The following is a 288,358-nucleotide window of genomic DNA, read 5'->3' as shown; positions in this document are numbered from 1 at the left end:
CTCTATATTACTTTCTCCCTTGCTCAGACTAGACCTCACCATTTGTGATGCTTCTTGCGCCCTTTAGGCTCCTTGTGTTATTGCAGGTTGGATGTAGTGGTAGGCAAGAACCACTGCACAGGCCTATTCCTGTGGGCAGCTCTTCCTCTGCCCATATTGCAGGGGCAGAAGGATGTGCAACCACCTCTGCAGAGATGCGAGAGATGGCATCTTGTGCATGTGCGGTGTAAACAAGTAGCATGAGCTGTCAGAAGTCCTCTATTCTGATGCTGGTATTGTCACAAAACCTTGGAAAAGAGCTGTACCTCCTCCAGGCTGTCTTCTTGAACAAGCCACACCATCTAAACACATTGAGTAATCCTTGCCTCAGGCTCAAAAACTTCTGCTTGACATAGTGTAAATCAGTTAAAAATATTAGATATTAATTTTAACATCTTAAGTTACTGAAAGCTAGCCATGTTTCAGAATGCATTGTACAAAGGCTGGTTGATCCCACAGCTCCACATTTGGGGCCTGACTCTCTCCAGGTTTTGACTCCTGCCAAATGTCACTTGTCTATGCAGGTATTTCCAGGTCTAAGATCCCATGGTCTCCTAAGAGCTTTCTCCTAGGCAAGTCCAGTGACCTCCCTTTATCTGCAGAAGCATATCCCCCTACTGCTATTTGGATGTTGCCTTCTTCATGGTTGAATGGTTATGGCTAGTGAAACATTTGGTGTGCTCCTTCAGACCCTGTCATGTCTGTGTTGAATGGAGTGACTCTGGGTGATTTGTGTAGTTTTACAAAGATTTTTCTTTTGACTGTTGGAAGAAGATGAACTACATCATGGCTGGTACATATCCTTGCTTTTTGCAGCAATGAGCAGTTTACAGTTTATTTTCTACCTCTAGATGCAACCAGGTGCAAACCAGCTTGAAAAATAATTCAATGGTGTCATCTACAGTATGTCTAGAATTTAAAGAGAATCAAATTATATATGTAAAAATATGCCTTTGGAGCAGGCACTCCCTCTAGCCTACACTGGAAATGAAGATCCCTGGCCCACATAATGAGTGCTATGTTCAGTGCCCTTGGACTAATCTGGTTGCAACAGTAAACTTAAAAATGTTGTTTCCACTATTTAAACAAAGGGTTGCCTGCCCGCACTGACTAATTTCCACTTCTTTTTTCACTCTAGAGATCCCAGTGACAAACTGTTGCTTCAGTGTTATTGTTCAATTCATCCTATGCACTCAATTCAGTTTTCCACAGCTTTTAGCAGCTCTGTTTGAACACAGCTTCACCTCACATCTCCCTCCTGCATAACTCCTCTCTCTGAAATAAACCAGGGAAAGGCAGGTTTGTGTGTGTCTTTGAATAAGAAGCAGCTCTTTCTAAATTCCTGCCCATCACACAGCTGTTCAGCAGCCATTCAAGTCTTGTTTATTGCAGAGGTGCCTCCTTGTCTCTGATCTGACAGCAAATGTCTCCTTTCATGTCCTACATCAAGGCTGTTACTTTGGCCTCCTACTCCATTTGCTCCTCTTTTTAATGCCGTGCCAAACATATTAATGTCAGGCAGTGCTGCCCTGGACCTCTTGGCATAATTCCAAATGCAAAGCCCTCCCTTTGCCCACATGGCTGGGACTTCACTGGGCCAGCTCATTCGCAGCCCCATGTGTGGGCCGTGGTGATGGCACCATCCCAAACATGGCCTGCATATTGTCCTATTTATTGTTTCTTGGGCATCCAGAGGACTGGATGACTTCTGGCCCAGCTGGCTCTGGATGGATCCATCTCTAAATGCATTGTGATGCCCTCTAGTTAGAAATGTCTGTGGCCCAAGCCTGGCATTTGGGACCAGAAGGAAAAGAGGGTCTGTGGAGTAGAGTGTCTGTTGTATGCAGAGAAGGGTGCATTATCAGAGCATGGTGGGGAAGGGCCTATAGCTGACCAGCTCGTTTGGGTGTAAATGCCACCTCCTCCTCCAGGGCTTGTGGAGTACTGGTCTGCTGCCTCCAGTTCATCTGCTCACATGTAAACTTTATCCTCCTTATATGCAAACCCATTGAAAATCAAGAGCAGGCTGACAGGGAGAGAAACAGGTTATAAAGGCAACAAGTGGAGTGGGGGAAGGTGCTATATATTTGACAGGTCATTATAGTTAGGGATTTTCTTCCTGTTTATCCCAGTGTAGCTGCATGTGAGACAGTTGGACTGCTCGATGGGTGCCCTTATGTAAATGAATTTTGCTGCAGCATTACAAACATTCTGAACATTGTCCCACTGCAGTACAGAGGCAAAGGCTCCTCATCATCCACACCTCTAGTGCACAGGAGGGGTTTATCCAACCTGAGTGATGCCCTGCAACACACCATGGATGCCCACGTTGTTAAGGCAGGGAAAGATCCGGTCACTGCATTACTGACAGCCCCCCTGGGCAGCCAGAGTACTGCACAGTGTGACAGCTCTTGCTGGCTCTGGCTTAGCTAGCGATGAGTCACCTTGAGTGCCTGACTTCTTGATAAATCCTGGAAAAAACAGGGCAGTTAAATGTCAGCCAATGGGGAAAATTTTCGCTGGGGTAAGTTGAACTAGCTCTACAGCTGTCAGAGACACTTGGCCACCAACCACCCACTCCAGACAAGACTGGTTCAATAGCATTCATCTGCCATGAAGCTTCTGGGAGGAGGCTGGTGAGGTGATCCACAGTTTTTAAGGAAAGCCTGAGATGCTGGTACTGTTTTCTCTCCCCTGAGTCCCTGGAGTTTGCCTTATTGCGGGGCCAGATAGGTAAAGAAAGGGCATTTTCTGCCCCTGTTTCTTAGGAATATAGATGAAGGTAAAATGAGAAAATGTCTCAGTTTTTGTCCAATCTCTGTTTTTTCCCCGGTTCTCAGATATATTTTAGTCACTTTAAAAGCTGATAGGAATCACTGATCTCATTTACCTTCTGTATATCTTGACTGAGTTTTTGTTTGTAAACTGGAGTCTTGAGATACAAAGAAAAAGCAAAGCTCGTCTCATGGACTGGAACGGACATGCTCTTTAAAGTATCTGAAATCTATAAGGTGGCTTTGTGTTTCTATGAGTTGTGCTGAAATACTGAGTCCCTAGCAGGGAAGGGACCATGACACACTTTTGTGCTGTGGAGAGGACTCTGGCCTCCTGGCCCTCTAGCGAGAGGCTCTTTTGCTACTACCCTTATGTGCTTTTCTTCAGCTTACCTGAATGTGCAGCTCTGGGGAATGGTAGTTCCTGCTCACAAGAAAAGCGGCAGCCAGCATTTCTGCCTCTTCCCAGGCAGCTCCTGTCCTTTAGGGCAAGTGTTGATGCAGTGTAAGAGATAGACCTAACCCTTCATTTCAAGTGATCTTTGCACTAGCTTTTCTCAGAGCTGCGTATCTCATTTTAGGTCTTTTAAGTGGGCTTGATGGTCAGTCCTAAGAGCACTGTGGGAAAGCTCAGTAAAGAATATGGTTGATTCTTTAATGCTAGGAGAAGGGAGAGCCACCTTTTCCAAAAACTGTGAGATAAGTTTCAGATGACTCACCTGCAGGGGAAAAAAAAAAGTAAAATAATTCCCAATTCTGGATACTTCTTGACCTACTTCCAAGCCATGTTCTTTCCCCACCACCACCCACTGTGAGAGCACAAGCTTTGAAAGGAAAATTGCTGTGTGACTGTTAATAGTTAAATGCAATTTTGTTTATTGGATGTTTTGGAAAACATAAAAAACAGCTAAGTACACAGAGAGACTGTTGCATCCAAATGATTTACTGCTTTGCCTTTTATAGCTCTTGATTACATCAGGTTGCTGCATCAATATCTTGTCTGTACAGTCCAGCCTGATGGGCCAGCAAGGCAAGGATGTTGTTGCTGGGTGGTTTTCCAGATGGTGTGGCAATTAAAATAGCTTTCCAGGGAGATGTATGGTAGATCCCCCAAAGCTGGCAAGCAATTTCAACTCATGCATGTTCAGATGCTTGTCCAACCCATAGATCTAAAATAAAAATATGGTTTTAATGAAATATTTGGGGTATTTTGCTTAGGACTGCCTGGCTGTAATTGAGTAAAACCCTTGTCTGAGTAAGTCTGTCTCTGTTCAGGGTGCAGTCTAGAAGTACAAATAACTGTCCATAACAAGGGATGAGTGAAGGCTGTGAACCAGGGTCTGGACTCCAAAGCCTCTGGGACATAAAGTTGCTTGAGTCTAACTCAGAGACAGTTATTGCTGCTGGTGCCTTTCTTCAGGCTGGGATTCACAGGCTTTATCTTTGTAATATCTGTAGGGAAGGATCATGAACTTAGTGCCCCAGTGCCACATCACAGCTGTCTTTGCACCTGCAAGTCTCATGGTTATTGCGGAAGAGTGTCAAATAGCTGCGTAACAGCTGAGGAAACATGTGATGGGATTGACTTTGAGGACCCTGCAAAGCCCAAAACAGGAACAGATTCCCTAGGTTATGATAGCTCCTGCAGGGGAAGATCTGAATCCAAAGGAGATTTTGTCATGTATTAGAAAATGTACCTGCCCTGTTGTGGTCCCACTCCCTTCAGCAGACAAAGCAGCTTTTCTTGTAGGATGCAGGAGGCAGCAGAGTGAAGGTAACTCACTGGTGTGCTCAGTGTATTACCTTCATTGAGGCCTAGAGCAGCTGGGACAGGAAGGAAGAGAGAAAAAGGGGCTCAGTGCACTCTGAAAGTGCTTTCCTCACAGTGGACAGAAAAAGTAGGGCTAGAAAAGCAAATACTAAAGGAGTTCTCTTGATAAAGACAGTAATTGTGACCTTAAGTCCCAGACAATACAGAATGGGGAAGGCTGGGAGAAGACAAGGAGGCTGCCTGGTAAAAACCATTTTCATCAAGAGTTCAATTTCCTACTGTAGCCAGAGCTTGTGCCTGATTCGTGTGCATCTCTAAATCAGATACACTTCATACTCCTGTTCTTTGACTGCACTAGACACAATGAGTGGCAGCAGGAAATTGGACACAGGACTGCATGTCTGTGGCTGTGAGGAATGTGATGGCGTCAGCAAATCCAACCAAAGGTCTCTTTCTGGTGGCTCCAGACTTCACGGAAATACAGTACAGAGCCTCAGATCCAATTTCCTGCTCTCCTTTATCCTGGGTGTACATGTCAGTCAGAGCAACCTCCTGTCATTATCAGATGACCCATCATATTAAAACAAGGGGGAAAGAAAAACCAGAGCAGAAAGGAAAATTAATGTGTAGCAGACTTTGAAGTACTTCCCCTTTCATCATAGCCCATAAAACTTTGATTTAGTTTTGTATCCTGGCTCAAGGGTTTCTCTCTATCCCAGTGTTCTGATCTGATCGGTCCCGTTTGGACACTGGTGGAAACCAAGTAGTATCTGTACCCCATGTGTGCTAACCTGGCCCAAGCTAGCCTTCCCTTCTGCACAGGGTGAAGGCAAGTGCATTGCGGGACTGTCACTTCACCCATGCTGGCTAACAGAATTCCATGCCAGGAAAGCAGGTTCATTGTTGCTGCCCCAGGTCAGTGCCCCTTCCCCACCAGGTTCATTAAATGAATAAACAGAGTGTAATGCCAGGGTAGACAGTGACATTGTTCCAGGCTGGTATGTGAAGGAGGAGGACCTGCAGCATACAAGGGGCTGTAGGCTGTGTCAGGAGGTCTCCATGCATATTGTACTCTTATAGTTGAGAGGCTGAGATGGTGTCAGTTGGACTGGAATAGCTTACAGTCCAGTTCAAGGTCAGGAGCAAACCAATGACCTGTTTGTCTGTGATCTTGCCTTTTAGTAGCTGACATCAACTCAGCAGTTGTCATAAAAGGGAGTTCGGTAACTGTGGCATTCAGCTTCTGTGAATTCCCCTTGGAAGGTGTTGGATGCAGCACGCTTTGCTTCCTGCCCTCCACCGCTCTGCACTGCTTCTCCTGGCTCTGCAGCAGGTCTAGTAGAGTGGTGTGGACTGTACTTCTTAGAGTGACAAAGTTCCAGCTGATTTCCATAGTATCAGGATTTCGCTTGATCTCATCATTATCTGCACTCTGATCCAGTGGTTGGAAGCTTTCTGCACCTCCCTCTGTGCACTGCAATAACACTGGACTGACTGGGGTCTTGTTGCACTTGTCTCTGTAAATGCATTGGACAAGGGGGAGGTCTCACACTGGCAGCTGTAGATGTGGATGAAGGCAAATTGTCCTTATGTTCTCCAGACATCAAAAGCTCATGAGTGTGCATTTCCTGAATTGGTCTTACAAGATGTGGGGCCCCTTGACCTGGCCAAGAGCAGTGAATGCTCAGACACTTCAGACTATGCCTGGAGGCTGAGTCGGGGTGCTTCATGCTTCACAGCCAGAGCACTCAGGCTCAGAGCTCTGCCCTTGCTGCTACTGAGAGGTGCAAGAGCCAGAGGAAATATGCATGTGTCTTACTTACTGTGTGCTGGTGAGAAATCTGTGAAGGGAACTTCCCTGCTCAGTGTCTTCGCATCCTGGGACATTTCTGTAGCAAGGACTGGTCCTCATCTGTCTGTTTTCATCAGTGAAAATAGGTAACCTGTTTTGGACTGTTTTATCTCATCTCCAGTGATACCTAGGGGTAAGACTCAATAGCTGAGAATGAGTCCACAGGAGCAATTGCCTTCAGGAGAGGAAGGTTTCACGTCCCCACCTTCTGTGATGAAAATCTCTGTTATAAAATTAATCAGTGATTTTACACTTCCTGATACACTATGAAAATGATTAGACACAGCAGCAGCTGGGGAAGTAATGGGACTTATTGAGTCTTTGCTCATTCTAATAATATCACCTTTTTTCTCTTTTGTTTTTTCCCTTTTTTTGAACACACACTTACTGTTCGTGGAAACTAACAAAGGAGTAAAAATCTTAGTATACCTACCAAACAAGTCCAACAAGGGAGTTGCGCTTGCAATCTGTCCCCAAACCTCATGGCAGTAAAAAAACATAAAACCACCAATACAGAAACGAGGAGGAAACTGTTCAGGCAGAGGCTAGATAAAAGGTCTTTCCTGGTTCCTGTCTTTCTGAAGGCATGATGAAATTAACTTCACCTCATGCCTCTATTGCATGATTTTGTTCCTTTCCATGCTGTTATAGGGATGGGATTAAAATCCATACAGCATGTAAAGTGGAAGCTAAGCCCTTCACCTCCCTGGGGAGCACAGTGGGTCTGTCCTTGACCTGAACCATGGGCCTGCTGCCAGGCTTCTGAATGTGGTAGATGACAGGTGTCAGCCTGGATGCCTGGAGGCATGGTGATCCACAGGATAGTGTTGTGCAGAGGGGAGATGCCAAGGGAGTAATGTTCCACCAGGCAGTGGAGAAGAGGGAGCCTTGGTCTTTTCCCCAGGGCTGGCTGTGGCAGCTGAAGGCTTGGCTGTTCTTAGTGACCAGCAGCAGTCACAGAGCTGTCTGTGCCCTGTAGAGTATGGAGCCATCCTTTCACTCTCCTTACTAACAAGAAAGTACTTGGAGGCACTAGAAAGATGTTAAATGGAATCCCATAGGAATATAACCATACTAAGTAAATAAGGGCTCAGTCCACTTCTAGATGCAGCTGAAACCATTGAGATGATGGCAGTAGGGACAGCAGCTGAAAGGGGAGTGCAGCGTTTCATAGCAGACCCAGCTGAAAAGAAATCCAATCATTGCTGGACCTACTGCTGTTGCAGTGTGAGCAAAGACATGATGCTAGGGAAGAAGGCTGCTTTGCAATGCTGCCACTCCTGAGATGCTATCTCCCTTGTCTAGTAAGTACTACTTCTGCAATGAGCCACATAATGAGGGTGCTGAACCACACCTTGGTCTTCTGGAGGACATCGGAACCAAGGGCCAAGCAGTTAACCAGCACCTTTGGGACATCAGTAATGCCCCATTGCATTTGAGCAGCTGCCTGGCACTGCTGAAGCTCCTCTCCTCAGTGCTGGTCAAGTGACTTTGTCTGCTCACTGCTGCAACTCAGGAGCCTATTCTGCTGCGTGGGAGATGACTGGGAGGTGTGCCTGGAAATTGCTGCTGGCGTTGATTTCCAGTTTAGAAGTATATCCAGGCTATTCTGAGGACCTTGGATGAAGTGTAAGTGACCTGAGTGCAGGCTGGGGCAGGGAACAGCCCATGGAGGTAATGTCTCGGGAGCTCATATAGGATCACAGATGCTCCTTGTCCCCAGGAATAGAGGGGCTGGTCACAGGACAAGAGTGAGGGCTCTGCCACCTCAGAGGGACTGCTGCAGGACACTCCTGGAGCATGGCAAAGGCAGGTACCTGAACCAGGATCTGCTCCCTGGCATCACTCATTGACCTCCCGAGAGGGGAGGCAGCATGATCCCAGGGTCCTGAAGCCTACCTGCAGCTTATCACCACCCTGCTCCCACATGCCAGGCAGCCTCCTCTGAGCATGCACCTTCTCTCTGTGCTGGAGAGCTGGGCCTCCCTGAGCACCACAGGGCATGTCTGGCAGGGAACACGGCTCTGTCTCCAGCTCCTGCCTGATGCTGGCCTTTGAGACTCAGTCTTCTCTCAGCTCTGGTGCTTGCATCAGGTTCTGCTGCTCTTCCCATTAAGGTAAGTGTCATTTTCCCATGGTTTAGCCTTTATAAAAGGCTTGTGCGGTTGGCACCTTATCTGCATGTGTGATACCCGCCTGTTGTGGCTTCTAGGCTGGACTCCTGAGGCAAGGAGACTGTGTAGTCTTCCTCTGCCAGCAGTATCTGACGGTCCCTCCCATGGCTCTGGGACCTTCTAGACTAGTGTATGGAAATGTGATAGCCAAGGAGCAGTTCCCAAAATCCTAATTTCCCAGTTGTGAGCAATTAGGCAGGTGGAATAAGAGGCTTGGAATGCCCAGTCTGAGGGAAGCACATGGTAGGTTAGACCTCTAATGTGAGACACTTAGTGTTGCCAGCTGGGTTTTGTTTGCTGTCAGCTGGGCTGAGTGATGCAGGGTCATTCCTGTCAAGTGTGGTTCAGGTGGCTGGTGCTGCTGGGAATCCCTCACAAATCTCTTACTGGCATGTGGAGATGAGGTGGGTTTTTCTGCCTGTTGTTTCTGCTTATGACCTTGGGGATGAGGCTGGTGTTTTTGGGAAACAATGCTATGAGTGACCTGTGTGTCTGGGATTCCTGAAAGTGGGAGATGCTGCTCTGTAGCTGCAAGCTGGTCAGCAGTGCAAAAATGAGTATGAGAAACTGCACAGACCTGAGCTGTGCAAAACTGTAATTTTTGGGTCCTTCCTCTGCCAAGAGTGCCCTGAGAGACAGAGATAGGTAGCCCAAGACTCTCTAGGCTGAAATACTGCCATTCCAAGTTAATTTCCCTGTAATCTCCAGAACAAAACTGCTTCTGCACATTATGGGATACAGATCAGTGATCATGGAGAGAAAGAGAAAGCTATTTCAAACTCACAATTTATGTGATGTGTTGACAAAGAGCAACAGCTAAATGCATGTCCCCACAGCAATGACAAAGAGGGGCATAAAGAGGATGTGTGGTGAGAGGAGCAAGGATGAGAGGCAGGTGCAAGTGGGAGACAGTTTACAGAAAGGGGCAGAGGAGAGGGCAGAGGCTGAATGTAGGGCTGTGTACAAAGGCCAGGACAAAATAAATATTTTATGTAAAAGAAACCCCTTTAGAAAGAAAACCCAGGCTATGGAAGACCACCCTGTCTTTTGAGCACACAGCTGAGTGTGTCTTTCTCCTCCACAAATTAACTTCTTTCCATCTGAATTTTTTGACTGTTCTGAGGGTGGGATATTGTTGTTGGAGCAATCCTGTGGGGCTGCTTTGGGCTGTGATGGCATGCCTAGAGCAAGAGTGCTGTGCTCAGTGAGACCTAAGCATATACAGGTCTATATTGCATGTGCCTATGTCCTTTTGTTATTGTACACTTCTTAAAATAAGAGATAATACTCTTGTAAACTCAACTTTTAGAAGAACCTCAATAATTTAATAAAGGGACAACCAATGTTTTCTCATCCACTTAATCCCAAAACATACCACATATCAGAAGGTTGATTTGACAACATAACTAGATTTTTAAAGACAAGTCTTCAGCACTGAGGGTGGTGGCAGGCCTTGTGTGGTGTCACGATGGCAGGCCTCCTGCCAGGGAGACTGTCTCTGTTCAACAACAGCACCAGAGCAGTGTGGGGACAGACTTTGTATCACAAGCGTTCATCCCATATGTATCTCTGGATCCTGCCAGACCTGGATAGAAGCCACGTGTATCCTAGAGACGGATGCATCTTTGCTGTCTCTTTGTGCACAAGCTGCTCACTGCTTTAATTAAACCATTAACTTTCATTAACAGCTGATCTTAATTTACTTTGTAGTTCTTTTTTTTTTTTTTTTGCCCTCTGATTGTTATAAAGCAGAATTGGATTCTCCTAGAGAGAAGCACAGCTTTCTTCTAAGTGCTCAGGGGGAAGAGACAATCTGAGACTCTTCACTTTGTCCCAGATTTTTAAAGGAAGAGACACTATTGCATAGGAGACTTTTTTTAGTAGGTTTCAGCTATTTTGCTAAGATCATTTGTACATTGACCATAGGGCAATTGTAAAATTGTAGTCTATCTTTAAAGCGTTTATTGTTATCCCTATTGCACAGTGCTATCAAGGTGTGTAGTTATGCTATCTGGTAACGTCCCCTGAAGTTGGGGACCATCAGCTCTGGCATTTTGCATGCTCAAAGTGGAGACAAATCATAGTGTGAAACCTTGTTTGTGGGCCCACCAGAAACTGGCAAGGAGTTAAGAGCAGGGACACCTGCAGCCACACCAACATTTTCTGCCCATGAGCTGATGTCTCAGTTTAAAAGAAAACTAAGATGTCTGTCTGGACTAGGAAGATGCCTCTTCCCCAAAACCACCATAGCCTTTGAAATTAAGAGAATTTAATCAGAAAATGTATAGAAAAGGATACTTCTCTACTACAAGTATATATATAACAAAAAAACCAACCAAGAAACAGCAACACCATAGCCAAAAAAGCTTTCAAACAGATCAAGTCGTGTCTCTGACCCCTCGGTGCAGTTATATTTACAGACAACAGGAGACGATGCTGCGCCTCAGGGGGCAACAGACGTGAAAGTCACTCACAGACATGGACTCCAGCGAGGTGGCGACTAGAAGGGGTGACCAGGGAGAGATGCTGGTTCCAAAAAACTCATGTGGGAATGGTGATCCCTGGGGGTGGGTTGAAACCTTCCCCGTGGGCAGTGTAAAGACCCTCTCCTCGTCCTTTGTCCGAAAGCACTGGGGGAGTGGGGTGTTAGCAACTCCTCTGCAGGTGGCATTGGCACTCAAGGAGTCTGTAGCAAATCCAGGTAGTGGCAACTGCTCTCTCTCCAAAGGACAGCACAGAGCATGCAGAGCTGGGGAGCTGAGCCAAGGGAGCTCCCTCCAAGTGCTTCCACCTGCCCAACAAATGGTGGCTGGCACCCAAAGCAGCTGGAGGAGAGAAGTGTGACAAAAAAATCCCTGAAAACTCTCTCTACCCCGGCTCCACCTCCCCTAGTCTTCCTTAGCCATTAAAGTGGAAAGCAAAGCTATCAGCCATTCCTTTGTTAGCTGGTTCTAGGAGCAGGTAGTGGGGGCTGGTCTCCAGCTCCCAAACATCTGTGTTGGTAACAGAGAGAAAAAAAATCCATGAAAGATTTTGAAACTATAGCAGCTAAGCACCCACAAGGCCATGCCAGGCACTGCTTGTGTAGGTGGATGGCTGCAGAGTGGCTGTAGGTCCATTGGCCACCTGGGCTGCTAACAAGTAGGACAGTCTGAATTGCTGATGCTATTCACCAGCATGTGGTGCAGGAAGCAGAAAAAAAATTTTGGTGCCAGTGTTTAACAGGGAAACCAGAGTGGTGGAGGTACAATTGATTTTTGTCTGTTGGGTTTCAAAATCAATGAAATATGAACTTTTCACATTGATTTTTTGAATTCAAAATTATTTTGGGAAGCTGTTAAATGAATTGACAACTTTGCAACTAAATCCTCTTCTACGGCCTTGTAAGACACCTCTAAGGGCCCATCAGAACGTGCTGATGTGCTTATGGGCCTTTTTGCCACGTGTTGCTGTTGTCTGTCACACCCAATCTCCTCCTCTGAGGCCAGGCGCCTCAGTCCTCAGTGGGAGTCGGGAGAGGAGCAGACCAAATCCACTGCTGTAACTTAAGCCTCATATAGTTGTTCTGGTTCTGATGTGTGCCCTCACTTTCCATTGTCAGGCTGACTCTTTGGAAGATGTAAGTTTTAGTAAAGTTTTTATTTTGGGAGGGTTTGTAAATGGTGTCTGAATGCTGCGTAAAGTTCCCTTAGGTCCATGTTCACTTGCACAGAAAACCCTTGGCAAGCCCAGACCAGGACATGTTTGTGGTATCAGACACCTACATGTGGGCTTGTCTATAAATTGCTCTGCACTCAGTTGTGATGGTGAAGAGGATTGCACAAAGAATTGCCCTTTCTTAAAAGCCAGACCTGAGGAACATGGCCTCTGACCCCAAACTTAACCTCCTGGAAAGCTCTAAAATGAGACTGGAGCCACATCTGTGGATCAAAAAGATTTTGTTTCTTTCTGATCAGTATGCAAAGGCTACATAAAGAATCCTTGTCCATTTGTGGCAAAACCACAGTTGCTAGGACCTGTGGAGGAACTGTCCACTGGTGATGGGATGTGCTGAGAAGAGTCTGTCCCAGGTTTCCCATGACTCGTCTGATAAGAATTTGCATACTTGTGAGGATGTATGTGTAAAGCCCAGCTTGGTTGTCAGAGCTCCAGCCATGTTTGCAAAGCAGGCTTTTCTGGGTGGAAAAAATAAAGCACAGAATTTTACATTTGAACTTCATTTGCTCTGTAATCATGGATAGCCTTGAAGCTGCCTTCTACAGGCTGGCTTCTTTCCTTTTTCCTCTAGAATGTAATTTTTTCTCAAATTTGGAACTTCATTTCAAGGCTCCGCAAATGCATCATACTAATAAAATGTCACATTATCCCATCCCTTCTGACACAAATGTGAGCAAGCACCTGATGAAAGCTGATGAGGGAGGAAAAGGAAAGCTGTGGAAAAATAGCCCAAAATATAACACAGATTCACCAAGATCAAATCTAGAATGAGAGAAGGGGTCTGTGCCAGGCCTTTAGGTATAAAATTGAGGTCAGGAGCAGTCAGGCTGCTTGTATTCAAGGAACCAGGGCCAATGCAGACAGTGTTTGTGGCCATTCTTGGGTCATTAGGCCAAGGGCTGAAAGAGCAGAGGAAGACAGCAATAGTGGGAGCAATTCCTAAGGCCTTGCTCAGCTAGAAACTTTCCAAGGAGGAGCCAAACATACAGCTTGTAATGTTTGCCATAATAAAACAGTAATATGGCCATATCCACCTGAAACTTTGAATGGTAACTCTTTAAAATTTCTATGTGTGTTCAGTGCACAGCTGATGAATGAAGTGGAAGGAATAGATCCTTTCAGATTCAGCTAACATCTTCCAGGGTTTCCTCTGGAACTTATAGCACACTGGCAGGTTTTTATGTCAATAGTTGCTGTTGGCCTGGCAGATCAAGTCAATCTCTGCTAATACATTGTCTTTATTAACAGTGCTGCCATCAGCTACATTCTGCTGTCAGCATCTTTATTATCAGTGTGGTTGCCAGCAGAAGGCCGAAGTTATGGGATGTTGAAACTATAGATTAAGTTAGAAAAATCTTCACTAGTTTTAGGTGGACAAGGAAAGGAAAAGCAAAGCCTGCATTTCTTGTTCTGCTTTGAATCTCAAGAGTTTGGAGACAGGTTTGAGAGAAGGATTAAGGTCCTGATTGTTTATGGGAAAAGTCCTCATGCTTTTATGAAGAACTTTACTGGAACAGTTGCCCAGAGAGTCTGGGAAGTCTCCTTCCCTGGAGATATTCAAAAGCTGTCTGGACATAATCCTGAGTGACGTACTCTAGGGGACCCTGCTTGAGCAGGGAAGTTGGACTAGATGAGCTCCAGCCTTCCAACTTTACCCCTTCTGTGGTTCTATGTTCTTTTAATATATTGGTGTTTGGTAGTCTTACAGTGATTTTGGTTTAGAGTCACAGAATACTTTGAGTTGGAAGGGATCTTTTACAGAATCATCTATTTCTAGCCCCCTGCAATGAGCAGGGACATCTTCAACTAGATCAAGTTGCTCAGAGCTCTGCCCAACTCCAACCTGACCTTGAATGTTTTCAAGGATGGATTGTCAACCATCTCTCTGGGCAAACCTGTTCCAGTGTTTCACCTTCCTCATTGTAAAAAACTTCTTTCTTATATCTAGTCTAAATCAACCCTCCTTCAGTTTAAAACCTTTAACCCTTGCCCTTAGATGAAGTAACACTTAAAACATAAAGTGATCTTAGTATTCATTAGAAACTAATATCCATGCTTGTTTAGTGAGATTGTGTTAAGCAGCCCAGGAGTTTGAGATTCCTGTATTTTATTTGTTAAAGCTAACATAAACAAGAGGTCGTTGTTTGTTTCTTTGTTTTTAATTTTGAATAGTATTTTTCTATAAAGTGTTTGGTTGCTTTCATCCCAGGTTAGTCGCTTGCAAACACACCTTTAAGATGAAGCAAATAAAACATTTAATATACTCCCTCTTGTGATGAAAAATTTCTGCCTGAGCTAAGCAATGTAAGATCAGGCCCATATGGAAGGGAAGAGGGACATGCCTAGGAGCATTTCTTAAGTGTATTAGCCATGATTTTATGTACTGGGATGAGGTGAAACAAAACATCTGTGTGCCATAAAGAGCTCTGTCTGTCTTAAGTTATTGTCAACTGTAAACTTGTGTGTTGCCCCCAGGGCTTGTTCCTCCTGATGAGCGTTTTGTACTTCAGCTCCAGACCCACTCTTGCGGAGCCTTAAACACAAGCAGTTGTTTGAAACTGCCTAATGATGAGCTGTGGGTTAGGAGAGTTTCCCTGTGTCAGCTGGGGTGGTTTCCTTTGCTCAGTATTGGACAGGACTGGAGGGGTGCCATCCTTGGGGTCTGTCTTCTCTGGCAGAGGTATGAGGTTTGGAGTAGGCCACCTGGAGACTGGGTGACACTGGCAGGTGCCAGAGTTCCTGCATCCAGCTTTGGGTTTCAGACATTGATGCTGTGCTGTTGATTTTATGTGTTGATGTCATTGAGGGCTTTTCCAGCTCTGGTGAGACTGCTGGGCACTTTAATGCCTTGGGCATACATGCACATGTGCCTGTGTTCCCCCAGGCACTGGGAAGCCCTTCCCCTCCCTGAAATCATGTAGGAGCATCATCCAGGCTTACAGCCCTATGTGGGGCTAGTCAGCACTCTGAGCTTGGGCGCTTAAGCATGTTAGATCTTACTGTGTCCTCTGGCCCATGTGTGTCCCATACCACGTTCCTACCTGGTATGGTGCCTTGCCTAGGTTATCTGGGGACTTCAGGATTGGCAGGTGGCATTTGGGGAGATAAACGGCTGAGTCTGGGAGCCAGGAGATGTTCTGCACGCTTCCGTACTGCCATCTCATACTCATTCTCAGCAACTGTGTCCCCTTGTGGCCTCCTCCGGCTGCCCTTAGGTCTCTGGGCTTCCGTGCCCTTCTCTAACTAACAATAGTAAGTAGTAGCTAGACCAGGATGGGTAACTACTCTTCCAGGTCTCTGGATCCCCTCTGTGCTGAGGTGTGGGGTCAGAGGCTGGCCTGTGCAGCCATAACTAGAATGTACCAGCTGACTTTCAGGGACTTAGTGGTCTGTACTTTCCTGTGGGGGACCACAGCCCATTTGCAGCTTTTCTTACCCGTTTTTGGCAACATGAAGCAGGTGCAACTCTTTCATATGTCACCCTCCCAGGAGCTGTTCTGCTGCCCTTTTCCTCTTCCCTCTTTGTACGTCTGCTGCCTGTGCCTGGCTGAGGTAAAAGCTCTTGCCCAGTGTAGGACTCAGGCTCAGGTTTCTCATGGCAGTTTACTCAGCTGCTTTTGACAGGGATGGTTTGCACTTGCACATGTGCTTGGGTCTTGACAGAAAGCTTCTGTGCCCTCATCACCTCCAGGGGTATGGGGAGTCACTGGGGACAAATGGAGTGGGTACAGCTTCTCTCTGAAGGATGAAACAGACCATTCTTTGGCAGAATAGCCTCGTAGCAGGGATCGTTGCCTTGTAGTACCTGGGCTTTAAAGAAGTGAGAAGCCATGCCAGAAGGAGACACACGCCTGCCCATAACTGCTGTGGTGGAAACTGAAGGGATCCATAAAGGGAGCCAAACTTGTGTGGAAACACCATGATGTGTCTTATGCAAGGCATAAAGTGTCTGCCCTGTCCCATGGTCCTGGAAACCAGCCCCCACTTGTCTTCTGCCAAAGTCAAATAGCAACTTTAGAGACAACATGTATTTTTACCTTAACATGACTTGCTGTCTCATAACCTGTTATTTGACTTTGGTTAAAAAAAATAACTGGGTGGTTTCTGCAAGCACAAACCAAAGCATGCAGCTTCAAATGGATACCAGGACGCACTCTGTGTGTATAATTATATTGCCTATATTTAATAATATCTCAGAAGGTTTGGCAGATGCTTTAAATTTCAGATATGTAATCTGTATCGTCTTTTCTGAGGCTCAGCTACCGTGTTCTTCCCCTTCCTTCCTTGAAATACACAAAGTCAAGCCAATATACTTGGAGGGTACAGGAGTGATCCCCGCTCAGTGAGTGTATATCTCTATCTATATATACCAATAGAAACCTTGTAGAGGTGTGTGTGTGCGCGTGTTCCATGCAAGACGTGCTCTGCCTTTATTTATTTTGGAAAGGGTTTGCCTTGGTTTCACCGTGCCTTGCTTTAAACGATCTGAAACACCCCCCTCTCGCATTCAGAGGAATAAATATGCATAGCTTGTAATTCTGTTGCAGCGTTCACTCCCAGCTGATAGGTGACGTGGAGTTTGGAGGCTCGCAGATTGGCTTTTTGATTTGGCTTCTTGCTGCAGTTGTGCAAACCTCGCTGGCTCCCAGAAATAAGACTCAGCGCGTTGCCGTGCACCGTAATGCTGGGAAGCCTGGACCGAGCCCCGGTGGTGTGAGAGCGGGAGCGGGGGAAGCCCGGCAGATTCAGTGGCAATCTGGGGTACAATCCATTTTCTCTTCCCCCATTCATCTCCGTCCTCCTCGCTCTCCTCCCCCTTCGCCACATCTCCCTTCCCTTCCCAAACTCCACCGCACGGAGCTGAAGATCAAGGCTGGTGGATTTATCAACATTTTACCTCCACCCCCACCCCCTTTTCCAGATGCACCTCCCCGCTCTCCCTGACAGCTGCAAAAGGGAGCACAGGTTTTGTAGCGAGCGAGGCAACTTGGACTGAGATGCAAAGGCGAACCCCCCCGTACCCGCACACACCGTCGGTGAATCACCGGGAGATGCGATGAGCTCCCTTTAGGAACCGGAAGGATTTGTGTTGGGGAGCTAGTGGAGCCCCCCTTCCCCCCACCCCCCAGCCCGACCCTCCAAAAAAAAGTCAGGAAAGCCGCCAGAAAGGGTAAGTAAGAGGGTGCCACCCCCGCTCCGTGGGAGACGCGAGGCTGGTGGGGCAAGTGTCCTGCTGCCAAGCAGGGCTCCGTGCCTTGCACAGGAATGGTCGTAGAGCGGGGTTCCTGGCGGAGGGGGGGCGGATGGGGGTGAGGGCTCTTTGCAGGCTCATCTCCCGGGATGGGGGAGGAATCCGCGTTGCCCAGGCGCTAGGAGCTTGCTTCATTCCTGCTGTTTTCCCAGCGCCACGGCGGCTCCGTGCCCGTGTGTGTGCGTGTGTGTGTGTGTGTGTGTGTGTGTGTGTGTGTGTGTTTGTGCGCTGCGGAGGGAGGGCTTTGCCTACGGCGCGGAGCGGGCGCTGCGGGGTAGATGCGCGCCGGGGAGGGGGCGCCAGGGCCGGGCGCTGCGGGGCCGGGGCCTGGCGGAGCTCCGTGCGCGGCAGGAGCGGCCGGTCCCGTGGCACCCCCGGGATCCCTCCAGCCGCCGGGCGGGGTTGCCCTGGTTTGGCGGCGCGGCCCGCAGGGATGCCGGGGAGCCCGGGGGACGGCTCTGCCCGGGGCTGCCAGGCGAGGGAAACGGTTCTCATGCAGTGCTATAAATTTCTACCCCCCCGCCCGCCTTAAATTTCCTTTTTTTAATTATATTTTTTCCCGCCGGGGGAGGCCGGGCGGGCCCCCGGGTGGGCGGCGCCGGGGCCGCCGTCCCGGGCAGCTGTCGCGCTCCGTCCTCGGGGCTGCTTGTTTACCCTCGGTGTCAAATATAGCCGCTGCGCCAGGCGCTGCCCTAAATAGGGCGCGGGGCCGCCGGCGCGTCCGCAGCCCCCATGGCAGGGCAGAAGAACTCCGCACACACACATGAGAGCTGACCCACATGGGGGCTGGTTTCAATACTCCTATCCCAGCCTTGCTTCAGGGCTTTATGCTTTTCACCTGTGTCTAAATTATGGATCATCCTGCATGAGAAATGAAACCATTCCAAGTGTTTTGGTTTTTTTATTTACTGTTATTCTGAAACGTGAGGTCATGGCCATTTCTCCCTCTACCCCCTCCAAAGGAGCTGTAGTGTAATGGTTGGGTTCCTGACTTCTTGGTTTGTTCCTGGTGTTGTTCTAGGCTTTTCACCCTAAAAATCTGGTTCAGATTTAAGGGGAGACACTGGAGGGACGGTTGAGATGAGAAGGGGTTCCTTATGGACATCTTTCCCTTCTCATGTTTATATATATGTTTCTTTATTTCTTCACATCTCTTTAGAAAGCAAAAGGGTCATTTTGTTGAGCTGGTTTTTTATTTGTGGAGACAACAGAGCTGGAAGACTTAGGTAACAATCGGTGACACCTTCCCATTCAGAAGCACTCATCCCATGCTCTCTGGGAGACTGGTGAGGAGGCCTGGGAGAGCAGAGCTGCGTTTGGGGGACTGCTGAGACACAGAGGCCTTGAAGGTGCTTTGTAGGTTGGTGCAGCAGGGAAAGCCATCACTCCCCCACAGCATAAGCATTTCTAGAGAGCCCCTAGTCCTGCTCCATCCACTGCTTTTGGAAACATTTGTTTAGCCTCATCATGGTTTAGCTGAGAAAGCCACATTTGGTGCTTATGTTCATGCTTCTGTGTTCAACTGGAATGAGACTTGTTTTCTGACTAGAAGTAGTGATGTTGGAAAAGATCATGTCCAGTTACTGCCAAGGGCTGGCTGGGGAGGAGCAAGAGCAGCCCAGGAGTCCTCAGATCTTCCATTAGTGCAATGTGATGGCAGGCAGATTGGCTATCCCGTGTTGTAAATGGAAGGGTGTAATATCAATGAGGGTGGGGAAGGAGAGGACTGATGGGCGTAGAGAGTCCTAGTTAAAAGTCCAGTACAGCAATCTGTTTTTCTTTTCCCCTAAGCCAAATATGAGCCCTGCTGTTAATAGGTGGGTGGTTTAACCATTTCCCAAATGCCCAAGGTAGGACAAATTGTTGTAATCCCACTGCTGAGATCCTGTATGAGGGCGATGGAAATGCATGTAGGCTTGCAGTCTCTGACATACATCCAGTGTTCTGCTAGACACATTTAATCTTCTGGGTCTCATTTGTATCATTAATGCTACTTTTCTCCTTCTGTGGGTATTTGGTGAGGACATGGTTACAATAACTAGTGGGTGACAAGGTGTGAGAAGAAGGCGAATGTGTAGCCATGCTAACACCAATCTGTGTAGCACTTGTCCTTTGCAGAGAGATTGGCCCTTGCTCTGCAAAGCTGCTACCTACCTGACAGGATGGCACCTGGAATGGCAAATGCCACTGTCAGGTGGGATAGTCCTTTGCATTGCTCTGGGCAGTGTGGGAAGCACCCAGAACTGGAGAGCACATGTGGAGCAGATACCAAGCATGGCCTGGCTTGTGCACCATGCTATGCTCCCACAGGCTTTTTTGCTGAGCCCTGTGAGGGCAGGAGCTGCCCTGTCTGACGGGAGCAGACTGTTTTGTTGGGAGTCATGGACTCCCCATGGCAATCATAAAGCGCTCAGGGCACTGCTCCTTGGCTTGGCTGGCCTGTGGAAAGGAAAGGGATGAATCCAGCCTCCCTGCCTCCTCTGCTTTTTTCTGAAGCTGGTGGGTCAAGTCAGATGAGTTATGGTATTGTGGGTTGGACAGATGGAGAGATTGCTAAGGGTCTAGGCTGGACTGCTGCTCTGTTGAGCCTGGTCCCACATGTATCCCTTGTTTTCAGAGTCCTTCCTGCAAGAAGCATCCTCCATCCCCAAGGCACAGAAAGGCCATAACAGAGTGTGTCAGCACTTTTATTAGAAACCAAGTGAAGATGTATTCCCTTCACCAATATTTTCAAGTGAAGCACTATACAGATAAATGGTCTGTCTGTCAGGGTTTTGTTTGCTTGTTTTAAACAAACAGCATCAGTCTCCTCCCCTAAGCTTCCCCAATGACCAAGTGGCATTGACAAATAGTTCCTTGTTCATTGTTGCTGTCATGTTTCAGATGCCTTTCATGTGCTTCACAGTTAAAAAGATGGCTTTGATTGCTAGCCAATTTTTTTTAAACCAGGCAGTATTTCTAATTCTATATTAAAAAAAAGAAGGAAATTAAATTGCAAAGACAAAAACATCTTAATATGGAAAAAAAGTCTCTGAAGCCAGGAAATTGATAGTTGTGATGCACCATCTACCATCACCCACTGTGTTTAGGCATTGTGGCATAGATTAATGCTATTGTTGATTTACTGTTTGATAAAAGGAACTCCTAAAGGCATGGTTGGGGGCCCATGTTTCCAAGTGCCATACAAATGTCTAGGGAAATTATAGTCTTTGTCCTGAAGAGTTTCATGCATTGAGAGGTACGTGAGATAATAAGCTGTTCTGGGGGAACCTTTAAAACACCTGTGCTGCAGAGCTTGTGGTCTTGCATTTGCTGATTTCAGGAACATGGGACTGTGGGGTTTGGGGCTGGAGAGGAGCTCCAGCTCATGTGCCTGCTTACCTGCAGAATGAAATCTGGGAACCACCTTGAGTGTCCTGCAAGTTCAGTGGGCTTCTGTGCTGCTTGAGGACTAACATGGTACAGACTGTAGTTGGTTTCCCTCCTTCACCTCTGCCTTAATGCTTTAACCTGCAAGATCTGGTTGAGAGCCATCACAGATATGAGTGCATGAATTTCAGCATGACAGCTTCCCAGTCTCCCCCCTAGGCACTTCTGTCACAGGGTTTTGCAGGAATAGCAAAGCATGAGGTGGCAGGGATGTGTCATGCCATTCTGAAGGTACCACCACAACCCCATCTTGGCAGTGTCATAATGAATAGACCCAGGTGCCATTGTTCCTGCAGTACAGCATTATAAAGTAATTAGTTTGCCCTATAAGACACATTTATAGATGGGATGATGATCATGCCCCCATGCTACTTAAACTCTCAATTTTCCAGTAATTCTGTCTTTAAATCCGCTTGCTAGAGCCTTTGATCACACAGCTGAGCTGTCGTTGATGTCTCTGACAGTTGACATCATGGGAGAGGAGACAGCTTAGGGCTCTTAACATTTCTTTTATGATCGCTTGTTTTCTAACACTCCAATGAGGATTTTCCATCATAATGAAAAAGGGAGCTCTTCCAGAGCACTCAGATTTAGAGAGAAGCTTCTGTTTCCATTCACTAGCAGATTATTTCAAGGCTACAGAAGTCAACTTGCTCTGTTTGCTGCCTTCCTGTACTCTGTTGTGTTTTAACCTAAGCTGCCTAACTCAGGACAGCAGCAGAGACAACCAGGTCAAGAGCAATCAGAAATACTAAATATCCTATGCTGCTGGGCATGTTTTGCAACCAGCGAGGTGCCAAAGAGTTTTAGAAACTATAGACAGATGAGACTGCATTGCCACTGCTTTCATCTCCCTCTTCTAGGCTGGTGCTTGGAGGCTGTCTCAAAGCAAACAGGAGCACTGCAGAATACAGCTTTAATCAAAAGAAGTGTAGGGATGCAGGGATGTACCTGGGAGAGGGCACTTAGATCTGACTGCTGAGGTTGTGTTGAAGGTGACATGTCCAGGAGTGAATGTGGGACTCCAGTGCCGACAACACAAGGTGCCCTCCCAGTATGTTTGTATGCTGCATGCTGGTGAAAGCTGGTTTCCTTCACCAGAGTGGAAGCAAAAGAAGGGAGAGTTAGAGCATTTCTGCACCTCGCTCTGCAGTCAGGCTACAGCTCACTCTGGATGCGTTCTAGGTCCTCTCAATGCAAGTAGCAGTGGTATAGTCTGTCACCAGGCTCCAGGCAGGCTGTGAAACCTACCACTGTCCCAGTGCCACAGCTTCCCACACCCAGATTTGGGAAGGCAGCTCTGCCTCTGCCATGCACTGGTGATGGATGGGTACTTAGAATGATGCGCTTTGCGTAGAAGCCATCAGCTTGGGTCATTAAGACCTGGGTGTCTTGGTTTACTGCCTTGAGGGTGGCTGGGTCTTCCTTGTTGAGAAGTAATATCTGAGCTTAAAGGTAACCTTAATAAGTATCCTCTTCTGTGGTTTTGTTTGGAATCACTCACTGACCCTTGAACAGGCATATTAGTTGGGAAAAATAGGGACAGAGATATGTCTCTGCCTTTGTATAGCAGGACAAGGCTGTTTCATGGTCCAGGAGATGTTACAGGATTCACTGCTGCGAGAGACAAACCTCCTCTGCCCATATAGCTAATGCACTTGCCACACTTGTTATTTGGACCTTTTTTTTCTACAGCTTTCCCACACTGGTTGCTTATTCCTGCTCCTGTCCCACCCCTGCAGTATACTGGCCCAGTGGCATGAGTGACCAGATGGTGGGTTCAGCTTGCTTTTTGGCCAGATAGATTCCTGGTCCTTATTCACACCCCAGCCATGCAAACAGCTATGCCAACAAAAAGTGGAGAGCTAGAGCAGAGTGGGAACAAATGACCAGAGGTGGAAAATGTTCAGGTTGGCTTAAAAAGCCCTGCTTCCACTTGTAAAGCTGCTGCCTGAATTGCCTGCAGCAGTTAAGGCTTGGAGTTGGTTCAGCCTTGAAGTCTGCTCTTGATGAAACGGATAGTGCTGAATGCAAATTAGTTGCAAAGAACCTTACAGTGACGGGGTCTGAAAAGCACTTCTTAAGCTATTAAGAGGCACAAGAATCGGCAGAAAAAAAAAAGCCAAAATAATTTTTAGTATAAAGTCTTCCCAAGAACATGCAGAGGGGTTGGTCCTGATGAAAAAAAAAATCAGAGTCTAGGCCAAGCTATTTCTCAAATGCAACATGCCAAATGGACTCAGGTTTTTCAAGAAGAGAATAAAATGAGAACTTCCCCTCTGCTCTTAATTCTTTCAAGTCCCTTGAAAGCTTCACGCTATCACTCAGCACTTTATCAACAACAATCTCTCCGTGTTGAAGCCTCCAGACTGCATTCCCTGGCAGTGCAAGTGGGAGCAGTGCCAACTGCTTTATTAGGTTTGCACCCACGAAACCCACTAGCAGGAAGGACTTGACTCCCTGTGCTCACGAGACTGCCATGGGCTAAGTTTGTGCTGCTGCTGTGCACTCATTGCGGATGCTGTGCCTGGCCAGTGTGTGAGTCCCGGGGAAGCTGCTGCCTCCGCGCTAACTGGGGCCCCCGTGTGAGGACCTGAGGAGCAGAATGAGTTGGAGGTCTTGGTGGTGGTGTCTTCAAGGTGCAAAGCAAGGTGGGTCTCTGTGCTTTTTCTTTGTGAAGGACTCTGATGAAGGACGGTGACTTGCCGCTGCTTTTGTTTGGCAACCCCTAGACAAGAATAAGCCTTTCAAAGTTTGGGTTATAGGAGACGAAAGAGGGGATGCTGCAGGAGTTAGACATGGTGGGGTATTCTCCTTTATGAGCATCTTGGAGACGGATGCACTAGGCATTGGCCTCACATATATTACCACTCGCTCTGACTCTTTTAAGCATCATTTTCCCATTTCATTTTAACCTTCCAGAGTAGTTTCAGGTTCACTTCTTCTAGTAAATGTTTCCTTTTTTCTAACTTAAATAATCCATCTCCCCAAAGCTGACCTGACAGATGTTTCCCCCGCAGTGACCCTGTGCACACAGCTCACTTCATGAAACCCTGGCTTCCATGGGGAAATGCAGCACCAGCAGTGACCCTGCTGGTGTCCCAGCTAAAAATAAAGCCTGTCCCTCCTGGCAGTGTTGGGGTTTGCTTTTAAGTAGGTAGGCAGTTTTACCCATTGGCTGCACTATGCTCTTGTGCCAGGCAGAAGGCACAGCTTAACCTTCAGAGCATGATAGAGCTGCTTCCCTTCTGGGGAATCACACCAGGAGACTGAAGGTGATAAGATGCTCAGCTGCACTTGCTGCACCTACGTCACCCCCAAAAGTCTGCTGGCTTGCCTGCTGCCCGTCCAGATCCATCTCCTTGCTGTTTCGTGCATCCCAGTGAGTCACAAATACCCCTCCTTCCCCCAGCTCTGGCCTTCTCCCTCCTCTACTTTTTCTTCTTAAATAGAGATTTCTTCATGATTCTCCAGTAACTGCCCCAGCTCGCAACTTCCCTCAATCACTCCCTGCCTCCAAGCTTCCCTGTGTTCTAACAGCATTTCTCACATGTTCAGCCCACCACATATCCTCTATTTGTGCCTTTCTGCCTTGTCTCAAGTCCACATGGACTTGACTGCTGGGACAAAGCAAAAGGTTGGCCCAGTGAGGCAGCAGACACTCACTTAAGAAGGGTTTCCCAGCTTTTGCTGTACACACATATTAGCAAGTTTCACAAACATTGCTGCAGTTGAAATATGCTCTCGAGCAAGAGGAGGGATGCATCCTGTCTGGTGAATCTATGGGTGTTTTGAGTTCCGTGCATGTCTGTTTTTTCTCCGAGTCTTAGAGTCCTTAATTTATTTCTTATAGCATTGAGTTCCACAGATGACACAAATGGACAGGATAGAATTTTAAAAATTTTCAGTGCTCACTAAATAAAATACCCAGTCTGGAAGATTTTATTGGTGTTAGCCTCGAGTTTTTTTGGCCTGGTTGGCCCTCTGAGATTAGCTCAGTTGGTTAAAACTTGGTTGTAATAATGCCAAGGTCATGGGTTCAATCCCCTGCGTGGGCCATTGACTTAAGAGTTGGACTCGATGATCCTTGTGGGTCTCTTCCAACTCAGAATAGTCTGTGATTCTGTGATTCTTTGTCTGTGATTCTTTGTCCCTCTGACCAGAGCTGATTTCCTAAAAAAAGGCTCAGGGAGGGGACATGGGAGTTATGCTGGATTGTGCAGGGTTCCAGAAACCTTATCTACTTCCTGTTGCACAGGGAGCATGAAGAGGTGGCATGGTTATAAATTGTAGGCATAATTTGTATCTGTATGGGAGCCCACAGCTACCAGGTGCGGTGGGCTGGCTGCAATCACCTCAGAGAAAGGGGCAGTGGTCTTGGGAGCCAGGTTTGGGAAGAACCACAGAGGTGCTGTTGGAGGAAGGGTCAGGGGAAGGATCACAGAGGTGTTTGTATGTGTATCTGAGCAGAGGACACAGTGAATGGGCAGAGGAAGGATTAGTGCAGAGTGTAGGGTTGTTATGATACAGGTCTCACATTCACTGAATACCCATTTTTGTTCATTTGTCTGGTAATCCACTGCAGAATGGATTAATTTCAAGGCTTTGCTTGTTTTGAGAAGTGACCATCATTTTGCCAAAGACCTTTTGTGCTTGTTCTTTTACTTATTTGAGTCACTGACCTGAATGCAATAGTAATGGTGGCTCTGCCCAGGATAACACTTCCTATCACATTGCTTCTCACTTGCTGGTGTTTTGGGACTGTTGTTCCTGTTTGGGCAAAGCATTTTTCTGTCACTTGTGACAGGTTTCCCAGATGACAGGAGTTACTGTCATCAGCTGTGTCAGGAAGAGCTGGGTTCACAGCACCACCACAGAAGCATGGCTGGGCATGAGAGGCTTCCTGGGCTGAAGGGAGGAGGGATAGGGAGTGAGTGTGGAGTAAAGGTGTGAAAACAGGCTGTGTGTTACCATCTTAGCTGTTTCTTAAGTCAGTCCTCCACTGAAATTTGCAGTAAGAGCATCACCCTGCAATTTTCTTGCCTTAGCTGTGTCTTAAGAAATTTGGACTTCAAGTTAAATTAAGCACATTCCAGTTTTAAACTTTTCTTTGCAGAAATGGATGAAGAGATAATTTCTGTTATCCCTGAAGGGAACTTGAGCTCCTGAGTAAAACTGATGGAGATGTGGTACTACTAACATCCATAATGGAGGCTGTGCCCCTCAGTGGCTGGATTGAAGCTGTCCTCTCTTTTTGCCTTGGTGGCTTAAATAGATTGTACAGTGAGTGGCTGCATGGGATGAGTATGTTATCCAAGCACATACATTAAGCCAGTGACTCCTGTCATTTTACCTTCAGGGTGAGGCACTGGGCACATGGTGGAGGAGAGAGACTCCAGCCTTGTTTGCTGGGATCTGGGATTCTGAGAGGAAAGAGAATTTTCTCCTTCCCTTCTCTGATTTGAGTGCATTTGGCTGATGTGGTCATCTCCCATGACTCAGCTGCTGCTCCTGTTGGCAGGACTAGTTGTAGCAAATTTGGGGCCAGCATGTAGCATTGGGAGGAATGAAGAACCAGGGCAGGATGGACAGGACTACAGTTGGTATGGAGAAAGCACAAAGATGCCCCTCAGCTGCTGTGTGACACAGGTTGCAATGAGGAAACAGACGAAGCTTTCATTTTGGAGGTTTCTGTTATGTGAAATGTTGCCAAAGTTCCTAAGGCAGCCCTTTCAGTAAAATAAGCTGGCTCTGCTGACTTGGGCTCATTGGATCTATGCTGATATACAGCAGGGAAAATCTGGTCCTAAAGACTCCCTCTCTCTTCTCTCTTGCCAGCCTTCAGCTGATGGTATGCATGTTGGCTGGGCTGGAAAGATAGTTCTTATTTTTAAGATGACTTTGTGTAAAAGGAGGCTTTCGGACAGAAGGGTCAAGGGAGGGAAGCGGTGTAAGTAGTGCTTGGAATACAATGAAAATGCTATTTCTTCCGCTTTGGAGATAAACAGCAGTATTATTATTATATACTTTGCTAGAAAATTCTGATACATGATGCCCTGCATCCAGTTTTCACTTGTTCTACACTGGAATCTAAGTTAAGACTTGCTAACTGCTGGAAAGTGGGAGAGTATCATTGCAGTCATATTAGAAATGGTAAGGGAGGAGTCTCATCCTTTCCAGAAAAGGTGCTTTGTTGTATGCACTGCTCCCAGTCTGGCATACCCATATAGGTAGTCTTGATTTTTTAATCTTCTTGAAGGATCAAGTCATGTACTTACCTGGCTTAGCCTTGTGACTTTTGTGTGGGTGGGACCTGTCTGGTACTCTTGACAGGCATCAAGAAATAAATTCAATTTTTTCTTTGGAGAAAACAGCAGTAGCCTCTCATAGTCATCTGTCTGGTTTTCTGCAGAAATTTAAAATCATGTTTAGGTGTCCAGTGGAAAATCTGTAATTTCAAAGGGGTCCAGGTGTCCAAGTGGATTAAAAAATGCTGCTTCTTTAAGATTCTAATTAGCCTTTGAAATCTGGTCCTTTGTGACTCCTTCAGTGAAATATCTGACACACTGAGACCATGAGAGAGGCAGAGGAGGAAGTTACTGCTGTAGTAACAATGAGAAAGAAGATGTGGATATTGAAGGTGTCTAGGTCCACACAATATTTCAGATTACCTGCCCTTGGCAGCACAGACTGGGGCAGCCAGCCAGAAGAGCAGACTTGCATCTGGAACCCAAACTGAAAGGAAAAAGGTGAATCAACCTGTCTGATAATGCTGTAGCGAAGAACAAATCTCCCTGCTGTAGAGATCAGAGTGGTGTATGGTTTTATATAGCCCACAGGGAAAGCCATCAGAGGGTGGGGAGAGAAGAAATGAAGGTGGGGCAGCAGATAGCCTGGAGGCTGCTGCCACTTGCTGTAATTGCTGTAGCAGCTCAGCTTCCACTGTTTGTTGTCGATGTCATCTCTGCAATTATCATATGGTAAATATGACTTGAGTCTCTAGCAAATAACAGAGCTAATATTAAAAGAGAATCTGTAAACAGCTAGTGCGTAAATGAACAAAGAGCAATAAACAGCCTGGACTTATGAAGAATGAATTAATCATGGTGGATGTGAGGGGTCATTTTTTAAAAGCAGTTGCAGAATTAGCAGCTGAAAAAACAGCAAAGGATTAAGATACCTAAAGTGTCAATAAGAGAGACGTGGGGATATACGGCAGTAAAGGGTGAGGGTGTTGTGTGGAATTTTATTTGGTAACTGTATTCAATTTGGGTGAATTTACAGGTTTTGGCACCTTCCAAGTGAAGTGGGAGGTATTTTGAGGATAACCCATAGCTCAGTGCATTTGTCATGCCTCCTGCTGTGCTCAGATCTGCAGAAGCAGTGCGCGTGTTACAGTGTATTTCCCTCCTCTCAGCTGGATAGCCCGACTCTCTGGTTGCAACTCTGGAAATCCTCTGCTTTCTTTCGGCACATGCCAGTGAGCAGCACAGCACTCACTGCCCGTGCCCAGCCCCCACTGTGCTGGGGACACAGCAAACACGGGGAGAGACCATCAGAAGTGTGCAACACAGTGAGCTGCTGTATCTCAGTCTTGATTTAACCTTTGTAACAGTCTGGTATCTGACAGAAACCTGTTGTACAGCAGAGCTGAGAGGCCAGTCCACTACCCAAGCTCAGCATCCCAGCTCCAAGGAGAGCAGATCTGCTGCTGGTTTTGGTGCGAGCAGGCACTGAGCTATAACTCTCTCAGATACCCGCCTGCTTCTAACCACCTCGAAGATGGAGAATAAAGACGAGATGAAGATAAATTACTAAAGGACAGCTTGGCCTAATTTATAAAGATTAAAATAAATTTGTGTGCTTTGGTTAAAGAAAAGCTGTAGAGGAGAACAGCTATTTACAAGTATCTGAAGCATGTAAATCTCAGACAGAGAGGAGAATGGTTGAGAATGCTCCAAGGACACAATAATGAGAACTAGCAGCATAAATTTTCTTAATTACATCCTAAATATAAGGAAGATGGCTAAAACCTCCAAGATAAATTACATGATGGCAGAGTGTCTATGGGAAGTTGTAGAAATTCCATCACTTGGATGATTTAAAACTGAACTGGACAAAGTACTAGGAAATAATATTCACAAGGGGAACAATGCAGTGGCAGTTCCTGAGGCATGGACCAGACAACTATTCTATCTCTGGGCTAACTAACTCTGAAGTGAATGAAACCTGTGCTAATTGGGTTAGGGGAGGGCCTTTCCTATCAGACTAACATGATGAACAACAACCACTTGTTTTTGTTGCAGTGATAAAGATGATTTCTTCAGTGTAGCCTTCTCCTCATCCTCTCTGGTCTCTTTGTCTGCCCAGCCTCCCGCTGCCCCATTTGCTGCTTCTGCCTTCATTCACTTTTTAAATATTTTCTTTCTCACTGAGCCACGAGTAAGCCCTTCTGAATAGACTCATGGAGGGCTTATGCTTTCTGTTGTGTGTGATATGGCCTTTTTGGTAAAAACATTAAAACCACTTTTTTTCTGTATATAGACAAAAAGATTAAAAAAAATCAGAAATTTTGTTTTATTTTTCCTTGAAGAAGTTAAGAAATAAACAGGGTGTTCTGGAGGATTGGAGCAGTGTGTGCTCCAGCTGCTGGGGTTAGCACTCAGCATGGCTAGCTGGTGGCTGTCCCAGGAGCCCACAAGCCAGTCAGGGAAGGGCTCGCTGCCCACCTACTTACTGCATCAAATCCAGCACATTACATGATTTGTTTGGTTTGCCTCAAATGAGTGTTTTCTGTCAGAAAACTTGTGTTTTTCTTAACTAACTCTGGATCTAAAGAGGATGAGATATGCCTACAACACCTCTTTTCTTATTTACCATTTAGCCTGCCTCTGTGTGCAAATAACGAGGGGCTCTGCAGCACAAATGCCCTGATGACAACAAATCCCGGGGTCTTTAATTGTAACAGTTTTAGATCTGTCACCAGAGTGCAAAAAAAATGTCACGAGTTGCTGCTGTCGTCTGTAGGATGCTGTGAGTCACTAGGTGATATGTTGCACTCTGATGGTGGCACCTGAACCAGCAGTATAATATGTCTGTGAAACAGGAGCAGTAAATAACACACCCTGTGTGCTGCCACGGGCAGTACATAAAATGTACTGACAAGAAATTCTCCTCACACTGCTGAAATTTTTTTCCCTTTCCCCCACTGCTCCCCAGATGGTCTCTCCTGCTCCTTATAAACTAGCAAGACAGAGTAATAAAAACTGGTGCCTTGAAAGGCTGCAGCAGAGGAACCAGTGCCTGTTGCAACCCCCTGTGTTGTCAGGTATTCCAGGTTGTCTTCATCAGCTGCAGTCCATGGAAGAGTCAGGGGAACCACTCAGTCGGTGACCAAGAAGCTCCACTTCTGTATTTCCTTTAGTCTCCTAAACCTGAAAGAAGGACTTCCAGCCTCTTCACCGGGCCTTTCACATCATGGGCATAAAATCAACGGTCTGGTGAATGTGCTTGGAACTACCTACCCTCTCAATTTGGGAATGTTCATACTGCAAAGAATAGCATATTCACATGTGCACTGAGATACAAGCACATAAAGGCTTTAATTGTGTTTACAAATTTCTCTAAATGCATTGAAAAGTCTGATGTTTGAAGATCTCTCTCTAAATGTGCAATGGAGGCTTCCCAGTGACTTCTAAAAGGTAATGACAGTGACTTTTTGCCAAATACACATTTGCTGCTGCTGAACTGCGGTGAACTCCCAGTGCAGTTTGTACACAGCATGGGTTTGCTCTGGCTTCCCATGTGCTAACACTGGATGTGGTGGTCACAAGCAGGCCTGAACCTCATACCTGTGCATTTTTATTGTTTTACTGTGCAGGTGACTGAGCTCTGGCACAGGTTGCCCCAAGTGGTTGTGGAGACTCCATCCTTTGTTCTTCAATATCCTCAGATACATTTTTGAATGCATTTTGAATATATTCAAAAGTCACCTGGATGCCCCTGTGTGAACTGCCCACTTGTAAGTACTAGGAAAACAACAGAGAGAATGTGTAATACTCATGAAAAGAAAAAGCCCTCATCTACATCAGAGCAGATAATACTGTCTTTTGAGCAGGAGAGTGCCTGCTACTAATCGGTAGGTCAGCCTAAATACCAGCTTTTGTTTTTTGAATATAAAAAGGGCTGTGGTTCTGGGGGATAAAAATGGAAAAGGGTAACTCTTCCTGTCTCGCAAGCTGAAGAATCTCAGAATAGGAATATGTGTGGGGAATGGAAGAGCATACACACCGTGGCTGAGCTAGCCCACACCATAAATAATGATGGCTCTTAGTGCATGACTGTGACTGCCCACTGAAGGCTTTCTGCAGTGTCTGCCTCCACCTGCATGTGTCTGTGCACAGAGCATAAGCTGCATCTCCTATATCCATATAGCTGTCTATCCTATACAGATATTTTTTCAGCTGAGGTGAGAACAAGGAAATAAAATGCCTGGCCAGTGAAGTGAGTTGGTGCAGAAGGGGATAATTAAGTATAGGCATCTTTATGGGTTAGCTATTTATGCCACTGCTTCTCCAGGAGCATCATGGATATTAAAATACAGAAAAACCAGCATGGACTGGTTCCCCAAAGTGAGTTGAGTGTTTGGAGGTTGCTCCTAGCTAAACTCAGACTTGTACTCTATTTGGGCCAGCCCGTGGGATCACCAGATATGACAGAATGTAGACTTGAGTCATTACGTCAATTAACACCCGTTTACCGTGCTAGAATGGTGGGTACTGCTCAAATTAGTAGAGACACCAGTTTGTAAATATTAAAAGACTTGCTATGAGAGCTGATAGGGTATTTTATGGTAGCTTTTTGCATGGTCTTGAGAGAAAGGAGAGGCTGGTTTTGACGCATACCAGGGAGATTAATCCGTAGGCAGCTAATTCTGAGTTTTGGCATGTTTACGGTGAAGTACAAAGCACATATACAGCTCCCTGCTATAACTTTTCCATCGAGCTGAACTGTGGGGATCTGGCATGGCCTAAACATGAGTTATGGTGCTTTTTCCTCCTAAAACCTAGCTGGTGCAGTAATACAAAGCTAAACAATTATTGCTATGTCATAACCTGTGTAAAGTCAGCTTGGGGGCCTTGGTTGTGCTCATTTCAGGTAGGCTTGTGGCGTCAGTCTGACATTTAAAGGCTTGGTCTGTATTGGAAATTTGCATTTGTCAGACAAAGTGGATCTAATTACATTGCTCTGGCTTTTTGCTTGCAGATAAATCTTAACTTGCACTCTGGATACTGCTCTTATAGTGATGAGTAAAGGGCTCAATAGCATTTGAATGGAGACAATTGAAAATTAGACTTTGTTTTTTATTAAATATTTTACAATGCTGTTATTTCAGGGGAGGGAGGAGTGTCAATTACGTATATATAATACCTCTTCTGTGAAAACTCAGTTATTTGTATTTTTTGACAGAAAGGCTATAATTTCAATTTTTGCACATAGTTGTAAAAACCCTGTGTGCTCAAATCAAAAAGCTCTTCTGTGCTTTGGAGCTGAGGAATGTGAAGTCAGGTTATTAAGCTGAACCTTATTTCTGTCTCCCACAGCTTTGGAGCAGGGCTATAAGTTGGCATTAATATCAGTGCTGTATCCACTCTGTTCCGGGGCAGATCCTTGTCAAGTGCATCTTCATCCTGAGATGTCTCTGTCTGGTCCCTATGCAGCACCCATGCCTGAATGGGGCTCACTCCATGCTGAGATCTAATCAGCAGCCTTTCCTGGCTGGTCTAGACTCAGGGGAGAGAGGATGTATGGCCATAGATGTACTCTCATGTTTCATTTATTTGGGAGGTGGGAGGGAGAGAGGAAGGAGGGGGAAATGCCAGAATACTTAATCTTTCTCGCAGGTCAAATCCAAAGGCTTTTGTGTTGGCTTAAGGGGAATTTTGCCTAAATAAGAAATTAATAGGGGCGTAGGTGGTTGCCTTTAGTTTTGTATTTAATGAGCAGTGATCTTGGGAACTTGGTATGTGGAGGTTACATGTTATCAGCCATCATTGTATTATGTTGCCTCTTCGTTTGATTTCTTGTAAATGCTATCTTTTGAAAATATCCTTGCCTTTACAGTCAAGTGAGAATCTGTATATAAAAAGCTAAATTATAAGGGATCAGTATAGCCTTCCCAGCTTTTTGCCTCATACAGGTCCATGGCAGACAAACTATCAGTCTTGTAAAACTCAGCTTTATAAAACATCATAGAATTGTATCACAGAACCATAGAATGGTTTGGATTGGAAGGGATCTTAATTGTGGCAAGTGTGGTCCATGCTACTTTCTGGACCGTATTCAGAAGTATTTCAAGGACTCATCTTTCTATTTACGAGTTCTATTTATGCATTTTTTGGATCACATGGCCTTTGTAAACACTTGTAGAAAAAGTAGTTCCCTCTGCTAAAATAACTATTGTGTCCAGAGCCTTGCTATTGAATGCTAGCTCATTCCAGTGCAGTGATGCTTGTAGCATTTTGTCTCTCTTTTGCACTGACTGATTGCTTTGAACTTTTCCTGTCAGATCAGCAACACTATCTGGTCCTCTCACTACCAATACTCTTACTTGCTTGTATTCAATGTAGTAGCAATAGTGGGGCAAAGACCTGTGAGAAAATTATTTCTGATAGGAAAGAAGTAGTGGAAATTATAGTCCTTGTGGTATAAAGCCAGAGATCATCCATTACCAACTGACTTTGCACTGGTGCTGCAGCCTCCTGCCGTTGGTGTTCCGCAGGGCCAGCACAGTGTTGTTGCTGCAATGACATGTCTCTGTGCCAGATGTGGATGTGTTTTGTCACACTGGTGCTGGAAGAGTGACACTGAGTCACTCCTGGGTGATGAGGACTCAGGACTGTGCTACAAGCCTGCCTGGAGCCTGGTCCTGAGAGTACGACTGTTGTGGAAGGGTGGCTCTTGTCACAGGCAGCCCAACTGAGATCAATGCCACTACTTAGAAGAGGGGTGGATGATATATCGACTGCACTCTGGGCAGGCCAGAGCTATGTAGATCCCCTCCAGTGATTTCTAGATCGAGTTAAGTAGATGTATCTCTGGGATATAAGTAACCTTGCTGACCTAGAGCTAGAGTGAGTTTTAACTCTTCTGTTCTCTGTTATCTGAATGTTAAACTGTTTCCTCAACTGTTTTATTAAGAGTGGTTTTAAAATTTAATACTTTTATTCTGTTATAAGGCATTTTTGCAGCAGTTCTCAAGGGCAGATGACCATAAGAATGTTTGACTGTATTTCTCAGATTGGTTAGGTTACTGTTTTTTCCATTAATGAACACATATTAAGATTGTCTTAGGCAGCATGTCTGTGGGTAAAGTTCCTGTTGATTCCAGTGGGGAGTTTTATCTGTGACAAAGAATTGCAGGATTGAGTCATTACTATATCATTTTATAAAAATGATTGCAGCCTCCACTTAACATTGAAATCTTTGTCAAAGCAAGTGAAAACTGGTGAAGAAAAATGTTCCCAAATTCTGAGATTTTAGTCTACAACACATGGCCCGAGTTTGGAGGTCGTAACACATACACAGAGGCTACTCTGCTCGAGATTGTCTTTGAAATAATATACTTTCAGTAAAATTACCCTCTGCTTAAAATCAAATTAAAAATTTAAGCAGGACTGGCAAGGTCCTGGAGTGTGTTGAGCTAAACCTAGCAATAGAAGCCATCATGGCATTAGAGAAGGTAGACAGATAGTGTTAATTGCAGAAGTTGTTTGTCCCACGGAGAAGGAGGTTGGTGGTAGCAGTGATTTATTTCAGAGGGCAGTTTAGTCATTGCACTATTCCTAGACAAGGCTCTGAATTTAAGTGATACTTAGACTCCTAAGTCATTTTTGAAACCAAATTTAGGTGCTTGAGTCACTTAGATGTTTTTGAAATTCTTCCTGTCTTTCTGTCAGCCATTTCTACACGGCTGAACTTGGGAGACACAGCACCTACTGGCTGTGGTACAGTTATCTAGGAGGTGGGAGCTGGAAGTGTCAAGAGGTCGGTGGATACCTGCCAGCAATTGCAGTATGGAAAAGGATGATCTGATGTGCCTGGGGTGTTTTGGGAGCTGCTGTGCTTGTGCAGTTGGTCTCTGTGTGCACCTTGCATCAGAGGCACCTGGAACATGTTATCTTTGCTGTGCATGTGCACACATCTACCTTGCTGCCCAGAAATCTTGGTCTTGCTGCTCATAGTCACTCTGCACATATTCACTGGCTCTTCTCAGGGACTATTCAACATCCTGCAGCCAGAAATCTAATAAAATACCATGAGTAGAAGGAGGGAGGACAAAATGGGAGCATCATACGGAACTCAGGTTGTATATGCTGGGTAGCTCAGTCCTTCCTGTGACCCTGAGCTGTGCAGGTAGTGGGGCGTTTTAGTGAGACTTCAAGACTGGAGCTGGGGCTGTCTAACAACCCCCACTGGGACATGTCCCTCTGATCCCTGGGAGCTTGATCAGGCACTGGGGCTAGGTTAGACAGGTGGATAGATAAGTAGGCATTGGAGTAAGAAGACATGTAGGCAAGCGTGGGAGAATCTCACTCTTCTGAATTAGTCTGTGTAGCATGAAGAACTGTATTGTTTTTTAATATCAAGGGTGTCAGATATGGGTTTGTGATCCTGATACTGCATAATCAGTTCTCTCCCCTCTGCTGTGCTTTGTCAGGAGCAGTTTTGTTCATTCGCAGTTCTTGTTCACGCTTTCCTTCCTGTTTTCCTTGTCTTTATAGATTTTTATCTGAAAGTTGAAAACGTTTTTTGTTGATATCAGGAAGATTGCACCTGGTTTTGGAAAAAGGCGAGCAACATGACATGATGATAAAATAGCCATTTGAGATGCATTTGTTAATGCTGATAGCACAGTAATGCTATGCCTGGAATATTTACAGTGCTAGGGAGAGAGAGGGGAATCTCTTCAAGTGTTCAGGGTCAGTTCATCTCTTAGAACTGCCATCTGAAAGTTAGACTTCTGCTCTAAACTGACTGACTAGGCACCCTCTTGAGACCATGGTGAGGGGTGGGAAGGGACATAATCCCTTTTGGAGATGTGTGTCTTAAGTCCATCTTTCGTGTTAAACAGGGTGGACAGGAAGGATTGTCCCCTGGAAATGACTGTTTCTTTCCTCTGACTACAAAGGGAGCCTAAATGACTTTAACTTGCTGCCCAAGATTTAGGTAGTTATGGCAGGGGAAATGAATCCCAGGCCTGCTCATTTGGCAGTACAAACCCTAATGAAAGTTAGTGGGAGTTAAGGCTTTTGAACCTTCCAAGTGCTGTAGATAATGCTGCTATTAAATTTGATGTTTCCTGTGAGATACTGGCCTGTGTCTGGACTCACAAATGTGATTTGTCAGTTAAGCCTGAGACCAGATTCTTCCAGAGGCCAGTTATGAAGGAAGGAGAATAGTGTGATCCATGACAATATGAAGGGTTCAGAATCCAATTTTAAGCAGTGCAAACCCTACAGCAATGTAGTCTGTAAGTAACAGAAGGTATTATGGGGCAGTGATATGGCAAATCTGTGTGATACATCGATCAACTCCATTGTTTTTGTATGGTATTTTAGGTTAGAGACTACATTCATTTTAGAAGATATTTTAATATGTATCAGTTTCTTAGGGATGCAAAGGGAATGTTGGTGGGTATATACACTTTGTCTTCTGAGTTTACGAGCACAATTTTTTATAACTGTGGTGGGTTTGTAGGTTTCTGTGACCATTTAAAAGCAGGATTATTTGACCATCCAGATTACAGAAGAAAGGCTAGTGAAAACTGGCCTTTGGCACATTGCTGAGCACAAGTCCTCTGCCCTATTTCTGGATGCATATCTTTACCTCTTGAAATGGAGGCCCTGTGTCTCAGTAGCTTAGGGAAGCCATAGGGTCCTTCTGGAGACTGCAGCCTGTTGGGAGGGTCTGGCTATAGGGATGGTTTGGCCACTAAGATACTTCATAATTTATAGCTGAATTATGTTCTACAAATGGACTTCATTTGGAGATTGCTTATTGTTCTTAAATGTTTTTTGTGTTGCTAGTGATTGTTTGACTTGTTTTATTCCCTGGGTTGTGAGGCAGGGGAACCCTTAGATTTGGTTTCTTGTGCTGAGTTGAATTGCTATGTGCTGGGGAACACTATGGTATCCCTGGCTGAGTGGCAGCTGAGCACTCAGTTCTTCTGTTGCACATGTTGTAGGTTAAGAATGGGCTATTACATATATACACTTTTCCTCTGAATTACTTTTCTAGCAATTGATCTTCATCTGCAGGCCATGTCAGTGCTGCAGTTTGTAAGAGTCCCTGCTAAATCCCTTTTTCAAAGTGACCCATGTATCTCTGCTCTTCAGTGGTGAGATACTGAAGTGTGTTTGGGTAAATGTTGCACCTTCCTTCTCTCTCATGCTTCCCTCTTCCCTCTCTGTTTTGTTTGTTTCAGGTTCCTGGCCTTCTTGGATCTACACAGTGGAAGTTGCATCTTGTGTATGGCGTGGTTAAGCTTGCAGCCTGTCACCTCGGCCTTCCTCCATTTTGGGCTGGTTACTTTTGTACTGTTTTTGCATGGTTTGCAGGTGGATGCTGGCCTGACGGGAGACTCAACCAGTTCAGTACAAAACAGCTCGTGTTCAGGATCTTTTGACTGCAAGGAGGGTGTCATCCTGCCAATATGGTACCCAGAAAACCCATCCCTTGGGGACAAAATTGCCCGCGTTATCGTATACTTTGTAGCACTGATCTACATGTTCCTTGGAGTCTCCATCATTGCAGATCGTTTCATGGCATCCATAGAGGTCATTACATCACAGGAGAAAGAAATAACAATTAAAAAACCAAATGGAGAGACCACAACGACCACCATTCGGATTTGGAATGAAACTGTTTCCAACTTGACCCTCATGGCTCTGGGCTCCTCTGCTCCTGAGATCCTTTTGTCTCTGATAGAAGTGTGTGGGCATGGATTCATAGCTGGAGACCTGGGGCCATCTACAATTGTTGGCAGTGCAGCGTTCAATATGTTTATCATCATTGCCATCTGTGTCTATGTGATCCCTGATGGGGAAACCAGAAAGATAAAACACCTGAGGGTTTTTTTTGTCACAGCTGCATGGAGCATCTTTGCTTACATCTGGTTGTACATGATCCTTGCTGTCTTCTCTCCAGGTGTGGTTCAGGTTTGGGAAGGCCTGCTCACGCTTTTCTTCTTCCCACTTTGTGTCCTTCTGGCCTGGATAGCAGATAGACGTCTGCTTTTCTATAAGTATATGCACAAAAAGTACCGTACTGACAAGCACAGAGGCATTATCATAGAATCAGAAGGTGACCACCCTAAGGGAATTGAAATGGATGGCAAGATGATGAACTCCCACTTTCTGGATGGGAACTTAGTGACTGTGGAGGGGAAGGAGGTGGATGAATCTCGCAAAGAGATGATCCGGATCCTTAAGGACCTGAAGCAAAAGCACCCAGAAAAGGACTTGGACCAGCTGGTGGAGATGGCTAACTACTACGCGTTGTCTCATCAGCAAAAGAGCAGAGCCTTTTATCGCATTCAAGCAACCAGAATGATGACAGGAGCTGGCAATATTCTGAAGAAGCATGCAGCTGAGCAAGCCAAGAAAAGCACCAGCTTGCATGAGGTGCGGCCAGAGGAACCTGAGGAATTCATCTCCAAAATTTATTTTGACCCATGCTCCTACCAGTGTCTTGAGAATTGTGGTGCCGTTCTCCTGACAGTGGTGCGGAAAGGAGGGGACGTGTCCAAGACCATCTATGTGGACTATAAAACAGAGGATGGATCTGCCAATGCTGGTGCTGACTATGAGTTCACAGAGGGGACTGTTGTCCTGAAATCAGGAGAGACACAAAAAGAGTTCTCAGTGGGCATTATTGATGATGACATATTTGAGGAAGATGAGCATTTCTTTGTGCGGCTCAGTAATCTCCGTGTGGTGGAGAGTGAGGAACCTCCAGAGCTCAATAACTCCCCATACCCAAAGGCCATATTGGCATCTCCTTGTGTGGCCACAGTGACTATCCTGGATGATGACCATGCTGGCATCTTCACATTTGAGTGTGACCTTATACACGTCAGTGAGAGCATTGGTGTGATGGAAGTGAAAGTCCTAAGGACATCAGGTGCTCGGGGTACAGTCATAGTGCCATTTAGGACAGTAGAAGGGACAGCGAAAGGAGGTGGAGAAGATTTTGAAGACACTTACGGGGAGCTGGAGTTCAAGAATGATGAAACTGTGTAAGTACCCCGTTCATTTCTGTTCCTGGGTCTAGTTTTGGTGTTTAACCCCACGTTTTGCATCCATTACAGGTGAATGCTGACAAGGGACAGGCTCCTTTCTTCACCTTTCCATCAGTTTCCCTACTTACCTCTTTCAGGCAAGAACCGACAGCAGGATTTAAGAGCTCAAAGCTCCTGTCCCTTCCCTCTTGGGAATGACAAATTGAGGCTTAGAAATACTGGGAGCAAGGGAATAGAAGGAAAATATGTTATTCTCTGAGGCCCTGTACTAAAGCTAAGGGTTAATGGAGAGTTAAGCTAGAGAGAGAAAGAAAAGGATGAGGTATTACTTGCCTGGGCAAATACGGGAAAGCCTCTTTTTGAACACCAAACATAGAGCTCACAGGAGTTTGTTGCAGTCCTTAGATGAAAGGTTCACAACAGTTATTCCCAGGCAAGCCAGAACTGCTGAGTAGACACGGGACTTTATTGTCAAAGGAACAACACGTCATACCTGTGTTTCTAGGCTTGTCTGTGCAACTGTCAGATCCATGGGGCAGCTAATTTCCAGCATAGGCACAGCTGCAAGCTATTCTGCTGGACTTGGAATCCTTCCAGCCTTTATGTCCCTATGGTCTACCCATATTCCCCATGTCACCTTCTCTATGACTTCTGTATATCTGTTCATTTGCTACCTGTTTTTTCCCCTTATAAAATACCATGGCAAGTGGCAATATTGGTCTAAAGCACCGCAGATCAGAGCCTGTCCCTGTGGCTCCATGACCCAGTGTTTTCATACAGAATAAAAAGGGAAGCAGTGCCCATACTATTAATTCAGCTTTTTTTATTTCATACAAAGTAGCTGATACTAAGCTAGGAAGTAGAAGGGCAATAATGTCTAATTGCTCTAAGTACCTGCTGTTAACTTTAGTGACGAATAAGAAAAATCCCTTAGCTGAGTAGGGAGAGGAGAGGGATGTGAGCCTGGTGCTAAAACTCCCTAGTGGTAAGTGCCTAGGTTCCTTTTGCCTAATCACTTGACCCATCACAGGAAGAATTGTGCAGACTTGCATCTGGCATCAGAGGAAGGAGATCTTTGAACCAAGCCTCCCAATACTGTACCCAGAAGTATGTTAATATATTAAATACTATGGAGTAGGGATGCCCTAATTCAGTAGCACCTTCTGCCTTAGCCCACTAAACCATTTAATCCAGCTAATATCCACAGTCCTGATGCTTGATTATAAGTACGTGCTCTTCCTGTTAAAGAAAGAGAAGCTCCTGATTGGCTGACTTCAGCCGCTGTCAGAGATGGAAGGGGATCAGCTGTCCTCATCTGGCCTTTTCAGGGAGATGGACCATGCAGGTTAGTCTTCTTAACTGAGCCGCAAGCTGATTTCTCTAGAGAAAGTGAAGAAGAATGTCAGATGTGTGGTTGCAGTCTCCTGTGAGCAGGCTACCTAAAATATAATGGGTACTACCTTGCTTCAGCCAGGTCTTGAAGCAAAGAGACTTTTCTTGCTCAAAGTGAAAGGCCAGCAGATTTGGGATATCAGAGAATAAGCCCATAAGATGCCTTACTCCAAAATATATTCCCTTTCTCTCATCTTCTGTCCAACGGAAGACTTCTTTTTGTCTTTGAAAAATGTGACAGAAGGTCAGAGCATACCCATATAGTTGCTTCATTTGCATTAAAACAAGTCATGTTCAGCAGGGCCAAGTGCATCCTTGTGGGAGAGATTCTAATGAAGAAGAAGGCAGTCCAGAAAACACACATGTGTAGGTTGCTTAATGCTGTAGTTTTGGACCCAGAGATGCCCTAGAGCATAGCTAAGACATTTTTGATGGGCTTAAAATGTGCCCACACGTGATGCATTATTGTGACTTTCACTTGTAGAGCAGAATCATGCTGGGAACTAAGCCTACTAGCCACAGTGGCCATGGAGACCATATGGCTAGCAGAGAGTAATTTCTTTTGAAGCTGGAATTAGCATAGCTGGCTCAACATAGCACTTAATCAAACTACTAAGCCTAATAAGGAGGGATATCATGTCAGTCAGCACATAGCTTTATTCACTCCCTACTCACTCCTTTAGTCGCACCTCCAGGAATTATAGGAATGGAATTCTGGTTTGGAAATGTGGAGGTAGTTTTCCGTAATCAGTCCTTGGCCTTTAAATTCAGTGAACACAGGTCAGTTGCTGCATTTTGCTAGCTCTTCTCTGAGGTGCAGGTGGTAGAAGTTGTAGAAACCTGGAAGCAGTAATAGGTGTGTTTAATATGTTCTTCCTTTTCTGCTTTCTAAATCTGAATGCAGAAAAATACTTTTTAGCAAATATTTAGGCAGCAAACAAATTTAAGGCAATTTAGATCTGAATTTGGAGATTCAGACCTACAATGCTACTGTTCCAACAAACAATTTGTTCAGCCCAGTTTGGGAAAATGGGTGCACAGGCTGTTTGGGACAGTTTTGCTGACCCAGAGGGCAGTGTATGAATCATAGTATCCCTTGGTACAAAGCTGTATGAAGACACTGGGTCACCAAATAGCCAGAGCATTGTCTGGTTGAATGTTTGAGGCCTTGCCCTCCTAGATGCCTTGCCACTTAGGGGAATCCACCATGAGATACTAACATACCCTGCACACTGAAGAGGGAACCAAGAGTCTGCTGAGCCAGTGCAGAACAGAGAGGAGAGCAGGGAGACTAAGATGATCAGTAGGCAATATTAAGTGAATCAGAAAGCAGTGAGAAGTTTCATTGTCCCCACTTCAGCGGTTTGATTAGAGACTTGCTTAGGAAAGATGGAACTTGGGCTCTAGTTTCATGACAGCATAAAATTCAGTGCAGGAGTTTTACATGCCCACCTCACTGCCTTAACATTCTCAGTCTCCTCATGGAGTCACTTTGATAAGATTTTTTGACTCATGGAGGAAGGAAATTAATTAATAACATCTTGCAAACATGTAAGACAGTGCTAAACTTTGCTGTGGCTGTGCACGTACACTAAGGATCTGCAGAACTCCGGCCACAAAGAAGCACTGGGTATCTGTGTAAACTGAAGGAGAGCAGAAGCTTCAGTTCATGTTCTCAGCTTGTTCTCCAACACGTGAACTAAAAAACTCCATCTTGCATTGTGCAGCAGCAGGCAATCTGTAAGTAGTTCCCAGGTCAGCCTCCTAAAGTGTAGCAATGGCTAGATTAATCCAAGGGGCACTGGATTACATAGCATCCCTGAGATTTAATTATAGAAGAGGCACGGGCCATCTACCAGATCCCTAGGGCTGAGGATAAGCACTTTCCCTGGAAACTAAATGGAGAAGGGATCTTCACTTAGATATAACAAGATAAAATAAACAATCTCAGGACAGATTTCAAGAGGCTTTCCCTAGAATATATGGGACTAAAAAACCCTGAGTTTATGAGAGCATTACAGAACAAGAGGGAAATGGATCCTGCCAGCGGGTCTTGCTTATTGCCTCTGTGATTCTTTCTAGACTAACACAGTCAAAGTTTCCTTACTCACATTTGGGTGGGAGCACAAGAGAAAGCAGGCTGAGATAAGGAGGCTTGAAACAATGCAGTCATAATTGAAATTTGGTCCCAGGCAGTGTGTGTGGCTGTGTGTGTGTATGGGTGTGTTTGAGTGTTGAATAGCTATAAATCAAGCCACATAATCTTGAATGTTGTCATCTGTTGAGAAGGGACTTGATCAAGTCTCAAATATTTGACTTTGCTGCTTCTTTTTCAATACCTGTGTTATTTCTGAGCCCCTGTACCAGTGAGGGTCAGATCCGACCTAAACAACTGAAGTAGAATCCTGGAATCCCAGCTCTCTTATCAACTAAAAGAATCAATCAATTCCAAACCTTTTTTTTTTCCAAGAAGACTGAATACTTTTCTCCTAAATGATTTTGCATGGAAGTAAATGTTAGGTTCTTGAAGGTGTGAAAATGTAGAATGATTGACCCTGCTGCTTTATCATGTCCAAGCAATAAAGGAACCATTAAGAGCCATAAGCCAAAACTGAATTGGGTTTTAAAGGATTTTCTTTTTGCATAATAAAGAGAACTCCTATTAAGTCATTAAATTTAATTTAAATTTTCTCTGTTTAAAGTGTTTTTCTGCTTAAAATGGCTCAAATTCATATGGAAATTTGCCTATATCTTGTTTTAGGAAGTTTGGGAAGATCCACAAGTTATCAGTAGTTAATTGATATGCCAGCTAGACAATGAAGTGGCAAGTTCTGCTGTGGCCCTCTCACTTGCAGCAGCAATACCAAGGTTAAGGTTTAGGCCAAAGAGATCTGCTTTATAACTCACCTTTGTTTCTGGTTGCTAAGTTATTTGCAGGACCTGAAGGCTGCTGAAATTATAGCCATCTGCCCTGAGCCTATACTTCACAGAGTGTTGCTGTGGCTCAGGAAGTAACAGGAGTGTTCAGAGATGCTGAATGTTAGACTGGTATTTAACAGCCTGCAGAGGCCTCTTCACAAAGTCAGTGTGGCTAAACTTTGGTAACCGTGGGAACCCACAATCTCTTATCTATGAGTGTGTTAGGCAGAGCACTTAATATCAGAAGGGCTGTCTCCTCCTTTTGTACAGAGACTGTGACAACAAACATATTAAGCCTGCCTTGGGAGGCAGTGAGATAGTATTTTTTTGTTTAGGATTCAGGTAGAATGTTGTGTGCAAGTTCCATGTTGTCTCTCCTTGTCTGCTTCTTCCCAGAGAATCCCCAGGCTGCTGTGTACATGGCTGGGGCTGCACCATGGAGGCTCTGTGAGCCTTGGGCTGTCTCCCAGTATGTGTTTAGTTTGATGAGGCTGGTCTTCCAAAGTGCTGCCATGGCACTGAGCAGTGAAAAACCACATGCATTTCTTCCTGTTGGGGACTTCAGGTACTTTCTGGCAGGCAGCTTATGATGTGTATGTCTGTGTATGCACGTGATGGTCTGAGGTGGTCCTGTCTGGGTCAAGGTCACATTAGTGCTGTGCCCCAAGCCTGGTGATTAATAACTGCCCCAGAGCAGACAGCATATGCTGCTGCTGCCACCCTCTCTCCTGTGTGTTGTGCCACACTTGTTTGGTAAGATTAGTATCTCTTCCTCCTTTTCTCCTCCTGTCCACTCATCCTTTGATGCAGAGATACCTGGGCCCTAACCCTTTGCTCATTTTCCTGATTGATGTTAGCTTCTCCCAGCAGATCTGGTGAAGGTGATAGTGGAGAAAAGTGAATGGCAGTTTTCTGGTTGAAGGATGTCACACTGAGGATTGGCATCATTAATTGCCCTTCCTTTTTGCCATGCAGCGCCTGAGGAAACTGTCAACTTAATTTTTTAATTTGATCACCTACACAGTCATGGCTGTGGCATTTTGAGGGAAATGCTATTATTGATACTTAGCTCTTTTGCATGGTATTTCATCAGTAAATTTTGTAGCACTTTGCAAAGGAGATTGAGACAGTTGTTCCCATTTTGCAGATGGGGGGGAAAAAGATTACAGAGAAAGTGACTTCTTTTCCTTTTGGATTACCCAGCAGATGAAAGGCAAAGACAGGAATAAAAACTGATCTCCCTGAACTGCTAGCCTGTGCTATATCCAGAGAAGGTCTGTGTACATCAAGCTTATAATTTCCTGTTACTCAGGACCACAGTGAATTTATACAGATTCACTGACCTCTCCCGAGCCACTGAGAATTGGGTTGGTACAGACAGAGGCAGTAGCTGCAATATCTCGCCATTCCCCCAAGCTGAGAACTGGAACCACAGTTTTCGATGCTCTTTTTCCTAAATTAAATTTTGTCTACATGACATGGAAGTGTGCTGCATCAGCATACTTTGCTCTACTTGTATCAGCTGTGATGACTCCAATTAATGACTGAGGAAATAATAAAATTATTTCTATACTCTAGTCTGAAATTTTGTTCAACAGCTCTTATGCACCATGCATTGATCCTAAGGCTCTGTGCTCTGAGGAGAACAGCCCTCAAATAAGACTCAGATAAGTGGGACTCCAAGCAATGAGAATTTGTTGTGTGAGGCTGATGCTTTCCTTCTCTCAGGACATGCTTCCTTCCCATTAGAGCATCTTGAGGTTAAATCCTCCAGACTTTTCTCCAGTTTGTCTTTATTAGTGGATAAGCACTTTCTGGCTTTCTCATTCTGCTCCTTCACTTAAATTTGAAGTTCTTGATCCCTTTTTTAATTCACATTAAGGGAAAACAGTAGCAGTTGTCCTCCAGTTAAACAACTTTTCCCCTACTATTCTACCAGTGGTGGAAGGCTGTTGTATTTGCTTCTTGCTGTGAAATTCTCATGTCAGTGTTTTTAACAGTCTCAACAGTGTCTAGTTTAACTGAATTCCTTTACATACATGTGCAAATGCTTCAGTTTCTGCTACAGTCTGTCCCACTGTGAGGTCTGGGTGATGTGACCTGCAGGGGATTAGTGTAAGGCGTCAGGAGACTGTTTCTGGAGTGTATGTAAAATCAGCCTGCAGAAATGTGAGACCTTGACACCACACTGGGAAGAAGAGAAGCCCTGAGCTGACCTTTACCTTCCCAGATAGTCCTGTTGGCAGGTGTCAGGGGGATATACTTGCCATCTGTCCATGAAGAAGGACAAACAACATCCTGTCTCAGGGACTGTGACTTCTTGCCCATCAAAGGAGGCATTTCTATGAGTTAATGTGAGTGACATCATTAAACGGGAGAGGCCTGGGACCTCAGCTCAAAAAAGAGGCATGTGGCACAGATCAGCTCTGTAGAGATGGTGGTACGTGCTCTGATCTAGCAGAGAAGCCCCTGGGAAGCTCATGGATTCTTGAAGTAGGAGGGCCTTGTAAGGGACATTCTGGGAGGTGTTGGAGAGGGCAGTGATAGTTCAGTGCAAATACAGGGAAATTCACCCCGACAAATGACACCACCAAGTTTTGGGTTTAAAAACAAACATCAGACCAGAACTGATACAAGATAAAACAAGTCTACTGTGGCTTTGCCTCCTTTACTCATACTGACTCATGCCTTACTGAGTGGAGCACCTTTGCAAAATGAATAGCTTAGGGGCCATGCCCTTTTAAGACAGGTTTGCAGAGGCATAGTTTGTATTTGTTTGCCACCTGTAAGAAGGAGAAGAAAGCACAGTTTGAATGATGCATCTTCAGGGGATAAGAAGAGATGCTAGTGGCAACCTTGATGGACCATATATCATTCCAACTGCGTGCTGGGGTTTTTTTTCAAGCCAACAGTGGGAATACTACTTACAGAATTATTATAATGTGCCTGTGACTTCTAGAAAATCAGAGTGCCAATAAAGTTTGAGCTAATTATGGACTTACCATTTTGTAAAAGAGATGAGGAAGATAACAGAGTGTAAAGTCTCCCCAACCCAAGGTCCTTCAGCATGTTTTTGATGTGGCTGAAGAGAAGCAGCTTCCCCTGGTGCAGGGTGGCAGCTGTTTCTAATAAGAGATGATTTACCTGTTACCAATGTGGCTTGTGGCTTATTTACCTCAAGTCAGGAAAAACGGTGATAAAAGAATTTGCTATGCTAGCTGATTGAAGCATCAGGGACCAAGTTCATCTTCCATTTAACTTCAGTGAAAACAGCAGATTTAAAGCTGGGAGGAATGTGGACTGGTACATATTTACAGATGTCTTAGCAGATGGGCAGTTGACAGATGAGACCCTACAAGTCTCTGCCTGGATGCTGCTGTGAGCATTTTAGCCAAAGCTGAGTTGAGCAGGCGCTGGCTGCCTGGTGGGCTGGACCCTTTGGCTGGATTGTGCTGGAAGAGCAGTGAGATGGAAGTCTGAATATCAAACAGGACCAGTTCTTCCTGCCAGGGTTTGCAGAAACTGTCCTTAGGAGGCCAATGGAGACTCCCGCTGAAATGCCATGAAGCCTGAGCAGGTTCATGTGAAGCACAGTGCAGCCCCAGGGCTAGACTGCAGTGCCTCAAAGCCTTTCTCTGGACAGCCCATCCCTCACAACCTATGCTGTGTCTTGCCACTCTCCTTCCAGGTCCTCATGTGGAGCTCTTCTAGGTGTTAAAAACAGGCCAGGACTTGATGCTCTACTCCATGTGAGCAAAAGCCATGGCTCTGATCTCATCCTTCTGTTACACAGTGAAAAATCTCCTTCAGTGTTTTCAGGTGCTAGGGAGCAAAGAGATTTTTCCTCTCTCACCTGTCCACCTCTCCAGTTTCCAGGAGTGGTTGCTCCTGCCTGTGCTATGGCTGTTGAGCTGAGTATGTCAGGGATGGTTTATCTGCTGATATGCCTGTGCAGTGCTTTGCTTTCTATCCTCATAGAAATACCCACCTGAGTGCTGTGCTGCTCTGCTTTTATCCTTTAGAGAAAGAAGTGTGATAAAGCTATCACTATTTAATGTAGAAATTTTGCTCCACTTATCTCTGCTTTACCTGTCTTCCCTCCTGGATTGGTCTCTCCTTTACCTCATCTGCTTGAGAGTTTTGGCCTAATACTACTATCTCCACTTCCCTCAATAAGGACAACTGGGCCACAAAGCTGTTTCAGAAGGATGTGCCAGGACCAGTGTATTGGCTTTGCAAGACTTAGTAAGCATCAAACGCTCTGTTTGCTAAGACATCAGAAATGCTTACTTTTGGGGTCAGTTGTGGTGGGCTTTGATAGCTCACAGTAGTTTTCTCATTCTGTAGTGGAGCTGGGGAGAGAAAACATACGAATTGGCATTTTTTCCCAGATGTGTCCTGTTAGCTGACACTGCCGGAGGTGGGCAGAGTGTTGAATAATGCAGAAGCACAGTGAGCAGACTATGTATGAGCAATAACTGCTTGCCTAGCAGCTGGGCTCCTAGGGTTTCATCAGCTGTATCCTGCAAAGCAGTACCTGAAGGCTGTAGCAGGGTGGAGAAGCTTGGCTACTGCTGGTGAGAGACTATAGCACCAGGAAGGAGCTATAACACCAGTGTGAGGAGCTGCATGCAGTTGATCTCAGTGGTGACTGTGGTGCCTGTCCTGTTGGAAGGTCTTCATGTTCTATAATTAGCAAATTCTTGGCATAATTATCTTTCTTGTTCTTTTTGTTGCCTGACAAGTGGAGCAGTGCTAGACATGGTCTGTGGGAGTCAGAGCTGATGGCAGCTTCAGTAGGTCATTAGATTTTGTGGTGGGCAGCTGGTGCTGACTTTCCCTTGAGGTAACTAAAAAAAAAACCCAAAAGCCTCAGAGGCCTGATTAACCCATCCTTTGTATGGTACAGAGCAGCAAAAAAAGGCATAACAGATGTGGCATCTCCCCTGGCTTGACAGTAAGTTGTAGACAGCAGTGACAGAGCAGGAGAGAAGTGCAGAGTAGTTTCCTTGGAGCACAGTGCCCAGAGGAGAGGGCAAAGAGCAAAGGATAAGGATCTGCTGTCTTTGGTGCTGGGAGAGCATCAGTAAGGGGCAGGTGGGCTTTTTTCTTCCCCAAGTTCAGGGGGGAACATTAGGTCCCCTGTGTGTTCCTGTGCAGTGCTTCTGGCCATCCAGGAGCTGGAGAAGGTGAGGTGCTACAGTGCAGCGCAGTTTAAGCATACCAGCCCCCAGCCCACTGGCAGGCTGTGCAGAGATAGCAGGGCAGCTGGTTTTGCAAGCCTGCTGCTTCAGCTCCCCTGGGAAGATCTGGTTCATAAGGGAAAAACTGAATGAGCCCAGACTAAAACAGAGCAAAATTCAAGGGTTGAAATAGGCCACTGGCTTTCTGTGATGAGGTGATGGAAGCATGGCCATCCTCAGGGGAACAAACTGCGTTGTCCTAGGGCCACTCTGTCTGTCTCTGAGGGACCAGGGTGGCGATTCACAGCTCTGGGGCATTTGAAGACAGGGCAAATGGATGGGCTAAGGGGGGGACCCTTGCCCAGCATGTGCTGTATTCACTGAAGTCCCTGTTCAGCCTGGCCTGGGACTATCAATGTCATACCTCTGGACAACGCCCCTCAGGGTCTTTTCTAAGAAGGCGGAGACTCCCTTGTACATGTAGCATGGCATGTCATACCTTATGCAGGGCCATATTTCCTGGCACTGCACATGGAATGGAGCCCAGCAGCTACCTGGGCAGGGAATGGTAACTGCCCTTGCCAAAGGATTTTTATCTTGGGGTGCAGGGCTGTCCTGGTGACAGGAAAGGGATTTTCTCAGGGCTGTGAGAATGTGGAGGAGAGGCCCAAGAAAAAAGTACACAGCAACAAGAAACTTCTGCTGAGGGTACCTTCCTTCCAATTTGGTGGGGGTAGATTATTTTTTAAAGTGAATTGCAGCATAAGGTAATGGCCTGCTCCCCAGAGGGTACATCTAATGGAATTAAAGGGTATCTCTATCTTATTTTGGGCGGTGAGAGCTTCCTCGAACCACTGCCCAGAATACTTGTGAGACACCCTATAATTCAATTAGAAGTACCCTCCAGGGAGCATATAATTATATCATATCTATGAAACATAATGACAGCCCCCTCATATCACATGGTGAGCAACTGTCTGCTGTTGCCCAGAACCTTTCACCGGTAAGGAACTAATCTGCTTAGCGCAGATTGAACTCAGTGGTGTACAGCACTTACCCAAATGCTTCTGCAGGGAATCCCTGCCAGCGGAAGAAACCTGTTAGCAGCGTGTGAGCATCACTGCACCCACATCCTCTTCCCAGCCTTTGGACCACTCCAGCCAGAGCTGCTCACCTCCAGCTTTGCCATCTTCTCTAAAGCGTTCTGGGAAGTTTGAAGAATGGGAGTTTTCTTTAACACTTTAAACTAGTCTTTTGCCCCTTATTGTGTAGTAAAATAGCCAGTGATACAGAATGTCTTGAAGTGATTGAGCTCCATGATAGGTAGTGTCCTCCCTCTCTGCTGATACCCTGTAAGATTTTGATACAAGCTGGGATGTTCTGGCAAGAGAAATAATTGTGGTGCCAGTTGAAATGCAGACCCCCTAGTGTGAACCACAGCATTGCAGCATCTGAAATGGTTTAAGACTAGAAGTGAGGGACATCACACCTGACCACCATGTAGGGGACTTCATGGTGTGCTGTAATTCCAGTTAACTCTCACAAGAGGCATCAACTTAAATCATTCTGCACGAAACTGGAGAGGGAGGGCAATGTGGGGGATTGGCATGACTTCTGAGTACATAAAGAAATCATGTGGAGGAATTTCCTTACCCTCAGTAGTAGTCAGCTGGAAAACAAGGTTATCTGCCTTGTAATTGAAGAATACCCCTACTCCACTGAGGACTGAGCTGCCCCCAACCCTGCTGTAGTTCAGCAGTTTCTGCTGGCTCTCAAAGAAAGTTTGTCCACCTACCCAAATAAACCCATCTATCTGTCACAGGACTGTTGTTTCTGTAAGTGCTGTTGAGTTGCTGTGTGTCAGCCTCAAAGTATGTTTTTGCCCAGCTCTGACTGAGCTGGACACCTCTGGAATATGAGATGGAGGCAGGCAAGGGACCTTCGAGAGATGATGAAGGCAGTGGATGAGTGAGGTTTGCTCCCATTAGGAAGCAGGAGAACATTGTGCTGACCTTGAAGACAATGGATCTGAATCCCAGTGCATATCCTGGCATTTTGGGGGTGAATCAGCAAAGACAGAACTGAGTTGTGTTTAGATGGTGTTCTTCTCTCCTTGGGGACAGCTACGTGGGGAATCACTGGCCTTCAGGGCCCCACTGGGGGTGTGTCCAGGGCTCAAAGGAGCTCTGCTGTGAATTGCTAAGTAATCTGGAGAAAGGCAGATAGAGAGCAACGTGGTTGGAATGAGGAAAAGAAATGGATGAGAGTACCTTGCTGAGAGCTGTGTGGCTTTGGTCTTCTGCCCTAATGTGGGGCTGGGGCTGTTTCGTGCTTCAGGGCCAGTACTTCAACCAGGGCTTCTCAGTCAGTGGGGATGTCTTGGAGATGAATTGAAATTCATCTACTAATTTCTTCTCCACTAACTGATAGGAAAGGAAATTTTCCGTCTTGCTGAGGCAATACAAGGGAAGGAGGGGCTGGTTTCTGCTTCCTACTCTTTCCCTGCTGCTGTCTCTGCTCTGCCCTCATTCCTTCCTCGACCCTGAAAAATAGCACCTTGGCACCTACCTGCTTTGACTGTCTATTGCCAGTGAATGCTTCAAGTCACACTGGGAGGGCATCTGTTCCTTTTCAGGCAGCACTGCCTTTAACATAGTATGGCTTGGAGTGAAGAGAGAAGCAACATTCTTCCCCATGTTCATCTTCTTACTTCTTGGCATCTAGGTATTGGTAATGATGATCGCCAACTTCAAATGCTGCAGCAAAGCAAGAGTTTTGGCATGAAGGAAAACATTGAACCATTATATATATCTTGGTGGCTCTTGAGCACCATATCCTTGTCCAGGACAGGAGACTTAGGCAAACATTTGGAGTAGGCTTGCCTTAGCTACATTAGAGTTTTGTTCTCACCACAGCTCTGGAGTAACTCTCGCTGCTCACCTGCATTTGCACAAGGAAATTGTTGTGGTATATAACACCTTGGCTCTCTGTTCCTAGGGAAACCCCATTTACCAGCTGGCTCATGCTTCCCTTGGCCTTAGAAGCAGTTGCATGCTTTTACTGTAACAAGGTGGTGGAACAGTAGCATGTCCAAGGTTATCTGACCTCCTATAGGCAGAGCATGGAGAGTCCCTGAAGAATACTGAGTTAATGTTATTTGGTTATTTTGGGCTGTTTCTTATTGCAATTAAAGATAATTTGTGTTTATATTTCTTCTTTCGTATGGAGGGAATCCCAAATTACTCAAACTGGGCAGCAGGGTATTTTGTCTACTGGTCTAAAACAAGTGCCTGTAGGCACACTGTGTTTGGCACCCTGTGGTCCTGTGAGATATCATAGGGCAGGGGATGATCAGGACAAGGGGATGCTTGTGTTGGGCGGGTTGAGGGCTGGCATGGTTGGCAGCAGCATGCCCATTCCATGAGGAGGGTTGTGCTGCTCTTGGGGAGCATGCAGTGAACAAGGTGTGAGAGCCTGGGTGCTGATCATCCTTCAGTGCTGGAAGGGTGATCGAAGGGAGTTTGTGTGGTGCTTGGTTGAAATCACAAGCTCTGGAGAGCAGGGTAGTTGACATGGCTGGGACACAGGGACTTAAAAACCAGACAGTTTCTTCAGCAGGAACACAGCTGCTGCAGAAATAATAGCTTTCCTTCCCACACTAGCGTTGAGTAGGACCAGGTGATGCAGACAAAGCCTCCCTGGGGTGGCCTGTCCAGAGCCACCTCTGAGATGCTTCTGTTGCTGTGTCCAGATGGGGCATGTTGACTCTCTTCAGGAATAGCGATAGGTTGGTGGGGTTTGTCATGCTGGGGCACTGCTGATCCTGGCTCCCACAACCCTCTCCAAAGAGTCCACTTGGATCTGAATGTCAGCTATTGCTGCAAGGCTCCTGCAGGGATGTGGTGTCTCACCAGAGCCCTGCCATTTAAAGCATCAACCTCTTGCTAACCCCTTAGCAGCTGTGGAAGTGTTGATCTGTTTCTACCTGTTCGCAGCAACTGGGCACCCCATCCCCTCTCTCACATGCACACCACAGTTGTTGTGGGCAGGAGCTGATGCTGCTGTTTCCTCCATTTGCTGCCTGTACTATCCCCAAAAAGGACCTGCTCCTAGACTCTGGTGAGCATCTCTATGAACTGTGGAGACTGAAGTTCCATCCATAAAGGTGGCAGGGTCTTGCTCACAGTCTGCTTGTTAGCTCATGTTAAGCTGTGTGACATGGATACATGCTCATGTCAGCTTGTGCAATAAGCCTTTATTCACCCAAGCCTTTCTCCAGAGACCATATGGATCCCTTAGCAACTTTAAATTGCTTTTAGCTTTTACCAAACTGATAACCTACATGGAGACACTTTTTCACAGTGAAGGACAACCAACTTGGAATGGATAGATGCTTAGATTGTCCTCTTTGTATGTGCAGGAAGGTGCCTGGGAACAGTCAACATGAGTTTACCATAGCAGATTATGCCTGACTAACCGAATGACTTTGCATGATGACTTGATTGAGTTGGTGGCCATGGAGAGAGCAGTGGGTGGCATTTACCTTGGCTTTTGGTTTTTGACATGTTCTCCCATAGCATCATTATAGCCAGACTGGGAAAGTACAGCCTTGATAGGTGACTGTAAGATGGATTAAAAAGCTGTCTGGTCTGTCAGATTGAAAAGGTAGTGGTCAGTGCTGTGAGTTTTAATGGGTAGCCAGTTCCTAGTTACAACCTTGAGAAGTCAGCATAAGAACTGAACTGTAGAGTAACTTAATCCACACCAGGGATGATGAGCCCATGTGCATTGTGGTCCAAGGGAAAGGTCTGTATGCTGGAGAGTGGGTTGCCAGCCAAGAGGAGTCTTGATGTGAAGCAGAAATGGGCCAACGGGCTTTGGGAAGTTGGGCAAGAGAAATGCAGTTCCTGTGCCTGGCACGGGGGTCAGCCACTGCCCTGGTGCAGTCTGGGGGCTGGCTAGGTGGGAAAGGCTCTGCAGGGAAGGAGCCATGCTGCAGGAAAAAACTGCTTGGTTCTTGTAGTTTAAACCAGATCAGGACTGAAGCAGTGCATCGATTTATCAGGAACATATAATTAACCAGCAATCAGTGTAGTATATAAGGAGGATCAACATCAGCAACACAGTGAAGAAACCGCAGTGCTGGACACCTATGTAATGCTCATGTTCAACTACAAATTTTCAGGAATTGTTCTGTAACTTCCCCAGAAGTTATTCTCACACACATCGTTATTTGCCTCCATGGTGTTGTTGTTGCTGTCCAGAATGAGCCCTGTGAGACCCCACAGACCTGGTAGTCCCTGTACACATCAGTCAGCAGTGTAGCATGTCTTAAATATTAGCCCAAGTCATCACTGCTGGTGATTTGGGATTTTCTGTGCAGTGGCAGAGGTTTATTCCCTGTGAAAAATGGAAGCATCTCTGGTCCTCACTAGGATGCTGTTACACCCTGGTCCAGAAGCTCCAAGCTTTACCAGGCATTACTCTTCAATTTCAGACTTTAAGAGATTTCACCCACATGAACTCTTGCAAAACCTCTGGTTCTTTAATACCTTGAGTTTGCATCCAGAGAAAAAGCTACCCACTTTTTTCTAAGAGATTTCTTTAAACTTAGTGAGAAAATAGGTGTTTTGGCAAAAAGGGTTTACAGGAGCAACATACAACCAAAGAAAACATTTCACAAAAGCATCACACTTAATAGCAGGCTACTAGGAAAAAAAGGACCTTCTTACTTCCCTCCAAGAAGCATTTTGAGCTCTGCTTTTTATACCTTTCCAAGGGTTTTACCAGCCAGTAGACATTGCTGTGGAGTAGGGAACCCTTGTTCCAATTAAACACCAACGCACAATTTAAGTGAAATACCCCAGCTTGATAGCCCAGCCACTCCTGGGCCAGTGTGCTCCCTGCAACCCACCATGTCAGCCTTAGGCCTCACTGTGTGCCTCACTGCCATGAAGGGGCTGCAGGCCCGACCATGGCCCTTGCCCCGACACACAGACAGACAGACATAGACACAGACACACATGTGCGCACACAGAGCCAAGATGGTTGGTTCGACCCACCAATCAGTGAGATACAAATCTGGTCTCTGACAGATGCCAAGGAAAGGTATCATTGGGTTGCCCACCTTCTCCCCTGCTCTGGAGAATGTCCAGGTAAAACAAGTGAGCTAGAATTTCCTCCCCAATGCCCATTTTGTGACTTTTTCCCATCTGAAATAGGTGAGTGCTTTTAGATGCTGTCCAGCTGAGGTGCTGGTTGCTAGACACAAGCAGAGCTCCTGGGGAGGATAAAGACCTGCAGTAGCAGATTATATCCCACTGTGGCAAGTGTCCTCCTTCCTGAGCCCCTGAGCAGCATTAGAGGATGTCCCTTTGCATGATAGTTACATGTACTCGCTAAGTCTTGTTCATTTTCTGTCTGCCCAGGTGTACACAGATGTTGTTGGCTGCTGGAAATGGCTGAGGACATGCAGCAGCATGCTCTCCTTGTGGTCTGTTGCTTTGACCTTCAGGTGATGTTTCTAAATTTTAAGTGTCCAGCACATGCTGCAATTGTGGGGGGAAAAGTTCCCCCAGGCTACACCATGAAACTAGCTGGGGACCAGCAGTGGTGTCCTCAAAGCAGGTTTCCCTTCCAGATGCCAGCTTTGTTACAGCTTTGGCAGAAGGGGATAAAAAGCAGGAGAAACTTTCCAGAAATAATAGTTAAAGTGCTAATGACAAGAAGGTAAGAAGCACTGTCTTCTTGAGATCTCAGAAAACGTATTTCATGTGAAGTACACAACAGCCTGCCTGGCTGATTTTGAACCATAATGTCTGGTTGAATTTCTTCTTTTTTCAGTTAACATTCCATTTTAAATAGAGTAATCCTCTGAGGACCTAAGCTCAAGCCTCTTACATGTGACAAAAAGACTCCTACAGTTAAAGCGAGTGAAGGGAGTGGCATTAACCATCTCTCTGCTGCTATTTGCTGTTTTGCTGGCAAGTTACTTCCATGGCATTTGGACTTGATCAGTTGGAAGAGCACAAGCCATGCAGTCAAGACAGCTTATTTAAAGCTTCCCCTCTCAAGCAGTCCAGGTGTCCCTAGATGGCCATGTGCTATGCGGACATGTCAGTAAATAGCCATGAAATTGGGCTATTTACATGAGATTTTAACCAAGGTCTGGCAGGACTGGAGTGCAAGTAGACACTGAAATATTTAAGTCCCCTAAGGAGTGGAAGGAATTTATTTTTGCAGCTGAGAGGGTTTGGAGATCTCAGAGGCCCAGAAGAGCAGTCTGTAAGATATTTTTTGAGAACCTAATTTTCTGGTAGTGTTTCTGTGTGAAAAACGGAATAAAAGGGCAGTTCAGACTGTTTTGGCTGCATAGCATTTTTGTTCCTTGGTGGTGACTTGGAAGCACAATAGGAAGCAATGAGAAGATGTGGTAAACAATAATTCTTACCATTAGGAGCCTTTCCTACAATTCTTCTTGCTCTCCCTGGATTTCAGCTGGAGCAGGACTTTGGCTTTTCTGTTTGTTTTCTTGACTTGGATGGAGATTGCTAAGTTTTCTCTCAAGCATCTGTGGCTACATACTTCAGTTATAGAAAGGGTTAAATCTCAGTGATTTGGGTTGAAAATGTGACATAGGAGATTAGATCTGGAATCCCATTTTGCTGGTGCACTGATAACAGGATCTTATCAGTCTGCCACTCTTATTTGATTACTGACACTTGCTACTGCAGAAACTGAAAGGGAGAGATGGGAAGTGGCTATTGACTGGCAATCAATAGGGACTGAGGTGCTTTTATCAGCCTCAGGGAAGGTGTCACACTCACCTGCTAATTGCAGCCTGCAAATCCCAAAGAGTTTGCTTTGGCTTGGCTTGGCATGGCAGCATGTTGTACTATCAGAAATTAGTGGGTTTTGGTGCTGGCCCTGTGTAAGCTGTGCCATCCAGTGATGGAACCACCCATACTCCAGCCTAATGTTAGGACCATTGACTGAATTCATCAAACGTGCCCTGGGAGGATGCAGAACAACTGGGTATTGTACAGTGGGGCTGACTATACTTACTGTTTGAATACTGATTCTTCATTAAACAGTAGGGGCTTGTGCAGTTGGGAATAGGACTAAGCCTTAATTTTTCTTGGTAGAAGACAGATGGAGTTTCATAATCTTTTTCCTCACTCTTTTTCTCTGTGCATGCTTCAATCTGTATTTTGTGTCTCCTTTCCTTCTCTAGCCCTCCGTTTCTCAATCCATGTATGCTTTCACCTCCGAGTGCACCTCTGCTTCATATGCTTTAAAAGTCCTTGGAGAAAGGAGCCAGGATTGGAAAGTAATGCAAATATAAGAAAAGCTGGGGAACATCATACGTAATGTTGGTGTCACCTCCAGTAAGCAAGTTTTAAGACATTAGAAAAGTCAATCTCTCACACAGCCCTGTGTGTTCAGCATGCTGTGGTGGATACAGAGTGGGGCAGAGATGGTCTCTATGTTCCTGGTGACTGAGAACCAGAATACAAAGGGGAAACCATCCCATTCCCTTCTGATCTTTCCTAAATTGGACTTGATGCTGGACAGAGCCAAGGTACCTCCTGCCATTGCTAGTTTTCTGTACAGAGCATTGAGTGCTGCACCCTGACACAGGGCCATTAGTGGCAAATTGGGACATTGCTGGGCCCAGACAAATGGTTTTTAATGTTCTGCCCACATAAGCAGGACAGACCTTTGATGGCACTTTTGGCATCAGGCAGAGAACATAACTTTGTTCTGTACAAAATGGAGACTTTGGACACAGCTTATTTCTGATACAGAGGTTCATGAACACCACGTGTTGCAGCCATTCCTGCTTCTCTTCTCCTTAGCCTGTTTTTCTACTGTTAGCATAACTTTTTTTCTATAGTAAACTGCATGAAGCTGAGCATGGCTACACCGTGCCCCAATAACCCACTCCTGCACAGGCTGCCTGAAGTGGGGTTCTTTTTCTTGTTCATTCTCTATTTAAACCCAAGAGAGGCAATTTTTAAAGAAATCTAGTTAAGAGAATGTCTCATTTGCATGATTAAGTCCTAGAAGTCAATATTGTCGAGCAGAACATTAATTCTGCTCCCATTGTGTGTCATTAAAAATGGTATTTGATTTCACAAACTGTTTATCTGATAATCAAATGTACTCTGTGTCTTCTACACCCAGAGCTTCATATGTGAAACATCTTGTTGAAATTTTGCAGTCCACTGTACTCTCACTGGATTAATTATCCTGATTTTGCCATGTGCAATTGAACTGACCTGTGCCTAATTCTCTCTTAATTTTTACTGAGCCGTTGGTATACATCAGAAGATACTCCCTTCACATTAAGAGAGTTACATTGGTGTAAACCAGGCAAAATAAAATAAGGATTTGTCCCTCATATAGGGATTGTCAGCCCTTCTCAATTTTTGCTGCCTTCAAAATATTCTAGGGGGTTCTCTGAGCCTCTTTAGAGACATCTGACTTTGTCTTATAGAGCACAGCAATCTTGTGTTTTCCAGTGACCTTTTGTGAATCCCTCAGGAGCAGTATGCAGTCTGCCATCAAAATGGCAGGCTGAAAGCTGCTACTCTAAGCCTTTTAGGCAAAAAATCCTTTCCAAGTCAATGGCTGTGCATTATGCCATTCACTGTCCATTAGCACTTTGCTTTGGAATGTGAAACAGTTAACTTTGGAGCTATTTTAGGTGCAAAACTTTGGTGGCTTAACTAAGCCTGCAGCACTTGTCTCATTATGTGTTGTTTTATGTAATTTGTAGTGTGTTTTGTTAAAGTAGTGTACTAAGGTCTTTCTCATTAATGACTGAGAAGTTCGGTCTGTAATACATAGAGATGTACTGTACTGAGAGGTATTGCACTGACTGATATAACATAGCTTCATGGTATTTAAATAATGAGATGTGGTTATGTTGTTGATGTCTGCACTGTGTGCAAAGACTAAGAATTACTTTAGGAAAGCATCTCTGTCATGCCATAGGGTAAAAAATAATTCTGTCCTCATAGTGTTCTCCTTGATAATTCCCCTTAATTTGGTGGATGTAGTACTATGTGGTGTGTCAAAACTTGAAGAAATCAGCACTAATCAACTAAATCTGTTCCAAAAAGTATTGGCTACGATGTACCAGACCTGAAATGTTTCTGCACCAATGCAGACAGTATGAGAAACAAACAAGAGAAGCTTGAAGCTTTGGGCCAGTCCCAGAGGTTTGACATCGCTGGTTAAGTGACACGTGATGGGGTGAAACCTGTGACTAGAGTGCCCTGTTGGATAGTTACAGGCTCTTCAGGAGCGTTAGGCAGGGCAGAAGAGGCAGAGAGGTGGCACTGTATGTTATAGAAGGGTTAGAATGTATGGAGCTTACAGTGGGCACAGCTGAGAGCCTCTGGGTAAGAGTCAAGGGGCAAACAAATAATGTGGATGTCATTGTGGGAGTCTGCAATAGACCTTCCAGCCAGGACAATGACACTGATGAATTACTCCCATGAGGAAATAAGTGACACTTCCAAATCAACTCCCCTGGTCCTTAAGGGGGACTTCAACTTGACAGAAATTAACTGGGAGCACCACACATCTGGTACAGTCTGGGCCAGAAGATTCCTAAAAAACGTGGATGACAACTTTATGGAGCAGGTCCTAAGGGAGCTGACTCAGAAAAATGCCATCCTTGGTCTGCTGCTTGTCAGCAGGGTGGATCTCATGAGCAAAGCAGAGATTGGTGGCCATCTTGGCCACAGCGACCATGAAGTGATCAAGTTTAAAATCTCTGTTGACAGGATGAAAAGTACCATTAAAACCTCAGCCTGGACATGAGGAGAGCAGACTTCAGGCTGCTCAGGGAATTAGTAAGTAAGGTCCTCTGGGAAGATGGTTTTGCTGGTGCTGGTGTCCATCAGTGCTGGTCACTTTTCAAACATTACCTCCTAAGGGCACAGAAGCAGCAATTCCCCAATGTCAGAAGTCAAACCGGTGAAGCAAAAGGCTGGCTTGGCTGAACAGGGATCATCTTGTGGAGGGAAGCCAGTTGATGTAATCTTTTTGGATTCCGGTAAAACTTTTGATACCGTCTCTCACAGTATCCTGCTGGACAAAGTGTCCAGCACAGCTGGATAAACACATCATGCAGTGAGTGAGCAATTGGTTCATGGGTCAAGCACAGAGGGTAATAGTGAATGGGGTAACAAACTGGTGACCTGCCACTTGTGGGGTTCCACAGGGCTCCATCTTAGGCCCTGTGCTCTTCAACATCTTCATAAATTACTTGGACACAGGACTGGAAGGGATACTAAGCAACCCTGGATGTTCATACAGACTGGGGAATGAGATGCTGGACAGCAGTGCTGGGAAAGGGACCTGGGGGTCCTGCTCAGTGGCAAGTTGAATATGAGCCAGCAGTGGCCTGGCAGCCAGGAGGGCCAACTGTGTCCTGGGGGGCATCAGGGACAGCATCACCAGCTGGTTGAGGGAGGGGATTGTCCTGCTCTGCTCTGCACTAGAGTGGCCTCACCTTGGATGTTGTGTGTGGTTTTGGGTGCCACAATATAAGAAAGATATTAAGCTGTTAGAGAGTGTCCAAAGAAGGGCAATGAAGATGGTGAAGGGCCTTGAGGGGAAGCCGTATGAGGAGCAGCTGAGGGTACTTGGTCTGTTCCGCCTGGAAAAGAAGAGACTGAGGGGAGATCTCATTGCAGTCTACAACTTCCTCATGAAAGGAAGAGGAGAGGTAGATACTGATCTCTTCTCAGTGATGACCAGGAAAGGTCCTGAAAAGAAAGGGCCTGAAGTTGTTTCAGGGGAAATTTAGGTTAGATATTGGAAAAAGGTTCTTCATCACCCTAGGGGATTCGACACTGGAACAGGCTCCCCAGAGAAGTGGTCACAGCACCAAGCCTGGCAGAGTTCAAGAAGTGTTTGGATGATACGCTCAAGCACCTGGTGTGACTCATGGGGATGGTCCTATGCAGGGCTAAAAGCTGGACTCAAAGATCCTTGTGAGTCCCTTCCAACTCAGCATATGCTGTGATTCTATTGTGCCAGAACACTGCTGAGGTAAGACAGCAGACTCAAGCATCACTTTCTGTAGCAAAATCAAATCATGCTTTTTAGCAGCATCTTTCTCTTGATTTACTATTGAAGTCAAGAAACAAGCTCTTGTCTTAGCACAACACAATAATAAAATAACATCCAAATGATAGTGATAGGCTGGCATTTAGAAATGTTTTGTGCTGATCAGAGCTGGTGGGGTAGAGCATGTCTGCAGTGGTTAATAGCTATTTACACACGCTCTAGCTGTATCAGTACCAACTGTATGTTGGAAGTGGTTGAACACTGGCTATGGAGATGCTGCTCTCCAGGAAGCGTGTGTTGGCTCTGGCCTCTGCTGTGATGATGGCAGTTGTTACAGTGTCTGGTTACTAACGTAGAGATGAAGATATGCCCAGAAACCATGGAAACTTTGAAAAGGAGAAAAAACATGTAAAGGTGCTTCTGGTGCCTAGGTTGGTGGCTGTGCACTGAGCACTGTTGGACCCAAATCTCTCAAAACCAGGCTGAACCAGTTCAAGTGTTATTGACTGAAGGTTTGTCTGCTGACATTAGTGAAAGTCGGTTAACTCTTTGTGTGGGTGAGGTCATTCCCACAACCTTACTCTATCTTAGTTGCGTTTACAGGAAGATTAAGCTAAACTGAACTGAGGTCATGTTACTTCAGGACGTGAGCATCCACACAGGGCTTTCTCATGCCTTAACTTCCCATTCCTAATTAATTCATCTTAATTTTCTGGAGCATCCCCAGGCAGATGGGGCCTTCCGAGCTTTGCTGGATTATATTTTTCTTATGCAATGTCTGAAGCACATGTCCCTCCTCCTGCTAAACCTAAAAGACAGGGATAGAACACAGGCTGTGGTAGAGGACAGGATCTTCAGTCCTCAAAGAAACCAATGAAGGCCACTTGGAACCAACATCTAGGACTGTGCCATCATATCGAGGCACCCAGAAGCACCCCTGAGCTCTGGTAACAGTGCAGCTCCATGGCAGTGCTGGCTGTGCAGCACCCACTGACAGGCCCAACTTGGGTTTCAGCCTGACACAGATCTGTTGTGCTATGCTCTCTGCAGCCACTGGGGCAAAGTCCACGTTTGCTGCAAAAAAGAGGAATCACACCTTTATTTTCCTTCCATTTGCCATAACTAGTAGGCTAGGAGTAGATTAGGCAATTTCTGTTGGGATTTTTCCCCTCAGTGGTGATACAGCTGAACATCTTTTCCTATTTTGGCCATGCTTAACAGCCTTATATGATACAGCTGTAAGGGGAATAGTTTAGGAAGCAGCTCTGCTCAGTTACTAGTAGTCCTTGCAGCAAAATGGTAAAAGGGTGTGTGAGTGACATCTAGTCCAGCCCAGGACCAAGGTTCCCTGTTAAACATAAAGATTGTGTACTGATGGTTTGACTGGCCAGACTTGGTGTGCTGGAAGCATTCACAAGGCAGCTGAGGCAGCTGCAAGCAGGAAGATCTGTTTCAATCTGTTGCTAAAATGCCTGTGGCCACTGTAGGCCTGTCTGGCTGATTCCCTTTTTCAACCATTGCTTTGTAACATGTAAGATCGGGGAAGCTGTCTTCTTGTCCTGGACCTGCCTCCAGTGTGCTGTGCCTGCCTCCAGTTTCCCGACATGGAAAATAAGGGTAATGTAGAAGTCATTACCTTTCCTAATGCTGCAGTATCATGGAAAGTCTCTTGCCCTGAGTCTTGTCCCTGGTCACTGCTTCCTGCACTGCTCTGTTCCATGGGGACACAGGACTGAGCATCTCTGCCCTAACAGGGGCCGTGTAAGAAGGGTCAGAGTGATTTTGAGGAAGATTGGAACTGAATTAGAAGAGGTGGCTGCCTTAGCAGCCTGCCCAGCTATGGGTATGGATGAAGCTAAAGATGTATGCCCTTCATTTTGGTGCCACTATGGCAGAACAGTGGCTTTGGCAGAGCTCTGTGTAGGATCAGGTCCTTAATGTATCCAATGGCATGGGCTGCAATAAGAGGGACACAGAACTAAAAATCTTGTCAAACAGGGCATCTTAAGTGTCATGCTCCCCACTGGACTGAGTAGCTCTTTCTTCTGGGGACCAAGTGTGTTTTTCAAATATGTTCATTGAACTACGCATTAGTTCACAGCTTAGCATCTTTCAGCAGTAATGGAGAAAACTGTCACTTGGCATTGGGCTGAAAGGAGTGAAATCACCTGCTGCATTGCAACCCTGGGTCTGATATAATATGTTAAGCATAGAAGAACATTTTCTTTCAGATTGAAAGAAAGATCTTTTAATTTTACTTTTGGGGTATTTCCTGCTTAGCAATCTCAGTACTATATTTCTTAAAGGAAGGAGAACTATCTAACTGTTTGTACCCATGTTATAGATCTCACTGTGTGTAATTAAAATAGGTAATCTTTTAATTCAGAGCTACTTCTCATCACTTGCATGAGATCATGTGCTACGGTGATGATCTGTCCTTTCCCCAGTCTCTTGATACAGATGCTGCCTAGCTTTGGACATGTCCACAGGTGTGAGGTGTCCATTGGTCACTGGTGTAAAGTTAATGGGCTTGTTTGAAGATGTAAGGGGAGAAGAATACCTTTTTCTTCAGATAGAGCCTTAATCAATAGGAGCATTTCTTTGCTGAAGGGCTGCATTTGTGCTTGATTAAAAAGACAGCTGGATGGGCTAAGGAAAGACTACTGTGACAACTTGAAGCCTTGAGAAAACCCCTGAAATGTTTAGTATGAATTCTCTGATGGCAGAGAGGGGCCCTGCTCCAGCCTGCTGGAGAAGGGAAGGCCCCTGAGATCCTCCCCTTCCCCATGAAGTGCTGAGAGAATGGTGGGAAATGGTACCCTGGCTCCTCCAGGCTTGGTGGCTGGCATTCACACTGTGGTGGGTGTTTCCCACTGAAAATGGACTTCATGCCTGTGGGAGAACTGTTGGCATGATGGTGACTACATGGCATGGTGTTCTTCCTGGGATGTGCTGTACAAAGAGGAACAGGGGACATGATGGATACAGGACTTAAAAAATAATTTTCTGCTCCCTTCCTCTACCAGCTTCTCAGCTTTAATGTTATCCAAGGACTGGTCTTCCCTGTGTGAATTGCTTCTGTTTGTGCAGACAGCATGAGTAAGCTATTCTCGGTCTTCCACAAACAGGATAGCTATGGAAAAACAGACTGGGATGTCTCCTGGCTTGTCTGTCAGCACCAGGCTTTCCTGTATAATTATGAGGTCTGTATTACCAGGGAAAGCAGACAAGGTCATGTCTGACTCTCAGATCCTATGCTGGACTTGCAGAAGTGGCCGTTAAAAACAAATAAATAAATAAAATGGTAATCTTTCAACTGGAATACTGAACCTATTTCATATGGAAACTATTGCAAAAGGAAACCCAAACAAATAAAAAAAGGAGCAAACAAAAAACAGCAACAAAAAAATTAGAGTCCCTCTAATATTAATCATACTCTGGGAAGCTAAATGTGTCTCACTCTAACCCTCTAATATTTAAAGCATCTAATTAGCAAAGCCAGGCAGTTACGCAGGAGACCACCAGTCATCTCTGACCCTAACACCTGTGACTTGCTGACAGTGTTTGCAAGGTCATCCCTTTCCTATCTTTCCCACAGCCAAACCTGACATAGCAGGGAACATCTACCATCCATTTCACCCTGCCAGAGAGTGACAGGAAAGGTGCACTGGGAAGATGAGAAGTATGACTGATGGCAGTGTAGCTGTGCTGAGTTATTGCCTATTGCGTGGGGAGCGGAGATGTGCTTTTGGGATGTTGGACTCTAAATCATCCATCTCTTTCTTTTAAAGGTGAACTGAAGAGCTTTGCATGGGGGAAAGAACAAGCCAACTATTTAAGAGCACAGTAAGCTTTGAGCACAGATACATTTACTTATTAAAAATGAGGACTGAAAATCACTTCCTCCTTTATTTATTCTCTGCTTTTTGGTAGTTGCTTTTGTGTAGTGAATAGCACCAAATAAGTCAGTGTTGGAAGGGGTTACAGTATTGTAGTTTTGGGCTTTCCAAGGTACTGCCTGATCCCTCCTGTTCTCTTGAAATGCAGGGGTTCTAGAGTGAAGATGCTGTTGTATCTTGAGATCTTTGAGATGGGATTAGGGGTTGGTCAGCACAGCCCCAGTGTACACACTCAGACCCACTGCATCTACAGTCCTTCAGGAGGCATAAGTTGGTTCTGTTTCTTTGCTGTCAGAAAATGCAGGTGTGAATGCATACCTGCATCTGAGGCAAGATTTGGAGTGCTTTTAACAGAGACTTCTATGTCACCTTACTGTGTGGAAATCCAGGCTTGACTTAAAAGTAATGTCAGGGTAACTGGTGCTAACATCTGTTTCTGTGGGTGTGAAAATCTCAAACAGTAAAAGTATTCTTAAACTATCCCAGTCCTGGTGTGATACCCCACTGTGGAGCCACCTGCTCTGGATCAGGAGGCAGAAGGGTAGAGACTGCTGCAGACAGGGAAGGAGTCTGCCTTACAGCCTCCATTGGAGTATTAACTTTGCTCTTCAGTGGCACCTTCTAGCATTTCTTATCAATCTTACACCCTGTTTTGCAAACAAAACTAGGGCAAAGAGGCAGTTTTCTGAGGTTAACCATGAAGCTCTGTGGAGGGGAAGAACTGGACTGAAGCCCTGCACCCTCCAGGGTCACCAGGGCTCTTCTCTGCTACAGTACTCTTCCTCCTTCTTCCTCCTGAAGGAATATATTTTCCTTTTTTATTTCTCAGGCTTAAAGGGTTTCTCTTCTTTTTCCTTAGATGCAAAAGCACAGCCCTTAATGTGACATTGCACCACACATGGCATCTGTCCAGGGAGAAGGTTGGTGGATGCCAGCCTGGCCATAAGGAGCCAGTCTAGGTGCTGAGGGTATTGAAGATCAATGTAGGAAGTGTGTTTCCCAGGGAATTTTGGACTGCCAGTGGGTAGACTGCTGTGTGGAAGCATGTGGATCTGAAGAGGCTTTGTGAAGGGAGGCAATGAGCTGTGAGCCCTGCATGGTGCCTGTCTTGAGTCAGGGGGACCTGATCTCATATCCTATTTACCTGAGGGCCTCAGCAAAGGACCTTGGGAGCTGGGAAGGAGGGACTGGAGTTTGTAGGAGCAGAGAAATAAAAGACTCCCGCAAAGGAGTCTCCATCCAAAGATCTGCCTGTAGCAGTGCAAGGCACATGTTGATACGAGAACTGCTCAGACCCTCAGAGCCATCCTGCACTGGGAGAGTAGGCAGTGTTGTGCCATGGGCCAAACACCTTGGTAGGAGTGAGTGAAGTTTTGGGATCAGAACAATGATTGTCACCATGTCCTAGGGCTGAGATGCAGTGATGGCAATAGCAGGGCGGGAATGCTCTGGCAGGGCTGCTTCTTGGCTCCCCTGCTTGAGCATCTATCTCCCTTCCCATTTGGTTTCTCTTCCACTCAGGGGCTTTAAAAGCCCAGAGCCCAATACTCCTCTTCTGTTTGAATTATCTCTCCTACCCTTCTTCTGGGGTGTGAGCTGACATTTCCCTTTCCAGTGGATGAATTTCTTGCTGCCGTTTGGTGTGGTCTCTTCCAGAGATCAGCATCCCCCCAAGAGCCTGCTTGGGCTTTAATGAAGCACTGCCTGCCTTGGAGACTCCCCCGGAGGTTTCCGTCTCTTTTGTTTTTATTGCTATAATAAATCTTCCCAGATTTCTCTAGCTAGAAGGGTGGGAGGGTTGAAGAGGGGAGGTTTCCTGCCTAGTGCATTGCAAGCTTTTATTGACTGCCAGAAGTAGCAGTAAATCTGAAGTGGGAAGTGTGCTGACATGAACGGACTGAGCACTGAGTCCCCAATGGGGATCCAGCCCAGTCCCCATGGGATCACTGCTGCTCTGCAGTCCCCACTAGCAGACAGAGCTCAGCTTCAAGATGGAGCTGGGCTTACAGCCTTGGTGCAGCGAAGCGAGACAGGTCATCCACTTCTCCAGGGCTCGGGTCAATGTGTCTTTGCAGCTCTTCAGCAGTCTGGGAGTGGTATCAAAAAACAAAACCCTACCCTGAAGTGTCCTGACTGGCACTGATGGAATGCTTGGCCACCTGGCTTCCACAGGGTTAGCAGCTAGCTGTGTGATTTTAGCCCATACTTTTTTATTCCTAAAATCTACAGCCCCAAAGCCCAAACTGTCTTTGTTTTTCAGATTACTGATTTTTTCCTGTTAAATTTTTTTCTCTGTGTTTCTCCAAAGTAGTGTCAAGGACTGGCACTAGCAAAATTTGCGTTTCCTAGAGGAGGTTGCTGCCATTGCTGCTGATGGTGTCTCCCAAATTTCCTCAGTGAGATTCCTGTCCTTAGGCACCAGCACTTCCAGCAGCATGGAAATGCTCCTGTCATGGCTGGAGCAAAGTCTTGGAAGGGTGCAGGCTGTTGCTCTGAGACGACAGCAGGGTCCAGGCTGGGCACCTGGAGGGGTGGGAGAGAAGAAAACCGCAGTTCTGCGCCCTGCCTCTCCTCCTGCACCATGCCTGGAGCAAAGGCCGTGAATGTCTTTTCAGAAAGCATTAATACAGTCAAACCTCAGGGTTATCACACAAAGTTCTGAGCGTAGGCTGCAGAGACCACACTGTATTCTGTAGTAAATAAATATTCAATACTCACCAAAACACTGTAAATAGTATTTGAAATGCTTATGAATAGCTTTTTTTCAGAAAAAGCTATTAGGCAGTAAATCTGCTGGGGTTCTCTGCAGATCTTCCCACTTTGTCAGGTTTATATGCAAGGCTACAGTGTGACAGTTGCACTACTTAACCTTAGCGTGTGCATACATAATTACATTCTCCTCTGACTTTCTTTCAGAGTTGCTTTCTCAGACTTGGTAAGAACAGGAGATGTGTCACATGAATTCCTGTAGGCTGGAAAGAATGGCAGTCTGTCATCTCTTATTTTTGCCATTTTCAATTAGAACTGTGTCAGCCAGGTGAAGTTCAAGGATCCCATCAGCCAGCAACATCCTGCTATTTGTGTAAGGCTAGAGTGCTGTCCCTGGTTGCTGGTAAATCACAAACCCTGTAGTCTGCAGTCCAGATTAGACAAATAAGAGACAAGCCTGCCTGTAAGAGATGCTTTCCTTGGATTTCTCAATGCATGCCATTCCCCACCCACCCCACCCCCATTAAGTCCAGCAGGTTAGATGAGAATCTCTCTATCTCTGCTTCTGTGAGCTCTTTGCTGCTCTCTTTTAAAGGCAGCAAGGATCACAGGTTAGTGTGATGACAGAAGTGGTTGTGGCCCCTCTAGCAATGACAGTCCCATCTTCCTCTGATGTCATTCACATAAGCATTAGAGGCAGAATGTAACTTTAGCAAAGGGACTCTTGAGCTAGAAAGCCTGGATTTTATAACTCATGGCATGAAAGGTACTGATGTGGCTTGTATCTCATAATTCTGGCTTTAATGTCCTTTCATTACCAGCCTGAGGAACCCTTCAGAACATGGCTCTGCACCCATAATGAAGCATCCTTGCAGTCTGACACCTCCATCATTGGATAGGAAGGATGCACATAGAGCTTCTCCCTATGCTCCTCTCATTTCTGCTCCCCTACAGATAAATGTTGGACTATGAAGCCTGTGTGCAGGCTCTACACCTAGAAGGGACGTTCCTATCTTTCTTGTGAAATTTGGATACTTCTTACAGCAATTCAGCTAGAAATAACTCTATCTTTTCAAATTAGATTTCAGCACACTGACTGAATTTCCAGCCAGGATCTGGCAGTTTGTTGGCAAGAGAACATGAAAAAAATAGGGGGAAAATGTAAAGAAGTCACATTCTTAATGATGTTTCTAAAACTGATGATGCTACAAAAATGGACATGGATCTTAACTCTTTGAAACCAGTTCTCACATCCTTAATTCATAGTCTGTCTCACCCAAACAGTGGGGTCAAGTGTCTTGGCAGGGCATGTGATTGATAGCATCTCTACCACAGAGCAAACAGTGTAGTGCTCTGGCTGTTTGAGGTCAAACTGGGTGAGCAAAGAGCTTTTTCTTCTCCCAACTAGCCATCTCTCAAATTAGCCTTGTTGTTCATCCTCTGTTGGCTCAGGTATTTATAGAGGATAGTGCCACTACTCTGCTCTTGTAGCTTACCATTGACAGTCACCAGTCGCAGCAATGGCAGTCAGTGCAGTGCCCTGTCTTGCAGGGGAGGGTGGACAAGCAAGGAGACGACTCTTGGTGAATTCCCTCTGGAGAATCTGCTCATTTTATGAAGTGTTACAAGGATGGCCAACAGTTTACAGCATTCAAGAGATGATCCCTCTGAAGAAAGGAGTATCTCTCTTTTGCTGTCCCAGCTAAGCACAATGACTGTTGCTTGCTTAGCTGAGAAGCATGGATGCAACATAGCCATCTAAAGAAAGGTGCACCATGCCACATCATCTCAGCCTAAGGCAGAGACACTTGCACCCTTGTATTTTCTGACAGATATTTTTTCAGCCTGTTCTTAATCCTTAATGTTTGGTGTAGAAGCATCTAGAATACCCCTAGGCAAGTTGTTGTAGGACTTTACTATCCTAATGCATTAGAAAGAGGTTCCTAATTTTTGAGCTAAGTTGGCCTTGCTCCAACTCCAGCCTCATATTGTTTATTCTCTCCATCAGGGAAATGGAAAACAGGTTTTTCCCAGATACTTGCTTTCCTCGATTCTTCCTGAATTAGCCTTTTACATCTTTGAATTCTGTGCCTGAAAGTTGCACTTCCTCTCCTGGGCTGTCTTCTATACTCTTCCATGCAGTAATCCCAGTTCTTTTAACCTTTGCTCAAATGAACTAGCCCTACTTACCATTCAGTTGTTCTCCTTCCTTTTCTGAGGACTTCTTCCATTTGGTCCAAGTCTCTCTAGAAGTACAGCACCCTGGACTGGACCTTACTCCAGCTGAGGCTTTTTCAGTTCTAGCTAGCATGGAGAGATGGGTTTGGTCCCAGGATAGCAGGTTTGTGTCTATCTCTGTCACCTTCTCTAGATTCTGCCAGCCCATACCATTAGTTTATTCTTTACAATCCTTATTTTTGCCTTATTTTGGGTCTCGTCTAGTTCTATTACCACTGTGGTCAGCAAAACTTTCTCTGATGAGGCTGAAGGCATACCTGCTGTGGCTGCTCTTCCTATTCTTCTTGCTCTGTCTCAGCTTTGTGCCACTGTAATTCCTCTTTGTCCTGTCTTAATGGTCTCTGGGACATCTGCTTTCCTGCCTCTTGCCAGAGCGCACTGGCTGCTGAGCACAAACCCTTCGGCCTAAGGACTATTTGCTTCACACCCAGCCTATGACAAGGTGGCTGTTCATCATACTTTGTAATCTATGCTCTTCAATGCAGCTGTTGGGGTTCCACCTGTCATCAGTCCAGCTCTAACTGTTGGGGTGGGGTGAGAAGCAGAAAAGGCCTTGACACTGTGTGAGCAATGCTCAGAAGTAACAAAAATGTTCCTGTGTTATCAACACTGTTTTCAGCACAAATCCAAAACATAGCCCCATACTAATTATTGCAAAGAAAATTAATTCTACTCCTGCCAAAACCAGCACACTTTCCTGTTGCATCTTAGTTGTCCCTGTGACCTCTATGGCTGTGGGAAAAGGACTTCCCCACTGCCCGTCTAGCTCTCTAAATTTATTGAAGAACTGTAACATGCTAAAAACATACTTTTTTATACCTAGATAATATTTTGAAATATACTACTGGTCTGTGGCAGACATCTTAATCCTATTTTTGCAAGATCATTTGGCTAATTAAGAAGCTGCCTGGTGTGTCTGGGAGGACACTGCACTCCTACCAAGCCTTACTTTGACGACCAAGGAAGGAGAGAGGTATGCTCTTCCCTGGGCAGAGAACAAGCAGGAGATTATCAGATTGGATATGCTCTCCACTGCTGTCACTCTGTCTTGGCACGGGTCCCCTTAAAGACCCAGGAGACTTCAGGGTGGTATTTTCATGTTCACAACACACCTCTCCCAAGCTGCAAAAGACAGGGATGATAGGAGGCACCATGGTGTCCTGTGTGTTTGCAGAGCTGTTGTGACTTCCCACGCAGGGGTGGTGCTGGTACATCACCCAGCCACACTCACAAGGGTTAGCAGAGTACATCCCCTCCTAGTGCCTTCCCATGCTGTGGGATTTCATCCATTCATGTAAGATAGGCTCATGCCCAAAATCAACAGCTCATGGAATCAAAGGAGTTTGTCTCCATGACAGAAGTACTCCACAGCAGTGAGTGTCTGTGAGGCCAGGCCAGCATCATCTATCTTCTTTTTCTGTGTGTTGCTTTGCAGTGTAACATATGCCTAGATGCTTAGTGATGCTCCCTTCAGTGTACAGCACAAGGGAAATCCCTAAATTTTCCTGGTTCTCATCCCTCATTATTCCCTCATCCTATTTTTCTTCTCACCCTCTCTCTCACTCTTGCTTGTCCACGTCCATGAAGATTTTGGAGGTAGCTTAGAGAAGGTAGCTGAGTTCCCACCTCTGAATAGCTGTGCTACTGACACAGCCTGGACTTAGCTGTGTAGGACTTTTGAGAACTCAGATAGGGATGCCATCCCTTAGCCACATCCTACATCCAAAAAAAACTGTGCAGGCAGAGTACTTGGAGCAGCAGATATGACTTACCTGTTCCAAAAATTCTCTGAGCTGCCAAGAGTTGCCAAAATCCTACAAGGAAAAGTTTCTTGTTTTCTCCTGTGGTCACCTGAGTGAGGTGGTGGCACTGGGTATTTCTTGGAGGAGTCTTTTGGTGTCAAATCTGAATTCAATTATTGTACATCAGTAATCAGTCAGAGGAAGAGACACTGAGATAATTGTAAAGAGACTGGAGAGAGCACTGGGGCCTTGGGGAGAGGAGCTGGGGAGAAGATATTTCTTTCTCAAAACAAGTGTGTTAGATTGGTCTGTGGATCTGCCTGGGGACTGGAGATAGCCCCAGGGAAAAAGATTAGTGAAAAAGGGTGGGGAGGAAGGAATAGATAAATATGGTTTGTCAGATAATGGCACCAGGGTAGCAAAGCCATGACAAATGGGGCTGCAGCAGGAAGAGAACATAAGCTCTGCTGCAACCTCGTATTTGGTAAAAGCTTCTCCTCCAGTGCACAAGGCTTTTTGCTCCCATTTGTGAACAATGTTTCTATGAATTAGACATTTCTCTGAATCAGAATAGCATTACCAGTTGTACAAATGAGGATGAAAGGAGTCCTCAAGCTTTCAGACAGGAGCTGAATGCCTGCCAGGGCCAGGAGAAAGCAAATAGTGTTTAGAGACCTCTAATAGAGGTGGGTGTGCCACAGGCATCATGCTCAAACCAGCTGGAGTTGAGCACTGTCAGGATGTTGAGGTGGATCAAACAGGTCACCTGCTTGATGTGGCAGACATCTGCTAATCTCTTGTGGGAGGTAAGGTAAGGATAGGATCTGTCTAGCACACTCTGGGAAGTAGGAAATTCCAGCTGGCTTTTGCTCTTGGAAAAGCAGTCACAGCTGTTGGTGACAACTGCAGTTGAAGAGGTAGGGAGATTACCTGGGATGTCTTCACTTTCTGCTTTTTTTAAGATCTCAGGAGGCACTTCTAGGAGGCGTTACCTCAACAGCAAATATCAGGCAGAGAACTTGAAATTGTTCCCACCCCTCCGAGACACTGTAAAAAACTTCACTGTGGTTATATATACAGGACTGCTTCCAGGATTATTAGCTAAAAGGTTGCTCTTGGATCTTAGTGTAATGTTTGCTTTACATAGTGTTTCTAGCACTAGTTATTTTTAACTGCATATCTTTGATACACTCAGCATGTCTGAAGCTTGCTCTTTTTTCTGGGATGTCATAGATGTTTATCATGAGATGAACTCTAGACTGGCCATCAGCTATCAGTGTGCCTTCCTAGGGAGGCTGTGTAGGAACCAGCAACTTCAAGATGAAAGTCCCCCAGATCTGCTGGCAACTGTCTGAATTACTCAGGTCCTGGAAACTATTGTGAAAACACTCTTGTCTCTAATTTCATGGTGGGCTCTAACATGGTCAATGCCTGAAGTTCAAAGGAGATAATGTTGTATGGGTCATGTCATAAAGTCATGATGGCACCAGTTAGACCAGGAGCTGCAGGTAGGAGGAGAGATGCTATAATGCTGTAACTAATTGGTCCCCAAATTGCAAATGGTGGGGAATAGTGCCAGCTTTTTTCCCGTTTGTTCCCTGAACAGGTCCTGCATGGACCATGCATTGCTGGGTTTTGAGTGCATCCACTTTCAGCTGTTTTGTGCAACAGAGTGATGCTGATGCCACTCACCTTATCTGTGTCTCTTAGCCAGGAGCAAGCTCTGTGTGAACCCGAGCCCATGGGGTTCCATTTTCTCCCTGAGGAAGTCAGGCCGGGGTCACAAAAATTTGGTGTCACCATTCAGATGTATGCATTGACCTGAGCCTGCTGCTCCAAACCTGAGTGCTTCCTCACCTCCTGGAAGAGTGTTAACCACAACACAGATATCATGCATGATACTTTAGCTATCAACACTGTGGAAAATGTGATGGAAAAGGAGTTTTAGTCCTTGGTAGGAAGCTAAACATCTAGACATGGTCTTTTTACTTTATCTTTTTACTTTAATCTTCTAGGTAGCTTGCAATTGAACCTTTCATTCCTCCACTGGCCCCTTGAGCTCTCTTCTCCCACTGACATGGCTTTTGTTGTGTAGAGTGGTTTTTGTTCTGAGACATCTCCTGTGCCTGCTTTCCTCAATGGACATTGATGTGACATGCAGAGCTGAGCTGTCAGAGCTCGGGGGTGGTTTTTTTCTCCACCCTGTGATGAGCTGTGACACTCCAGCATCCCAGCTCCACAGGCCACTTCTCCATGCTTTTGTTCACGTTTCATTGTGAATGCAGCATGGGTTTGGGGACAAAACACAGTGGCTAGAGGTGTGTCCAGTTCAGGGGGGATTTTTGAAATACAGTATTTTTCAGCATTACTTAAGAATCCATAAGGTAGCATTGCAAATTATTCCTGCTCTCTTTCTTCACGATTCTTCTCCTCCTGGATTTTTATCCTGTTACTCTAGATTGTTCCAGCCATTATCTTTTTCCCTCTGCTCCTCTTCTGTCTGGCTCAGGGGAGAGTTTTGTGGGTGGATCATGGGCTCTTTGGGGCAAATTTACATCCCTTGGTGATGCAAATGAGGAAATACATTATTGGAGTTGGTAGTACTGAGCAGCTTAAATGAAATGATCCCTGCAGTCTTATTTCCATGGAATAAAATAAGACTGAATATGAGAAACAAAGGAGTGCGAGTGCAGCTTGTTTTTTTGATCTTGTTTATTAGCCATTGCAATGAATGAAATTTCACCTGTACCCCATACAAGAGCCAGTTGGTGGGCTGGGCAGTGTGAAGGCAAGATCTAGGCCTCCAGCCAGGCTGTGGAGCAGAGAAAGCCAGGAGGCTGGGAGCAGCTACATGGGTCCTGCTGAGAAACAGCAGGTCAGGGACAGGCAAAGCTGTGGGCTCTCCAGAGCTGGAGGGGACATCTTGTAGCCAGCCTGGTGCAGGGAGGGTACCCAGCCCCTTTGCTGCCTGATACGCAGGCACTGACCTCGGGATGAAAGGGAATACTGTAAGCTGATCCTATTAAGTTTTCAGCAAAAGCCCCCCTGAGGCTTTTGTCCTCCACCATATCAAGGCTGAGCTCTGTTTCATCTCATATTGCCTTTGCAATAGGCTCTCTGGTGGCCTAATGCTGTTTAACCCTGATGACTTGACATGAGGGGGGGTTTCATGTGGGATGTGAGGACAGCAAGAATATCTCTAGCAGTGCTGCCTACTGGGGGAGGAGGCTTTGCATTTCCAGTAGAGCCTGAGAAGGGTTTGATTAATACTGCCACAATGTGTGATGAAACCCTGGGCCTTGCACCTTCCTCTCTGGACACCTGAGCCAATACACTGGCTTGGGAGAAAGTGTGTGAGTGGGAGGAAGTCTGCCTGGAGAGGTGCTTCTCCTCAGCACACCAGGCACCATGAGGGGCTTGTGTCCTGCTCCCACTGCTGTTCAGGATGGTGGTTGTTGTAGCTTGGCATGGTGTCTGTTGGTAGCTGCACATCTGCTCAACTGCACCTTGAGCAGTGGCAGTGGACACCAGGTGCTCATGCCTGGACCAGGCTGATACTACCTGTGCAGGTACCTGTGGTTTAGTGGTGACATGGTGCTTCCAGGTTAACAGTTGGACTTGATGATCTTAGAGGTCTTTTTCAACATTAATGATTCTATGATTCTGTGTTTCTCTGCTGCATCCCCTACGGAAGCCTATCTCCTTTCCCTCCTGGGCTGCTCTCTCTGCAAGTCTTACTTACATGGAGGCAGGCACTGGGACCACATGGCTGCCAGGCCAGGGAGAAGGTCAGTGTACAGCAGTACACTTGCACAGCTCCAACAGCCGCCCCTGACACTTCCAGTCAATGGCCATCACTTCATTTCTGACTGCAACCTGATTACTGCAGTCATTGCATGCCAGGTACCCAAATGAGTGGCTGGGAACAGGACGGGATGAGGCTGGGGTTGTCCCCACACTCACTCTGGTGCCTGGGGATGTAAGATCCAGCTGTCCCCGGCAGGGGGCCTTAGTTGGCACTGTCAGAGATGCTTCCAAGAAGAAGCCAAGCATCCACTGCATCTTTAGGATGCTAACAGGACTGGACTGGAGTGGGGAGGATGTGAGGTTGTCTTGGGCACACTCTGGCGGGACCCAGCATGCAGGGGAGGTTTGATTTTAGAAATGCTGCTGAGCAGATTTACTAAATGGATGTTTGCATGGCTTCAACCAATCAACAGTTTTGCCTGGGAATATTTGTCCCTCTGCCAGACAATCCCCAGAGTCTTTTTTAGAATGGCTGCTGTGCACTGGCACTATTCCCTCTTGCAGCAATGGCACTATTTCCCCTCAATGCAGGGGACAATGTTTCCAGAGGAGAAACACTGGGGTCTCACAGGGGAGAGAGGCAAGGTCTGTCAGGGAAACAGCCATGTAGCTCCTTGGTCCCCAGAGGTCTCAGCCATGCATGAAGGCCACAGAAGAAGTGAGCTGCAGGCAGCATCACATTTTGCTCTCCCCTTGAGCTGCAGCTTCTACCTTTCAATTTCTTTTGGCTGTGGGTAAGGTCAGAACATGTCAGTGGTGCCCTGGTCAGTGGGAACTGTGGGAAGAAGTAGCCCTGGTACAGGGAGTGGGGCAGTGCAAGGGGAGCCAGGATGAACAGTGAAATGTGGGAGAGAGATTCACATTGGAACACCCCAGCAGGCTGCTGGAAGTGACAACCAGGAAAAATGACCTTTGCTTGCTCCAAAATCTGTAATTTTTAACTATAATCCAACTATGGTCACCACTCAGAAGCTCCAGACAAGGACTTCTTTGAGGAAACCATGCATCTCAACCAGGTTCCTAATGAAGTAGTAATCAAATACTGGCAAGGATCACTCATCATCTAACAGATGCCCTGGCAGGGAAGGTGACTGGAAATCCTCAGAGAGATTACTGTAATCTCCCCACAAACACTGAAGCATGAAATAGAATAACTTATTTTAAATATTAATGCTAATTTAACATTAGTTTTGACTTTATTGCTGGTGGAAGGTACTATTGTGACACTCCTAACAAACTGAGATCTTCTTAGTCTTACAAAACTGAGACAGGAAGGACAGGACACAGCTCTGCTGTGCTCTTGCACAAACTGGTGGAAAATCTGCTGTGCAGCTGACTGTTCGCCCATTTTAGTGGTTCTTGGAACAGTATGGAAAAGTGTTTATTTAAAAAGACCCACCCACTACTCTTTTGTAGTGATGGCTTTTTTATTTTTTTCCAGGTTGGGAAAAAAAACTGTAGGCATTCCACAGGGAACACTTTAATTTGTTGATACAGCATCTCAGAGGGTTATCTTCAGGTTTTTGTTTCCAGAATAGGTAAAACCACTTGTTGGTAAACAGGCTCTCCATAAAGAGCAGTTTCCACAGTAGCAGAGATAACAGGACATATACACAGATATGAGAATGGCTAAAGATCTTCTAAGACCTAAACACTGAGTCTTGTACTGCTGTAATTACGTTGAAAATATTGCTGAATTGAAAAAAGTAATCTGTAAATTGGATTTGTTGCTGCAGACCCACTGCCAATGATTACTCTGGCACTTGTGCTGTGTCTGCAGAAGTTAGGGCTAACTTTGGCATTCCCTTCAGTGCACCTTGGCTTGAGCTTGGACTCTGATAACTTTGAGACTTTTTGGTGGATGTTTGTTCATAAAGCAGGATTGCGGTGCTGTGGCCAGGTATTGGGAAGGACAAGGCCTTCTCTTCTGCACTGGTGTGCACTGGTACATACAGTGCAGGGCTCATTGCTCGTTTTGGTAGGATATTGCAGGGCTGGGTTGGCCTCAGCACAGGTTCTTCCAGCAGCAAAGAGTGACTCTGCTCAGTTCAGGGTATGCTGTTAAAAGAAATCATTACGCTTTGTGGATCCCTTACACAAATTTCATGAGATGCAGAAATATCACTCCCCCATCCGTTGCCTCTACATCCTGTGATAGAAATTCACCCAGGTATGTGATAATGTCAAAGTATTATGCAATGATGGCTTTAAAAAAGCACAACTCTATCTATTTTGCAGCAGTTGAGAGTTTTTTCCAAAGCATTTAGCAGCAAGCCCTATTCATGACTGGGCAATTCCTGCATCTCTTCTGGATGCAGTAATATCTGTTTGCCACTGTTAATACATTGTGTGATCCTTCTTGTCCCAATTCCATGAATTTTGCAGATTTGCTGATACAGTTGGTTGAAATACAACCAAAATCATATTTGTTGGCTAAACAGCACTGAAATATCGGAGTATGATCTTTCTGTCTCTTATTTGGAGAAAAAAAAGTTTGAGATACAGCACTTGGCTCCCCTGAGCTTGTGTGTGTATATGCATGTACTTAAAGATCTTTTTTCCATATGCTGTTTATATTGCTTTAACTGATAAAATTTTACAAACCTGTTGTTTATAGTATGCACTGTAGACAAAAAGGTGATGATACAGCCTCTGGAAATCAGACTCTACCCTTGGCCTTATGAAGGGTGAGGGCAGAACTGAGCACAAACAGTATCCACAGAACACTGAGGCTGAGCTGTCTTTCAAAATAAGATATTTCAGATTGTTCTAGTGAAAGTAATGAAAAGTCAAAGAAAAACAGAAGGTGACTGCAGGGGTTTCTTTTCCATGCTCAACCAAACCAAGCCTTTGGCTTTCAAGCTTGGGGCTGTATAACTTCTTCTCCCTCAGTCCAGCTATCATGCTTTGGGATGGCTGCTGATGACCTTGTTTCGCTTTGGCAGAGATGAATCATGCCTGTGCATATGTCAAGCTGCAAGAAACAGCAAAGGAAGGAATGAAGGGGGAGAGGAAAGGTCTCTCTGCTGTAGGGCACTTCCTCACTTGGTTTGTCCTGGTGCCTTTCTGCTGGCATCCTATGTGAATGCACCTTTCCCCTGATATAATAAAGGACAAAAAAAAAAAAAAGCTCTGTGGCACAGCGTCTGGGGTAGAAGTAACAAGGTGCGGTGCCTTTTCAAAGGAAATAATGTGTCTGCCACTATTCATGCGCTACAAGGGTTAAGGAGATTAGCTGTTTCAATGGATTAGTAAGGGGCTGTGAGATCTGTTGGTCTCTGTGTCTTGCAAGTGGATGTGTTGAGCATCTAAAAATAATTCAATTATTTGTGCAAAATATCTGTCAGGCTTGTTCCCCTCAGGCAGGCAGTTGCTTCCAGAGCACTGCTCTTGCAGAGCGAGGTCCCACCCGAAGAGAGATGGGAGCAGATCCCTGCCATAGCTGTGAAGTGTCAAGCTGCCCATTCCTCACTCCTCCTCCCTGCAAACAAAGGAGAGTCTGCCCCTAATGCTGTGTCAAGCAGGTGGGCTTCCCCCTTTCCCCTGGGCCCCTCTGCACCTCAGCCACTCCCTTGATGCCTGTTCCTCAATGTAGATGGCTGGGCAGGGTCACTGCCAGCAGCCCCCAGGCCTGCTGCCACCCTGGTACTGATGTGACTGTGGGGAACATGTGTAGAGGCTCCACCTGGGGATAGAGCATGCAGGCTGGTGAGGACAGGGTCTCTCTGCTACTCCCCTGGCTGCTGGGGACATTTCTCACTGGGAATAACTCTGCCCGGACACCCAGTATTAGTCTTCTCCAGTGTCAGCGCAATAAAAACCAGTGGCCCTGGGCAGTGTGAAATGAACTTTGAAGGCATTCTGAAGCTTTGGCTGTAGATTCTCCACCTGTTTCAATATATGAAAAATAATAAAATTTTTATAGATCCCTGAGGCATCTCTTAGGCAGGGGAGAATATTTCAACTCTCTGTGCTGGTGTTACTCCCACCCACGTATGGCTGCTTGAGGAAGAGGTTCCTGTGCTGGGACCTGATCAGGGCTAGAGCTGTGGGGTAGCGCACAGTGCGGGGGGTAGCAACTAGGGAACGGATCAGAAGGCAGCAGGATCTAGGATTCTGTCCTAATTTTTCCACTGAGCTCCTGAGCACACTGGCAAGTCACTTACTTCACTATGTCTCATTTTTGCTGTTTGTAAATGGGAATACATTTCACCTCGCAGTGCTGCTGTGAAGCTTAATTAAGATTTACAGAGTGCTTTGATGCTATATAAATGCCAGTCACTTTAATTAATAAAATGAAATGGCTGTGCACTCTTGGCTTCTTTGTTTACCTGGGTGTGAGCAAGCACAGTTACTGTGATGATGTGCAATGCAGCTGATATTCCACTCTGTTCTGTTCTGTAAATGTCCTGTTTTGCTGAAAGCACCTTGGGGTGCCTTACTGACCTGTTAGACTCACCTGCTCCCAGACTGGACATCACCTTTGAAAAGCAGGGACAAGTAAAATCAAGTCTAACTTGCAAGGACTGCCTTACCACTGCAGGTGGTCATCTGGCAGGGCATGTGGGAAGATACAGCAAAAAGCACGTGTGTCTATATATGCTTTGACATCCTGCTTTCTGATGCTCAGAAGGCAGAACAAGTTGCCTTCATGTAGCTGGAGCCAGAGGGCTCGGTGGTGTGTAGTGTCAATGGTAAACATCAGCATGCACATCAGCATGGCCTGGTGATGGAAAAGCTGGGATGTGTAGGAGGAGAGGTCTGTGGTGATGAGACAGGGATGGGGAGTGGGCAAGGGTCTGGACTGCATTGGCAGGTATGTGCAGCCAGGCACAGCTGTGATAGATACATCTGCATCATAGCTCAGGCAGGGACCAGGGACAAGAGCTTCAGCTGAAAATCAGCTCCCTGATGGAGACGATAAAGGTCCTAGCTGCAGCTCTGGAGGAGAGCTGGTTTTGGGAGTCTGCTGAGGCTGCTTCTAGTTTGTTCCTTCACAACAGGTCTCATCCGCTGGCCAGCTTGGAGCATTGGGAAGTGGAGCAGTTCACTCCAGGTTCTGTGCAATGGGAGATTCAAAGAGGACCAAAGGAGCCCAGAGAAATGACTTTTCTTGCTTTTCCTTGGTTTTCTCTGATCATGTTCAAGTAAGGATCTTGCCAGCTATGTGATCAGCATCTTTAGAAAAGGCTTATTTCACATTTATGAGAGCCAAAATGTCCATGAGGAAGAAGCTAACAAGAAGCTTGTTAAGAGGTCTTTTTCTCCATATTCCAGGTGCTCCAAAGAGTGTTCTCAGGTCTGTCCCTCTATGCTTGGCCCCGATCTCCAGCAGTTGCTGTGTCCAAGATTACACAAGCCAAGTTTGCTTCACTGCAGTAACCCTATATTGTCACAAGCTTGTCCAATAAGAGCAACCCAGAGACCAACAGCCCTATGTTTCTGGCCACTCTAGATCCAGATCTAAACATCCATGCTCTGAAACCAGGAATGAAAACATGAGACCTGCAGTCTCTTTGAGTCTCCAGTAGGTTTGACTCTGCATCTGGAAGATGCAGTGCAGTGGTCTCTGTGAGCTCTCTACTCTCTGGGTGACAGAGGCAAGGTTATTCAAAGGAGTCCTAAATAAATATCTGTAAGTGTGAGGAAGAATCCGCATGAGTGCTGTCTGTTCCTAAGCAGGTATCCCAGATGAAAGCTGGTGGAAAGAACCCTCTGACAGGCTTTTCTTAGAGTTATTAGTATTCCAACTTTGCCCAAATTCTTGTCTGATGCAGACATTGTAGACAAGTCTTCCTTTTCTCTATTTTTTTTTTGTTTGTAAAAATCTATTCCCCTTGTGAGGTTGTCATGGTTAAACCCCTACCAGCAACTAAGCACCACACAACTACTCTCTTTCTCTCCCTTCAGTGGGATGAGTGACAGACTCAGAGGGCTAGAAGTGAGAAAAATGATGGGTTCAGTCAAAGACAGTTCAACAGGTAAAACAAAATCATGGGTGCAAACAAAACAAAACAAATAATTCATTCACCACTTCCCATGGGCAGGCAGGTGTTCGGCCATTTCCAGGAAAGCAGGCCTCCATCACATGTAATGGTTACTTGGGAAGACAAATGCCATCAGTCTGAATGTAACCCCTTCTTCCAGCTTTACATGAATATCCTTGTGGGCAGTTGGGGTCAGCTGTCCCAGCTGTGTCCCAGCTGTCCCTCACAACCTGTTGGGCACCCCCAGCCCACTGGCAGGTTGGGTAGTGTGAGAAGCAGAAAAGGCTTTGTTTTAAGCACAAATCCAAAACATAGCCCCATCCTAGTTAGTGTGAAGAAAGTGAATTCTATCCCAGCCAAAACCAGCACAAAGGTATTGCTCCTTTCCTGTGTCTCAGACCTCTGCCCCTCCTTTGCCCTGAGAGAGATGAAGCAGCAGCACAGCCTCATCTGTATCCTGTTGTCTTTCAGCACTTTCATCTGAGCGTAACTGCAGCTTGAATGGGTTTATACCATAAAGACCTCAGACTCCATATTTTTTCTCTCCTGCTGTTTGTTCTGATCCTCGAATATTAAACCAAACTGATGGCTTTCTAAATATGCAAGTTTCCCACCACCCTGTCCAAGACCAAGTCTATGGAGACCACCTGGTGTGATGCATCCAGGGTCCTTCTGCCTCCTCCTCCCTTTCTTTCTGCTCCACCCTGGCCTCCTGGGCAGGAAGAAGTCGGAAAGAAGATGCTCTGCCTAATATTCACTCCCCCGCTCCAGAATGGTCCCCATCCTTCACCCATCAGTAGGTGATGCAGCTGCCAAAGGCACTGCAGTCTGGCACACCAGCACATCCTCTCCTGGAGGAAACTGTGTAGGCAGGCAGGAGATCCCGTGTCTCCTGGTGAGGATGATGTAGGTACCAGTGTTGGTACACTCTGTTAGCATGCTTTGCTGTGTGTATCTCCACACCTATCATTTGTGCTGTAGAGAAGCACTACCTCCTATCTGGAAGTCTGCACCAGAGGGATGAGTAGGCGTATGTGTAGATGACTGCTTTTTATGAGCTGCCAAAGGTCTGTACGTGCAACCCGCTGGGGTGCTTGTACTTGAAAACCAGGTGTACCTCTCTCTCTTTTCCACCCCAACCCTCTGGGTCAGAGTTTTTGAGTGATTTCTTAGCAGTCACCTCTGTGCTGGACTAAAATTAACCTTTGGCTTCTGATTATTGCACTGCAGTTCAGGTTTCTGATCAGAAATCTGTATCATCTTTCTGCCCTTGCAGAATATGAGTAACTCAAAGCTCAGGCAGCAGTGAAGGATCTGGGTGCGTATGGGCTCTCATATTGCTTCTTACTCATGTCTGTGTGACCCTGCTGTTATATCAGAGCTTAATATGTTGTCCAGAATGTAATGGGTTAGCATAGTAGCAAATACAAGATCAAATTAAACTCCATGCCACTGATAGATTTGATTTCAGGACTGAATTTACAGCAGGGGCTGGATATGTAGAGTCGAATTCTGAGAACAAAATGAATTTCAAAAGTATAAGTGGGATCTTTAAAGACTGATGGGAATATTTTAATATTTTTATGCTTTACATAGCCATTTCCACTAGTACTGATCATAAAATCTTAGAATTATTTGGGTTGCAAAGGTCCTTAAATATCATTCCTATTGTTCAAAGCTCCATCCAACCTGGCTGTGAAGACTTCCAGGGATGGGGATGTTCACCACTTCTCTGGGCAGCCTGTTCAGTGTCTCACCACCATCAAAGTAAAGAATTTCTTCTAACATCTAGTTTAAATCTCTTGTCTTTTAGTTTAGAACTGTTCCCCTTTGTGCTATCGCTATCTGCTTGTGTAAAAAGTCACTCTCCCTCTTTTTACTAACCCTCCTCTAAGTACTGTAAGGCCGCAGTCAGGTTTCCCCAGAGATTTCTCTTCTCCAAGCTGACCAACCCCAGCTCTCTCAACCTGTCATAATATGCTGTTGTTTAAATTTAACAGGGTGATCAACAGTCCAATCTAGCATAGATAGCCCTTAAACAGGTTATTGCTTTTTGCAAATCTGAATGCTAATGCTTGATTAACCTTGTAGCTTGAACACCAAGGAACAAATGTTTTTTTTTTTAATATCTGTAAGCTAGGGATCTACTTAATGTCTCTGCTGTGGTTTGCACCAGATTTTAACCCCATTTTAATTAAACCACCACAATTTCTCATGTAGTCAGAGTCAGAAAGAACGAGTACAAACTACTTAGAAGTCGCATGTGTAAATTCAGTGGTGAATATTTCCCTGAATTGATGTTATGAGGCTGTCAGCGCTTACTATTCAAGGTAAAAAAGGAGTGTACTCTCCTGGTGACATCTCCATTGGAGAGAAGGTGAGTGGCCAGAAAAGGACACTGGTTGCCAGCCCGGAGAGGAGGTGAAACCATCTAAGTCCAATGGGAGAGGTTAACTCTTTTTAGAGACATCCAGACCTCACAGGGAACATCCTGAGGGATAGGCAAAAAGCCATACTACCTTTGTCATTGACGGGTCAGAGTTCAGCCCACCTTATCTCAGAAGTATCCTCATTAGAGGACCAGTGATGCACAGTGACTGAGCTGTGTTGGAAATGCAGTGGGGCTTCATTATTGCAGGACTGGTACCATACAAAGCAAACACAGAAGCCTTGGTTTTGGTCCTTATTGGTTAGTGCTGCTTAGTCTGAAAAGAGCCTATGGCTGAAGTCAGAGTGGCATAAAGGCATGGAACGTGCTCCTGGCTGCAGAACAAAGGCAGGAAGCCCCAGAGGTGATCTCAAAGGATTTGATTAAAAGCATAGCCAGAATTGGAGTGTTTAAATGAGTTCAGGCCTCTTCATAGAGGCTGAGGGTAGAACTTCACTTCAAGAGGCCTGGCATTGCCAGGATGATGTTGAACATGATCTACACGCTGTGAAAACAGCATTAGTCTACTTAGCCTTTTCACTGTCCAGGAGCGGAAATGCAAAGAGCAGTGAAAAGTTAAAAAGCTAAAGAAACTCCTTTGAAATCTCAGGAGTGCAATTCGGTTCAGATGCTAGCAATGAAAGTTCAGAGAGGATTTTTTAACTTGCTGTAACATTTTACTCACAGGAGCATTGGCTGGGAAACTAAAAAATAAAAAAAAAAGAAATCATTCATTCACTGACAGATTTTGACTTCTCAGAAATACCACGTAACCATCCCACCATCCCCTGGAAGGCCCTGCGAGCAGGAGGAAAGTGGCTCACCTCTCAGGCAGCTGAAGAGTGGAAGCTGCACCGAGGCTCCTGTAGCTTGCCTGTGGTCTGGACCAGCTCTCTACATACATCCTGGCCCAGACAGAGCGATTTCGGTGGGTGTGTTGGCTGCATTAGAGGACCTGCCTTTTTTTGCCAAAACTGAGGTGTCCCATCTTAGTTGCAAAGCTGTGAGCAGTGAGGCCATGGAGTAGGAGTATTTCCATGACTGGGGAGTTGCAGGGCTGCTGACTCACTGTGCATGCCAGCGGCACTGCTCTGCCATGGAGGAGGAGGGAGATGGAGCCAGTGCAAAGATTGGTTGAGAGATAAGGTCACCTACTGCCTCAGGTCACCAAAGCGAAGCAGCTGGGATTTTCACTGTGCTGTTTGTCCACACAGAGATGAAAGAAGCAAAACTCTTTACATGGATAGATTCCCTTCATAACAATCCTAACGTCATTCAGATGCCTGATTTAAAACTACTTGTATCAGGAATGAGATTCAACAATTGATTAATGTTGATCTGGCCTGTTTTGGTATGCCAGGTGACAGTAGCCCACTGCCAGCTGTGCTTAGGCACTTGAGGTCTTTTCTCACAGCATTTGGAACATTATCTCATTTGTTAGGCATAGATCTCCTCTCCTCGAGCAAGAGGCATATCCCATTCTAATCCCAAGCTCAGCATCAAAATGTGTTATATTGATGCTTGTGGTTAAATTCTCCACGGGCTAGAACTGTAACTGCCAAGGTGCTGTGTTGTTTGCTCTGCCAGGCACAGCCCATGTCAGGCAGTGGAGTGACTTCCCACTGGAGGAAGAGGACCACCCCAGACATTGCCCCCTCCCTCTAAATGCAGGGTACCCTCCTGTGACCAGCAGCAAGTATGCTGAAAAAGAAGACCACTAAACCCCACGAAGATAAAACTCTGCTGCATCCAGAGCCTTCTGCACCCAGAGCCTGTGGGGAGGATGGGAGGGTTAATAAAGCACACCTGACAATCATTAGTCACATTACTTAATGCAGGGCTAGAAGACACCTGCAGGCCCTGAATAGATGAATACTTCTATGTGGTTTTCTTGTCCTGAAGTTAAAGAAGCATAGGAGACCTTGTTTTTTCAAGATTTTGGGTGAGTTTTTTTATCAGAGATGCATCTGTTCAAGTTAGCCCTGTAAGGGAGCTCTTCAAAGTGAGCTGAAAAAGGGGGGGGGGGGGGGAAATTGCTTTTGAAAATTATCCATCCAGGGTGGCAACTGAGGATTTCCTTGAGTTGATCCTCTTGACAGTTTTAGAGTTTTAGCTTTCCTATCATCTTCCTCTCCTTTTCCAGACTCTCAGCTCTGAACCCCATTTCTTCACTGAAGTAAATACAGTGCCAGGGCTAATTATTCAAAAAGGAAACATTAGTGAACATCATAGGTAGAGTATGAGTTGAAAATATCAGAGCAGGGGGCACAACTGCCTGGTTAGAGCACCCTGTTTACACTGCTTGCTTGCTTTCTTTATAGATCCTTTGATAGATGAATTGCAGTGCTCCTTACATGGTTTGTACTCCTCTGCCTGGTGTTTTTGTGACTCCCTCTACATGTTTCAAATCAGTCATCAAAAGAAGCTTCAGGAGAGCCTGGTGCAGACAGACAGGCTAAGGCTCTTTTTAAGCCAGGTAGTCAAAAATAGTCTTAGGAATCTTGGTGAATCTTGGATGAGAGTAGAATAAGCAGGGCAGGTCCCTTTTAAAATGTGACAGGTAATTTGTTATTACAAAAGCAATGAATCTGGTGCCCACATAGGGATGCTCTATAGGCCACTGGTACCCCACAGACCATGGTCTAAGAGCCCCTGGCTGCCATGTGGATTTTTAATAAGTTGACTTTCGTATTCTTTCACTCACTGAAATATTTAACATCTTTTTACCATTTTGCATTGGCTGTTCTACTTCAAGATCCCAGGAGTACAAGGTTTGACTTTTCTCTCAAAAATTTTCAGCTTTCATAATGATCAGGGTGTACTTTCCTTTCAGAACAGAAGGATAGGCAGTAATTTCCCTTAATCTGCTCATGGAAGTCCAGCCAGTGGTTTAATCTGTCTCAGGACAGAGGTCACCAATCCTCTTTTTTCTGTGGACATGTCATTGAATCAGGGGAACAGGGAGGAAACTGTTCCCTGTATTATCCAGTAGGATAGCAGGAATGGAAGGATGTAGGTAGCAGTGTGTTAATTGAAACATTCAGGCCAGTGCAACAGAACTCGCAGCCAGAGACATTATTGCCATCCTGAACTTCAGTTTTACTGGCCATTGCAGGAGTCCCAGACTCAGCATCAGCTTGCACATACTCTGCTTGCAATACCTTTCTCATGGTATTCCAAGAACATGGCACCACTTTTGAGCTGTTTCTGATTTGTTGTGCTCTCTGGAAAATGGCTATTCCATTGGAGAGAGGAATCTGACACTGCTCGTTTTACATTTTAGCATCCTGCTTATTCACAGTTTTCACAGAATCACAGAGTGGATGAGGCTAAAAGGGACCTCCAGAGGTCATCTGGTCCAATCCCCCTGTTTAAGCAGGGCCTAGAGCCAGTTACACAGAAATTTGTCCAGGTGTCTTTTGACTGTCTTCAAGGATGTAAACTACACAACCTTCCTGGTTACCCTTTTAAAAAAGTGTTTCCTGATGTTCACAAGGAACCTATTCTCTTTCACTTTGTGCTCATCACCTCAGATACTCTTACTGGGCATCACTAACAAGAGCCTGGCTTCATCCTCTTTGCAACTTCCCTTTAGGTATTTATATACATTGATAAGATCTACCTGAGCCTTTTCTTCTTCAGGCTGAATGGTCCTAGCTTGCTTAACCTTTTCACATAGGAGAGGTGCTTCAGCCCCTTAGCTGGGGTGAGGTCAAGCGCTGCATGCTTCAGCCCTTGCTTCTGCTGCCACAGGAGTAACAGAGGCAGCTGTCGTGGTATAGACACTAGTCCTGACATCAAGGAGATCCTCCATCCAGGGATGGCAGGAATTTTGTATACTCTGGTGAGCAGTTTGGAGAAGCTAAAGCTCTCAACCAGAAATAACGAGACAACTAAAAATGTGAAGAGGAAGCAGGAGCTGTGTCTATGTAGCATCTTGAGGGACAGTTGGGGTGCCGAAATGATAAAACCTTTATTTTAGGCCTTTAGTTCTGGAGATGTCTGTGCTGTGACTGCAGGACTGGAGCCCTGAGAGTTTTAAAACAGTTGCAGTAACTTGGAAAGCAATAGCATAAATTAATTTTTCCCCACATTTACAGGTAGTGTTAGCCTGTGAGGAGCCCTGTGCTGCTGTGGCTGTGTAGCCCAGTCTACCTGATGATAGCCAATATAAGGAGCTTGACACCACCTATAGCTATAGCAGTGATTGCAGTACAGACACAGCCCTCAGCATGCAAGCCTGAAAATATTGGTCTCTCTACCCGTATGTAAATCTCAGTTCATATATTTATTTCTGTCAAGAACTAAATTAAATAGAAATGGATGGTTTGCCAGGGCTATAAAAATGTCAGGTCTTCCAAAGAGCCCCATCTCTGCAAGAGCATTTGAAATATTGCATAAATACTGGAGGGGATTAAAGCCAAATGAGAAGATACCAGACAGAGCAATAAACTCAGCCTTGCTGCCTGTTTTGTCAGGACTTACAAGAAAAGAGGCTGCAGGTCCACCTTGTGTCAAACAAGTTACTCTTAGGGAGCATGGCAGGCTCCTTGTGTGTATGGAGGAGTTGACACAACTTCACTACCTTTATGTAAGTTTTTTTTTCCCTCCCACTGAGCTTAACAGACAGGGTCTCTTTCATGAGTTCATGCTCAGCTTTTTCAGAAAATGGCATTAAAGCAGGGGGTAGTTTTCTAACATAGAGTAGGAAGTGAGTGCGGCATGCTAGCAGTCATGTGGGAGCTAGTACAAGTCCTCAGAAATGTCTTCTTTAGGGCTTCAAGGTAATGATTTTCCTTTTGACAACTTAGATTCATGGTGCACTAACTTGAGCAGTTAGATTGAATACAAAACCCAAAAGGAACAAAGGCAAACCTTCCCCCTGGTCCCTAGCCCCAGGATTGAGCTGGCTGAGGTAAGAAAACATGGTGAGAGCCAGATATTTACATGGTCCAAATCCTGTTTCTCACTCAGAAAACCTGTAGGTTTTCTGTAGTCTTTGTCTTATATTTCCTCCTCTTCCATCCCAGAGGTTATTTTTCCTTCCCTTTCACAAAACAATAGCTAACAGGCCTCTGCTGCCTATAAATGTCTCCATTTTGGGTAATAAGATGAGGCTCAGTTTAGGCACCATCTCTTAACTACCTTATGCAGAAGATAGGCTTTTATCCAAAACACACACTATGCATCTGTCACCTCTGGTGCTTCTGGCAGGCTGTTCCCCAGAGGTGATCAGGACTCAGATTGAGAGAATCACTTATGCATGAGCTGCAGACCAGAGTCGCTTGTTAAATGTGCTTTAACAGGAGATTCATCTCTAGCTTGTTCTCTAAAATCCAGAGTATAGGAGGGGGCAAAAAAAGAAGTGTGATGATTTTATTCTTTCTCTTTTCTCTCCTCTTGCCTGACCCAAATGCAACAACAGCCTGCAAGGAGGGTGTAATCTACTACAGACTTGCAGCCAGAACACCAGATTGTGTACCTGTTCTTAAGAGAAAATAACAAGAAAAAAATTCTATCTTTGGGTGCAGTCTTGTCTTATGAGCTCTTGTAAATAAAACCAAACACAAGGCAAAATTTGACTCCTTGCCCACACATTACTAGTGTTTGAAAAGCAGTGAAGTAGAAGAGATGCATTTGCAAGTGGTTTAAAACCATAGCACATTCTCCAAGCCTTGAGCCAAGCTCTGAATGTTCCACAAAAGAAGCAGGCAGATGACTTCTCAGCTGGTAGGTGTAAAAACATGCCTGTTCAATAAGTTCAGCTCTAGCCCTGGTGGTCCTGGCTACACCGTGTTTCTGTCCAGGAGCCAGCATGATCTGGCTCAGAGGGGTTCATTCCTGGTGCAGCCATGGGGACCTATACACCCTTCTGATTCATGGGGGGGGGGGGGGGGCGCTTCTGCCACTGAAATCAGTCTGGACAATCTGGTTGAAGGCATCAAACCCTGCCAGTGTTCAGGCATCCTTTTCCATCCCTAGCTGCCATCTATGGCAACCCTAGTCTAAGGAAGGGTCTTCTTCCAGACAGGAGCCTGTAGCCAAGGGGCTCTGTGGTGCCTGCTGGATGCTGGACACTGTGAATGGGACCCACAGCTCCTCCTTTAATTCTTCCTTTGGTTCCTGTCTCATTATCATGCTGCAAAGGTAAATGCATGCAAGTATGAGAGACATTAGGACATGAGGGGTCTTGTAAAAGACTAGCTTGCTAGAAATGACTGTGGCCTTCCTATTCACAGCAAGCTTCATAATTGATAAGCAGAGGTCTAAGGGTCTGTGGCTTTATCATTCTTGACAGATCTGCTGAATTCTTGGTTTGTGAGAGGCTGGGGATGCAGCAGAGCTCCTGAAACTAAGGAGCTGAGCTGACTCCAGCCTTCATTCAGGTTATGTGCCACATGTCCCTGTCTCAGTGTCATGCTGCTAGACACCCTCTTGCCAGCAGAGAGAGAAGGTCTATGGAAGTCAAGCTTTTCTGCTCTTGACAGCTTCATCTTCCTTACAGGTAGCTCCCTGCCTATCTCTATGCCATTGACTAGTCCCATGTTGGTCCTCCTGGGGATCCAGGCAACCTTGCACAGGAACTCCTGGGAGTGAAGCCAGGAAGGGTGGGAAGAAAAGAAAAATGGGGCTAGTGTCCAGAAAGACTGCCCTGCTAAGAGCATCCCTAAGGAAAAATCTTGGAAAGGAAGAGAACACAGAAGAGCATGGAGGATTGTCTGAGGCCAGGGGACTGAGCTGCCTGGTGAGGTGGAAACCTGCTAGAGTTCTCTGCCTTACAATGAGGTGTGAAAGCAAACCATGTGCAAAGCCTGTGAGAGTTGCTTTGGGACAAAAAAAAGCTGTTATTTTGTATGTGTAGTAAAGCAAGATTTCCAGTGTGTCTGGGAATGACAATGCTGATAGCATGACTGGAGGAAGGCGGGCAGGAAAGGTGGTGTTTTGGGATTCCCCTCTCATGCATCTTTGCTGCTCCCATCCTCCAGGGCAGGGCCCTGGGCTCTGAAGGGCAATCTCTCTGATGGCTTACATGGTTCCAGTTCCTGCAGTGTGACTGCTCATCTCCAAGCATACTGAGCTTTTCAGGTGTCCTTGATGGACTCACCTGGCTCTTGTTCTTTACGAGAGACGAGGAGCACCGTTGTATTTCTCATAATCTGATAACTACTCTTGCTATGAGACTGAGGTCAGTTTTGCAGGAGTTTGTGTCAGGCAGGCTCTCCTCATCTCAGTGAGGAATGAACAGATGTTCAAGAACCTTCTTAAGGGTTTGGCCTATTGTTTCATGTCTTGCCATTTCCTGAAAGTTAGCATTTGTTTCACCAGGTTGTATGAATTTGTGTAGCAAGGCAAGTGGTTGTAGGGCAAATCATCTCTCTGTCTGCTGCCTTCCCCTATGACTGGAGCTACAAGTATGGTGCAATAATGGTGGAATATATTGTTGCAGCAAATATAAGTTTCGTCTAAAGTTGTCTGAAGCCAGAGCTGTGGTGGGGAGCTCAAGTGTTTCCAGAACCTTATTGCTTTCTTACTTTTAACTAAGAAGTTAATTAGCCATTTATGTTGTTGCAAACTGTGATGGCCTCAGGATATGTGTCTCTAGGGAGAGCAAACATGAGCCCGGCTGATTGGTGTGAATTCCCAGAAAAAGACAATTTGAAGCAATGCAAACTTTTTTATACAGACTCAAACAGAAATCCCAGTTTTGAAATTGAGTACATTTTGGGCAGCAAATCCCTTATGTTCAAAATCTTATAGGGCAGTATTAGTTGAGCTAGTAAAGCATATTACCTCTCCTTAAAAACCTTGCTTCTGTTTATTTATGCATTCCAAGTGTTCTCTCCCCCATAATATTGAGTTGTTTTGAAATATTAATGCATTCATGTTTATGACATGCTTCAGAGACAATGGAGAACTTGTTCCCATTTTACAAGCAGAGAAAGAAGTGATTTTCTTGCAGGAGAACACTGTCAGAGGCAGAGCAAGGACTGCACGGTGGCATCGGCAGTACTGTGGTTCCTTTGATTAGGAAATCTAAGCTAAGGAGCTTGAAATGGAAGAGGCCTCTGCTCTCCTTATGTGTCATTCATAAAATTCCACATTATGGGGAATGATAGTGGATCATGCTGGAATTTTAAAGCAAACTTGGCCTTCATCTAAGCAAAGGTGTGAACATGGCTGACTTCCCCATTCCCTACACTAGTGCTGCACTCCCGCATCGCAGGCACCTCCTTTGATCAAGGAGATGCTGCAGTAGCTCTTTCCTTGCACTGTCATCTGTCAACCCAGAGAAGAGCATGCATAGCTTTGATGTCTGCTCATTTATTTCAGCATTCAGTGGGGTAACGAGGTTGGGGTTTGCTATACAATGCAAAATGACTGCCCAGGCCTATTAAAAAAGTTATTTTTAAGAGAGCTCTCAAGGGAAAGCAGAAAAATCTTGAGGGCATCTGTCATTCTCGAGGAATCTGTAGTTCAGGCTCCAGTTTCCTGAGAAAGCAGGTTTGTATGGTCTAGCCTGTACATCCATTGCCTTTCCAAAGAGGAGATGGCACACAGATCAGAGTGAGCTCCAACAGTCAGCTGTACTGAACGTGGCACGAGTCTTGGTGCTTCAGAGAAAGGGAGGTCTTGTCAACCCTTCTGTGTGCAGCTCGAGGGGGAGACTGATGGTGAGACTGCAGCCAAGCAGCCTTGTGACATGAGGAGCAGCAAGGAAGCAAGCAGGATACCTGAACAGCCAGTATTGTCCTTTCAGCTTAATGACCACAGGTGGTGAGGCCTGGGGCTCCTGCAGTGCTGGAGATACCACTGCCTTACAAGCAGCAATGGCAAGTTTTCTGCATGGATTTCTTAAATTTTCCTGGTGGCTTTGACATCTTAATTTTTGACAATGGTTTTGGTGCTGTGTGTAGTTTAACATGGGCCATGTTTCATCCTAGCAGCAGACACTTTCCATTGGGCAGGGATGATTATCTATTATGGTTTGTGGAATGCCTCATGTTGTGTTTCAGTAGGCTTATAACAGGACATGAACCTGGTTTAGCAGGAGAGATGTAACAGATGGGAGCCAGTGTATAGAAAAACACCTTATGGAAGGCTTTGGTGCCTCCAAGTGATGTCTTTTCACATCAACAGGAATGGTTCATTCTAGAGAGAAGGGTACTGGACAGTTGCTTTGAATTGAAAGATACCTGGGTACAAGGACCTGAGCCAAAAGAGGTAGAAAACAGCAATTTCCCATTTCAACATTTAGATATATTTGGTTCAAACCATGTTTGGGCACCTGGCTGGGGAGCTTGATTTTACAGGTGCCTTATTTTACAAGCACCTGATTTTTGCCAAAATTTTCAATAATAAAAGCTGCAATTCTGAGGATCTTGATTTGTAAGTTCCCAGTGCCAAATATGTACATTTGAGAAGAGGATGGGCATTCCCTCTTCCCATTTTATTTTTTCATGCCTAAGTTTCTCACGACTGAAGTGAAAAATGTTATTACTTACCTTTATTTTTTTAGTTGCTTTTATTCTTTCTAGATTTTGGGTAGGAAGTAGTGTCATAGTACAAGGAGATGTATTACTGTGTGAAGGAAATAAGAAGAAATTCCTAGAAAAAAATCTGCATTTTAGAAAAATACTGGATCTTTATAATGGAAACAGAGGCTTTGGTCTGTGACACTCGAATACTTTCCAGCAAAGGTGTCATCCTCTGAATAGTGAATTTAATTGACTAGTAATAGGCTAGCTTGTCCAAGGTATTTTCTACATTTCACAGAAATAATCCATGGATCTATAAACACCTGTTAGCCACAGACAGCCCCTGCTGATCTAGTACTCAGAGCTGTGCACACCAAAGTAGGGTTTTGGCTGGCTGGTCCTTACTCTTGCACACACTGTAGGAGGATCTGTAGGGAGGACAGGAGGCAGTAATCTCGTTTTTATTCTTCTTTGAAAAACCAGGCTTGCAACATTTTTTATCCCAGATTTTTCATCAACAGTGGGGTTTTTGTGTACTTTCCCCCTGCCCCCCCTCCCCCCCCCCCCAGTGGCACAGAGGACATCATCCATGAAACATAAACCACTACCATTTCCTCTGTGACCTCAGCTGTCCCCAGGTCTCCTGTCTATACAGGCCAATTCTACTGCTGCATTTTGCAAACTTTGCCAGAAGCCCATTTTTACTGAAAAAGTTGTTTATAGTATTGGTAGACTGAAACAGGCTCCTTGATTTATCCCTGTTTTAACATTTCTGCCTGTGGGCAATTGAATTTAATTAGGGCTGACTAGTAAATATTTATTCTCATGGCATAAATAGGTCCAGGTTTGTCTGTTAAAAATGCTACAGAGCTTACCTTTTTCACTGGAGTTAACCAAACGCTTCACAATTTTATTAATATCATCAAGGAAGAAAAATTCAAACCCCATCACCACAAGCTTTTAACTGTGCAGCTCTCCCCCAGCCGAGCAGCACCTCTCCCCCCAAGCATGCCTGTCCCCTGCATCCCGGTCCCTGCTGAAGTGCAGCCCGTTGCCATGGAAGCTTCATTAAATGTGCATCTCGCCTGGCTGGGCTCAGGGGCTGCGGCTGTATTTTTAGCTGGCGGCAGTTGCATAAGGGGGGCGGGATGGGACCAGGATGTGCCTTGTATCTCGCCTTGATGGAAGGCTGCCAGAAACTGGCCAAAGACATGTCCTGCTCAGGAAAGCTCACTCGGGCCAGGCAGCCCTTGGCAGCCACCAGTGTAGCTGGAGCTGAGCATGGGGAAGATGCAGCACACATAGTTGGCCTTAATGGCCAAGCAAGCTTTAGGGTGGTGGCATAGCTCTGTGGAGCGCCAGGGGCTCCAAAGAATGAGGGTCTCTTTTGATTAGACTAAAGATTATAAATCTCTCTTGACTTGAGCAAAACCTTAACACCTGGAGGGGTAGGAAGAAACTCATCAGAGTGCAGCTGAAGGACAGCACTGCACTCCTAGCCATGTACATTTTTGGGAAAACAATGCCACATCTAAGTTCATAGCCCCCAGAAGAAGAAAACGGAGATAGATGGTGTCAGAGATGCTCAGGGTGAATCCAATCTTGGATGCCGTGTTGCCTAAATCCATTTTTGGAAGGACTGAATCTGAGTCTATCTCCCTGTTTGACAAATACACGACACTGAAGGATCTGAAATCTGCACTTACTGTAAAGACACACACACAAAACCCCCAACCAAACAAAAAACCCCAAGAAGCCACTACACACACCAAAAAATCATGCAAAACCCCCAAATCGTCCCACATGTTCATCTTTGGTCATTTCAAATCAGATTTGCTGACAGTAGAATACAAAAAAAAGAGGAGGTTTTGATGTTTCTGCACTATCAGGATTTCTCGTCTCAAAATGTTGGGCTGGTCTCTCTCAACGCTGAATCCCAGCAATGCTAAGTGTTCAAAAAATCAGATTTTTATCCTGAATTACACCTGGGCAATCTTTCAGTCTGCAGTGGGTCTCACAGATGGCCAAGAGAGCCTTGTTTAGCCTGCAAAACTGTTATTATTTGTGCTGAGGCATGAGAAGGAAGGAGTTCATTTTGACTGTAAACTAATAACTCCTGCCTCTAATAAAAGTCATCTCTTTCATTGGGGGCTGTGAAAATTTGATCTGGAGCAGTTGGGCTAAAATTAAATAGAGGCCAATGCTGCTATCCTGTACAGTCACACTCTGTCAGAGCGGAGTCATATGTGAAGCTCCAAGGGCTAGTAGGGACTGTTGCTATGATTGCATTTTAAAGAGATGGCAATATCATTAGAAGCTTTTTTGTCCTTTTTCCAATCATAGATCTCCAAATGCCTGTCTCTGCAGGAGCCACCAACTGGTAAATAAATGTTTAAAACAAACAAAAAAGGAAATAAAAAACATGGGGGGGAAAACCCCCAGCAATTAAAAAACCCCAACACCTTGACACAAAATCAAACCACCAAATCCAGGATTATTTCTAATTTGGTGGAAATGGGATGTGACCTGGTTCTCTGCAAGCAAGTATGCCTGACAGAGCCAGCTTTTGCAGCTGCAGGCTGTCTCTGCTGTAGACTAAGTCCTTCAGGGGGAATTATTTGCAGCATCAAAGCTGGCTCCACAGACCTTTCTCAACACTAGGACCATGAAAAAGACAGTGCCTATGGTTTGTAGGGGTTCCCAAGCTGTCCTCTACAATGGGAAATGCAACTTGCCTTCAGTTTTGCTGTGACATTAAGGCAAATGATGTTTTTCCCAGGCAGCCTCATTTCTCCTGGTTCAGTGTTATAATTGTGAGTCTTTCATAGCTGAAATGAACTACTTTAGAAGCCCTAAATTACTTCCTCTAACCCTTGCTCAGAGCCTGACGCTGGGTTCAAAGACCCAAGCTGGTGAGCTCCTGCTTGTCAGCACCCACCGATTCAGGAAGGCACATGTAGGTACATGGAGGTTCCAGAGCCCTCCTCACTGGGCACTTACAGCCTCTGTGCACCAGTGATGCTGCTGCAGATGGGTCACCAGGCAGAAACAGGCTGCTGTGCTGCAGCTCGGAGCCCCTGCTGCGCCACCTTGGCAGAAGCCCTGGGTGTGAGGGGTGTTCCCCAGCAGCAGGGAGGCCAGGCAAGTGCCTGGGGAGAAACCAGGCAGGGGGGGACTCTCAGTTCTGTGTTTCATTCCCATCTGCTCCAGCTGATTGCTGCCAGTGAAGCCAAGCAAGTCTCTGCTTCAGGTCTGCTTCGGGAGAGCAAAGATAAATGCAGTCTATCCACTGGTGAGGAGCCTGGGAAGAACCTCAGATCAATGAGGTGCATGTTCAGATTCAGTTTGTGAGTCATCAGCATTAGTTTGCAGGACTTTTAACATTTACAGTTTATTTCTCAACATACAATTCACTGTCTTTCTAGGGTGGCAAAGGAAGCATGGGGCAATATGATGGCAAGAAGCAAGGGACAGCATCTAAAAAATAGAATAAGCCACTGATAAACACAGACAGACACCCTGGTAAACAGACAGACAGAGCAGAAGGCTCTCACTCCTGACAGTCTCCCTGGCGTATAGCAGTTTCCTTGTAAGAGCACTGACACTCACTGCAGGGCACATGTGAAGCGAGCTGGAAAAAAGCAGAGGCTGGAGCAGGGAGGAAGCAATGCTCAGGCACCAATGGCATTGCAACCCAATTATATTCTGGCTGGGCAGAGAGCTGGGATGGGATCTTTTTTCAGAAAAAGATCAAAATCAGCTCTAAAAAACCTTAAGCACACTTTTTTCTTTTTTTTTTTCCGAAGCTTTTTATCTTGGGATTTCAAGTCCTAAAAAGTTTTCTAGGTTCCATAATGGCCAAAACTCTTGATGGAGTCAGGGAGTTACATTTTTAAGGTGAGAGGGCTCGCAGGGACAAGAGGGAGCCTATTAAACAACAGCCCTTCCTCTGACACCTCAAGGGATTAATTCTAGAGGTCTTTATGAGGTTTTATCCTTTGGAACGGTTGTGTCATGTTGGTAAACCCCTGAGGCTGTGTTTACTGATGCTGGGTGAAGGGTGCTGCACCTGCCATCAAGCTGGGTGTCAGATGAAGGCTGAGAGAATGATTGTTTTTTCTTATCACTGCAGTTCTAACCAGTTGGAAAGAAGTGTGTGAGACCAACCTGCAAAGCCAACATTCACTGAGAGTTTGATATAGGCCAAGGGGCATCAGGACTGTGGCTTTGTCAGGACAGGTCAAGTCATACAGTTGTTCAGTGCTGCTATCAAAACTTGGAAGGGAGAAGACAGGGCATCATTTATTAAATTCTGAGGTGTTGAGGGTGTTGTAATAGGAAGGCTTAGGCAGCAAGAAGGGGAATAAGAGTTGAGGAGCATGTTGGAATGACAGTAGGGCAAGCTTTTAGGATGAGTACGGGCCTTGATGCTAGCTCTTGCTATAGGTATAGAGGGCAGGAGGAGATTCTTGCCTGTCAGCCAGGGACCCCAGGAGAAGTTTAAGCTGTTTTTTTAATTTAGATCAGTTAGTGGCTGACCCACATGTCAAAAGTGCTTCCCACAAAGCAGGATCCACATATGAAGGCTGAGATAGGGCTAAGTGTTAGGGTGGAAATTACAGCAGTAAGATGCAACATTGAGCACCCTCAGCAAATTTGCAGACAGCACCAAGCTGAGTGGTGCAGTTGACACACCTGAAGGACGCAATGCCATCCAGAGGGACCTGGAGCAGCTCAAGAAGTGTGCCCGTGGGAATCTCATGAGGTTTAATAAGACCAAGGGCAAGGTGCTGCACCTGGGTCAGAGCAACCCATGGTATCAGTACAGGCATGGGGATGAAGGGATTGAGAGCAGCCCTCCTGAGAAGCACTCAGGATTGCTGGTGGATGAAGAGGCTGGACATGACCTGGCTGCACTTGCAGCCTAGAAAGTCAATTGTGGCCTGGGCTGCATCAAAAGCAGTGTGGCCAGCAGGCTGAAGGAGGTGATTCTGCCACTCTACACTGCTCTGGTGAGACCCCAGCTGGAGCACTGCATCCAGCTTTGGGGTCCCCAGCACAGGAATGACATTGACCCGTTGGAAAGAGTCCAGAGGAGGGCCACCAGGGATTAGAGCCACCATGATTAGAGGGATAGAGCACCTCCTCTGCAAGGAAGGGCTTAGAGAACTGGGATTTTTCAGTCTGGAAAAATGAAGTCTCTGAGGTGTCCTAATTGTCGCCTTAACATACCTTAAGGGAGCCTACTTCCTTGTAGATGGAGAGGGACTCCATCTACTAGAGCATTTAGTGACAGGAAAAACAGGAATGGCTTCAAACTGAAGGAGAGTAGGTTTAGAATTAAGTATGGGGAAAAGACTCTTAACTGAGTGGCACTGGAATAGGTTGCCCAGAGAAGCTGTTGATGCCCTAGCCCTGGAAGTGTTCAAGGCTAGGCTGGATGGAGCTCTGAGCAACCTGGTCCAGTGAAAGGTATCCCTGTCCACGAGTGGGGGGTTGGAACTGTGTGATCTTTAAGGTCCTTTCCAGGCCATTCTATGATTCTGTGATTCTAAAGGAGACCTACATGGGTGGGTGAGGGCTGCACAGGCCATGGTATGTTTGGTCTATTTGATGTGGTCATGCCAGCATGCAGCACTTGTTCCCATGTCTGCCTGAGCCAGGCTGTCCTGCCAGTGGACCAGTGGGGGCAAGGCAGGAAAGCATACAGCAGCTCAACTCTTTGGGAATAGAAGCTGGATCATTAAGCAAGCCTTGAATATGTCCTTGCTCCTAGACTTAACCCTTCTGAAGCATTCTAGTTCACTGCAAAGCTGGCTGAGGACATGATTTTTGTTGTATATGAATAAGGAAGTGGGTTTTTAATGGCACGAGGCTCTGGATTCTGAAAGTAAAAGCCCAGCAGGGCCAATCTCCTTCTGGGGACCTGCAGCTTCTCCCAAGGCACAAGCTCCTTGAAACTAAGAAAATGGCCCTGTTTGGTTTTTCCTGGGTGTTTTTATTCTGTAAGAAATAGAAAAAAAACAGCCCCAAAGAGCGAAATGAAATGGTTTAACTGAGTATCCTCTGCCTTGTTTCCAGTGCTGCAGAAGAGAACTGTGTGTCTGATCAAATACATAGGACCTTGTATAATGATGCAGTATCTTGGCTCCGTGCAAATGATTGGATATGCAACTTTGATGTTGCTGTGGCAATTTGGTGTGCTGTCCCTTATCTTGGTAACAAGAAGCCCGTGACCAGAGCCAAAGCACCCTGGCTTCAGCTCCTTTTGTTCCTATATAATAATTGTATCTGCGGTGTGCAGAGAGGGCTCATTTCAGGCTGGCAGCTGCACAGCATTGTTTGCAGCTCATTAATTTCCTACAGATTGCTGCCTTGCTGCTTTCGATGTAGTGCAACTCCAGTGGCTGGGCTGAGTGCTGTCCTGCAGAGCTGAAAGCACTGTCTGCATGGGTCTGTGGGAAGAGCAAGGCGAGGGAGGGGACAGAGAGACTTCTGAGGCTGGAGTCCAGAGACATTTGTGATGAGAAAGTTGGTTTCACTCCCCAGCATTTTTGATGTGCTTTGAGCACTGAAATCAGTGAATGTTGTCACATGCAGGAGCCAGAAACGAGTAGGGTGTTGAGATATGCCGATTCCCATGCTGGGAATTGAGAGGGTACTATCCTGACCTTTCTTGAAAAACCAAATTACATTGCCAGTGTTATCTCAAAACAAGTTCTTTCATCCAGTCTGCAAGAGGCTGATTCACACACAGACTCTAAGTATTTGATTTATTTACAGTTCTGCACTGAAATGGGTGATGCTGGGTGGCAAATCCACAAAGGCAGCACAAGTACTATCAAAACTTTTCACTATTTATACATTTTAGCAAAGGCATTAATGTTCATTGGCTACAAGTTACATAGTTCTCCTAATAATTACTATTCTGTCTTCTATTGGTTAAATGATTCCATTACTTCTTAAGCTATTTAGTCCACATGCTCAGTCTTTCTCTTCTTTTGAGTCAGTGGGTTTCTTGTGTCAGTGGTCTGTAAATCGGTGGTCAGAATCTCCCCCTGCCAGAATTCCCTTTTACCCAGTTGGAGACATTTTCAGCACAATTGCTTTATTAGTTTCTTCCTTATCTTGGGATTTTTGCCAAATGTCCTTGTGGCCTGTAAATTCTGCATTCTTTGTGTCCACTATCAGTGGCACATCCTTCTTTTCCCCAAGCTTTATTAACCTCCCCCGAGGTCTGAGATCATTGAAGCATGTAAAGCCCTAAAATTTAACAGGGCAATTCTACTGACAAGTGTTATACTTAACACCTGGACATCACCAGTGCAGTAAGTGTAGGACAGTGAGTCCTGAGCAGCCATGTTAGGAGGAGCCCTTGGTCTCCACCTGTGCTGTCTCAGGTGGTAAGAGCAATGTTGTGGGCAGTAGGTGCGAATGTGCATATCCGTCTGTGCCTGCAGCTGATGGCAGCCTAGGGGATGGGGATGTGGATGTGGCTGGCATGCGGCAGATCAAGAACCTACTGTAATCCCTGTCTGTAATCCACCTTCACTTCCACCACAGCCTGGCTCTTCTGGCAGTAGGATCAGCAAGCTGAGGTCTCCGTGGCTGTCAGCATTCCTTCCTGTGCTGTGTTGCTTGTCCCCACTGTGCCCACATATCCCTGCCCATGCTGCTGGGGAGCGTTGGGCAGCTCTGTCCACAGCTGCAACTTCCTGTCTGCCTCCACTGTCAGATGGAGAGAGAAAGCGACCCCAGCTATGGCTGGAGCTGACTCTTTAGAGTCAGCATGAGCTTGTGAGGAAGCATGGCTGCAGCAGGACATGTGTGGAGTTTTCAGAGGGCTGCTTTTGGCACCCAGGCACCAGTGGGATGGTACGTCTCTGCTGGGATGCCATGCAACACTGCGGGTTTGGTTTTTGCAAATTCACTGAGAGTTCAGAGAACTGAATTTTGAAGAACCTATGTAGAGTCCAGCTGAGCTAGTGAGTGACATTCAGCCCTCCAGAGCTGTGCTCAGAGAGGGAGGACATGGGTGGTCATCCTCTAGATGTCAGGGGTGGATTAGCTGATGTTGTAGGTGGCTATCAGCACTCACGGGGAGCAATGAGCAGAGCAGGGATTGGTGCTCAGCACACGCCCTGGGGCAGCAAGCTCAGGTCAATGGGGCCATGCTCTCCCAAAGGAGCAGTGCTTGAAGGCCAGCCACTTGTGTCTCTTCAAACCTGCTGTGACAAAGAACTGAGTGATGCGTGGCAGGGCCATGCCATCAGACAGTGCCAGAGGCTCCTTTCAGCTAACAAGCTCCAGCGGTTTTTGCCCTGGGAAGCATTTAAAGCCTTTATAGGCTGGTGAGGGTTGTTTTTAATCTGGCATTTCTCATTCCTCAACTTCCTCTCCCCCTCCGTCCCCACCTTCTCGTCATCGCCAGCATCTCCATGGCAACCCTGTTGCTGAAGAATAGAGAAGACATCTAAATATAGCTTCCAAATCTACATGCCTTCAGCAAAAAGTCTGAAAACAGGGGCAACAGCTTGAAGTACTGGTTTGCCAATACCAGCCAGTGACAAATGTCTTCCAGGTGGGATTCAGGAGCATGGTGGTGGGACAGGGTATAAGTTCCAGCTGAATGCCAGTTTTGTGTTTGCTCAGGATGTCTCAAAAGGCTTTCAGGTAGTCCAGCCTACACTCTCCTGTCCAATGCACTCCCACTTCTGCACCCTGTCAAGTATTGGAGCCATTTGCTAGTGCAGAAAAAAGAGATCTCCAGTACTTTCATCCATGGATATCCATGATGGATTTTGATGTCATAGGCTTTTGTTGTGCGTTAGACTCAGATGGAAGCAGTAAAATTCAAAGACCTTTAGCAAAGAATAAATTCCCTCCCTCCCTTTCCCAATGGCTGAAGTTTTGATCCTTTTAAAATTTCTTTCTAAGAGACACAGGGCAGAGTCTTCTCAGTGAAGCTGTTCCCCTGGGAACCTGCCCAAAGTAGAGAGGAGAAGAACTTCTACACCCAGGGCCCTGGCACTGCTTTGCACCTACACCAGGCTGATACCCACCTGAACTGTCTGGTTTCATGGGCTGCCAAGTTGAATTACAGCTTGTACAAGACATGTACTTATTGTACAGACCTCAACAAATAGCTCCACAGGCTGTTCATATTTTGTCTGCTCTCCCCTGGCCCTGAAGCATGAAGTCTCATAGGGTCAGCAAGAAAAAGCTGACTTGCAGCATGCCGGGCAAGGGCCCCTGTGTGTCTGTACACACAGCTTCAGTATTTGGACCCAACAGTCTGGAAGGTGACACACAGATCAGCCTAAATTTCTTTTTCTTTTCCTTTTTTTTTAGGAACTTAAAGATTATAGCTGAACCTGAATATGTTTAATAGAGAAAAAAATTGTTTTATTAAACTGAATAAAGGAAAAAATCTATGGAGCTGGGCTATTATCCTTGTACAACCCAACTTAAACAGCTCAGCTGATCAGCAACATGAACTCAGCTGAGAGAAAAAGGGGTTTAACAAACAATGATATTCCACTTTTTGCAGAAAGTCTTAAAAACAAACTGTGGCATATTTCCATGAAGAACTATGCATAGTAGAGCATTTTATCAAGTCTGAACAAAGTGAAATGCAGAGTACTTTGGAAATAAACTTGTCTGCTAGGGCTGACTTCATTTTGGAAGCTCCTGAGGCATTTTTTGGTGCTTCCCTACCATGCCTTTTCCAGCTCTTCAGGGCTTCCAAGTTGAGTGTGAGACATTTGCCCTTCACTAGGTGTTGATTCCCATGGCTGACACATGGATATACCACATCTCTTGAGTTGCCCTGAATAACATATCAAATATTTAAAGATTTTTTTGCAAGGCATGGAAATGCTTAATAGGCTCACTTGCAACTTAGCAGCTCTGATTTCTCATTGCTGGTACAGTTATTTGCACTGGTACAAAGTAGGTGTGAAATAGCGTGATGTGAAGTTGGTAGCATTTCATACCTCGTTGCAGTGTTGGGTGGCAGTGGGAAGTGAGGGCTGGGCTGCTGTGCAAACAGGCACAAACTGAAAAATGAAGATGGCCAGAAACACAAAGTGACCCCTTTAGGGTTGTCATCCAGGATGGAGGAACCGTAACAGTTAGGCAATTTTTTTTTAATTTGGATTTATCTTTTTACCACCTATCACTACAAATCTTTTACTGGTAACACTTCGAAGTTTTCTAGTACAAGTCAAGACTTTAAAAAGTAAGGTTTTTAGTCTTTGCTATGTCCCTTTATTATCACGTGTCAGCTACTAAAGCATTTTCAATAGTTCTAATTGAAACATGACCAATTTACTAATTAGCCAAGATTACGTGAGGAATACACAAAAGGAAGATGCCTTTCTGTGTCAATATTTCCTCCTTAATCCCTTATGGAGGTCTGGTGTGATGTGAACAAAGAACACAGCTAACAGCCAGCCAGGCAGAGCCCTTGAGCTTTTGGTGGTCCTGCATGGAGTCCTGCACAGTCCTGGGAGATGGGCATGAAGGGGCACACAGGTTTTGAACTGGGGTCATTGTCTCCACCTCAAGGTACACCCACTACTTGCACAGTGTCTTCTTTGTTGGACCTTTTTCCCCCTCCCTTGTAGCCTTCTGTAGCAGAACTGGATGTTTCTGGCCCTGAGCCTTGCAGGAGTGGAGCAAAGGTCCCTCATGTGCTGCATGTGTGGCAGGATAGGGGCTTGCAGAAGGTCACTTTGACTCTAGGCCACCTGGGCCAGTCCCAGACCCTGCCTGTGTGGGAAGGACAGCAGGGGCACAGGGAGCCACTCCAGGGGGTCGTGCCAAAGACTTCTTCCTGCTCCCACCTTGTCAGACTGGGTGGACATTACAAAGGACTTTCTAGGAATAAAGGTTTGAAATATGAGGAAAGCTTGTCCAGAAGACCATCTTTGCTACGTGGCTTTCAAAAAGCAGCTGGGCAAATACCTACCTGTCAGGAATGACTGGGTGGGAATGGCTCTGTCCAGAGGCAGGTGATAGCAGTTGCTTGCCAACCTATTTTCTGAGGTCTTTTGGTTCCCTAATGATGTAATGCAACTTTAGCAAGGAAGAAGAGGTGCCCTACAGAAGGGCACAGCTCCCTTCAAATGGGAACTGCATCAGATGAAGCAAAACAAGTTGATACTCATATGAGCAAATGATGCTTCTACCACCACTTCAGTCTCTCTCTGCTCTCTTCCCTCACCTTCTTTCTGGCTGTGTCACTGTAGCATCTTCCATGTGAGGAGTTCAAAGCCAGTAGGGACTGTTCCCTGTCAAGTTCCTGTGAGAAATACGGATCACAAGCACTGCATGGATATAGAAGTATGGAAGTATCAACTGACTTGCTTGTATGTTTTCAGGCTTGCCAGGAGAAATATGTAGGTCATATAGTCACTGGCACTGCAAAGAACCTTATTTTAATGATATCAGCTGATTTGAATTATAAGACAACTAGTTACTATCTGGTTATCCCACAATCCAACTTGAAGACAAAAGTGAAAAAAACTCAATTTCTGGGGATGGCTTCTGTCTATGGTACTTTATACCCAACTGGCCTGTTATTGAGACTGTTGGGCTATCCCCCATGTTCTTGCTATACAAAGTGGGATGACTCTTGCATTGCACAGCTGCTCATCCAAGGTCCTCATGAACAACACAGCCAGTTCCTGGAAACCAGCCTGCAATGGCTTGTCTCCAGCTTCTGTACTAGCACCAATTCTTCTGTAACTCAAACATCAGCAACTTGCACATCAATGATCTGCTTGAAACTCTTTTCTGACAGTTCATCTATTGTTTTGATATCTGCTTAGTTAATTGGTACCAGCATCTAATCTGACCTTAAAGGGGCCTTCATTTCTGACCTTTCTGCTAGAACAAACTGCAACCATTGCCAGTGGCTGCAGGTAGATGCTTGAAAACCTGTTTGTCCTTCCACAATCCTCATGAAAGCCAAAAAATCTTTCATGAACATGAGCTTGATCCCAACCTGCCTGTCTTGGTCATAATCTGGATAGGTTCCTAAATTACCATGATTTCCTATTGAAAGTAAGGTGACTCAGCATCTTCTTGGTGAGTTTACTGAATCTGCTTTCAGATCTAATGGTTCTACCCCTCAAACACCTCCTGTCTTTGTCTGTGCTGTGCTACATCATAATTCTTTGCTTCAAAATGGATGTTAGTTACTCTGGGTTACTTGATGAACAGCTCCATGTGACCATGTCCATCAAATCAGGGCTTCTCTTGCTGACATCTTCACCTTTTCTATGAGCACTGTCACATTGCCCCGTTAAATACCCACCTCCTAGTGAACTCAGCAAAGACAGATCCCCACTATTCATAGCCTTATTTAATTCCCTCTGGTTAGCCTCAAATGTACAGCATCAGCAGCCAGTCAAGGGAGGGGATTTTCCCACTTTAGTCTGCACTGGTGTGGACTCACCTTAAGTACTGTATACAGTTTGGGGCACCAAAATATAAAAAAGTCATTGAGCTATTAGAGAACATCCAAAGGAGGGCCACAAGGATGGTGAAGGGTCTGGAGGGGAAGCTGTATGAGTTGCAGCTGAGGTCACTTGGTTTGTTCAGCCTGGAGGAGACTGAGGAGGGACCTCTTTGCAATCTTCGGCACCCTCATGAGGGTAAGAGGAGGGGCAGGTACAGATCTCTTCACTCCTGTGACCAGTGACAGGACTCAAGGAAATAGCATGAAGCTGAGTCAGAGGAGGTTTATGTTGGATATCAGGAAAAAGTTTTTCACCCACAGGGTGATTGGACACTGGAACAGGCTTCTTGGGGAAGTGGTCACAGCACCAATGCTTTCAGGCACATGGTGTCATTCTTTGGGTGTCCTGCATCAGGCCAGGAGTTGGACTTGATTATTCTGGTGGGTCTCTTTCAACTGCAACTCTGTGAGTCTATGACTTCTCCATATGGTCTTCTAGCAGAGCAAAGCAGTCCTGTCCATAGCTTCACATTGAAAACCCAACCCAGTGCAGAGCTCTGGGAAGGAGTCAGACTGGTACTATATGCTTTGAACTTCATGCTGCAGGGACCTTGACCCACTGCAAATCAGATGAGGATTTGGCTACATCAAGATGCTTCAAGAACACAGTGGCTTGACCCAAGGTGTATGCACTAGTGATTCACATAATGAGTTACTGAAGATGTCCCATTACATCTCACTGCCCCAGGGATGTTTACCTTCCTGTCCTGGCTACTTTTCATCCTGGCTAACAGCATCCCACCAAGGACTGTAAGTTCTGCCCTTGCACAGCCCTGCCTGTTTCAATGGTATACACTATGTGACATCTCCTGACTTGCACTGTTTTTAGAGCTGAGCTTTCTTTCACATTCCAAAGTCACATAGACACATCCTTTTAACCTTCCTGGCAATAATTCCTGCAAATGAGAGTGTCCACACAGAGAGATACTCAATATTTTCTAGCACATTAATCAAATAACCATCCAGTTTTTGCCTTATGTGTTGGAAGTGGACATGTTGTCAAATAAAATGATTCTATAGATTATCCTCTGTACTTCCCAAATGCGAAATTTAGCAACATCATGTGCACAAAGTCCTTTAGGAGAAGATCGATGTCTATTCATTTAATCTTCTGTTGCTTACTCAGGGAAATCTCATTCTTAATATTGCTCCCCAGAGAAGCTTTTCCTTCCCTAACTTTTAAAACCAATAGTTGTTTCTAAGTGCATGTTGAAAGGAGAGGCTGGACTGCCATCATCTGAGGGCTATTGGTGGCAGCTTGTAATGACCTCAGAGAAAAAGAGGGAAGAGAGCAGCCACCCTGACTTCTGTATGGCCTGCTGTTCCTTAGGAGTGCTGGCTTTTGGCTTCCCTGGCTGTGTCACAGCCCAAATTCCAGGCATTGCTCAGTCTGCTGAAAACACCACCAAGAATTAAAGAGCTCTTCCCATTACTGTACTCGTGCAGGGGCTGAGATTGGACTATGCTGTGGCTTGGTGCTGGCGGTGGGGCTTTGTGATTTGCACAGTGGCTCCTTGAGGCCTTTGGATGGTCTCTGTTGTTTGCTGCTTTTGGGCTGTATGAGGTATGTTTTGGCCACAATCAAGATGTCAAGAGAGAAAGGGGAAGTCTGGAAAGTCTCCTGCTTTTCCCATGTGAGGCAGCCAAAGGCTGGGGAGTGAAAGCTGCTCAGCTGAGCAAGGTAGGCTTCAGACTCCTTGCTTCCCATTGTGGTGAGTGTGCCCATCAGGGCTACTGCACTGCCCACCTCCTCTTGTGCCCGCCTCTGCCTCCATTAATTTCAAGAAGCTGTCACGATGTTCTCACAGCAAAATGTTCCCAAGCCTCCCGCTCGCTCACACTCTGCCTCTCGGTGTCCTTCTGTCACATCTCACATTAACATCATGTCTTCCTGGGGCAGTGTTACACTCCAGCCCTTCTCTCCATCCATCTCCTCCACTCTTCATGCTTTCTGAGGAGGCAGCTCTCAATGTGGCTGCAGGTAAGAGATGAGATTGTGCGGGAGCAGTCTATGTTTTGGCCTCCAGACAATTTATGACAGCTCAGGATGCAGCTGTAGTTACAGTTGCTTTCATAGCCCTGGAGAGGAGCAAGATGCTCCCAGTGGGCAGGGAAGTTGCAGAGCCTGGAAAAGGGCAGCCCTCACCAGCCACTTTGGGCTGGGTGGGGTGGCCTGATGGGCCCCATAACCCCCTTCTGTCAGCCCTGACCTTTCTGCAGTGACAGTCATGGGAGCAGCAAGCCAGCTGAGAGAAAGGCACTTCCCCTCATGGTAGCAAGCCTAGCCCCTTGCCGCCATCTGTGCAGTCTGCAGAGCAGCCTGGGAGCAGGGATTCTGCTCTTCCCTCTGCCACAAAATCCCAGTGAAAGGTTAACCATTCCCCATTATGTGGCACTGGGTCTGTGAGCCCTCACCCACCTTCCCCTGTCACTGCCAACTTCTCCTCTGCTCTGTTCCTCCTTGCACAAGGAGGTCTGGTAATGTGCTGGCTCTGGAGCAAGAGTGGGCAGTTTGGCTCTCATCATCCCCATCCCACACCACCCACGACCCTAAGCCACATGGGCCACACCTCTGGGCTCCTGCTCTGGGTCCCCAAAGCTTTAACAGTGTGGAAGACCTGCTCAGCACTCACCATCTCTCAACAAAGTGGCAGAGGTTGATACCACCTCTTTTGGGATTCAGTCAGATGGGGTGAGAGGGCACCTGCGTGGCTTTGGTCTGTTCCTCCCCTGTTGTTTCAGATATGTGTAAAAGGTCCTTTTCTCCTTCACGGCTTGTAGCAAAAGAGAAAACCAAGAATTTACTGGATTGATCACCAAATTCAGACTCTCTTTTTTGAAACGTCACATAAGGCTTGAGTGTGGTAATGGTCCAGTCTGCAGCAGAGCTGAGCTGGTCTAGGACTCCAGAAGGTTTGCACTCTTGCATTCCTGACCCAAGGGGACCTGCTTTTGCAAAGCCAGCATTTTAACATGCTAGCCTGTAGGGATCCCCAGAATGCGTTCTTTCTCTTTCTTAACTGTTTTTGTATTTCTTTTGTTGTTGTTGTTGTTTTTATATTAAAAAAGACTAAGGAAGTGTCACCAATGTGGAACTACTTAGCAGACTATATAGAGCTCTCTATACTTACCAAAACGTGCATGCAGTGATTCATTAATTCTTCAGTTCACAGTGAAGGCAGGCAGGCAGGAAGGCAGGCAGGAAGGCAGGAAGGCAGGAAGGCAGGAAGGCAGGAAGGCAGGAAGGCAGGAAGGCAGGAAGGCAGGAAGGCAGGAAGGAAGGAAGGAAGGAAGGAAGGAAGGAAGGAAGGAAGGAAGGAAGGAAGGAAGGAAGGAAGGAAGGAAGGAAGGAAGGAAGGAAGGAAGGCTGTTGTATGAAAACAAACTCAGATGGTATGCATGCGTAATATTAATTGCATAAAGCCTTAGAATAGCTTCATTGCAATACCTTAGAAGGCTCAAAGGAAACATGGTCTGAGGTGTTTTTTCCAGATTTTTGTGGACAAGGAATACTGAGTATTTTGAAGCTCCTAGAATGGAAAAAAACATAAGCAATGGTACTTACAAACAGGATTTTTAAAAGCAACCCACGTTCAGGAAGCACTGTCGGCTTTTGAAAATCCCACCTTCTGTTTTGTAGTAATGAGCAAGGAAAAGATCAGAGCTATGAATCAGCTGTAGGTTTAACTCAGCAAATTGAACAAGCTGTGCAAAGTATCACGGGCCCAGACAACACCTAGTTCAAAAGCCAAATTCAACCTCTTCAACAAAATTGCAACAAAATCATCATGATGAAATCTTAGCAGTGTGGCAACATTTACACCAGAGATGTACCATATCAAATCCTACATCTTTCAGGCTGGATTAGCAGAGATTGAAAGGGTCTATAGAAGGGAAAGTAGGCTTGCTGGCATTGGCACAGGGTATAGGTAGAGCAAGCACTGGCAAAAGTAAAGATAATTTAGCTGAGAAAGATGAATTAAAGGAGATTTTTCCTGCATATTCCTGCACTGATGGATATGGCAGAGGTTGTCCTATCCTATATGCCGTCATTAGAAAGACAAGGTTTGAGACCAAGATCAAAACCAGAGTAAGAGTGCAGGAGCAGTTGCAACTAGGGGGTCAAATTGTAGGATGACCAAATACTTTTGTGGTCATTAATGATATCAGTAGAAATGCAAGCTGAAGGGATGACAATTGAACAGTTCTCCTATTCTCTGTTGTGAAATGTTGATTTTTCAGGAGGCTGCCGGGAGTGGCAGCATCCCCAGGATGGGGATCGCAGATCTCCAGGATGCAGTGCTGGACCGCTTATTCTCTGAAGCACTGTGGGATCAAAGATACTGGCTATATTTAACATCAAGGGCTACAGGCTGAGGCACATACAGATTTGAAGCTTGGGGCTATTTTTCCAGACTCTAAGATTGCTTTCCTCCTCCTTCCCATCCCCAGTCAAGACTGTGCACAACATAACCTGAGGCTGATATGAATGTTAAGGATAAGCAGGAAGGAAGGGGAGGTCACAGCCACAGGGCTATGTGTGGGCACATGTGGGAAGTGGATGGCCATTCACTTGTAGGAGGGACAGCTGGCCTGGTGGCTCTTGGGGTTATTGTTTTGGGGTAAGGGGAATGCTTCTTATGTGGAACTGACTTTTGGTTTTAAAAAATGCAGTTCCAGCTTGCAGCTGTGGCCAACTGGAAGTCCAGGAGCCTCAAGATGAAAAGTGTATGCCCATTCAGAGCAGTTGCGTGTGCAGACAATGTTGTATTTAAGAGGGTATGAGATGAACTCAGAATCAAAGTACCAATCTCTTCAGTCATGAGTGAGGGATGAAGCCTTGTAGCCGCCGGGAAAGTGAGGGGAGCACAGGGGTCATTTTTAGCCTGCAACAATCAGTGCATCCCTGGCTATAAGGAGGCAATGAGCCTTTTGAGTCACTTCCCTTGTTCTCTTTGGGTGTGAAAGCTGCGGGGCAGTAACCTCTGCATAAGGCACGTATTTGTTGTGAAGGAAACTGTGGCACAGTGGGCTCTTATTTTCCTGCAAAATGCTTCAAGAACTTGTAAGAAATTTGCCAAAGGAGAGAGAACGAATGTGCTGCCTGGCTGCTCCAGCAGCCAGCACTTCTTAGAGCAGGCTGCTGGAACTGTCCCTTTGGCAGCTGAGGAACTTGCATCACCTAGAGTTCCCTCTGATGTGAATGACATCAGAGCAGCAGGTTGCAGGGTTCCCCATCACCTGTGGGGCCAGCAGGTGTCTGCCAGGCCAGCAGGTGTTGCCTGTGGGGTGTGAGTGCTTGTGTGTCTTCTGTTGAGTGTGTGTGAGTGAGTGTGTGTGTGTTTGTGTGCAGGGGTAGCAGAGTGAGGGAAGCCTGCTTCTCTGCTGGCCATCAGATCTCACTGCCCACAGGCTGCGCCCTGAGCCAGTTTGCGGGGATCAGTTGTTTTTGTCTAACTTCACTTTGCACAATGTGGCCTGCCATCCTGCCTTTGAGTTAAACAGAAAATTGGCCAGTGTCACTTGCAGAAGTGTGGCTTTAGCCTTTCTTAAGGGCCTAGTTGAGCTTGTTCAGTGGGTGAGAAAACTTTGACTCTCTAATGTACCCATTTAACTCCTTCCCTCCTCCACTTTTGCTTCTCTGTTCCCCTCTCCCTTTTATGACCCTTATTATTTTTCCATCCACAGCAAAACAGTTCACATCAAGGTAATTGATGATGAGGAGTATGAAAAAACCAAGAATTTCTTCATTGAGCTGATGAGCCCCCGCATGGTGGATATGAGTTTACAGAAAGGTGTAGTACTGGCCCTGCAGACTAACATTAACGTTCTTCTTTCCTCCTCTCTTCCATCTTCTTCCTCCTTTTCTCCTCCTGTTCCTCTGATGTCTCTCTGTCTCCAACTGCTCTGCCCTAAACACTGCTGTGTGCGCACACTGTGTCATATGGTACCCGTGGAGTGGCATGGGGAGTGTTGCTGGGGGGAGAGGCAACATGGTGAGAGGCGTAAACAGAGAAGGATGGAGAGCAGTCCTGCTTGCCCATATTTCTGTGGTGACTTGAGAGGACCTTCTGCCATCCCCACTGAATGGCTGAAGCAAATTTTGTAGTGTCAGAAACACATCCAGCATCTCAGGAGATCATGGCCCAGCTCTGGTCCTGTGAATTATTCAGATCAGACCTGTGTTAGAAAAAGACAGGAATTGAGGCCTGGCAGAGAAGCAGCTTTATAACTTCTGCAAAGGCCAAGGGCTGTGGAACCCCTGGTCTGGTTGCTGCAGTGCCATTCTGGGAGCAGGATCTCAAGGAGGAGCTGATGGCCCGCTTTGGTTTGCCTGGGGGCTCACAGCAGCTGTGTGCATTGCAGCGATACTGGAGGGAGCCAGGTGAGCTGGCATCGGGGGCAGAGGCCAGCCCCACTCCAGTGCCCACGGCATTTCCTTTTGAGCTTCAGAGGCATTTTAGTCCCATTTTGTCCCCTGTAAGGTCCCAGCAAAGCTGTCCACTCCCTGGGAAGGCTGTGTCCTCACTTGGGGAGGAGATCAGGAAGAAGAGATAGATACAATCAAGGACAAAAAGCAGTAAGATGTGTCATTTTAAAAAAGGAAGTTAGTATTATCCGTGTCCTTTGCAGCTGACAGAGCTGTAGCCCACTGGCAGAGACCTACCTCACCCCACTGGGGAATGTGTCTCTCTCTTCCCATTCAGGCTCCCAGTGCAGAGTCCCTGCAGATTTATTATTAATTCTGAGGATATTATTATTGTATTTATTATTAATTGTGAGAAACAATTGTTCTTCCAGCTTAAACACAGGGGGTACCTCAGGGTGGTGGTCCCTGGTGATTTTCAGGCAGCCAATACCCTTTCCATTACCATGTGACACTGAAAAAAAATGCGCTGCAGAAGTTGCCTTCCACTAACCATCAGCAAGGTCCTCCTCCCCTTTCCCCTCCCTCCTCACTCCCTTGCCAGCCCTCTCTAACCCTAACACCCTCCCGCTGTCCAAGGAGCAGCTGTGCCAGATGCCCGTGTGCGACAGGCAGGCCGATGCACACGCCCCAGCGGGGAAGGGGCTGCGTGCCAGGAGCCCACGCTGCCACTGCTGCTGCTGCTGCTGCTGCTGCCTTGCCACCAGCCAGCCGACCTGCTGTACATGGTTGTCTCTCTTGTTGTCCCTACAGGAAGACCATAAGGGTTAAGATAGTAGATGAGGAGGAATACGAAAGGCAGGAGAATTTCTTCATTGCCCTTGGTGAACCGCAATGGATGGAACGAGGAATATCAGGTGTGAGATCCTTTATGAAAAAAATGAAAAAAGAAAAAATCATAGTCAAGTATTCAAACCCCAAATCCAGAAAATATAATCTTCTTTCTCCTCCTTACCCTTCCTCCTTTTCTCCTCCTCCTCCTGTAAAGGGATTGACTTTTACTCCCTGCCCTCCTGTATTCTTGCTCTCACTCTGTTTCGGTGTCATCTCTGCCTTTTAGAGCTCAGCTTACTTCTGATCCTCCTTTCGTGCAATGCTTGAGCCTCAGAGGCTGTATTATTTTGATTGAGTTTCCTTGTTTGGATCTGTTTTTTGTTCTGAGTGCACCTTCGCTGTTCTCCCTGCTCCTGCTCCTTTGCCAGGACCTTGGGGAATGTGAAAGTCAAGAGAAGGGTGTAATGCATGGCTACCCCTTCAGCTCCTTCTGTACTCCCCCTGTCCTTCCCTCTGTTGTTGCCTCCAGTGGCATTGCCTTGGGTCCCTATGAGGTGCAGTGAAAAGCCCGTAGGAGAAGAGGGAAGGTGTGAGGTAACTTTTTTCTTTTTGTTTTTTTTAAATTGTTCTTCATATATTCCATCTGAAAAACTCCTTTGATGTGCCACAGACAATCACAGTCTGTCATACAGAGCCTGAGCTGAGGTCCTACTTCATCAGCATTGAGACCTAGGATCTCCCAGCAGACCAGGATCATAGTGGGAATAACCCCAGACTTACAGTTGTGCCTTTCCCTACACATATCTTTGTCATTGTCCTATATCTGTTTGACTTCTTTCTCACTGAGTCCTGCCACTGGTTTCAACAGCTTTGGGGTGGCCTGGGAGGGCCAAGATTTAAACAGAGGCACTTTTCCAAAGGGAATTCAAATCCACCTTCTGGGTGTTTGTTACAGAGTAGAGTCAGATATGTGTGCCCATGGCTTATTTTTGCTCCCATGTGCTGCTGCTGGTGATGGGACATCTGGCAGTTGCCCGTGCATGGCGCAGCTTTCCCTTGTTGACTTATCTGTCTCTGATTTTGCCAGCACTGCAGTTGCCCTCTGGCCAGTCCAAGCTCCTGTGCATGGCTCTGTAGGATGTTCAGGATAGTTGCAGGTTGCATGAGCACATCAGTACCATAGAGCATTTGTGGATGTTGAAAATATGTAAACTCTTAGTTTTAATGCCATCAGACTGCCTCCTCCAGACTCTGGAGGCAGTGAGGGGCATCAGATTTTACTCTGTTGAGCACAGGCCCTCAGGTTTCACTGAAGTCCAACTGCCCTTGAGCAGAAGCAGTGACCAATCTGCCGTATCCAATGGGAGTATGTCCCAGTAGTCAACTGCCCTTCAGTGTAAAGATGTGAGCACGGCTTCTAGGTGAAAGTTGTCTGGCCTCAACTTGTAGCCATTAGTCATTTCCCTACTTTCTCTATCAAATGAAAGAACTATATATCACTGCAGCTTCTGTGTTGGTATCTGCTTGCTATACCCAGAGTACACTCAGATTTCTTCTTGGATGTATAAGGGGATTAAGCTCTTTGAATCTGTGTAACCAAAGTGTTCAGTCCTGGATCAAAGTCTTCAGTCCTAGAACCACACTGGGGTCTTCTCTCTACATGTGCCCCCTTCCCATCCATGGCTCTTCTACCTCTATCTCAGCAGGTACCAGAGGAAAATCACGGGCCTCTGGCTCTCTCCTGCTTATGCACTTGGCAGCTTGGAGCATCACATTGAATTTTGTGCTCAGCTGTCTGCTCTCTGTGAGTCCTGCATCCTTTTCTAAACAATGACCTTTAGGATACAGAGTCAGGACTGGGATAGTTTTATGAAGTCTCGCATTTCTTTTTCCCATGAAGGAAGTCACATTGCACCTGACTGAATAAAAATGAGTCTTTGAAAAAAATCCAAATGGCCCTAAATGGCCACCCTAAGGTCGTTCAGTTGTTATTATTAGGACTATGAAGCCAGTTTGCTGTATCTTATGTGTCTCATTTATACCAACATCAGCTGGAGTCAGTGGGACTGTCTGATTTGCAACAGGCAGAGAGGAGATTGGAGCTGGACTAGGTGATCTGCAGCACAGAGCCTGCAGGCCAGGAGGTGAGGGCACACCCTCAGATGGACCATGCCAAGGAGAGGATGCGGAGCCCTAGTTGGCCTAATTAGAGAAAAGTCAGAGTGAGTGCACTGTGCTTTAAAATCTAAGAGGTGGAGGATTAAATTGCATTTGTAAATGTTACTGGCACAAGGTGGCACAGTCGCTACACTAAATCCAGGGCATCTAGCAAGATCCCTAGCTCCATAGTGCTGTCGACCGTGGCATCTCTGATCAGTGTACCTTGTGCCTGGGATGTAGAATAAGGAGCTATGTGAGGCTCTCCCATAGAGAGCATTGTGAGCAATCAACAGCAGATGCTGTGGCCAGCAGCTTCACGGAATGCATGCTTGAGCAGCCAGCTCCCGGCAGAGAGGAGGCAGCCCGGGACATGCAGGAGCGCGCACATGCTCAGGCATCATGTGACATGCTGCACAGCATTGGGAAGGGATGTTCCTGCTGACTCCAGCCCATGTGTTCCTGTCAGCATCATGCCATTGCAGGGGAAAGAGTTCAGGTGGTTTATTTATTGCAAAGCACACACATGACTGACTGATCCAGCTCCATGGGCTGCAATGTCACCGCAGTCACTGCAGTGTAAACAGCCCCCCCCCCAGTGCTATGCATGTGCTGCCACTGCCCTGTACCCACAGGTGGGAAAAATCCCACACCACAGTCACCTAGCTGGGACTTTGCTTGCTTTTGTTGTGGTAATGAATGTGCCCCCATGTGACACACACAATGAAGGCAAAGCACAGTTCCTGCCTCTTGGGGTGTCCAGGCCTGGTTACTTTTGAAGAGTCTCTCTGGGTTTTGGATACCCATACATTTGTTTTTAATGCTGCAAAAGATGTGGTTTTCTTGACAATGTATCCTCATTTTTTTGCTACTCCCCATTTAGCTGTATCCCACCAAGTCTGTGCCTAAGGCGCTGTAGAGTATTGATGTTCTCAGAAAGCTAGCTCTTTGTAGTGTCTTCAGAACATCTCTCCTGGGTCCTCTGGGACCAGGGCAGTGCTGGGCGTCACAGATGAGTGGCAGCCATCTTCAGAAGTAATCTGCAGTCTGGGTCATGCAGAGACAGCCAGTCCATGGCAGTGGTGCCTGCACTACCATACTTTTGTGCTGAGGGCCTGCAGCCAGCCTGGGACCTCTCCATGCAAAGAGTAGCTTCCAGCTTCCCTTGGGGATACAAGCTAGGTGCCAGTGATGAAATCAGGAGTGAAATGTCCCCTGAATGGATGGCAGAGCTGACTGCAGGGATGACTAGTATGTGCTTTTCAGACCAGCCTGACGCAGTTTGAATGGTTTATTTTGGGAAGCAGTACTTGGTCCCAAGCCCCATGCTATTCAGACCCAGTGTGCTGTCCCAAGGGTACCTGCATTGCTGCTGGCTATGGTGGCAGTGGTTTCTGATAGACATGCAGTGGAGGAGGACGGCAGGTGGGATCAGGGCTTGCTACCATATGGTTGATTTGCATATGGTTGTTTGTGCTGTCCTGTATACCTGTATACAAAGCAGTCACTTCCAGTCAAGGGGATTTCTCCTTGGCCATGATCAGAGCTGTGGGGCAGAGGAGTCTCCAGGATAATCTCTGTGAGGGCCAGAGCTCAGCATGAAATTCATTCAATCACTATTGCTATTTGCACCTGCTGGCATCTTACTGGAGGAAAAAACATCTTGATTGAGAAAAGGACCTGTGGTGATCCAAACACAAATTCCTGTCTTCAGGTTGATCAGGGCTTGCAAAACACAGAACAGCCACTGATGCAGGCTTTTAACTGAAACATTTTGCATCATCTGCAGATGCTGCTCTTTACTGTTCACCCCCAGCTGTATCAGTGCCATGCTGTTTTGAGCCTTGGGACATTCAGTTGTTAACCCTTGTCTAAGGAGAGCTAACCATCTACTTGTGTTATGTAATGCTACATCTATAATAAAAAATTTTTCTTGCAGCTTATCTGTTCTTTTTCACCCATCACTTTCTGCAGCTGGAGTTTTTCAAAGCCTTTCTGATCATCTAAACAAATCACATCAAGTAGTCTTACTATTGCAGCTCTTTTTATTGATGTGCTCCAATAATTCAAAGAGATGAAAATAGATCTGAGATTGGTATCTGGCCTGTGATGAAGAGAGATACCGATATCAGTAGGGGCTTATCAGATGCACAGAGCACTGGCAAAGATGGCATTTGTTGCAAGCTTGTTACATTGAAGTAAATGAGGAAAACCAAAACAAACTCATATTCTTTGCTTGACAAATTTGGTAAATGTTGCTTTTCTCCATCTTCCTGGCCATTTCCCAAGTTCCCTGACTTTTTTTGTCCTCTCCATTTCTAAGAAATTAATCTTTGAATCCTTCTTGTCTCACCTTTCCTCCATATGCGCAGTCATGCAAACTAAATCTCTGTTTACTGAGCACTGCAGGGCTTTTAAACCTCCCAGCACCCTGAACCACATTTCTGGCCATCCTTTTTTTAGCACCTTTTTAAAGTATTCCTGCAGTGAAATGAGTCTTTTCCTTTATGACAAGATGCTGTCTGTTGGTTTGACTCTTGCTCTTGTGGTAGCTCTGCTATTGTGTCAGCTCACAACTCAGAACAAGGATTTTGCTGCTGTCCTAGCATGATTTTGGAGCTTTCAGACTTTTTCCATAGCCCTGGATTACATGAGAAAAAATCGTTTTGCTTTCCCTGGCTAAAGTTGCTCTTCTGCTTAAATTGTGGTTAACTTTAGTGTTGATGTAGCCCAAATGGCAAGGGAGGCTACTTTGGAAGATTTCACTTGATTGCAGATAATGGTGAAAATAACATTTGGAAAAATATGCTAGATGAGGGTAATTGGGAGTCTGTGAGAATTCAGCTCATGGCACAGCAGTGGGAGATTCAGCCTCAGAGCTGATGCTTGAAGGCTGAGTCTTGAGGGTTATGTTTTGTAAAAGAAACTGATATCCGTCATGCAAAGTTTTGCTTCAGAAGCATGTCTCCCACAAGATACAACTTTGCTGGAAGTTGGAGCACAGAAGGCTGGTGAACACTATTAAACACTTTGTTGGCATGACTCGGCTTGGGAAGATTTTGTCTGAAGTCCTCTCAGCCCTTCCCAGCACCGAGTCAACTGGTGCCGACAAATCTCTTAGCACATTTCCTTTTAACTGAGTGTCAGTCCCTGATGGGAAAGCTTTGTGCTCCAGAGGGAGGATGTGGCTGGGAGTTGCAGAGTACAGATGAAACTGTGAAGAAAGAAGGATTCCTAGCTTTGATTGATCCAACAAGTTATCTATATCAAAATATTGATGAAGTTATGTGACTTGGTACAAAGATCCATGCCTGTATAAGATAAGCTGCATCAATACATGAGAATATATGCTGCAGTTTTCTGAAGTGTCAGCAGATGCTAAGAAACTCCTTCTTCCATCAGCTGCTGATGGGAATAGCAAAGAAATGTTAGATTGCTGTTACTTCATTCCCTGAAGGTTTAGTGATTTGCTTACAGCTCTGTGATTAAGCTGAATGCTGCTGATTCTCCTGATGGAGAGGAGTCTCTTGGAGTCGGCAAGAGCTTTGCTGTTAACTTCAATAATAACAGCACTCAGGTTAATGCTGCAGAAGAACCTCTGCCTTGTTTAGCCTATTAAAAAAACCCCACATGTTTATAGCTCTTCACAATCTCTTAGGGAAACAGTTTGCTTACCTCAGAGAGCAAATCTGGAGGCAGAGTCTGTGGACAGTAAAATCTGGAAGATGGGGAATCCTTATCTCTTTGGGGAACTGAGCCTGTGGTTCATATAGTTACTGCATGGTCACCTTTGGGTGTGCAGGGGATGCAGGCAGGGTGTTCTCCTTGCCTTTGGCTTCCTGTGACTGCCCTGCTGTGTGACTGAGAGTCCCCTCCAAATCCAGCCTCCTCTCTCTCATTTCATCTTGCTCTGTAAGTCCCAGGCATTTAACAAGGATCCTCTTATCTTATCAGTGGCTTCCCATAGTCTTCATGGACATTGATTAGAAAATATTTAATGAAGAATGAGACCAGAATAAAGCATGAAGCAGAGTCAATATCTCTGTGAGGTAAACAGCAGAGAAAATTATTTCTCTATTTAGCAAAAGGCTGGGACATACAGCACATCAGGTTGTTGTAAACTACACAATTGTCTGATTGATGGTCTTCCCCTGTCCCAGGTGTGGTTCCTCTTGGTTTAAGCTCTTTGACTTCAACAGAGTTAAAGCAGGAAGGAATGAAATTCCTGATCTGCAATCCACACCAACATGCATGTCACAGTAGGATTTGACCCCAAAGTACACCAAAAACATACAGATGGAATGGCATATTAGTAAATAGCTTTTTTAGCAGCTTTTTAAAATTCAGGCCTAGACCAACCAGTTTCAGGGGTGGCAGGGGAAGCAGAGTTCATGCATGCAATTTTGACTTCACCTAGTAAAAACCAGGCCTTCAGGGTGAAGAAATCCCAGTAAAGAAGGGACTGGAATCCAGAGCTGAAGTCTTTGGGTCTTTCTGGGAGAGTCAGCATCACCTACCTTGTCTGCAGTGACGTGTGTTTTTACACAATCATACCATGCAAGAGTTTAGATAAGGGATTCTTGGGACTGCTATTTTGGATTTGGCTGCAGAGCTAATTTTTGCAGTTCCCTTTAAGAGTACCTGTCAAGTCTATGAGACTCCCTGAAATGACAACAGCAATGAGGTGGCCTGGCTTGGCCTCATAAGGAGCGTGATATGCAGAGCAGTAGTGCAGGAGAGGGAAAGGTGCCCTGAAGAGGACTGGAGGGATGCAGCCTGGGCAGCAGGGAGTGGAGGGAGGTGTATGGGATGGGAACAGCATGGAGGCCGTCAATGAGGCTGGTACAGGTACGGCAACACCATATGGGCTGTCAGGAAACATTACAGGTCAGGGCTAAGGGCACATTAGCAAATGTGTGTGCAGGAAGGAAGCTTTAGTCCATGAAATCATTTTCTTGCTTGCATGCACAGCACTCACACAGAAATATAAAGATAAAATAATCCCTTGACTCTCTGCGTGCTGTATTCTTGATGTTTCATTCATAGCTTTATAGGCTTCTTCAAATATTCGTGTATCATATCATAAGTGAAAGGGAGAAAAATTGTTCTTTTGCAGGCTCACAAGCAAATGGGGAAGAAAAATAAACTCAAATCCAAGAGTAGTAGAGTAACAGTTTTAAAAAACATGAGGAACCAATGATTTTTTTTTAATAACTGCAGTAGCTTAGGGGCCCAGTAATATTTCATTATATTACACTTGAACACTAAATTGACCTATTGTACTAATGCCTGTAATTACAAAAGATAAATTAAATTTCTGCACATTGTCTGGAGAACCACAAGAACATGGAATAGTGAGGAGGCCACAGAGCAGCATAAACTGCAGCAGGACAGAGCTACAAGAAGACTCAAGATTCATGCTACACAGGGCAGTGACAAGCCTGTTGGAGACTTCCCAGCAGAGCTCTTTGGAGGACAGGAGATGGTGTGAGCAGAGCAAATATCCCACTGCTTCTTGTGGCTCAGTGGCACTGTAGGTGCTGCAGAACATATTCACAAATGGTTTCCCCAAAGGTTTCTGACTCTCAAATTGAATTGCCCCTGAAACATAAGGAATGCTCAGCAAGGAGCTTCTTCATTGCCCCTTCCCCTTTCACTGTACCTTCTACCTGCCTACATGGATAAGGGAGATCTCCTGGAGTGCCCACAATATTTCCAGGTGGGGGAGATGGATAGGTGGATGAAGATCTTGACTGCGTCATGTCTCTCCACAGACTGCTACGAAAGCTGTGCTGATGGATGCTGCTCAATGGAGCAAGGAAGTGACTGGGAGTCAGAACTCAGGATTAGTTTCCCTGGCTCTGCCATGGATGCACTGTGGGACCTTTGATAAATTGGTTAGGAAATCATTTTCAAATGGCACAGATACAATTAGGTGCATCTTTATAAAAGTGCCTGCTTTTCAGAGGCCTGAACCAGCAGGTCTGGGAAAATTAGCACTTTTGGACTCCAGCCCACTTCTGAGTTTGCAAATGTTCCCTTTAGCTTCTCTTTGCTTGCTTCGCCATCTGTCAAATAGGGCTGTTAATACTGACTCAGTCGTTGTACAGAGTTTTAAGCTTCTGAGACTAAAAGTGCATGATAATAAGTGTTAGTAATTACAATAGTGTCATTACATGCAACCAAGGCTTCAGGGACTGGTTTGGTGTTTGAAGGACAGGCAGAAGTTGAAGATAAGGCACAGAATTGGTGCTTGGCCCCTCTCAAATAATGTTTGGGCTTTTTTGTTATATGGACTCTCCTGTAGCTAGTTTGACACTTGGGTGTAAGCTTTGGCTTTCTGTGGGTAACACCTAAGAGAGATCCAGCCAGATACTTCTTTGTGACAGCTCTGGGGAGTGGGGAAATCAAGACAAGGGAGGCTTTGCCAAGGCAGCAAGGGGGCTGGGCTGATCTGTGTCTATATGGAAAGTCAGGGTAAGATCATTGCTTGGAAGGACTTTCGCCTCCCTCTCCTCCTTTCCTGCCACCTCAAGTCTCACAGGACCACGCAGTCACATTTCCTGGGAGGCAGCTACATCCCACTACAATGACACTGCATAGCCTGTGTCCATGCAGTACCGTCTGGCAGACCAGCAATTTGCAACAAAGAGAGCCAAGAGGACCTGAACAGTGATTATGTGTGCCTATGCTCCTCTCAGCACCCTGAGGCCCTGGGAGTGGTACCTGTGGGGTGTGAGATAGCTGTAGGTGAGCCAGGGTGTCCTGGGGGGTGATGCATGGCTGTGTTACCCCCTGCCCTGTTTGACACTGGAGGCCAGTATCCACTTTACCAATTCCTCTCTCTGATGATGCTCTTCTCAATGGTCTGACCATCACCCCTTAGCCACCTTCTCTTCTCAGCAACCTACAGTTTTACTGGGACTCCTCAGTTATGCCAAGCTTTCCCACAACCACACATACCAGGCTGAAGCTGAGGCACCTCCCATGCCATTGGGTTGGTTTGGGTTGTGTCAGGCCCCAACAGCAAGTGTAACTGCCCCCTTTTCCCCCTTTCCCTTTCCCTCCTTGCCACCCCTTGGCTGCATCCCATCCTTCTGCCTTCGCATGGGGGAGGGAGGGACTTTGGGGAACCAGTGCTCTGGTGCTCACTGGTGCACACCAGCCTCCTCTCCATCTTGCTGCTGTGCTGTCTGCTCCATAGCCTGTGCCCAATACGCAGCCCTGGTGAGCTCGCACTCTGGCTTGCACCATGTCCATTGCTCTCTGACAATTTTCATCTGCAAAACAGCTTTTGTATCTTGGATATTAACTTTTTCCCTCTTTTTCTTCTCTCCCTGTCTTTCTCATGTTCTCTCTCCACAGCCCTGCTACTCACCCAAGGTAAGTGCTTTTTCTAATTTCCTCTGCCTGCTCTGGCTCTATTTTCATCCCTTTGGTCAGACCCTGTCATGTTTGTGTTTGCTGTGTTGTAGACAACCCCAGCTTATGGTGTTTGTATCTAGCAGGAACTAGTTAAGAGCAATGCTTAAAGAAAAAAACCAGTGATTGACATCTAAGAGCATTTTCCATATTCCAGATTTCCCCCCATAGTTTAGGGGAAGCAGAACATGCATCTCGGGCTGGTCCAAAGCTGTGACTTGCCTCTCCTTTTGGGCAACTCTGGTGCTTGCGTTGTGCTGGGGTACATGGGGCTTTTCTGCAGGGGGTGACATTCCTGGGGTGCAGGATGATGTTGTCTGGGGTGAGTGAAGGTGCAAGGCCATGCAGGTGTCCCTTTCCCATGGAGGACCCATACGTCATCCCTCAGTGCCTGCACCCATGTGCTCTCCATCTCCCATCATGGGGTGTTCCAGCAGTGCACCCAGCACCAGGGTAGCGCTATCAAGACATGATAAGCACCAGCACCATTTCCCTACTCACCTTCAGCTCTGGCTCTTCACTCCTCATCTCCTCTCCCATGTCAGGATTTTATATGTAATAATGCTGAGCCCCTCTTCCTTGCCTGAAATCCCCAGTACACTGGTCCCTCTTTATCCCACTGTGGTGCAATGGATGCCTCCTGTATTTTTATTATTCCTTCAATTCCAGATATGATTACTGTTGAATTTGCACTGAAGAAACATTGGTTAGAAGGTAAGGGCGGGCATGCAGGGTGCAGAGAGGAGCTCAAATCCAACAGGTTTGCAAGCAGAGCTGAAAACGAAAGCATTTATAATGCCTGAGCTGTGCTGCAAATCAAAGGAGCAGCATCTGCCACACAGGCTTCAGTCTCTGCTTCATTTTGGAGGATGCCAAATCTGAGCCAGGGATGTCCAGAGCCCATTGGATATTGGACTAATTAGAAAATTGCTAGTGGCAGGCAGAAATCTCCAGTTCCCCAAATATCAGCTTAGGGTATTTATGGAAAACTCCTCAGAACGGTTTGGACAGTTTCCTGTGTTACCACTTCAGGTCCGGGAGGACTGGAAGTAAGTTGGGCAGAGCCTATTTCTCAGTAATTTCATTGCTTTAATTCAGTAGCTGCCTAATTTGATCAGAACCCCAGGAACCAAATAATTTCTATTAATATAACATAACTTTCCTCCCTCTGTTGTGATCCAGCCTGATTGCTTTGGCAGCTGTTATTGGAGCACTTGGTCACCGGCTATGGAAAGTTACTTTTCAGTTAATAAGGAAAAGCCTCCTCGCTGTCTGGTGGGGGGAGGGGGTTGTCCGTGGGGTGCCCCCTTGCCGAGCTGCTTCAGGGTGCCCTCTGTGCATGTGATGTGTGTTCTGCCCGTGGTTCAGGCTCATGGTGCTCAGCCTCCACCCGTGGCTTCAAGCCAGCAGCCAGCCAGCAAGCAGGCACATGCTGGAGTGTCACTCAGCAGCAATCACGACTAATCAGTGGGGAGAGAAGTGACGTCCTCGTTTAGTCCGTGTCATGTTAGATTTAGGTTACAGAGGCACGTAGGAATCTTCGTTAAAAAAAAAAACAAACCTGCATTATTGAACATTTCAGTGGAATCTGTCGGTCCCACTCCTGTCCCCTCCTTCCTGTAGCAGATCATGCATCTCTTTCCAGGCAGCACCCCTCTCCTGGAGCTGTATCCCTGGAACAGCTGTGTGCCCTTGCTCTCCTCTGCAGCTCTGGGGCATTCCCCGTCCCATGGCACCCTTTTGGCAGCCCCCACAGGGCCAGCAGCGGCACAGCCCCCACTCATGGGAGTGACCCCCTTTCTTTGCAGAAGCCATGGGTGCAGCAGGGATGAGCCCAAGTGACAATGTCTCTCTTGTCCCAGAAGCCCTTACATGAGAGAAATGAGAGATTCTGGCTTTGGTCCCCCTGGCCTTGCAGAGCCCTCCCAGGGAAAACAAGGCTGTGGATTTTACACAAGGCAAAGTAACTGGGAAGGGCACAGGTTCAGCTCAGCATTTGTTTCTTCCAAATGGGCTCTCCGAGCCAGACTTGCAAGACCATGCAAAGCTTCTGAAAGCTTGGACATGTGTACAATGCCAGCTGTTCAGGCTGCCGAGGACCACCATAATATGGGGTGGCTGTGGAGAGACTTGAGAGTCAAACCTGGGTTTGGGGGTTTTTTAACTTCTCTGGTGTGTAACCTTCTGTTCTGACACTGGCAATGCTCTCTCTGTATACTCTTTATACAGGGAAATACTCGACACCAAAGCGCATAGGTAATCCAATTGTCCCTGCCTTTGCCAGCAGTGGAAGAACTGCTCTGATGGTCTTTCCAATCCTTGCAAAAGTCACTGAAAGTCTGTGCAGAAAGCTCTTTGGCTCAGGTTATCTGTACCTTTAAAGGGCTAACAAATTGTCCAAATGGGAGATACTTCCACATGCTAATTTCTACATATTCACCCAGATCAAAGAAAGTATTTCTAAATATGTTTATTTATACATTAAAACTTCTGGGTCCACTTTGCAGTGGGAAAGACTGGGGAACAGAGATGCCAGTTGTCTGGCCTGTCGGGAACAGTTTTGTCAGCAGCAATCTCAAGGCAGAGCCAGGAGTGGAATAATGCTCAGTTCCCAGCCCTTGTGCCTTAGCCTCCCTCTCATGAATGTGCAGCATTTCCCAATTAGCATTACAGAATGCTGGGGCATGTATATGGGATGTATCATGTCTCAAAAATAGCTCTCAGGGCTAAGTAAGCAGATTCCTCGCATTTTAGAAAGCAGCCCAGGCTGCCAGTGCTTGTGAGTGTGCGTGTGCTTCAGTGAAGGGTATATCCATATGCTAATCTTCAAAGCCCGTGTGTCTTTTAGCCAGTAGTCTTCCCCACTTGTGACTGACAGCTTGAGTGCTCAGGAGAGAGGAACTCATTCATGCTCACTATTTACTTTGTTTGGTCAGGATTATATTTTTTTATTAAGCCACAACAAAAAAAATCCCATTTTAATTGTGGTTTTAATTTCTTCCTAGCAGCACAGTCCCCAGAAGTGGTGACCTTCATGCAGATATATGCCCACTCCAGAAATGAATGGACACAATATAGCTTGAAGAGTGTGAAACGGCCTTCATAGCAATCTTTCTTGCATACATTCGTGGTTTTAATCTAATTTATTCAATAAGTGACAGGGAACACAAACTGGTCTGTGGCTGTTTGGTAGTCTTGCAGCATTGCCTAAGTGATGAGTATGTACCTCTCTGACAATGTTACAGGGGCTTCCAATTGCAGTTTTTAGCTCAAAAGATACAGTGGCCAGATTTTCCCATGGAAATAGCTTTATCTAACTTTGATTCCTGATGTGTCCAGGAGGCCACAGGCAATGTACAGTTCCCATTTGGTTCTCCCCAGTCTAAAGGAGGTGCCAAGATCCTTTGTCTGTCATAGCTTGTCTGTCTGTCAAGCCAGAATAAGTGAAAGCACGGAGGTGTTTAACCAAAAAAACTCTCCTTGCTTTCTGCAGAGTCCAGTGCCTAGTGGGTGTCAGCTGTGGCCATTGCTACAGTCTGAGCAAAAGTGGACTTCATCCTCATCCCTTCCACACAACCTTTGCTCACACCATACCTGTTGTCTCCCCTGCTTGTAGCATCTCCTCTCTAACCCATGGGCTCCCTGGCACCAAGAGCAGAGTACCTTGGTGCAGCAGCTGGCACAGCAGCCCCAACTTGCCTAGCCTCAGCAGCCTGCATGTGCTCCTGCAGCCTAGAGAGGTTTTTATCACTCCATGGTAGCACACACCCATGTGCCAGGGCCGCAGGATTTAAGGCACCCTTCTCTGGCCACCTTCTCCTTCCCAGGGAGGAGATGGAGGAAACCCAGGAGGTCCTGGCAAGCTCCTGTTCTTGCTAGGCACAGCCAGACCTTATCACGCTTAATTGCAGTGACAGCAGGGAGCCGGGGTGCAATCCCTATTGACAGTACTGATGCAGATACAAACAGAAATCAGTCTAGTTAATAATTAAGCTACAGCTTGGCAACATTCACCTTGACAGACTTGACCTTCCAAATTAAAATCTGTCTCCCAACACCCAGCCACCCACCCTTCCCACTGTGTGTTTTATTTATCACAACTCTTAGTACTAAGTCTTATTTATTGGCTACTGCACCAGGGTAACGTGTGACTCACTTCATGGATGGTCTGTCTCTGCTTCCTGGAGGAGCCCTTCAAGACACCCAGTCCATCAGGAGGTGGGGGCCTGTGGCTACCACAGACCGTGTGGGAGCATGCCCCATGCTTGCTGCACAGGGCCTCCTGCAACTCCATAGGCTTGCTGGTGCACCCTGCTGCTGGCTGAAGTGCTTCCCTGAGAGGCAGGAGCACTGGGATTCGTGCTCTGCCATTGGGATGTTGCAAGAATTTATTCCCTCTCAGCTGTTGAGTCTGTACACACAGGGCTCAACTCAGGCTTCAGCATCCCATTGGAACAGGCAGACCCAACAGGCCTGGAGCAGGTTCAGCTTGGGTTCTGGTGTTTTGTAGAAGCTGACACTGATTTGTACCAAAAGGTGCTCATATGTGTCCTAAGTAGTAGGAGGGGAGAAGTGGTGAAATCATGTAGGTGCTTTGTATCACACTTTGGAGGTGCTTAGTGCTCCCCTTTAACTGTATAGTTAGCATAGGTTGGGGTAAAAGATGTGTCAGCAGGGGTCCTAAATCTGCCTTAATTTCAGAGAACAGTGAGCAGCCTGGAATTTGGTACCTGTTGTGACTTGAATAAGTGCATTAAGCAAGATCCAGCACAGTATTGACATGTGAGTCTTCATCTGTCTTTATCTCCTACATTAGGATAGAGACTTCATGAAAATACAATGGTAGCTTAAATGTTTTCAGGTGCATCTTTGAAATTTCTTAAGTTTCTGTGCTTTGCTTTCCTGTTGCACATGCACAAATGTTACTGCATTTTAATGAGATGTGAAGGAATTACCTCCTTTCTTTGTTATCCAAAATCTTGCTCTATTAACATTTCTGTGATGTACCCATTTGTATGTGCTGCCTGTGCCTGTTTTCCTGTGGTTTGCTTGTGGCTGACATTGAAAGACTTAGTTTGGCAGTCATATTCAATGTCCCCATAGGACACACCTGACCTGTCTTCTTGGGTGCCTGTTTTTCTTCTCTCTGCACCCCAGTTCTCAAACTGCAGTGGTATGTATGTACACACTGTACAAACTGCCCCAGTTCATCGTACACACCACAGAGGAGTCCCTGTATATTGACATCAGGGCCTCCATTATTCATGTCTCAGTGGACATGCTGTCAGTAGGCTGAAGGTCTCCGTTGCTGGTCTGCTTGTCCCTTCACTTCAAGTCACTTATGTAGGGCTTGAAGGTGCCTCTGGTGGCACTTAGTCCACTGGCAGGATGCCCTCTTGAATAACAGGACTCCCACTGCCCCTCAGTGCTGTGGTAAGCACCAGCACCTTTATTTTGTGGAGCATCTGATCCCATGCTCATGCTAGCATCCAGCCTCTATGCTGACAGAGCAATCTGTCCACTGCTGGACATGGTTGTCTCACTTGATTTACTCTAAGAGCTGCCTTGGCAAGTGATTGGCAGGCTCATCAAATCAGTAGGTGATCCACAGGTGGCTTGCAGAGAAAACAAAGCTACCTGCGGGCAGGTGCAAGGTCCTGCGGACACAGATATTCCCATGTAGCCTGCCTTGGACCTGGCACACTATGAGAAAAGATGCAATCTTCCTCCACAAGGAGGGCTTCAAATATTGCACTGTCCTGCCTAGTGCAAGTACATAAACCAGCATGAGCAAGATGCCAGGTTTTGAGATAAAGCTGTGTTGGATAGCACTTCCTATGGAGATGATAAAGTATTCTGCACTGTGCATGCTTACAGACCTGCCTGCAGCTCAGCCTTGCCTAAAGGGATAACATTTGCATGAGGCTCCATGTTCTCTTGCCAAGCCAAAGGCTTTTGTCAAATCAGTTAAATTGGGGACTGAGGTTTCATTGCATTATTTCTCCTGGAGTTGCTAAGCCAAGAAAATTCAGCCTGATATTCCCTATTTTCAGAGCATCTCCTCTGATAACCACATATTTGCTTTCTGCACTCTGCAACTTGCAGCCAGTGGGCAGGAGCCCAAGGCTGCCAACTGTGACCGCAGCTTTTCAGATGAAGTTACTTCCCAGGAAAGGTTGTAGTGAGTCAGACTGTCACCAAGTCCGGGTTTTGCAACCCTGACAGGATGGCTGTATCACTTTTGGTCAGCTCTGTACTGTCAGCACATTGTCAGCATGCACTTGGCTTATTTGCCAAGCTGGACTTTGCAAAGCTATGCCTCCACCCCTGAGCTTCTCCTTATGGGGAGCTCAGACAAAAGCAAAGCCATGTGTGTGCTGTCGCAGCAGATGTGTGAGCACCCATGTTTTCATCAATGGATATAGCTTGTCATCTTCATACGTTTCCAGGTGGAGGCAGAGACTGAAGTTTCTTGTTCTGTGCCTTAGAAAAGGAGATGTAGATTGCATCTGACTCCCTCTTCCAGTGAATAAAAGTATGTCGAATCTTATTCTTGATAACCATCAATTCAGGTCTGCAAGTGTAGCGTAATGGAGAAAATTTTCACTGAATCATGGAATCATAGAATCATTAAGGTTGGAAAAGACCTCCAAGATCATTGAGTCCAGTTTTTGACTGAACACAACCATGCCAACTAAACCACAGCACCAATTGCCACATGCAGTCATTTCTTGATGTTTTCCAGGGATGGTGACTGCACCACCTGCCTGGGCAGTCTATTCCAATGCTTAACCACCTTTTCAGTGAAAAATTCTTCTGCACTTCTCCAGTTCAGCTGCCTCCTCCACTCTGTGCTCACTAGGTCTTTGCCTGCAAATGTGCCCCCTTTTTCCGACAGCATCCTGTATTGCCCATCTTCTTTTCCAGATGCTGTGCTCTGTCTTTGTCATTTTTTGTAAACTTGTGTGGATTCCTAAATCCAGACTATGCTGTCTTTGAGCTAGGCAATGATAGTGTGGATGTATGTCATTAATTTCAAATGATGGATGCAGCTTTTCTGCTTCTGTGATGGGTTATAATAATGTCACCTGCCACAGGAGTTATATGTTTTATAAACTCTGCAGGTCTTGCAAAGCTTACAGTCTTTGCAATCAATCTAGTTGGGAAAATGAAGAGGGAAGTCAGCGTTTATAAATAGATTTCACTGGGACTTCATAATTTCTGTGTGATTTTTGTGTGAAGCATGAGATCTGCTGGAGTCCACATGAGTTTAATCACATCTGAGGCATTACCTGGGCATTTGTAACCTCTGCAGGAAACCTTAGGTGACATCTGACTCACTGCTTATCCAGAACAAAATGCTCTGCCAGGTTCTTCAGAGTTCCAGCTCCCACTCCCAGGCTCAGCTGGGTGCTGTGTTGCAGCTTGTACACCCAGACTGCTCAGACACAGGAAAATCAGGGGCAAACCAGCTTCTTTCTTGAGATGTCAAAGCTTTACAGAGAGCCCATCAGCCTGTGCCTGCACTTGAGCATATGGGTGGAAGGGGAGACCTGAGTCAGGGCTAAGGACACTGCCAGGGCACCTTTCCTGTTGGTTGAGATGCTCCTGCCCATCTGGGCAACCAGAACCCTCTCGAGGTACCTTGCTGTGTTAACTGGAACATCAGCAAGATGAATCTGACACAGGGTCATCTCAGAATGCTGCTGACCTGGGGCTGTGGTTTAGTTTCCTCCAGCAGAAACTAAACATAGAATCATAGAATGGAATATGTTGGAAGGGACCTGAAAAATCATCTGGTTTCAACCCTCCTGCCATGGGACACCATTCCCTAGACCAGGTTCCTCAAAGGCACATCCAGCCTGGTCTTGAACACTTACAGGGTGGGGCATTCATAACTCGGACAAACTGTTTCAGTGCCTCACCACCCTCACAGTAGTATGAAAGAAATCCCTACTTGTTTCATAACTTACTTCTTGTTAATTTTTCCAATTCATGTGTGGTTCACATATGGTTGTGACTGTGTGTGTCTGTGCGTTAGATCAAGCACTGAGTGGCACAGGGGGCCAAGAGTAATTTTCTACACAAGGGGGAATAAAAAGATCCTTCCTCTTGTTCACTGAAATCAAGGAACCCATCAGGGTGTTAAAGATGTCTTAAAGGATGCTTGTACCACATGGTAGAGCAGATCAGTACCTCAGTCTCCCCAAAGATGTGGCTGCTGTGGGGATGATAGGAGGGTATATGTCAACCACGAGCACCAATGCAGAATGAAGAAGCATTCAAAGTTGGTGGGGGTTTTTTAATAAATTGAAAACATGTTGTGTATGTTCTTGATGACTAAATGATATTCAGAAATCTGGGTCTGTTGTTTCTGTGGTCCAACACTCCACCACTGTCCCCAGATTGCTGTGTGAGTTTAGCAAGCTGTGAGGGGGCTGCAGAAGCCCATGCTTGGGCCCTGCAGACTAGCCCCCATGGTGCCTTGGAGCTCCAGGGCTGCTGCCTACAGCTTGATGTCGACCTTGCTTTCACAGAGGTGGCTGAGAGGAAGCTGACGGTTGAAGAGGAGGAAGCCAAGAGGATTGCAGAGATGGGCAAACCAATACTCGGCGAGCATCCCAAACTAGAAGTCATTATTGAGGAGTCCTATGAGTTTAAGGTCAGTAGCTGTCCTAGGGGTACTCCCAGAGGCTGAAGCCATGTGGCACTACCAAACAGCCCTGGGGAGTAGGATTCAGAAGGCAGCATGTGCAGGGAAAGAGCTGTTGGAAGAGGAAGAGAAGTATGTAATAAAGGGTGGATGAAGTCTACAAAAAATGTCAGGAGTAGCAGCTGCTGGTAGGCAGGGGCAGAGGGAGAAAGAAAAGGGAGCCCTGCTGGAAGCAGAAGAAGCCAGTGGGCAGGAGCAAAGTTGTCTCTGGTGAGGCAGGGATGAGGGAAGAAGGAGCATGATCAGGATTGAGGGGTGGCAAAAAAGCTGGCTCTAGTGAAGTTTGGGTCATCCAGTCTAGAGAGGTGAGCTCAGTTCCTGTCATGGCCTCATCTGGCTGGTAGGAGAGTGCCTGTGGCAATTCCACGATCTGGAAAGGGTCTGTGAGACCACAGAGCACTGCAAGATTGTCCTTGCCCACTAACAACCAGTTTAATTGCTGTGTGTCTTTATTCCCACAACAGAGCACCGTGGACAAGCTGATTAAGAAGACAAACCTTGCTTTGGTTGTAGGGACACATTCCTGGAGGGACCAGTTCATGGAGGCCATTACCGTCAGCGCAGGTGAGGGGAACACCAGAAAACACATAAAAGCATCCACAGGGTTCATGGAGCCTGGAATAAGATCTCTCTAGGCTCAGGAGACAGCATCTCCCTGGTCAGTGATGCTCAGCTGCTGTGTATGTGGTGACCATCAGCAAAGCCAGTCCAAAGAACTCTGCTCCAAATAGAGTGCGTTTTTGCAGATACATTAGCCAGTAGCTCAGGAGATCTGTCTTTTGGTGCAGAGCTATCCAGGAGGCCAGTTTTCAAAGACTTTACGTCAGCTGGCAGTGTTCCTGGTGCTTCAGCAATCTGATGAGTAGTGTGTAGGCAGCAAAATCTCATTCTGGCTGAGGTCCTGGTTTCTGGTGTACCCAGTGCAAGTAACTTCTACTGCTGAAAGATGTCCTGTCTGCCATGGCCAGTAGACATTCTGGCAGTAAGGGGGTTTACCACATGTAGACAGATGTTGCTCCACACAGCAGCAGCTGGTGGAGCAAATGTCCAGAGACCAGCCAGCTGTTGCCTGGGGAGAGAACTCACCGCTTTCAGAGACAGGTAGCCCTGGAGCAGATATTTTAGGCATGTCTATGCCATTAATGGCACTTGAGCATCTTTCTGAATCTTTCTTTGACTGTTTGGCTTCTTCTCCAAAGGGATGTTTTCCACCCAGCTGTAGAGCAGGCAGTGGACAGGCAGGCAGTTGGGTGAGAAGTGTTGCCAGTGCCCCCAAGGACTTCTTCTGACCTGCAGAGTATTCAGTTTTCTTCTTTCTAGCAATTAAGAGAAACTGCTTCTGTGGAAGTATCCTTGGAGCAGTGTTGTTTCCCAGGCCTGCTTCTCTTCCTATGTCTCTCTCCTTCCCTTGATGTCTGCCCTGTGCTCCCTACCTGCTTTTTCTTTCTCCAGTTTATTTCTGTTGTCCTGTATCTGTACAAAGACCAGCAGTACTCCCAGTTTCAGGGCTGACCTGGTTCACCAGACTAAGAAGGAGACCCCTCCAAGGGCCTGCAGCACTCCTGCTGATACTCTCACACAGATGAGAAATTTCTTACTGGAGTGCTGCTGGTGTCCAGCCTGTGTTCTGGAGCAGGACGATCAAGTTTCCAAATTCTATTACTTTCTGCTAGTTTTTGGCCCAGAACATCACTTGACTGTGTAACTTCATCATGCTCCTCAACAGCCATCTGCACAGGTTGACTATATCCTATGTGACTGCCTGTAGATGGGCTGCCCTTCTATGGATACAACACCCCACTCTGCCTCTCTGCATCCCTGTGGGCTCTGGGGTATCTGGGTGGCACTCCTCTTGCCAAGCCCGACCCATCACTGAGGGACTAGTGCGCCCTGAGCCCACTGTCATGGCTGGCACCATACCACCTCTTCCCAGGAGAGCAGAATCCCTGGGGTGAAAGGGCCAAGCATGGGCTGCACCTAACCCCTGTAATCTTGACCTGCTCCAACATGAAGGCTGGACCTCTCTTTCCATGTTGTTTGCAGCGGGTGATGAAGATGAAGATGAGTCTGGCGAGGAGCGCCTGCCATCCTGCTTTGACTATGTGATGCACTTCCTGACTGTCTTCTGGAAGGTGCTGTTTGCCTGCGTGCCTCCCACCGAGTACTGCAATGGCTGGGCCTGCTTCATTGTCTCCATCCTCATCATTGGCATGCTCACAGCTGTCATCGGTGACCTTGCCTCCCACTTCGGCTGCACCATTGGCCTCAAGGACTCAGTGACTGCTGTCGTCTTTGTTGCCTTCGGCACTTCTGTACCAGGTGGGGTGGCCATGGGGACGGGATGGGGTGGGAGGTAGTCCTCTGATGATGCTTCTGGGGGAGCAGCTCTGTCATGGGATGGGATTCAGAGTGGGAAGGGGATCCACAGAACCCTGACCCTAGGCAAGGTCTGCACCCCGCTTGGTGGCAACACTGTGTCTCTGGATCCGGGAGGGGGTTGTGCACCAGCAGAGGTCTGTGTCACCTGATCAGTGCCGCCTGAGCCTCCCTTGTCCCCTAGACATGAAGGGTTATTGGTTTCTCCTGTTGGGACCTGCAGTGATTTCTCCTTCCCTCCTTTCTCAAACCCAGACACATTCGCCAGCAAAGCTGCAGCTGTCCAGGATGTGTATGCTGATGCCTCCATCACCAATGTCACAGGCAGCAACGCTGTCAACGTCTTCCTGGGCATTGGGCTGGCTTGGTCAGTGGCGGCAATCTACTGGGCATCCCAGGGGCAGGAGTTCCAGGTGTCGGCAGGCACCCTGGCATTCTCCGTCACTCTCTTCACCATCTTCGCTTTCATCTGCATCAGCGTCCTACTCTACCGCCGGCGACCCCACCTTGGCGGGGAGCTGGGCGGCCCCCGGGGGTGCAAATTGGCCACGACGTTTCTCTTTGTCAGCCTCTGGCTGCTCTACATCCTTTTCGCCACCCTGGAGGCCTATTGCTACATCAAGGGGTTTTAGGCGGTGGACGGACGGTGCTGCCAGGAGGAGAGACCCCCTCCTCCATTACCTCACCGGACACCGGTCCTGGAAGTGCAGTTTCACCGAAGGGTATGGCTGTCTGTCAGGGGCTGCCACTGCCCAGACAGTCAGACAGCTGGGTGCCAAGAAGGGCAAAACCATCAGAGAGTGGAAAAAAACAAAGAGACAAAGCCCACTGAAAAATGGCATAAAAGAAAGCAACAATGGCAAGTGTTGAAATAAAACACAATCAACCCAGCCACTGACCCTACTCAATGAGATACGAAGTTTCAACCATCTCCAAAAGCCACCTCTCCCACAGGGGTTTGTCTCTTTTCCTGCCGAGCACCCCTCCACTGTAAGGAGATGTTTCCTTATTTTTAATAGTTGAGAATTGCAAAAGTCTGATTCGGGAATCTCTGGGGGATTTTTCTTTTGTTTTTTTTCTTTTGTTTTTTTTTTTTGTGCTTGCTGCCTTTTGGTTTTTGGGGGAGCACGCTGATTGATTTTTTTTCTTTTTTACTATTTAATCAGAAAAAATGAAAAAATGTTAAAAATTTAAACTCTAAAGCTTCAAGCTGCCGTCAGTGCTGGAATTGAACATGTGTATTTTATGAAGCCACAAAAGACTGTGACACAGTCAAAGAACTTTTTCACTATTACCCATTCCCTCCCCCGCTGCCCTCCATTACTTTCTTTTTTAAGAACATCACTAAACTGATATATTTTTAATACAGAGACACACAGTCCCACACATTCAATGATAAAGGCTGGAGCATGTAGCATCTCAATCACCTGCCAGGGCTAAGAAAAAAAGAAGGAAAAAAACCCCAAATCTTCTAATACAACACATGTCATGTATATTTTGACTATGGCATTTCTCTTTGTATAATTAACTTTGAGCTTGTGGTACTGCAGGGAAAGAAATTACGTTAATTTACAACTGTTAAAAGAAATAAATGGCTATCCAGGAATAGCCTGCTGGGGTGGGGAGAAAGTGCGCCAGAGAAAGCAGCGCTGGCTCCTTGGAATGGTGGTGGTGGTGGGTTTGCTGCATGGTTCTCCTGCTCAGAGTTTGAAATGAATTTAGGGACACCTGGATGGTGTGCCCCTGCGCTCCCAGCACCATCCCACCCTGAACTGTGGTGTGGCTGCCCTTTCATTCAATTGCTACCCCAGTTTTCACAACACCTGTATCTTGCTGGTGGCCTTCAGGCCATTGACAGGTACAGGCTTAAAAACCACCATCCACATGAGGACTCCTGAGTCATCTCAAGTACCTTTTAGGAACACCAGACAGAAAAAACCATCCTTTTCATTTGAAGTGCATTTCTTTTTAAGAAAAAAGAAAAAGAAAAACACCATGAGAGTATGTCATGAGTTACATCAACAGCTGCAAATTGAAATGTTGGGTTGGTAATAAAAATAAATAAAACTATACCTATATCTATATAAACAGTGCTACCTAGAAACATATTTCTTAATTGAGAGCCCTGGAAGAGAATGTTAAAATCCTACTCTTTGTAAAAGTGTTTTCAAGACAAAGACAATTTTTTCTACCAAGAAAAAGATGCTGTAAAGGGAACCATTTTCATCAAGTTCCTAACAATAAGCCAGACTTTGGGAGGCAGCAAGTAAGAGAAGGGCTGCCCAAAGGTACATTTCTGGCTGCCAAGGTGCTTTTGGCTGCTCCAAGAGGCAGGGAGGAGGTGTCCATGGGTTGGGGGAAAACCAGTGGGAACAAGATTGTTATTGTGGACAAAAAGAGATGTAACATTATAGCAGGCGACTAGATGGAGGTGACGATGGTTCTTAACACACAGATGAAGTATTTATTTTCATATAAAATGTTTATCAGATATCTCTATATAAATGTGTATACATGTGAGGCAGAGAAGAGGAATCCTTCTCAGAAGAGCAGTGGGAGCTTTGACAGTGGAAGCCCACTGTGGGTGAAAGCTGCTGGGTTTGAAGCTAACAAGCATCTGGCATCCTGCTTCCTTACCTTTCCTTCTCCATGTCTTGGGGGAAGGGCCTGAAAAACATGGGCAAGAAAACCTAAGGCCAGGCTCCCACTGAGCTTGCTGGTTCTTCTGGCCTCCAGTAGTGCCAACAGCCACCAAGAGCAGCTGCTGCCACTGCCATGCTGCCCATCAGCCAGGGATGCCAGAGCTCACGCAGTGATACTGAGAGAAACATTACAAAAGCCCCCAAAGGCTATCAATGGGGATTTAAAGTGCAGCTCTCAAAGGGAGATTGTTACTGTTGCTGGTTTTAATAATTTGGACATACAGAGTATGTTGCACTTTTATTTTACCCATTCCAGCATACCCATTCCTGGATAAAGCCCGGCCAGGGGCACTGCTGTGCGGTTCTTCTGTTGCTTGTGCTGTATCCACCACCTGCTTTTCATCCACTTCCTTCTCCAGCTGACTGCAGGGAGGCAGTCGGAGGCAGGCCTGGCTGCCATGAGGGCCAGCTGCATGGGGACCCTGGTGCCCTACATGCACAGGGGCAATCTGCACCAGGCTGACAACACCTGTGGCATGTGTCTTTCTTTCATTTTTATTTCATTAAAAATATGTGAGCTAAAAAAAAACGTAACAGATTTGGTGCCTCTGGGGATTTTTTTCCTCTGAAGCTTTTATGTTTCATTTCAAGTCTAGCTATCTGCTTGCTTCTATTTTCCTTGAGCATGTGCCTGGCCTTGGTACAATGGCTTTGGCTGGTTTGTCCCATCCCTGCCTCCCAGCCCTCCAGTTCAGTACTGCTGGGAGCACCCTGCTGCACTTGCCCCGGCTGGCTTGGCAGAGAGGTGGTTTAGCCGCTGTTTCTGTTGTCGCTGTTCCTTCCCCTTTGTTTCTCCCATTAGCTTCCCAAGACAGCCTGCAATAATGGCTGCTGCCTCTCCCAGTAGCCATCGTGCTTTGGGCTGCACATCTTACCTTTCTGTCTCCTCTCCTGATTCGCTGCTGTGGTTGAGGGTAAATAACACATCTTGACATCAAGGGGGAAAATCCAAGGTCATCAAAGGAGTTGCTTTGTCCCTGGGGCCTACCATTGTATCGGGACGTAGTATAAGGGCCACGCATGGTGTGGGGCCAGTGGTATCTCTGGCTACCTTCCCACCACTGTTGCTATGGGGGGCACCTTCAGCATCCCATGGGTTTTGCTATCCAGGTGATACTATACTGTGTGGGTGCTGGTCAAAATTCAGCCTTTGAGGAAAGAAGAGTTTTGGAAAGAGGAGTCACTCACCCGTTCCCCTCAAGCTGTCCAAGAATTGTGTCCCAGTTGTGGCCAGTACCGTGCTGCCTCCTCACACAGCATCATCATTGACTGCACAGTGGGCCTTGAGCTAGAACTGTTCTGACATGCCCCCTGCAGCAAAGGGGCAGCTGATGCAGCCTATATAACCTCAGTCTCCCATCTTTGCCTGGCAGCACAGGGCCCACTTACAGGGCTCCAGGGGAGAGTGGGATTTGGTCACTTCATGGTGCAATGCAGAATGTCCAGGTGGGGTGGGAGGACTTCTAGTTGGACACTTGTGTTGTAGGAAGGGTGGCCCTGGAAGAGCAGCTGTGGGAAGGCTGTGCTGCACATTGGAGCACCAGAGCTTGGCAAAGCCATGGAGAGATCACTGCTCTACTGGGTCCTGCATGCTCCCACCCCACTCCACAGGCCTGTAGGATCACTCCTCACCCTTGCCCTGTTGGGCTGCTCCTGGCCACAGTGAGCACACCTGCTTCTGACCCAGGGAGATGCACACAAGCTCCAGCTCTGACTCTGGTAAAGGCACCTTGCCTTTGCCTCTAGTGAAGGGACCAGGAGTGTGTGGGGAGGGCTGTGACCCTTTGGGGCTGACTTGCTGCCAGTTCTGCTCCCCAAAGGTTCTGAGGTGTAGATCCAGGACCAAAGGGGGCCATCCCAGAGCAAGCTGGGCCAAGTAAGAGGAGTGTGAAGAGGAATCAACTGTGGCATAGGTACAGTGAGAAACATGGAACTGTTTGTTAAGAGGCACTGAGCAAAGGTTGTTAATCTAGGAAGGAGGCAATTGCAGTGCTTGGATCAGGCTTTGTCACCTTTCTGGCAATTATGGTGGTGTTGGTGTGATCAGGACTCTTTGTAACAAGCTCAGACAGAACACAAAAGTATTTTGTGATGTACATTTCTTCTGAATCCACAGCTGGGGCTGCTGGACTGGTTTGTAAGTCACTTATCCCCTAACAAGGGAGGACCTCTCTACTACCCTAAGATATGATGTCACCTCACAGCACCAGCTACAAGGAGAAGCCCAACCAGCTGCATGTGCCACTTCAGGCTTCAGCTGCCCTGGCCCACTGCTGTGGTGGGATGATGCCTACCTGCATGTCTCCACCAGCACAGCAATTTCACTTTGGGAAAAAATTTGGAGGACATCCAGTACGGTTGTACCTGGGCACTGGTGAGATAAATTATAAGTAACAACACCTTTGTTTACCTATAGCTCAGCTCATCAACCTCTCAATAGCACAACAGGACAGAGATATAGATGGAGATGGTAACAGAAAGGCATCCAGGAGATCTGGTCATGCTTGAATGTGACACCATTCAAAGCCAGGAAATTTCAATCCGTTTTCAATCATGCTTTGGTGTTAAGTGGCAGCAGGTCATTCTTCACATCATTCACCTGGAATTGCTTTTTTTCCCAAGGCAAAAAAAAAAAGGACAAAACCTGTTTTTTTGTGAATTCTGCCAGGAAGCCATTGCAGCCTTGACCGTGGTGTAGGAGCCAGCCTGCATAAATGGGAACAGCAGTTGCTCATCCCTGGCCACAAGCTGGAAAGCACTTGTCACCAAGAATAACCTTTGCAGTATTATATGGAATAAAAATGTTTTTAATGACCGTTGTCATCCATGTGCATGTGCCAGGAGCAGTCAGCTTGCTAATAACAGAGCTATGTGTGCCAGTGCCACTTAGAGCCCAGCAGAGAAGACATCTCTCCCAACCTGCCTCTATAGTAGAAGGGCATTATGTCCAGTTTTAAATTAGTAATTTAGAATATGCAGATAATTAACACCATGAGTAGATTCACCGCTCCTTTCTGCCTTCCCTTCACCTAGGGGATCTGTGCTTTGCCCAGAGGTGTGTGAGTGGCAGGGTCAGATCAGCCCTCTAGGCCCATGGGACATTCCTGTAGGTGGTTGGGGGGCTCATCCTTGCTCCTCTGCTAGCAGCAGAAACCCTGGGCCTCTTTTCCACATTGCACTGACAAACCCAGCACATCCCCACACATGGCCTGGGGTGGTAATCTGAGCTCAGACATGGAGCCTACATGCATGATGTGAGGTACATGAGCTCAGCAGATGTTCCTACTGCACCTAAAGGTAAGCATTCACTCATGTCCCAGGCTGTACCATCGCCACTGCCATGTACATGGCAAGCTGAGTGGGAGCTGTGGCTAAAGGAAAACTCGGGACCCACCTACCATCATCGCTGGGCATGCACTCAGAAACTGGCCCAGTTTCAAGAATGCAATAAAAAACCCCACAGGTCTAGGAAGTACTTTAAAACAGGTATGAAATCTAGGTGAATTAAAGAAATAAACCATTCAAAGATTTTTTTTTAGTGTGTAAGATGTGAAGTTATAAATACTTTCCCAGGAAAATGCCTTGGCTATTGAAGAAAATAAGCTTGCACTATAGAAACACTAGTCCCATTTCATAAGAATTATTTGTGTTTAACTTGGGTGCATGAATAGGTGTAGGGGGGAAAAAATCTCCACACAAAAGCTTCAAAGGTGGTCTCAGGTAGTCCCTATGGCACATCCTTGGCACTAAGGCATATTTTACAGGGCACCTCCCTATCTCTATTAACAAAAGGGTTGTTCAGTAGGCTCTTAAAAAAGTTACCAAAAGAGATTTGATTGCATCCTTTTCTTCTGGAGTATCTTGGTAGAAATGCCACCCCCTAAGTTGCCTATCACCAGGAAACTTTATAGCAAAGGACTTCACAAAAGCTGCTGCTGCAAATATTGAATGGACTTGGACTCTGGACAATCACTGGAAAGACTTCCCCAGAAAGCTCTCTGACTTTGACACTGAACCCAATGTATTGTGAATCTAAATAGGTTGTATTTCCTCAGCTTGCTTATGAGAATGTCCTCTGGGGCAGTGCCAGAAGCGTTTCCAAAGTCAAGACATATCACATCTAGCACTGACCCCCCTAGCCATGAGGCTAGTTATCCTGTCAAAGAATGGAATCAGATTAGTTTGAAACAATTTGTCCTCAGTGAAACCTCAACAAGCCCATTCCTGCCATTTATTTACAAACTTACCATCTGCGTAAGGTATTAGAGAATTACTGGTCAGCAGCTTGCTCTTTAAGTTTTTACATACAGATGCCAGGTCTGTAATTCTCTAGGTTTTTCCTCATCTTCAGCTAGGTGATGATGCCATGCCATCCTTAAATTGCGTGGCAGCTCACATGTAGTCTGCAGTGCTCCAACACCCACCATATTTCCTATTTTTCCTTCTTGTCCTTCAGGCTGTTGAAAAGCTCTTGATCCATTTTATTGGTCTCTACTTACGCTTCCTTCACTTCCCTTAAAGCGTAAGTTCTTGTTGGGACTTTGACCACAGTTCTTTTGTAAGTCCCCAGATCTGGTTTTATCCTTCAGGACACTTCTTCACAGATCCTGCCCATCAGTTTTCTGAAATCATTTGTATTTGGTATCTTGCGTTTTTGGAGTCTAAATACTTTAGATTAACTCCTTTTACAAAGGTCTGGTATTCAAATACATTTTGAGGAGAAAAAGCTTCCAGCAGACATCTGAACACTTGAAACAATCATAACAGCTCAAGGGATGCAAAAATTCACATTCATGATGGGCTGCAGGTGAACAAATACAGCTTCAACCACCTTCATACAGCTTTGTCTGACACAACATGCCAGCTCATAGTGGGGACATCCAAGATACTTGACAAATAGCTCACTCTCTTCAGCCAAATGCTGCATCAACTCTTTTCTGACATGGTGAAATCAGCAGGGATCACTTCAGTGGTCCCTGCCAAAATCATGACTGAGGGAGATAGCAGTGACATCATGACTGAGGGAGACAGCCAGAGCTGAACAGTGTAATGGGACACGACATTCAAATTCTACAATTTTTAAGTGCTTGAACTACAGCACTGAGATGCTACAAAAGAACTTGTTTCACCAAAGTGAGTTCTTCATTCACATACCAAAAAGCAGTGAGGTAAGGATGTTTTGTACTGGGACTGAATTTCTCTATTTTAGTGAGTTGAATTAATCTGTCCTTCAGACTCCTAGATGATGCACCAAGGAGCTACTCTGAGCTCCAAATTAGGGCCACTTAGTTGTGAGTTGTATGGAAGAGGCCCAAGCTATTCCTGTTGGCACCAGAGAGGAGGCAAGTTGTGGAAACCTCAGTTTCCAGGAGCCACAACCTGCTCCCTTCCTCCTCACCCAAGGTACACCCTGTGGGCCCCTCTGCCTGCAGCAAAGTGCAGCTCTAGCCCAGCCAGGAAACAGAGGCACCCAGCACCACTGCCTTGTCTGGGGGAGTGCACAGGCTAAGTACACAGCCAGGCCCCAGGTCCTCTGCCTGGGCTGAGAGCCAGAAGAGCCTCAGCTCAATCTGCATGTGCCGAAAAGAAAATACAATGTGGAATAAATGTTCATTTGTGCTTTTGCAGGAGTTGGGGATATAGGTTTGTGCTAAAGCACACAGCACAAAGCAGGTGGTGTTTTCCAAATGAAAGCTGACACTTCCTGGTGTGCACAGGCAGGACTCCTTTGAAAAACAAAACCCACCACTGAAATCAGTAATCAGGCCCTCAGATACAGAAAGACAGAACCAAAGAGCCAGGCTCAGGTTTTCTAGCAAAAACTCCATACAAAACACTCGCTGATACAGTCAGAGTTCTTGAGGTGGCACTTTTTAACCTAGTTTGGTTTCGAGGTGTTTTTGAAACTGAGGAGCATCACTTCTGCAGATCAGGCTGTCCAATTTAATACCCACTTTTAAAGAGTGGCCGAGTTATTTTGCTTGAAATGGCTTGTAAGGGTTGGCTGCTAAGTGAATTCATTTGGTTTGTCAGTCTGTTCTTGACAGATAGACACTGGGTGTCACTCATTGCTGCATTTTCTTCTTTTATCACTGAACTTGCATCTAAACACAAGAATCTTATCAGGGCCCTTTCTGACCATCTGCAAACAATCCAGCCTTTTGACTAGCATACAATCAGAAAACTTTTCTTGCCTCCCCTTTGATGTGCAATAAATGAGTTGGCTCCTTATTCACTGCAAGAGATTTACATGGGATCAAGTGAAAAGACAGAGACTGTGATAAGAAAGCTGGCCAAATACACTTGAAGAAAACAGTATGCGGCCTCCTCTGTCATGGCCCTGGTGCTACAGCCTCTGATGAATGCCACTTCCCTGTAGCCTAAGAAAAAGCATGTTTTATAATAGGAGCAGCTTTCTATCACGGCTTACTTGTAATCTCTGAGGATTAAAAGGTTTTGGACAACAGTTAGAAGTTACTATTTCCGGCTCCCATGCAGTGAGGCATGACCTGCAAAAGTAAAGTGTGAAGGCTCCCATGGGAAAGGGAGGTGCAAGGACATGCAAGGTGCAGTGCCTGTCTTCTACCCCTGGTTCAGGAGACTGCTACAAGGTCCCACCTCCTGTAATCACCTCTACACTCCTGCTGAACCTTCACAGCCTTCCTAAGCAGGCTGTATAGATAAGACAACTGTCATCAAATACAGAGACACACTCTGGAGCATGTTTTAATTTAGCCTGGAGGCTTACACACAGGAGAGAAACATCACGGACTGAAGAAGCCAACCCCAGATTGAAGCTTGATTCTGCAAAACAGAAAATCCCCTTCCCTCTTCAAAGCACTGCAGTTAACAGAATATTATGTGAGAGAGAGAAGTTGAGGAAATCAAGATTCAACAAGAAACCACCACAAAACACTGGAGCAAAAGTTATCTATTTTATTACAAAACCAAAACAAAACTCAAACAGATCCCTTTCAGTTTAACAAATTATGCCATAGCTGGAAATGTGCTGGGGAAGGGTAAGTTCAGCATAAACTCAGGCCTTGGAAAGCAGTGCCTTCACATGGATGAATCCCACTGTAATGCAGTTTCCTCCAACATACTATGCCCTTGGTGAATCAGAAAAAAAAGGAAAGATTTTTGTCTTCTGGAAGAACAAATGATTTGCAATGTAGGGTCCCCGTTCTCTTCTCTGTTGTTTTCAACTGTCATTCGAAGTAGAACTGGAGAGGCCCTGGAGGACTTGAAAGATGAGGAGACACATGCCCACTGTCTGCTTCCAGACACAACACTGACACTTCCCATGTCCCAGTTTCGGTAAGATGCTACTGATGCAAGGCAAAGCAGAGGAATCCTTGCCACCACCAGATAAGGACACGTTTGGTCCAGCAGCCAGGTGGACTGGCCAGTTACCTGGCAACAAAAGCAACAGGGGAAGGGGGCAGCTGAGGCATTGCTCTCTTCTAGTGAGTACGACTATTTGGACAGCTCATAGCATGGGCTGAATTAATCAAGACCAGTACTGTCTGCATGATCCTCCAACACAAACCCGAGCAAATAATCTAACCTCTATTTGGTCATTATATGATCACACTAGTTGGGTCTTCCATGGCAATGTACAAGTGTTACTAGAAGCTGCTCAGAGACCCACACAAATCCAAAGGGTGCGGATGCAGGGACTTGGATTTGTCTTGTAAAAAGGGAGCAACATAATGCATGGTCCCAAATCCATCCATAAAGTCAGCTCTAGCACAGCAATATGAACATACACCAATACCAAAGGTAACCAACAGCCACCTTTTGTTCCTTTTGTTTGGCTTCCCTGAAGAACTGACCCAATTTTAATTGCAAACTTCATGTGAATGCAGGCCTTTTGGAGGGGAAGGACACAAGGATAAGAAAAAAAGAGGTCAGCAGAAGATTTATGTGACAGGTGGGAGTGTTGGCTGGCTGGTTTATTTACATTTCCAGAAGAAAAGATGCAGTAAGTTTTAGCAGCTCTGTAGTCCCCCCACAATCTTGTGGGGCACTGCCTAGCCCCAGTGCCTGGCTGACAGAACTCCTATAAGGCATCCAACTGGCTGCTTGATGCAGCTATACATTAAAAACAAAAACAAAAAAATCCCCAACCTTCCCCAAACCCCAAAAACCCCCTAACCACCAAACACCAATGAACCCATCAGCCAGAGCTTTTAATTCCTAAAACTAGCATATTTAAAAGGAGAAGGGGTTTTTTTTATACATTGGATTAATTCTTTACTCCTACAATAGGATTAGTGAGTGTGACATGGACATATCTCACTATACACTAAACCAAATTATTTCAACACACACAAAATGTGCCCTGGGCATTTAAACGACAACAAAAAAAAAAAAAAGGGAAGAAGTAATCAAGAAGGTGGGAGCTTGCAGGCCAAAAATGCACATACACTCTATGTGAGAAACCATGAAAATCCAGCAGCAGAATCTGGTCTTGCTAGAGAAATGACTTTTTTATGTTATGGTGGGGTGATACATATTTCAGAGATTACTAGAGATGTTTTCAACCATGCCACGTGTTTTCATTAACTCCAATCTACTTCTCAGAAGAATAGTTGTTACCACTCTTAAACAGTTATTTATGGAATCATTTGTTGGTTTTTCTCTTTTTTTAACTTTTGTCAACAAGCACTAACTTACTGCATCAGGGCACTTTTTTGTAATATATCTATCTCATTCTAATATCATGACGACATGACACAGTGAAGATCCTGTGTTGTAACACCTTTTACCAAAGGAACAAGGATGGACTCAAAGAATGAGTCCAGTTTCTACAGTAACCCAGTGCTGTTACAAGCAATTGTTGGTGTGATCTCATTAGCACGGCATATCATCATCTCCAACTATAGTTTCTTCTACCAGGTTCTCAGTCCAGAGACAAGTGGCACAAGGATCACCAGGTCTGAAGTGGGAGGCTGCTCAGGACAAGTGTGTGCTGCCAGTGGTTGGAAATACACAAGGCAAAACACTGCATGTCCCATCACATTCTGACCAAACGTAGGACTGCTGATATGGGTGCCCCTGTGAGAGAAACAACTTTGATAAAACTGCTAGTGGTTGAAGCAGCTCCTGTGGCCTCCCAGAACACCAGAGTCCTCACGCCAAGCCTTCACTGTTACTGTTCATTAGTCCAGTGTCACACTACACAGAAGGTATTGGTAACAACAAATAGAGTTAGAGTGGATACTCTAAGCTAGGCAGGCACACCACAGTGCAGGAGAGGAGTTTGGATCCACAGTCACCAAGGACAAGAATAGTCACTGCTGACAGACATTCACCAGTGAGCACGGCCCAAGCTGTAGTGTTGAAATGTAAGTAAAGCAGGCTCTTGGGGACCAGCAGCACGATCATGTCTTTCTGCATTGACAAGTATGTTCTTTGCTCTTCAGCAAAGAAACACACAGGCTAATGCTGCTTTTAGCATGCTTCTCAGTATTTTTATTGTTGTATGACATACAGATGAACACTTTGTCAGAGAGGAAGATGCAAGTCTTCACTCCACTGACTCTACTAGACCTATAGCTCCCATATCCTTCCTACAACATTAGATTCCAGAGGCATGGCACATCTTTCCTAAGCATGTCATCTGAGCCTGGATATCAATGCATTTGTAAGTCATTTCTGCCCAACTTACAACTGGTGCAGAAACTACTTTTGTATGTCTTTAATACAGCCCTTTTCTATCCCTATTTTAAGCAGCTTTGCAGTGCACCAATACTTACAAAAAATCAAAAGCCCAACTGCCTGTGAGTTGCACAGGGCTTTACAGTAAGAAAAGGGTTCAGATGCTCTCAAGAAGCATTTGGTATCTGGTGCACTGTGTGCACATCTGCAAGACCAAGTCATGCTGACACACTGGCTCCTTTCTGCATGGGGGTGTTAAGGTTTGCCACTGAATGATGGTCTGGTGACAGAAATGAATGCATTACTGTAATCCAGTAAATGTAAAGTGTCCCCCTAGCCCTCACAGCCTTCGAAAGCAAAGGGAGGAATAGAACAGTGATTCCAACCCCTGTACAAGACAACTGTACAATTTACATATATATTTATATACAGTATATAAAATTCTTTCTTTGAGTCATGGTGAAGTCCATTTTACATCATCAGTAGCTGTTCCAATTTCAAAAAGTCATGATCCTGCTTACCTCCATTCTCCGAAGTATTAGATTATGGCATTGAAAAGCAATTAAAAACAAACCCAAAGCAATCATTAAAAAGTGCAAACATTCTGGGTGCCACTTCTGCTACATTGGATGTTGCTGATGCTGCATGCTTGCTCACAAGCAGCAGGGTATCTGTCCGTCTGTCACTGGATCTTTCCTTCCTTTGGGCCAGCTCTTGCCTTCCCTTCCCATCTTCTGCTGCTACACCAGGTGACCTACTGAAAGGGTGGGGTGCGCAAGGAGGAAAAAGACAAACAGAACAGAAGCAGGACAAGTGAGGAAAAACTGCAAATTAAAACCAAAAGAAATCTGACTGATACAGTACAACCTCTGCTGAAGCCACAGCCCCAGAAGGCTGAGATCCCAGAGTAAGCTGTAAGGTTGAAAACAACCAGGGGCTAATGAGACAGCCTTGCTGAAAAAAGCATTGAATGAGTCACACAGAGCCTTAGGGACTGACATATTTTTAAACATAAACCACTACTTTCCTCCCCCTCCTTGGAAATGGGCATGCACTCAAAGGCAACAACTGGTCCAACATCTCTCCGTCTGCTCTTCCGCCTGCCACAGCTGATGCAGAAGCCCACTGTGGCCAGGCTGCCCTGCCACCATCGCCTCCATCAGCCACAGCCAGCTGCCTCCTTCCCTAGCAGACAAGTAGGTCTCAAAGCAGGCCTTTCTTCAGAAAGCTTTTGTTAAGCCCCTCATCAAAGGTTCTTAAAGAATCAAAGCTCTTACAGGATCAGAATGGGAGCTCTGTGGATCAATTACAGGTGAAAACATGCTAAAGAGAAAGTGAAAGTATGAACTTGATTTTCAGAAAGGAGAATGGTTACATCACTGGGAAAAAAGGCCTCACGGGGATCAACATGCCCTGCCACAGGGGGTGAATATTGTCAAATGCAAAATTATTCCAGATAGTCGTATTTGAAATTGACTGCACAGCTCTGCAAAGGGCACTTGCAGTGCTCAGTGAGCAGTTCATAAAAACAGTAGATTATCTTCAGTGTCTATAAATGCAATGGGGAGTGGGGATGACCTGCACTGAGCACTCCAAGTGACTGGGAAAGAGGTTGAAGCCACACTGTGCAATTCTTTGAATGCCTCCACTCAGCTTTTAGCAGCAGACAAAAAGTCAAATACACACTCAGAAATGAGGACAACCCAGGAAACATCACTACCTCAATGTATGTTTCGTTGATCTTTATCTTCAGTTCTCTATTCAGTCCATCTCACCAGGATCAGATACAGTCCCCAGAAATGTAAGTAGGACAGCAAAGGATATGGGAATACTTCTATCCTTAAGCACATACATAGCCTAAGACTTTTCAACACAAAAAGAAGCCTAACAAGATATATGTTGCATGGCTATAGAACAAGTGGGGGAGATACAGGCAGAGGAGAACCGCTCTCTGCTTCTTACAGTCTAAAATGAGAAGCACCCAATGAAACCATGAGGCACCAAGTCTAAAGCAAAGCAAATAATGTTGTTCATGCCTGATGAAAGGGTGCAATTCACCACCAGAAAGTACAGAAGAGAGCAAACCTTGATTATGACAGAGCAGAGTCTTCATGGGAGCTTGTTCATGGACTAACGTAAACACAGTAAATCCCCTAAATTATTGCTTGCTAGAAGAAGGAAGGATAGAACAGGAGAGTATTCTCATCCTGTAGCTGCCATATTCTATCTAATTCCTTGGCACTGTATCGTCTGCTCCAGCTCAAGACTCGAAGCTGGACTTGGAAATGATGCAGTGGAGCTGCATGCTGGTATATTCACACCTCTTATAAACAACTTTTGTTTCCATCTGTTTCTATATTGCTGTTCGTGAACATGGGACAGCAGGGGAGAATAAATTCTGAAATATGTGGTTAATACAGAAAAAAAGGAACCATTTTGACAAGATACTCACTGAAAGGGTTAAGGCCTTGTCTTTTTCCATTGGACAAACTGCTCAGGCTACCTGTAAAATCCAAGAACCACATTAAAGGCAATAAATGCCTTGGCATGACAAAGGGGCCTCCTTGTTGTCTGTTGCCGAAGGGCAGGTTTAAAGGAGCCCCTCTGAGCATGCTCACAGCAAGTCCTGCCAATACTCCTTAAAATTCACGTGCAAGAGTTCAGCTAATGTGCTTGCGATGAGAGATGTTAAATACCTGGTTTTGTAGTAGGTGAATATCATGAAATCCAGAGGTGTGGTGAGGCAAGAAACAGCAATTATAAGGTTAAACTCAACTGTGGAGGAGAAAGGAGAAACAGAAAAGGAAGAATACAAGTAGCATCACGAAGTTTCCCCAAGCAAGCAAAAGAATGTCATGTTGTTGCACAGCCTGAAAAGAGGGAAGGTGCAGGCAACACAGATAACCCAAGTTTATTAAATCTTTTGCTGGGACCAAACAATCGAACAGGTGACTAAAATCAAAGACCTGAACTCATACCTGGCAGAAGGGCAGAACTGTGATTGTGTTATGGCATAACAAGGACATGCACCCTACACCAGATGGAGCTCATGGCAAGGGCCTTTCCCCTCAATAAGAAACCTGTTCCTACTATGCACTGGGTATAGAAAGCTCAGGGATTACAGGAGCTCTCAAAAGCATGTCACATTTCCTGCTAGCTGCTTGGTCTGATTTCAGAGAAGGAATTAGCTGAAAATGGGAACTCCTGCTCCCAGCCAGCAGCAATAAGCCTGTTGCCACCCTCCATTCCAGCCCAGCCTAAGACTTTGATTTGTGCATGCACATGACCTGACTGCACAGCTTGCTCTGCTCATCAAGTACTTTGCACGCCAGCAGCTACAGCATACTTTGCTCTGTGTAGAGACAAGATGGGCAGAAGCTCAGAGGGCAGGGGCAAGCTGGGGGAGCCCTCGGGAGCTGGATGCCTGAGTTGCAAGACAAAACATAGCCTCTGTGAAGGAAAAGAAAGAGGGAGAGAAAGGTAGTGGTGGCAAAGATTGAAACGGGTCGCCAAAGCATGGCCTCTTGGCTTTAGAAAGCATTAATAAGAGAAACTGTGTATGCACAGTAAGTTGTTCCAAGGCCCCCAAACACGAGCCAGTCACCAGCCACCTGCTGTGGCGTGATCAGTGGAACCGTGGCACGATGATGCCTGCCTGTGTCCAGCCACGTGTGGAACACCAGAGGCTCCACAGCTGGGACAGCGGCTCCGCCCAGGCTGACCAGCACTCACAGCCCCGGGATGGCAGCAGCAACCTGGGACCTGGAGGGCGCTGCCAGGCCACGCATTGCCACCCCAGCTGGTGGCTGGGTAAGCCAGAGGGTATCTGAAAGCACCTCATCCTCCTTGAGCACCAGGTGCAGGTAAGCCTACAGCAGTGCTGGGAACGAGCACTATCCATCTTCGGAAAGAGGTGAATGAGCACCATCTGTCTTTGGAAAAATGTGGGAAGCTCCAGGTTGGCGTGTGCAGAAGGCAGGAGCATCCCTCCCTGCCCGGTGTGTTTGGGGGGACATGGCCCCGTACACCTGTGTGGGGAAACCACACTGAGGCACTCAACAAGCATCACCTTCAGCCAACTGCCTGCCATAAAAACCCAGGCTAGCTACATATACCTACTGAAGGCAAAACCCTGCCACAACAACACTGCACAGAGCAGAAAGCTGACATAAAATAGAGCAAGGAATATGGCAGGTGGTGACAGTGGGTTACTGACATATACTGGGGAAGCCCTTGGGCATTACAGGGAAACATTCTTTCATTCAGCACGTTTCATAATGCAGAGTATTTGCTCAGCCTCACAAGTACAGTGTTTTTGGGTAGCAGTTCTAGCCACACTGCATTAGGCCAGGTGTCTTTCAAAAGAAAAAGCCCCAAGGAAACTCCAGCAGCTTTATATAGCAAGAAATGATTTCTCAGACTTACTGAGCAAATCTCTCACCTTTTGGGCAGAGAAACATTCTACCACCAGCTTTTTATTCTCAACACATTACTGATGTCCTGATTCATACAAACCATCACTAACTTTTATCAAGATTAAAGGAAAACTACAGCACCTCTACAATGCTCCAAAGGGAGACAAACAAAACTAAGCACTGAACCAGTGCATTCTAATCTAATTGCAACTAGATGCACTTTAAATTTCCCTTTTAATTCAGTCATTACCTGGTTATAGTTTTCTTATGGCTACTCAGACTGTTGCTTTCTACCATTACTGGTCCAGAGGCCTTCCCAGGTGACTGCTCTTTGCTACTTTCTCCCACACAGCTGCTTGCACAGTGGTGATATACAGCAATCTCATTCCCAGCCTCACAAGCATGCAGAGAATCAGTTACTTCTAAAGATACCAATAAGAAAGGTCCCAAGCACTAAATGAAATCTGCTGTTTGGATTGTCCATTCCTTTTCCTTCTTTCTGTAATATTTTATCAGATCCAGTAGAAAGTGACATGATGTTTAATTACACATGCACACATTTTAATAAATATATTTTGATCCCGCTTCTTGACTGTGCTCTTGGTGGCCGGGTTCCACCTGAGAAGTCCTCGTGGCCTGTGAAGCACACCCAACACCTACCCTCTGACAAGGTCTTGGACAGCAAAGCAATCACAGAATCTGAGCTGGCAAAAAGGAACTTCCCGTCTGCTGGCAGAGGGATATTTCTTCCCTGCTTATTCCATTAGCTCCTCTTTGGGCAGGCACAAAATGCTGACTTTGTCTTCTGAATTTGGAAGAATACAGAGGCAAAACTCAACTCCAGCATTTTGCAGCCAGCACAACTAGCATAAGCCATACTCAGATCTACAGCCCTCCTCTCCATCATCACTGGACTCCAATTAATCTCGTGTCAAGTAACTTTCCAGTAAAGCTTTGCAATGTGTGTCTATCTCCTCTCAAGGACCCTCCCTTTTGAGTAATGCAGAGAGCTAAATTTATTCTTTGATCACAGATGACTCCCCCCTTAACTCAGGCCGTGCAGACTGCACTGAGGAATGCTAACTTCACAGGCTGTTTTCCTTCCACAATTCCTCAAACAGACAATCCTAGGTCAAATGACAGCAAAGGCCATTTCTGGCACACTCCAAGATGAAAGCCCTCCTGCCTTTTCTCCCCCAGTCAGTCTGAGAAACTATTTGCAGGCTTCTGTTAACCCTCAAAGGCTGACTCTATTTGGCTACTCCAGTCTGAGATCCAGGAATGGCATTTTTCCATGGGAATGGCCCCTGATAGAAACAACTCAGGTTTAAACAGAGGAAAAAGAGCTGTGCAAAGTGGCCACCAGACCTAAGAGATTTGCCAGTAGCTTTCTAGATCACCATAAGGGTGGAAAAGAGGAAGGGTTTCTGGCAGACTGGACAGCCACTTTCCTCACTGAAGAACCATTGGCTGGCAGTACCCATATATTAGGTTACCACAGGCATTAAGAGCCTGCTGAGGAAGGGAAGACAGACAGATTTGATCCTAAGCTGGAAAGAGCCCATATTCAGGTTTGTCCTTATGAATAATCCAGCTGAATCCTCACACATAAATTTTATTTATTGAGACTCTCTAGTCCCTGAGAGGCATATAACAGTAGTGATTTATCTACGCCCTATGCTTCCTTTGAGGGCAGTCCCGTGGTGTAATGGTGAGCACTCAGGATTCTGATCACAGGGTCATGAGTTCAAGTCTCAGTGGAGACTGTACCAGGCAGTTAAATGCCTCCCTGCCATCCCATCCCATGAGATCTCGGATGCTCAGCAGGGTCAGCCCCGGTTAGTACCGGGTGCTGTAGACAGTCCTGAGGACTTCACTGTCACTGTCCAAGCTCGCTCGGCGGTGGCAGATGGACCTTCAGACTGAAACTGGTGGGGCCAGTTCTGCGCACGCTGAGCCTCACCTAAAAAATCCACTGCACAGGCTTGAAGGGCACACCCACATGGGGAGAGCCCTTCCCAAATCTTCGTTCACGAAGTTTGGCCATACATACATGCTTCCTTTAAGCAACACTATTTTTGTGTTCAAATGGAACTGGACACAAAAAAAAAGGCAAAACACTGACAACAAAACAGAATGCTTAATATCTGTTTTCCACAGCATCTGAAATGCTACAAAATTTGTATTATGCTTCATTTTCAAAACCATTATAAGTGTTCAATTTATGTAGCAGGAGGCATACTCACCTGGAATGATGACCCACTTAATTTTAGTCCTTATGCTACTGGATACCCAACCACAATTTGAAACATCTGAGGTAAATTCATTTGTAATGAAGTATATCAAGGGGAAATATGACTTTCCTTGCCTCCCTCCAACCCTTCCTCATCCAATCCAGACTACAAAAACCTTTCAAACAAAGGTTTTGTTAAAACAGAAACATTTCCATGAAAAGTTCTGGTCTCATCTGATGGCAGTTTACAACTGAAAGGACATCATCAAAAAGGTTCCCAGCTAGCTCTTGGCTTGGATCCACAGTGACCTCAGCCCCAACAGATCTTTGGAGGCCATGGTACAGAGAAAAAAACAGACAGCAAATACATGGACTAGCTGACTGACTATATGTGCCCATGATTAGGATAAGGGAAAGCTAGAGAAGGGGTAAGACTGCAGAATTATAAAATGGTTTGGGTTGGAAGGCACCTTAAAGATCATCCAGTTCCAACCTCCCTGCCATGGGCACAGACACCTTTCACTACATCAGGTTGCTCAGAGCTCTATCCAACCCAGCCTTGAACACTTCCAGGGACAGGGCATCCACCACTTCCCTGAGCAACTCATTCATGTGCCTCATCACCCTCAAAGTAAAGAATTTTTTGTCTCATACAGAATCTAAACCTATTCTCTTTCAGTTTGAAGCCATTCTCCTTTGTACCATCACTAAATACTTTTGCAGATGGAGTCCCTCTCCCTCTTTCTTGTAGGCTCCCTTCAGGTACTGGAAGGATGCAATTAGATCGTCCCAAAGCCTTCATTTTTCCAGACTGAACAATCCCAGTTCTCTCAGCCTTTGCTCATAGGAGAGGTGCTCCATCCCTTTAATCAATTTTGTGGCCTTCTGGACTCACTTCAACAGGTCTGCATCCTTCTTGTCCTGGTGACCCCAAACCTGGATGCAGCACTGCAGGTGGGGTCTCACAAAGGCAGAACAGAGGGGCAGAATCTCCTCCTTTGCCCTGCTGGCCATGCTGCTTTTGATGCAGCCCAGGACACAACTGGCTTTCTGGGCTGCAGGTGCATATTGCTGGTTCATGTCCAGCCTCTCACCCACCAGTACCCTGAGGTCCTTCTCATCAGGGCTGCTCTCCATCTGTTCATCCCCCAGCCTGTGTTGATACTGGAGGTTGCGCTGACCCAGGTACAGCACCTTACACACTTGGTGTTACTAAACCTCATGAGATTCCCATTGGCCCACTTCTCGATGGCATCCTGCCCCTCAGGTGTGGCAACTGCACCATTCACCTTGGTGTTGTCTGCAAATCTGCTGAGGGTGCACTCGACCCCTTCATCCCCATGTCATTAATGAAGACGCTAAATAACACTGGTCCCAATACAGACCCAGGAACAACACCACTGGTCACTGATGCCCACTGGGACTCTGATCCATTGACCACTACCCTCTGGATGTGACCATCCAACCAATTCCTTATCCATCTAAAAGTCCACCATCAAATCTATCTCTTCTCAATTTAGAGAAAAGGATTGTTTCTAAATTTAAAAGTTCTTATGAATAGAAAGCATAGAAAACATGTCATCTACCACCTCACAGCCTCATGACTTCTTAAAGAAGATCTATCACAAACTTGCTTACTGTAACTCTGGAGTACTCTCCCTCAGTTCTTTCCTACCTGCTCCCTGCACTGCTGCCTCCACTGCTTTTTAGTCCTCACCATCCCCTTTAACTTATTCATTTATCTTTGATCCTCAAGGCTTATCAGGCCTGTAGAAGATGTATGTGGAGATGTATAATATAACAACATCAGAGCCCCTTCTTGACCACCGTCCTGTCCTCATACAATAGAAGAAACCATGAAAGGTCAAGGCTGCATTCTCAGCAAATCATTGGACAATCAGACACTCGCAACAATGTCTCTCTGCTTTCTTTCCCCTTCACATGGGCTCAAAGATTCACATCTTTTTTCTCTCCCTTTGCTTTTTCTCCCTTCCATAAACTATTTGAACAGTCAGTTGGTCAAGGAAGCAGATTCCAGAAAGTCTTATTCCAGACCAAATAGCAATAAAACTCATTTAGCTTATCTATCTTAAAGAGAAAGTAATAAAATTAAGGATTGCTATTTTGGTATGTCATTCCTCAGTAAGGTACTGATGACTACAAAAAACTTCCACTGGGCTAGGGAAGCTGAACGCTTCTCACACCTGACAGGTAATGCAACAGACTTATTATGGTAACTAAGATGTTTACAAAGCACCTAGAAAATGCAACTTCCCAACACCCAAATGTACTGACTCCCTTCTCACTTGTGCTAAACCTGAGGAAAGAACTCAGGAAAGGTTAGGATGGGACAAAGAAAGCTACTCACCCTCCCCAACTAGCACGACAGTTACAACAAGAGCTGTCTGCACAGCCAAAACACTAGCATAGGAAATTAGTCCCCTGGAATCTCCCTGTTTGCCTTCTCCTGCCAAGCAAGTCTGCCCAGAGTCAAAAATGACTGTTAATTACTGAATTTGGGTTGAACAGTTTCAAATCATAAAATTTCCAAAAATATCAATCTGGTTAAGATCCCAACAGATGATGAGGTGAAGATGAGGAAGGAGGAAAAGGCAGAAGGGTAGGTTGGTTGCTCAGGCATTAAACGGAAAGGAAATTAGGTTATTCACATGCCTTATTTCTCCCCCAGTCTTGAAGTACAATTTAACTCTGAAAAAGGGCAACAGTACAGCCCGGTGCTTTCTTTCTAAGTTGTTCTCTCTGCATCATCTACTTTCCTGATTGCTGAATTTAGCAATGAAAATAAATATTGTATCTGTTAGTCAACAGGGTCTCCAGAGAAGGACTGAGATTGTGCTGGCTCATACATCGTCCAACTTACATGGTTGAGACAACCAAATATTGTTAGTGGGATATTACTCAGAAGGGGCCTGATCTGAACTACAGTTTCCAAGGACTTCTACAATACAAGCAGAGTTTTGGCCAAGGCTCATCTGTTGTCCTGTTTCTGTACCATACTTAGCACAAAGGTCTGTGATAAGGGATATAAGCCAGAGCCATAACACAAATAATGAACTACATTTGCATGGTAAGGCGTTAATCTCACTCATTTTCTCACATAAACTCTGTGGCACTTCTGAAACAGCTGGGAGAAAACAGATTCCTGAGTTTGTTGTAACTCCATGTCAGTTTTAATTGTCATGCAGTGGGGAAGAAAAGGCACTCACCTCCTTCCTTGCTGACTCCCAAACACCCTTTCAGCTCCTGAAGCGAGATCGACTTGTCCTTGTTGAGGTCACAGTAGTCAGTGAAACGTCGGGCACATTTCTTGGGCTTGGCTTTCTTCTTTACATAACGTTTGAAAGGCTTTAGCTCCCTCTTGTTGATGTCATTGCTGCTGTTGTTGTCCAGCTGACTGAAATACCAGTGTACCACTCGTTCCTCTAGTGTGTGGCTGGGGTCTGGCTCAGAGAACCTGGAACAGAGGAAGCACAGGCCCCCGACAAGTGAGCACTGTCAGCAACACTGTCAAGGATATGCTGAAGAGCAAGAGCTGCTCATCGAATCAGGCAAGAGCTATGCCATATTTAAAGAAGACAAAAAACATAGGTCTTCCAATCTTCTCCTTTTAGCTGGGCTCTGTTGAGAGAGATGAACCTTTTCTAAAATCGTCCTTTCACTGAACAAGTGGTGCCAAGAGAATCCTGGACTCTGATACCGTCAGTAGCTCTGATTCTCCTCACACCAGTTGCTGAAACTCTGCCTAATGCCAGAATGACCCCCTTTAAAGGGCAAGAGGTAATCTCCTTGGTCCTTTTGAATCTTGGGTTGCCATTCAAGTTATCAGCAGGAGAGCCATAAGTGTCAGCTGTCATGATAGTTTCTGTGACAGCAACATCTAGACTTCAGAAAGGGAACAAATTAATTTAATGCAAGACACATTTGTTATTCGAAAATGTACTTGGCAAGATACACTACCTCCCTGTATCTGTACTCCTGTGCTGTATTTTCAGCCTTTTTAATGCTTTTCACATGTCTGAGTTTCACAGCAGACAAACACCACAAATCCATTAAAAGCAACGCTACAGATTTGGCAACTTTAGTTTGCTTCCTTTCTTACTCATTGTGATATTATGAGTTTGATGCTATTTGACTCAAGTTTTCATCCTGTGGACAAGAATATCAGAGAGGAAGAGAAGAAAAAGTGGAGGAACAGCAACAGCTATAGATGCACAAATAGAGAATGCTGCCTTTCCACATCCAGCCATCACTGAACAGGCACTGTTATGTCATACCATTTAAGTAGTGCCTGGTGCTCTGCAGTAGTAGTGGGGAAGGGGTTATTCCTCAGTGATTCTGAGAACCAGGGAAGGAACTCTTTCTAAGCTAGTCTGTCTTTTCTCAATATGATGAGCATGCCAATAGAGAAAAGTGAAAAGATGCTGAAATGAGGCTGAGACTTGAGCCTTTTTCCTTGCAAGAGTAAAGCATTTCAGTGCACGGAAATTAATGGATAGGTAATCAGACATGCTACAGTGGCACTGGTTACTCTGACTTGTTCCAGGAGACATACTCAGATGCTGCCTAAATTCCTTCCCAGGGAAGCAGAGAGGAACAGTGGCATGCTGCAGGCAATCAGATTCCCCAGGGTGAGTTTGGGGCATTCCAGCTGATAGGGAAATATGAACCTCAGCACCTTATAAAATTCACTCTAAGACTGTCACCAACCTCTTTGCAGAAACTAGTAGGATCTATATTTAAATGGTCACTGAAAATTTCTTTGTTGGGAACTAGAAGGGAGAAAATTTTTCAACTTCTTGGTATGACCAGTTTTGCCTTTAGAATGCAGCTCCAGAGCCTGAAAAATAACCCCTCCACCCTACCACCATGGTAAATTAAATCACTAGTGATGGGGAATCTGTAACATGCAGAAAGCAAGAACTGGTGCTTAAATGGAAAACAGAGATCCTCATTAACTTAGATAGCTTTTACAAATTTGCTTAAAATTTAGAAAAAGAGCCCCTATTCACAGATACATGAATCCTTTCAAAATGTAAACACATACAGTAGGGAGAGGCAAATAAACTGCACAACAATTTTACCAGGGTTTTACTTAAAACTACCTCCTTCATCATTTAGTTCTTAGCTGAGAGGCACGCTGGCATTCAGTCACAACACTTTGTCAGTGAGCAGTGAAACAAACACTGTGCAGGAGGAAGAGGAGCTTAGGAATAAGTCTGCCTTTGTTTCGCTAGCCAAAATACCAGGCAAGCCTCTGGAGTCACCTGTGGACAAGAAGAAATTGCAAAAATCTTCCCAGGAAGTTAAGGGAGTGCCTGGAATTTCAAAACTGTATATACTGACCAGGATGACAGGACAGAATAGAAACACATCCTGTGCCTTGTTTTTATAACATTTATTAACATTGCTATTGGCCTCTCTCCCTTTTGGAAAGGAGCTGGCTATCGTTTGAAGACTACCATGTTTCCAACAGACTCAGGAAAGTTCTGTATTGCCAGAAGCAATATTCTGCTTTTGCTGAGAGAGAAGAATAAAACATGAGCTTTTACATGTAAGATTCCCCTTGTCCACACCTTGGCTTGCCCTTTGTTTCCTGAACGCCCACAACTGGAGAAGCAGAAATAGAGAAAATAGCACAGCATCTTAGAACCAACATCAGAAAGATAACAGACAGCAACACAAGCTTCTCACTACCTGGGGAAGAGACACTCAGAGGCAGGACTTAAAAGTGCCTCTTCTCATGAGGCACACCAAGGAAGAGCTCTTATGAATTACTAAAAGAAGCCACATAGCTCTTTTCAGCACTTCCCTACAGCAAATCAGGGAAATCCACAGGCTAATACAAATACATTGACTCATGAGGTGATGATAAATCAATCTTTGCCATTACAAACACACAAAGAGCTCATGCTGAAAACTGCAGCATGCTAATAGAGTTACAGGGAATTAGTTTAACAGCTGTGACTTTTGAAAGAAGGAAGATACAGCTGTTTCTGAGTTTTTACTGCTTCCTTTTGGCTGGTTTAGCAGGACTGCAGTTCCTGAGGTGTTTGCCTGCCCTCTCTGATTATCATCCAGAATCCGAGCACAGGAAGCATCCACATCATCTCAGCACAGCCACATCTCCCCAGCTCATGAAATTACATGATACATTAAAGGCTGAGGTTTACAATACTGTATATAACTGCCTTGACTTTGACAACTACCCATGCAAGGCACTTAGGCACCATCATGAAACATGAATTGATGCAACAACACAGCACTGCTAGGCCACCTAGCTTTAATGATGTGCCATGACATCAACCATATCTGCTGGGTCAGCTGAAATAAATCCGGGGTTCTAACTGCCTTGCAAGCACAGACCTGGCAGGAGTATTCCACGGGAGTTTCCCTCCAAAATGTAGATGGCTTTCTCAGCCTTCTCGTGTTGACCGCATTACAGCTGTACTTACTTCATTCCTTAATTGTTTCCTCTTTAGCACTCTGTGGCAAAACAATCAATCCTAAAGAATGAGTACTAGGGAAGCAAGTAGCTCTGTGCAACCTGATTTTCAAAATGTAACCTGCTGGACTGCTTCTGTACACAAGTCAGCAAGTTCACTTCAATTAGCAGCATAAGCCCACCAACACTGCAATAGTGAAGAGAAGCACAGTCTGTCATTATCACCCTAGGTCACCAAACCCACTTTCTCAATTGTCTTACAACTTAGTTGGCATCAAGTATATAGTCTTCTCTATGTAGGCTTTTGCTCCTCCTTCTGTATAATGTGCTAATAGCTCTGTCGTAGCAGGAGAATACTTATTTCTTAGGTGGCTTATGCTTGAAGATATGTGAGCTAAGGGACTGTGACTTTTAACAATACTATCTTCCAGAGGAGGCACAGTTGTATAGAATACTTAACATCATCTGGTGCAACTGAGGTTCAGACGGAATGCAAAGAGGCTGTGGAGATACACTTTTGTAAGCTGTACTGAATTCTGGATCAGAGAGAAGACTCTGCTAAAATATAAAATAGGCAGCTTGAATATGCATGCAATTTGTAATGCTTTCCAACCCTTGAGGCCCCTTGCAAGAAAGGAGAAGTTAACTCAGTGGGAAGGAGCAGGGAAGAAGGGGAGTTACACACAGTGTGCAATCACATTATCCTCCATAGAACTATGCTGTCAAAGTGTAATATGGCCCCCTAATTTCACCAAGTAAATTTAAGTCCATCCCTGCAGTAGCTGACCCTTTGCTCCCTGAACTGAACACTGGCAGCCCTTTGCATCCCACTGCACAGGCTGCGTGGACCCACAGTACTGTTGCAGTGACAAAAAAATCCTAATACAAACTACTCCTTTGACAGAAAGCAAGGCTGCAATCTCTGAAGTACCTGTTTGAAGACATTTTGAAAATCTCTTCTGTAATACAAACTTCAGGTAGCAACATTAGCAGCTAAGGCAGAAGGAGGACAGGGCAGTAAGACCAACCTAACATCACCGAGTTGGACTGCAGAGACTATAAACCAGAGGGAGCCATTCCAGGATGAAAGAACACGGATGAACAAGAAGCTGCTAGCAGATACAACAGTGTAAAAACCAAACCAAACAAACAAAAAACCCCAACAAAATCAAACAAAACATTAGTCCAGCTTTCATTCCTAACACACAAAGCATATTTGGGGTCAGGATGTTTACAGAAGTTAAAGCTGTAAGTTCCTATGACTTGACAGTATTTTGCAAGATGGAGAGTGACTGACCCCACCAGTCAACACGCACGACTGCATTGATGATGTCCACCAAAGCACCAGCAGGGAGCAGTGGAAAGCAATGAGTTTGACAAACTGAGGTAAAATCCAAATTGTTCTTGCTCTGTTTAGACTTCTTACTCCCCTTTTGTTGTTCTTTGCAGTTGCCTATTCTAAAGTTAAAGGCTGTAACAGTGTAACATGGTTTGAATCAAAGAGGAAAACTCTAATGGAATTGTAAAAGGATCCTGTATTTGTTTTACTATTCTCCCTTTTCTGTAGCCAAAGAATCAAGAAACCAACAAAAAACTAAGCTGTGTTCAGACTAAACAAAAGGGTACTATGCAGTCCAAATTCATTAGGGGAAATGCATAATTCCTCTACAGTTTGAACTTCAGTTATCTCCCTATTACAGTTTCTTCCTCTCTTCTGGCTAAGTTGTATACGAAACATTATTCTCAATACAACTTTTCTGAAGATTGTGGGATAAATAATTTCCTTCACTCTTCATTGATGGCTCAAAGACTCTCCTCTTACATGAACTCTCCTGTACCTTTAATTAGGCAGATTTTCCACAAGACGACAAAGAGAAGTTGGTATCCAACTTCAACTGAAAAGCAACAGGAATTGAGCATTAACTTCCCTGTGCTTCAGAACAACTTGGAGATGTGCTGAGCTGTGCTGGCCTGCTTCAAACTGCTCAACTACAGCACGAAGGGGAACCTCAGGGCCATTTTCTGAAATCCTTTTTGAGGCTCTCATATGGGGAATAAGAGGCAACTTTAAATGAAGGGCCATAGCTGCTGTGTTACATGATAGGGGTGGCTGTTGTAAGCTGCCCTTTTACCCTGAATTCCACAGGGCAGTAATATTTTGCTGGTAATGTAGCAAGCCATAGTGCACACATTTTGGATACTAAAAGTCATTTCTAAATTGGCAGGGACCAAAGAGAGTTTCTCAGATCAGGGAAACCTGAGCTGGGATTCCCTTTGATCTAGTGTAGTTTAGGCCCTGAGTGATACAAATGTATCAGAATTAGAAAACAGACTAAAAAGTAGCTGACTAAGACTAAGTGCTGCTCCTATTATATGGTATTGACATGTGAAGGATTTCAACAATGCTTTTTTCCAATATGGATACCAAACACTGGTTAATAAACCAATTTCCTACAAGTGCTCCCTTAATCACTTTGAAAACATACAGTAACAAGATGCGCCTTGGAGTTATTACATAAACTTAAGAATGTATTTTGCCAGAGATTTTCTGTTTCAAAACTCTAAATGAAGTCTACTTGGCTATTATGCTGTAATATAAACCAGGGCCATGAGGAAGGAAAGTTCTCATCTTATTTACATTACTGTAAAGCTAGAGTAACTCAATTAAAGTCAATAGCTTTGAACTTCCTTAAACAAGACAAAACCTATAAGGGATTACAAGGTTGTTTTAAGCATGCCCAGTTGAAAAAAAAAAAAGTCTTATCAGGTTTTACTTACATGGCCTGCAGGAATCCAAGTTATACTGCCTCACTCTGCTGCTACTAGATTGGTTTTGGGTGCAATTTAGCATAGCTCTATGTAGTATTTTAAATGCAGATCTCTAATTTCTCCCCATGATCTGCCTTCACTCCCTCCTTCCCACACAAAAAAAGCGCTAATATTAACTGCAAAGCCATAGACAGCTTTGCATTATAAATAGGTAAAGTCTTGAAGACACTCAGCAAATGTAGGAAGCTTTCACACACTTATCCACATTTAGAATGAAGGCAGCAGGCTGATAAACTGATTTCTTGTATATCATACTCATAGAATGTGAATCAAATTACTCTTAGGACTGTAACTTGGGTTTGACTAAAGCAAATATTTCTGAAAGACATCAGGCCTAAGATGAAAGCCTTAGAGAGGGACTCAGTCACCCCCCTCATGACTTCATTCTTGCCTTAGAATTGCCCTTGCTCTAAAGAAATTTTGATCACAAGTTTGTTTATATTCAGTTAATCATGTTCTTCCCTGCTAGATTAAAGAGCCTGCAGAGTCTTTGTCCCTATGGAGATACTCTGATTATATAAAATCATCTTTTGACCTTTTTATTTTTGTTTCTTTTTAATACCCTAAGGAAGGCTGAGCTCCTTAAGACTCTCACTGTTAAGCTTTTCCAGTCATTGACACTTTGGAAAGGCTGTTCTCTGCGTTTGGTCCTATATTTTAATGTTGATGCATAAAGATGCATATTATATGCCTGTATCATCTCTCTGCTGCCACAGAGAAACAGGAATATTCACCCCCTTACACCAAAACTGCTGCATGTGCCTTCTCTGTTTGATTAAAATACATAGGACAATACATGGGCCCAGCTGACCTGGGGGTACAGCTTGCTGTTTGCTTGGCCTGCCCCCTGCATTCAGCATAACCTTTGTTGGCGATACATTAAAAATTTACCTTGGATAATTGGATGTGTTTTTTCAAAATCTAAAAAAGGCCCAGGAGGATGAAAAGCTGAGCATTGTAAAGGAGCAGAAAGAGGGACGGTACAGAGGGAACCAGTCTATGTTTAAATACAGAACCTGTTCTGTCATCATTATAGCAAAGATGGAGAAGAGGCTGCAAAAATGAAGCTTGCCTCACAAATAAGGAGACTGGCATTAAGGTATTAAAACTGACATGACCAATACTAAGAAAAATCAAATAGCCAGGTCACTAGCTTTTCTGTTCAACAACAACTTCTCAGTAAATTTGGGCCAGGGAGATACAGGATAAGCACTGTCATAAATACAGTATTTTGTTAGTTGTTAAGATTGGAAATTAATTAAAGATACGATTAATCAAACAGGTAAAATATCCCTTCATGTTGGAAAAGAGCTTTCAGTCTCCAGTGCCAAAGTCAAAAGTTAGGTCACCTATAAAAATTCAGATATACATGGAATCATAGAATTGTTAAGTTGGAAAAGACCTCCAAGGTGATCAAGTCCAACCATCAACCTAGCATCACCACCATGTCCACCACTAAACCATGTCTTCGAGTTCCATATTCACATGGTTTTTGAACACTTCCAGGGATGGCAACTCCAACACTTCCCTAGGTAGTCCATTCCAATGCTTTACAACCATTTCTGTGAGAAAGTTTTTTCCCTATCTAACCTAAATCTCCCCTGACACAACTTGAGGCCATTTCCTCTCATCCTGTCACTTGTTAGTCAGGAGAAGAGACTAACTCACATCTCTCTACAACCTCCTTTCAGGGAGTTGTAAGGTCTCCCCTCAGCCTCCTTTTTTCCAGGTTAAACAACCCTCAGCTGCCCCTCATATGACTTACTCTTCAGACCCTTCACCAGTTTCACTGCCTTTCTCTGGACATGCTCCAGCACTTCAATGTCATTCCTGTCATAAGGGGCCCAAAATTGGACACAGGACTATTGGTGCAGCATCAGCAGTGCTGAGTACAGGAGTACAATCACTTCCCTGGTCCTGCTGGCCACACCATTATCATATACAGGCCAGGATGCCATTGGCCTTCTCGGCCACCTGGGCACAGACTGGATCATGTTCAGCTGCTGTTGACCAGCACCTCCAGGTTCTTTTCCACGAAGCAGCTTTCCAGCCACTCTTCCCCAAGCCTGTAGCACTGCTTGGGGTTGTTGTGACCCAGCTGCAAGATCTGGAACTTCACCTCACTGAACCTCATACAACTGGCCTCAGCCAATCGATCCAATCTATCCAGACCCCTCTGCAGAGCCTTCCTACCCACCAGCAGCTCAACACTCCCACTCAGCATGGTGTCATCTGTGAACTTGCTGGGGGAGGACTTGATCCCCTCATCCAGGTTGTTGATGAAGATATTAAACAGGGTTTAATTCTTTAACTAATATTTATCCAATACTGAGCCCTGGGGCTCACCACTTGTAACTGGCTACCAACCACTCTGGGCCTTGCCATCCAGCCAGTTTTCACCCAGCAGAGTACACCAGAAACCAATTCCTGAAGAGAGGAGGTCATGGTATTCCTCCCCTTGGGACTCTTGCAAAGCAGGATTTACTGCAGAAAGACAGCTTCCCAACTCTGCAAACCCATATGAAATGAAATACATACTGATTAAATTTTTATAAAAGTACCAAAAAATCCTTGAAATTACTTTACAAAAAAGGTCCCATCATGGCATGTTGGGTTGAAAAGATGTGGTTTGGGGAGTACACGCTTAGTCTAGCTGATGCACATGGAAAATTACACCAGAGCAGTTACCTGAATTTAATCATAGTGGTGGCCAGGCAGAGTGTTTGGGTAGTAGTCTTTCGTCTTACCAAGGACAGCCTGCTAAAAGATTTAATTTTCCCCTTACAACTGGGCTGCCAACATTGGAGTGGAAAATAAATCAACATGACGACCATGTGAAGACCTGGGCAGTGAAAAATTCCACCAGAAAGGCCTCCATTGAAAGCTGAGAATTACACAAAGCCTAAGGAACATTAGGAAGCAAGCCTGCTTGGTTTTAAGAAGTGCAGGGCAGGCATACATCTCTGGTATCTACAACATTGGTTTATATTAAGCTTTATTTTAAGAGTGATGATTACATTGGCTATGTTTCAGTCCCAGTACCAAAGATGCCAAATAAATATCAAATACTCTTCAGGGCTTTGCACCACCCCTACCCACTGCATTTGAACCATGCAAATGAGACAGAATTGACATTGGAATGCTTAAGTCTGGGAGAGAACGATGCATTTCCCATCCTTGGGGCATTTTTCATCCTGTTTATATGAATAAAGACATGCTAGGCATATACTGCTAATTAGATGGGTTACAGAATATTCAGCATGCAGGCACTCAGTCACTGGCCTGATCTGTATGGTCCAAATGCAAAGTTAAAACCATATGAGTTCATAAGCAATCCACACTGAAGCCAAGGGACACAGAAGTGTCACCCAGGACCTTAAGTAGTTAAGGATGGCATTGATTCCTTTTCCATTATGAAAGAGGAAAGCAGGGGATCAGCATTACTCTCAACATGTTGGAGCAATACCCATGGAAATAACATTTGCACAGAGCCATGTCCATCTCTAGATCTCTATGAACATAAGCACGTTAGTCATTGTGGCACCCTTAGCATGCCACACTAATATGGACTCCTTTTATAGTCAGGTGAATCCAGAACCAAAGAAGCCCTGCCTAGCCAGTACAGCACTTCTTAAATCCATCACAGTTCATTCCCAATGGCCTCAGCTGCAGCTGCTGAGCTCAGGGGATCTGGTGCTATCAAGCAGGAGGGGGAGACACAGCCTCAGCTTTCCTTCAGTTCCCCAGAAACAGAGTTGTGCCCAGCTCTTGCAACAGGCCTGACCTGTTGCTCCTTCCAAAAAGGGTGGACAGACAGCTGGTCAGAGGGGAGGGCCATGAAAAACAGCTGCTCTTGTCACAGGCGGCTGCAGCCTCGCAGCAGAACCACAGCATTGGTACTGCCAAGAATTCAGTTCACATTCTTCACTCCCTGTGGTAGCCACTAGGCCACACGGTCTCCTTCCATTTGCATTTTATTAGGTCTTTTCATGCACCAAAGGACAAAAGAACTAGCCACTTCCTCCCACTGAGCTCTCATTTCACACTTCAAATGGGCTGTACTAACCTTTATGGTGTACCAGCTGCCAGGAGGAGGGGCAGGAGGAGGCAGGCAGTGCTAGGATGACAGGACAAAGCAGCGTCTGAAGATGCAGCCTCAGATCCTCTCCCAGAGAAATCCAAATCAGTCAAAACAACACCTTTCCCTCCTGCCCCCACCTCAGGGATACTCAGAGCCCTGCAACCACCTGGGTGGCATTCTGCCAGAGTGCTTTCTGGACTCACCTCCCACCCCCAGAAGGTGCTGCTGAGTTAATAGCCTGAACCATGTCCGTAGTCAGAGCATCAAGTAAGCTGGTGATGAATTCAACTTTCTTCCCTTCTGGGCAGCCTGCAAAAAGAAAAGAGGAGGTTTAATGCAAGAACACACAGGCTTTGCCTCCTACCCCACTTCAGCAAGGATCAGCCAGAACATCCTTTGTTTTTAAGATGGCAGCCATTAACACACTCCCTAAGGGAAGGCAGAAGAATCCCTCAGTGGGTTTCTCTGCGTGGCAATTTGTCCTGTGGCTTTTGCCCAGGCACATGCAGGGTCATCAACAATATCTGGCAGGAAGACTGTGTGGTTAGCTTTATGGTCTTGCCCAGTTCTCTACCAGTAAAACATCCCAGTGAAACCACAGGGATGTGCTGGAAGCGCCTGGCAGACAGAAGTTCCCATGGTGACACTTGCAGAGAAGTTTACAAAACAACTTATTACCTCCCGGGTCATCTTCTGGTGCAAACATGGCTGTTCTGAGGTCCTCACTGACATGTAAAAGTATGTTAAAAGTACTTTGAGCATACATGCTTACAGTATCACAGAGCACGGTCTGCTGCTTGCACTCTCCTCTTCAGGCAAGAGAGCATTGCCTACTGGCACCTACCACTACAATTCAGTTCTTTGCATGGTCACACTCATAGGAAATACATCAGTCTGAATATGTGATAGTCACCCCCAGTCACTTCTGGCTTAAGCAGGACAAAGGAGGTTGAAGATCTGCTTGGTAACCATTTCCATTACTTAGTGCTGAGGGCACTTATTTCCCCATCATCATAACCACAGACTGACAGAGCCTCCTGTCCTAAACAGTGCCAGCCTGTTATGAAAAAACTCTCCACCTCTTTACCTTTAAAAGGCAATCTCTGCTGTTTCCTTGCTTCTTAAAGCATCCTTCGTTTATTACCACATGAATACTGTAACAGTTGCTCTAGCCTACCACAGCATGCTTAACTTCAATCCACCATCTTCAAAACTTCTGTCCAAAACCCATCACTCTCCTATTGTATTGTTTTCTCTTGTGATAGAGAAGCCATCACTACATCCCTCACCTCTTTCCTCAAACCACCATGCACCACATCGATTATTCAGCTAGTTAAGACAGCAGGCATCAGAATACTGCCTCCCCATATCCACATATAGCAGTGTTGACACTTTTTGCTTTTCTTGAGCAAGCAGAGAAGCACATGTACCCCAAACAGAGCACCAGAAACTTATTGTAATCCCTGGACGACAGCTGAAAGTAGCTTGTAAATTGATCTGACAAAACTTTGCAGTGTTGCAGGCTCTGTCCTCTGCAACAGCTAACCAACAGTCCCTTGCCTGTCTCCATATTACATACATTATAGACACGCACACTCCTCAGCACTCGTTTGGCATGTGGTCCAGAAAATGTCAGCATTCTAATGGGTAAGCTGCTATTAGAGCCAGAGTAGACCACTCACTTAAAGGAGCTTTTTGTTGAGGTAATGAAAAGGATGAAAAACTACTTGCTAGAAGTAATCTCCTTAGGGTCACAGCATCTCGCTGTCTGCAGGAATTAACAGCTTGCCATTTGCTACGTAAAAACAGCATTTTCTTTCCTTCTTTCTTTTTTTCTTCTGGCCACAGTCATGACAGTTTGTGAAGAGTGTATGTGTAGGTGTCCAAAGATCTGAACTTATGTCTCCTTCACCTTGGCGTCTGCAGGGTCTCTTCACACAGGCCAAGGAGCACACTGCCTGCAGCACTGAGTGTCTAAAGAATAGGCAAACCTCTACAAGAAGAATAAAGTAAGGGGTCCCCTGACCGAACTGCATGCAAATGGAACAATCAACCTCAAATTAAATGAGCAATTTTTTTTAAAATTCAGTCCTGCTAATAAATAAGGCCAGAAAAAAACCCAAACACAACATTCTCTCACCTTCTTGCAGCTGTGGCTCACCAGTGAATTTTTGCAGACAAGAGCAATTAATCAAACCTCAAGACTGAGTAAAAAGATCATGCAGCACAGCATCTCTCAGGCAGACAAACCAGGATAAGATCCTCCATCTCCCCGTCCCACCACAGACAGGAGTATTTTCGGTGATAGGAATCATCATAGACTCATAGAATGGTTAGGGTTGGAAGGGACCTCAAAGATCATCTAGTTACAACCCCCATGGATGGGCAGGGATGCCATTCACTAGAGCAGCTTGCTTAAGGCCCCATCCACCCTGGCCTTGAACACTTCCAGGGCTGAAACATCTAAAACTTCTCTGGGTAACAATCATGCCAAGCAATGCAGCCAAACACAGAGCTTAGAGTTTACTCAGGCACAGAAAAGTGGCTTGAGCTGAGAGGACAATTCTACTGGAGTCTGATACTGTGACCAGACCATTAAGCTACAGAACACCCTGTGTCCTCTTCTGCATCAAGCAGTTCCTGTCACCTTGTCTGGCTTCAGCAGAGAAGGGAAGGCAGAAGGAAAATTAAACCATGCCATCTTCCTGAGATGAGTAGTAAGAGTTTCAAAGAAAAAGCCCAAGAGCAAAGGACTTTCACACAGGAGTTCAGTAGAGGCAGGAGTAAAGTGCAGGAAAGCAATGGGAGAAGGATATGGGGAATCAAGAAAGTAAGGTTATTCTATTTTAGTGTGATTTCCTAAGGAAATGAGCCTTAATGTAATCATTTATCTGGTCTCCCTCCCCCTATCCTCCAATGTAATACTTGAACCAATTGGTCAATTCCCTTTGAATGTGAGAGGGAGGCAGACAGAAATTTCTTTATGACTTGTGAAAATCAGGAGCTGCACAGGAGAGATTTCTGCTGAGGACAGAGTTGCTAAGCAGAAAGCTCTGGGGTCTAAGGTCAAGAGCCAGCAGGAAGAGACTTGGGAGACACAGAAGGCAGATCTGGTACAAATCTCTCTTCCTTTGCTAACCTGCTCAGGAACAACTCACTTTATGCAAGCCACAGAGAGGACCAGCAGAAAGTGAAGCTGATCCAGAGCTAACAGCTCCTTCTGCAGAGTTACTGGTCTCCTCCACTCCCTCACAGCAGATAGGGACACGCTGTAACTTCTGTTTTCAAGCAGTCCCCACTCAGGGAGCAATGGTTGACCCATCAGTGAGGGCCCTCTCACTCTGCTGATTAGAAAGGCAGCTGGAAGGAAAAACTAGAGCACAGACAGGTGGGATAGCATTTCTAAGAGCTGCACAGACACCTATGCCCAGCATATGGTCCCAGCAGAAAGAAGGTGGCCAAACAGTAAATTGTGGCTTGTCAGGGAAAAGCAGAATATAAAACAAGCAGCAATGGGAAATAAAGCACATCCCAGGCAGAAAAAGAGGGATAAGAGCATAGTGAGAAGCCATCATTAGTTAAGGGACCTTATTATACCAGGAATGCTGTCCTGCCTCTGTCCATGCAGTGTCAGTGAGCAAACTCAGTCCACTAACAATTGCCAGTGGTGTCCTCTTTTGTGACTCAAGGGGCATGAGGCTGCTGAAAAACCCTGCTAATGGCACAGATCCTGTCCTGGTCAGATTTTAAAGAACATTCAATGCTGAGATCATTGTTCCCCCAGGGGATCTCCTGAAAATTCTGATCCCAGACATGTTTTCAAAGGGCAGACAGGCAATAAACAGGTCCCCCAGGGCACTCCCAGCCTTTTCCAGTTCACTGCTGAAACTGGAGGTAAAACAACATAGAATAAACCCCATGGTAAAGCATGCATTGTGAGAAAAATCCTCTATCTTCTCAACAATATTCTTGGCCTCTTCAGAGTCCCAAAGTGAGATAAGGTAAGAAGGCAGAGACGGGATCTTGTTTCTCCGACCTGGAAGTTCTCTGTCCTTGAATGGATCGTCAACCTCTGTGCTCTTCGATCTGGCATCACTTTCACACACTGGAGTCTCATAGCTGAAAAAGAAGAGCAGAAGCTGAACTATGTGGCACAGCTTTAGTGTCATCACATGGTCACCAATGGGTTGTGCCTTATCTGCTCACTGGAGGGAAAACCAATAAGCCTGCAGAAGAAATACCATTCTCAAGCATCTGCTTGTTTATAGACAGTCAGCAACAGCAGCAGAAGTGAAAAGAGAAGAACGTACTTTGAAGTCCAGTACCAGCTACCAACCAAAACCCACAAAGAACACAACACCCTCTTCTGATTCTTGTGGGCATAGGCTGGTATTTTCTTCAAAGCTGTCCAGCTCTGCAGAATCACTGTATCTAGCAAGTTTAGGTCCCAGCTCCTACTGGCCTGTTTTTACAGCTTGCAAGACCCACAATTTTTTCCCAAACCCCAAGAGAGAAAAGATTATCTGGGTAGTTTTAAGATACAGATCAACTGAAAAAAAATCTACTGCTTGCTTAAAATCTATCAGTGCACAATCAAGCAGTCTTCTAAAACTGTAGTGGTCAGGATTCAAGTGGCTACAGCATGGAATTATAAACTGGATGATAATGCAAAAAGCCACTTGTCTTTTCACTGCTCATATCCATAATCTGTACGCTTGAGCAAAGCCCCAGTTCCTGATACCACCGAAAAGCTGCAAGCCACAAAGCAGAAAAGGTTATTTTGCATGAACACTTAATGCAGAGAAAAGTAAGGACAGTAGTATCTATCCACCAACTCCTATGGAGAGGGAGTTGCATTGTAACATTCAACAGGGAACATCACATATGGCATTGCTAGCTCTAAGGAAGGCAGTGCAGAGCTGACTACTCTAGAGCGAGGAACTGATTTTATATTGAAATAGGGTTTTTTATATCTTATCTTGTCCAGCTAGGCACCTTACCAGGCCTGCCTATAGCTCTTACCGAGTGGAAGTACCAGGCAAGGGACGTCCTGTGTCCACCAGGACACACCAGCAGTACCCAGTAGACTGGTGGCATTGCACCGGTTTGTAGAGTCCTCCAGGAGCACACTCAGGGATGACGATACCCTCGCGGGGGTTCTGCCTGGCCTCCTCCAGGGCGCTCTGCCTTTCTTGGTCACAGGAGTGAACTTTCTCTGGAAGACAGAGGGGCGGTTGGAGGGAGTAGAAAAGAAACCAAATCAAGATCACTTTCCTCAGCTAAGCAGGATCTGGGTATCCTGCACATCAGGAGCCCTTTTTGTCTGTTTCCTTCTCATCAAACACCAGTATGTCTACATCCCCAGGAACTTAGGGCCTTCTGGGTTGAGAGCTTTCTCCTACATTTAGCTGTGACACAAGATTATGGATTATAGACATTGACTGCTGAGTGTCCAGCATGTCAGAAACCTCAGGAAAAACTTCCTGGTCACTTGGATTTTGGAACTGAACTATCCAATAACAATAATTTACTATCACTGCAGCCATGAGGTAAGCATTTCCCAGAAGATGATCCCAAGCGGAGCAGGTTATGTTTTAGTACCTCCTTCTCCAGTGCAGACAGCACCTGCACACAGCTCAACAGGGAACAGAATGGGATAGTCCCTTCTACCCACACTGCCATCACCTCTCCAGCCTGGAAACAAAAGGGCACCCCACAATGCTTCCTACTGAGGGGTAGGTAAGACGCTGTCCCTTAACAACCTATTACACAGAAAGGGCTGTTTCTAAAGACATCATCAAACCCAAAACAGAGTACAGAGGTGGCATAAACCAAAGAACAGAAAAAGCCCAAAGTGGCTTCTGCAGGCAGTCTGGCACATAAGGTCCTAAGGTCACCTCTTCAACTGTAGAGCAGTGACAGATGCATGAAGAGCACCAGGCTGCTGACTCTTACATGGACCAGCCACTTAAGGCAAAAGAGAAGCACAGAATATCTGCAGGATGTTAAGACCTATTTGGCTCAACAGCCAGAAGTTCTCAATCGTCATCACAGGTTCATCCCAAATCTGTAGATGTTTGCACCATCAGCCAGCAGAAATGGCATGACCTCAGCATCCTGCTCCCAGGTCTGGCTCAGCACACAACTAACATACACTCAGTTTCCTTCTATTTTGCCTGCCTGTCTGTACACTATCAGTTGTATCTTATATTTTGGTGGTGAATTACAGCATAGAGAGTAGTATTTGGGGAACAGATGAGGTGCCAATTTACAGCTAGAATTCCACAGCTTGGCAGCAGCAGGTACAACACAAAACCCCAGCAGGTCTGCTCAGCATCACCTGAGTACAGCATTCTTGGGTACCAAAAGCACTTTTACTGGTTGAAATTGAACTGCAGAGCTGAAAGAACCTCAGAAACCCAAAATAGTCTCAACTCTCCTCAGCATTTTACATCACTGTTGAGGCTGGGAATGTGAAGGGCTCCTGAACTTTGCCACACACAAACCCATACAATCAAAACACAGAATAAAAACTTTTAAGTGTCGGCAAGTCTGACTTAAGCAGAGAAAAACTTGAGCAGGAAGGGATAAAGTCAACAAAAACTGAAAGGGAGCTCAAGCCTCAGCTGATATTTAAGCTGACTTCACTTTGCTGACAGATTTCACATCTGAAAAAAAAAAGCCCCGCAACTGTTCTCAAGCTGTATGTGGACAGAGAAGTCATTGAGTGAAAGGCTTGCAGGCTCTCTAACAAACCACTTACATCAAAGAGGCCCTCTCTTACCCACAGTCTGCCAACAGCAATTCACACCCTGGCCATCAGGTGAGGCAAATCATTCATGCAGCTTGGGGAAGCAAAACAACAGGGGCAAAATGCCCTATCATCTTTATATTATAAGCAAAAGAAAAAAACTTCTGCTAAAAAGAACTACAATCCAGGAATTTTTCTATCTAAATCACCAAAGCTTCCTGAGTGCACAAAGTCAAACCAAGATTTCTCAAGGCCTTTGACTCTTGCAAAATTAGCAGTACAACTACTCTGAAAAAAAAAGTGACTTTTCTTTGTTTATCAGAACAGAAAAATATGCCACTTCTGGTGAAATCAAGAAAAAAAGAAGAAGAAATTTCTTTAAAGAGTTAGTATCTTATTTTACATATATTTGTGGTTAGGTATGCCAATTACACTGAATAAATGTACATACTTACACACACATTTGTGCTAAGCCATAAAAAATTCTCTGCACATATTAACAGAAATTTGTGGAAATTGAATAGTCATGACATTTACTACCAGAATACATAACTAACTGGTAGCTGTTTCTGTTTGAAGGGTGTTTAAAGACTGAGTGAAAAAAAATCTTATAGGCTTTGTTCAGTTGATATCAAATAGATATCATAATGCAAACTCTGCCATTGTCACCAGAATTCTGTCATTAGCAATGGCAGCAGCACAATTGAAATAGCAGGGAGATCACACTTTTCTCATTTCTAGTATACATCTAGAAGCAGCTTCCATGAAAGTTCCTCCCTGCATTACACATTTGTACTTCATCTCTTTTACTGAAGAGTTCCAGCTAACATAGTTCTTCTCTGAACCCCTTCCAGATCCACCATACCTTCCCTAAGCTAGAGTGAGATCAGAATAGCAAACACATTGACTCTGACAACAGCCTTGTGGAAAGTTCCTTCAGTGACATCTGTCTAATAAGCAGAATGTACTAACTAGCACTAGCCCCTGGAGAAGCTTTTTCCTCCATGCTACCGCCCTAACAGCACTTAATTCCCTTAAAAAAATAAACATGAGTATTAACAGTTGGAGTATTCAAAAGCCAGCAAAATCAGCTGGGAAATCCATACCATCAGCTTCCCTTGTATAGGACTTGGCATGAACTGCATGCACTGTCACCCTGAAAGATGGTCTCGTGGGTAATGAAGGGACCATCAAATGCTGTCTAAGCTCCAGGACACTGAAGTCCGCCTGTTCCAGTCAAACTGCTTACTGGAAACTTTGCTGTTGTTGCCAAGGCCAGGTTCATGGAGAACAGTGAAAGCCTATGGCCAAGCTAGAAAATTTAATGCCAGGTATAAAATTAGTCTGCCATCTTAGAAAATAGCATGTATTTATTATACATGCAGGGTACTTAAAAGCCTATTCCCTGTTAATGGGAGTTGCAGGCACAGAAAGATAAAGAAAGGTTTTTCTTCTTTCCCTAAACTAAACATTTAGAGAAAGAACATTTAAGACAGCAAGTGGGACTGTCTTTCTTGAATAAAATATATTGTATCTATTTATTCCTTTCTTTTAAAGGCGCTGTCACATTCTGCTGTTTTCTGCCATCTCTGCTTTGACTTAAGACAACCATCAGCAAAGAAACCAAGTAACATTTGCCAACTTGCTATTGCTGGGGTGTAAAACCTTCATGAGACAGCAAATGTAGATTACAAAAAAATCCAATGACAGCAAAACCAAAAAAAAGAAAAAAAAAAAGAAAAAGTAGGGAATATATGCACACATACAAAGAAGAGAATCACTGGCAGAAATATCCATTTTACCTTAACTGCTCAGCTCTAAAATGCTGTTTATTCCTTCTTACTCTTGGCTGCTTCCAACACTCATTAAAACATATTTTTAAAGTAGTGCCTCTGAAGCCATGAGCTATTGCAGAAAAACAGGGCTTGGACATCTGCAGTTGCACATTATTTCTCCAACAATTTTCCCCTAGAAATGTCCTTCTGAGAAATACATGGTCAGATTAATAAAAAGGTCTCTCATTCCTTGTCCCTTAAGTACACACATTCAAACATATATCTAGTGTGTGCACAACAAAAATAAAAGTGATGGATGAGGCAAGGGACTCATCTGACTGTCTAATAAACTACGCAGTTATTAAAGAGATGGAGTGTTCGCTCTACCTTACAAAGCTGAGAAGAGAGGGTGTCTAGCAGCATCCAGCGAAAGGCTTGTGCTTAACAGTTCTCATGCTCAGCATACAGGGCTAGATGCAGCCAACATGCTGCTCCAGGGATGAGGCAGCCTCCTCCAGCTGCTCTCTTGACACATAACTCTCATTGCTATCGGAGCCAAAGGACCAAGCATCATTCGCCATGGCTGTGAGGATTGCTGTGGATGATTAGGGTGGGCCATAAGGAAGATCTGCCATACAACCACAGCAGATTATTTCTGGAGTACTGCTCTTCTGCACCTACACTTCTTTTTTGTTAAAAGAAGAGAGAGGCTGTGACACCAAAACCAGCTACCTTGGAAAGATCCCCACCCCCTTACGAGACAGGATTTCTTCCTACAAACTGAGCAAAAGAGCAGGTCTAACCTCCCTCTGTGCTTCTGCCCAGCTCCAATGAACCTATGTGAATAGCCTAACCCCAAAGCTATAGGCCATGCCAGGCAGGGCAGATTTCCTTCTCTTTCATTTCTTTTGACCAAAAATTCTGTCTGGACTAGAAAAACTTTTCCCATGGAGTTCCCACAAAAAAGCTTCAGTTTTAGTGAACAACCAGTCATCACAGGGAAAAGGTCTTTTACTGAAGGATTCTTGACCAATCCCCATTGTTAGTGCTGCAACAGGGACCTGACTTCAAAATACCATTTAAAAAAAAACCACCAGAACATATCTCCCCCAAATTTTTTTGTTCAATTCCCAAACTTCCCCTTAGTGAGTAATTAGTGCAGTACGGAACAAATGGCAAGAGCACGGATATGTAGTGCCAATTTCCGACTGACATCCTGTGCCAACCCAAACATGTGGACTAAGTGTCTTTGTGCCTCAGTTTTCCTCTCAGTGAGAAAAAAGCATTTGCCTGTCTCCCAGGGGAGCTTAATTCAGACAAGGTTGATTTCTCATTTTTACTTAGCATCTTTACACAGCTGTGGCAGAGAACAGGAGCCTTGAATTGGTTATTTTATCATAGCATGTACACCAGCTTAAAGGTGCTTTTACACTATATAAGGAAGCTCTAGCCTGAACAAGATCCCAGTCCACTCCAGGAGAACAGGTGCTCATCCCAGTACAGAACAAACAAAAGCTGCAGGCAGAAAGCACAGCCTCATTCCACAAAGGAAGTTCAGCACAGGTTGTACCAGCAGCCCAAATCTGCATCCTTTCCACCTCAGAGGGGAAAGAGAAAAGCCTTGAGTATGCCCATGCACAAGTGCTAGCAAGACTAGCAAAGCAATACAGTGAAGAGGCACTAGCTGCCTGTCCCCTGAGCAAGGCTGTGGGTGGAGGAAGAGAAACAACTCCTTCTGTGTTTACTAGGAGCACAATAACAGCTGAGCAAATACGGCTCATGGGATAGCATAAATCTCTCCACACCTCTGTTAGTCATCGGTGCTGATACCCACTCCACCCTGTTCTGTCTGGAATCGTGGTCCCTCCAGAGTATTCTAGCTAATGCAAAGGTAGAAAGAAAAACAAACCTTGCAGGTGCTCTCACATTGTACCAGTTCAGCAGTCTTTGCTTTACCTTGCTATTCACTCAGTTTCATTTCTCAAGGCATAGGCTACAGAGGAAGCAGATGTTACTACACGTTCCAGTGCTGAACAAGTACAATGCAAAGGTTTTACACGTGGGTTATAATTTTGTAAAAATGCATTATTCCAAGTGGCTCATTAAACTTCAGCTATCCAGGAACACATCCTTCCCCTGCCATTTTCCTCCTGCTGGAGGAGATAAAGCTGCCTTGCATTCTCACCAGTGTTACATGATGAGAAACCTATTCAATATCTATCCTCTAGCCTGAAATAAGGACTGACTGAAGGAAACACTGTCTCAGGGCAAATGTAAAGCAAATTTAGCAAGGGACTTCCTGATGCTCAACTTGTGCTCACTTAGCAGAACCTGTGGGCATTGGGTGCTGCCCAGCTAAGAAAGAAGTTTGCTCCACAGAGTTTCCAATCCACACAGGAATAAAGATCCACACGCGTGCATCTTGAAACTTGTCATTTGAAAGCTACAGGTCCTTGCAATTCTAACTCAATTGCCTTGAAGGCAAGCCTTGGAATAATTCTAACATCCCATCCCTCAAGCAGTCAGTCACACAGTCCTAGCCCTCCTAGTGCTGTAGTCAGACTAGTTGAAGGATGGCAGAAAGAGAACAATGCATTTTTTACGGCTATAGTACATAATCCTAGGGAAAAAACTACAAATATTTTCATGTTCATACACAATGCATTAAACAGAGCTCTGATTAAATTCTAGTTCATTGCAGCATAAGTTGTGTCATTCCCACAGGCACAGAAGGAAAATGCAGACTGTATACAATTACTATGAGATAGTGGTCTAATACCACAGGTTAAGAAAAGTATGTTCTCCAAGACAAGAGGTATCTAAAGTTCTGAAACAGTTGTCCAGTTTTGAAAGCTATCATAAGACTTGTATCAAATTAAGTGACCGATTTGTCTAGTGGAACAGAGCATCCAATTTACAGACTGAACTTCAGGAAAGAATTCAGTGTCACCTTGGTAAATGGTTTTGAATCAGTGTGATCACAACTTACAAACACGAACTGTAACAACCACCAAGGAGAAATCCCAGTGCAGAGAGAGGTGAAACAGCAAGACCTGGAAAAAATTGGTCAGAAGCTTAGGAAGACAACAAAAAGAGACTGCAACTTTGTGACATTGCAAACAACAACAAAAAGAAGTCAAAACAGGTAAATCTAGCTATGGGATCTCGTGATAAGGGTTTCACATAGGAAAGGGGCGCTAAAGACTGGTGAGCTTTTAAATCAGTCTGTGTACAAGCTCTGGGCATTGTACTTTGAGGGAGAGGCAGACCATTTGGCAAAAGGGCAGGAGGGAGCAAAGGGAACAGGCAAAGGTCTAGGAAACGATCTATGAGAAAAGGCCAAAAGAATTCAATTTGTTTAGTCTAGGGATGACATTCAGTCTTCTGAGACATAAAAGCTGTTCTTTAAAAAAAATAAAAAGATACTCATAGATCATTCTTTTTTCCCCCCATGGGTAGTTCAAGTAGCACACAGCTCACTTGGAGAAAGGAGATTTAGGTTTGATATAAAAAAATCTTGGTGATTAACTGTTCACTAACTGGAAGAAGCAGTAGGATCTCTGTTGCCACATCAGGAACAGGTTACACATGTCAGAGCTGCTACTAACTTCATGTGGCCCTGGGTTAAAATGGTGAGAAAACCTACATGATCTCTTCATGTTTTTTCCACTCTCCTCACACAGGCCAACTTCTTAACTTCTTTGCTAACATGGACTAAAACCTTGAAGATATTTGATCTGGTTTAAGTTTCCAGATTTTGAGGTCTAATCCCACCTGGCTTCTATATTCCATATGACAGATGTAGCTGTGCAGTACCTTCACAATGAAAAGTTTCCTCAGTGTGAGGAGAGAAAGTTTGGCATCAAAATGCAGCCTCTGCAGTTCTTGGCATCAGGATGGTTCCTCAGCAGTAGAAAAGCTTTCAACCTCAGATACTGCCCTTGTCATTTTGAGACAAAATTACTCAGGAGTCTGTATTTTTTCTTTCCCAATACATCTTTTCCATTTCACGTCATTTCTAAGCACTGCTAGCTTGTGGCATACCTAGCTTTGAGATAAGCTACCTGTCTCTGAGCACATTTATTTTCCCTCTGCTCCTTTTCCACTGCACTCTTTCCACACTGAGAAATGCTGTTCAATAAAATGAGAAGCAATAGGTGTTTTCACTGCAGCCTTAGCATTACTGGGAAACTATTTTCACTTCCACACCTGTTTTTAATTGTGCTTGGAACAACTAGCACAGCAATTATTGGAGAACTTGCCTACCTCTGCTGGCTGAAGTATACAAGCACACTATTTTTACAGTATAGTAAGTGTGCAATTATAGGACATCAAATAGAAAGCTTTTGAAAACTGTCACAGTCAGGTAAGAAGCAGTTCAGACTGGTCTTCCAAACTACAGGAACGTTCTTTTTTCATGCTACTACTGGTGAGTAAAAGAAGGCAAGAGAGAGAGAGGTTTATAGTGTGATGGGCCTTTTCATGGAGTGACAGATCAACGTTTTTCTGGTAATATTTAGCACTTTACAAGGAGGCAGAGGGAATTGCCTCTGACAATTGATTCACTTCTGGCTATTTAGCTTGAGTCAGCTGTCTCTGGGCAGAATATTCAGGCTTTGGAAGTTCATGGAAACACAGAATTCAGACACAAGCCATGATGAAATCCTACTTTGTCAGTGTCATGAGATGGATATGGCCCTCTTCCATGCTGTGGATTAAAAGGTGAGGGAAGTACTACAAAGTGATACTACAGCTTAAGATAATGTTCCCAGTAGCATTTTTCTGAATTGCAGCCTTATACAGTCAATAGTCCCTCCATCTACAGGAGTCCATGCACTCTGAGGTCTGAGCTCCAGAGAGAAGCTGCAGCTTTGTGCTGTTAGAGCCTGTTCAGTGAACCTAAGGTGAGGTGGGAAACTGATGGCAACAGCAGGACCACAGACTTCCTTGCATTATAACTACTGAAACCAGAGAAATGCCATTCCATTCACCCAGAGTAAGGTCGGCCGCTTTAACACCTCTTTTTCCCTCCAGGGTTCCAGGACAATAAATGCTATCTTGCTTTTTAAACACATTCCTATCTCTTTGTTTGACTCTGGAGGTGGGTTCCCTGCCCATCCTTCTTTCCTCTTTAGAGACAACCCTTGGGATCTTCTACAAAGACATCTTTCCAGCCACTTACACAACATTTCCACAGCCTGAAAAGCACGCGCTTTACCCATCTCTGAACGGCAGCACAAAATGTACTCCCATGCTCCCACTGACCACTTCCTTATTGTGGTGGTCTGGCAACATGCAAAAATGAGATGACCACCAAGAGAAGGGGAACATGAGGGTTCCCCTTCCCTCCCCAAAATATACACAGAACTCTAGCAACACAGTTCATAGCTCTGATGACATCGGTTTGAAAGAGGACACAGTCAATATACAAAGATGCTGTAGTAAGGTGGCTGTTGACCTCTTTTTCCATGTTTCAAGTGAGAAGATGAAAGGAAACAGCCTCAAGTTGTGCCAGGGAAGGTTCAGATTGGATTACTAGAAAAAAATTTCTTCATCAAAAGGGTTGTCAAGCATTGGAACAGGCTGTCCTGTAAGTGGTTGAGTCACTATCCCTGGAGCATTTAAGATATATATAGCTGTGACAATTAGGGACATAGTTTAATGGTGCACTTGCAGTGCTGGGCTAATGGTCAGTCTTTATCTTAAGAGTCTTTTCCAACCTAGATGACTCTGACATTTTCCCATGCTGCTTCTCCACAAACCCTACTGATATTCCTGCAAAGCCTCACACATTTCCCTTACCTACTCACTCCATTTCCAAGACCCACCAAACTGGAAACCTCTTCACCCTAAGCCTGGCACCAAAAGACACCTTCATGGGATGAGTAAAGTTCTCCAAAGTTCTGGAACCCAGCTCCACTCCTTCACAGCCTTATGCTATACTAGGCAATATTCATGGCCTTCTTGGACAAAGTTAGGGGCAGCAGACACTCCTATGGATACACTGATCTGTGTTCTGAACCTTTTTTTTTTCCCCCTTCAGTTGTCTCCTTGCAAATGACTTGCAAACCCCACCAGGGCTTTTGCTCTTAGGAGAAGCCTAGGTCTAAACTTTTTCCAGAGGTTATCTAGGAGTTAGTAATGACAGTTACTTTGAAACATCTCCTCCTTAACAGTGGTACCTCAAAAATGTTGTAAAGTTGATGGGAACATTTCAAGAGAGGCATGAAGGTGTGTCAGTATGTGCAGCCTATCTGCAGGCATCAACCTATGTTCAAAAGGAGGTGCAGATCCACAAACAAGCCTGCGCTGGATGCTTCTATTACATAGAGCAAGGAGCTCCTACAGAATTACTTCAGGAAATCAATGCAGCCCCTTCAATATGAACCAGCTTCTGCTACAAACCAAAATAAACTTCACAAAGTTCACCACACTCAGTTTGTCCCTCTATGTCCAGGTAATGTCTGGTGCTGGACCTTATTTCCTTTCCCTTCTCGACCAAATCCTCACTGGTTTTAAATGCAAGATTGTTATTTATTTCCCCTTTTACTCCAGCTTCTTATATATCTTTGCCCCTTTCCTACTGCTCCCCATCCACTTGCCTTAACTGGCAGCTGCAGAGTAGCAGTTATGACTCCATGTCTAAAGTAATCTGTTTTCTTTCTTTGGGGGATAAGGAGGGGGGGAATGACTGAATTCTTTGGGAATGATTTATTGCATAGCACTCAGGGGGAGCTTCATTTATTTGCCTAGCTGCATATGGTTTAACACCTATGGTTGCATGCCGATTATTATAAAATGTTATTTTCCCCACTTGTATACTTTGCACCTTTTCATAGAGCAGATTAACTGGTCCCCAATGGCATGTTATTTATGACTTTGTTTGCTGGCTGTCTGGGAAGGGTCCTGGCCCTAGACTCTTCCATTCCCCCGCCTCTGTTCTTCTCTACATACTTCCCTTCTTCCCCACACACACCTGTCACACTGAGACAGTGGGAGAATCACACTTAGGCATCACACATATCTTATCTCTCAGAACTTCCAGGAGGGAGAAAGACAGAGGCCTCCCAAGCAACAGCGAAGACAAGAAGGGATGCCCAAACCACAGACAAAGCCAAAGAGAAAGGCGGGACAAAAAGTAAGAAAGAAACATCACATTTTGGCTTGCAAGGAAGCAGAAACTCAGCAGGTAAGAGCTTAGGTATTTGTTGTGAAAATGTAATGGAATTAGTAAGTTTTCATTTCATACACAACAGGAGCTTCTGTTGAGATTGCTTCATTTTGGTATCAAGCCAGAATCTAAATTAAAATTAATTTAAAACCTAACCAAAACAAACCCTCACAAAAAGAAGGGGTGGGAGGACTAATACAAAGGTCTGAAAATAAACAGTTGTGGCAGGTGGCACAATGAAGTCATAGATTTTTAGCCCAAGAGTTTTGACAGGTCCGAGCACCCTGTTGGGTGGCTCAGACTCAATATGCAGGACAAGAGCCAGACAGGACACATTAAAAGAGGACAGAAGAAAAGGCAAAAGCTTTCTGACACTCTGGTTGCCTCCCATGAGCTCTTTTTCTTGACACCATCACTGACACATTTTTCCTCTTCAGCTATGAATAAATTCAAAAGCCACTTACTCATCCCAAGTGTTATGCCCAGAGGAGACAGAAGCATCAAAATGTTTATCTAGGAGGACTGCAGTCAGCATTAGAATGTCATTCACAGACAACAAAATTTTCCAATTCAAATTCTGCCATAACATCTTATTCAGATGTTGCTAAAGCACAATTAGGCCTTTTTAAACTAACCTGCAATTATGCCTTTTTAAACTAACCTGCTTTCCTGCTAAAGTGACAGCCAACTCCTCCACTTGGTATCCTGATTAACATTAGCCAGCCACAGATTTCGGGAAAGAGCCTGCAATCCTCTATTAGACATTTGGACTGTAACATTAACACAACTAGCATGGAGAGACAGTAAGTTTGGAAGTAACACAACTTGTTTAGTAGTAGCAGAAAGCAGGAGAAAAACAACAGGAGAAGCAGAAGTCCATGGCCTCATGTCTTCAAATAACAAGGTGGAGAGTGCTGCACACCAAGAGTAGGACAAGAGAGCTAAGCAATAAGGCTGAGAAGATTGGATAAAGACAGGTGAGAAACTGCCCCCATTCAAAATACTGCTTTGCTTTTCAAGAGCCATCTGCATCTACCTGTGGCTCCTTATTTTCTGCAGTGTTCTCCTTATTTTCAAGGCATGAGGAAATTTGTTCCAAATTCAAATGACTATACATTAAACACAAATAGATGCAAATGTCTCCACATAGGTGCAATGTCTCCACATTCTGAAAAGTAATATAGCTGTTCAAACTCCTTGGTTTTATGCTTACTTCTGAAAAGGGAAGATTTAATAACAAATTAAACTTTTGTCCAAACTTGGTTATTCTTGGGGTATCCCACCAAAACTGCCATATTCCTTTTCCAGGGCAAATCAGCATGCTCTATATGTATGCACATATATGCTCTATCAGCATGCTCTGTATGTATATATCCTATGTTGGTCTCACCTGACTCAAGAGGAACTACACTGATACTCAATATAGTCTGAAGCAGACTTCTTTTTAATGTATGGGACTCTACAAAGCCTCCATATGGCTAAGGCAACATACCCATGAGTATATTCGTCCTAGGAGCAATCACTAACCCTAATCATTATGAAAGGCATGAAGCAAAATGGTCCTAGTTGAGTATTAGAGAGAGGGGGTTTTGGGGTGTCCATGGGTGCTTTTTTTGCCTTTTATCCTGCAAGTGGGGAAAAAATCTTAAAGGAACACAAACCAGAGAACCCAGGTCCTGTTAGTACACTTGATACAATCACATCTCATCTCACTGTGCAGATCTCTGGAGACAAACTGCATGCAAGAAAACAGAGCCTCCTTTTGGGGTGGATGGCAGGGTATACACAGAACATGCTGTTTTCAGGAGTTTTTTCCTCTTTGAAAAGCCCTTGCCCTTAAGTTTGGACTCCAAGTGGACTCAATTAAGAAAAAGAAATGGGAATACCACCATTCTTCATTAGTGTTTTCAAAGCTCATTCACAGTTATATTCTGTCCATTGAGAGCTTCAGACAGGAGAAAGTACTATCACTGGAATGCCATCATGAGATTCCTGCATAATGCTTGGGTGCCAAAAGCTGAACGGAATAGACCACATGGAATTGGCCTCCATTCATTGCACAAGATTTTGAAATAAACAGATATGGGTCTTTTTTCTTTTCTCTTTAAACTAGGCACAGCACACACAAACCTGTCTTCAGCTGCTAACCTTAATATATTACTCATTCTTTCTTTCAAATAACGTCATTTTCAAAACCCCAGTGACTGCAGAGTATTTACTTGAGGCTGCTACTGCTGGTTTCTCAAAAGCTGTTTATTTTTCCATGCATGGGCTCATTACATCACTCTGTGGTTTTCTTAAAGGTTGTCATGGTAAGCTGGATACAGACTGGAAACTCTTGCTAACTAAAACTAAATCACTAAGTAACACAAATGAATTTGGAGATAACCCAACTATGGAAGTGAGGAAAACCCCTGGATTCCTCAGTGGACAAGGGGTGCTCCTAAACAAGAAGCCATTAGCTTTCTTGAAAGTGGGAAATATTATCAAGTGTTTCTCCAGATCAAGAGCTGTAAAAAAAAAAAAAAAACAAAAGAAAAAACATTTGGACTGTTGCAGGCTGGAAGAGATTGGGGGTGCTGAAACAGTAAAAGAGGAATTAATAGAATGAAAAGACAGTTCCCAGCCATGCTGATTAGAAAATGGCCATTGCAAGAGTCTCCTTGGTACCACCTTCTGTTCTGGCAGTGTTAAAACGGGACATCACAGAGAGCAGTGCCAAATGACTGGCTTAGTTAGCTTAGGGTATCCATGTGTATGCGTATGTGGATGTACATGTTTGGGAAAGAGGAAAAACAATTCAAAACAACAAACAAAACATGTTTTTGCCATCTTACTACAGTAATATTGTGTTGATCTAGGCCTTTCACTTGCCCCAGAACAAAAACTGTCTTTGGGGCTTTTAGGAGTCATAGAGATGATGTAAGTGTAAAAAACCAACTTTTCTGTGGTTCAACAGTCCATATGTTCATATTTTCGTTTCTGCCTCTGGCTGAGAAGATTTGAACCTACATCTAACCCGACTGAGAAAAGGATCTAGTTGTCATTTTATTCTTTAAGGTGAGCTGGGGTAACAGCACTAGCAATCCCTCCTAGCAATGCTGCTTTAGTGAGTAGAAAAACTCACTGGACACGTACAGATTCTTAGCCAAGTGCTCTAATCACCAAGCTAGAGTCATTCTGCTTTTCCTGATCCCTAGCTTAATTAGGATTTACACATGCCAAGCAAAAGGTAAATGCTCAAAAAAAAAAAAAAGAGATCAGTTTCAGGAGAACCTCTTTTGTTCGTCAACACAGAACAGAAGGTGGAACACTCAGATTTCAAGTGCAGCTCTTATGAGATACAGGCTGCATATGCAACATGGGACACTCACCAGCTCTGCAATGTTCAGCTGTGTGGTGGGTGGCTCATCTAACATTGACGAGAGACAATGACAGCAAACTAAAGAGTCTATTTCACTCCATATAGCAATTCTTAAATTCTCCTCATGGCTGATACAGTGATGGTACTTGATTTCCAACCTGACAAATGTTAAGTGCTGATTAGAGAGCAGAACAGGTGCTCTCTGGACTTCTCTGCAACAGACAATGCCATTTAACAAGGGCAGGGAGAAGAGAGGTCAGGGTTAAGCATTTCCCTATACAAGTTCAAGGACTAGGAAGTAAAAGAGTTAGGCTGAATAGTAGAAAAAGAAAAAACCTGAAATTGAGTTCAGAGAGCAGAGCAGCTTCCTGTGGGAAGAAGTAAAATCTTTATTATCTAGGCATATATGCTACACTAGAAAATGCTGCTCTTTGTACAGTATAAACATTCACTAGGCCTAAAGCAGTAGATTAGATGACCTACTAGGTCTTTTCTCACCTCCAGTTTCAGTGATCCCAATAAACTGCTGCAAGAGGATACCAGGCTATATCTGCTTCAAGACTGTAAGTGTAAGCTCAGACAGGCAATATAGCTGAGGCAATGCCAAACCCAAAAATCCAAATCTTGTGCTAGTAAAACTTATTTTAACCATTTAAAAATAAATGAAAAATCAGAAATTCGCTAAGCATTAATATTTCAAGTTGACAAGGGCCAAAAGCAATTAAAAACATCCCCCAGCTTTGCATGCCCATCTCATGACAGTTGTTTCAGTATCTACAGCCAAGACAGACTTGAAGACATTGGAAGAAACTTGACTCTAAATGATAATTACACTTCCCCCCCCCCCCCCTCCCCGTTCTTACCAACCTACCCTACATTGTCTTTTAAGATACATAGCAAGGGATGAAAAGAATGAGATACCACACAAGGGACCAAGGCTTTATTAGCTGAAAGAAACAGACCTAAGTAGTCCATGCTGAATGGCAGCTAAGCCATAGCCCTAGGCAGCATTTCTTAATATCAATAATTTGCAAGAAACTGAGATGGTTGTGTATTTGGATGGTCCAGCGTGGAAACTTGGGCATAGTAATTGCCAACCCAGTCTCCTAATGAGACCCTACAGCAAATGAGTGTCAGGGCAATCAGTAAGGCTGAGTCAGATGAACCACATGTCCTTTTAGCTGGCTGTATAAACCACCTCTCACAGAACCCCTGAATTTTCCGGAAGATCATTTATTTTTCATTTGTAGCACACATCCACAATAGTTTTATTTGAATAACAGAATTGACATCAGAAACAACTGAAAAAAGTGGACAAACGTAAACTCACAAAAGGAACTCTCCTGTGGACGAAATTCCAGATCACATCAGGCAGCTTCCTGACTAAACACTCATGAAAGGCACCCTACTTTGGCTCTGTTGGGCCAAGAAAGGGTGGGAGACAGGTTCTCCAGTAAGAGAGTCTTCTGCTCTCAATTTTCTCTATAACCTTTTAGCACCAGCTCTTCTTTCCATTGCAGCTACCAGGTTTGCTGCACTAGAAGGAAAGTCAGTCTCCAAAATAGGTAGGACCCATTACACAGGATTTTCATATTAAACTGTCACTGTCAATTGTGCTTTTGAGCCGCCGGTTGTGCCAGTAGCTCACAAAACAGAAGCTGCATTTGCTTTCCCCTGAAAAACAACCTTACAGAAGGATGCTGACACTTGTACATCACCTGAAGCTTCTGGGTGATTCCCAATGGCAGATCCTACACCAATCACCCTGCTAAAAATCATTTGGGAGGTGAGGCACTAGAGTCTTGTTAAAACTGTGGCCTGGGCAATGATGGATGTACTTCTGCTAAGGGATCTTCTCCACTCTGCAGCAAGAGAATTTCACCAAGCCTAGCACCAATTTCATCCTGCTGCTGGGAAGTGGCACAGGAAGGTTAAAGGAACTGTCATGGATGCTCTCTAGCTAATCCAGAAATACCAGGCAATGAAGAACTTCAAGGTATCACAATTCATCTGTTCAAGCAACTGGAATTATTCCCAGCAGCATTTCTAGGCATATTTGTTTCATAAAATATGTGTAAGAGCAGCATCTCCTTTTCAAACTTTAAGTAAAGCCATGGCTTCTCTTCAGATTCTGCAGTTTCTTGTGATTTTAACAGCACCGTTTCACTCTCATCTCCAATCCCAAGTTTTACATCCTCACTTGACATCTTCCTGCTTTCCCTTTTCCCACACATGTTCAGGATCTCTTCTTTGCTGTTTTTTAGGCTTGGGTTTTCCCTCATCCACTTCATTAGCCAGAAAGTAATCTCAACATTTTCTTGGGCCCAGACATAAGTAACATACTTTCAGCTGTGAAATAATCCAATCAAAAAATACCCCCTGCAGAGAAGAATCTTGAATTTGCTAGAAAAGAAGCCCCTTTGTATATCTTTGCAACTACTTAAATCAAAGTCACAGCCCAGATCTTTGAACCAAATGCATCAGCTTGTATATCCATGCTGAACAGCAAACAGAATAAAGATGACAGATGGCTAGAATGACTTAACAGATCAAGAAATTAGAGATTCCCCAGTTATGCTTGGTGGAAAAAGCCACCCCACATCACACATTGACTATGGCCCTCTGGACACAGAAAAGGATGGTATCTGAAATTATTTTATAGACAGACTTCAAGTTCCACAAGCAGCATAACAGCTACAATGAAGAAAGAATGAAACAAGAACAGAGGGTGAGGAACTGCAGACTAGTTAAAAGAAACCTTTTATTTTAGATGGAACATCACCTGAATTCCTTATACTGGAGCTGTTCAATTTGGAATCTTTGATGACCAAGTGCTTAATCCAAAGGGTTGGTGCTGTGATTTCTGAAAGAGAAAAAACAACAGCCTTAGAGAAACTACAGAAACTAGTAAATTCACATGGTTGTTACTCAGAATCAGATAATGGCTTGTGTTGGAAGAGACCTTAAAGATCATTTAGTTCCTACTCCCCTGCAATGGGCAGGGACACCTTCCACTAGAGCAGGTTGCTCCAAGGCCCATTTAACCCAGTTTTGAACAAATAATGGGATGGGTCATCCATAAATTCTCTGGGCAACCTATTTCACTGCCTCACCACATTCACAGTAAAGAATTTCTTCCCTATACCTAATCCAAGCCCACCCTCTGTCAGTTTAAAGTCATGAGCTCTTGTCCTGTGACTACATGCCCTCATAAAAAGTCTGTCTCCAGCATTCCTGTAGGCCGACTTCAGGGACTGGAAGGTGGTATAAGGTCTCCTCAGAGCCTTCTCTTCTCCAAGCTTGACAAGCACAGCTCTTTCAGTCTGTCTTCATAGAATGTTGGCTACAATCATGCCTTAACTGATCCATCATCTTTGTAGAGACAGGTTCATCCCCAGGTGAAGTCTTCTACCTCTTACAAAAAACCATTTCTAAATCTTTCACAAGGTTATCTCATTATCTTCCCATTCCAGAGCGCACCTCTCCACTGGCAAAACTTTTTTTTTTAAACTCCCTCTACCTTTTACTTCCTAAATTCCCAAGTCTAAAGCCTTTTTCCTCAAGACTTAGAGATCTCAAAGGTTACATTGTGTGCTATAGTAGACTTTGTTTCTCCTGAAACTACTTATGAAACCTGTATTTTAAAAAGTCAATCCAGACCTTCAATATTGCTCTAACAGCCCAAGAGCTGGCCACAGTCAGTTCCCTGAAACAAGCAACAACAAAATCCAAAATAAATAGGCAGAGACATGAAGATATTTCTGGAAAGACTTGAAAGAAAGCCTATTAAAGAAACAAGTTCTGGTTAGAAAAGCATGTCTGATGCATTAACCAAGACATCCAAACAAATTTGTGGGAAAAAGTGCTTAGAGCACCTCCTCTGAGGTGTTATAATCAACTTCAAAACACATCAGAACCTGCCCTAATCCACAGAAATGACACAACCTCAGCACTTGATTAAACTGAGGAAAGCACTACTTTGATACCATGGGCTGAAGCACCTCAAGTGACATTTTCAGAATTGGTATTTTTTGAAAAAAATTTCAGTTTCCAGAACAACACACCTTAAATAGTTCCTCTAAAAACTTTACACAAAGGTTTTCCGTCTCCCTTGTTGATATGTACATGGATCTGTCCAGCAAAGGGAGAAGTTGGCTGATTGCAAGAGAAACTGATTATACATTAGAAGAATATGAAAAAAAAGGTAATTTCTCCTTCCTAGATATTTTCAGCTACATTGATTGCATGCATTATATTAACTGTGTTCAGCCATTTTTTTATTTTCATAAGGAAATACGTGCAGAACACTGTCAAGCAAGCATATACTATTGCTGGAATATAAAAAATTGCCTTATCTGCAGGTTTCACTGCACTATTTTAATCAATATTCAAACATGATATGCTTCTATACATACATATATACCTACATACTTTGATTTACAGACTGTTTATATTTTTGTGCTTCTCCCTCTTCCTCGCTCTTACCCAATGTTTAATTTGTAGCAGTTCTCCCAAGAAAGGGCCAAAACTCCTAAATCTGGACTGGTATGTCTATAGCTGAAAAAGGAGGGACAAGCAAAGTCAGTAGATGCTGAAGAATGAATGAAGGCCTTTAAAAACACAATGGTGCACATCTTTCAGTGAGGTTGAAAGGTGCACAAAAAGGAATTCAGGAAAAAAAAAGGAGAAAGAAAAAGAAAAAGAAATTAGTGATTTGGAATCTACCATAAAAATGTATTTTCAATCCAGTTAACCTGGACATTTTTTTGGAATACAGACAAGCAACATAGGCTCCTCTGAAGAACAAGCATGTGGACAGAGTAGATTCCCATGAATTAAGAGGTGAAGTTTAAAAAAAAGAAAATATGTTTAAAGAAGATATCTCTAGGAAATTACTACACCTTGCATATTGAAACTAAATAGACAGGGAAAGCAAAATAAACAGAGCCTAGAAGTGCAGGAGGTAATATAATTTTTTTCAAACTATACCAAGGACATTAATAAAACACTCTTCAACAGAGCAGAATCTTGTCCTAAGAAATGATTCACTATAAACATCTCTAAGATCTGCATTGCAATTATATGAAATAATTTTTAGAGATGGCTGCTTTATGATTTAAACCGTGGATGGGAGTGTTTAAGTTATCTGATTTAGATTATCTCTGGCACTGTTCTCTTATGCCCTTAGGAAGGATAGTATGGAGTGTGAGAGGACGTAGGCCTGAAATATGGATTTTCATTATCCTTTAATGTAGGTGAAAAGATGAGAAAGGTGAACCTTCATCTTGGGGACGTTGAGGTCCAAGAGGTATCACACATTTCAGAGGAAGCAAAGTGCATTTAATGCCCTTTGAAAAAAGTCAGCCCCTTGTGTATTGAAGGTGGGCAACTAAAGGCAAAATACCAAAAAAAATTCCACATTTTTATTGTCCATTCATGTTGCTATCAGCTCCACCCTGGCTGCCTCACTTTGAATACACAGGCTTACAGGAACCCATCAGTTCTCAAATCCAATGAAATGCAATGGGATCTGGACTTCAGCTCCTTTGAACATCTGTGAAGATTCCAGACCTGAAAGGTGAATAGGTAACTTTTCTGCCCTTTTCAGTCATCTGCCATTGTGTCAGACACAAAGTAGAAGCCATCTCTCAGGAGGACCTGCCCAAGACATTGGGAGAGTATTCTAGTGAAGTATTGCAACATGTTTGCTCAGACAGAATCAATGGTTTGTTCAGGATGACACCCCGTGTGTCTAGTCCAACCTTCCGATCCAGATAGGGTCAGATAGAACAGACCAGGTTGCTCAGGAATTTAGAATCATAAAATACCTGAGCTGGAAAGCATCCACAAGAAGCCCAGCTCCTGGCCCCACACACCATGTGCCTGAGAGCATTGTTCAAATGCCTGAACTCTGGCATGCTGGTGGTGTGACCGCTTCCCTGGGGAGCCTGCATAGTGCCCAACCACCCTCTACCACGCTCTGGGTGAAGCAGCTTTTCCCAATAGCCAGCTCAAAACCTGCCTTGACACAGCTTCATGTTGTTTGCTCTGGTCCCATCACTGGTCACCAAAAGATCAGTGCCTGCCCCTCCTCTTCCACTCACAAGGAAGTTGCAGACTGCACTGAGGTCTCCCGAGTCTCCTCTTCTCCAAGTTAAACACACCAAGTGACGTCAGCCATTCCTCATACGGCTTCCCCTCAAGGCCCTTCACCATCTCTGTAGCCCTCCTTTGAATGCTTTCTAGTATCTTTATATCTTCCTTATATTGTGGCACCCAAAACTGCACACAGCGTTCAAGGTGAGGCCGCACCACTGCAGAGCAGAGTGGGACAATCCCCTCCCATGACTGTCTGGCAATGCTGTGCCTGATGCCCCCCAGGACACAGTTGGTCCTCCTGTCTACCAGAACAGGAGAGCCAACCTTCCCTTGTGCCTTATCCATCTGGTTCAGAAAGGAAGCACAGAATACCACTTCTCAGGGTAATCTGTTCCACTACCTTATTGTCCTCGCAGGGACAAAGTTTTTCCTTATATTTAGTCCAACCATTTTGTCTCAATTTATGACTGTTGTCTCTCATCATCCATTATTATAACAGCCTGGCTTCATCTTCTTGATAAACTTCCCTGAAGATATTGGAAGGCTGCTATTAGGTCACCTTGAAGTCAAATGGTTCTTACTCTTTCTGGTGCACCCACTTCAAACTGTTGGAGACAGCATGCTCCAAGGCAGTGGATTATACAAACCCTTGGTCACACACAGAATGGGTTTTCTTGTGCTTATTGCTACAGCACTGAAATCTAGTTAGACTTATTTTACTAATAGAGATGACAAAAATATAAAGTGACAAATCTAAGAGGTTATTCATTAACCTGCCTGTCAGTCTCTTCTCTCTAGTCATAAGGGACACTTCTAATACAACAGGAAGCCACTGCATTAGTCATTCTCTCTCCAAGTGTAGGAGATACGGTCTTGCATAATATATTGCAACATTTGTGAGAGGCAATCTTTCATACAGTCCAAGCCCATTTATCAGACTTGAGTTCACCTACAAATCAACATGAAGGGTTTTGACTGAAAATGTTTTTCATAGAAGATAGGACAACACTTTTTTTCAGATTCTGCCTGACACCAGAAGGGCCAGAAAAGGTCTGTTCACTGTACCACTTCAAGAACTTTGCCCAGTCCTATTTGAATGACCAAAATGTTGAACCTCTCCTAGAAGGAGCTTCTGAACAAGCTGCATTAATCACATCATCTCATTCCTGGATTCTACTAGTGCATTCTTTTCATTGAATATCTATGAGCACTCTCTCAGGGGAAGACTTAAAAGGTCAGAAGTTTGTGATTACAAACAGTAATTTAATACAGTATCAGCTTGCTGCCAGGAGGAACTTTCTTTTGATATAAACAAGAGACAGCGTGGCTTCAGTCTACTCTGTTTATTTGAGAATGCTTTTTGCTCTGAGGGCTTTGCTGATTCTTAAAGCTCACAAGAAGATTCTTACATATCTACAATCAATAAATGGATGCGATAGGACTACAGCATCTTGCCATTAAATAAGCTTATTTTAGCAACAATAAATCCCCACTCTCTCACTTATTTTTACAAGAAGGCATGAAGTATCAACAGTACAGTATCACCTATTTTTGCTCAGCAGTCTCTATTTCTGCCTTTGACTCAGTTTAAAAAAAAACACGTGAAATACACCAGTCCACCGTGAAATGCATAGGCTTTCCCTCACTGCCTTATGGCCCTCAGCATCAGCTGGGTCACCAAGTGGTTTGTACTCCAGCCCACAGCTTTACTGGGAGGGTGGTGGGTTTAAAACCTGTAGAAAACATGCCCTACTTCTAAGCAACATGAAAGATCTAAGCAGCTGCTACTAGGCCCATTCATTACCAAAGGACCACTATCCCCCCACTGGTATTTATGTTTGCATGTGTAAAAAGCTTGAACTCTCTGTGATGACAGCCATTTTATCTTTGGTTAAAGGCTTCCAGTGGACCACAGTCCAAAATTCCCTCTACCAAAATAATAGAATTGTAAGATTGCCCATTTGAGAAGGAAACTGCCTGGGTGGGCCATGAACTAAGCGGGCCCAGGACAATGACTTCATTTGCTTAAATGGTGTGTGCGTCAATGAAAGCAATTGCTAAATAAAGAAACCTCCCAGCAATTTTCTTCCAAGTCAACATTCACAAACTGCGGTTTAGCATTACCCTTCCTTTTGTGAAGCTGTAACACATTGCAGAGGTTATGAAACTCCCAGCATTAGTATCATGAGGGTGGAGATAGTGAAGGGGTAAGGACAGTCTAAAGGAAATTGCCATTTCTGACTTGATGCACCTTTCTTTATTTGCCCTGACACTTTTTCCTCGAAGATAATACCAAGGATATAGTCAACTGGTGTTATTGTTGGATTCCAGAAGAGCAGGGAGGATGTAAAGGGATTAGGGAAAATGCCTGAAGTCCCAAGGGCACTGTGAAATTTGGATAACTTATGAGATTCACTGGCTTTTCTGCTTGCAGGATAAAGAAAGTATTTAAGCCATAAATCCTAGAGAAAAGGGAGAGGGAAGCAGCATTCTTTTTGTTGTTATTTTAAAGGATGTTCTTACCTTCTCCATCGAAAATAGGCTGGGTTTCCATGGTAGGCGTTGGCTTCGAACCATCATCTGAATTGAGGGTTAAAAAGAACCGAAAAGAAACTACCATTATTGAGGTAAATAATATCTACTCTCCAGTACAGTTGAATGATTGGGATTTGTACATGGCCCGGCCAAGTCCAGAAGAGAAAGAAGACAGACAGAACGAAATCATTTTATGCTAGCAGCAATAACATTTTACATAAAACATGCATCAAACACTATTCTTAGACTTAAAAAGCCTTTCCCCTCCCTCCATAAACCATGTAGCCTCCCCTTGTTGCATCAATCAGGCAATCAATTTTTTAGTTTCTGGTCAGTTTAGTTTCAAACAGGCCATTTCCTGAAACAGCAGAGGTCTGGAGATTGCTGTCCCATTGTGTCTTTCTCCTCATTCCTTTTGTTCAAAAGAAAAACACTTCCTCTGAAACTTACCTGTGCAGAACCTGGCACCGTCATTCACTGCAGAGCTGTTAGAAAGGGATGGTCAATAGCAAATCTTTTTTCTTACAACGAGCGCATCAAGGTGTTCTCTAATTGCAATGCATTGGCAACGTCTTCTAGTTGCAAAATTGTGGAAAAATAAGTTCTCTTACATTAGGTTTCTCACGTGCAAGAGTGTTCCATGTCTTCTGACCACAATTCTTTCATAATTAAAAGCTTCAACAAAAAAATGTTCCACGGGAAACATAAATCTTGATATTTAGGGACGGACCACAGGGAAAAGTGCTCCATTTACAATCTCTTTGGCTTAGTACACTTACCCATCATATCTACAGGTCCAGCCTAAATTCAGGCTGAGTCTAATTTCATCAGTGCTCAGAGGGACTCAGATTTCAAATCTCAGCTTGGAGCATCTTTACACAGCACTAGACTATGGGCATAGCTTTTGGTGTGGCAAAAGTTTTGCCTGTGAGGAAGCTTAGCTGGAAAACACTACAGAGCAAAGTCTCTTACTACAATGGAAGATTAGAAAATAGAATGTTGTTGGGATTTAAACTAAAGATAAGAATAGTCTAGTGTACTGAGTTTGTGTGGCCAGCTTTTGGTAGTGGTAGGGAGCTACAGGGGTGACTTCTGTGAGAAGCTGCTACAAGCTTCCTCCATGCCCAGCAGAGCCAATGGCAGCCAGCTCCAATATGGACCTGCCACTGGTCAAAGCCAAGTCAATCAGAAATGGTGGTAATGTCTTTGTGGTAACATATTTAAGAAGGAAAAAAAAACTAATTGTGTAGATGTAATTGTGGCCAGAGAAGAGCAGCGTGAGACTATGTGAGAGAAACAACTCCTCACTTTTCTCTTCACAGGGAAGAAGGAGAACTGAGATTTCCCTGCAGTCTGTAGTGCAGACCATGGTGAAGCAGCTGTGCCTCTGCAGCCCATGGAGGATCACAGGGATGCAGAGATCCACCTGCAGCCTATGGAGGAGCCCACACCAGAGTGGGTGTGTGCCCAAAGGAGGCTGTGACCCTGTGGGAGGCCAGTGCTGGAGCAGGGCCCTGGCAGGGACCTGCTGACCCACTGAGAAAGGAGCCCATGCTGGAGCAGCCTGTGCCAGAAGGACTGTACCCTGTGGAAGAGCGATCCACATTGCAGCAGTTCATGGAGAACTGTTGCCCGTGGGAGGGACTCACACTGAAGTGATCTCTTCCGGTCCTTAACTCATGAACCCTTTGTTATATTTTCTCCCCTCTCCAGTTGCAGAGGGGAGTGATAGAGCAGCTTTCATGGGTGCCTGGCATCCACCAGGGTCAATCTACCTCACCTGGGATTGTTGGCATTTTTTTAATTTTGAAATATAGGGACTTAAAACATGCCATTTCTAGCAACTATGCTTTGATAGTGTTATTGGCAAAAATGACACTAGGCATGAAAGAGGGCAGTAACCTAAAATGTAAAGTTAAATAGTGAAAATCTGTTGGAGGGAGGAGTCCATGGCAGAGTAGTCATGCCTTGCCTCCATCTCCATGGCCAACAGATGCACAGGGCAAACAATATTTGGAGGAAGGTACATGGGACAGAGGTAGCAATAACTGCCCTTAGCCTTCCCTTATATTGGTTCCATTTACAAAAGTAAGAGAACATTGGGAAGGGGAAAGGAAAGGCGGAGATGGTGTGGTGGGTCTGGGTGAGCTGGAATTTATTTCCCCACAGTAACACACAGTAGACACAGTGCTGTGCCCTGCATTGGTAGTTAGAGGAGTGTTGACAACATGCCTGTGCTTTGGCTCCTGCTGAGCACACCACTGTACCATTCATTCTTCAGTGGAGGGCAGGATCCTGGGAGGGGACACAAGTGGGCCAGCTGACCCACACTGACCAAGGTGATATTCCATACCATATGACATCAACCCAGAGATAAAAGCTGAGGCAAGGAGCAGGAATGGAAGCATTCATTGTTTCTGATACCTGCCTGCTGACAACCAGAGTGGCTGACCATTGCTGCTTATGGGAAGTAGAGATTAACTGCTAGCTCCTGCTTTGGGCCTGTGCACACTGCTTTTGCTTTTCTTTGGCATAAATTTAAACGGCCTTATGGCAACCCACTATTTGTATTGTTTTTTTCTTCCACCTTACTCTCTCCCCTGTCCAGCTGGGAAGGGGAGTGATAGAGTGGCTGGGTGGGCACCTGGCATTCAGCCAAGGTGAATCCACCACAGTCTCATTTGTAGACTTTTTCCACCCATAGCTTTATTTGCAGTATTATAAAGTGAGTAAAAGCCTGAACACCTTTTCCACAGCCTCTTAATTTTATGCATTTCCACATAAAATAATCTAATTCACAGAAAGCAAAAACATGCTGATCATTCCATTTCAGCCTCAGAGATACACTGAAGGGTAAAGAAGGTTGACAAAAAAGAGCAAGAGACACCCTGTTGTCATTTTCTCTCTACATTACTGTATTTAGTTTTATGCTTAACTGCAAACATAACAAAAAAATAGAAGAAAAAATACTTACCATTCCCCAGTTAACTCTTGTTCTGAGCTTTCTTGTTATTGGGCATTGCCAGTTACACTGATAAGCAATATATACTTTTTTTCCTTAAAGTTTGAGCAACTGACTTGGAAAAAATTCCTGAATATTGTTTAAATTATGAGGAAGATTCTGACCTTTAAAGAATCTTTGGAAACCAGTAAATAGCTGATCTTCACTTTTTATTAGAATAGGCTGCTCTGCTTCTGTAGGACTCCAGAAGCCACAGCTATGACTTGTTAATTATTCAGAAGGACACTTTATACTGTAATAAAGCAGTGAACAGTATGTAATTAGCATGATTGGTTTTACAGATTGAGAAACCAACCCAAAACTGCTGAAGGCACTCATGAACAACTGTAAAGGTGAATCGTTCTCAAGTTATACAAAACTGGAAGAGACCTGGCATAAAAAAGTGGTCAGTAGGATATGAAGTTTCTTCTTATTGTTTCCATGAATGCTTCTGCACCAAGTAATTACAGAATTGCTTTTCAGATTTAAAGCAGCAACCCAGAAGCCAACAATGGGGGAAAATTAGAAATGGATCTGAGCCACAGCACTTTGTCCAAACCATTATGTGAACTTAGGCAGAACGAAGGACATTTCAGGTTCACGAGGGTTCATTAAGTGTGAAGAACACAGTAGCAACTACAATTTGTGAAATATGTTCTTCTTAAAGAAAGAGAATTTTGCAGCAGCTTTTGTATGGAGTTAGCCATTAAGCTACTGGAGAGTATTAAATAAATCCTTCAGTTCAAAGCTACTGTTTAAGATTATCTCAGTAAAATGGCTCAGTGAATTACACAATCACTTCCTTACTGGGTTACTAAGGCCAAATAGTCACCAAGTCCACATTGTAGCAGCACCCAGTACAGTATTAAGGGTTTTGCAAATAAGAAGGAAGTATAATTACTCTCCTGTTGTTTAAGCAAGTACAGTTCTTTCATCACACATAACAAGAAAAAATGCAATAGACAAGAGCCCTGTAATTACAGTCACCATTTTTCAAAAATCAAAAGCCGAGGATATTTCTGATAATTTTTTAAAGGTCATGAAATAGTCATATAAAAGACAAAAATTGCACTTCATTAAAAACATCATGATTAATTCCTGGGTGCCAGCTTCTTACTCTGAAACTACCAAACCTTTTTCTTAAGCTGGAGAATTCTCAGTAGGTGTCAGCATTTCAAACTAGCTCATGGCAAAATGTTTCACTGCTGTTCCCTCTCAGCAGAAAAACCACTCTAATACTTGTCTACTCTTACTGGATTCTTCCTCTTGCTCAATACTCCCTTCATCACATTGAACATTTGTTCCACTGGCCTGTTTGCTCCTCATAAACAAGGAATAAATTCTACTTCACACAGCTGTAAGTTTTCGACTAGCATTTTGTATTCTTTAAATAAATATTTCAACATAGAACAGAAAAAACAAGCTATTTCAGAGACCCAGGGTCTCCTGTGATACTATGTAAGATACTTCAGGTACAAAGGTAATGAAGTATGTTCACTGAGTACAATCTATTCACCGAGTACAATCTATTCTTTTTTTTTTTTAAAGCTATTACATTCCATACTTTCAAGAGGGATGTAACTGCAACAGTTCCTTATACACAGCAGGTCACGAACAGAGATCAAAGATGTCAAGTGTTACTTCCTAATCCCTGTGGGTAGCAATACTTCCAGATCAGAGCCTTGATGCAGAGTTCACTGGTATACTTTTCTTCCAAGTTTTACAAACCCAGCATGAAGGCCCACTTTCTTCTTCCAAGACCACTGAATACAGACAGTATCACTCAACAGACTACCTCTTCATGGGACAACATTTTAAAGCTATAAAACTCCTCTCCAGTAAGTCTCCTTTTCCTAGGGTGCACTTGCAAAAGTCAAACAGATTTTTCTGGCTCAATTGCTGTCATCTTTAAAATGGTATTTTTATCTTGCCACAGGATAACAGTAAAACAGTCAGGTTGAAATGAGACTCCCTAAGCCATTTTCACTTTAAGATACCATGGCTATAAACCAGAAGCCCACTTACACTACTACTGTCAGAAGATCATAAACCAGAACAGTTTTTATTGCATTGTCCTGGCAATAACTCAAAACAGGGACAATTACTTGCATGCCCTGATCTATTGCCAGTGCTGGACAAGAGCGCTATGCTCTCACCAGGATTCCCCTCCCTGAGCTTTATCCTTGCAGCACACCTGGCAAGGATCTGCATCTGGAATGACTGCAGCGTACACTGAGGTTGAGTGACAAGGAGATTCAGTTCACACAAAAAAGACAACTGTTAAAGTGATCTTTTTACTCTGAATGACAAGCACGAAGGCCATGAGCAACTCCAGTTACATCACGAGAACCATAAACTCCCCAACATAAAAAAGCATTAATTACTATGGAAAAATGTGAACTGCCTGCTGCTGTGAATCAGGACTCTTACCTCAAGACACCTAGTGGAAGCTGAAGAAAGGAGAAAAGTTAGGAGACAAAGGTGATGTACAGAAGGCTGAGTTTGCTTACAAAGCATATAGGTCTTGGCCTGTTAATGTGATGATGCAAGTATATAGATTACTTCTGCAGTTGATAAATTTTCCTGGGTTGGAAATGTGATATGAAAAGTTAATTTTGTGTTTTCAGTGGAGTCTATGAGACAGTCTGTAAACATTTCTTCCATTTTGAAGAGCATGACCATCCATTTTATACCAAATCTAGTCTTTTTTGTTTTTAACTCCACGGCTTATATGACAATAGTACCCAGACTTGTGCCACTCGGATAGAATAAGCAGATGACAATTTTAAGTGCATATCTCTGCTCTGGGAGGAGGCAGCCTTTTTCCAGTCTCAAGTTGTTCCTTCACTTATCACCATCTGGTTTTGGCTGAGCCATTAGAGAGCATAGCTGAAGCTAAATAGGCACCTTAGAGCACAGAGAGCCAGGTCAGTGAGCAAGTTCTAAGGATATGCTGCTCAATGCAGCAAAGTCCACCTTCAGCCAACAAAAAGGGAGAAGAGCTTTCCTAGGCTTCTGGACTCCCAAAGAATTTAAGTCATACATACTCATTTCTGTGGCTTTTAGGAACTCGTCAGATGAGCAAAGACCTGTCAAGTCTACCAGGCTCCCTGTCTATCTGTGAAGTTTCTGAATCTTGAAGATGCAATTTTACAATTTTGACATACCTATGTAATAACCCCAGGTCTGAGTGTGTTGTTTAAGTATGAAAAAAAGACAACAAAACTTCTGTATGCACTACATTGGGTCTCACACAAAAATACATGTTCCTTCCAGTACTGTAGGGGAAAAGCAAGTTGTTGCCTTAATCATGCTCCTTCTCTACATCAAATAAAACAATTTCAGCAAGTCACAATTAATTTAATAGTCTATGCAACTTTTATGTAGAGACATATATTGCTAATATAAGTGTAGAAAGGTAGCATTCATGCAAAAAAAAATTATGAAATTCTTACAATCCAGCCGATCAAGATAATTTCTTGCCAAGCAGCTGAAATGGAAACACACCAGTGCAGAGATACTTCTCTGCCAAGTTTTCACACTCCTTTCCATAGAACTATTTAGGTTGAAAAAGACCTTTAAGAGCATCGAGACTGACCACTTCTATGCACAGAGATTCCACAGTTGTTAAGAAAAAACACCCAACTTTTTAAACTAAATCAGCAAAAGCAAGTTCTCACTCTTTATTGCCTTCATTTTAAGAAACAACAACCATGTGCTGCCTTTGGGTATAACCACCCCCAAACACTTGGACACAGACCAAAATACAGTAAAGTTTTGCTTTAAAAGGTGAAAATATGCTTAAGTACTAAACATGCAAGGCCTCTGTATGGCTTAATGATCACTTAACTGCAAAGGTTGACTTGTGCTGTCACTGCAGTAATTCTTCTCTTCTTACATCAACTATTCTGTATGCCATATGGATGCAGGCAGCCTTTACTTCAGCACTGCATTCCAAATAGGATAAGGAGCCTTCTCTTGTGCCTTCTGGAAGGCATTAGTTCCCCCTACTTCCTTCTCACATCTCCCTTGCAGGTGCATCAACATGAAAAAAGTCACTCAAGCCTCAAGGACTTTGTGGTCCAATGTAGTCAGTGTGTTTGTTTGGCAGCACAATTCTTCGCCCTCCAAGGAAGCCTATCCCATGCACAGACAGCTGGAAGTAAGTCTGACCCCTGTGACACAATTCAAAGCCTCCTCTCTTTGGCTTTTTGATTCCTGATTGACACATTCACTGCCAGGCAGAGATAAATGCTGTTGGGAGGACAATGTTGATCTGCTCTGACTATTCTTGTGAAGGATTTTTTTCAGAATAATAAACACAAAACATTGGTGTGCTTAAGTGTCTGAATAGAACTGGAGGTAGAGAGGGGAGTGGAGCACTTTATAGAGGCTGGCGAGTCGATTGAAGAGTTAATTGTCTGGGTGTACAATGAGTTTATTCTGCCCACAAACAAAGAGCTCCCTCTTCCTTGGGCCTGGTCCTTCAAAAGCAAATGTGTCAAAAGGGGTCTGGAGCAGCACTCTATTAATATAACGCTCTAGTCTCTGGGATTCAGTGGCTTTAAGGCTCTTAAATCTCAAGATTCAGATAGAATCTCTCTAAAATCCAAAGCCCTTACTTGCTGCATAAGTTCTCAAAGTACTTCAGTAATTAGCCAAAACAAACCTGCCCTCTAACCTCTAATTCTTTGCAGCTTTTAAACAGCTTCTTTTGAAAAATAAAGACATAGCAAGGTATTACCCTTCAGACATAATGCTGCAGACACTTTCCTCAACCTGACTTCTGGTTTTATATTATTTCAATTATATATCATTTAAAAGTGGCTCTGAATGTCTCTCATTTGGTAAGATACAGAATCCCAGTCCACAGAGCTTGCACTATAATAGGTCACACTAACACAATATCCAAACACACCCCTTGCCTCTGGGAAAGTTCAGATCCAGATTCAGATTTGAACTCTGCAGGTTGAACCAAGCCCTATGGTAATTAGCATTTAAAATACCTGACTCACTTCTATAAGTTATGCAAACTTTTCTGGGGAGAAAAAAGATCTTCTAAGTACTGCTGCATGGAAGACAAGGCAGTTGAAAACTGAGCCAGTACAGTTTACCACTTGGATGGTAACATTCTTAGGGATTTTGGTGTCAAAGCAGAGACATATATATTATATGAAAAAGCAGCACCCAAAAATCTCAGGAATCAAGCTGAGCTGTTTGTGAAGCTTCTGGTGATGTAAATTTGCTTCACTACTTGTGAAAAGTTATTTTAATACACTCACAGAAATGTAGCATTCTGAATAACTTTTTTTCCTCATCTATATGGACATGCTTCCAAACAGAAGACACAGTACCTTAAATTTATTAAAGCCGTTATTTTAGAGCACTCACCTAATTCAAACTTGGGACAGATATACCCTTTTCTCCCCACTTTTTCAAGCAAAGATCCCAACTATAGTACAATCAATTAATTTAAGAGGACAGCAGGGAGCCACAAGTTTGTGTGATCTCTTTTGTTCTAGTGAGTAATAAATGAGGGATTCAAAACTTCCAAACGTGTGAAAAATAAGATTTCTTGGTTTGCAGCCAGTTTCTCTCCCAATTGTAAACAGTAAACCTCAGTCTTAACCAATTTTGCAGGCTTGGAGTTTTGGACAAGAAGCAGCAGTATCTCTCAACTACCCTGAATACAGATGTAATTCAGAACAAGGAACACAGTCCTGTTGTTTGGAACTAGAATTCTCAGTTCATTTTTGAGCTGAAGTCCAACACAGAGATGATGTCCTCTATCAAAGCAATTTATACATAAGATATGGGTCAGAGAAGCATATTACCAGATTTTAGTTTGTTTAATAGAGCATTTCTGAAGTCAAATTCAGAGAAGCCTGAATGGAGAAGACCTACAACTGTGCATAGGTTTACCTTATGCAGTTTTACAGTTAGCAGACTTCACAGACAAATTCCTTCCCAAAAGGCAAAACAGATATCTTCAAAGATTTGAAAGCAATAGGAAAAATAAAATGCACAAGGCCAGATTTGAACCTTATCCGTTAAAAAGGTGAAGAAGGTAATATAAAGGTCAAGTTACTTTGAAACCATTTCTAGTCTAGAATTGCACAAAAATCTTTACTTTTGATCAACATAGAATCACTGTCAAGCTGTGGAGACATTGTTCCCCCATGTCCTCCCCCCATTTTCAGAGACTTGCTATTCTCACCCTCCCCCAACACTCCCTGCAGCAGTTTCATTCGTGAGGCTTCCAGACTCTGCTTGGGTCATCTGGTAAGTTTTCAGACAGGATCACAGCCTGCCTGTCATAGCAGACTGATGTTTCACAGCTGCTAGCAATGTTCTGCATGGCTAAAGAAATGAATCTGCGACCACCATGGAGCATGGCTCTCCTCCTTATGTACCAGCAACAATTTCAGTGGCATGAAAAGATCAGCTATGACAACACATGGGAAGACTACTGGAATGCCTGCAAACCTAAAGAACACATACAGTCTGCAGAAAGAGGCTCCTGGTGGGAGTAAAGAATATTTTTCATTCAGCTGTGGACTTAAACTGTACTTCAAAAGTCAGTATCATCCCTTTACTGATACACATGCCCAAGGAGAAATGCAGACACAGCTAAAATAATCAGGGGGACTAGATGTTTTTTTTGGACTGGCCATAACACACAGCACCAAAAACTACCTGTTGCCAGAAATCATGACTACCTAACACTTGGTGAAGAATGGTGACATTTACAAACTGGCAATTGCAGCTAGATGTAGAAGTGGCACTCAATTTCAAAACCAAGTCTTGGAGACTCATTTTGACCAGCAGATACTTTCACTTATTGCATAGAAAAAGCTTTGCTATGGTAAATACAACCCATATAGTTGTACAGTCAATACTTCCCTTTTTCTCTATAGAGAAGGATCAAGGTATAAGAGGAAGAACTGGAATAACCTTATTGTCCAGGACAGAAACAATTGAAAGGAAATAAAACAGCTGTAATACACAGTGAATAACGAAGAATTAGGCCCTGTATCTGTGTAACAAAAACTGTATCTTAGTGCGTATCAATATAGACTACAACCAAATTATTTAGAAAACATCATGCCAATCAATAGAAGAGATGTTAGGCCATCTTGTCCCAGTAATGTCTGTAGTGACAAACGAGAACAGGGAGAGGAGTTAGAAGAGGCAGTGGGATACATGGCTGTTCCAGACACTCCCGGCACTAAGCTTCACAAGGAAACTGGAAAGAAGGGGCAGAACACATTAAAACAGAGTAGGAATATTAGAAGGTAAATCACAGCCCCCCCTTTAGCAAGAGTTGGAGTGTACACTATTAGGAATGTTTGTTGGTGTATTTTATTGGGTTTATGGGTGGTTGGTTTTTTCTAATCCAAAGCAGAAACACTTTCAAAGTGTCAGCATGACTTACACTGTAGAGTGAATGATAAGATAAAGGAATCAGCAATAGCCAGCACCGAGAACGTCTAAAATAGATTGAGGGAGGAAAAGTACAGGAAAAGATGCTTACCTTTTTATAGCTTCCTTGGTAGAAGGCTATGTTTTTATCTCACCCTGTAAACACGACAAGTATTACAGATACTGCAGGATTTTAAGCTACAGCATCCTAATTTTGAACCATCTTCTGTTTGACTCACTGCCTTGAGTGACACTTGAACTGAAACAGGGAGCAAAAAAGTTCCCACACAAAGAAATATTTTGCTTAAGGCACCATATCTCATAGCGAGATTTTTAGCACTTGATATTGCCCCAGACTTGGAGAGAAGTTTGCAAGAAGTTCTATAGCACTGTCAACAGCTGTCTGATCACTGCTGGAAAAAGCAACAACTCCATATGATTGTTCAGTTTAGCCTCTCTGGTTTTCTTCTACCTGCAATATATCACTTCCTTTTTCAGGAGCCTCTGCTTTGATGTGAAGTATTCTGTTTCTGCACAGCCTCCCACCCAATTAGACACCCTCTCCTCAACTACCTCTCCTAAAAAGGCTGCTCAGAGTCCACAAATAAGTACCACCTTGTCACTTCTACACTGTGTAAAAGCCCAGATATCTGTGGAAATGCAGCACATCTTAAATGGCCACAAGGACACTGTGATTCTGGATCCTAGACTGCTTTGCTGAACAAGGAAAAAAAATTAACAATTGTTATGTAAGCTCCATATAGTAATAACCACACCTCTAGCTTTAGGAACATTTTAAAAGCTACCTGAAAATATACAGTGACCTGGCACAAGGGACATGAATAGTGTAATTAGAATACCAGTCTCTTCCCTCTCCCCCCAGTATCACACATTCCCTTGCACTCCTCTCCTTCCAGCTCTGGTCTCTTCAAGGTAAAGACTCTATAAATTCCCCCACATCTTCAAGGCCTATTTGTGGGGGATGGAGAAGGCAGCAAATTTCCTAGATCAATAGCCATTTGAAATTCAGACATATGGCTGAAGCCCTACAGCTGCATGTGTTAATTACCACACGTGTCCCCTGTAAAGCAGTCTGCTAAACACAAAAAGAAAACAGAAGAGAAAAAAGCCTTTCTGAGGGATTAAGTAAATAATCTAAATTTTTGACCCTGCTCTCCCAGACACATGCCAGAGTAGAAGAACATAAGCTGCCTTCCTTTCTCCCAGCACCTGCATCCTGAGGAAGCACACGACCCCTTCCACCTCTAGCCATGTGCATTCAACATATCTCAAAGTGTACTTTCCCCCTCCTAGCTCCTAATTCCCAGCCTCTTCTCTCACCAGCCCCTCTCCCTTTCTCCTTTAGAGGATTAATTCCTGGCTGACAACCAGACTAGTCTTGGGCTTACAATACGCCTTTTCATTTCCTTGCAGGCAAAGAGAATGGATACCTCACTGCTATGTCTATATTGCGTGTGTGCAAATGAAGAAAAATCGGGGGAAAAATGCTTTTTCCACTGCTTGTTTCCACAGGTTCCCCCCCTTTCTCACCTCCCCCTGCATCATTAAAGAGGAGAGGTTCAGTGCTTTAGTCAGTGAGCACAACTTTGCTTTCTAACTATACTGCCGCAGATAGTTCAGCCCAGGACCTGACTTTTGTCTAAAGGAAGGTTTGTATTTGATTATGAAAGGAGTAGTTTTTCTGTATGAGGGAAGGAGCAGACAACAGAGGGAAACAGACAGACAGGGCAACTAAGTAGTGCTGGAAGGACCTCCAAAGAACAGATTTCCTTCTGAAGCATGTTAATATACATATAGAACAAAGCGTTTCACTAACGTACACAGGATGTAAGTGACAACACATTCTCAACATTAAAATATTTCAAGATGAAGGTCATTACTCCAAGTTACAGATGACTAGATATCTGCAGATGGACTGTTCAAAACGAACCAGACTCAACTGATTTTAGAACCATCATCATTTAAAGGTATATCTGTGAGCAGCTGAACAGTCAAGATGAAACTTGTCAAGTCCTTACGTGAATTGTTTTGCTGCAGCACCTAAAGGTCCCATCAGAAACAGCACCAAGCTGAGCATGGTGACATGAAATAAAAGACACAGCCCAGAGAAATTCAGTCTGTGGGGAAGATTGTCCCATCCTTAGCCTTTATCAAAGCATTTTGTAGTACATCTCCCTTGCTGTCAACATATAACAAAACCCCAGATGAGCACACAGAGGGAAGCTATTATTCCAGATAGATCTGTTCTAAAGAAGCTTTAATTCCCCTGGGTGCTGCTGTCTAAGGAACTTGAACAACAAACATTAGGGTTGCGTTTCCAGCTTCCCTCTACTTTCTTTACAAGCACACATGGTCTGCATGCATTCAAGCTTTCCCATCACAGTTTCACAGTTTCCCTCTCTTACAGAGAAACTTTGACAGAGCTGATGGGGCCAAGGGGCTGAAAGGAAAGTACTTCCAGCCCCTCAACTAAATACCTGCACCACGACAAAACACATTTCCTGGTGCACTACACTGATTTGAAAGAAAACAACACTAACATTCAGATGTCTAGATTCTATGGAGCATGGGAAGAATAATTTCAACAACTGTTAAAAAAAAAGGTGTTGAGGCCACATAAAGTATCTAAACAACAAAAACAACTAACACACCCCAAATCTATTCCACTTCTCTCTACGCTGTAATTGATCAGACATCAGAAAGCCACGTATAACACATGAACAGTTAACAATACCTTAACAGATGCTGCTTAATCAATTGTTAGTCTACTTATTAGATCTACTCTCCAGGTTGCTCAGTACTATGACTTAACCATTTAAAAACCTTTACAGCTGTCCTTAAGGCATTACAGACATGAGTCGTCTGTAGATTGCTATAATAACACTTGTAAACTACAATTTTATTAAGTCATATTATATAGACTAAGCTACCAGTTGGAACTGTTGGTTTATAGATGAAAGCAGACTTCTCGCACTGTATCAAACAAAACATACTTTAAAACAGAATTTGCCTTCTGTTTACACTTGCCTATGAAACTTTCTTCAGCCTCAAATTTGATACATATGTTCTGAGGCCCACAAAGAAGTCTTAATGAAAACTAAAGAATTTCAGACAAGTCAGTGATGTGGGGACTCAAAGATTGGTTTTAGTTCTACTGTTTATGCAGTAAATTTGAGGTTGAATTTTTCTTCTAGACTTTATTTCAAAAATCTGTTTGCTTAGAATACAGCTCCACTCCGGAAAAGTGATCCAGTATACACAGCACTGTAAAATGACACTCCTCTGTTCTCACAAAAATTGATCACAATTCTGAGTTAAAAGCTGGATTCTCTCTATCTTATAAAATCTGTAATACTGGCAAACTCCAATCTGCCACATCTGCGAAACTGACTTGTTTTCTGTAGTTACATCTAACTGGAATTTAATAAACAATTTTGTAGATTATATACTGTACAGATAACAATGGAAACCAGAGAGAATTCTGAGTATTCATGAACTGGCAAACCTACTGATTAGGGTAATAGTATTTTTTACAGAACTATTTTTATAATAGAGAAGCAAACTTCAAATCCATTGCTAAGTTTGCTTGAAAATATAAATATAAGCTAAACAATATCTCATGTGCTACAAATTCCATCAACAGAAATTTTTACTCACAGCCCACTTGGGCTGCTACAGGACAGTTTTTGTTGCACTAATCTCTCCCACTAAATTCTCCAGTCAGCTGAATTTTTATCCCAGTTTCACAGCACACATTCATGTTTCTCCCATAGATTATTTCCTAACCCCATTATATTTTAACTGTATAGAATGAGAAACTGTCACCATCAGTGTGTGGTAGAACAAATCAAGCTCTTGCACATCTGAAGGACTTGGAGGGCTCATATAACACACACCACAAATCTGTTGCTTTCAGGAAGCTGACTTATTATATATGCATAGCATAGTCTGACTTTCACATAAATACACTACACATGCAACTCAGTCCACAAGCATCAAATTGTTTGTGCACATTTTGAGCACACATGTATGTTTTACCCATAAAAGACCTAACAGAAACACATCAACCCTAGTCTAGGAATATTACATGACAAAGTTAAACAGTTCAGAAAAAACTACTCGCATGAAAATTCTCCTTTGTCCAGATTTCTAAGATAATATACAGTGTTTACTTAAAAATTAGTATGTAACATAAGGGATCCAGAAGAATTGTTTGAGCAGCACTGCAGACTTGCTACCTGCTAATGTTCTAAAAAAAAATTAATCACAAGATGGTGTTCACCAGCTAGAACCATCACTTGACTTCATACTGCCCCAGTGAACCTGTATTTCTTTCATCTTACTGATGAAGGCCACACAAGATTTCTCTGTCTTTCCTATATTCTCCACAAAGTGCTGAAGACATCAGAGTATTTTCTCATTATTTATGAGGTCAGAGACGCAGGAACAATTGGGCACTTGAAGCTTGGTTTCTATAACAGCACAGTGTGTTTCAGATTTAATAGGCACCTAGTTGAATCCGGAAAGGTCTGGAGAAGGTAAAAACCTACGTCCCAGTCTCAGGTTTTAGTCACATTTCTATATCTATCTTCTGTGAGACATACTAACCACTGTGGAGGCAGTGTGCTCCCCTCCTTGGCAACTGCTAGCAGGGGAGTCAGTGCCAGCTGCATCTGACTCCTTAACACCACCAGATTCATTACTGATTCCAATTGCTCAGTCAGTTGGCTGCACAACTAGTCCACTAACATTTTCTAGAGGTAAGACTCTTGGAAACCAGCAGGAAGAGTGCCACAGAACAGGCCAACTTGCCCACAGCTGCAGCCTAGAATTTCCCTGCCAACAAAGCCTGTCTTGAAACTGATTTCTGACAGTAAAACTCATAAAAAGGAACGCAATTCTACATGTTGAATTGGCAGGGATTTCAAGTTGCTCATCTTCAGTGTTTTGAATCCCAAATTATTCTGAGCTGGAAGGGACCCACAAGGATCATCAAGTCCAACTCTTAGGCAAATACTCCATCCTGGGACAGAACCAGCAACCTTGGCATTATTAGCACCATGCTCTAACCAACTGAGCTAGTCTCAGGGTAGGCTTCAAACATATTAAGGAAAGATTTTTGCAACTCCACACAAGAGTCTTTTCTACATGTAAGACAGTAAGTGTACAACAAGTTCAACCTGGGCTTTCCTTTCTGGGAGGCCATCAGAGCCTACATTTCGCCACCTGTTCAGGGAATTGCAGATGCTATTGCCAGCTCTAGTAACAGAGAAACCAGATAACTCAAAACAGGCCTGGAACTTTATGCACTGCAAGAGACTTTAAAAAACAAAAAAGCAATTCATACTACTCAAGGCTCTTCCTGACTGACCCTGAAAGTTACTCCAGCCCAAATTTACCCTGTAGTTGCATCACCTTTAAATCCCAGATTAAAGACCCAAGCCACCTTTCCCATCTCCTTCAATCAGTTGTTATAAAAATGGTATCAATACCTCTCACATAGTGTCCAGAACAGTTAACAACCACTAACAAACCAAGATCCCCATCTGGACATATGTCCTCTTCCAGAAGGAAGGCCAAAGGACTTTATCAAGATGAGCAATTGCAAGCCTGTTTTTTACATCTATCTGATTCCTGAGCAGCCTACTTTTTAAAACCTCCTTGGTGACTAAAAAACACCACTCATGATTGCAACATGCTAAATCTGTAGCTTTGAGCTAAAGCCCAAGCACTCTGCAGATAAAATAAAGTTTTATTTTCTTTGTTTCATGTTTGCTTCTTTTGTTTCAAAAGGGTGGCACCACTTCCCTTTGGCTGGAAAAGAACATTCTGCATTCTTCAGGCAGGGAAGAAATCCAGTCACATTGGCTCCAAGGATGCCTTTCACTGCTTCTTAAAACATTAAGAACATCCTAGTGGGAGAGGCTGGGGAGATTCAGACCTCTAGAGGACAGCATGCATTTTCCAAGTCTTTCAGGCCTTTCAAACTAAGCAGCAACTAGAGCAAATTAATGAAAGAAGCTCCTTATGAGAAAGGATTGTACAAGCAACAAGATGGAAAAAAAAGGAGACAGCAACGGAAATCTACAGGTTCTACATATCATAATCCCACAAAAGAGTAATTGTATTTCCTGACAGAAGTCCTGGGAGCTTGTTCTTCACTTGCAGGCCACATTCAGCATAGGAAGAACAGTGGTAAATGTCTGAGCTGCAAAGTCCATAGAACAAGCATGTTCTGGAGAGCCTGGGTTTCTGTTCCACCTCATGCAAACAGGCCTCCATCTCCCCGTGCCTGCTGTGCCTTCCAGCAACAGAGCACTTCTCAGAGAGAACAAGTCAATATGCCCTATTTTAAAATTTTAACTTTGATGCCAATTTAATTTAAACTACCTTACAGGGCAAATTGTATGAGTAACTGGCATTGCATCATACAGCAATAGCAGCAATGTAAATACAGATAATCAGAGGACGGAATTTAAAAAGAAAACCTCTCGCCAGCATGCTTGCTTGTTCTCTGCAGAGAGCTCCCCAGAGCCACTTCTGAAACTACAAGCCAAGTCACATGACTGTAGAGCAATTTTGTTTTCTTTTTGTCACGAGTGCAAGAGCCTATGAGTGGAATTGCATGTTACCTCACATCTTCTGGTACCTCATCATACCTATTGAGCCACAGAAATTAGGGCTAAACAGTATGAAAAAGAGGCAAAAAAACTTGAAGAAAAGACTTATTACCAATTAGCAGTCTTTTCCTCCTTCCAACATTAATTTCCCTCTTCTAAAGGAGACTTAATATGCTAGTAAAATCTTCACTTACTACCCAACAGCTTAAGCCTATCCACTGGCACTATTTCTAAGGCAGAGCAGCCTCTATCCAAAAAACTATTTTTGCCCTGAAGACTTTAAAGGCACCAGCAACACACCAAGTTTATTAGTTCCATATTTTACATTCCTGTATGAATGGGACAAAAAAATCACTTTTGAGAGTCTTAGCCATTCCTTTTCCTCTTCAGAGTATCTATTCTGTGCCAGATAATGCTCTTTGACTATGAGACTCTCATATAGGGATGGTGAGGGGAGTTTATTCTGCAGCAGGAAAATTCCAAAAACTCGCAAGTCAGATGGCAGTTGCCCAGAAAGATATCAGAAGCTTCCAAGTTGTGCCTTCACAACAGAAAGGTCATCACTGACCCAGTTGCTGATGACCCCTCCTCATCCTGCCCTTTTTGTAGTTTTGCAAAGGGTTATCTTTACGAAAAGGGCCTGAACACTCAGCTGGAACAGATGGACATGTGCATGCTGGCTAGCCAGCAGTCTTCAGAGAAGCCACACCTGCAGTAACCACCTTGGTTCAAGAAAGTCAGGCTGTTCTTGGTTCCAACTTCCTTAGAACAGGACTTCATACTGGAATTTTGAATCGAAGGAACTTAAGGAAAAGCACTGACAAGAAAGCCAAATTCGTTTTTAGATTAGTCATTCATCTCTAGCAGAAAAAGTAATGATAAATTCATCAAATTTTAAACCAAATTATTACAGCTTCTAAAAGCAGTCTTGATTTTAAAAGACCTGTTTCATAACTGCTCGTAAGTACTTTTCTAACATGATGGAAAAGGTCCAGACTTGTTTTGCATGGCCTCCCAACACCTGTGAGAAGATTCAGAACTGGAGGGGACAGCAAGTTTACATTATGGCTTGACGCATGGTGGCCATTTTCCTTTTGACAGCTACTGCAACCATGTTTCTGCAGCCACACAGCCAAGCATAACTTTGAAACAGGATGCCACAAGCAGCACTAAGGAGAATCAATTTATATTACAAATTTTAGATTAATACCATTATACAGTTCTCTTTTTACATGTCCCAACATCTTGAGTTAATAAAGAGACTAATGAGGAAAAAATGAGTTAAAATATTTTTCCCCTTTTGCTCCAATGTCAGCTGCTTCCAATTCTAGAACAACAGACCAGGACTACTCAGGTGAAAAGCCTACAAACCACCTCCACTCAAAAATAATGCAGATTTCAAGAGCTACTTGATTTGCTTGTACTTCAGGCTAGACTAGGAATTATTGCATTATCAGAATGATAACAATGTGTTCAGGTGCCAATTATACATTAACACATAATTACAGGTTTACAGAGACATATCCTTATGTAAAGTGGGAAACAGGCTTCAGAATTCAGTCTTAACTAAGCAGTTTTCCTTGCATCTTTCTTTTCCCTATCTTTTCCTGGACTACTATACACGAGCAATAGATGGGAGAGCAGATACACTCAAATGCATCACTGCTCTGAATATAGCAATCTAATCCCCATTAACTGTCTTCAGGACAGGATTGACATTCCCAGCAGAGAAGATGTTCCTCAAAATAAAGTAATGGCATCAACTGGTTTAGAGAGTTAGCACTAAAAATCCTGCTTCAGTTATCAAAAATAATAGCATTCATCCTCACCAGCAGGATTGAGGATGCATTCAGCACTGTTTTCCTATTGTAAGGGAACAAACTCAAAAGTGCACTCTGAATCAGGAGAAAAAATTTGAAAATCAGGTGGGGAAAAAGGCCTTAAGGCAAATTTCACTGCTCCTCACTGTATGTGTGTGTGTGCATAAATATATATGCACAGACACATATACAGATATACATACATACATAATTCAGTGGTCAACCCTCCCGAAACTATTACAGCAAGTGCAAACCAGAGGACACAGAAGAGCTACAAATACTCACAGGAGAAGAGCAAGGACCCACCTACTGCCTTGCACAGGAAAGGCAAGGACTGAAGACAGGAGCCTAATGCACAAAAGAGTGAGGTTTCCAAGCACAGCTAAGGTTTAATCCAGTGCTGCTCCAGCTGGCCAGAGGATTTTTATGTGCTGTTGGAAAAACCCCACCTTTCAATGCATACAAAGCCACAACCATGATATTGGCACTCCTGACTCCCAATGTACTGGTCGTATTGACAGCCTTGTTAATCTCTAGGCATTTTACTGAGAAATGCTCAATATGTTACTTCAAGGTGAATGAGCTGAGGTTTTCCTGGGCCAGCCACCCCTTTGGGAAGCTCAGCTATTTTGTACTACAACTCAGCTGACAAGCACAAAGCAGAGTACACCCTTTTGTACTCCACAGGGAGTAGAGCAGATAGTTACGTTATTGCTCCTCCTGAAGCAGAGGTCTAACAGCACATATACCTCTCGCACATGGAGCTAATTAGGGAGCCAGGTTCTTAGCTATCTTCAGGGACTTGGCTGGGCAGCTGCTATGACAAAACAAGTTGTTGAAGCACAGGACTCCACTCACCTTTCCTTCCTGAATTGCCCTGGCTTGATGGTTTATCAGTTACAGAACCTAAAGGGGGGAAAAAAATACATCCATTTAGATACTGCACAGAGCATGTGATGTCACATTAATACAGTCAATATTTCAACCTATAAAGCATCTGGTTTACTTAACAACAGCTCCACTTAGGACTCAGAAAGCCTGTGGCTTCAACCAATGCAGAAAGCATGAGGAAGTTTTACACATTACAATGTTAAATTGGGATGAAGGTAAACAAGAAATCTTTAGTAGCTGAATCTAGTGACTTGAGAGAGCTCAACAAAGCAGCAGCATGCTAGTAAGAAGTCTGAAATAAATCCAAGGGTAAGATCAATGATAGTCACTTCTTTCTTTTGCAAATGTCAGGAAGAACAAATCAAAAACTGATGGGGAAAGTGCAAAGGGAAATACAAGTACAGTATTCTAAAGGAAAAGGATTAAGTGGGACAATTTGCAGAAAATTGATTTCAACCAACCCCCAAACATCCCCAGCTGTTTGAAATGGGACACTGAATAAGATTCAGGATGTACATGAATAGAACACATCTTGGGTTATTTACTATAACTCCGATCTTCACATAATATATATGATTCTATGCTTTCTGCAGTTTGCTTTAGTGCTTCATCACAGTTTTCTACTAAAACTTGAAGAGGTAAAAAAAGCTTTTCAAACAAATCCATTACCAAAGTGTATAAAAACCTACGACAAGGTGGCAGTTTTTTTAAATAGCTTTATTCCCAGGAAAGTGATTCTTCCATGCACCATTACTAAACAGTTCCAGTGGTTACTGAACCTTCAGGAAACATGGATGAAAAGTCAGCTCTGAAGAAGACAGTTCTGACAGGCCCAACAATCTGGTCAAGACAAACTCTAAAGGTAAACTCTATCACCCAGGCACTTTCACTTGCAGATCAGTTCATCACAGATCTACTGCTGAATTACAGGCAGGAAGCACAAACCCAGTATTAGTCACTACAGGCCTGACATCTGTGTCCTAACAAGACAACATGACTATACTTTCCTCTAATACAATTTTATAAACAGCACAAGATTAAATGAACAAATCAACAAAACTCTAAAGCATGCCCTATTCAAATGATGTACTGAGAATGGTGTCAAAGTCATGTTCTAAGGTTTAAGCCAAATAACTGCAGCATCTCACCTTATACTAAAATAGCACATTAATCTTTTCTTCTTTTCACATGCCCGTGAAAAACCAAGCATTTCCTCAAGCTACATTGACTCACTGGTTCTCAGACAGCTCTCCCACTCAACTCAAACCCTTATCCAAGTCAATTATGTTTGCTTATTACCACAAAACAACTTATTATGGCCAAGAGGACACTGAATATGGGGAGAAAAATTTAAAAAGCCAAAGGTTTGACTTCTGTCATGCCTCCACCTAAGGAGCAAACACTGCAAGGTGTGAGAGCAGAAACACATCAAAATCCACAAGGTGCAGACTGCAAAGCATGAAGCCACATACAGCAGCAGTGCCTGCATGGCATCACTGAACACATTTAAAGCATGCTACTATGCTTACTACCTTTTCTTTCTTCTTTTATTTTTGTGAGGAGAGAAAGGGGGGAAGTAAGGAGGGCAGCATTATTCTAGTGTCGCCTTCAAATTCTTCCAAACAGCACAGAACAGCTTCCCACCACTGCCTGCATCTAGTGTGGTGCTGACACACCAGCACTGTTCACCACAGCTCACAAAGGTACACTGTACACTACTGATCAGGGACATGAAAATCTAGAGCCCAGCGTCATTCCATTTGAGCCATGGGCTGCCATACTGAATGGTGGCAAGAAAAAAAAGAAATAGAGCATAACTCTGCTTTGCAGACTTGGTCTCAGTAAACACAGGGAAATACAGTAATGTCAAGCTAAGTGCCCAGAAACAGATCACTTAATAAACACATGCATAACAGCCTGGGTATGGACCTCCCTCTTGCAACCTATAGTGAAAGCCCATGACACAAAGACATCCTAAACTAAGCAACATGATCAAAAGATCAAAATTCATTGTAACAGTAGAACCAAAGAGACTACCAGTTTCTCACAAAACCACCTTAATGAATTAGCCGTACAAAAAATTACTCCATGTCCCACAAAATACCATTTCTTTAAAATACAGCTCATAGAAAAAAGTTATCCCATCTGTTACATGACTCTTTGGTTTTGGCACACATGGAACACTGACTCTTGCCTTAGCTAGGACAAGTTTTCCCTGGTTTTTCTCACTGAGCCTTGCAGAACTGTCTGTATCCCAACCACAGTGTGGACACACTAGAGTACAAAATGCAGTGTTAAGTGGGATAAACTAGACAAGTCACCTGAAAAGATTAAGCTCTCTCAACAGGATGCATTCATGTCAACCCTCTTCAGTTACAGATTTAGTATTTGTTGAAGCCACCCCCACAGTACCTGAACATACAGGAGTTTTGTTCTGTACAGAAGAGCCGCTAATAGGCTTGCCATCAGGTGTCACACACCAGCAGTATCCCGTGTAGGTATGGCACTGCACCTGTTTAATAAAACAAAGAGCATGCATTTCATTTCTCACTATCGCCAACCACTTTTATTATAATTCAGCATTCTATTGGAATTCTCAACCCAGAAGCACCACAAACACATGCTTCAGAGGAAGGTCTCACAGAAGACTACTTTTGACATTGTTATCTTTTCTTCCCACACCTTTCCCCCATCCCAAAGAAAGGTTTTCTCCTACTCCAACGCCTTTAGCTGAAATTCAGCAGCAAAGAAGTTACAAGCAGTCATCTGAGAACACGTAAGTTGGGGGATGCAGCATTAGTATCTCAGCTCATTCCACCCTCTGCTAAATCACATTTACTCTTTACTATTAAATAGTTATTCCACTGCATCCCAGCTGGGTTATGCAAAGGCCACATGGCCCCAAACTCCATAGCCACTGCTTGAAAGCAGCATCTGTGGGCATTTCAAGAGCATTTTGTTCAGTAAACATGGCTGAAAATAAGCAATACTGACTTCTTATGTTAACAAACCTTCTCCAGATAGTAACAGGGTAGGGTTTAGATCTATGTCAGACTACACAGTAGGAGCAAGATACAATATGCTTGGTCTTTATATATTGATAAGGACTAAAGAATGTTTGTGAAGATTCTAATGAGTCAAAAGGGACACAGTATAAAATTCATCTTGCTTAACTTTAATGCTCTAGATCTCTAGAGTTGCCCAGTTCCTTCTGTCACCACACAAAAGAAACAGAATTACTAGTTCAGATATGGAACCTCTAAAGTGAGAATAGATAAATCCTGAACTAGCAGACTAATCTTAGTAACATCTATGCAGATACTAGTTTAGCAACACTATAGATTCATTTAGCTTAACTAATCCAATTATAGCCTTTGCCTCAGCTTTTAGAGTGGTCAGCAGTTGGATGAAATTCAGCATGCCTTTGACATCCCTTGAGACAAAAAACAAATTATCATCATACAGGCATCTTTGTAAGTACTAAGAGGTTCCAAAATCCTTTCTAGCAAACACTTTCAGCTGTGGCTGAGTGTGCACATCAGTATCTTCATCTTCAAATGGTATAGAAATGCCTCTGTTACTATAAGCTAGAGATGGCTCCTTCAATATATTTCCAAAAAAAAAAAGCCATGAAATGAGACCACTTCAGAAACAGTCTTTTAAGTTACTTGTGAAATGAATTCTGTCCATTCTCTCTTTTTCCAAACAAGTTCATTGAAGCCAATTGCCCATTCCAGTGCAGTTCCCTTCATTAGGGATCCTTCAGAGCCAAACCAGTCATTCCCCCTTGCTGGCAGCTGGCTTCAACGCCCTAAGGTAGCAAAGTTTGTTCAGAGATTTAATGACAGTTTTTTTAAAAGGCTTTGAGTATCACATAAAACATGATCTAAGGGCAATTATAACACACAGTACATCGTATTTATCTTGGGTTTTACTGAAGCGCAAATCAGTAATTTTACATCAAGGATTCCCTTTCAGCAGCCAAAACCAACAGTAATCTCATGTATCCATGTTACTGCACTGTCACTGCTAACTGCAGTTTCAGTTTTATTCTCTCAATATATCACAAAATTGACTGCAAATTACTTAAAAACACTATGACTGTAATTACCAATAATCAAGTTTGAAAGTATTTCTTATTCAACAACCTCATCAATTGAACATTCAAAAAATTGTGATGGAACTGCTTGGGTTTGTGTTTAGTATTTGCTGATCAAATATACAACATTGCATTCCCAACAGCACAGGGATAAAGGCAAATTCCAGGGTAGGGTCTTGAATTCATAGGGTAAGACCACTCCAAGTTAAATTATACATGAAAAAACCCCAATGTACCCTGCATTTAAAAAAATTCAAGCATTAGTGACTTGATGGCCTGGCAGCCAAGCCTTCAGAACAATAACAAAGTACACAGTAGAGGAGTCAAAAAATGTAGTGACACAAATTTAGGATAGATACATTAACTAAGAGTATGTTATATAACTCATCTCAATGGAAAGCTACCAATTACATACACTCATTTATGCAAGATAAGCGCATTATGTCCATAAAAGTGAAGTAATGTTGTAAATAACCAGGCTAAGGAATGCTGGTCTTCATTGGACTGCTATCCCATGACCCTTTCTTCCTCCATGTTGACATTAAATGAAAAAAAAATCTGAGATTAACAGCACTTTCACAGCAACCATGAGCACATGTTTTACTGCAGCACCAAAGGACTTCCCTACTACAGATAACAGCTGCAATTAAATCTTATCTAGCCTTAGCCTAAAAGCCAGAGAGCTACCCATGGAGCACGGCCACTTCAGAAACCTCAAAAATCACTGCAGCTGTGTTTTCTGAATGTCTTCATGTTGAGAGATGCCAACTTTTACCATGATACCTCACCAAGTGAGTATATTTAGGTGTCACCACAACAGGTGCCTATAGCCTAGAGTTTGCAGTTTAAAGTCTGGGAGGGAAAGATATATTTTTGAACAGTTACATAGGTCTGGTATGACACTGAAGAAATATAAAGCCAGTAGCTGATCCAGTACCATTTCTAAACACTGTATTTAAATTTAAGATGTCAACTATTTCAGAGGACCTATAGTGAGGAACCTTGAAAATGTGATGGTTTACTTTAAATTTTTCCAAATATCTTACAATTGAGTTTTTGTTTTAAATAAAATTTACATCTTTGACCCAAAATTCAACCTTATTCTAATCCCATTCCCATAGTAGTAAAAATTTTAAATACTGTTATAATCAGGAGAGTAACTTCTGATCAAAATACATGTTAGAAAAAATGTTTGACTTTTTTGGCTCTCAGCCTTCTAAAGCTAAGCCTTGTGTCAAAGAAAACACAATCTTATATACTAAATACACTTGATTGTTAACCAAGCTCCAACTATATAATGCCCATTACTGCTGGAAAAGCACATGGCAGAATTTGACATCTCACATTAACACACACCTGTCCAACAGCTGAACAGTAAGTTACATAATAGGAAATCAGGCAAATAAAACCTGTAAATCATTTGATGTCTTCAACAGATTCCCTATTAGCATCTACATTTTAAAAAAAATTGCAGTTTAAAGCACTGCAAGCAGTCAAATCCCTGATTGTGCAGGAGGACACTGTTCCTCTTTCTCATAGAGAAATAGGACATTTCACCTGTGTCTCAACTGAAGAATGAAAAGTATGATGGACAAACTCAAGAAAGACTGCTCTTCCACCACTGCCTAAATTAAAAATGTAGCAGCAGCTCCTCTACTCCACTCTACCATTATCATGTGTGAAATCAAACAGCAGTTAATATACTAGCCATATGATTAAATAACTGCTCTCATCAAATTCAATACAAAATGAATATATTAAAAGAGGAGTCACTGACAGGTGACTCTGCCTCTTCAGTTCCTGAAAGTAAAAAGAAGCCATTGTTTGGGTTTTTTTAGTACCTCACTGGCAATACCATAATCAGATTCCCAAGCAGTCCAAGGCTTCTATACCAGTAAGCAGCACTCCTTCATAGCTATTTGACAAAGGAGGATCAAGGGGTAGTTACTGAAAGATCAAATGGAAGTGAGAGAGAAACTGCATTCACATATGCAACAGAGATACCAGAGACAAAGTAGTAATTCTGTGATGGCCAAAACCAGTTTCTGTGGAGTTTGAGGTAGTTTTCTGTGAGATGCTTGAAAGTATCCCAGACAAGCACTGGGCTGAGCACAGGAACAGCAACACTGAGACTAGCCTCTCACTGCTGTCCAGATGAAAAGTTTAGTAACTGATTCCTATCCCATCACAGATGCAAACAAACATTTCCTGGCTCCTTCTCTAATGGAGGGCAGAGAGGAGAAGGGAATAAAAACATTCCTTCTGCATTCAAAGCAATACTTCTGTGAAAGATGAAAAAAAATTAATCATTTTTTTAATGGCAGTGCTGAAGGCAAGGGCAGGCAGCAGAGCTACAGCCTGCACTCACAGCATGAGGCAAGGCTCCAAATCCTGGCTGCACCCAGGTTCTCCTTGTAAACACTGTAAAAACAGATAAATAAATAGCTCCAAGCCAGCAGGTCATCTAGTCTGAACCCAGGGAGCAGAAGCCAGTGTCACAAAGCAATTCTTTAATCAAGCCTTTCCTTTGTTCAAGCCATGAGGCTCAGCTAGAAAGTCCTCTATACTCAAGTTAGTGGTGCACAACCAGCACACTGGCCTGATGGCTATTTATCTTAACTCTAAATAGTGATGCCTCTGTACTGGTTTGCATGTCTTGCTGTAATGCTTAGATCCTGGATCTTGTCATACTTTCTGCTAGATTAAGAGTCAGCTGACTTATCAGAAGCCTACCTTACCTTCATAGGTGATTTCAGGGAGTGATGAATCAGTCTGCATGTTATGCTTGGGCTTCTTTGGGACTGCAACCCCTTAATTTTTGTCACTTTTTCTGTTCTCTGCTCATATTTATGGTGCTGTGCAACTATTCTCATCAGGGTTTTATGCAGCACCCACCTCCCTCAGGTCTATGCATCATTCAAGATATGCTCCCTCCACAGGAATTTCACTATTCATATAACCAGGGAAAGAAACGATTTGAAGCAAAAGAATCTTAGCTATGGTCAATGGCATTCCCATCACATACACTGACACATATGCTATTTTTAGTTCAGCAGAAGTGTCCCTGAGACAGGCTTTCTGCTTCCGGCATAGAATGGGACACTTGGAAGTTAAGAATAATCTTACATTGTCACTTTCCTTAAGCACGTCCACTCCTGCTTCAAGAATCTGTTCCTTTTGTCTTTTGTAGAAGATACGTCTTTATAAAAAAAAGCCAGAACCATCTACCAATTAAAGACCAGATTCTTTATGAAGAATTTCTTCAATTTAACAAGATAGACTGTGTTCCTGCCTTCTGAAAGTAGAGGTTAAGTCCTTGAGAGCTTAATATTGCTAAAATATGAGCACTGAATAGTGGAGTAATAGCATCCAGGGAATGTGGAGGATGTCTACACATTGCCTTGCTGCATTAAGAAGTGAGTCTGTAGTTCTGCACACCATCACACTACACTAGTCAATGCAGAGGAACAGACTTGGATGATGAAGTCACACACTGAAGGCTGAAAGGGTTCCCCACACCTTTAGAAAGGGCTGTTTGTGGAACTCAGGAGAAAACAAAATATTGTATGTGCATTACCATAGTACAGAATGAAATTATTGCTATGGACCATAATATAGATTACGTTTTGCAACAGACTCATATTTCAAGATGTAGGAGTGCTCTTGAAGCTATCAGATGATAACAGAGAACTGCTCTGATACCCCACCCAATGATCCTGTCATGAGATGACAAGTTTGACATGCTGCACTCGCTTTAAAAGAAATCTCAGTGCTGCACCATAACTGCAGCAGCCACATTCTGGGAACGCCAAGTAGACTTGCTCTCAGCCCCTTGTATGAAGACTTGTGAGAAGAAGAAACCACAGCTAGACAGTGGAAGGTGGCAGCAAATAGCAAGACATACCACAAAGTCCCACAAAACTACACCCCCAAGGCAGGATTAACATTATTCATGTTCATATTAATCTGCCTGAAATGGATCCCATTTAAAACCTCAACAACTTTTTCTAAAAAACTGCTTGGGGGAAAACTATGAAGAATGCAAGTCTCTCTCAGCCCATGGCAACAAGCCCAGTGGCACTAGGCAGCAAAAGAAAGTGTGCAGATTACCCACTAGAGCCTGTTGTTTATGAAGAACAGATCACAGCAGGTTAAGTGCAGCATGAAAAGGGAATGGCATTTATGCAAAATACAGCATAACACCAAAAAGGCAAAAGTCTTGAGAACAGAAACTGGTTTTCATCATGTCCAATTTTGCACAGCAGTACGTGACCTCAGTTTTATACAATTAATCAAATTACTCTTATCTAACAAACATTCTTATGCTGTAAATAACTCAAATTCTATCTGCTTGCTTATATTACTGTGGGCTAAGTGCAGAGAGCTTTTGCTGTAGGAAGTAATATTCTTCACACAGACTGAAATTCAAAGAAATAGCAGTTCTAGAGCAATTAATCATGTCTGCTGCCATTTACAGTCATCCCACCATGCCTGCAATGCCACCACCTCTTCATGTTGCAAATCCATTTTCAGATGTGTAAGCAGCACTAGAAAAGGATTTGATAAGATCTTTGCAATATACAAACTCAACAGTACGGAAAGCAGGACACATGGTGCATAGGAGTTACAACAACCAGTGAAGTGACAAATGCCCGCTCCTCTTGATGCAGTACCTATTTTAACTAGCCATGCATAGGAAAACTGGCCAGCCAAGCAATAGAATCAATGGCAATCCTCCTTTCAGTCTGGATTTCATAGACAACAAAAGAAAAGATTATACAAGTGTTTAAGATACACATGATGTCTCACTAAGGCAGGACTTAAATGCCAAACCTAGGTCTCTGCCTTCAGTCGCTCCTTCCTTTCACCCTTCTTACCACATCTAAGTGTTTGGTCTCAGAGCCAGCTCCCTGCAGGGAAGCAGGGGGAGATAAGGTGAGTGTGGCCTTCTCTGCAGCCACTGCCCCAGGCAGCCCAGGCTGCCACTCACAGGTTAGCACAGTAACTGTGTCCTCATCACCACCCCATAGCACTATCCAATTTGCAATGGATCCAGCCCCAAATTAGTTTTTGAACTTCATACAATTCCAGGAGCTGGAAAGGACATACTTGAACTGCTTTCAGGCGAACAGCCTCAGTGCTGCTTTCAGTGTTTACCCAGAGTAATTGCAATTCAGTATCTAATCAAGAGAATGATGATAAACTACAAAAGCAACAGTTCAATCTGGTTAAGGCCAAGCAGGTTTTCAGAACATAGTTACCACTACCAAATGCTCCCACTGCTCATGTTTTTCAGTCCTACAAAAATTTCAAGGATTTACAACAATTAAATAAAAAATCAGATCTTTTGAACTCTGATGGCAAGGACAGTGATATGGGCTTTAACACCTACTGTGTTCAGGAGGCTCAGATGGACCTGAAAACAAGTCATCCACATCTTGAGTGAGTGCTGTAACAATTCAGACATTTTATATTTGTTTCCCCTCTGATCAGAATTTTTCATTTACACAAAACACTCTTTCAAAAACAGTTACACAGAAGGGAGGAAGCTGATGAAAAATTTTCTGTAGCCAATTCTACATACAGGGTATACCCTGAAGCAAGTGCCTCAAACTCTTGTTGGGATGGGGATTCCACACTGAAAAGCATGGTGGGTATTCCTCCTAGAAAGTTCATTGATGGTACTCTGTTGTGGACTTCCCAATTGAGACTGGAGTCTGGATGGAGCAACACTCTGGGTAGTCAACCAGAATAAACTAACAGGGCAGAGCTGATTTCAGGAAGACCTCAGGGGCTTCAAGAACACATCCTCCCTGCACAGCAGAACTCAGGAGCATCAATTCTCTGCACAAGAGATGCAGTATGCAAACCACCTCCACCAGATAAGAACTATTCATGAGTTGCTGAAAGCAAAACTGTTAACACTGTTCACCAAAATTCTAATTGTTATACATTTTTTAAAAATCAAAGTTTAACTAATTTGGACCAGAAGCTATTTGGTCAATATTAGAAATACTTGTCTCAAATGCAGGTTAAAACTAGTTGAAATTGGGTGTTCTTATTCATTTAAAACTTATGCAGGGACAAAGACCTTAAACGTTGTAATGTAACTGATGAAGCTGGTTCATGAAGTATGTGCAACGTAGGGTATTTTTTCAATCCAAGGAATGATATGAATTTCAGTTTAACTCCAACTACAAAGAGATCAGAGGCTTCCTTCATCATGCCAGGTAAAACAACAGCACTTTAGTGTTCACAGATAAAACTGAACAGAGGAAGAACGTGAAACATTGCTTGACTGGCAGCTGAAAACACACAATTTTTGTAAGCAGTTTCATGCTGCCCCTCAACTGGCAACCACCACTGGCCAAAGAATGCACAGGAAAGAAGTCCATTAACTGCTCCACAATCCAGACAATGGTATCAACCTCCAAAATAAACCTGTCTGAAACAGCTTTATCAACTACACTATCAGTTCAGCTTATTAGGATAAAAATTTCACCTGCACCCCTATTTCACTCCCCAGGAGGTTGATAGATAGGTCACAGACACTTGAAAGCCTGCTTTCCTTCCCTCGGTGTCGTTTGTTTTTTTTTTAAACTGTGAAGTTTAACATGGAACACTTTGTTGGCCCACAGGGTTAGGTTTTATAAGTATTCCCCTCCAGTGTCAACACAACCTGAGCAGCTCTACACAAAATCCAATTTCAACAACTGAAAGTGTAGTTCAACTGCAAGAAACTGCGGCCGTTTTCTCTTACCCCCACCTTCCCATGATGGTCCACACTGTACACAAATATGATGCTGCTTCAAACTAGCATGCAAAGTTGGCAGGATGGATAAAACTTATCCCACTTCACCATTAAAAACCAAAACAAAACACTCCCCCACGCCAGATAATGAAAGGGTAAGTAAGAATGTGGAGGGGAATAACAGGTTTTGGTGGGTTATCACAAAAAAAAAAAAAAAAACAAAACCAAAAACCAAACACCACTTTCCTCTCCTCTTCCCCTAGGCGTCACAAAATGTTTGAACCAAACTCAAAGCTCTTTGCCTTTCTCATCTCTTTTAAACCAATATTGATTCTATTTTGGAATTTCTTTTACCTTCAAAAGACCTACAAACAAATAAACACAGTATCCTAAAATTTCTCTGAGGAACGCAACGTCTAGAGCAGTGCTAGATATATGGATGGTAAGCTTTGTGATTTACCTAAATTCACAAAGTCGTCATAGGGTTGCAGAACTTTGGCTTTTGAGATGCATGCAACATTGCGCAGATAGCAGATCCCTCCCACCTGTCAGGAAACTCTGCGTGAGCCATTTCTAACAGCCAGTTCAGTTAACACTGGGACACTACCCAATATGCCAGTGGTAACAGAATCAAGTATTCTTCATTTCTACCCTGCTTTGGCAAACTTCAGTAAGTGAACAGTGAAGAATGAGAAAACCTAAACAAAGTTGTCTCATCATCTCTCTGCCAGACCTCCAAACTACAAGAGGGTATAGTACAAGAAGTACCCTGCAAAAGGAAAAGGCTGAATAAATTACTTTTTTGCTGGGATAGATGAAATGCAGGTAACAGCAGAATTAACTGGGTCCCCCCTGGTCTGTGTAAACCACAGCTCTCTACAGCTCTCCATGGAAAAACTGATCTCTCCAGCAACTGTTTTTGTTTCTACACAATTATGAAGGTTAATGCCATTTGTTTCTGTTACTATATTGGAGCTGGATGCCACTGCATAAGTATTTGTCTTCTCATGTATTGTGACTGAATCAAACCTTCCACTTGGTTAAAGAAGTACCAGCTTTCAACATTTTCACCTGAAAAACTTTGCTCATGCCTGAATAGTGAATCTCCCACAGACACCTGAAGCCTGGGTGAAGGAAGCAAATAGAAATTTTACCTGCGTGAATGATCCATCTTCATTGCATTCTGGGATGAAGACTGCTTCCTGGGGCTTCTTGGCCTGTTCCAGTGCTTGAGCTCTCTCTAATCGACACTTGCTTTGGCCAGCATCTACAAAGAGAAATGCAAAACCCACTTACATTGCAAACACCACTTGGCCTCTCCAAAAGCCAGATGCACCACACAACTGCGGGGGGAAAAACTCCAAACAAATAAATAAAAAGCACGAAGAACCGTTATCTGCACATTCACAAGGCAGATACGGAGTCAGCACTCATGGTCCCAAAGACAAATAAGAACCTAGACAATTACACTGTAAGTCAGTTAATGAAAAGCTGCCTCATTTCCTAGCCAATAGTTTTTATGGTCATCTAAGGACTCTGGAAGCTTCTTTCAACAAGTGCTGGAGCACGATGTCCATGCAGTGAGTTGTGTTTGTGTTAGCATTAACAGCCTGAAACTGGATGGCTGAGTATAAACCAAGTAATTCAGGCCCAGTAGTGAGCAATGTGGAAGAAGAGATGACCCCATCAAAAATTCTTCTCTGAGTTACTCTTCCAGTAAAATGCTAAAATAGCCAGTCATTCATCTGAACTTCTCCTTTGTGTGGTTTAGATAAGGCAGATATGCAGTTTCCTGTGCTTTCCTGAATCTCAGCTTCTACCTCCAGTCCCAGTGCTTAAAGCATTATAACTTTTTCATATGAGTTGCTCACTTTGATGCCAAGAAAAGACATTGCTCTGCAAGCAGAGTTTGAAGGGGTTAAGATCTCAGCTCTTACTTCAGATGATGGCAGCGTGTAGCACGATCTTAACCCCTTCCAGGTCCAGCTCACTGTTACGGAGTATACCCAGATAAGTCTAACACTGATGACTGATCGTCAAAGAGGAGAGTTCTGCCCTGCAGAGATAGAGATTGACTCAGTGTTTACATTTAAAAACACATGGTCTAACAGTACTGCTGCTCAGTCTAGAAAGAGAAGGGAAACAGCAAACATCTGTTTCCATGGCACTCTGACAGAAGGACTAGCACTTTCTTTTCCCATGAATCCACTGACTAAAGACTTTCAGTGCAGAAACTGCAAAACAGTTCCAACTTCTGCATCACAGGAGAGAACTAAGTAGCAAAAATTATGCAGATGCATACTTGTAAGGGAAAAAAAACAATTGTGAATTTCTTACATAACAATCAAAGCACAAACTCTCAAAAGAAAATGTTTTCTATTCTCTCCATCTGACGATACAAGACTGCAGACAGGCATATCTGGTTCCTAACCTGAATGTAAAACACAAGCATAAAGCACTTCCATATAGCACCTACCTTAGTGCTGGCACACTCACAAATACATGACAAACTGGAAGCTTCAGCACAGAGCTGGTAGGAACAACCATTTTGTGATATTCCCTGTAGTACAAATACACTAGGAGCCCATGCAGAAGGGAGACTAACCCAGCTCTTTGACCAATTTGTCCAGTGAACCGAGAAACATGCACACAATCAAGCCCTTACTGTAAAGCAAAGATAATATAAACACATTACCACTAAGGTGGCTGTGGCCCTCCTGGCAATTTTAACTGGACTTTATAAACTGAACTCTCTACTACCACCCAGCAGATCATACTTCACAGCAAACTACCACTACACCACAGCGCTTAAGAGCTCATCATTGTTGCAGCATCCTCTTTTGCCACTCAACCCTTGGCTCAAGTGAGGACTCTTCACAAATCCCTGCTTGAAGTACAGAGAAGACAGACAATTTTTCTCCTGTACATGAACACTCAAGACTGATTACTCTTCCCATCCTCCCTCACTGATTTCCAAAAGTCAGGCCAGTCCTTTTACAGCCTTGATTTGGAACAACCACCTGTATACCCCGCTGAGTGCAGAGGTATCTGCATATTGCTATCTTTTTCATCCATCTTCCACAGCTCAGTTCCAGTAAAAACAGTGCCTTTAATATCAACATTTACTAGTTTGTTTTTAGAAGGACTGTCAGTCCTTCTCTTCCTCACTCCACAGGCTGGTATTTTCATAATCCCCTGTTTGCATCAACATGTGATTTCAGTGGGATGATCTCACCTTGCTATTTTTGCTTTGTTAATTAGAAAATGTAAAATATTACATAAGTGCCAAGTGTTAAAAAGTAGCTGCGAAAAAGCTCACCTCAAATAATATGCATTACAAATTTTACTAAAGCCTGATCTTATTATGGTAGGTTTATATGCCCTGTTCTGCATTTTGACTGCTTACTCAAGTGTCTAAGCATTTTTTTCTTTCCTCTTTCTAAAAATGTTCTTTGGAATATCAAACGCCATGCTTATAAAACAGAATGGCATTAATGCATCCCATGCTCCAGACAGACCAAATTGGACATTCTTCCCTCCATTACATTAGGTGAAAAACCAAAATAGGATGACTTCATTTGAAAGCAGACCTGCTTAATTTTACTTTATCTTCAGACTTGGGACAGATTTACTGTAGCTCAGAAAGCTGCGTTTTAAAGAAAATGAGTTCTCAAGCTGGTAGCTGGCAACTAGGAGACTTAACTACAAGTGATGGTTTTGATATCCCTAGCCTAGTCTGCAGAACACAGGTGCACAAAATTTGGGATTTTGCAATGAAGTTGGCTAGTTACAATGGCTGATCTTATGCACAAACAGTTTATTCAAAATAGACCATCGTGTGCCTCCTAACACACACACTGCACTCCTGAATAGGCCCCAAGAATTCTAGCATCCTCTCGTCAACAGGCAGCAGCAGTACAGACATCACACAACATCATAATATAAAGACCCAAGCGATCCTAGTAACACAAAGTAAAACATCTCCAGGCATCCACATAACATTAGCAGCAAATCAATACAATACAACCACATAAAATTATCTATTTAAAGTAGCTATTTAATTTTAATCCTACTACATTTGCATCAAAAGCCCAAAGGGAAAAAATTGATCCAAGCAGCTTTTTACTATTTCCAGTTCCATTAAGTAACTGTCTCATGTACAGGCCAGGTCCCCACAGGACTTGAAGCAGTACAGCTACACTGAAGTCAGCAGTTGCATGGCCATTTACTCCAGCCAATTATCTGTGTCTTTGCATAAAACAGGCAAAAATGGAACCTGAGCAAACTATAAAAATGTGCCCATTTGTTCTACAGGATATCAATCATTCTTCACGTTCCCCATTGCAAGAATCCTATACCTGGAATCTCCAAATTCTTTCACAGACACAAAATGGTTCAGGTTGAAAGGGACCACTGAAGGCCACCTGGTCCAACCTCCCTACTCAGGATTGTGTCCAGATGGCTTTTGGATAACCCCAGGGAAGGAGACTCTACAACCTCTCTGGGCAACTGTTTCAGTGTTCAGTTACCTTCACAGTAAAAATGTTCTTCTGCATGTTCAGGTGGAACTTCCTGTGTTCCCATTTCTGCTCATTGCCTCTTGTCCTATCGCTTGGCATCACCAAGAAGAGCCTGGCTCCATTCTCTTGACATCCTCCTTTCAGGTACTTAAGATCTCCCCTCACTCATATCTTCACCAGGATAAACAGGCCCAGCTCCCTCAGCCTTTCCTCACAAGTGAAATACTTCAGTCCCCTAAACACCTTCACAGCCCTCTGCTGGACTCATTCCAGGAACTCCACATCTTCCTTAAACTGGAGAGCCCAGAACTGGACACAGCACCAAGATGTGGCCTCATCAGGGCTTAGCAGAGGCAGGAGTCACCTCCCTTGACCTGCTGTCAACGCTCTTCCTAATGCACCCCAAGATACCACTGGCCTTCTTGCCCTCAAGGGCACACTGCTGGCTCATGGACTGCTTGCTGTCCAACAGGACCTCCAGGTTCTTCCCTGCAGAGCTGCTTTTCTGCAGGTCAGCCCCCAGCCTGTACTGGTGCCTGGGATTACTCTTCCACAGGTGCAGGACTCCACACATTGTTGAATTTCAAAAGGTTCCACTCTACCCATCCCATCAACCTCCAACAAGCTGAGATCTTTCTGAAGAGCTGCACAGCATTCTGGGGCCACTCCTCCCAGCTTTGTGTCATCAGTGAACTTGCTGGATGCACTCTGTCCCTTCATGCAAGTCATTGATGACTAGATTAAACAATACTGGGCCCAGTACTGAACCTTGGGGGACCATGCTAGTTACAGGCTTTCAACAGACTCTGTACCACTGATTACAACTTTCAGGGGTCTACTGTTCAGCCAGTTCTGAAACCACCTCACTGTCCACACATTCAGTCTGCACTTCCTGAGCTGGCCTGTGAAGGACATTATGACAGACAGTGTCAAAAGCCTTGCTGAAGTCCAGGTAGATGACATCCACCACTCTTCCCTCATCCATCCAGCCTGTTGTCCAACCATAGAAGGCAATCTGGCTGGTTAAGCATAACTTCCCCATCCCTGTTGATGACTCCTGATCATCATCTTGTCTACCTTTCATGCTGATGCACTTTGTTCCTTCTTTGACAACCACATAGGATTTCTACTCTAGAGTTCCCTAATTTATTCAGAGCATGCATAAAAACATTCCTAAATTTGTCAAGTGATTGAAAGTGACATTTTAGAATTTACTGACTAACTGCCAAGGAGGGACACTCTTATTCATAGTCAAGGGAGAATAAAGTAAATTCAAAGACAAAACAGATCTAGCAAGCAAACTAGAAGTGATTTCAAAGTATCATCTCCTGTCCAATGAAAACAGTAGGTAGAGCAGAAAGATTGTCTTTAAATAATCCATCAGTCAGGAGGAGACCTGCCCGTCCAGCACATTAGCCCAAAGTTGTACTCACCTCCTGTATCCCAGGAGAAAGGCTGAAGACCCCTGTTACAATTTCCACCAGTGACTTACACATAGGTTCACTCTGCACAGTGACTTGTGATCTAAGAACAAGCTCTGTACCAGCAGACTTTCCAAATGAACCATTATAAATCTGTAGGGAAGTTGGTTTTTTTATAATTATCTAAGTCAAACAAGTTCCTAGAAACCAAGCAATTAATACAGAACTTGAATGTGTTCTAAGACATAGATATCCAATACATGAATATAACAATCACTGCATAAATGAGTCTTGGCAAGCTGTCAAAATTAGCAAGTATTCACCTTCGATCCCTGCACAGTTTTGAGGTATTAACTCTTATTTAACACCAGATTTTATGATGCCTCCTGACAAAAGATCCAAGTAGGATTGCTTGGTTGTGTATTTTATGCACAGCTACACCATCTGGAATATTCTCTACAATCTTATCAACGAGGGTACATTTGTCATGGATGCCAGAGTTTGATCATTTTAAGCTAGTCCTGACTTTTAACCCTTTGTGATGTGTGAGTGAGGGTTTGGAGGGAGTTCAGATAATCTAGCACTGAAGGAATTTCATTAAAAAGCACTTGAGGAAGCTAGCAAGGAATGAGGGCTGAATAAGAGTTATAGTCACCAAAGGTCTGGCAAAATTTCATCTTTAAAGGTCTTTAGTTTTTTCAGAGAGCAGAGTGTTAAATTGAATCAAAAAGGTTCTGTTCTCACTATGGAAATCATTCTGTTTTCCTTGGCATAAGCACAGTTCAAGTCATTGGTATATGACACTGGAAGCCTATGACAATCTGCAGTGCAGAACTATGCCTTGCTATTCACAATAGACTTTTCCTTTGTTTCCCTCCTCTTAGAGAGAGGGTAGCACAAGTTATAATTGCTCATTTCATAAGGATAAGTTCTTGGGTACAGTATCTATCACATTGTATGTGACTGAGCTTGATGGCTCATGGGATCCCTTACAATTTTGTGGGAGTTCTCCTGTAGAGCATCTCTGTCATGCAGGAGGAATAAAGGCTGTTGAGGGTAAATCTGCTGCTCTATTACAGTAGAAGGTGCTTGAACTCTGTTGGTGATACCTTCCTTTAGCATATGGATGTACCACATTTCAGATCTTATGTTTTAAGTAACTGAACAGTACCAGTTTATATACAAGTATCAGCCGTGGAGTTGCTTATCTAAACCACTCTGCTTAAGGGATGACAGCAAAACCAGGATTCCCATCAAACAGCTTCTTACTGTGATACTCAAAAAGGCATCGCTTGCAGGAACAGTCCATCTGCTTCTTTTGCCTTGGGAAGAAAGCTTCGGGTTTCCAGTACTCAGAAAGCAGCCTTATTCAAAGGCTTTTATCTATGCTATGTGAGAAGTTGCCATAAACCAATCCAGCAGTGGTGACAAAAAAAAAATAAAAAGAATCATACAAGCAAGCTTTATTCCAATAAGAAACTGTTTAAAAGAGAGCAATATTTGAGGTCATGCTCATAACTCACCTAAACTATAGTCTATCAGTACATTGCAGAGGGATTTCCATTTTGGATCAAGTAATTCTGACAAAGATACATTTCTGTAACAGTATAAAAGGCTTCATAAACAAAATCCAGGCTTAAATGTATGCCTATTAATCCTTTCACATGGATTTTAATGAGTTTCTCCTGTCACTTTAACCAATTGCTTAAAATAACTGTGCCATTTCCTCTCTGAGTCAATTGTGCTCTCAGAAAACGAACTCTACTTGATTTTTCACTTCACTGTAGAAGCAAACCATTTGTGTGACAAGACATCAGTATTCCTTTAAAAATCGTCTACTTCATCTTTAGACTATGCTGAAGGGATTAACTGAAGGATAGTATTCTCACTTCTAAGTAGATGTGTAACAGCAAACAGGTACAAAAAAAGCCATGTAAAGCCTTACATGAACTGTCATCTTAATTAGCTCAGCACAGAGAGGCTGCGTATGTCTGAAAAGGAACTAGACATCTACTGTGCATCACACTTTCTTCCACATTCCTATCAGTCAAAGATATCGTGGTTTCTCATCAGCACAGGTAGCAAGGAAGAAGTCTGCTTTCAGGATTTTATTTTACACTGCCATGCAGGCAGTTGCTTCTGTCTGCAGACACACAGACACATTTCAGCCCTTTTTCAGTGATGTCTGTGGCTCCTTTGCCTTCTCTCACTGATAATTCAGCCAGCCCTTAGTCCACTGCCTAAACTCAGTCTCAGATACCCATGCTCACATGAATGCACAAATCAGATTACTCACAGAGGGTGGTACTAAACAGGAGGGTCTACGAAATCAGTTTTTTTACAAGGTAGGGCTCCCAATCTTCCTCTCAGAGGCATTTGAAATCGACTTACCTTTGCACCGGCCACGATGTGTCACGCTCAGACTTGACTCACGGCATTTGGCTCTCTGGTAGTCGCACATTGACTCATATGTTCTGCCATCAGAAGCACAGAGGGGTTTGGACTGGGACCTGGAGCAATGCAGGTTACACTGAGGGTCTCTGTCACGGTCGCTTATTAAAAACTGAAGGAAGTGAAGAAAGGAGGGAAGAAAAAAAATACTGGTTTTGTTTGGTTTTCCAAAACAATCCTTTTTTTTTAATGACAATAACAACATGGTCTATAATGCATTTTGAGCTGCCTACCAAAGCTGACTTTGCCTGAAGGGAATTTTAAATGAAACACGTACATCTTTTAAAAAAATTAAGGGTCCTTGCCATTCCATTTTCTTTAATAAAACTGAAACATTACTCACTCTGCCTCACCTCTAAAAACATAAGATGTGCAAAGCCAAACATAACCCACAAGAGAAGAGTAATACTGAGTCATAACAGTCCAGCCTGGCCAGTGCCCTGCCACAAACAGTCTCTGGAAACTAGATAATTTTAGTCAGAGACACGAGAAACTTATCACCAAGGACAGAGGAGCCCAAGTAACCTACCAAGATTGGCCTTGGTAGTTGAACCACACATGTGGCCAGCTTTGTATCACCAGTTACCTGTTATATAAAGCATCGCTTATATTATCTGTGGATACCACTTCCAAGAACATACCTGCACACTCCCAAAGCCACTTTTTGATCCTTTCTGATGACATCCAGCACAGATGGACTCCACGCATCTCGCAGTCCAATTGCACACTACATGAAAACCTATGTCCTTGCAGAAGTCTGAATTTGTCATCTTTCTAAATACCTTTTCTTCCTGAGCATTTTATTAGGATGAAAACCATTTTGTATAAACATGGCACTCCTTTGGGTGTCCTAATTTGAACAACCTCAGACTCCCAGTTTCTCACTCAGACCACTTCCTCCATAGCATGATCACTATTGTTTCCCTTCTCTGAAGACAGCTTGGCTTTTGCCTTATTTTTGGTGATGGGAAAACTCACAACACTCATGAATGGGTCCTCACCTTCTGTCTGTTTGTTCCCTGCAAATCCCAACATCTCAACTGCTGTACCCTGAGCTCTACCCTGAGCTGCCCAGAGGGACAACCACATCTCTTTCCCAAATTTTTATTGTGTTCCTGAGGATCTCAACTGACAGGCTTTTTTCCATAAACACCAGCACAAAGTTTGGCAAAATGTGACAGCAGCAGCCTGTCCCAGGTTACACAAAAATTCTGGTATCCACGTATTTCTTTTTTCTCCAAAAATACCCTTTGGGCTTTTTGGTGTTTGGCACCTTCTTGAAAGAGACTGAACTGCTAGTGACCAATGACTCAAACATTTGACCACCTGCAGTGACCCGCCCAGGTGCTGTGAGAGACTGGACTATTGGTGCTGATGGCTCAGTCAGCAGCGTGCTCCGCTGACAGTGTGCCAATGAGACCCAGGCCAGGGGCTGAAGGCATGCACAGCTGACACAGGCTACAAGCTGGGTGCTAAACAGGATAAGGAAAGAGGCAAATCCTGCGAGATGGGGTAGTGTTGGGGTTGTTTTCCTTACACGGATGACTCAGCTGAACATTCACACACAGCCTGAAAATATTCATCTCTTGCTGATGAGCCGCAATGGGCCATAATGGACTCAGCTGCACTGACGCAAGAGACAGATGCAACATCTTAGAAGGTGTCAAAGCCTCCCAAAGTATCCCGTTACTCGTAGTATTCGATCATCCAGTGCAAGACTCCTCATTCCCACATGAACCTGAGGGTATGTAACTGACGTTTCAGGGTTTCCCTCACCCACACCTGGTTTCCACCACCACCACCACCTTGACATATCTGGGCAGCGACCACCACTGTGGCCAATGAACATCAAAATTGCAACAACCAAGTCTTGTCAGTGGATCCAACAGGTGTCCTGTGGGTCCTTCCAGTCACCTGGGGGATCTGCTGGGGGCCCCTGCTCCGACTGCCTTTACCAGCACTGCAGCCTCACTCCAGCCCTACACAAGCACCTGCCAGTGTCAAATTCCAGCTATCCACCATTTCCTGCCAGTGCTGACTCTCCAACCATTCCTGCCAGGTTTTCTGGGCTTGGGGGAGGCAAATCACGTGGAAAGGAGGCCATCCTGTCACTGTCCTGTGGCCACATGTGTTTTTCCCAGATGAGGGAGACTGGCCACCATCTCAATTTGGGCCACTGGGCAGGGATTGGGAAGTTTCTCCTGATCGGTTGGTTTACTCCAGTCTTATCAGTTATTACTAGCATTCCTCTTGGTAAGGAGTTATTTGCTCACTCTCTCAGTGTTGGAAAAACTACAAGTATTGAATTCGAGGGACAAGACTTCTATCAAAGTTATCACCCCTCCAAATTGTCTCAAACTGAGGCAGCCCTTTTCACTTTCCATGCTACCTCGCTTAGTGGTTTAACTATTACCCTAACCCTAACATCTGCTCACAGGAAGATTTTGGGAGACTCTTCAAAGAAGTTCCATGAGGACCAAGCAAACAAAAGGGAAATTAAACCTGCCTTGCACTTCCCCTTCTCTAGCTCCCATTTCTAAAGCCTCTTGCAAGTCTGGATGCACCAGAGCTGTTCTCTAACACACTGATATCCCAGTTTGCTGTCAGAGCACTTAGGAGCTCAGCAGTTCAGAGCTGGCTGGCAAGTGGGCACTGACTGACACCCTGCCTGCATGCACAAAGCCACAGCTCTCCAAGTGTGTTGATAGCTGGATGCCTTACAGGGAAGTGTGAGTCATTGCCATAATCACCTTGGTGTTACAGTTTCCTACAAAGCTGTCTACTCTATGCTTGGAGGTTAAAGCTGTTGAAAAAACATTGCCTAAAGCCTAGTTTGAGTTGGTTTTTAACGACTCCAAGAACACGCATCTCTGAAATGGGATTGCTGGTTTGGTTTTTTTACATTAAAAAAAATTCCTCACCCTCTTCCCCCCCACCCCACCCCCATCCCTCCCGTCTGAATGAAAAACAATTGAGAAGTTTCATACTGCTTAATCTTTTTAAGACTGATGCATTACTAAAACCCTATTTTACTTTCGGTGGGGTAAACATTCTTCAAAATCTGTCAGACTCTCCAAAAAGCATAGTGTTTTTTGGTTGTTTTTTTTCTATAACCTGGCAACACCTGTTCCAAATGGGAAATTGGAAAATTTAAACCTGAAGGCAATTTTATATGGTTTATAGAGACCTGGACTCGACTATAAAAACACTGCAAAGCTGGACCAAGTTTTTTCCTTTTCAGGGGCTGGACTATCAGAGGTTAGCTTGGAATTGCTCTGGCTACAGTAATGTCTTTCTGTGGCCCCCAAAATGCAAAGATCACCAGTGACAGTAAACCTACAGCAAAAAGCCGAAGTTTCTTCCCAGCGTGTGATGTCAGAAACCCTGAAAGACTCAGAAGGCTTTTCATGTGTCTGTATGAATAAGCAAACTTTAAAAGCAGAGTTGACTGATAGGATACTATTGTGCACATGCAGCAATTAAATATTCAATTTGATACAGAAGCCATTCTGTTTAGAAGGAACACACGCATTTCACATTTATCACCACTGAGGAGGGCTTGAGCTACTGGGATGAAACTTTCCACAAATTCCTTGTGTCAGAAGCCAAGTTCCACAGATCTGACTTATCTAGAGGTGCAACAAAAAAGCTAGAACACTGGTTCTCAGCATCAAATCATTTACCAGCTTACTGAGAGTCCTCTTGTATAGTGGGGCCTTGTGCATCAGGAACACCCCTTCTTCCAGAAAGGGCATCTCTGAAGAACAGAGAGTCAACAAACCCTCAGGGTCGACAAACAAGTTAAACCTAAGGCTATGGAAGAGCTTTCCTCAGATGCCTTCTCACAGACAAACAGCTTGACATTTATTAATTATGAGGGCCTGAGGAAACATGCAGAGCACCCCAATGCAGTCTATGAAGTTCTTGCCTGCCCAAATTAAGCCAAGAACCATGTTATTACCAAAAAAAAAAAATTCAAAGCCTTTTTAGCATTTGTAATTTGGATTACTGTAAGGAGCCCACACAGCATGTTAGGTGCTTTCCAGACACTGAAGATGCCATACCTGCCTTGCCAAAAAAGTTTATGGTTTACATAGTTGCACAAGATGGTGCTTGTTTTGTTCAGGTAGATTGTAACTGTGCAGGTCTGCATTAATTTGAAAAAGGATCCAGGATCACACCTGTCTGATCAGGGTTCTTCTCATGCAAGCAAACAACATGGCCAGAAAAGCCAGTAATATCTCCAGGAATCTGAAGGGCTTCAAAACCTCTCCGTTACAGCAGAACACCTGCTCCACTGCAGCTCGCAGCCCATGTCTTTGCTCAACAGCCCTGCCACCTTTTGGATAGTAAAATGGTAGTTCTTTGTCCCATTTCTAGGTGGTAAGCATCAAAGCTACAGAAGTGATGATCAATACAGACCATCCAGAGACATTTAATATACTAGCTGTTTTGGAGAAAAACATTGGATGAATGTCAAAATGTGTCTACCATGGGAATACCACTTGGATCTATAATTTTAACATCTAGGACTACAATTTGTACATTACCTCTTCCCAGTTCTTTATTCCTACTTCAAGCAAGCAGGCACCATTTTCCTACGAGCACAGCCCTGCTGCAGAAAAGCATCTTGATCACTGCAGGAGGTACTGCTGAGCCAGGCTGAGCATTGTGAGCAATACGCACAAGGTGCCCTAACACTTGGCTACCCACCCTCCCCAGGCAGAGCCGAGGCATTAACGTGATTCTCTGGTTCCTTCAGGGGAAGAGTGGCAAGGTACGTATTCTGCCTTTAACACCAAATGTCCTAGGATGACCCCTGAAGTTCAAATCAAAGCTTGATGGATGTCCTAACACATTCAGGATGCACACACAAATGGGCTTTGCAAACAAGAAAATCACCACTCACAGAGCAGTGCTTGGTGCTCTACACACAGACACAGGTGAGCAGACCTGGGACTCGGGGAAAAAAAGTAATCCTGCAAACATGTCCAGCACCAACAGCTTTCCAAGCTTTATCTAGAAAGAAAAAAGCCAAACAAACAACCCACCACATAAAAAAAAACCCTCAACACACAAACACAAAACCCCACAAACTCTAGAAGGAACGATCTGTTTTACAGTAAAAAGTTAAAATTGACCAGCTTGCAAGTGGGGTCCCATCAGTGTAGGCTCAATACTAAAATAAGCATAAGTAACACTGGTACTAAGCAATGGTATGAGTATTTTTGTAGCCTTTGTTTACACTAAGGGAGTCTGCACAACTCCTACACCAGTCAGTTTAAGTCCCTGCCTTAAAGAGCTTCCTCTTCAATGCAGCTCTCAGAGCATCTTTTTAATGTCAAGTGTTCTATCTTTATAAGGACACAAATCTCCTTTAGCAAAAAGATTTACACAGGTGCTTGAAGAAATCACTTTCAAAACTGCTTTCTGCTTCTTCAGACTTGAAAAGAAAATGGAATGATAAGAGGTCAGAATGAAGTTAACTTTGCCAACAAAGCATATCTGTTCTTTTTCTCCACACCTCAACACCACTGCTGACAAACAACAAACACTGATTAAAGGGGTTTTAATGCCTGTGAAGGAAAGCAGGCTCCCTGCAGCTGCACAGCAGCTGGGAACACTTGTGTTATTTAGCAGAGAAAGGTCTGACCCCACAAGTGAAAATGAGCTTGGTGGTCACTCATTCTATTCACCATCTGGGCGCATTATAAGCACAAACAGAACAGCACAGCCCTTTGATGGAGGTAACAAGAAATGGCCAAGGTATTGTAGTACCACAGTAACGTGCTTTAGCAAGGCTTGAGGGAAAAGAGGGAGCAAGGAACACAAATGATGTGAACTTGGGAAAGTAGTGGTCTACTGAGAAACAAATCCAGAAGACAAGAGTTCACTACAGATCAAAATAGAGGTGCCTCTGCTACTTAGCAGCTTTACTTCCAATTAGTACTACAGAGTGCTGCTGCCTAACAAAACCAAGATGGAGCAAACACCACACGCAATACCTTACAGCCCTGCTTTGGCAGATTTCAAGTTTGAAGACCCTTAGAATACATCCTGGGACAGAGTGATTGATCTAGTTGTAATCATACAGCACAGATCACCCACTCATTTGTCTGAGCACTCAGACTGGCATGACTCAAGTACAAATGAGAGTCCTTTCCAGGGAGAAGTCCCCAGGAACACCATACCATTTCATACATTAAAGGGAGACTATAAACTTCTGGCATTTCTGTTGCTGTTGAAAAGAAACATTTCACATTTTTATGCCTCAGTTTCAGCCTCTAAACTGATGCAACCATCCATTCTGGAGGCAGGGCTGGAGCCAAGTCCCAGTTTTAATCATGGCTAGATTCTCAGCCCCATACCAGGTTGCCCACAGGGCACAAGGACTTCAACTAGGACTTCAATTTCAACCATTGGTTTTGGATTTCAACCACGTTTCCTGCCATGGAACCATAAGTCTAGCAGGCCTCACAGGCCTCAAAGATCCTATTCTGAGCCAGAGACCAAAAATGCTTGGCTTCTAGGAATACAAAGAAGAAAACTGGGAAATTCTTAAAAACTGTCGGAGAAAGGACTGTCAGGTCTTGGAGTCTCATTATGTGCAGAAAGATATCAACCAGCCAGAGCCACCACAACTCTCAACATCTCACCAGGCTGTCTGGCCTCTGTCCTGAAAGTGCCCAGACAGCCTCAGAGCCTATCAAGTGAAAAAGGGCTTTTGAAATGAGCTTCCTGAGAAGTCCATCATGTGTTTTGGGGCAGGGGGAGGAAGAGATCAATCTATTTTAATATAGCCTTTTTTGGAAATGCTCACAACTTGTACTTCACTGGCATCCGGCTTACTCTGGTTTAAGCATATGCTTTTATGACAAAGTTTCTCAAAGTCCTGCATTTTAGCAAGTTCCAGTCCTTGTGTGGGTTTTTTTAGCATCCTACAGTTTTATACTGAGGCTTAAGACTTTCCCAACAGATTTTAGACAGGCATAGGACTTTGCCCAGGGAGAAGGTACTTACAACAAGAAAGATATTGTAATATTTTTATTCCTTCATTCATCCCTCCTGCAAAGTGAGGAGTTGAGCCTAAGTTAAAGCACGACTTACGTTTCAACCCAAGGCCCCCAGCTGTGCCAATAAGAATGAGTTTGAAGTACACAGCCTGTGCTTGAGGATGGGTGAAGGCTGGGCAAACATATGAGATCACACTGTAAAGCCAGCAAACTCTAGATTTATTTGCATGAGTTGAATTCAAGACAGTTTTTTGCTCTTTTAGGGTAGAAACGTCATTCTTCTACAGCGATTCTCCCTACCCCCACACTATCCTCCCTCAATCTTTGCTTTGTGCAAGCCTCTCCAATGACAGACAGCACTTAAGTTTTGTACTTCATGTGTTAGCTAAGAAATAATACTTTGGTTTTCTTCACAAGCTGATCCCCAAACATGATGCAGCAGCTGTGCTCTGCTTTTAGAAGATGAGGGACTAGATCTAGACAAGCTGCCTAATTGAGTATTTGAAGTGCCCATCAAGGATTCAGGAGAAACCCTTAGAACTGGACCTCATCCCAGAGCAGCAATCTCAGCTTTTTATTGCTGTGGTTTTGTTTTTCTTTAAAAAAAGAGAAAGGCACTGCAGTCAGGGAGTGAACTTTTAAAATTTTATCTATTTGCTCTTGAGGCGCTTTACTACAGTTGACTTGTGGGGGGAAAAAATGCCAGAGACATCAAGGGCAGGACATTCATTTCAGAGTTTAAAATAATCCCTTCTTCCACACAACTTTTATCCACATGTCTGTATTACCTTTATAAAATGTAACTTCAATTTTGTAAATCTCAAGTTTAAGCAACTCAAATTGTACTGCAGATCAGTACACCAATCATCGAAACAGTGGAGGAAACCAAAACTCAAACACAAACCAGAAATTTTGTCTTAAGCCTCACATTTATAATACATGACTTCTAAATTTTTCTAGTAATGTTGATGTTAATAAGGTAGATAGTGACTTAATTTCTTTGAAATAATTTATTTCAGCTGCTGTTAAAGCTCACTCTCCTACTTGGATTATTCATGCAGCGAAGGTGACATGTAAGCCTAGAACAAATTTGAAATTAAATTTGTCACATTGACAAGAGAAAGCAAGTTTGACTATTTCTTCGCTTTACCTTTGCTACTATACATGTTGAACTAGACAGAAGATCCAAATGTTTGAGCAGTCAGGCAATGAATTGCTTCTCCCCAAGAAAACTTCAATTAGTATAAAAGGTGCAATTTTGTCTTCAGTAACATGTATTGTTTAATAACATGATCTGGTTTAAGGAGTCCTGTGCTTATTCAGCATAACTCAAGAAACAAACTAAAAACATCCCTCTGTATAATTTATGCCAAGATAATCTTTGAGTAACCATAACACCCACTTTAGTTTGTTAAAATAATTGAGGCTGTGGATCTCCCCTGGCAAATGCAGCAGGACTGCAACTTTATGCTGTCACTAGGTGAGAACTCAACTATTCCATTTTAATGGGGCACGTTTTTCTCAAAAGAAGCTCTCAGAAAAGCAGAAGCGTTGAAGTAATACCAGCTGTATACCCACAAAGGACAGTATCTCAAGCAAGATCTCCAGAAATAGTGATCCCTAGGCTTAAACAAATGTTAGCAGACTAAATGGTTTAAGCCATTGCACAAACTCTTCTCTCTTGAGAAGAGAGAAGTTCTCTTGAATCATGGAGGAGACTGAAGTACATACTTTCTTACCCTCCACTGTATAAATCACAGAACTTGTAGAGTTCTGTGCACTGACATGAGAAGTCTAATCACTTACAAAAAGTGGCTATGAAATAACACTTTCTTGACCCTATTTTCCCCCTTGTACTACTTTTAGTAGAACTGGCATGCAGTCAGCCTAGGAAGCCTTGTCCATTTACAAGATCTTGGAGTATTGCAGACAGAATGGGCAAGCTGTGGGGCCACCAATACTGAGCTCTTGAAGTGTTGGAAGTTTATCTAATTAGATCTGGCTGTGTAATTCACAGTAATCATAGAATGGCTTTAGTTGAAAGGGACCATAATGATCCTCTAGTTCTCACCCTTTGCCACAGGCAGGGACACCTTTGGTTAGATCGAGTTCCTTCAGGACCCATTCAACTTGCTCTTAAACACTTCCACAATGGGACATCCACACTCTGGGCAACCTGTTCCAGTGCTTTGCCACTCTCACAGTAAAGAATTTCTTCCTAATACCTAATCTAAACCTACTCTCAGTTTGGATCCATTCGCCCTTGTTCTGTTGCTACACGCTCTTGTAAATAGTCTCTCTCCATCTTTCTTGTAGTCTCCCTTCCACCTATATTGAGTTTCCCCTCCACCTATATTTTGTTTTTCCCTAATAATTCCACTAGAACCTTTCTGCAGCCTGTCTTGAATTTGTCTCAAAATTTCCACTAGTGCAAGTTTGTCAACGTTACAGTAATACTGTTCACTATGCTGTAATGAACAGCTTAACACTCCCTTGTTCCAAAGGGCAAAAGAGTCTTGATCCAAGCTTTTCACATGTACTGTGGGGATACACAAACTGCAAGCATGTCTGATGACACCAAAGTTTTGCTGAAGCATTCTTAAATGAATAATCTCTTTGATGAAGTAAAAATTCTGTTGATTTTCCATCAATAGCCTGATACGGATAAAGGGCTACCTTTTAAATCCAATCCCCCTAAAATTTGTCATCATCATCTGACATCTCAATTCATTCAGACCCCCTTCTCTTAGGCACCTTCTCAAGCTGTCTTTCTCTCAAGAACTCAGAGTACTTCACCATTAACTTCCACAGCATTATTGCTGAAGAGCTGGGTACCTACTTAAAGTGGACTCTCCAAGTCAGTTGATAAACTTCCTAAACATCCCAAATGGGCAAGATAAAAACCAACATCTTCTCCCCATCACCCATTATTCCCAATAAGACAAAACTTCCCATACATGCCAGAGACTGCCCGCTGCAAAAAGTGGATATCAAGTCTTACTAAAGACAGTTTTGTAACCTGAACACTGTCTCCTAGGTAAGTACCATTCCCTTCAGCATGCACACAAGGCACATTATGTAAGCACACACAGCAAGTCAGATACAACTGAGCTTACCTCAAGCCAGATAATCCTTTCCCCACTTTCAAGTCTACACCACCACCAGTGCCTCCCGTCAGTCACAGCCATATATATTAGACATTATTACTGTAAGCACAGCAGGTGTATGAAGAGGACTACCATCTCTAGAACTGCTCTATTCTGCTAGGAGAGAATGTCATAAGGAGACATGATGATTGAACATAGTTTACAAGCACAGTTTGGCAACCACATCTTCAGAGTTGGGCTCCAATGTAAATAAAACTGTGCAAAGTCACTTCTTACATCACAAATGTTTTCTCCTTATAGATCTTTCAGGATGGAGAATACCACCCATTATAACTCCACAGCTCTGCAAGTTTCAGTCCTTAAATCAATTCCTCTAAAATGTTGAAAGCGGCATTGAAATTGAAGCTGATATCCAGTCTTCATCATAGTTGGTGTTTCTGCTGCCAACAGTAGAACCAAGAAGTAAATTCAGAACGAAATAACCCAGTTCTGCCAACCAAGAAAAAATGTGCCAGCCAGGAATTTACATCAAGAAGGAAACAACCAGGAAAGGATGTACAAAACAAAGTGAAAACTCCAATCAAAAGTCAGAAAAAAAACCCACAACTTTTCATATCAACTCCCTAAGGGAAAGATTCGCTGTTTCATTATTTCATTCTATAGTTCTGTTTGCATTATATTTTACAGCATTTATCAATAATTGTCATCTTTCCAATTACCTTTCAACCAAATGCTTTCCTCAGTTTTGTAGGGGTAACCATCCAGAGTTTAGCCCTCTTTACCAAGTAAGTGGTAGATAGTGCTTTCTTAGGCTGTCAGGCAGTTTTGGCCTTTGGAGACAGTACAGGCAGTAGCAGAGAAGCTTTCCTCATTATCGGACTCTTTATGCTTCACAAATTGAAGAAGCTGCTGCGCACAGAAGGCTCAGGATAGAAACTTCAGTTCTGCTGGTACAAAACTCTTTGCTTCCTGCTCCCACCTCAAAAAAATAGTCACTTAATATGACTATCTAAATATGATGAAAACCTTTCCATAACAGACAAGATGCATGCATTGGTTACTTCATGAGATGGAAGAGATACAGAGATAGTTCTAAAATAAAATGTTCATGTGAGCAAGAACGATGGATCCTTGTAAGCGGCACCATGGTTAGCTCTAATGCCATCATCTGTTGTCAGTGACAGACAACATTCAGAAGAGTAAACATACTTTCCAATTTCTGCAGACAGGATTTGTTTACAGTAGTTACTTGTGTCTTTCTTCAAAATTGTATAGCAGTAACTTAGCTGCTGATTGCTGAACTTGAAGGAAAGAAATACCAGGTCAAGCATCTCTACAGCACTGAGGAGTGAAACTAGGCAACACCACTTCAAACCAGCAAGTCCTTAGTGTGCAAGGTTTTCTAGCCTATCAAGTACAGTTCACATGACTTCCAGTATCTGGGGAGTAAGATGTTGCATTTATCACCACTGCTGAACTACCAAGCAATATTATTATACACTACAACAAACATCTGTTTTGGCATGAAAATCTGTTTACACAGGTAAGACATATTTTCCATACTGAAGTGACAGATGTGGTTTGTATGATGGTCCCAGCAAAACCTCTCCTGCTGAGATCTACAGGGAAACATAGAACAGAATCATTTAGTTTGGAAAAGACCTCTAAGATCGAGTGCAACCACTAGCCCAGCACTGCCAAGTCTGCCCCTAAGCCATGGCCCCAGGTGCTACATCTATACATCTTTTAAATGCCTCCAGGGATGGTGACTCGACCACTTTTCTGGGCAGCCTGTTCGAATACTTGACAACCCTTTCAGTGAAGAAATTTTTCCCAATATCTAATCTAAACCTCCCCTGGTGTAACTTGAGGTCATTTCCTTTTGTCCTGTCACTTGTTACCTGGGAGAAGAGGCTGATCCTGACCTCACTATACGCTCCTTTCAGGTAGTTGTAGAGAGCTATAAGGTCTCACCTGAGCCCCCTTTTCTTCCGGTTAAACAACCCCAACTCCCTCAGCTGCTCCTCCTCAGACTTGTGGTCTACACCCCTCCCCAGCTTTGCTGCCCTTCTCTGGACGCACTTCAGCCCTTCAATGTCTTTCTTGTAGCATGGGGAAACATCTCTCAGCTGTCAAGTTGCTGCTATGAAGTCTGTATATTTTATTATGTAGAATAGGAAGCAAGAACAGGGATGTCTTTAAAAGACAAAACATTTACAGGTATATCTTGATGCTACCCCGGATTAAAGGTATTTTCCCAAAAAGGATACAAAATCCCTTTCTCATTAAAGCACTTCCCTTTCTCCCCACAATGTTATACATATATTTAACCCCGACATCCAAGCAGAAAGGTGTTAGTGACTGATCTTCACACAAAGTGTTCACTCTCTCACGTTGACAGCTTTTGCACAACATTGTGTACTATAGAACTGTTTATTTTAGTGTGTTTATTTTCAACTTGCAGAAAGGCCAATTCTAGCTACACTGAACTATTTTTCACACTTTTGGTGAGAAGCTGCAGAATACTCACACTGCTTCCTTGTTGCTAGAAGCAGACATGCTTTCCTTATTTTCCAAGGAAATAAGCTTTAGAGCATTCCCAGTTCTATGGTATTTCACCTTAAACACGGGTAATATTAACTTTCATTGTCACAAAGACCCTTGCAGTTAAAAGCTATGATATCTTTGGTTATCTTGGGTATCTTTTTGTATCTTCTACATGATCTGCTGTCTAGGACTGATAGCTTTCCATACAAGAAGCCATCTCTAGTCTAAATTCACACAGCACTTGCCAAGTTAGCTTTCCTCCAGTCACACTCACTGGGGCTCTGGAAGTCCTCAGCCAACTTTGTGCTGCAATTTCTGTGTGTGTCTCTAGTAGAACTTGAAAACTTTAATATGCATATCAGACTCTTGTTGCTGTCTGCCTCCCTGAAGGGAGCAGGGTATCAGTCTTAATATAAGCAAATACAAGAACTTTGCACAATAAATCTTTGACAATGATAACTGGCAAGGCCATTGCAGTCTCTCATCTTCCTTTTCAGGGCATGTTATTGAGACAGCTATGGCAAAACATCTGTGGCTTTATCTGGATTCCTCAGATTTTCTGGATCTTTTTCCATTTGGTCTAAGACCTGGCCTCAGTACAAACACATACTCAGGCTGACTGGTCAGACTTCTTACAGTGGACAAAGACTAAACTAACATTTTTGACAGAAAGCAGGCTGTGATGACACCTTTCACATACAGCTTTGTGACTGATTTAGGCTATGAGAAGTAAGTGCTACTTACACCATCACCACATCTAGAAGTAAGCTTCTGCACAGGGTTAAGCAGTTTACTTTCCTCATGCCTTCTCTAACTTAAGAGCCACTGGGCTGGATCTCATCTGAAGGAATTTGCTTTTCAGACCCAAATAATTGAGGTTCCTCTTCTCATTGGAGGATATTGCCCACCTTAAAGCAGCCTGGACTACAGCCAGTAAGAAAATGTTCCCAGAAAGTGACACCAGTAGAAAGGACCAGAAGAAGCAGGACTTCCTTTATCACTTACTGCTCACATGATACTACTATACTGCTTGAGGGGACAAGCAGGCAAGCTGATGCATTGGCAGGGAACAAGGGAGATGGAGTATGTGCAATCACTTCTCCCCATCCAACTGTGCCACCCATTCAAGAATTACAGAATGCATTTTTCCTCATCCAAACAAGACAAAACCAGCAAATTTTACTCTCTCACCCTGCTCAAATGCAAGCCTAAGTAGAGCTCTAGTTACTATAAAGTGCTGCAGGCCTCAGTTGAGGTTTGTTTAAAAACAGGTAGATAGATAACAAAATATGAAGGCCTCAACTGTGGTGGTTGGCATGCACACCCAAAAAAGTAGCTCAGTGCTATATCAATATTAGCAAGACCATTGACAGCAGCATCCAGGGCAATCAGTTCTCAGTAGGCTTCAGGCTGAAGAGGAGCCCATTCTGCTTCAAAAGGCCCTCTTCTTCTTACCTCCCCTGAGTTTAGCAACCCCTTCTAACTTAAGAGTTATCCCAGGCACGAGCTATCTTAGCAGATATTGCTAAATCCTAGTTTCACCTGAAAAAAAATCTTGACATGCTGAATTCATTTCACGTCTTACTAGCTCTTTGGCCTATACCAGGAGGCAAGAGATAATTGGAGGGGTAATCAAGTTTAAGAAATCTAAGGAAAGTCAGTCCTACAAACAGGGAGGGAAGAGTTAGGAAACAATGATTTTATGTTGTCTGATAGGACTCCAGGCAGATACTAAGTCAGCCTAGGTCAACTGCGACCCAAGAGAAAATACCTGTTTTTAAGAAATTGGTGTGACAGTTTCATTGAAATTGGTTTAGTAAGTGCATGAGAAATGGCTGGCTGGTCTAGCTGTAAGGTTTCGTGGACCTTATAGCCACCAGTGGCCACCAGTAAAGATTGCAGCCTAATTCTCTTTGAATCAGGTTGCTTATCCTTGTCAATTCTGATTTTGCCATGACTATTTGCCCCACACATTTCTCCAGTCAAGTCTCATTTTAAGAAGACCTTCCCAGTTTTATCACTCTTGCCTGCTCACTCTGTCTCTGCTCCTTTTTAATTCCAGTCCTCTTAAGATTCAGGCAGATCCCACACATTTAATCTGCTCTCTTTCCATGCCTAAACAGAAAACACTGAAACCTTTGAAAAAACTATTGAAGTCAAGACGAGTCATCTCTCTTCCTCCCAGCTGAAGTTTGCCAGCTCTTGCACATAGAAGGATGACTAACTGACTCTGAAAGAATTTTTTCCCCTAGTAATTACATTAACATCTTACATATACAAATATTGTGACCAGTTTCTGCACTAAGCATCTCATATGCCAGGCTACTAGTTCATTTCTATCCTTCATCCCTGTTCCAGCTCCTCCCCATCCATTCTGAATTTGTCTAGCTTCCTAGGCCTTTCCCTCTTCCCAGTTAGTTACAATCCCAAACAATTTCACTAGCCAGCTTCTCATCTAGAACTCAAGTAAAAGGAGGAAGTTGTTAACCAGACTCTCAAACCCCCTAATTATACTCAGTCATTCACCTCTATCACTGGATACTATTTCAATCCCCAATCCTCTCTTACTGGTTACAGCTCAAGTACCAGCATATTCCTTTGTTTTCACGGGACTTCTGACTCCAGGCTACAGAGAAATAAGTCAGTTCAATGTTGCTCTGGTTTTGATCAAGCCAGATTACAAATTTTATATCTTGAAATTTGATGTTTTATTCCTATCAGCTTTCAGTGACAGATCAAGATCAGTGTAGCTTAGTATCCTATTACTAACAGGGCCCTGGATAACATATAGTTGTTGGCCACAGGATAGTGAATCAGTAGCTTAGTTTCTTGCAAATACTTTTTAGAAGCACCACACTACAGTTACACCTGGATATCAAGACAGCACCAAGAAAGCATTAGCGTTACCTGAAATAAAAGCAGAATGGAGAAGAGCATGAAAAAAACACAAGTTAGCCCTAAGAAAACACAAACCATTTGAAAACAATATTAAGTTATCCTGCAAAGAGTCCACTCTCTGGATTCAGCTACCTTCACAATGGGTCACCAGAGCCTCCTAAGGCTGCCAGTATGTTAAGGCTTGTACAGGACTAGGACTCATTGCAATTCCCAAATCTGACTGTGAAGTCTCTGCCAAGGAGCTTCCTCCTTCCCTCTCTTTCCCCTCACTGGAATTTCCTCATTAGCAAGCAGAGCCCAACACAAACTTCTTAAAAAAAAGTTTACAAAGAAATTTAGTCATCATTAACCCCTAGGTAAAAAGGAGGGAACACTTCCGTAGGTAAAACCAGAGCCAGATTTTGAACACCTGTGAGTAAAGTCTAGGGGAGGAAAGTCTGAAGTTTGCATGCAAGGAGGTTGACAGCAGCATTTGGCTCCAACAGATTTATAGCCCTTGCTTATTTCACCTTTCTCCACACTCAAACCCAGCAATATTCTGCTACAGTGTAAGGACTGCACCAGCAAGGGATTTTCATCTGAGCACTGTTCTTAAAATGGAATCACTTAAAATCCTCTAAATAAGATGAACCCCGTGTTTGCAATCAACAAATGGACTACTTTTACATGAGAAAGCCTTGAAGTGGGACCTGCATATATTCCTGAGAATGGAAAGAAGGAAGGATCCTTCAAAACCTGTTACTGAATGAATTCCTAAGGGCAGAGAACAAAACTGGAGTGCCTGGTCTCCCCAAATCACAGGTTGTCTTGTGTTAGTAATACTTGCCCCAGACATTTTTCGTCAAGTTAGTTCTCTGACCTAGCATGCTCTAAATGTGTGTAATGCTTTAGGTGACTAAGTATTCATAAAAAGAAGCTTAGCTTGAACCGGGAGGAGATCAAACCAAGGAATGAAAACAGCATCCTCACAGAATCTCAGTATAACATGAATGTAGATATGAGATTTTTGTTAAAGATGATTACTGTTGCTTTCCCAGAAAAGTTCAAGGACCTAAAGATTCTTTGAAATGACAGTTTCCCTAACTGGAATACAAGCAAACTGTCCCACACAAGATCTGTTCTGAGACACATATTTAGTAAGTAGTTAAGCTCCTACAATAACTTTCTTCATAGATGTTCTGACTATTGAGTTATGTATTTGTATTACCCTTATGCCATGTCCATGTATGCAAAGAATATTTACCCAAATACAGAAGTTACTTCCATTTTTGTAGTCATAAAATAAAGAATTAAATCAGTAGTCAGGAGACAGGCAGTTGCATGGGATGCAGTTCCCATAAGTTTGTTGTTGCTGTATGCCTTCTTAACAAGGGAATCAACTAAGTTTTTTCAACTGCTTGCTTGTGAGAGGACTTAACTCTTATGGTCATCATTAGCAGAACTGTTCACTGACCCATACAATTCCTCCCCCATGCTAAACTGTCTGCACTGATTTCAAGTGCTGGAAGATTATCTGTGTCCTAACCACAGGGAACTGGGATTTTCAAATCCACTGACGACTTCAGCTTGCTAAGCTTAAATTCTCCTTAAGATCTCAAGAAGAGTGGAGAAGTTTGGCCTGAGAAAGGCAAGTTATTTAGTCATAATGTAATTAGACCCTTAATAAATCAGAAAAACCAGAAAAATCCTGTAACTTTTTACTGTCCTGAGAACTGTTTTACATGATGATAATACATGGCACCAGCTTGGTATGCAGGTCTACATCAGGAAGGAGCTTCAACTGCATTTTAAGGAAAGAGTATGATACCAGCAAAAAAAACCTGCAGCAAAACCAAACCGAACATCTAGAAAGATACTGATAGAACTTTAAAGGAAAGCAGGCAGAATGGCAAAGGAAAGGGTCAAACAAAAGTCACAGAATTGAACTGTCAAGATCTTTTCAGAGACTGTATGTGGTTTTTCAAACAATGTTTGCCACAAAGGTTGTTTTAACAACTCCTCTGTAGCCAAACCAAATATGGCTTATCAGGAGTGATCTCTATCTTCTTGAGCCGTTCAGTCCAAGGCTCTTCTCCACAATGAAAGATTTAGCTCCTTACACTTTACAATAAAGAGGAAACAATGCCAAAAATAAGCATTTTTCCTTCTGAGATGTTTCAGAACCATTGAAGATAGGACATCTAGTGCCAAGGCAGCTCACGGACAGTATCACTCTACCAGCTCTTACCTCCTTCCCCTCCCTAAGAATTCTTACAAAACAAGCATGTCCTCCTGCAGCAAATCAATACAGCAATTAGCATGAATTCTGTTTCAGACATTTAACATCTATTAATATATAGCCCAAAATAGCTGAGGATTACAGAAAACCATGATAAACTACTGTCACCTCAGACACTCTTAGATAACTTCAGCTAGCAGCCTACAAGTTGTACCCAATCCTCAAGACAGCCATGCAATCTCTTGCCATCCAGCAAACCCACTCCTTGCACTGGGGCTCTGGGGTGCAGAAGCAAAGTCTTGAGAGGAAGGGCAAGTTCTACAATATTAACCTATCCCTTGAGTCATCAGCACCTCTGAGTGACTGAGCACTGCAATAGAAATAGTGTTCCCAGTAACAGCCTCCAGAAGAAAAGGGGAGGGGACACATCTACCTTTCCATCCCACGGCATTGTTATTTCAGAGGCTGCAAACCAGCCTCAAGGCACCACGGTGGGACTGCCTGTAGGCAGGCAATGCCTTATGCACTAGACATGCTGCTTTCCTCATTCTTCTCGCCCTCAAGTCAAGTCTGTCTGCATTTCCTAATGGCCAGTGGCTTTACTATATACTAATCCCCCAGGTCTCTCACAGACACTGGCCTTCACTTGTTTCCAGACTGTCCAGGCCAAAATCTTTCTTTTTCTCTCTGAATTACAAAGAACCATGTTTACTTACATCAGCAACTTTATCAAGTTCAGATTTATTAGAAAGCACAAGATGCTTCTGTGGTTCTGTGGAGGAGCAGCTTTTGCTTATTGAGGACATTCCTGCTCCTAAATTTGAAGTGAGGACACACAAATCTAGTGTATCTAATTCCAAATTTTACCAGACTGCAGGAATGAGATTGGAAGAGTTTCTTCTCTGCAGTTTCCAAACCAACACAGACACAAAAACATCCCAGACATTCTTTGCTCTTGTTTAAGTTTCCATGCAGGAATGCTCTCAGGTGCTGTGCAACACATGAACAAGAATAATTTGGGGTCTTGTTTAAGAACAGGAATAACCAGGATACCATCAAATGCAACAGGTTGCATACTTGGTTGCCTCATATGAAATAAAGAAGACTTATTAAAAAAATCATTTTAAAACATCCCTCATTAACTGGAAATTGCATTAGACATTGCCAAACAGCTGTTTAATGGGGATATATTATAAGCATGCTGTGCATCTTCAGAGGTTCTGGACTTCTAAGACTTCTTTTATCTGTGGACTACAGCATATTTACTAGGAAAAAGGCTCTGGCACATACCTGTAAGGCAGGCATTATTCTACTCCAGGTGAAAACTTACAGAAATGGTAACTTACTCAAATTCACAAAACAAGCCAGTAGAAAAGATAAAAGGGAGCACAAGTAACCACCATTCTTCAGGCATTTAATGCCTGGAAAGCTATTCTCTCCCAGCCTCTGGTCATGTTCATAGATACTCAGCAAAAGCTCATCCAAAAAAAGAATACAGTAATGCATCACTGCAGTCAGACGTTGTATGCAGTTAACTCCTTACACCACAGAGCTCTTTCCTCTCATCTCTGAGAACTTACAGCTGGGGATTCACTTACATGAGGTGTTTGAACTATAGGGAGGCACTTGCTGATGCAGCCTGAATATCTAACACAGGAAATGGATAAATAACATTGGACAGCAAAGAACAAAGCAGTGCTACAGCTTTAACCTAAACAGTACCGCAAACACCCTTCAATAGAGAAGGGTTAAGCAAGAACCTGTCACTGGTTTTCTTACACTCTTGCATTAGTATTGCACCAAGGGACAAGACAGATTACCACTATGTACTGTCCTAGATTTTTCATCTGTTAAGGAAAGGTTAGGTAGAAATATGCAAAAGTTGGTACCAAACCTAGAGTCAGTCCAGTTGAATGGCTACGTGGCAGGCTTGTTGTGGAGTTCCTTGACCTGTTTGAGCTTTTAAAAGTTTATATATATAATAAACTAAGTCCAAGAGTTAAATGGAATTTGAGACTTGGATACATGCAGTTTAAGAATAACATGCCAGTTTGACTTATAAAACAAAGTTATGACTTCATTAGTAGCTTACCCAAACCCGTAAGATTCTAACCCTCAGTAACAAAGGGGCAAGTTATTCCTTTATCAGGCTACAAAAGCCTGCTGCCCTCTCAAACACTAGTTGGAACCTTCCCTATCAAAGGAGACTGGTCAAAACAGTAGAAATTCAACACCATCCTGATGCTCCAAGTCGGACAAAGAGACTTAGAGCATCCATGTAAGACTCTGGAGCTTTCCACCACATTTGACATGTTTACTCATTGTTTGAAAAACTTGAAAATCCTCTTAAGTTACCTAATCACATCCTGTAGCAAGCTGAAGACACTTGACATTCCTCCTTCCCCCACCTTTGGGGCCAACTAAGTGTAAACATGGCACCAACCCAACTACAGCAGATCCAAGTACCATTTAGGATCTCGAAGGAGTACCCTTTAGGGTTAGCACAACACAGAAGGTTCAGGCACTGCCCCTTCCCATCACCTAACCAGCCTGTGGGATAGAAAGCATTGGGAGAAGCAGTGAAGGATGAGTTTGTTTCCTAGTGCAGTGATGGCACTTCCTCTCAGCTCTAAGGCTAGAAACACATAGCAGTTCTTCTGTAAAAGAAAAAATAAACCCTCATCCACCTAATAAGGAACAGAAATAGGGTAAGGAATCCCAAAACAAGCAATGGAGAATCACATGCAAAAAGGAAGATACGTCTTTAAAAATTCTGTTTAAAAGGGGTAGACAAGAAGAGACAGAAAAAGTACCCAGTCTGATGTGGCATTTCATTCTCTAGCTGGCTCACAGCTTGCATAGATTCTTCCTGAAAATTTCCCAGGCAATTCCTTTGCACTGTTCCCACTCTGAAAATTTGTGGCAGCATATATATGCTACTGACAATCCAGCTCAGTAGATTTCTGAAAGTAGAAGATCAAGTAGGACTACACTGTTAACATCATTCCCTTTCACAGAAAAACCAACTCACCTGCTGACAAGCCCAGAATTAAAAATATCACATCTCAGGCATATACCTTTGTGGAAGACCAATAAATGCTTTGGCAGATGCACCCAAGCCAACTGCTCAAAGAGCTACAGGAGTTGCATGCATGTTTTAAGAGCTGTTTTCTCAGTATTGCTCTCCCAGTCCATCATAAGAACATCCACCAGGTTCGGTATCAAACAGGACTGAGTGGATAAATGGAGCAACACAAATGTAATCAAGTGTAGTATCCATGATAAAATCAGAAACTGAAGAGTCCAATTCAACACTTAATTATTGGAGCAACAATCGGCTGAAAGAATGGTTAAGAGTCTTAAAGGGTTTTCTTACCTGCTACATAATGGTTCAGTTTCTAAACTTAAGCAGAAGCCTGACTAGTTTCTATCTTCACCTATTTCTTATTTGGACAAGCCCATATTGCACAAACTGAAGCAGTAGTCAGCTTAATTGCCCAGACGTCCAGCCCTGTCTGTGCAGAAGTAGTACATGGCAAGCTAAGTTTAGACACTTTGCAACTAGGAAATACTAAGCTGCAGTAAACTTCATAGGAAAAAGAGACACCACACTGAGTTTGTTCAGCAGCTTCACTGTCTTACTACTGAAGCAAACTGAACTGAAAAAATAGACATCAGGCAAGTATTTTGGCAATTATACATCCACTGTATTGGTATAGGTTGAGATATCCTTAAAGTTCTTACTAAGTCTGTGATTTATTTCACTGAATAGTAAAGATCCTAAACCTAGTGAACTTAAATCCTTCAGTTCTTGGTACAAAGCCTTAACACACTGGGGGAGTATCATTTCAAAGAACACAATCTAAAGAGAAAATACAAGTCTTATTGCAGTTTAGGCTCACTTTTTATCATGTTGAAGCTACTTAGGAGTTGTCCAACTTAAAATAACCTGAAATTCTCCAACAGAAATTCTCCAATCCACAAGCACACTCAGATGAGACTGTCTTCAAAAGCCAGATGCATAACCTAATCTTTGTTCACTCAGTACTATAGTCTAACTACAACTTCCATTGCTTTTTTAGTTGCTTCCAGAGGTAATTGCTCAATTTCCAGTTCAAAGCACTTTATAACGGAGCATGTAAGAAAGCCATCTCTGAGACACCTTATCAGTATGCTGCACACCAGTGCACAGACCTTTAAATGACACAAATGGTCAATTAATTATATTATTGGTCAGGCAGACTATTCAAATGGAATTAAAGCATCTAATTAACTTTCACCAACAACATACTGAAGGAAAGTTGAACTAATACATCATTGTTAGAAGCCACAGAAATTTGAAAGATTACATTTAAAGGTAGAGTCTTGCAAGCAGTTTTGATCTTGGAAACTCAAGGCATATACCACTTTCCCTTCTTGGTAGTGAGCAAGTACAGACATCCCATTACACAACCGAACACCTTTCACCCTTCTATAGCCACACAAACACTGAGCATCCTAGGGGTAAAAGAAAAAGAAACAGTGTTAGAGAGCACACAGGCAAGAGCGTTCAAAGCTAAGCCATTCCTTTACGAGATTAACCTGTTAGAAGGGCACACCTGCAGCTAAATCACACACACAGGCCTCCAACTGCTCCAAGTTCCCAAGCCTGTACAGCCTTCCATGGCTCTCGCACTGTAAATAAAGTGGGGTGTATTTTATCTACATGATTTGAAGTAAGATGGCTTTTACCACACTGCTGATGCAGTTCTGCACTGTGCAATTCTGAAATTCTGTCTTGGCTAGCTTTCCATTTTATCATCAAAGTTTCTGACTCTTTGCTCAAAACCCCAGGCTTTTACAGAACAGAATGCTGCAACTCTTCTGCAATAGGCTCCTCCCAGTAAGGGTTTATTCTCAACCCAAAAAAACCCCAGATGCCGCTTCTGAAATGCTTGGCATTCCATAATATTTAAATAATTTCAGTTGGGAAGTATTTCCTGGATGCTTTCCACTGTTCCTCCTCATGGCGTTAGAGCATAGCTGAGTGCTCAGCACACACACCTCCCGTCCCCTCCTCCTGTGGAGCAGCACACCGGAGGCAGGTGCTCCAGTAACAGGGCACATTCCCTGTGCATCGAGAGCCACGAGAGGGCAGGATTCCGTGAGAGGGACAGCCCTTGCCCTCTGCTTTATAGGGAACTCAGAGTTCAGGAAGAGTTTGCTCTACTCAAAGTCCTCTCTGCGCAGGGATCACATCACACTTGGATGCTCATGCCTAGAGCCACATGAAAAAACATCCCACTGACTCTCCTAACTGCCTCAATGCAAGATTTTACCCTTTGGCTTGCACCAGCCAATTCACCAAATCAAGCCACAAATCAAATCAACCCATATATTCCCACCCTGGCACACCACTGTGTACACTGGTCAACTTTTTGCAATCTAATTTCAATTTTTTTTGTAATTGAGGGGTCAGAAAGGATTTCTGAGCATTCTCTGCCCCATCTGCAGACAGCAGTACCCTCTTCTTCCCTTCCAGGCTACGTTCAACATTGTCACAAATTCCAGGCCTACTTGCCTCATTCCCTTCAAGTACCTTGCTCATAATTGTGGCCTGAATGTTTTAACATACCGTGTTTACAGACACCCATGACAGATTTCCACTTTTGCATGCTGCAAACCTAAACATGAACTAAAGGCAACTGACAATCCTGCATTCAGATTTAACAAGTAACAGTTCATCACACCCATACGTGAGGGCCCAGAGTTCCCTTTCCCTATTCAGACAAAAACCTTTCAGGGTATACACAGGGCCAAAGCCATCCACCAAAACTTCTTGAAAATTCAGTTTCTAGTGCACTGTAGATAACTCTTCCATGTTCTTAGGAGCCACATCATCCCTTCAAGTGCTGCTCCCCTTGAAACCAGCTTGCCCAGGGCATCCCACAGCAATGTCATAATCAGTGTGATGCAATCATTTTTTAACAGGGGTTGCATCTTGCAGTTCAGTAAGTGGAAGTACAGCATGACCAGGTATGCCAGTTTAGAGCACCTCCAGGTCATCAACCCAGCTCTGTTAAGTCTAGGCAATACTCTTTATCAGATCACAGGCCTGTCTTCTACAGTTGTTGGCAAAAATAGGCATCCTTACAGAGTTCAAAAGTATATGTAAACAACTTAATCTATCCAGCAACCACTATACTAGGTGTGCAGTGAAAGCTTCCAAAAAAGCAGCAGGAGACAACTAAGTAAAATGCCAAGGTTAGGGCAGAGTTACCCCAGATCTCTGCTGGAGAGATGTATAGTTTTCTTCCTTTAGCAGATAAACTCTTGCAGATAGCCCAAACAAATCCGGTGTTCAATTACATCTAAAGTAGGCGTAGAGAAGATAGCAAATTCTGCCAGCACAAGGCACCAGCAAAGTGTGCCTGTGATAGAAGCAGAGACATTTGCCTTCAACTAAAGGTAGCCCAGACACTCTTAACTAGTTTCACGTTGAACTTGTCTTCCTAATTTCACATTAGCAAAGAAAAAATCTACTGTTCATTGGAGACACAGACCCCATTCAAGGAGTGTGGAATAAATCTCTATTCAACAAGTTCTATGCAGAACTTTAGCCTGCTTCAAAAGGCTGAAGAAATAATTGGTCTTACATTTCCTTGGAAGTAGAGTTACTTCTCATGCATGTAACACTTCTGGATCACCATACCTGAACACTGCAACTGTCAACACAAATTAGAGTAGACTAGACATTTGTTCCTGTTCTCAGCTATGAACTCATAGCAAGTATACACAAGCTCTGCTTTTGCTAACAAGACAGCACAAAGAACTTTGCATTATGAACAGTACAAAAAAAAGATGGACTCCAGTTACTCTGAACAGAGTGTAGGAAGCATAAGTTAGTATAGCTCCTAATTGTGCAGGAAAGGAAAGCAATGTTTTATCTTTAATTTGCAGCAGAGTCTCAGAACTGTGACTTCTGGTTTTTAGAGGAGTAATATAATGGGACAGCATTAAAGTTCATGACTAGCACTCCCAGACTTGGTCTGGTGCTCTTAAGTGGGATTTACAGCACAGTGTTCATAAGTCACACCATTGCCTCTTGCTTAGAGCTAAATAACACACAGTATCACTGAACCAACATCTCTGATCCAGTGATGTGCAAGCATATGAATGGTGGGATGAGTTAATAAACTAGTCTTTGAGAACAGTGAAGAAGGTGGGCTTCTGAAATTGGAGAAATGCAGCTACTATCACTAAGTAGAGTGTCCAAAAGACAACAGCTGCAAGCAGTCATGGATTTTTTAACTACTGTGCTTTTAGAAGCTATTTCAAAGTTTAACTTCATTTAATTCACTAGTATATGGCAGGAAAGAAACAGCGAAAGACTTTCAAGTGTCTTAAATTGCCTGATAACTAGAAGTGTTAAGTCAGTAGAAACAAAGGAACCCATTTTCAGCATAGTCCATCCCTACAGACAACACAGGCTGGATATCAGGAACTGCAGTATCATAACAGGAGCTCCTGTACTCTAAAAGCTGCTTGACTTCCACAATATATCAGCCGTTCAACCAGGAGGCTAAAGCTGTCTAGACTGCCTTCAGTAGCTATCCTTCATCCAGGTTTGACCACCAATGCAAGTGACTAAATCCGGCTTCAGCCATACAACCAGGAAACAGCCACAGTTGTCTGGCTGTAGCTCACAGTAGGCCAATCCAACATGTTCAACACATAGCCAGGGATCAGAAAACACACTCAGACATGAGCCTGGAAACAGAGCCCCCAGAATGGATGCAGCACAAGTGACTGTTTGTGGGCAGAAAAACTGACTGGAAACAGGAGGCTGTTACAGCTCATGAGTACCCAACTAAGCTTGTTGTCTGCTGCCCTTAATTGCCAACAAGCCTAACTCAAGCAGTGATTCCTCCACAGCTAGGACAGACTTTTTTTATAAAAAATTACTATACTAATTAAAGCGTGTACTTTCCTCAAAATCCTGCTAAAAGGAAGCAAGTAATGCAAACAAAGTAATAGTTTTATTACTGCTTTCAAGTGTAATGTCAATAAGTGCTTGTGAATTGCTTCAGTGGCATAGTCTTCATGAGGCTTTGAGAAACCACTTGGTAAAGGCCTAAACCCTCAGATTAAAATGCTGAGAAGTTTCAGATTCTGCAAACTTTAAAAGGTTTATTTCTATTCTGTTTGTAGATAGTTTGTGACCAAAATTACTAGCAGCTTGCTATCTAGCTAAAGACAGAATTTAAAGACAGAGAAAAGTATTAGCCTCAAGCAACAGTGAAAAAACTTTAGGAGCTAATAGAAGTCAAGTTTTGGTCTTTGACATACAGCACTACCCATCCCTACAGCAAGCACATCTATCAGGAACTGCGGTATCATAATGAGAGCTCCTGTATTGTAAAAGCTGTTCAACTTTCACAATATGTCAGCATACAGAATATTTAAGTAGACAACTTCAGTATTCGAGCAGTAGCATTTCTCTGAAGCTACTAGTGTTCCAGGTATTTCATATTCCTTTCCACTATCAAGCACAGAGCACTAGCACTATTACATGTCAAGTTTCAGCTTCTGCAACTTGAATTCTAAGAGAATTGCACACAAATTAGAACTGGTGTAAACTTTTATCATGGTCCTATGCCTCAATGGATAGCACTGACATAACTCAAACTAGGCTATTTTCTGATAAGGACCAAACACATTTTCATCAGGGTATCAAGGTATCCTTGTCCACAGCCAAGGACCACCAGACCACCAGATCCAGATGTTACACAGATGCTCTGATAAGTTTCCCAGGTTGAAAGTTGCCAGGATATACAATAACTGACAGTCCTTTTCCAGAATTACTCAGTACCAATGATAAGCCATTTCTGATCTTAACTGTGTGCTCTTCCCCTTCCAAATGAGGAAGATTAAAAGCCAGTCCCTAGGTTTGGGTGTGACAGTCCTGCAGTGCCATGTCAAAAATTTCAGGAGCTACTCATGGAGCCAGAACTTACAGAAATGAATAGCCCGTAGGTGCTTGAATTCATGTGGGATTTAGTGGTCAACTCAGTGCCAGAGAACCTGCATCAATATGCCATGATCTGAAGCACCACAAGTGTGTAGAAGCTAGAATCCCCAAAGAACTTCAAGATGATCAGGCTTTCCCCTTCCTTACTATGGAAGTCCCTCCCTGCAAGTCACACACATGCCTGCAAAGCAGCTGTTTACAAATTCTACAGAACTGCAGTACTCCAAAAGTAAGGGCACTCATAGCGAAAAAAACAGAGTAGCACAACCAATACTGAAATCTCCATTCACATGGGAAGAGAACTTGAAAGTACTCAGTTGACCTGAAGCTACAGCTTAAAAAAATTAAAAGCACTGAGAAGGCTATACATTAGACATCTTCTCTGATATTGCTTAGGTGCACTGGCACCTTTCACACCAGGATTGAAGCAGGCAACTTCAAGGCACAACCAGTTTGACTGACATGTGAACTTGACGCTGGTGGTACTTCCAGAAGCACTAAAAAACCATTGCTGACTCAGCTGGGAGATTTACGACCCATGGCAGCATTGCAGGAGCAACACTGCTGACTAACAGTGCAGAACCTGGTCTGACCATATGTACTGGGTTTATATGGTAAGGAAACATGGTAGTTCTAGATGCCAAACTAGAGATTGACCTGCAGCTCACAGAAGAGACCATGGAGGAACAGGTATTGCCCTGTAGCCCATCGAAAGGATGCCACAGCAGAGCTCTTGGACATTTCCTGAAGGAAGCCCATGGAGAGCCCACAATGGAGCAGATTTTTTCTGGAAGACTGGAGTCCATAAGAAAAACCATGCTGGAGTAGGGAAAGAACTGGCAGCTGGGGAGAAGTCTGGCAGCTGGGCAAGGTCAGCCAACCACACAAGCAAGGAGAAAAGCAGAAACCTTTCCAGTTTGCAGATCCTAGGCACAATCCTCACACTTCAGTCAAGAACTGCCCATGCTGCTTGGTCTGTGGATAACTTAGTGACAGCTTGCTTGTCATCAGAGGTACTGTAGCATAAGTGAGATTTAAGAAATACAGTGATGGCCTGAAATCTACAAAAGAAGCTTTCCCTGGCATGAGTGAATAAACCAGAAAATAAACCAACGAAGGGAAGGAATATGGAATTAAGTGAATGCAACTGATTAATTACAGTTCGGTTTAATTTTGTCACATTGTCTGACACCAAAACAGTTTCTGAGCTCTCCTCTCCAGCACTGCTGGCCCTTCAGACTGATAAACATCTGGTTTTTTTATTCTGTTTCCTAGCCTAAGAGCTTATATCACAATAACCAAAGTAGAATACAAGCTTCAACTAAGACAGACACTTGCCAGATATTCCTTCAGCCCTCCACAACTGCTTCTTCAGTAGCTTACAGTGTTTGTTGAATCGCTGCCATTTGAGCTTTAAAGTGGGATGACTTCATCATCTTTCTCAATTTCCACAAAAACTTTCCCAAAAGGGGAATCACACTTACAGGGAAGCTTTCTACAAAATCAAGATCACTGTCTGAACGCAGTAGGTTCAACTAAAACTGTTCAAGTTGAGCAAACTCTGCAGACAGCACTAGATACAACATAGATGTTGCCCTATAATACGTCTAGAAAGATTCCAAGAGCCAGCTGTACATTTTAAGAACCACCAACTGAGAACAAGATAATACAAGGTACCATCAGCTTTCTCCCCCAAAAATACCTAAGATAGAGGCATGTCTCTCCCTAAGGTAAGGGGAAACTTCCTGCTGCTTTCCTTTCACTTCAGGGATCTGAAGCTCTAAGCCAGGTGCTCAAGGTGAATAAGAAACTGGGACAGCAGCTTGACAAGAGTTTCAGTTAAAAAGATACTGTAGCAGCTGCTTTATTAGAAAGTGAAAAAAAAAAAGAAAACAAAACAGAACAGGCATAGCTGGGGAAAGGAGAAGTACTCCCTGCTCTTTGGGTAAGAAATGTGCCTTCAAACCCTGTCCCTTACCTATTTTAAGAGGTTTCCTCTATTCAAAGCCATCAAATCCTGATTGCAATTCAGTACAGGGCATTAATCAAACAAGCTTCATCAGTGTCAGCATTTATAAATGCTGCCTTCAGTTAGTATATTTTTGAATCCAGTAGTGACTTCATTCAGATGCTTTGTGTAAACAATGCCTAGCACTGGTGTCAATCACTTCACAACAAAACAGATGCCAAGAGAATCTTGTGTTTTTACATCAGCATCTGCTAGTGAAACAAAAGCCATTAGCAAGTCCCACTAAAGCAATTTTAGATAAGTATAGTTCTACCCATCTGAACACTGGCATGAGATTTAACAACATTATCTCTTCTCATTTGATCCTAATTGGTTGCCTTAGGAAATGCATGGATATGCAAGAACATCAGTCTGCCATACACTGAAGAGTTGACATGCTTGGCTTAGGTTGTTTGTGGTAATCCCTAGGTTTGCTTTCTAATAAATACTAACCAGAGACAAGCCAAAGATAACACCCTGTTTTGTCCTCTTAATCAGAGGTGACCTCATCATGTCTCTCATCAGCCTTCTAGCACTTCCTGAATACAAGTGTCTGTATTCTTCACAGTTTCATGCAAGGTGAAGACAAGGAAAGAGAAGTGAAAGTCATCTTTAGCTTTTGCTCTGACATGCTGCACTTAATCATTGCCCTGGAAGGCTGGTTGTATCGCTACACGTGCATCTATCAATGCTGAACAAACTGAAGTAAAATATGTCAGCTGGAATACATATGTGCAGTTTAACCTGATTTACTTTACCCTGATGATTTCCAAAGAAAAGTGTGAATTACTGAAATTGGACACACCTTTACCAGGTGGCTTCAGGCAGGGTACAGCAAAAACTACCAAGTTCAGAACTGCTCTCCCACTCCCAATGTCCTGCCTGAACAAAGGCACACCCAAAGAGTATATAGCTTGGAGGGAATGAAGCAGATTTTGACAGGGGTCTAGACAAAGAAAAAGCTAGTCAGAAGCTTTTCATCTACAGCTATTCTGAAGGTGATACTATTAGTGAACAGGTTAACCTGGAAGTAGTCACAGTACAGACTTTCCACTTAAGGTCAGATGTGGAACTTTTCTTAAGAAAAGCAATAATAAGCTAAAAGTGGCATGGAATACCTGAGAAGGTGTCAAGTTTAGCAGGAAGAACAGTTACTGTGATAACTTTCTTTCAATAAAATGGAGGAAAGAGAGATAGGCGTTTGTTACTCAACATTTTTTGATACAGAGAAAAACTTGCTGAGAGCTGAAGTTGGACTTTCTATTTGGGACTGTCATTCAGTTAGCACCACCACGTTACTTGTTGGTTTTTTAAAGTTTCAAATAAAATCAAATCCTCTCTTTTCAAATTGCATAGGATTTTCTTACTGAAGTCTTCCAGTCTGTTCAGGGATTTCAGCAGGGGGCAAAGGGAAAAGTCGCTGGATTACATGAAGCAATTGTGGAAGCATTTTTGGTTTTGTTTGCCAGCAGATCTAGAAGCAAAACTTGAAGACTTTTAGGTTAATTCTTAAGAATTCCAACAGGAAACAAAAACTTAAGTTTACTTCTTACACCAGCTGTTAAGTTAGATCAGAGTCTCAAATCTTTGGGCTCAAAATGTACTTATACAATTGGGTCAAATCCAGAAATGTTGAAGGACAGGTTTTAAGAATGCTCAAAATTACTCAAGTGTGGTAGGCTTTTTTTCCTCCCCTTCAACTCAGGTGGTTCTCTACAGGCAAAACTCAGTTTGGAAGTTGGGACTGATTTTTTTTTAATTACTTTCATGCAAGAACCACATATACATGAAACAGGATAGCTTCATCCTCCTAGGATAAAAGCTACACATTATCCCTGTTTACACACCAACAGATTTTACAAAACAGTGCAGATGACTTAAGGTGCTTTGTCCTATGGGTGCTTTTATATCCAGATTAGAAATCTGCAAAACATATACAACAATATGTTGATGAGCAACAGCTAGTTTCAGCTCCAATACTGCTGCCAAAGTGCTTCAGGTGAAGAAGCACTTTTGTGGTAAAGAAAAGCTCAACATCTGTTCACAATCCAGCCAGTTTGGAACTCCTTTAGGTATCTATTGTTCACAATAAAAATCCTGAAATTTAGATAGCGTCATTGACAACTGAGGTGGAAGACAAGAAGCATTAGCAGCCATACTTTCATACTGATTGCTTTTCACTCTCAAGAGACACCTGTTCCAGTGAAAACATGACTAAAGTTTAACCTGTTTAGTTATTTAATGCTCCACTACCCCCCTTAAATGTAATCCTGATTTTTCAGAGTGCACATAACTGATAGGTGAGCTGTGAAGTCCAGGAGAGCTCCTACAATTAGATTTTAACAACTTAAATTTTAAGAAGGGTAGTAGCTTAGGTCCTTAATATAGAAAAAGAAAACCACTACCAATGTGGAGCATAAACCACTTTGAGAGTTCACTGTGAAGAGAATATTCAGCTCCCTCAAAGTTCCTGAAGATGAGCACCCCAAAAAAAGAAAATTTGGGCTGACATACTTCCCCATACTTCCAGACAATGGGTTTAACAATCGTTAATATGCTACCACCACCCAAGTACGTTTATGGCCATTTTGTAATCTGTAGAAATTGCAGGTATTTCTCCTCCTACAGTTCAAGCTTGAACTGGGAAGGGAAAGTGGTTACAAGACCAGTTACTGCCACTGAGAGAACATCCCACCTCTATGAAGTGGAACATCACTGGCTCTACAGAGCACCTAACAAGCTAAAGCCTATAGAAGACAGCTTTGACTTTCAACCCCTGACCAAAGGGTATGATTCCTGCTCCTAGAAATACTGTCCATACCTATGCAATAATAAAGGAGGAAAGATAGTCCAGAGACACTGATAAAGTCAGAGGAAAGCTGGTGTAGCAACCCTGATAAGCCAAATTCTTCAATGTTTACCCTGTTTATGGAAAGCATAAGACACATGTTAGATGGCACAGCCACCACTGAAATACCTTATTCCACCATTAGGTATAGCCTATCCAGTTAAGCAGTGTTACTTTGTCATCACTTCAGATTTTTACCTACAAAGCTGCAGGACAGCATCTCCAGAATCACCTGAGGCCTTCAGGTACAGCAACCAGAAACACCATTCTCTTACAGTCAAGAAGTAAACCCTGGTACTTCTACACACGCACAGTGTATTTAAGAAATCCTGTCTCATGGCAATTGATTTCCGAATTTAAGTCAAAGCTCTAGTAGAACAGATTTCTGCATCTTGCCTAATTTTCAGGAATATTTCAGATGCATTGCATCTAATTGAGGGCAAATACCACCAGCAGCAGCAGCATTGATAATCTATTTGGCTACTGTTTACTACAATAGAAGGATATGGCAGCACTTACACCCAATCCCTTACCTGACAGAACTCCAAGGCCTTGGAGATAGATACTGGTATTGTTCTAAGTTAAAAGAGTGGATCAAGCCCTTCTAGATGGACATATTTTTAGGTTAAGACACAAAAAAGGAAATATGTCTAGCTAATCTTTAGAATTGTGTAGAAAAAAAATTATTGCACGAACACCCCTGTTCATTTTACACATACCAGTCTTACAGATTTCTATGCTAGAAGTAACTTGCTTCCACTAAGCCTGAGAAGAGTACACAGTAAAACTCACATTTCCCTACAAGCTTGGAGTGGAGAAGCCTCCAGCGTTCCAGATGGGTACATATTTTTAAAAGCTACTTTTGCACACAGCTTATCTACTTTTGCAACACTTATCTGCTCACTTTTAAGAGCAGAGGAATAAGCCAAATACAAAACTCCAGGCGGAAGTCAATGAGAGTTACCACCATTCCGTATGGTAACTAGACCCAAACCAGAAGCAGCTTCTTGGCTCAGACAGAAACTCCTTTATCTGGCTTGTATCCATAAACTCCAACTCATTTAATATCCTCCACTTGGAAATTAAACCCAAGAGCTTCTGCCTTTTTAGTACTTAACTTGCACCTAATTCCACCACGTATTTGTTTAAGCCTAAGTGTAGACTGCATGTAAATCTGCTTCAAAGAAATGGAAAGGGAAATGGTTTGGTGCACCAGCTAGAGTAGGTTCTTTAATCTTCATGCTATTCAAGGGAATCTATGCTGCAACAAGAGATTATCATCCTATGTGCTTCTGATAGTACACACAGAAATAAGATCTAGAGACAGTGTACATCTGGACATCTTTCCTAGGCGTCTGGCTCTGTATGTTCTGTATTAAAGGATGCCACTACCTTTACCAGGTGTTTTCACCTGAGTATGCTTCCTTATCTGTTTGATTCCTCATTCACTCTCCTTCCATACCATAGGTGGTCACACTGCTGCTTCTGCAATCCATGGTACCCATAGAACATAAGACAGTTACCTTTACATTAAGACCGTATGGGATTGGTTTAGTGTGCTGAGTATCAAACCCTAAAGTATTAGAATTACAACTGAAGGATCATACGGTTTTGGGTTCTCTATATAACCAAAGAAAGTTCTCAACCAAGTATTCTGGAACTCCATGACCTTATAGAACAAGCACTAGCCCATGTTTCACAATCCTACGTATAGCAGCTAAGACAGTGGACTTTGTCCATCAGAAGACAGAATATGGCTTCCCTGTGCAATTGCAGTGATTAATCTCTTCAAGGAAGAGAAGAGGACAACATTTTCCACATTCCTTCTAGTCTGTGACCCAAGTAATGGTAACAGAGGACTGGTGGCCAAGAGAAATTCTGAAACAGAATCTGCCCACTAAGTGCTTGGAACCTCTCCTCCCTATTTGAGGATCAGCACTTCCCTCTGGATACGATTCCAACTATCATTAAGTAGACCAGTGGCCAAGAAAAGCCTTAGAAAAGCATGTTATTTCGTCTGTCCTACTTCACCATCTTTCTTATCCCTACACACCTTCCCATCTACTTCCTATGATTCTTTCTATGAGAGGTTCTCCCATGAGAAAGCCCTCACCTTTATCAGCACCTCAGCCCCAGCTTTAATCAATATCTCAGTGGCACAGAAACAGCAGACTTCTTCCATTCTGAACAGGGTGAAATTACATTCTTTCACTTTGTCATGAGACTCAGAACAGAGAAATATTATATTACACCAATGCTCTTACAGCAGTGAATCAAATTTAACTTCAGGCCAACAAGGGCTGCCATTTAGCCTATGGAGCCAGTCTCAATAGGTACACAGAATAGAATCTCAACAGTCTATGCCTTGCACAGAAAGAGTGGTGTATGCAAACAATCTGCTTTTCTCCCTTTAGCTACCGCAAGTCAAAGTGTGTGGGGCAAGGCAACTCAGTTTACAGAATCCTGGCACACAGTCTGAATCTATGCTCAACTAGTAAGCACTGTGGTACTCTGTGGCAGTTACTCCGGTAATACTATCCTGCTCACACTCATCCATCTTTTTCATCCAGAAGCAGTAGCTGCTCCTCCAGAACTCCAGCTCCAGCCCAGGAGAGGAGTCTAGGTGCCCATGGCAGAGCAAGTTATTTGCCTACACGCACCAGTTTCTGTAGGACTTCCTCCACCTGCATGGAAGAGTCTGCCAATAGCTTGTCTAGGCTTTGCTGCCAGACTCTACATGCCAAAACCCTGAGCCAACCTATAATGATGCGGCCTCTGTTCCTATAGTAGCTAGTGTTATTTTCTATCTCTAGGCACAGACCCTGGGGGGAAAGTACCTAAGCTGGCTCTCATTTCACACCTACCACTCAGTTCCCCATGGCATAGCTACGTGCCACTCCATATGAAAACACTTGTCAGTGGGCCCTCAAAAGCAGCTGGCTTGGCCATGAGCCAGTGGGAGGCAAAAATGCACAAACCCAACAATGCAGGCTACAGTTGGGAGACCACCAGCAAAGAGTTTGTCAGTGCAGGCAGTTGGAGACTAGAATGACAGCCAAAAGCCACTTTGCTCCATCATCACTCCTGACACTGTAGGGACTGCACTTCCAGCATGTAGGCCTTTTACTCAGATAGCACAGGCTTTTCACAGAGCAGTTCTTGTAGGGGAACAAAACTATATTTGTTATGACAATTTGATAAGAAATAGCATTTCTGAGTGGGCAGGCCCATTGTACCAGGCAATGTTTACTTCACCAAAAAAGCAGGTGACCATTCTCTAATGCTCATGAACATTGCTAACACTATATACATTGTTACTGCAGCATCCCAGGGGAGCCTATGTTGCATCACAGGGCTACTGATTAAAAACATGCAGGACATGGGGCAGGAGTATCATTTCAAGGTAAGGCCTTATCCTGAGGAAGCTGACAGCTCTCAGGCTGAAGAGCTGCCGATAGCCTACACAAAGCCAAATACAAAGACCTCCTTTATATGGTGGCTGATTCTCACTGCCCTGAGTGCAAACCTTACACCCTGGTGTAACGACCTACACTTTCCTGTTTTTATTCTATAGCTACAATGCTCCCTCCCACCCCAAAAGGGTGGAGGGGGGGAAAAAAGAAAAAAAAAAAGAGGGCAGAGTTGCATTCTCTTTCGGGTTTTGATGCCAGAATTTTGCCTCCTCACAATTACAAGCAGGAAAGTCATGACACACAAAGCTTCACGTGGCTCACACATAAGCTGCCGAACACAAGCTGTAACTGCTCATGTGAGCCAGTTATGTACCACTTCCATCAGTCTCTGGTAGCTTCTCTGCATAAGCAAAGAGCTCACACTGACCTCACATCTTATTCAGAAAGGTCCAGCATGGAAGCAACATGCCCACAACAATAGCAGCCTTCACTGTTGGGGCAAGCACTTCACAAACAGAAGAGCTTCTTGCAAACAAGCATAGGAAGCTTCAAGTCTCACCAATGCAATGACAGTACTGAAGCTTGTAACACAATAAAAAAGTAGATAGACTTCACAGTTGAAGTTGCAAGTTTCAACAGCTGCTACTCTGCCAGAACATCACTTGAAGACCAAAGCAATAAACTACTCCCACTGTACACCAAGCCTGACTCGAGGTTTGCCATGCCACTAAGTCCCTGGGTGGTCCATCAGCACCAGACGTCGTAGCAGCTGCTGGGGGACTCTGACAGGAAGCCATGACACAGGATGCTAAGTGTGACAATCAGCACAGCAGCCTTGAGGGATTAGCTTCAGTTTCACCTGTACTGCTTCCATGTTTAGCTTTTAATGTGAGCATAAAGTTTATTGTGTAACACTTAACTGCACTGTCAGATGTGCCAGCCCCAGAAGAACTGGGATTCAGCAGCCAAGTAAGAGACAAATGGGGTTTTATTTGTTTGGGGTTTTTTTGACACAGTAATGTCGCAATTAGTTTGAGATGGCAGGATAAGAACATCTAAGATATTTAAATAGCAGCATTAATATTTCAGAGCTACTTTACTACTGAAATGAGTTTACAGTCATCTTACCAATTGCTTCAGGCCATCTAGAAATGCAAGAAGCCAAGACAGCATCTGCTCTGCACCAGTGCAAGAAACTGGAAAACTAGTCCAAGAGGTTATCATCGCAAGTGTTCCACCAACTACAGAGCTTGCTGCCACCACCAGCAAAAATACATAAGCAGTTTCTTTTTCTGTACCAAATCTTTTGGCGGCCAGAAATCATTCATTAACAGCACAGCTCATTAATATGAGTGGAAACATTTTTGTAGCTCTGAAACTCAAGCAGTTAAAACACCAACTGTAAGACTACACAGAGCAAGTCAGATCCAACAATGTTTTTCTGTTTAGAATGGGACTCGCTGTTCCAATACTAATGTATTGGAACATAATGTTTTAATACTTCTCTACACAAGAATTAATCCTGTTCTTCAACTCAGTTGCATAATGTTTAAAAAAACAAGTCAGATCAGTTTCTTTGGTACATATCAAGGAATTCAGCTAACATTAAACGTCTAAATAGGAGCAAGGAGAAGAAGATAAAATTAGTATAGCTCTATACACAACAAGACCTTCCATCTCTCACATAATCAAAACAAAGTATCTGTACCCAAAAGCTGTTTGCCATAGAATAATAAACCTGTCCTATTGGGATGCTTTTCTAAAGACTTGCCTTTTGGTACTTTTTCTTCATTAAATCAATCTCTCCAATGGCAAGGAAATCTAAAACGTTAGAGTGCCTCAGTTGTTATCAGTGCAGATCTCTGAAATGCAGAATGTTGATTGAGCTCAAACCAAGAAACAAAATTCAGTCATTGAAAACCTATCTGAAGTTTCACTCTTCTGTTCCAAATCTCCTTTGTATGAAGCCCTCTGTCATGCATTTTCATCACATGTGCTTTTTTAATTTCTTCCCACCATAAAAACCACAGTCTTCCTAATTTTGGTAGGGCATGTGTAAAGACACCTACTTTGTGGAACTCCCCAAGTGGGATTGCAGTGAACATATATGAGAACACTCTCCTTGTGCCACTCCTTGGCACAACCTGCAATGTTGCTTGCTCCTCCACACTGAATGACAAAGCTGCAGGAGCTTCTTCAGCACTTTTTATCAAAATTCTTAATTGGTGTTCTAACTAGTCAGCTGCAGCAGGGAATTCCCATTGCTCTGTGGCACTCCAATTTATGCACTGGAATTTGAAATGTACAGTTCCCCCCACTATCTTCAACCAGTATGCCCTTTAAGGGAGAATATGACAGGTTTCCATGGATCAAACTAGGAAGTAAGTTATAGCAACTACCTGTCCTCCCCTCCTATTTTTAAGTCCTGTGCAGTCACTGCGGGGGGGACAGATCCCCAGTCTTTCAGAAATCCAAGCCTGTTCATAAGACAACTTTTGACTACTGCATTGACATTCTGCTCCTTCTGCAAGCACCCACCATTTCTCTGTGCTAATATTTGTCATTACTGCCACCAAGAGTTCTCTGCCATAAATGGACCAAGTTCATAAGGGTCAGAAGTTAGACTCAAAAAGAAGGGGGCCTACATAGGTCTCTCTCTGAACTAGAAAAAACAAAGGTCACAATTGTCCAGATGGAGGAATACAGAGCTTAGTGCCAGTCTATTTAATGTGCTATGATAGAATACTGCTTAAATGCAATGGTTAGAAATGCATAAGCCAGCCCAGTCAAGCTTCCCACGTATCACTTTGGTATCAAAGAGGGGGAAACAGCAAGTTGTAGCTTGTCACACAACTCCAGATCTCATGCCAGCAGAGAGAAAGAGGCACACAGGAAAATAATATGATTAGAAACTAAAGCCTGATTATCTTTTTCCAGAAGGCAGCATTCTTCATACAGACAACTTCCAAGTACAGTCACTTGATCCCACCCCCAGTGCTCTAGAGAGCTACAAAAGTAGAAGTGACCAGGCAATTAATTGTGTAACGCAGCAGAAGCTTTTCTAGAGTCTGGCGCGTGAGGAAACAAGTCACATAGGAGCTCTGGGCTTCCAATTTATTTTCTAGGATAAGATATTACACTTAATATGGAGCTTCACTTGAGGCACTTGCTATTAACTGTCAGCAGGCAACAGAATATGTGCAAAAGCCAGACGCTTCCTGCAAGTCACTGACACCCAGTCTAAGGAATTAATGTCCCTGCCCAGTTTCACTATAACAAGAACAAGCAAGCTTCGTACACCTTTTGAGAGCCAGAAGTTCCTCAGCAGATCTGTAGACACTAGCTGCACTTGGTATTCCAGTAATTATCCTGAACTCACTACATCTGAAAGTTACATCCCTCATTGGTGCAGGAGATGTAGATATACCTATTTCTCTTCACTACCCCTAGTTTTTGATCATTTTCTGCAAACAGTAGCAAGCCATACTCTTCTCCTTATGTATCCAGTGACAATGCTGGCTGCCTAGCTTAGAAGCAGCACTACAGTAGCAAGAGGAAAATGCAAGGAGGAAGATCTGGAACTTGCTTCAAGTGCTATTGTTGGTTATTTAAGTTCATTGAGAAGGATTAAAAACTGGTGCTCACCTTTAAAAGCATTACAGGTTGCAAATATTGTAGTTTCTAGTGCTTATTATAGAGAAAAGAAAATGTGAAAGGGTAAGTAGCACACTCAGCAATTAAACACCTACAGGATCAGACCCTCAGGACTGCAACACTGACACGCCACCACAACACACCTAGGGAGAGTTCCTGACAGGAATATACTTTCGATCACAAGTCAGCATGAGAAATACATACCAGTGTAACTTAGTAATCATTGTTTAAGAAATTAATAATAAAATTTTTTTTGTGTTCATTGAAATCTGAAGTATGGCACCTTTATACTGGTGACAACTGTAATAATCACTACAAGAATTGAAGCTCAGGGGCTTATATTAATCAACATAGTTGCAAATGAATAAACTCCTCACCTTCACATGCACTTAATCATGACACTTTAAAGGGCAAAAAGACAGACTTCATAAGTTAAACACACTGGAAGTTCACAGCTTTCCATTTAAGAGCTCATACGTTAAAACTTTAAGGCATATCTTTCTACTGAACTGAAGTTGTTAGTGCTCACAGCTGATATTCTTCCCTAGTCATGAAGGGACAAATAGTGAAGTCAGTTCCCTTACTTCAAGTAAAAAGTAAATCAGTAGCCCTTTATATTTGATTTCCCACTCTGCTTAAGTAGCTCCCATTCCAAGACGATACAGCACAGGGAGCAATTAAATTGCCCTGTAAAGTACAGTATATAAAAATGGCATATATGAAAACTGTTTGATATATAGGCTCATTGTACAATTATGCACTGCCGTCAGGATTTTTTTATTTTGGTTTTTTTTTGTTTCAATTACTCTTCATTAAAAGCAGGTAGATACCAGTGCTGATGAAGGGCCCTAGTTATCCAGCCAGGCTCTTACTTATCACCTCAAAGCTCCTCTCCTATTTGGAACCACTCCAGCTTTGAGGTTTATGCTTGATATGGGGTAATAAAGATATATACATAAGCACCTCTGTGTTTCCTCATCTTTTAAAGGAGGTCTCCAATAATTCATGGCACACACTGATCACACTAGTTCTAAAAGTTGCTGTTACACATCTGGCCATAAAAGAGGCTACACAGCACAGCTGAACACAAGGACATCCGTGCAGTCAGTAGTACACTCTCCATAGCTCTGAGAAGTATTTAATAGCCATCATGGTTAAACAGCGCTTCTATTAAAAAAAAAAAACAAAAATAAAATAAAACAAATAAAACAAAGCAGAACATTGCACTGAAGCCCCTTGTTGTCGTGCTTCAGCCAAGTAGCAATTCCAAAGACTCCTGGTGTTGCCTAACCATAACCTAAGTTAATTAGGTACTACATTTCGTAGCATTTTAGACTGCTAGGTCAGGAACGCCCAATGCATCCAACATGCCTGCAGAGAGATAAGTTTTTCCAGTCATCCAGAGTAGTCCTTTCATTGCAGCATTGGCTGAAGAACAGCTACTGTTCTGTAGCTTTGTAATTGAAAGCTCTCATGCTACTCCGTGGTGGTGCTGCAGTGGTAACACTGGCTCACTGGGAGAACCATATTTAGAAAAGATGTTGTGTTCTTCCCCAGAGCAATGTAATAGTTTGGTAAGTGAAATTAACAGTCCCAGTAAGAGTCAGGCATTGTCAGATTAAAAAAAAACCCAGAGCTAGACTTCTACAGTGAGAAGTCTGGGCTGAAGGCACTGAGCTTTATTGCAGAGATTCATTTAATCCCTGCTTGGGAACATTAAAAAAAAGGTCCTAAAGCTATGCTCTGGGAACAGGGGCCACATTAAATGCAAGACGAGCAGTATAAAAACAGACCCTGCCAATCTCCCCCCTCCCGTGTTTTCTGCAATAAATACCAAGAAGTTAATACCGGTGTATGAACTTCGCGCATGCAGCCGGTACCCCCGGCTTTTAATAACCGAGCGGGGAGGCCCCTGCGAGGGTCTGCGCCCGGGGCAGCGGCGGGGGCTGCCGGCGGCCGGGGCTTCACCTGCGGCGCTGTCAGCGCCCGGGGGCGGCGGGCCGGGGGCAGGGCAACCTACCGCGGCGGGCGGGCGGCTCACTTACCCGAGGCCCCGTGGCTCGGTGGCCGCGACCCTGCGGCAGATGCACCAGCAGCAGCGCTAGCAGGAACGGGCGAGCCCCCGCGCTGCGACAGGCCCGCGGCATCATCGTCCCTGGGGGCGGCGGCGGGGCTGTGCGGCCAGCGGAGGCAGGTCTCCCAGGCGGCGGCGTGTCCGCGGCGAGCGGAGCGGAGCGGACCAGACCAGCGATGCCCGTCCTGCCCGGCAGGTTACGCGCCCCGGCCATGGGGATGCCCCTTATAAAGCCGCGGCGAGGCGGGGCTGGGTGGCACTGACCGCGGCGCGCACCAATCGTCGTGCGCCTGCTGCGGGCCGCAGCCAATGGCGAGGAGGCGACGTCCCCGCCCCGCCCACACCGCGGCCGGGCGCGCAGCGGGTGGCGCAGGTTGGCCGCGAGAGCGGAGCCGCACGCGCGGGGCGCGCTCCCCGGCCCGCGACACTGGGACCCGCGCGGCACCGGGACGTGCGCGCGTGCCGGGCACCCGGCGGGGGCGGGAGGGGACTGAGCGGCTGGGCCGGCACCGACCGCGGGCTGCCGGGCTGCGCTGCCCGTCCCAGAGCCCCGCAGCACATCCGACCCCGCGGGCGGGAGCAGTGACAGCCGAGCCGTGCAGCCGGGGCGGGCTAGAGAGCGAGTAAATTGGGTATAGAAAGTCACCTCATGGTCCACAAGCCGAGTTCCTTTGGTGTGGCGCCCTGGGGCAAAAGCTCCTGCAGATGAAGGCTTATGTCTCATGGTGTGCAGGTCCTCTTGGCACCTCCAGGCTGGGGCCCAGGGCATGGCTGACCCACAGGCACAGAGACCACCCCTCCCTGAAGATCTTCCCCTGCCTTTCCAACTGCAAAAGAAGCCACACAGCCCATTGCTTGGCGTTGCCCAGCCAATCCTGAAGACCTTGTTGTGGAGGTGCTTTTTCATGGTCTTTGGTTATACATGCCTTGCACCTGGAAAACCATTCCATGTCCAGGGTTGTTACCTCTTGAGACAACAAGTGACAACTGCACGAGGGTCCCAGTTTGTACAACCATAACCAGGCACTCGTTAATGGGAAGCTTGGGTAGAAAGTGTCACACTACAGGCAAGTGAGCGCAGAAGCAGGAGTGGGGGAGAAAATGGAGATACATCTACTGGCAGGGCCGCCTCTGCAGGAATGTCTGTCCGATTACGAACTAAGAAGGGAGCAGTACCATGGCAGTGTAATGGCAGTAAGCTGTAGACCCCGAGCTTCGGAGGCAGACTAATGCCAAGCCTCTGTCTACGTGCTGACTGAGTTGTGGAGATGTCTTGTGAACCAGATTGACTTGCTTTTACATCAAGTCCTTCATTTTCAAATTACCATGAGTTTGATGGAGGGTATGGCAGGGCAGAGGTTCAAAAACTAATATGCATGGGAGGTTATTGCTGTGAATGAAATACTGATAATTACTTTCATGTAGGACTCTTTTGTGATGCTCTTACAGAAACACACAAGACATGAAATTTCTTTGTACAATGTATTTAACTTTCTTTACTCGGTGACCTTACAAGAGGCAATACCCACACTTGCAAAAATTCCCTAGAGTATATCCGCTAGGTATGGGGAGGGGCTGCTACGCCCACATGAAGAACCTTGTTACACAGTAGAAGTCATGTAATTCTGGCATCTTATCAGAGCAAACCAGAGTGTTTAGCTATAGTGGTTCCTTTAATCTTTCTTTTCTTAAAAAGAAAAAAAAACAACAAACCACCACATATATTTATTTTAAAAATGCCAATATGTAACATTTTGTCATTAGCCTAGACAGGATAAGCCATTTGTTACTCATGTGGAGCTCTGCCAATATTCATTATTCTTGGCTTGCAGATTCCTCTGGGACTCCAAACACAGCACCCCATACAAGCCTACCTTAGTCCTAACCCTCATCACTCTGCTATCCTGGTTCTAAGCTTTGCCAGCTCTTCTCCAATATGGCCTGCGGTATCCTCTGATTTTCCATTTCAAAGTCTCTCTGATCCACACCTGAACTTATGCCATTCCACATGACATGAGCAGAAATACCTTGAGGGGAAGAGGAGGGTGAGGGTTGGAAATCTGAATACGAGTGTCCTTGTGTGCATCAGGATCAGCTCTGTTGAGGTTGGACAAGTTATACCAGTGCACACCTGAATCTGTGAAAAGACACGCAGAATCTAGTACAGTTTTGTTCAGGCGATGATCCCATCACTGAAGTACCACATCACCTCCTATTTAAGTCTTTATTAAATTCCAGTCCAGATAACAATATTGCACTTGCCTAAATTCCCCTCCCCAGCTTTATTTTTGCATCTGACCTATTTCATGTGTGAGGCCTTTATGTGCTCTTTATCACTTCTACTTTAAACATGAATGTCTTTGGTGTATTTTTTCACAGACAAACTCATGGATATCAAGATCTCTATGCTATGTAAATGCTTGTTACCACCGTGAAAAAAATAATTTTTCCTAATCCCTAACAGTGAATACCAACTACACAGGAAGCCTACCCTTCAATGCCTATGAGGCCCTGACACCAGCAGCATCTTAACACCAAGAAGAAGTTCCAGAGAGGGTCAGAAATTCCCAGTAACGGAACCTTTTTATCCCTTTATGGTTAAAGCTGTTCATAACCTTGCCACATGTACTTCCAATCTTGATCTGTGTTCCCATGGCCAGGTGTTTCTCTGCAGAAATGTGTATTTCCTTTGTGGAATCACAGAATATTCTGAATTGAAAGTGACCCACAAGGATCATTGAGTCCAACTTGTAAGTGAATAGTCTGTACAGGGATCGAATTAGTGACTGCCTTAGTGCAGAAGAGACTTCAGAGCCTGGCCTATGTATCACAAATGTTAAACTTCACTAAGCTGTTCCAAGCCCAAAAACTTTAGCAAATCACTATTCAGGAGGGTGGAGGACATCCAACCTCAGTTTAAAGACACCATCAAGAGAGAAAATACATGAGATTTTTTTCCAGTGACAAATTACCTTCACCATTGAAAATGTGTGCCTAACTTCTCAGCATACTGGGCCTGGTACTCTGGCTGGTACAGGTACATTTTAGTGGTGTGTCATCTTCAAAGAAAAATGTACGTAACTAAAACGGACTACTGAAACACAATTTTGTGCCTCTAAATTTTCTGTTATTTCTCTCCAGATTGCTGGCGAGTGGGAAGTGCCTGCATTGGGCGCCAGTGGCATTGCAAAGAGGTTGATGAGCCAAGAGCAGCCTATTGACCAAACATAAGAGGAATTGGGCTTCTAGCCTTCTCACTCAAGCCTTCTGAAATTACCTGCCATCACTCAGAGTGCCAAAGACTGTGCTGGCACAGTGCCTCTACAGTCAGTGGTGTCTCACCAGCAAGGAACTTGCCCAGGGTGTGTAACTGAAAACTACAAAGAGAGAGGGACACAGAACTGGAAGAGAATTGTTCTTCATGTCCAGGCATCTGTACACAAGACCCAATGTTTGGATCCTTCAGAGGAAGACATAAGCTCAGCCATAATGAATTCAACTATGCAATGCTTCTGGAGGTAGTACTGAAACTGGTACCGTTGGGACTTGTTGTGTATACCAGATACAGCCTATGACTTGCATCTCTGAAGACTTACCCCAACATGTGCCTGTCTGTGTTGATGATTAGTATCTTGTTACTATGGTGCATGCATATCATGTGCGCCACTGCAAACTCATGGCACAGAACATATATATTGGTGGTCTTGACAACTGTTCAAGGCAAACTGTTTGATTGTTCTGATTATTTGCCTCTGTATCTACTTGTCCTCAAACAAGTTTCAGGAGATTGTTGTGCTCTTTTGAACAGTATTGGCCCCCATAACAGAACTGTCATGGGACTTATCTGCCACAGCTTCCATCAGGGCATGTATCCCCTCTTGCACATGTTTAGCAGAAATGATTGCTCACACTTTCGATGGAGAATAATCTGCTACATCCAAGTATGAGTGAATTGCTTTTAGGAACCAATTTACTTTTAGAGGTTATTTTTTAAGTCAGTAGATGCTCCAATTGCTCCTGTAACAGGTTTAGATTTCACTTTTTGCCACAAAACGAGTAAAGAAGAAAATGGGGAATTTGCTGTAAGATTTGTTGTTGTATGTTGTAACAATGCAGAATTTAGAGCTTTTTTTTTAACATCATGCCTGTTGAATCATTTGGATCATTTTAATCAGAGAATTACCCATTGCTGCCAGGCCTTAATTGTTGAGAACCTGCATCAGTGAAAGAGCCTTTTATACCATGTCTGCACCCCTAATTCTCCACCTAAAGTGAGTTCAGGGCAGCCCAGAATATAGACTGGAAAGCCACACTCATGACCCTATGCAGTTTGGAATAGCAACCACAGGATGAGAAAACCTGTGCAGTCACCCTAAAATGAGGGAGAATACAATCTCCCCAGCTTCCCAGAAATAGGTAGAATGTGGGGGGGAGTGAGAGGAGTAAATTTGACTCATTGATTAAGAAGGTGAAAATCAGAAATCATTGGGTTCAAAAGGATTCATATCACAGTGAAAGCAATTTTACAGTATCATCCCACTGTCAGCACAATTGCTGCTGTGTGCAAAATATTCATACTTGTTAAGCAGAGACAGATTGCTATTAGGATATTTTGGGGTGTATTTGATGGATTATGTAAACAAAAAGGAGTCTCATCTCTTTTTGAAAGCTATAAATATATATCTATATGCCTGAATGAAACAGAAGCCCTGGTAGTAATAGGAAGTGTCCTATTGGGCTTTTCATCCTGGAAGCTCTTTGCAGAATATTCACTTACACTTAAACAAAAAGCTTTGTCAAAAATATTATAGGATTTCAAGTCTTTTCCCATGAAATCCATCTACAGTCTGCCACTTCATTCATTATACTTCATACAGAAGTTCTGTGCAGACTTTTTCTCTAGAAAGTATATTAAATTGTGTGGGTCCTGGCTGCCCTACTTTGGTTTTCCAGAGTTGCTAGTAGTCCTGGTTGGTTCCCATCACTGCCAAACCCTCACCTCTCACTAGTGCCCATCCATCTGACTCTACTACCCACCTGTACCTTCATGGCCCTACCATATTCCACCACAGGAAGAGGTTGTTTGCCATATAACTATATTATTATGAAAACAAAACCCAATAAAGGAATGCCGTGAGGTGCAAGATCTAGTAAAGAGGCAGTTATGCCCATTTGATATTCAGTATGTTTTTTTCATAGTGCTGCAGCACATACCTAATTTTAAGGATGGAACCTTTACAATGACATGGCTGATGTTAGTCTGTAATCTGCCAGCTCCTTGAAAACAAGGTTATTCTCCTTTTTTGCCTTTTTACTTATATTTTGCAAATTCTAGGTATAATGTTGAGAATCAGTATGAGACCCAGTGCAGAGGGGATGAACAATGGGTATTTTTGTGGCACTGGAAAATTAAATTACTCTTCCAAATATCTATTTAGTAGATTTCTAAAGCTAATTCTGCACTCTTTTTAATTCTGTCGAGTAAATGTAACATCACTCCAGGCTCTAAAAAGAATGCCAATCGACCATATCTTTAGCCTTTAGAATCTTACAAAGTACTTAGGGATTTGCCAATTTTTTTTTTGAGTCAGCTATGAGTTTGAAGTTGGGTAGGACTCCATATGGACTCCAGAAAAGAGTAGCTCTGTTCCAACCTCATTTATCAATCTCATCAAGGCAAGGATTCTTTCTGTTCATCCTGTCTACCTGGGTGGGATAGATGGAAAGTGGGTGGGGAAAGAACTACTTCTGCTCTGAAATGTTGAGGACTTGGTACTCTGGGCCGCAAATGTGAAGGAAAGCAGTGGTGAGTCTCCCATACATGAGAACTCTCTGCCCATGCAGAGATTCTGAGGAAACTCAGAATCAGAATTGTGTCCTAAACAGCATGAACAGCTCATACACATACTCCAGCAAAGAAATGCTGGCATCATATTATACACTCTTTGTCTTACGAGCTGGGGAGGCAAAGTGGTGACGGAACAGCAGAATACAAATTCTAAGATGCCTTGATCCTGCAATTTTTCATCAGGGCCAAGAGTAACACTCGTTATCAGACAGGAAAAGTTTGTTTTTTCATCCCTACCACTTTCTTAGCACTGATTTAGGTTTCACACTGACAACAGCGAAACGGCACTTAAATCACAGCCCTGAGAACCAGCTACACATATCCAAAGCTGAGCAGAGTTCAAACCTCAGCCTGTGCTGATACAGAGTCTTTTCTGTTTTAAATTGCCCACCCACTCACTATTCCCAGCTGCCGAGCCACATAACGTTCAAAGACCACACACAAGGTGCAAGAGCAATAGGGGCCTGTTGAAAATTAAAGTGCAAAAGCTTAGTCAAGAGGACTTGACTCCAGCATTGCTGCCTAGAAAATAGAAGCAAGAAATGAGGACAGAAGGGCAGACAGGACCATGGGAGATCCATACAGAAAGCAGTGGGAATATACACTGGAGTGTATTTTACAGAAATCCCCTACCCTCTGCTCACAGATCAACAGAGACACAGAGCTTCACATACGAAGACAGGCAAGAAATAGATCATAAGAAGAGTTGTTGCTTTCCACAGGCTAGACATGATACTAGGGTCCCAGGGCTTTTCTCAGCTTGCCTGGAAGCACCTAGAGTGGGTAAAAAAAACCTTTCTGTGCTTTTATTTCCCCTTCTTGAACAAGTGTCAAGAAGTATAAGAGCCTCATGTGAATGTTTTGCTATCTCCCACTGTCCCCAACAAAAGAAAAAAAAAGTCAAAAGAGCTCTCATTTCTTCTCTCCAGTGCTGCTGCTGAAGAGACCTTGCTCTGAAATGCACTCGTTTGAATGCCATAAAGTAGTGTCACCTATTCCTCTCCATCCATGAGCATGTTGCCATTCAAAACTAGAGACTGTTGCAATACCACTCAGTGGTGTCACAAAGGTGTAAGTGGCTCAGCACTGTCACACATCATGGTGTGTGACATGTCACAGCACTCCCACTCTTAGAAAAGAGAGTGGCTTCTCTTCTGTCTCCTAGGCTAGGACTTACAGGGTCTGAGGCAAACTGGTGAAAATAGACATTGTGCTGAACATATCTGCTCAAATGGCCAAGTTTGCTAATAGATTTGCACAAAAAGGGGCTGTTTGCCTCAAAATGTTTTTAAAATATTTGTAAGTTTTGTCCTGTTACTTCTATACACAAGGAATATGTGTTTAGATGTTTATACATTGAGATTTTGTGCTTCATTTGTAACCAAGGCTGAATACTTCAAGGCTGAGTCAAACTGGGTTATTTTATCCATCACTAAATGAAATGGTTTTACTGCCGAGACAAGGCAATGTTGTAACAGCACACGGCACAACCCAGCAATCAGAACAAGAAACAACGAAGGTGGTTTCTAACAGAAAGCGCTGAGGGTGTTTGAAGAGGCAACCTGCCAGGGCTTTACGGGTGTCATCCTACTCCATCATCCTCAGCTGGGACAGCAGCTCAGGAGAGATGAAAGAAGGAAAGATGAAACACAACATGCCATGAACTTTCTCACTGCAACTCTGATTACTGCTATCAAAAGAAACAAGCTAAGGAGGCACTGGAAAGAAAGACTCAGTCAAGTACCTAATACTCTGAGATGGTGGTTTGAACCCAGAAGCACACATGGTAGCATGCCTATAATGATCTAAACTAGAAGCACAGATACAAAAGTGCTTGCAGCATTGTCAGGGTCTTTCATTTGGTCTCAGATTCAGGCTTCAGAACATATGCAACAACAAAGAGACCAAAAGATACCAAGACTGGAATTTTGGTAGTTAATGTTGTCACTCTATTCATTTCACAACTTTCTTTTTAAAAATAGGAATTTTTTAAAAAGTGTACTTGTACATGCATACCATTTCATTCTTCTGACTCCTGTCAGAAACTTGGTGCAGAAAAAAAACTTCCAGCACACAATTGCTTACATCCAGCTTCTTGAAATATCCTACTGTGATACATATCAACCTTTTCCTTTTGATTGATAGACTTTGAGAAACACAGCAGAACAGATGTGTGTGCATGGATGCCATCAAATTAATTTTAACACCCTTTTTTTCCTGCTCCCCTCTCCCACCCACAGGCTTTTAAACTTATTCTGAAAGACATGAGAATCCTAAATACTGGGGGAAGGGAAAGTGGGGATTAAGGAACATCTGAAGAAAGTAGTATAAAATTGCACTGAAAGCAAAAATCCTCCCACCATAACCTTCTCCTGTCCACTGCTGTGTCAACAAATATGCAATCAATTAATGTAATTGCAGAGTTATTTATGGCACACAGGAAAGTGTAGTCAGGGACCCTGAGAAACAAGGTTGTGGGGACGGGAACGCCTGGGTTTCCCCCTCGCCCCCTCCTTTGCAGATGTTTAAGTTGACTTGTGGTATCCATGTGTCTCATAACCAAGAGCCTGTCTACTTTGCAGGTGTTGCTTGCTGCATGGGGGAGGGTAAAGTGGATGAAAGGAGACCTGGAAAAAAGTTGGAGTCTTCTGATTTCAAACTGTGACCAAAAGATACTGATTGGGTTTATATATCCCCTCACACACTTTGCAGCCTACAAAAGCCCCATACTTAATCCCTTTAGATGACCCTTTCAACAGCAGCAACAACATTTGCACACAACAAGGGAAAAAAATTTCTTAGCTCCATGATTTGATTGTTCAGGGTGACAGTTTTGTTACTGTTCAGTGCCCTGCACAAGAGAGGTTTTAATTAGAACTATTGAGTGATTTGAATTGGCACAATTAGGGTCAGCATTAATGATTGCTGCATGTGTTCTTTTGAACAGTAAGGGCGCTTTTTTTGCCCATGGACAGGAGGGGGTAGCAGCTAATGAACTAGGAGAGTGCAAATTATCTCTGCAAAGCTAGGGCAAGTGTAATACACACTGGGGATGAAGCAGAGAGCAGGAAGACAGACTGCAGCTTATGGGGCTGATCCAGAAGACTTCCCAGCACAGTGCTGAGCACCATCAGTCCCCATGTTTGCCCTTTGCTTCCTCGGGTGCTGAGGCTTTATAAAGCAGTGACAGAGATGCATTTCTTGTATTGCAAGGGAACACCTCAGACAACCAAAGTACATGCAGTATTTTCATAGCAAAAAATACAAAAGGAGATAGAAAAAAGGCTGCTGTCTGCTGAGAACAGCAGTCTGCCTCAAAACAAGGACATGCTCATACAAATTGGTACTCCCTTGAGTAGGCCTGTAGGCTTTACCCACCTCCTGTTCCCTTCAGTGGGATACTGGATCAGTTCAAAGAAACATAGCCACATAAGAGATAGAGATACATATTTGTGTACAAGCACCCCTCCTGTGTGTGTGTAGAAATGCCTCCCAAATACAGACCTGCCTTAACTGCAGCAGGTGGATACCAGAGCCCTATGCATACAGCAGCTCTGCCAAGGGCTGCTCCCACTCCTGCTGAGACAACAAGAGTCCTCACAGAACATGCCACTTGACTTAAAGAGAAGACCTCCTGGGAGGCATACCTATGGTCTCCTCAGAACTTGCAGATCTCCTGAAATCTTGCTCATTACACAGTCTCTTCCTGACCCGTACAGTTCACAACGCTCTGCAGAAATGCTCTTGGGTTGCAGAAGGAATACACTCCCATGTCATTCCAGCAGAGCCAAAGAGGTCTCTCTTCCATATAACTAGTTGTTGGGGAAGCTGCAAGTAGGTGATAGTGAAAACAACCATGTGGGTGCAGAGACTGACTAGGGGCACAGGACCTGCCCCACCCCTGTGAAGAGCCTCCATTGCTTCTGGGCCATGCACATCCTCCCCAAAGCATGAGCTATTTTTGCCTTGGGCCTGAAAGAAAGTTTTCTGAGTGCTCTCCATTTACCAAAACAAGTTTTTGGTCAGGCATTGTATTAGAATCGCAGCCAGCTGCCCAGCAGTGGAACTGCCCTCCACTGCAAGCAGCAAGAAACAGCTATTCCTCACTTACATGGGCAACACATCCCTTTTTACTAATTATGGGGTGACCCTTTGATACATGAATCAGCCTAGAAGTCCCTTCTGGGCTCCAAAATGCCCAGACAGGGCATCACTAGTAGGGGTACCTGTGAGGCTGTCTCAGGTCTGGTAGTACCAGCTGAGTCAGATACTGGCACTCGTCTCTTGGTATGGCCCTGAATACTTGTGCAAGCCATCAGGCCTGCTGTAAAATGCCCTCTTTTTAATTGTCTGCAATAGTCTTGTCTCCTGAACATGACCCGAAGATGGAGATACATTGTCAGGCACCATCATCAAAGAAAAGGTTGATTCTTCACTAAGTTAAAATTAGTTGGTAGATCTATCATGTATATATGTCCTGTCAGAGGACTGATCCTCATGCATTTTTCAGGAAAAAAACTTTCTTCAGGCATCCCAGAGTGCGGCCACCAACACCTAACCACTCAAATTTTTGAGGCCAACCATTGGCACCAGCCAAGGCTGCACAGCCCACTACTGCCTTCATTGGCAAAGCAGGTAAAATTGTGTGCACAACTGAAGCAGAGAAGCTGGGTGGAATTCTGGGTGTGCAATCTCGGTTGGTAACTAGCCAAATATTTAACCTTTCATATATGCAAAGGAAGACAAAGGTGCCCAAAACATGGAGAGGATGAGACTCTTTGGTGTGGTTAAACAGAGATTTCTGTGTATTGCTTTTAGTAGATATTTTCAGACATTTCAGTTTCTCCATCTCTCTAAATATTATCTTCTCAAAAAAAAAAAAAAAGAAAAAATCCAATTCCTCGGTTTCTCAGGCTTTTTTTAAGTAGGGGATATAAATTATGCTATTCTTACTTGGGATACACAGTGGCCCAGCACATTTTGGAATAATTGCAAGCCACATCTTGCAAACAGAGGTCAGACAGTTTGTACCCAAAGAGCTCATAGTCTCTATTAGGTCCAAACCAGGAGTTCAGTCTGCAGTGTGAATATTCAAGCAGTGATGCTGCGGCAATCCATTTAGAGCCTATGGCTGGATACAAGTCCAGTGGACATTCATAGCTAGGATAGTCTCACTTAGCTCTCAAGGCAGAAAGGAGTAGCCTAGGGTAGACCCATTGTCCTCAGGTGTAGGTTACTACTCATTTGCCACATTCATGGCCTAACAACAAGTTCATTACCTTCTTACAACTTTTTGTAGTGCTCGTGCCCAAGATTCATAAAAGCCCATCTAGTAAAAGATCTTTACTAGATCTTTACTAGATCCTAGTAAAAGTGTGTCAACCTCCAGGACACAAATTGCCCAGCAGTGCCAGGCAGAGGTCTGCAGCTGCCAGCAGGAGCAGAAATTGAGGAGGTGGATGCAGGAGGGTGAGAGCAGAACTGCAGCAGTGTGGCGCTCTTGAGAGTGAGCCTCATGGTTGCAGGTGTCTTCATCATGCTCAGCGCCCCTGAGTGGAGAAGACATCTCCCTACCCTTGGCTGGGGAACTGGTTCCACTGGAGCTCAGCAGAGGTGCAAAATTGGAGTGCTGGGGGAAGAGCAGAGACACAAGGAACACCTCATGGCTGCTTTCACCTCCTCCCCCCAAGTCTTTCTCATAAGGACTTCAACTGTTCCCACGGCCAGCGATTTGGTTTGGGCAGGCATCCAGCATTGCTTAGCAGATCCAAAATGACACCTCACACATTCTTGAAGGTGTGAAAGAAACAACCAAGCTGAATCGTTTCACCACCCTCAGGGTACTAGAGATGATACCAGAGACTTGCCAAGGAACACAGAAGGACATCCACAAACATTTCACGACCACCTTCTTTGAGTGTGCTTTGTTATTAAAAAGCCATGGCTTTTGGCATTAACTGGAAAGCTGAAAATACAACTGCTAAGACAGAATCTCTGCCTTGACTTTTTATGTTACATCCTCAAAAAGGCAAGACTTTTCAGTAATGGTTGAGATTTATGTCATCAAATAAATAGATTAATAGTCCTCATATGGATCATTTTCAAGCAAATAACAATGCTGCAGTCTGAAGGGCAGAGATGAGGCTAACACTGCAGGCACCAACCTGCCAGCTGGGCCCTGGCCTGAGGTCAAGCTACCTGGAAAGAGTCTGGAAGCTAGTGGGCAAGGGAGTGATGTGACATGTGGAAAGCTGGATGTGAGAGGGAATATTGTGAGAAGTTGGCAAAAGCTACAGTTGGTGCTGTGAGGGCTGACTGGATCCCTCATGTGGTTAAGGGGAATGTGTATGAGCAACAGCCGAACCACAGAGATACCTGGAGTGGAGCACAGGGGACATTCTAGAAAACAGGGCCTTGCTGGGGCAGCAAGCCTGGTAACCATACCTGGAATAGCACATAAGCCTGAGATAACCTGGCTAGAAGTATCAGAAATAACAAATTCAGGAATAGATATGGCAAAACTAGGACTAAAGAGGAAAAAGTAGTTCAATGCAGATTGTATCTCTTGATTGAGGAATGGAAATGGAGATACAGGGGTAGCAAAATGACAGGTCAAGAAACACAGATATGGATATGTGATTCATGTGTTTGGGGGTATTTGTCAAGCAGCCCTAATGCTTGACCACTGCAGCTGGAGTCAGACAGTGAACCAAACCCGTGTTTCTTGGCCATGCCAGCAGAGTCAGATCTGCTTCCACCCCTGGCAGAGGATATGGGTTGGCAGTGCAGGGAGGAGCATTCACATACTGTCAAGTAAACTTCTGGACAGACAGATTGAGCACCTCAGCATAACCAGTTTGGTGTCTGTTTCAGATCAGATGGCATTAGCAACTACCCACCACTGTGTAACAGATAGGATTCAAGATTTTATTTGTTTTCAGATCAGTTAATACAGACACACTACTGGCACTAAAGAAGGTGCCTTGTTTACTTTCAAACTCATGGTCTACCCCCAAGAAAAGTGTCTTCCAGTAAAACGATTTGCAATGAGAAATCAGTATTGCATCTCCTCTGCCTTATTGCAGGCACTGATTAGGAAATACTAAATATACAACTATACAACAAGCTTCTCTTTCAAGTGATAGTTAGCAGCTCTGTAAACACTCCCAGCAAAAGATATAAATGCAGACTTCAGAAACTTGTTGGGAAAAAGCAGGTTACTCAGAATTTACTTCATCTGAGCTTTGGCTGAAGGTTTGATACAGACTTACTTTACTGAAATTGGTTGTCTCATCTCTAACTTACAAGAAATACATTTTGTCTTTAAGCTCTACAACATTTCACTCACTGTACCTCAGATCACCCACCAACCAGCAGACTTGGCTTTTCATAATTTCTCTATATTGGTGTTGCCATACCACTACATTTCTGTGCTGCAGCCAGACCAGCACTACTTGCAAGCAGATGAGCTAAGAAAAGGTGATGAATGACTCTGTGGAGACTAAGCTGTGAGACATTGCTCATTGGCCTGAATATTGAGCAGTGAATTTACCCTCATGGCCTTTTCTCCCTATTCCCAGTCTCCTTCCTCTAGCAGGTCCAGGGTTTGTCCTAGCTTGGACCTCTTGTAAGGAAGCCAGTAGCCCTGTGCACCCAGAGTTTCAGCTCTTCTTTACTAAGGCAGACTGCTCCTTCTGACTTTGGAGCTCCTCTTTCCTTGCCCTCTGCTGTAACCTCTTCTGAAACCATCCTTTGCTCCAGACTCACTACAAGGAAAAAGAGTTACTCAGATTCTGTATCTAAGAGTACTTTGGAAAACTCCAGTGTTGCCAAGACACTTGCAGGGGGCTGAAAGAAGCAAAGCATTTTGCTGAATGCTCTCCTCTGGAACAGAAACATGTGCAAAGGTGGACTCTGTATCATCAAATTCATCAGATGTGATAACCAATAACCACTGTAGAAGTGTTTATGAGAAAGCAAGAGAAAGTAAGGAGTCTTTAGCAGAGCTGGGCAAATTAACCCACATTAAGAATTCTACACAATTTGAACTATTTATCCAGTTGCTTTTTTACTTAATTGTAAGCAACCTCTTTTTTGTCACCCCAGAGTTTTTCCCTCACTGTTACAGAGATTTTTCAATATTATTGCCTTAGTTTGGAGGAAGTTTGCATTTCTTTTTTTGTCACATCAAGCTACATTCTCACATTAAAAAGAGACGTCAAGCCAAGTTGATTTTCAGATACATCTGCTTTTGGAGCAGAGCTCTTCCCCTGGTTAACCAACGAGATGGATCATAAGACATGGCTCAGAAGGCCTGGGGGTCTACACTTAATCAACAAGCTGACAGTCATGAAAAAGGGCAGTTGATGTCAGGAAAAGGCAGTAAAAAGAGCAACATGAACTACACAATAATTTAGGAATACCACCAGGAATTCCTATGTAAGTTGTTCAGATTTTTGAAGGTAAATCCATCACTCAATTCACAGTCACAACTAGCTTGTATGCAAGGGATTCTGCAGCCTGGAAGAGCAGTGGATTCTCCCACCTACACCACAGCTTGACCAGAACCTTTGTAAAGGTCAGTGCCCAGAAGCCCAGCTCCTTCACCACTAAACTCTGATCCCATGCTTGGTAACACAGACAGCAGTAGAGCTGGCTGGAGAAGCCAGAGCCCCTTCTTGCTCTGTTTTCTCATCAAGTCTGAGAACCTCTGCACTAACTGGAGATCCTTACAAGAAAGAGCAATTTGTCACCACTGGAGGATATTCTGTGTGCAATATCAGTTTAGCATGGTGTGAGGATTCTGTAAAAATTTGAGCTAGAGCTATGGTATTTATTTTAACACAACTGATTGGGACCCACATCCTCACTTTCTTCAGCTCTCCCATTTTTACTACCTGCAAATTACTTACCTTGCCTTAGTCCCATCTCCTCCAGTCTTGAACTAATGCAACTCAACACAGCCTTTCTTGGTTCTAGGGCAGCCAGTGGCTTAAATGTAGTACCAGTGAAGAACCAGTGATCCAACTATAAGTACAAATGAAGAAGATTT

General features: G+C 44.0%; 2 protein-coding genes across 7 annotated transcripts; one reads left to right on the top strand and one right to left on the bottom strand.

The window, feature by feature from the left end:
• The first annotated feature begins 16,987 nt into the window (after positions 1–16,987).
• Positions 16,988–136,742, top strand: SLC8A3 (solute carrier family 8 member A3). 5 transcript variants are annotated; one of them, XM_071558200.1, is made up of 8 exons: positions 16,988–17,088; positions 37,494–39,305; positions 111,390–111,496; positions 122,425–122,442; positions 131,019–131,143; positions 131,659–131,758; positions 133,238–133,513; positions 133,826–136,742. In XM_071558200.1, the coding sequence occupies exons 2-8, from the start codon at positions 37,540–37,542 to the stop codon at positions 134,200–134,202; spliced, it is 2,769 nt and encodes a 922-aa protein (XP_071414301.1). In that variant the 5' UTR covers positions 16,988–17,088; positions 37,494–37,539; the 3' UTR covers positions 134,203–136,742. The 5 variants fall into 5 exon arrangements, with proteins under 5 accessions (XP_071414301.1, XP_071414303.1, XP_071414300.1 ...); XM_071558202.1 differs by lacking the exon at positions 111,390–111,496 and adding an exon at positions 112,882–112,985 and having other exon boundaries at positions 16,988–17,497; XM_071558199.1 differs by having other exon boundaries at positions 16,988–17,497.
• Positions 136,743–143,194: 6,452 nt separating this feature from the next.
• On the bottom strand, positions 143,195–273,677 carry SMOC1 (SPARC related modular calcium binding 1). Of its 2 annotated transcripts, XM_071558196.1 has the most exons (13): positions 273,430–273,677; positions 232,609–232,780; positions 225,431–225,543; positions 215,839–215,938; positions 213,394–213,441; positions 193,640–193,696; positions 187,800–187,880; positions 170,979–171,171; positions 169,993–170,075; positions 166,160–166,265; positions 155,811–156,058; positions 148,388–148,438; positions 143,195–146,692 (listed from the first exon to the last, which is right to left on the bottom strand). In XM_071558196.1, the coding sequence occupies exons 1-13, from the start codon at positions 273,670–273,672 to the stop codon at positions 146,676–146,678; spliced, it is 1,512 nt and encodes a 503-aa protein (XP_071414297.1). In that variant the 5' UTR covers positions 273,673–273,677; the 3' UTR covers positions 143,195–146,675. The 2 variants fall into 2 exon arrangements, with proteins under 2 accessions (XP_071414297.1, XP_071414298.1); XM_071558197.1 differs by lacking the exon at positions 148,388–148,438.
• Positions 273,678–288,358: the final 14,681 nt, after the last annotated feature.

This window comes from Pithys albifrons, chromosome 6, assembly GCF_047495875.1.
Source record: "Pithys albifrons albifrons isolate INPA30051 chromosome 6, PitAlb_v1, whole genome shotgun sequence".
Taxonomy (NCBI): Eukaryota; Metazoa; Chordata; class Aves; order Passeriformes; family Thamnophilidae; genus Pithys; species Pithys albifrons.
This window is presented reverse-complemented; position numbering and strand designations above follow the sequence as displayed.

Coding starts and splice junctions, on each gene's coding strand:
- SLC8A3 (XM_071558200.1), top strand. CDS start 37,540: ATGGCGTGGTTAAGCTTGCAGCCTGTCACCTCGGCCTTCCTCCATTTT. Junction 131,759..133,237: donor GGCCATTACCGTCAGCGCAG/GTGAGGGGAACA, acceptor TGTTGTTTGCAG/CGGGTGATGAAGATGAAGAT. Junction 133,514..133,825: donor CTTCGGCACTTCTGTACCAG/GTGGGGTGGCCA, acceptor TCTCAAACCCAG/ACACATTCGCCAGCAAAGCT.
- SMOC1 (XM_071558196.1), bottom strand. CDS start 273,672: ATGGCCGGGGCGCGTAACCTGCCGGGCAGGACGGGCATCGCTGGTCTG. Junction 171,172..187,799: donor CTCCAGTATAAGGAATTCAG/GTGATGTTCCAT, acceptor TCTGTCTTCCAG/AGAAAGTTCACTCCTGTGAC. Junction 156,059..166,159: donor GCACCTTCTGGGGGTGGGAG/GTGAGTCCAGAA, acceptor CCTCTGTTCCAG/GTTCTCTGAGCCAGACCCCA.